The sequence below is a fragment of the Xiphias gladius genome, chromosome 23 (genome assembly GCF_016859285.1).
Source record: "Xiphias gladius isolate SHS-SW01 ecotype Sanya breed wild chromosome 23, ASM1685928v1, whole genome shotgun sequence".
In the NCBI taxonomy this organism is placed as follows: Eukaryota; Metazoa; Chordata; class Actinopteri; order Istiophoriformes; family Xiphiidae; genus Xiphias; species Xiphias gladius.
In genome coordinates, this window is record NC_053422.1 from 16692361 (window position 1) to 16974634 (window position 282274).

Below are 282274 nucleotides of genomic sequence, written 5' to 3' on the forward strand. Positions count from 1 at the left end.
AAAATAATAATAACAATAATAGCATCTTGAAAGCAAGAGTGCAGGTTTCACCATTAACACTACTTATGTGAAATGCCTTGTTTGGCCACGTGACATTACTAATAAGGCTGGTTTCTCCAAATGGAACGGCTAAAGAAGTTTCTGCTAATGCGTGCTGTGTTAGTGTTAACTCTACATGAGGGAACTAAATTAACAACTAAAAATAACAACAATCATGTGAATCACGTGAAAAAAAGAATTAATCATTGGTTGACTCTGGTTGTTCCTAACTTTACATGGCTACATTTGAAATTTTTCTTGCCACATCTTTAAAGTGACTTACAGGAACAGGAACAAGTGCGTTACAATTTCTCACATGTATATCATATAAGTTCAAACACTGCCCCCTCTTCGTCTCAAACAGGCATGAAAACAGAAACAGGAGGGGTGAACGAAAACAAACCAAAGTGGGTTTCTTAGACAGAAAGGCAAAATGGAGGCTGTCACCTCATTCTGTCACATCTCCCATGTTGACAAATATTTTTCTGCCTTACTACACACCTTATATGACACTCTTTGATTTGTAGCAAGCTTTCTTAACACTTCCAGTCATCATCATTTAATACATCTCCCTCGGGACTATGTAACTTGTCAGAGAGGAAACAGCAGATTCTGTCTCTTTCAAAGGAAAATTTGATTTCATAATTGGCAAAAAGTGTTTTTGCTTGGTCCATTACACTCTGGGGTTTTGGTGCCACTGCCTCACTTTCTCTGGTATGACCAGTAACTTACCCAGTTACCAGTAACTGCTGTAACTGCTCCTGTAATTGCAACAGTGGCTGCTGTTCAGCACGAGTTACATAATTTGATGACATTTTTTTAACTACTTAACAGCTTTTACTGGAGCTTTTGACTGCATCTTGCAGTCTTCCTCGGCAGATAGATGTACTGTAGTTGAATGCTCAGGAAACTACTCAGTGGAGCATGATTTAAAAATTTGAATGTTTTTGAGAGTTTTCAAGATCAAGAATGAACTTTTGTGCTCAAAAGTTGCATAGTCTTGCCTTATGTGACAGAGGAAACACAGATAAAATAACCTTACCATCTCTTAAAATCGCTAATTGCTATCTAAGAATGTTTAAGAATTTGGGGTTGATTTTTCCTTTATATTCACGCCTGTCTTTTTCAGTTATGTTCCTTCGATTCTCACCTGCTCTGCATCGAAACCCTTCCTGTACGTCCTCCCATTTCTCTAACTCCTACCTTTCTACCCTTAACATTACTATGCTCCTGGCCTCTCACCTGTCTCTCGGAGAGGCTCAGTGCCATTGACAGCTCGGTCTTCCTCCTCATGGTGATGTAGCGGTTGTACTGAAACTCCTTTTCCAGCTCCAGACGTTGGTGGTCAGTGTACACCACCCTGTACTTGTCCTTAGTGCGAGTCTTCCCTCCTAAATCACACAGAAAACAATCCTGAATTAGTACAACAATCACTACAAGTTTGGATGATTGACTGACTGAGTGAATGTAGCTAAATAATGTTTTATCCATTCCTGTGTATTTGTTTGTTTTCATTCCTACCTGTCATGGAAACAAGAATGATTACAATGTCAGTGACTCGTGTAGATTGAGTCGTTGCCAAACAGATGACTAATGTGAAGACGTCTGGTGCCAAGTTCAAGTTCAGGCGCCACTTAAAGCCTCATCAACTCTATTAATCACACTAACTATAACTAATGTAAAGACTCCCCACTGCATTGCATCACTGCTTCTCCTTATCGCTGTGAGTGGTGTTTACATAGGTGTTTACACAGGCAGCTATTCATTGACATACATGTTCTCACACACACACACACACACACACACACACACACACACACACACACACACACACACACACACACACACACACACACACACTCTTAGGAAAGGGTGAGTCAGAGTTATTGATCTGAAATCTTGACCATGTGACAGCATCGATCGAGGCACACCAACACACATGGACACACACACACACACACTGACATCAGTAAGGCCTGAGGGTTCGCCTTTAGAGGAGGTTTGACTTCTGCGGACTTCCTGCAGTTGCCCGCGTTATCTTGCCGGTTTGTTACCCTTCACCCACCCAGTGGACAGAGAGGGTGGGGAGCGACACCTCTGCAGATTCCACTGTTAGTTATGCGCTGACATCTTACACCGTGCTGGCGGAAGGGAGAAGTGAAAAGCTTGATGAATGTGTGTGCAGTCTGGTTTGAGTCTGTATGTGATGAAATTGTTCCTGTCAGTAAAAATGTGTTTTACTGCATCCGTCCTCTGCACTCTCACTCAACTACTAGGGTTTAGTTTGTCATGTGACTGCGACGAAGCCCATATCTAGTTACCAGTAATTATGTTTGTCTGTCATCCTCAATCGTAGGGTGACCCTTTTCCTTTCTGTTTTCGACATTTGTGATAACTGATTTGTGATCAGCGACAAGATGACAACTTCAGCTAAGAGTATTGTCTACTTCAAAGAAGCCATAGCTTTTCTCAGCTTAATCAATCTGGCATTTTTAATTATATCTGAACATGGATTATTTATCATAGTCTAATGCAGCATTTGATCGCACAGTACAGCCTACCACAAGCCAAAAATATTGACCTCTAAGGCTGTATCCATTATGTATGTTATGGTCAAGTCCCACCTGAAACGGGCGGTCTGATGGATTCATTCAGTCTCCTCCTGCAGTTGAAAGGGTCCTGTCCAGAGATGAAGCTGTACGGGGTGAACGACCCCCCTCCAGCGGCGGTGGGCGTACCGCTCAGCTCCGGGGAGGTGAAGCCGACCTGTCCGGCGCTGGGGCTCGACCCCGGGAAGCTGTAGGGATACTCCTCCCGAGGTGGGTAAATGGGGTTCCAGGCACTCGTCGACGGGTCGCCGACTCCCGGGACGTGATGATAGCCGGTGAAGTCATACGGAGGAGGAATGTACTGACTGTTCACTGACAGAGCCTGAGCCGGGTGTCTGGCCGACTGTGAGCTGGGGTACATCCCGGTGTCCTCGTCCGACAGGTTGGGTGACTCTCAGGTTAAACTCTGGTGTCTCAAACCTCCTGGCGCATGTTAGGCCTCCGTGTTTGTTCCCGGCAGGCTCCGGAACTCTGCTTCCACAGTCTAAGGTCCAGGCTTATTACTGCCGGCCTACCTGTGCAGTAAGACTACACACCTTTATAGATTTACTGCCAAGGAGTTCAAAAGTATCCTCATGACGTCACGGTTTACCTGCGGCCCACCCGCCTGCTCGTCCAGGCGAGGTGAGGGCATTGACCCCAATTTACCCGGTCTGCCCTGTGGATCCCTTTGGATAGGGCCATCATGTAAGGTGTGCGTGTAACGTACATGTGCACGCTCGTCTGCACGTATGCAGGGTTTACGCGATATCGTATGCACTAAAGTATGAACTGCCTCGGTGGTGGAAGAGGTTTATTAAAAGCAATAACACAGTGTCGAAAATATTCAAAATCTCACTCTGCCTAAGTAAAAGCACACATAAAAACATGTAGTATTATTATTATCAGAGCAGAGGTATTAATTAGGCATTAGTATGGCCTTATCAGGTCAGCAGGTCAGTGGCCAGGATTCTAAAAGGATCATGAGTCCGGATTTCGCATTGCACATCTATTCCTTCATTCAACTTTTTGCTATTATTTTCTGTAAATGTTTTCTCCTTAAATTAAGTTTTGAAAGCTTTTCTACACAGCCAGGCATGTAATTATGGTGGACACTAAGTTCCTTTAATTGTAATTTCTGTAGCCTTTTGCCTTGAATACAGTCAAATCTTAGAATATGTACAATGAAGAAATATCAGAACCAGCCTTATAAAAATAAACACGTGCAGTATGTGTGTAACAGGAGAATATAAACTTATTTTGATGTCATGTGGTGTCCCAAATTCCCAGGAATACTGCAGAGAACGTGACCTCCTTGCCCTCAGTGGTAGATATGGCCTTGCTTGTCAGTGATAAATATTGTATTAGTATTAATATTATTGGATTGTTATTATTGATTCACTACTGTGTGAGCAATATTTTAATGTTGTGGCTATATTAAGGTGGAGCTAATTTGAATTGATTCATATACAGATGGGCAGCTTAAAGTGACACATTTTACAATCTAATCATATATTTTAAATGTGAAAGTCTATAAAGTGGTAACTGAAGTGAAATATGAAGTATAAAGACAAGAGGCACAACGGGATTTTACTCAAGTAAAATACAAGTACCTCATAAGTGTACTTCTGCCACCACTGAGCCAACTCATAGTTTAATTTAAGTACTTGAATAAAGGTAATCAGGTACATTTCACCTGTGAGTAGGCCTAATATACTGTATGTGCAACAAAATAGGTGTTGTGGACAAATTTGTACCCCCTTAAATGTCTCCCATTAACTGTTTAGTTTAAACAAAAGACATTATAGCCGACTTCCTGTTTTCAGTCTCCCAAAAACAGCTTGACTTCAGTAAGATATTGTCTTTTTTATTATTATTTTCCTCAGCATACTTGCTTAAAATGCAGTAAGACAAATTTGATATTATTTTATGAAGTTATTGTTTATGGTGTAGTCGGGGAAAAAAAGATAACAGTAAGTTTATAATTGCATTATATATGATTTCCCTTTGAAAAATACCCGTATTCAGTTCTTTCTTCAATATATAGTCCGCTATAATATATGGAAAATACAGAAATTGGTCATTCAAATCAAGTTTAAAGTAAAACGAAGGTAAGTAGGTCTATTATCCACTACATCCCTGCTTAAAACAACCACAGGAGGGCAGCAAAAACCTAAAAACTGGCAGGTAATTTACCAGTTCTGAAGTCCTTCAGAGACACAAACTTGCTGTTTACAAACATAACTGTGTGATCACTATGCGCAAAGTTTATTCTTAATCCAACCTGGTGCTGGGTTTATGCCTTTTCCACATTCAGATGACTTGCTCAGAATACCATGCAGTGAACTGTATATTCCACCTGCTTGTTTACGTTCATCTGCATCTCAGTCTGCTCAAACATTCATAAAAGATTAATGCCAGTATCTTCATCAGAACACTCACTATCAGCTGTAACAGCAGTCAGCTGGTAGCATTAAGAAGGCTCATGTTAATGGAGAGAGAAGTGCCACAGGCCTGAACATTAAAGCAAGTGCAACATAAACATCAACCACTTGCATATTTTGCGGAAAACTTGAAATACATAAGGTCATAGCGACCAAGTAAAACCAATATGGCTAAAAAATAAGGAATGTGGTGTTAGCCCCTATGGTATACGTTAGAATTTTAATGTGCAGTACAGACTGTACTGTGCAATCTTTCTGAGCTTTACATTTACCTAAAATAGTACTGGAAATGTCTTCAAACATTCAGACCCCAAAAAAACATCGTCCCACTGCTGTGTGCCAAAAATGAAAACCTGTGCTTTTTTTGGGCTGTATAAATCTTTAATATTTATCTAGATGAGGGGTTACTGTAGGGGGAGGATCCATGTATAGGGACTCAGTTTAAACAGTGCAGCATAAACAATGTTCCCATTGGTCCCCTTGCAGTTATACAGATGTTCAAGCTCATCGAAGGGGAACTAATAAAAGGTTTTTATCCTCTTTTCACCAATTCTAAAATGTTACATGTGTCTGAAAGACAGCTGCTTGTAGGTGCCCAGACACACCCAGAGCCTTCATCTTCCACCATCAGGCTTCCACTTAGACCTATTACAGTCTATAAATATCCTCCAAACTGTACTTGTAAAGTGCTAAAACCTTACAGCAGCTCTGCAAGATTCTGCTTCACCGTGTCAGTCAAACACTGAAAAGCAGAGAAGGGAGTATATCATTTAAATGCTGTACAACAAGGAGGAATCAGAACCCTTTGGCATAGTATCATGATAAAAAAGCGACTTAACGAAAAAGGGTCATTACAAGTTAAGCAGTTTACTCAGGATGACAAGTCACCACTCCAGTGTCAGTCGTTCCATTTGATCATAGAGCGTGAGGTGGTCTGGAGCCTCAACCCCTATGTCTGTGTTTAGACCTGCGTAATTAAAGATAAGACAGCATATAAATTTGATTTGAGTAATATTCTATTGTGCAGGTTTGCATAAAGTTACTGTTCTTGATGCACGAAAATGACATTTTTCTTCTTTTTAAGTTTTTATTGAATCTTTAAAACCAGATGGGGAAAGTGATTAAAATTGAATTAGATTCTGATTAGGCTGAATGCAAACCAACCACGCTCACCAAACAACAACATAAAACAGATGATAGACTGAGAAAAAAGTTACAGATGTAATTTAACATATTCTCCTTCTGTTGTCCATCCCCAATTTCAGTTTCTCTCTTTTTTAGGACTTTTTTTTGGCATTGTATGCCTTTAGAGCTGTTGTTGTTGTACATATCTTGTTTTCGTGGCTCATTTTCGGCTTTCGTCCTGAATTACATCATCTGAATCAAGCTTTCAGGAGCCTCTGACTCATATATAAATTAAAATCCAGTTCAAACATTTTATGGCTTCATCCATCTCCATCTATCAGAGGTGAGTTGGGTTCGGCTCCAGGTCCAGGCCTCAGCCCCGGTGCTTCCTGCCTCTACCGCCCTCCCCCCTTGCAGGGGCCTCCACGGGCCCAGAAAGATAATTTCCAGCCTTATCCGAAACAAGGCAAAACAAAAACTTGCGACCAGCATACAGGGTGGTTGCATTAGTTGCACTCCAGCTATGGCAACAGTCCAGATCAGCAGTGAGAGAAAACAGTCTTTAGCTCTTCAGATAGGCTGAATAGGCTGGGTATTGTTGGAGAAGAATGACTTGGCATCCAGTTTGTTAAGTGGGGTACCACTCTGTCAAGCTGTATGAATAAACAAAGACAGCTGCCAAATTTAAAGCAATAGATACCCCATCGTGTTCTCTTTCTCCACCACTTCATTGTAACAACATGCTAGAATTACAGATGGTAACAGTGAAACGTCCGCAGTTGACACGTCTGTCTCCCTTAAAACAGCCACTTGGTGTGTCCTGTTAGAGCTGTGGTTTGCTTCAGGATGTTTAGACAGAGTGCGAGTCTTATCTCCAGCTGATAAAGGATTGTGTTGAGGAGTATTTACATATGTGAGTCTGATGTGTATTTTTGCTGCATTATTAACTATTATCTTTTGGGGCTACATTTTAATTGTCATTGCAATTTGTAGATTTACGGGGGTAAATTGATGGATTTAGAACAGATTTAGAGCAGATTTGTTGCATAGAGGTGTTAATTACATAGAATTAGAAAGATGTTTAGGTGGGACAGTACTGTGTGGTGTTGCTCCCCTCCTATCCAAAAACTCGGCTTCAATGGCTCTCTAATTACTGCTAGCAGGGATTTAGACTTACCCTCACAATTAGAGGAGAACATGGTTACTGTCCAATTTAGCCCCCCCCCCCCTTTCTGTCCCTTGTTAGAGAGAAAAGGCCTCTGTCAGCTGCAGAGTTGCGTTATGAATTTCAAGCCGTCCACTCATATCCTGGTAAAAGAAAGAAATTAGGAAGATAGCCAAGGCAGAAAACAGACGTAGTTGCATGGTGTGTGTATGCATGTGTTCAAAAGAGGGCAACTGAAAGAGGAGAGAGAAGAGACAAGGGGGGGGTGCAATGATTTATTTTATGTGGGACAAATGGAAAAAGAAAGAAAATAAAAAAGGCAGAAAAAGGGATGCACCATGTAAGAAAAACAGGTTCACTCGAGCTGTAACTATTCTGTGTATTTATTCTATCTCACACTTGATTCGAGCAGTGTGATTATATAAGTGAAGTTATTTTCCTGAGAAACTTAGACTTCGATGTTTGTTTCCAAAGCAGGCCACCACAAGCTCTGCCAAAACCTTTCTTTTTTCTGCTTGGACCTCTCACTCACTCTCTCACTCTTTCTCTTCCTTTTTATTGTGTTTGTTGCTTTATGGAAGGGTTAGATGCGGTCCAGAGTGCTGTTGCCAATAGAGACTGTCTCAGTTCACCTCCAGTTGCTCGCTACTCCATTCATAAACAAATCACTCCAGCATGGGACCTCTGAGCTGCTACCTAAGAACAACAAGCAGAACTCGATCTGTATTTTGAAGTTTTCTACCTCTGCTTTTTCTCCTTCTCAGTTCACTCCTTTTTTTTTTTTAAACTTCCCTCTCTTGCTTTTTGCCTAATTCCCCTTCACTATTCCCTCCCTCCTCCCCCTCTGTGCTCAGAAGGGCCGGACCACTGACACTCTCCTCAGTGTGAATCTGTCAGGGAAGGAGTGTGTACGTCTTCATTTGGAAAACTTTTTTTTTTTTTAAACTTAGAGCACTAACTGGGAGCGGTGGGCAGGCTTTTTCAGAGTGTGAGAGTGGAGAGAGAGGAGACCCCCGCGGTGCTGTGTTTGACTAAACAAACAGCCGGGCTCAGAGTGGTACCTCCTCCAGCAGACTGCTGGGACAGCGGAGATTAACCTCAGACTCTGAACATCTGAGGGATCTATACATCTGAAGCAGCAGCCCCTGTAGAGACAAGCAGCTGGAAATCTCTCCTCTGATTTCATAAGGAGGAGACCGACTGCTGGCTGGCAGCGTCCTCGGACACGGAGGGAAGATTTGTCTATGCATCTAGGATCAATCTGAAGGTAAGAGGTCTTACTTCCCTGTCACTGTTAAGGATTTTACTTTTAGTCATGGCTGCTGGGCAGCTGTTGGCAGACTTTAAGATGTATTGTACAAAGTGGTGAAAATTCACTTAGCCTGCATGGGAATACTGTGACAGATTGTATTTTATAGCCGTCAGTCTCAGAGAGGATACACCTCATCCTTACAACGCTGACCTCTTGGTTCATAAAACTTTCTTTGATTTAAACTGATAAAAAAAATTTGATTTAATACTTGAAGACATTTTAAAAAAGAAAACTTAAATCTGTTTAGTTGTGTGATGTTGTTGCTAGTTAAAAGTAATGTGTCTATGTTAGTGGTATTTGTTACCCGCATGCTTGAATGTGTACACAACAGGAATTACAATGTGAAAGAGTGTGAGCAACCTGTTCAAACACGAACATGGCGATGACTTGCATCTATGTACATAGACACCTTTTCTCTCTTTACAAAGTGAAACTCTTACAATGTTTATCTTCTCACTAAGAGAATACGTCTGACAAGGTATCCCAGGGTCACACACACACACACACACACACACACACACACACACACACACATACATTAGGCTTTATAGCATAAGATGTTTGTATGTGCTCCACTTTGTGCTCCATTGCGAAAGGGCTTGTTTATACAGCCCTCCTAAGTCACCCTGAGTGATCTGACAGTCCTCACCATTAAACCATCAGTCTCTTTCCTCCCCCTGCGCCTGTCCCCGCTGCATAACTATATGGAGAAGCTCACTGAAAAGCCATGGCTGTGCAGTGATATCAGAGCCGGCATCAGTCACTGTCACCAGCATCCTCTTTAACTGTGGATGGATCTCCTTTTAGTGATAACACATACCAGCTTGAATTTATGCCGTGATGCTTTGGTCGCCCATTTTAAATATAAATCTCTTATAAACCAGTGACTCGGTCTCGTCTGAGAAAAGCAGAGCCAAGCTGAAATAAACATTCTGTTGAATGATCTTCTTGCATTCATCACTGGAGAAGGTTTTACTACCTGGCATGAGTTACAATATAGCAATGTGAGCTATTTCATGGCTGAGACACATGTGGCCTGCATGCCTTTTCCCTGTAATCCGCCATATGTTTTGCACCTGAAAAGCTTCCCCACTTCCCTGCTATGTATGGCTGCTTGGGTTTTAGTTGTCAGTTTGGCTGACTGCACATCCATCTTCTGTTTACAGATAACCTTTTTGATATTGGAGCATCTGAATTAGCATCAGTTGTAATCAAAACACTGTTGGCATGTGTTTTGGGTCTGCTGCTCTCCTCCTCTTCAGTTAGAGGTTTTCTTTTGAAGTTTTTGATCTTCTTTGGCTCTGTGGATATTTGTTCCAGGCATTGTGTAGTACTGTTGTTGCAGATGAGCTGTTGGAAAAATTGCATGCATGTCATATTTTTACCATCAACGGTATTAGCCTGTATTGCTTTCATATCATAATTATACCATCAGCAGGATGCCTCCTACAGAACATTGCACAGAACCAATTTAAGACAGAAGATTTAGTCTGACAGATCTTTATAGGATGGATTTGTAAAACATAGTGAAGTTTCATTTGTTGCCTGACTGGCGGGGATTTTTCTCCCTGTGCGTCAGGCTGCTGGTATGTACTACAGCAGAGCTCTTCTCCCCGGCCCTGATGCAGCGCGGCCCATTCGGCTCCATTCCCCTGGCCCAGACCTAATCCTTCGTCATCAGCTGTTTCCTGGCTCTCCAGGCTCTCTGCATGCCAGCCGCTCTGAGAAAATGTGCTTCACATTATGACCATGCAAAAAACATGCCAGGAGTCTGATCCGGCTCACAAGTGCTCTGGACTGCCGATATGTAACAGTTTGATCTCAGCAGCAAGTTTTGAAACACACTGATCCCATTCTGTCCTCCAGTGATTTTTCCATGGGGAGCTGAACACACAGCTGTTGAACAATCATGATTTCAAAACTACTGTGATTTTGTTTACATCTGGATGAGGTATATGGCTTAAAAAGTTATCTTGAGCTCTCAGAAACCTTATCACATGATTATATTTACACTTATTGATGACTGTGCACAATTTATATTTAAATATAGCAGTCTCTGACTCATTCTCTGGTGGTCACTTATTGTCTGATTAATGATTCATCATTCGTACTTTGAAACTCAGCTGTTGTTTCTTTGTCTCCTGTCCATCTAAAGGTCACTGCTTCTTTAATGCTGTACTCAGACACTATACTTAAGTGGCATAGCTTTAATGAAGAGCACTAAGTGGTGCTGTTATGCAGCATCCTGTACGGCTGCCTGTGCATCTGGCCTCCCCCTCATTCCCTACTTCTTTCTCTCCCACCAACTGACACAGAGCTGACAGGCAGCTGCATCTCATCGTCTCAAAGTAACAAAGCGCGTTACTCAAGTGCTGTGCTTGAGTATAATATGGGGGCACTATGAATATTTTCCAATTTATGCTACTTCATACCTCTACTCCAGAACATTTCAAAGGGAAGATTTTTACTTTATACTCCACTACATTTGCTGTATGTGGTGACTATAGTTACTTGATACTTTTCAGGTTACTTTTACTTATGATACTTTTTGCTGATATAACTTCTGTGCTTTTACTTTGAAGGCCCTGAAAACCGATTTTGTCAGTTAGTTTTGATATGATGAGCAATGCGGTCCTACATTACTACACAATGTTCTGGCAAAGTTAGAGCAGTTTCGGTTATTTGTTAGGATTAACAGATTTTGATATTTGTATTAATGTCAGTGCTCTGGTTTTCAAGTGGGTGGGGCTCTTTTGGAAAACAGTGATGTAATGCCTGTCTGTGCACCAATCATATTAGAGTCTGGCAACATTTTAATTAAAATGCGATGACAGGTGGGTGGTTGGTTGTTTATGTTTCCAGGCCAGTCGGTAATATTAAATGTTATAGAGAAATATTTAAAGGAATAATCGCTTATTTGCTTTCTTGCTGCAAGATTGATGGATCAATAACACTGTTATATCTGTATGGTACATTTTAGGCTAAAGCCAGCAACCAGTTAATTTAGAGTAAGAGTGGAAACAGCAGGAAACAGATAAACTGACTCTGTCTGAAGGAAACCAAATCTGCCCTCCAGTACCTATAAAGCTCAAAAATTACCATATATACATGTACATTTATTAGCATAGAAGTACAAAAACTAAAGTGTAAATACAACAATTTGCCAAGAAATAATCCGACACATAATTCCCCATAAAATTGGGTTCCCAGTCTTTATGTTAAGCTAAACTAACCAGCTGGTGGCTTTAACATCATGTTCACCGCACAGACATGAGAGTGGTATTGATCTCCTCGTCTATCTTACTGCAAGAAAGTGGATGAGTGTATTTCCTAAAACTAGTGATTAATATTTAAAACAAATTTTTTTAGTGAATAAAAGTAGAAGTAAAAATGAAAGTAAAACTTCGGATGCTGGACTTTTACTTGTAAAAGTACTTGGAGTATATTTACATTGCCGTATTGTTCCTTTACTTAAGAAAATGGTCTTCCACCCCTGTATGGCTATAATATTAGAAAGGTATTATGATCCCCTCCCTGAATTTACTTCATAAGGAAAAATACAGATTTTCAGCAGGAAGTTTGGGTCGCCATCAGATCCTGTTAGAGCAACACACTTTCTCTGTGGAGATTGTGCTGTCCTCGCTCCAACAAAAACATGCTGGATTTAGTGATACAGTGCAGTGAGACAGGAGGACAAAGAAAAACAGCCAATTGCTTTTACTAGATAAGAATATTCCACACAATGGAAAGTGGAGACTAATTTGGATTTCTCTTGGTTTGTCTTCTAGTTATGTGCCGCTTTCTTTGAGGTTTAATGATATTTATCAGTAGCATTTCTTCTGATTTGTCAATACCCATGCACAGAAAAAAGTACTAAAAAGAATTTTTCAAAATAGTTTTGCTGCAAATGTCAACGTTAACATAACTCTGCATAAAATAACATTTCAGGGCAAAACTGCACAAATAGTATAAATTATCTACAGATTTGTGCTTCTCTGTCACTATAATCCCTTCTTTTCCTCTTCAGGCCTGTATTGCTGTGTTTAGAGAAACAAGTGGAATTTAAAGTCAGTCAGTCCTAATTGTATCCAGCTGTTTCTGGTTCTATCTTGTTGGGGGGTGTGGGTGTGTAAAAGCGGAGGGACTGGAAGTGTGTGTAGGCGTCCTCCATTTCTCACAAGGCAGGTTGGGGGTCTCATACCCTCAAGCGTTGGTGGGATGGCCTGTGTGCAGGGAAAAGAAAAAAAAGAGAAGAGGTGGGGTGTTGTACCCTGCACATGGGTGTGGAGGTCTTAGAAGAAAAATGTGGGAGGATGTAGTGCTGCTTATGCTAGCAAATATATCTGATATCCTTGCCTGAGAGCAAAAACAGTTTGCATTGGCGGGAACTGGGACAAAAAAATTATAGACTTAAGTGGTACCAACTCAAAGACTTACTACTCAAGAAAATGGGAAAAAATGACATGACTTCAGTGACAACCACTGCTTTAGTTTTTGATATCTTTTTTCTTTCATTTAGGTTCTCAAATGAGCAGAAAATTAGACCATTACACTGATATCAAACACTAGCCACATCTAAGGATGTCATTCTACAACCATCAGTTTTACCCAGAAGCCCTTTACACCCCCCCCCCACCGCCACTACAAACAGCATTTACAACTCTGTTTGAAAGGGAGCAAACCAAAATCCACAGTTTCCCAAACATGTGTTGCCTGAGCAGGACAGAGTCACTTTGGTTGCTGGGGTACGACCTCACAGACACTGTATCCTATAGCTGAACTGAGGAAAACCAAAGGGAGATTTATGAATAGGAATAATAGTAGAGGATTTTTTTAATGCTCCAGAATCTGATAATGCAAACTTGAGATGGCTTCAGTGCAGCTTCAAGCTCTAAAGTTACAGGATACAAGCTGTTTTTTTGCTGATACAGAACTTTTCAAAGTCCTGTTTCCAGTTGTGTTACTGCAAAATCCAGTTGGGTTCAGTGTAAGTGAACCAAAAATCTTGACTATTTCTCTCAGCCAGATATCTGGATAACAAATGATGAACTCTCTCCAGTCTCAGTCTGTCCTGAAAGTAGTTACTCAGCAAAAAAGTTTCTAGTGTGGAAAAAAAAGTGATATCATGCTAAAATCAATATTTTAGCTGATATAATGATCCATTGTTAAAAATATTAACAATGGATCAAATGACAACTTGCAGTGTTAAGGGGTTGCTTGTAGTGACGAACCCACAGAGGTTTTTAGTGTCATTCAGCTCATGTTTTGGTTTTTCTGGCCATATTTTTTATATTGTTTTGGTTCACTCTTGAGCCTCTCATCTATGCTGTTTTTCGGCTGCTGCAGGGAGCTGTTTTCATTTAGAAAAGCTCTGCACTACCTTCTCAGCACTAAATAAATAGCAGACACAGTTAACTGGTGATCATAGCGGATCATTTAGCAGCTTACAAGCCAAAATTTTATTTTGGCTTTTTTTTAAACATTTGCTGGATGGGCAGAAACACGGCTCAAAATAAAAGCTCCTAACAGATGCTAACAAATAAAAAAGCTGATACAGTTTGCACTTTAAATATGTTAGATATGGCACATACGACATTAAGAGAATATAAAAAAAAATAAAATAAAATCAGTAGAGATATTTCTAAATAAATGAAAATGTTTGAGGGTTCAGTGTCTGTCCCTTATCTTTTACAATATGAAAGATGGATTATTTTGATACAAACACAGGCATTTCCTGCTTACAGTGACTCATATATTCTGGCACGTCAGCAACATATTCATGTTGGCGACATGTGTGTTATCCCAACTGCAATGGCCTTTTAGTCATAAGCCTGCAGCTTATCAGTCATTATTACAACTCTGGCAATGTACAGTATGTGTATTACTCATGTTGGCCAACAGTGAGAGCTGTCTGAGGTGGGAGCAGTGCATTGTGGGTCTTCTGCCAAGGGACCAGAAGGTTTTCCTCAGGGGGCTTGGTCTGTCCAAGATGAGTGATAAAAATGGAGGTTTGTTTTAACAAAGACACTCTGGGTCATTTTTTTCCCACAGAGCTTGCCAGAGTCCTGGTGCACAGAGATATGTCTAGAAAACCTGATATCCCTCTAAAATAGAGAACCAAAAAGACAAGAATGGCATCTACAGTACATTTATGCTCCGGTGCAGCTATTGTAGTGATATGATTTAGTACATGACTTAATAAAGTGTTCAGTGTCAGAGAGAACTCATATTCGGGCCTACATGAGCGATAATATTTGCATTAGAAAGACGTAACGGCTAAATTGGAGATGTTTGTTTTGAGGATCACAGCTTCCTGTACACTTCAGCAGAGTAAACACCACTGTCTGTGATGTAAGACTGTATGTGCGCTCCCTCTGCTGTCCCCCTCTCTGCTTTGATGTGGCGTTTCCCATAAACTGTGTTCTGTATGTCTGCATGCTCCCTTTGCTGTTATTTTTTTTCACTGTCTGCTTCTGCGTATTCAGTATTCTTGTGGTGCGTCGATGGTTTGTCATGGTTGGTGCATTGGTCTAATTGGTATGTTCTTGCATGTTGATAGTTTTTTTGTCTTTGTTTTTGTTTTTCTTTGCTCTTTGGTCTTGTTATTTAAAGCTTTTTTCCTCTTTGAAAAAAAGTTTCATTATGTGCTGTTGGTCCTCTAGTCATTGTGGCATCTTTCGTTGTCTCCACGAGTATTTGGCTAATGGTTGTGGTGGTCTGCTGTGTCATTGATGCATCACTGGCTTACACCCACACAAGGCCAGAAATTTTCCCCATACAGGAAGTCAGAGCTCTCCAGCTGCACTTCAGGAGGCTTTTTAGACATCTTTCCCTCTTTTGTTATAGATTACTCTTCTTCCCCCCTTTTCCGAGAGCAACCTTTGCCCCTTGGGACACACTCAAGCAAACAGTTGGCTGCAAATGTGGTTCGGAAAAACATTTCCCACCTCATTGAGGACTGCTTCATCACTGCCAGATGTTTAAATAAAACATGCAGATACAGTATATATAGATAATCCCAGCAGTGGGATTACAGGCTGCTGAGGGACTTGAGTTTACACACTCAAACTGTATCCTGAGGCTGTGCGTGGGCTGTGTGCGTACCGCTGAGGTCGATTTTAGCATTCTTACTCTTTAGCTGGTGACACTTTGAGTGTAGTTGGGTTGTTTATGAAAACCGGGAAGGGTCAATCAGCCACCAAATTCCCAGCATCTGTGGGAAAACTCATATGGCAGGATAACAGTTTATCCCTCATGGTGTTTACTGTGCCATCACTTACATAAACACTGTTCGTTTTTTTTCAGACCTCCAGAATCATTGTGGGACTGCAGTATCCCATTTCAAAGATTAAAACGACAACAATAAACATCTGGGTTACAGAAATGTTTTGCTGATTCTTTATGTCATCCTAAAGACAAGCTCTCTGCCTCAGATTGAGAAACACTTGACTCGACTTGACTTGATTTATGGATATTGTGGATGCTTCTTACTGTAATTTGTCTCAAACACTACTCGATTGTCTTTATGGTTCAAACAAAGAGCAATTTTGTGTTTTAGGGGGTCAAACTGCTACCAAGTGTTTTTATTAAGTGGGAAAGAGAGTCGCTGAAATGCTGCCAAACCTTCTTGGCAGATTCAATAGTGTCGTGACCCTTTTAACACTTCATACCGTTGTCTGTTCTCTTCTTGCACAAAGACCTCACTAGGATAGAGCATGAAGACAGCCATGTTTTCAATACAGTTTAGAACTACCCGTAAGTGTCTCCTCACACCAAGACTACCACTTTGATGTTACTGTTGCATTTTCTTAAACTTCGGATTAGTCTCTGAAGTAACGTTAAGTCTCCAAACTCTTTTTGAAGCGGTCTCCTGGCTCCCCTTGGCCCTCTGATCCTAGTCCGCACATTTGGAGGGTCAGGTTCCTTCTCAGAGTCCCCCACTGCCCATTGGTCAACATAAAACCTCATCGTGTAGCGGTAGCCAAACATTATTTTTCCGTCCCTTTCAAAGACTCCAAATTAAGAACTGAACACACCTACATTCTTGTTCAGCAAAGAATGTTTTGCAAATTCACATCCTCCAGCAGCCCTAACATAGCAGTCCGGATTGTTATAGCAAATACAGCATCAGCAGCCAGTAACCATAAGATTTGTGAGTTCTCATAGTGCCAAGTGACACATGCCTTTGGCGTCACAGAGTTTGGCTGTTGTCGCTCAAAGTCATCACCACTGACACTGAGGTTAGTGGCACTCATAAGCACTGATGTACGGCTTCCTCAGTGGACAGTCCCTCGTTGCCGGTTGCTGGGGCCCTTGGGGATGAGGTGACCCCCTCTGCTCCGGTCGTCATCACCAGCAGTGTCCCAAGTGTATCAGCGGTCCTGGGAAAGTTTCTGAGAAATGCTGTGGGAACGTGAACTGTACACAGACATCAGTGACAAGGGGGGGGGGGGGGTCTGTGTGTGTGTATGTGTTTGTGTGTGTGTATGTGTGTGTGTGTCGGTAGTATGAAGGATTGGTGGGGGTTGGGGTGTCATACAGCGAATACCTATGTAGAGTACTGTGCATATACACATGTAAATGAACTTCGGCACAAAGAAAATCTCTCTAGCTGTCTCTTGCTCTCTGCCTGTCGCTCCTTCACCCCTTTTTATTAGAACCAGGAGGCAGGGGAGGAAATGGACCAGTCATGTTTTTGGAGCAACTCAAGGGCTTTTCATTTTGGGAGCGGAAGTTCCAAAGGCAGTTAATTTAGAGAGACAACATGTATCTGGTTTGAGTAACTGACTTTGGGTTAGTCATGGAATTTCTTGCTCCTCACCTCCACTGCCAAACTGATCAGGTCATTTTTCTCTATCATATGTGGATATACAGCCATCAAAAACCATTAAAAAACAGCAACTTTGGTCCAGTTTTATAGATACAAAGCTGGTGTTGCCAGATATGTTCAGTTGATAAATGAAAACTGGCAAAACGCCTAATAGTTTCAGTCAAGATGGAGAAAAGTAAACTTTAAAACACATGTTGAATTACATAATGAATAAAGATAGTCCGAGTTCTTAAAAATAGAGTTTGTAAAATTGGATTGCATTATCAAGTAAATGGGGTAAGATTTCACAAGATATATTTCACAATTTTTCCACTGGCTCCCTCCTTCTCTTCTTCCTCCACCCTCGCTCTTCCCAAGGTTCCCTCTTCCGCCCTCTCTCTCTTTCCCACCCTCTTGTGTACAGGCCTGTGATCCATCCTTAACTAGTTCCAGACGCCTGTGTGCAGCAGGCCTTAACCCCCATCCCAAACATAACAACAAACCAAACCCTTCCCTCTCTGATTTTTTTCTCTGCCCTCAGACTCTACGGTGAAATAACCAGTAGAAGATTTTAAGGTCTTAGATAACGGTGGTTAATGTTGGTGATGTGAGGATATAAAGTATTAGTCACGTTTGACCTCAATAACTGCTCGATTAATTCTGGGATGTTGATATCACTCTGGTGTACAACATTACCTCCCATTAGTATTACAAAACCATAGCAACTGTTCAAAATTCCCAGTACACTCCTGAGTCAGTAGCTTGGGCGAATGCCCTCATTTTCACTTTTGTTTACACCAACACCAATTAATGGCTCAGCACGGCTCTAGAATAGCTTGGACGCAGCATTGTTGCCAGTGAGCGTGTTGCAAAGCTGCACACAGTGACCCGTTTGTTAGTGGGCAGAATGCTGGTGAACCAGGAACAAAAAGAAACCAGACATTGTTGCTCTGTCCTGGTGCAGCGAGGCATCAAATACCTCCAGAGTGAGCTGCATCTGCACCTCAGACTCTGTGTGCAGGCCAGAAACCATTAAAGAAGGGAGCTTGACAACAAACTGAATGCTTTGTGTTTGTTTCCTTTTAGAATAAGCAGAGCATAGTTTTATGTCATTTTCCTTGATTGGACGCAGATTTTTCTGACATGCAATGTGATTTCTATTCAAAATTCTTACTTAACCCGACCTGCTGGGTTTAATAAGGGCAAGAATCAGTCCATCATTATATGAAGCCTCTCTAATGGAGAGATGACAACTCTGGTGGAGTTGTGTGTAAACAGGGGTGAACACAGCTTAGATCTTCTATTTTTATTGAAACTTTTGTGGACAGAATGATCTGTGTTTTTTGAACTATTGACTAAGACAATACATGAAGCAAATATATTTCCAAAAAGGACACATGGGGTTCAACCAGTATTGTTTTTTCCCATCTGTTTGCTTGCAGAACAGAGTGTTTGAAGACATCAAACATGAGGAGGGTGACGGCGTCCACGCTCCATCCGATGGTCACAGTTACAGGTGAGAACTCACTTTTAATCTACTAATGAAAAATTAGAATCTCTAAACAGGACCAAGGGTAGTTTTGCAGGGGAGTGAAGAGAGTGATGCCAAGCTTAGGTGGCGTATTTTAAACTTAAAGAAAAGTAACGCTGCTAAATTTTTTTGTTTAACAGCTTTTTCAAATGAAACTTTACATGATTTTAAGAGTCACAATTTCAAAAAAACTGCCTTTCCATAATTTTCAGAACTTTAAATTATGATAAAGTTGTGCCTAATGAGGGGCCAGGTTATTTCAAAAAGGTTTTATTTAGTGCATATACAATAATAATGTCAAGGATGGGCAAAGTGTAGAAACTTCTTGGATAGCTGTGTCTAGCCTGTGAGACAACACAGTACGACCTCCATCATTTTGAATACATCTGTCATTGAAAAGGCATCATTATCCTCCCACTTACTGCTCCAAACAGCTCATATCCTTCATCATTTAGAGATAGAGCAGGATCTGCCTCGTAATGTTGATTTACCCTTTAACCTCACGCTGCTGTCTCTTTGACCTCCAACCTGACCTTTTTCCTTGTTGTGTTGTGTCAACTGCAGCTCTCCTGTGTCTCTGCACTGAGTTGTTTTGCCTGGAGATCACACCTGATGACAAAGTGCTCATCCTGGCCGAGGGCTCTTCTCTCACCATTACGTGCACCGGCCTTAGAGAGACAACCTGGGAGTTTAAGAGGGATGATGTGCCGTATTTCCAAGTGGAACAATTTCCAAATGGTGGTCAAAGCTACCAAATTGCGCAAAGCGGCACCACATCCAGCGTTTTGACCTTGTTGAACGTGAGCTGGAAGCACACAGGGGTGTATCAGTGCACTGATCGACACACTGGAGAAACTAAGGAGCTGGTTGTGTTTGTCCCAGGTGCGGAATGTTTTACTCTTCATTCAACATTACAGTGAAGTGTCATATAGCTGGTAGAATCTGTCTGACTTCAAGGTCAAATTTAATTTAACAAAAATGATGTCCCGGTTCCTTACTGCATACTATTTCTCTGCAGGTTTTGAGAATGTGGTGTTTTCACATCAGAAAAGTGTCAAAATAAAGTACATTCAAAAAAGTCAGCACACATACTGATTTCTTAGTGCGCTGTTGACACACATTATTGTCCCAGAATGCAATGTGCAGCAATTACAAAAAACAGAATTTAAAAAACTGTGAACAGTGGTGAGATTGCTCCTGGAAGATCTTGGTAAACAGAAAAATTGATATTAAATTAGTGAAAAATTCCACTAATGAGCCCTTATTTTATCTTTTTCATTTTATTTGTAGAAAAGTTGATTTTTTTTGTACACAAGCTGGGACAGGATACTATATAGGATACTATAAAGATTAGTTAGTATGTAGTATAGAATTGGGACAGAGAAACCCTTTGATCCACAATTTGAATAATGAAATGATTCATGTTTCTGTCCACAGACCCTGATGTGTGGTTCATAGAGAGCTCCCATGGCATGGTAACTAAGACCAGTGAGGAAAGCACCATCCCCTGTGTGGTCACAAACCCAAACATCAATGTCACCTTGTATGAGAAGGACACTGACATGCCCATCAGGGGACATTATGTTCCCAGTGAGGGGTACAAGGCACCGCTGGAGGACAGGACCTACATGTGTCGTGGAGAGCTGAATGGGGAGGTGAAAGAGTCTCAGGCGTTCTACGTCTTCAGCATTATTGGTATGTGGAGGATAAAGAGGCTGGTTAGGGAAACAGCTCTTCCCAAAATAAAAATGTGGTGATTATCGACTCGCCCCCATGTGTGCTGAAACCCACAAACATACGCACAGAGTTGGCGCCTTTAATTCAATATCAGCCTACACCCAAACTATTAAAGTTAATGGGTCTATCTTTTTAAAGCACCATAAAGAATCCCATAAAATTTCCATCACATTTCTCAAAACAGCTTAGGCAGCATAATCTACAAGTTTCGTAGCCAAAGCACTGCACTGTGAATCCAAAAGTATAATTCCTTCTCATTTTATCGCATCTGTTTTGGTCACCTTACAACTCTCTGGTCGAAGAGTTGCTACTGGAGGGTGTGCAGACAGTTTTTTTGACGAGGAGTTAACAAGGTAAATACCTGACTTTTAGTCTCAGAGCGCAATCGTTTGGCTTGAGAACGTGTGGAAAAATGCTGCACAAGTTGTTTGGAGAAATCTGAAGAACATTTTATAGTAATGTGGAGTTGTAAAGGATGGAACTACAGCAGCGAGATATCAAGTTCAGTTTTGACTAATATCAGGGAGATGGGATAAAGATATTCATTTCAGGGTTTTTTAAAATTTTTATTTAGTGATTGATTAGAATTAAAGAAGACTTTTCTACATGTTGTTTTGATAAATCACATTACCACCTCTTCCTCCTCTCCCCCACACTCTCTCTTCCCGTCCCAGTCCCCGAGGCCATCGACGCCTACGTCAATGCATCAAAGACCGTCCTGAAACAAGGCGAACCGCTGACAGTAAACTGCACGGTGCACGGAGTGGAGCTAGTGTTTTTTTCCTGGGATATCCCCAACAGAGAGGTGAGTAGGATTGGAGCAGAACAAGCGCTTTTGTTCAGATTCCCCTTTGGATCACTCTCAGGATTCATGACCAAGCCCAAATTGCATCAAGATGTACAGACACGCCTCAATTTTTATCCCCCTGTGAAATTTTACTCATAACACGTGGTATTGGTATTATTATGAGTGGTTCTTAAAGTGGAAACCTCATCTATGGTTCATTTTTGTGGATAATGTACTGAATATCAAGGCCAGGTTTCAGCTTTATTGATGAACTTTCAGACATTTTTTCCTAAAAATATAAAATCAGTTACATATGGAGGTAGCATCGCTCTGTTCGACAGGTGACTCTGTCATGTGACTTTTGCTACAGATCAGTGTTTCCCAACACTCAGCAACATGTGATATCTAGCGGAGTATACATTTTCTGAAGAAAAAAAACAATTAATTAAGCCTCAATGTGCAGATGTTGGATCACTTAAGTTTGATCATATTCAACCTGGTAGCAAAATGGCAAATTCAGACACTCATGTCGCTTCTCTGTCCGAGGATGTTAAGGTTGAGCCGCTGACATACGTCCTGTCCGCCATGAGCATGCGCTCCTGCCTGATCTTCCCTCGTGCCACGGTGGCCCACAGCGGAAACTACGTCTGCCACGTCCATGAGGGTGTCCAAGACCAGACTGCCTCTGCCAGCGTCAACATCACTGTGCTTGGTTAGAGAGAGACAGACACAAACACACACACAAACACACACACACACACACACACACACACACACACACACACACACACACACACACACACACACACACACACACAAAAGTAAAACAAACTGGGTAGATTATTATTGTGTTTCGCTGGCAGAAGATTGCATATTAAGTAAACCTTTTTAAGTCAAGGTGAGAGAGGTGCTTCTTTTAAAGGAAATGAAGATGAAGGCTGAAATAAACCCTTGACATGGTGTGGATGACCCGAGTGATACCTTGAAAAACAGAACTTCAAACCAGGCGGTACAGCCACTCTGTAATTTAAACTTTTCAAGATAAACTCCAAACTTACAAGCAGCAGATGGAGAAGCAATAAAAGCCGCATTCAACATACTGAGCTTTTCTTCCTTTCTGTCTCTTGACATTCCCTGAATGTGTTTGGGTCTGTGAATGCTTATTCTGTCTGCAGCGAGGTGTGTTATGTTTATGAAATAATGAATAACTTGAACTGCCATGCTCCATGGAGACTGGGACAGTGTAGTAGAGCGGTCTAGACATTTCAGTGGAAAAGACAGACACTTTCTGGCCAGAGAAGTTAAACAACGAACAGCCGCAGTAAAATACACTGTCTATTGCCCACCATCCTGTGAAGTAACTTGAATACACAAAGAGTTAAACAGTAAAGAAGAACAAGTGTATGAAAAAGTGGTCGATTCAAGCTTTTTAATCCAAAACAGAAAAGATGCTTTTTGTTTCTTTTAGTTATGTACATTATGTTGCTGATGATATTTTTTTTTTCCCTCAGAGCGAGGCTTCGTGGACGTGAAGCCTGCTCAGCAACAAAACATTTCAGCCAAGTTGCAAGAGAATGTGGAGCTGAGAGTTGAGATTGAAGCCTACCCTCCCCCTCAAGTCCAATGGAGCAAAGACAGCACCACCATCAAGGAAGACAAAACCATCACATCCAGACAAGAGAATGAGATCAGGTGAGACATCCATCCAGAGTCTTCAGCCGTCCTTTGACCTTAAAAAATGCCTCAAATACCATAATGCAATTAAACACCCCATAGGCTTTCATAAATTTAAACAATTAGCACTGGACCTCTGTTAGGGTGACAGCCTCCAGAGGCATCTAGCTCTTGTCAGTCATCACCAGATCCGGCCTCTACAGAGAGAAACACAATACTCTCTAGAGGGCGGGACCCCATCATTCATCACACAGGAACCTTAAACACAACATACCTGTCACAACTCACAAATGTCTTTCAGAAAGATGCCAAACAGTATTTAAATTTTAGTGCCATGTTTTCACAATTTCGACAAGATGCGTTAAAAGTCAAAAAGACAAAGCGACATGTTGTGGAGAAATAAAACACTGCCAAGCCCTTCACATAAAAAACAGGAAAAACATCAAATGTCAATACATATTTTTTAGTGTGTTTTTTTATTTTATTCTCCACTGTAATAGTCAGCACATCATATACTGTGTATTGCATATACATCTCAAGATGATTAAGAAAAACAAAAACAAACAAAAAAACACCATAAGAGAGAGAGCTTGATTCATTTTGTGCAACATAAAAGATACACAGCCTGTGGAGCATCATGTTGCATCTTTAAATAGATCTAGTCAAATCTATGGCCTCCTATAAATAATCTTCGGCGTCTTCATTACTCACATCTCTCCAGAGAAATATTTGGATGCTCATACATATTGGAGGAAAAGAGCAGTTGAATAGTCATATTTAAGAAAAACATCCTCACCTTTTGTCCATGCTTCTTCTGTCTTAGGTATGTCACTATTCTCACCTTAGTGAGGGTGAGGACAGAGCAGAAGGGCCGCTACACCGTCCTTGTCACCAACGGAGATGATACAAAGGAAGTGTTCTTTGATGTGGAGGTCCAAGGTGAGAGGCTTATCACAGTATAAGGGTGTTTGTGTACATTTTTTGGCCTTTATGCGTCACTATTGGCCATGAAACACAGACTAGTTGAAAATAATCTTTGTGCACAGGAAAAACCAAGGACAGACACTTGTTTTTATTCCTGTCAGTAATGATTAATGACTGCTGCACCCCCTGTGTGTAGTTCCCTCTCAGATTAAAGTACTGACTGACCACCACCTCCCTGGGAAGAAACACTTGGTGACCTGCGTGGCTGAGGGGGTCCCAACCCCGACCATACAGTGGTACAGCTGTGACAGCATGCTCAAGTAAGTCACACCACCACCCATTCATCACTGAATTGTCACACAGTGAACACTAGGGGGCCGACCATACACAGAAATTTGTTTTACTGTCAAATTATCACGCACCTGCTTTGACTTAACGCCACACAGCTGTAACCTGAGTGACTCAACCCGCTGGTCTCATGTCCTGCTGCAGGTGCAGCAACCAGACAGCGGTGTGGCAGCCGCTGATACCAGAGGCAGAGGAGCTGAGCATCCAGAACAATGTGAGCTACAGTGAAACTCGCAAAACCAGTCAGGTCCGGAGCCAGGTGACCTTCCACAAGCCCCAGCAGGTCACAGTTCGCTGTGAAACCGGCAACCAAGCAGGGCTCGTGGACAGAAGAGACATCAAACTGGTGTCCAGCAGTAGGTCTCATTTGAAGAATGTCCCATTTTAGTGGTTTTTATATTTCTGTGTCAGTTGAAGGGGCATGTTAAAAGGGATATTAAGATTATAGAACATTGTAATGTATGTTATATTTACCCTTTTCACGGTGTAATTGTGCAGCATACTGCTTTAAAAATAACATTAAAAAAAGAAATATAACATTCTGCCACTTTGGTGTTAAACTAAACAAACACGTGGTGGTTTGGTAAAAAAAAACAACAATAAAATCTGAAAGCGTGTAGAGACAGTACAAGGTTTTCACCAAACAGTAAGGCTGTGTGTTTCAAGTCAAAATATGTGTATTTGTACTTAAGCCATAAATATTAGTCTAACTACAGTTTTTCTTTTGAAAACAATTGCCGAAATGTTTAAACTTGATTAAATGTTCTCTGCTTGAATTTATTACTTTATCTTCATCCTGGCTAATTCTCTGTTTCCTTTTGCCTGTTGCAGCGCGGTTCTCCCAGGTGGCAGTGTTGGCTGCTGTTCTCGCCTTAGTGGTAATCGTTATCATGTCTTTTATCATCCTCATCGCTGTGTGGAGGAAGGTAAGACGGACAAAAGCAGTCTCCTCTTCACAATTCATAAGTAAATAGAAATTAAAGTCAATGAAAATGTACAAAAGAAACCTTTTGTTGTGGTGTTTCAGTTTTTGCCCGTGTGTTTTTTCTGTGGTGGCAGAAACCTCGCTATGAGATCAGATGGAAGGTGATAGAGTCTGTGAGCCAGGATGGTCATGAGTACATCTATGTGGACCCCATCCACCTGCCCTATGACTTGGCTTGGGAAATGCCGCGAGACAACCTGTTGCTGGGTGAGTCTTCGGGCAGACGGGGGACAGAGCTGGGGTCAGGCAGAAAACCGCAGCTGACTTGACTTGGATGTGCCACCACCGTGTGCATTTAACAGAGGGAAATGTGTAAAGCCTTACAGTAACCAAGTCAAAAATAACAACAGTAAACAGTAAAACAGTAAAAACTAACTGTGTAAACATACATTTCAAATACCTTCTTGCCATGTATTTTTCTGAAATGACCAGAAAGAACAAATTACAGGAAGTCAATCATTTGACAAAACAAAAGAAGAAATTATAAAAGCAATTAGTCCATTAAAATATTTTTAATTTTTAAAGGGACACAATTACTAAACAGAAGAACAAAGATTAATAATAGTGAATTAATACTTAAAATTTATTAAGTCAAATTAAGAGACAAAAAGAAAATTTCACAAATAAATGTAATATAGTTTGCATTTTGATTTACCATTTATCATTTACATGGAAATCTGTATTGGCTACATTTAAAAGATGAATGAATATTCCTCTATTTAGGCATCAAACTATTTTTAATTAATATATTTATCAGTGTTTTGTTTACTTTGATATTGGTTTGGTTATGGCAAGATACTACAGGTAAACAGAGTAAAAAATTGAACGAACAGATATCACCATGAGACATCCCAAGTTGATTACTTACATTAAGACAATTATTTTTTGTATTACAGTTTTCTGAAATTTTATGTTTAATATGCAAATGAGACATTATCTAATTAAATATGTGCTAATTTGCATAATTTTCCCAAACAGAAATCTGAACATTGGAAAAAACCAAATTCAATATTCTTGTTTTATTTTGTTGTTGTTATTTTTTGTCGATCAATTTATTAATATTTTTATAATCATTTGCAAAGGTCTTTTGATTCTCAAGTGTAGTAGTTCTAAAAAAAATTGTGTTGCAGCCTTTCTTCTTTGTTAGCTGCAACTAAAAATGTATCTATAACACTTATTTACTGTATATTAGACGAAACAGACTTTTAGTCAGTAGTCTGCTTGTTGGTGGGATGAGAAAAAACAGATTACACTGCACCTCTCACCAGGTGACTTTAGTGCCGTGGGTGGTTTGGATCATCTGGGCACAGTTGAGGCTAGAATACTAAATTAAGTTTGTTAAACTTTTTTCCTCCGCCTTAATCCCGCTTCATTTTTAAAGCTCCTTTCAAACTTTTTTGTCTGCTAAAGTGTTGTTGTTGTCAGCTGCTCCCTAAGAGACAGCTTCCCAGGCCCATTCAGTTAGACCTCTGCCCAAGAAAAATAATCTTTTCACCCACCTTGGGAAAAAAAAAGAATGTTCTCACACACCTTGGAAAAACAACAGAAATTTTTTCTACATTACTATTTTAATGAACAGAAATGTTCTTCCTTTCCAGGTCTAATGGGTGCTCTATTCAGACTCTGTCGTACTGAGCCTTTCTTTGTGTTTCAGGTCGCACTCTTGGATCAGGAGCCTTTGGCAGGGTGGTCGAGGCAACTGCATATGGTCTCACTCATTCCCAGTCCAGCACAAAAGTGGCAGTGAAAATGCTGAAGTGTAAGGCACACAATGTAAAAACACAGTAGAAAGCCATGTGCGTATTTGTGTGAAGTCCCCTGCATAGCTGTCAAATACTGTGACACCAGTGCTATATTCCCGTGAGCCGAGACAGAGCAGTAGCCTGCTGAGCTTTAGTTTGGTTGCCAGTCTGGCTGGAGTTTCAGCCAAGGGGTCAATGAACGGTTTGGCAAGGACGCAGTGTGTCCTGGTCTCAGTATGTTTAGTTCTCCTGTTCTCATACCTACCTCATACTGCCCTGCTTTCATACATTTTTCCCTCTGTGTTCTGCTCTCCCTTTATCCAGCCACAGCCAGGAGGAGTGAGACCCAGGCCCTGATGTCAGAGCTTAAGATCATGAGTCACCTGGGTCCTCACCTCAACATTGTAAACTTGCTAGGAGCTTGCACCAAACATGGTGAGCATCACAGTGAGCGCCAGTAATATACAGAGCTAATAAACATGATCATTAGGTCATCTTAGAGCTTCTTTACGCATTTACAGCGCCTGGTGCCAGTGGTACAATTCAATTCAATTCAATTCAATTCAATTCAATTCAATTCAATTCAATTCAATTCATTTCAGTTCAGTTAATTTCAAAAGGAACCCCCAGGGAACAGCTGTATATACTGTTGTATTTAAGCACTGTCAGACTAGTTGTTATAATGATGATAATAATACTGATACTTGTAGGTGTAATACTGTCATTAATAATAAAAGCAGCAATGATAGCAGCACCAATTAATAATAATAATAATAATAATGATAATAATATGATGATGATGATGAGCGCTGAGTAGTAGTGGCAGATCCAGATCCTGCAGCTCCACAGTCAAAGATCCCTACAGAATGAGGACAGAGAGAGCGACAGGATAGAGAAGAAATGAACAAACAATGAGAGAGAGAATGCACAAAGTTAATGACATGCAGTAGTTTGATAAAAATGTATAGGGAGGGAGAGAGAGAGAGAAGAGAGAAAAGGAGTGCTCAGTGCATCACGGGACTTCCCCTAGCAGCCTCGTCCTATAGCAGCATAACTAAGGGATGGTTCAGGGCTCACCTGAGCTCTAGCTATAACTTTAAGTTTTATCAAATAAGGAAATGTTTAAGTCTAATCTTAAATGTACAGAGGAACTGTACTGGGAGCTGGTTCCACAGGAGAGGAGCCTGATAGCTGAAGGCTCTGCCTCCAATTCTACTCTTCGAAACTCTAGGAACCACAAGTAAGCCTGAATTCTGGGAGTGCAGTGTTTTATTGGGATAATAGGGTACTATGAGGTTTTTAAGATACGATAGAGCTTGGTCATTAAGGGCTTTGTATGTAAAGGGAAGAATTTACAATTCTATTCTGGATCTTAAAATCTTCACACATACCAATCCTATGCAAATAATCACATTTGTTTGCAACAGCTTTTTCAAGGATTTAGAACCTTAAAAGCCAGCGGTATATATCCTGTTAATAAAGATAAACCGATCAGATCTATTATGAAAGTTTCAATTAAAGGTGAAGCATCCTTGAACAGCCTGTATGGAATAGGTTATAAAACACAAGTTGATGGTTTAGATGAATAAACTATTTGATGGTATAACATTCTATTTAAAATGTTCATGTAGAGGCTCTTGGCCTGTCTGATTAGTTCATGATGTAAATAGATTTACATTTAATTAAAATGTGGCTGTTTATCTTAATCTCATGGAGCAACAGATGTCCTATTTGCACTTTGAGTGGGCAGGGGGAGAAAGCAAGAGAGTTATGATTTCATGCAAAGGCTGAAAACATTCAGGTGGCTCCAGAAGTTGTCGAAGAGAGAGGAAAAGGCTGCGCAACAGATGTAAACATATTGTGGAAATCCTGCCATGTTCTATTTGTACTAGAAACACTTAAATCATTTATCACCTTTATTTATTAAACACAATTATGTAATGTCAGTTGTAAATTTATTAGCAGAACACATAATGTTAACCTCAATTATACATTGTTTAATAATTCATAAATAGTAACTTTAAGTCTATTTATAATAAAAATGATTGACATTTTTTAACAAAGACAAAAAAAAATGGCCTCAACAGCAAAAATATTGAAATAAATATTTGATACACTAGTATACAGTAGTATTTCAGTGACCAATGTATGAAATTAATTATTTACTAACCTTGACCAGTTGACAAAAATGTGTACTCATTTAATTAAGCCTGTATAAATAGGTATTATTATAGAGACTTTAATAACAATTTTAACTCATCTTAATATATGCATGGATAGATATTAATTAATGGATATTTGTGCTGTGAACAAGTAAGTGTTACCTGTCTAAGTAAAATTGATGTCTTAGTGTTTGGCATATTCTAAATTTTTATTTTTCTTCTTCTACTCACCAGGCCCTCTGTACCTGGTGACTGAGTACTGTCGCTATGGCGACCTGGTGGACTACCTGCACAGGAACAAGCACACCTTCCTGCAGTACTACGCTGAAAAGAACCAAGACGACGGCTGCCTCATCTCAGGAGGAAGCACTCCACTCAGCCAGAGGAAAGGGTGAGAAGAACAAACTGCACAGAAGCCTCCTTATTCCTAATATAGCATTTAGCATTTTTTCACACTTCATGTTTCTCTCCAGCTATGTGTCTTTTGGAAGTGAGAGTGATGGAGGATACATGGACATGAGTAAAGATGAGCCCTCAGTCTACGTGCCCATGCAGGAGCAAAAAGACACCATCAAGTATGCTGACATCCAACCTTCTCCATACGAGTCTCCCTACCAGCAAGACATCTATCAGGAACAAGGTTGGATTTGACCCACATGTGTGTCTGTGTTGATGTAATCCTCACAAGTATTGACAATAATTCATTTTCCACCGTTGTTAATGAAAATAAGTGTAAAGAATGGACACACACACTGGACACAAAGTACAATAAGATGCTGTTAAGATGTGAGGCCAACCAGTAACCATCTGTCTGCTGCTCATAGTGGGAGGACATCTGGGAAAATTATCTGTGTTTGTGTGTGAAAAACACTATTTTCAATCAGTGAGCTTGAAATAGTGCAATTCATGAACAAATTAACTGTTTTAGCCTCATAAATCAATGAGTACAGTTTTCTTTTTGATCAAAGACCAGGGAAAAAGTACAGACAAGTGTTACAGCACATAAGGGCATGAGCTTAATTTCATGCAGTCACAGGACAGCCGGAGTTCCCCGAACAAAAAGACAGTGTCTTCATTCATGAGATGCTCATCTCATGAATGTTTGTTGTCTCACCTTGTTATCGTGTCCAGGTGGTGGCAGATTAGACCTGGTCATCAGTGACTCTTCCATTCTCACCTACGATGATCTTTTGGGCTTCAGCTACCAAGTGGCAAAGGGGATGGAGTTCCTCGCCTCCAAGAATGTAGGATATTGAAAATCAAGTTTCATAACATGTAGCCGGTGACCTCTGATAGTTAGACAGTTTGAGAAATACCCTTATTCAGTTTTGAGCAGAGATTTGGAGGAGAAGATTGATACCACTCTCATGTGTACGCTAAATATGAAGCTAAAAACGAGCAGCCAGTTACCTTAGCTTAGCATAAAGACTGGAAGCCAGACAGAGACAGGTTACCTGGGGGTAACAGCTAGCCCTGCTCTGTGCAAAAGGCAAGAAAATTTGCCTACCAGCACCTCTAATGCTCACTATTTGACACATTATATCTTGTTTGTTTTTGTCTGTACAATAACCACAGTGTAAAAATGACAATTTGTGGGGTTGCGTGTGTTATTTGGATTCTCTGCTGGTTGCCTGGCAACCTCAGGAATAGTTTGCCATTTCAGGAAATATGCGTATTCGCATTCTGGCAGTGAGTTCCATGAAAAGATTGGTACCACTGTCTATTGAAATATAAAGCTACAGGTAGCAGCCTGCAAGCTTAGAAATAGCTAGCCTGGCTTTGCCAGTAGATAACAATTTCTACCCACCAACACCCCAAAAGCTCACTCATTTACATGTATAGCGTGTGTAAAAACAAGTGTAAAAACAACAATGTCATTTTATTGTATTCTAATCCACCATAGTGTGTCCATCGTGACCTCGCTGCCAGGAATGTCTTGATCTGTGAGGGCAAACTGGTGAAGATCTGTGACTTTGGCCTGGCCAGAGACATCATGCATGACTCCAACTACATCTCTAAAGGCAGCGTAAGTGGCAAAATAATTGCATAGGTCAAGGTTAAAAGCACGCACACAGACACACACACACACACACAAAACCTTAGCACTTGTACTCCAGCTCTCTTTCAACATGCTTTTGGTTTGTAGTTGTTTGTATACCACCATGATGGATTTGAAATGAAACCATCAAGATGTGATTGAAGTGATTGACATAATTTTCAGGTTTAATTCAAGAGGTAGAACAATAACCAGATTAACCATTTAGGAATTATAAACTTTAGCAGACTCTGGGGTGGGGGGTGCGCTGTTCTACTGTGCAGTGACACCTGCACAAATAGGACCTTCATGGAAGAGTCATCAGAAGAAAAACTTTTTGCCCACATTGAGCAAAGGTATGTTTGGAATAATGTATTAATAACCAGAAAATTCTGGGAGCAAACATCAAATCGTCTGTAAAAAAGCTGCAGATCAAAGAAGGGTAGCTTCTACTACAGGATAATGATCCTAAACACACCTGAAAATCCACAATGGACTACCTAAAGAGGCCCAAGCTGAAGGTTTTGCCATGGCCCTCACAGTCCCCCGGCCTAAACATCATTGAATATCTGTGGCTAGACCTCAAGAATTAGAAGCCCTCTGCAAGGAAGAATGGGCAAAAAATCCCCCAAACAAGAACTGAAAGACTCTTAGCTGCCACAAAAAGCGTTTACAGCGTTTCCTACTTGCCAGAGGGGGTGTTACTAATAAACTTGTTTTGGGCCCTTTTCCTTTCTTGTTATTTTGAAACTGTAAAAGATGGTAACAAAAAGTAATCTTGCTTAAAATATTAAAGAAATGTGTCATCTTCAACTTTATGCCTTTTGGAAATCAGGTCATCTTTTACTCACTTAACTATTCACAGTAACAGAAATTTTGGGGTACCCCAAACTTTTTCATACCACTTAAGATAGATAAATAGATAGATGGATAGATAGAGTAAGGCCTAGTAAATACTTGGTATTGTCTGTGTTGATGTGGCAAAGTACATTATAAGAACTTCATAGATGAGCGTAAAAATAAATTGTAGGTAAATAACATACAGCAAAAAGGATCTGGACTCTTTTAACCCTGTTTTCTCTGTAATGTTTCCGAATGGCTCTTAATGTCCTCACAAGAAGGTTTTTTTTTTTCTATTAGACCTTCCTGCCCCTGAAGTGGATGGCACCAGAAAGTATTTTCCATAATTTGTACACCACCCTCAGCGATGTGTGGTCATACGGCATTCTTCTTTGGGAGATTTTCACATTGGGTCAGTCCAAACACACACTCACTCACACTCACACACATAAACAAACAAATAGTTAAAATCAAAATGAGAGCTGGTTGACACAAAAGAGGGATTCATCTTCTTTAAATGCTTATACATGTCACATTGGTACTTATCGAGCGTGACCTGCTTGACTGCTTGTTAATTCTTAAGGTCGCACAAACACTCCTGGACTCCTGTGGTAAACTGTAAATTGTTAAAATAAATATATGTTTCCAGGTGCCTAAAATGACAGCAAGGATACAGCAAATTTCAAATTCCATCTATGTCTGATTGCAAGTACATACCAGTTTGTTGGCATGTTCTTCAGTTTGAAGACTCATATGAGGTCTAAATCTTATTAGGCACAGTCAAGCTTTTAAATCAGCATTTCCTTGCTCATGGTATTGTGAGCTTTTTTTTCAAAACTCTTTTCCCACAATTTTTTGAAACTACCATGAAAACAAAGGAGACAGTTAATAGTAAATGCAGTGTAAGCCTGAGTGGTGGAAAACAAACTAACAATCCAGCCTCTGTAAGTGACAACCAAAGATCCTCTGTGCTCCACTGCTTCAGTCTGATATTCACTGAACTTTTCAGATGCGTCTCTCTTACAGATCTGGGTCAGACCAAATACATTGCACAACATATGTGATTCGATTTAGATCTAGTTTAGAGTTCTAATCTGAGCATGACTCCTGATTACTAGGTAAGCTTTTGTATTATTTGAAATGTTCTCTGCAGGAGGAACCCCCTACCCTGATTTGCCCATGAATGAGTTATTCTACAATGCTCTGAAGAGAGGCTACAGAATGGCCAAACCCGCCCACGCCTCTGATGAAGTGTGAGTCTCACTGTCATCTTGCCATAATGCGGCCTTTCCAATAACTCTTCTTACCTGACATAAAACAGGAGATAAACTCATTTTATGTTGTATATGTTGCAGTTATGATATCATGAGGAAGTGCTGGGATGAGAAGTTTGAGAAGAGGCCTGAGTTCTCCTTTCTGGTGCACAGTGTGGGAAATATGCTGACAGACAGCTATAAAAAGGTACTTTATTTATACCTCCTCTGTATCAAGGCCTATTGAGCTGTCTTATTTATGTTAAACTGTGAGCTTGGTCGTGTAACATTGCACCACATATCGTCAAATGTTACTTTACTTTACTTGGGTGAGGTTATCCACCAGATCTCCCAAGTCACCCATTCATTTGCTCACTTTTAGCCTATCTGCCCCCTTGTGGCTCATTCGAGGCCTAGTAATCATTCAGACACTTATACAATCAGGACCCTTCAGTACTACTAAACTGTGTAGATACTAGTGATAGAAAGTAACTTAGTACGTAGTAGTTTATACTTGCACTTCACTAAAATCCGGATGGAATATTGTACTTTTAACTACACTGAATTTATTTGATAGTTATAGTTAATAGTCACTCTGCAGGTTTATATTTTACATAAAAAACATTGAATCAACTAAAATATATTTATATATTTTCAAATAATTTTATGTGTTACACTTCCAAACAGTACATAAAGGGTTGCTCTAGTATAAATATTTCCTCTATAAAGGCAATAACTCCACCTTGACCAGCTGCAGGAGGTATACTGTACAAGTTGAAAAAGTACAGTAAAGTCAGTAAAGGTAAACACAAATGTAAATCTTGGAATTTAGATAAGGGGATTTTACACAACATTCTCTTTTAAAATTAGGATTGAAGATAGTAATATATATTTAGTTGAACAAAAAAAACTTTTTTGCTTTGTTATGATATTGCATTAAATAATATGAGAGTATTGCAGTGAGCTCTGTGTCTGAACTCTGCAAGAAAGAAAGAAAAAGGCCAACTGTGCAGATTTGTACTGGTCAGAAGAAAACTTTCACAATATCTGTAGTTCAGAAGAAGGCAACCTATAGATACTGGCCACATGTTAGATTCCTCACAGATTCTTAAAGTATACACCTGTGGGATAAACTTTTACACTTTTTGATGCCAGGCATGTCATATCCGCACTATGCAACCCCAGTCTGACCCAACATCCCTCAAATGATCAAACTATTGTCTCCTGACAACAGAGATACAACCAAGTCAACGACAACTTCATGAAGAGTGACCACCCAGCAGTTGCTCGCACCAAACCAAGACTCTCCTCACCCTTTCCGATCGCCAACCCATCATTTGGCTCCCCCTCTCCCGTCACCCTCTCCTTTCCCCCGGACCCCTACAACCAGAGCCCGAGCCCTGGAAACTTCAGACAAGAGGCAGATGGGCAGGAAGTTATAACTTCATACAACGAATACATCATTCCCATTCCAGACCCCAAGCCAGAGGAAGTTTTCACTGATGTGCCTTCAGAAAGCCCTGCAAGGTACAGAGCTGCTGAAAAGATGCCGCAGATGTGTGCCAAATGCTGGGGCCGCAAGAAAGATGAGGATGTATTTGCTTAACAAGAGCAGTTCTTTTTTTTCCACCACACACCCACTCATCCAGATGTTGAGCTGACACAATAGCTGTACTATGAAGGCAGACATGGAGAAATGTTTTTATTGCACAGATATAAATACACAGCCAAGAAAAGCGGGCTTTAAAGACCAAATACATTTTTGACCATACCAAATCAAGGTATATTCACATTAACTTGGATTTATTTCTGTTTTCTGAGTTGTAAGAGCCATCATTCACTTTGAGAGTGATAGCAGGTTCCAGTCCTACGTTTTGAATTTTGGCACTGGTGGAATCTTCTGCTTACATTTTGATCACAGATTGTACCTTTAACATTGTGGGTTGGCTTTGAGGTCTTTGGCCTTCTCATGTGAGAAAACAGAGAGAACAACTGTTGGTCCAGGAAACTGACTGATGTCCATGAAGATTCCGATTCAGCATGCAGAATAATCTTAAAATCAAGACAAGAAATATTCACCACATAACATGATTTTTCAATTAACATCCTTTCAATTTTCTTTAAAAAATGTGTAGTTTTGGCTAAAGCTGAAATAATTTATCAATTAATTGATGAAGTAGATGCACAGAAAATTATTACAGCAATTGTGATGGGTATTTTCACTATTTTCTCACAACTTTATTTAGGATGTTAGGCAGATGGTGCCTAACATCCCAAAGAACTGAGAAGTACTGCCTCTTGTATTACTGATTACTAAGAAAAAAAAAGGTTTACTCAAGTACTTAACATTAATTCACACAAGGACTTGTACTTGAAAATACTCTTTAAAATACTGAAGAACTAAGCATTCAAAGCAAAATATGCATCATTTCTTTAAATGTAATCAAAGCAGGTGGTAGAATCACTATTGAGTCAAAAATATAACTTGTGGTTGCTGAAGGGAAGATGAAAAAAATGAGGGAAAATTCCAAGATCAAAACCATTAGGAGACATTAATAGATACTGACCACGGTGTACTAATCTGTGAGTCATACGCGACCGAGTACAAAGTGTGAAATTGTGCTGTGTTTTTTCTGCTCTCAGCTCTCTGGCTCTGGAGGAGGAGACCGACTCCATGTCTCAGGACACGGCTGAAACTCTTCCAGAGGAGGACAGGCTGGAGGAGACCAGTGAGAGAGATGCTCTGCTGGGCTCCTCCGGGACCCCCGAGGTAGAAGACAGCTTCCTGTAGCAACATGTATAAAACCCTGAAAAAACAGAGCCCTTTTCGGGGGATTTTTACATTTTTAAAATTGTTTTCTTTCTTTTAACAAGCCTGAAAAAGGGAATGTGACTAAACTAGAATGTAGCAAAATGGAGACCGAGAAGGCAACCTTTGTATTTCCACTAAGCACTCTAAAAGTTTTGCCCTTCTTTGAGTTTTTGTTTCACACTTAGTACCTCTGGGAACTACAAAATGGTTACCAATAATGAGCATGATGTTATCAAGCAGTCATTCATTGGAACCTTGCCACAATATAAATACGGTACTCGCCTCACACTCCTATAGAATCAATTTACAGTAGGTACAGATGAGTTTACTCTATTCTCTATTTTAGCCAGATACTTATGAGGCCTTATGAAATGTGTCCTATATTATTTAGACACATTTAGCCATCTGTCCCCTTTTTGGCTCTTATTATTATATGCCTCCCCCTTCCACAACCAGTGTAGATTTTTGAAAAGCAGATTATTTTTTTGTTTTACCAGTTGTAATAATAGTAATAATAAATGTACACACATAAAAACAAAATACTCCAGACAAGAACAGTTCCAATATTAATGGAAATCATTAACATTACTTTAGGTCCTCAGCCACCATCAGACATTGAATGTGGGTAACTGAATTAAACTGTACGTTGTATTTTTTCCTTAGTACGGCCAACGGCTGCATTCACTGTAGTATAATATTTTTGTAAAATGTTATTCCCTCACCATGAATGCAGACAGAATCTACATGCACTGTTTTATTATGAAATTTGCTTCTTTTTTTTTAAGTTTTACATGCCATAGAGTCAGCATTTTCCAGTTCTCTCTCTTTTTTGGGAGGGGGGAGCTACATGAGATTTTCAGGATTATATGAAATGTACATGTCATTTGTGAATTTTGAATAAGGTCTTGAATTTTGATTATTTGTTTTGTGTAGGCTTTACTCATAGTTCTGTGCCAGATTTGCACTTTACTTAGGAAAATGTGGATATTCATTGTAAAGAAAGGTAAATTTACACTATGTTAAAGATAGAAAGATACAACTTAGAATCAGTAAGAACTTTGATTTTTGACTTAAATATTTTTGACTTAAATATTTTTGACTTAAATATGTGGTTTCTGTGATGACAGGTGACTCTCTCAAGTGAAAATAACAAATACAGCGAATCACTGCCTTAATACAAGATGGCACACATGAATGCCTTTGCATTGTCTGTCTGAGAGATTTGTGTCCTGCAGCTATTTTTGCTTCTGTACTCAAGGAACCTAGATAACCCTATGTGTACACATAGAAATTATACTTTTAGTCCTCTGTTGCATTGTTTAACATTCACTTACACAATGTCTACTTTCATTACATAATCCACAATTTAAAACAACACTCTATTATTTCCTTTAGAACTTGTTACACAGTTTAAAATGCACAAAATCACTGTATCACAAGCTATGGTACCAAAGCTCTTCTTAACGTTTACAAATGTATTTTTATATGTGTCATTTTATATGTTGTAAATGTGACAATAAATGTGTATTATCATTGTATAATTGGAAGTGTGAATCTTTTATGAATCAGTGGCTCTCATCTGGCTTCCCTGCTCTGTCTACAGCATTTCTTTCCCCCACTGTTTAAACTGTTCAAAAATAATAAAACTAAACGACTAAAATTACTAATACTGGTAGAAAATCGTTCTTGTTGGTCTTAAAAATATAAAGCCAGATTACTGTCCTACACATTCACAGATTTGTAGCTGAATCTTTTTAATTTTTATTTATTTTTTTAAATCTTCCTACAACTTACTTAGAAGACGTTTCTTTCATGATGTGAAGTTTTACTCAGAGCAGATTCTATCTACCATACGTCCATCAGGACTTTTCTCATTCTACCACAATTCTACACTCTCATATCTCTCAGTGCCTTTCCCTGGGTCAGGTTTCTAAGAGCCCTCTGACTGTCCTTCCCTCTCCCACGAGTCCATGCTTCCCTGTCTAGAAAAGCCATGGTTCAGCAGTGATGGAAGCAATTGGTTTCACCTCCACAACTGTCTCGGGAGAATTGTGCCCCTCTGTGGCAAATTGGCACAAGCTCATTAATTAGTTGACCGTGATATGCTGATCCCACCCACCCCCGCCCCCCACCCACCCACCCACACACACACACACACACACACACACACACACACACACACACACACATACACACACACACACACACACACACACACACACGCACGCACGCACACACAGAGTTCCCTCCACCCTCCACCACTTGCTGTGTGAAAGAAGATTTCTTGTTTGCTGTGTGACTTCTGTGGTGAAGAGAGTGTAAACAAGCAGAAGGGAGAAGAAGGCAGAGACAAACAGACAGGGGAAGAAGGCACTCTTGTGTCAGCTCTGGATGCTGGAAACATCAAACCCAGGGAAGTTATTATACCTGTCTGTTAAGCTGAAGACATCTGCAGGTTAGTACATTTGGAATAAATAAGTGATGTTTCAATAATGCATGACAATTCAGCTGCGTTTTGAGATGCAGAGACGCTTTAATTCCCTAATTGTAACCATGAGATGCATTCTCAAAGTATTTCAGACATTAGTCTGTTTCCTTATTTTAATGTACACAAAAAGAATAAACATTGCAGTAGACTGTGGTTCAACATAGGTTCACCTTTATGGGCAATGCTGCTCTGCCCAGTCAGAAAAGAGTAAATTAGGGGGATGAGTGATAGCACAACTTCTGAGGTGGTGTTCTCACTTCCCAACACCACAGATCAAAAGAAGAGCGTTTTACAGCTCACATAAATATCAACCTTCAACCTGCAAGTTTGGAGTTGATCCAGGATGCAGTCCTACCTCACGCTGCTGCTGGGGATTGTGGCCTCATCTGCTTCAGGTAAACACTGACTGTGCTGCAGTGATTTGTCTTTTCACTCTAGTTGTTTTTTTTTTCAATGAGTAATCCACAATCTGAAATAAAGTAAAACAATGGAGGAGAGAGACAAACACTCTAAAAAAGGCAAAGCATGAAAAAGTGATTCTTAAATTATTGTCATAATGATTTGAAAGATGCAAAATCTCACAATGTGTAGGGTTAAATATGTAAAAAAGTTTGAAAATGGTTTGGTCAATGTTGGATTAAAACAAATATCAAATTAAATCCAATTGCAATGAGATATGTTTTCTATATGACATATTCATCTGCACCGCAACTAACCAATTATGTATATAATACTCTAAAGATATCTTCTCAAACATGACTTCTCGTGTATTATGCTTTCATGATTTTCTGATATTACATTTCATGGGATAAACTTGTGGTCAGTGCGGAGGAGCTGAGAAACAATGTTCCATCTGAGATCTGACACTACTGGGTCAAATGAGCAGAACAATTGTCTTCAGCATCATGAGTTTTTTTGGGGGGGTCATTGTTGTGAGACTTTCTTTCTTTCCTACCCTTTTTTTTGGCTCTAAACACTGAATTGCAATTTATGTCTTTGTATGTGAGCACTTAAAAGGATCTGTTGTTTGGTTCAATTATGGCTTAATGAATTAGCTTTGCTTTCTGGTGGATCACTGTGTGAGGTGTAATTGGGACCATTTTGAGGTTGGGTGAAGAGTTCATTTAGATGATCGGAGAGGGACTTTGGGTGAAAGGCAACTGTTTACTTTGACAGTCAGGATGTTCAGAAAAAATCAAGTGCAGATTGGTTTCAAACTACATCTTGTTCCTAGTCTCTCTATATTATCGTGCATATTGTGGTGTATAAAAAAAATGCTGAATGTGGAATCTCAGTTCTGCTTCAAGCTCCAAAAGACACTTTACAACCATTGAAATGGAAACTTTTATAACCCTTAATGAAAGGGTAGTTTCAATACTGTATGAGAGAAAAATGCAGATAAAGAGGAAAGGTACTCTCAGTCTCTCCAGTGTCAACAATTTTCAAAAAACAGTTCCAACCCCTACATGCAATGAATTGTCCAGCTGAGTTTCTACAAACTTCCAAATCCTCACCAAAGCCATCAAAGACATCCCTGTTCTTCTTCTCAAAACTTGTTTATTATTCCCTGAGGGTTGTGGCCGTGTTTTTTTTTTTTTTTTTTTTTTTTTTTAGCAATTTCCCCCTTAAAGATGCCTGAAAAATTTGACTCAATTTACTATCTTTAAACTTCTTGAATGTGGTGTTGAATATGCATGCATAAGTTAAACCTCAACAGTAACAGATTTGAAGCTTTCCATATCTTCAGTTTTTATACTGCCAGTGTTGCGATAGAAACATTGTGAAAAGCAGAAGTGAGAAGGGTCGAGGGATGTTATTCTGGTCAGAGTCTTCAATCTGTTTCCTGAATTCACGAGATGACTTCCAAAATAATTCTGAATCCTGAAGCAGTCGAGACATCTGAGTTCTCAATTGTCTGACAATGACCAAAACAAAAACAAAAGCTTGAAAATCACCCTGGAGTAACCACAAAATAGAGCAAAAATACTGTCTGAGAACTTAAGCAACATAGTCTATTTTGATGGATTCTTTCTCACACTGTTCTTTCTATGTGTCTTCGTTGCCTAAACAGTCAATAAATACATTCCTTAATTCATATTTTCATCCCTCCAAAGCAGAATGGAGGCGTCCGGTGATCAAGTTCAACTCTAAGGTGGTGGGAAGTTCTGAGGTGGTGGTTAAACCTGGGACCCCTCTGGATCTGAGGTGTGAGGGTGACGGGCATGTAAACTGGCAAACCAGGCTAGTCAAACACAGACGCTATGTGTCCAAGGGCAATGGGAACATCCGCACCATAAAGGTGGAGAGTCCCACTGCAGAATTCACTGGAACGTACAAGTGTTTTTACATTTCTGGGTCTCAGCATCGTGACTTGACCTCCTCAGTGCATGTGTACGTAAAAGGTGAGCTAAGATAAATGAGAGTCCTACTGTTCTGGGCACAGAACAGTAGGACAAGTTTCCTAATGTTGAGTTGTAAGTGCTTGGGTGGATTATTGTCCACACTGGTTATACCTTTCTGTGATTGGTTATCAGATTTCCTTAGAGTAAATTTTACATTATTCCATCGTTGTATGATCAAATAAATTCTCCACATCTCTTTCCTTTAGATCCAAATCGTGCGTTCTGGACCAGCAGCACCTCCCTGAGGGTGGTGAAAAAAGAGGGTGAGGACTATCTGCTGCCCTGCCTGCTGACTGACCCAGCAGCCACAGACCTGGGCCTCCGCATGGACAATGGCACCACTGTCCCACCAGGCATGAACTTCACAGTTGACCGACACCGTGGTATACTCATCCACAGCCTCCACCCCAGCTTCAACGCTGACTATGTCTGCACAGCCAGGGTCAATGGAGTGGAGAGGACCTCCAAGGCCTTTTCCATCAACATCATTCAGAGTGAGACCTATTTGCCTGTTAGGAACAATTAACCAAAACTGTTGTAGAGTTATCTGTAGGGATATACGCATCCAGTTTGACACTCATTTAAGATTTCCTCTTGCTCCAGAGCTTCGGTTCCCTCCATATGTCTTCTTGGAGACAGATGAATATGTGCGCATCGTTGGAGAAGAACTCAAGATTCGCTGCACCACACATAACCCTAACTTCAACTACAATGTCACCTGGAAATACACCACCAAGTCGGTCAGTATAAGGCATTTATGGCATTTCTTAAGTGTGGCTTTAATCATGATTTTAACTTTTATTTTTTTTCTTTTTGTCCTCAGAAACCAACCATTGAGGAGAAGGTTCGCTCCAGTGGAGAAAATCGCCTGGATGTACAGAGCATAATGACCATCTCTGCTGTGGACCTTGCAGACACAGGAAACATTTCATGCATTGGTACTAATGAAGCAGGAGTGAACAGTTCAACAACATACCTGCTGGTTGTTGGTAAGCCACTGAAACAAGCATACTTGCCGTGACGGATACTGAGAAGCTTGGAGCATCTATTAACCACTGATAAATGACAACAAACTGAAAGAATGTCTCTCGGTTCTTCTGGACAGACAAGCCCTACATCAGGCTGTTGCCCCAGCTGTCCCCTAAACTTGCCCACCACGGTCTTTCAGTCGAGGTGAATGAGGGAGAAGACCTGGAGCTCAGTGTGCTCATCGAAGCCTACCCTCACATTACAGAGCACAGATGGAACACACCAACATCTCCCAACACGTCCACACAGGAGCACAAGTTCATTCGATACAACAACAGGTACAACACCAAGGCCCGAGCTTGTGTAGTCCAAACAAAAGTCATGTGAAAGCTGTTCTCTTACATGCTTATAACACAGTTTAAATTAAAAAAAAAAATTGGGTGTACTACAGGAAGGGGAAGTTACTGTGGAAAAATGCTGTCTGTGTATTTTGGGTGAATTTGACAGGGAACGCCGAGGTCATAATATTTCCTCAGGTCATGAAACTGTTGCTAGAGGAAAGAATTGTGTTCTTGTTTTAGTCTATTGACGTACTCAGCAATGATAAATGGGAAATGTCTGATATCAAACTGTAGAATTAGTCACTTCTGATTCCGCAGACATTCCTCTTTTTCTCAGTTTAAAGATCCTTTGGTTTTTTTCTAGATACCATGCAACTCTGCAGCTGAAGCGAATGAACGCACAGGAGCAGGGCCAGTACACCTTTTATGCAAAGAGTGACTTGGCTAATGCATCTATCACGTTCCAAGTCCAAATGTACCGTAAGTGATGTGATTAAACACAAACCAAAGCAGTGAAAACATACATGGTGTTGTGGCATAATTAGACATTGTAACTGTTTCTTTGTAGATCCTGAGGCTGAATAATTTGTTAGATCATTCTGGAAAATTTCGCAAAGATGAACATTAACTTTTCCCTCATTTTTCTTCACTGGCAGAAAGACCTGTTGCTGTGGTGAGATGGGAAAATGTAACCACACTCACTTGCACTTCATTTGGCTATCCTGCTCCCAGAATCATCTGGTACCAGTGTTTTGGGATACGGTCTACGTAAGTATCACTGCACAGAAAAATGTTATAAGTTTGGTATATTAGACTGTACACTGAAACCATTTAGCAGATACTTTCACCAATAACAGTAAGCAAGGATGCAAGGTTTTATTTTAAATACTCCTGTGATATTTGGGTTGGATTTGTCTAACCGTATATGTGTTGCAATGAGGCAGGTGCAATGAAAACACCACAGGGCTGCAAATGGCGATCCCCCTCCAGGCTCCTACAGTGGAGGTCCAGAGGGAGGAGTACGGGGCCGTGGAGGTGGAGAGCGTCCTCACCGTGGGGCCGTCCAGTCAGAGGATGACGGTGGAGTGTGTGGCCTTCAACCTTGTTGGCATCAGCAGCGACACTTTCGCAATGGAGGTTTCTGGTGAGCATTTGATCATATGTTCATTTCAAAGATTTGATCACAGTCACTGTACTTCTCAGTTTGTTATCAGGCAGTCACATGGATGGGGCTCAAATGTCTAGTTTGTAAAATTGTGTTCTCATGATCAGCGGGTCCCTTTCTTTGTATCATAACATATTATGAAACTGTATAAATCTACTCTAAATTTAGCTATTAAAAAAACTACATCAATCCAAATAGTGTATTTATAGACAGATAAGAGAAAATCAGCTTGTATGACACTGTCAGTACATATGTATTAATATTGATCTTTCTCTGATTGGACAGATAAGCTCTTCACTTCCACTCTGATTGGAGCAGCAGGAATTCTGGCCATCCTCCTTGTGCTACTGGTTTTTCTGTTATACAAATATAAGCAGGTAAGAGATACTTAAATACTTTAACATATGTCAGTCTAACAACGTATGTAGTCTAAGCATGGTTTTTGTTGCTTTGATTTAGTGCCATTCTCTCCTACTTTTGTTTTCAGAAACCCAGATATGAGATCCGTTGGAAGATCATTGAGGCAAGAAATGGAAACAACTACACCTTCATTGACCCCACTCAGCTGCCTTACAGTGAGAAGTGGGAGTTCCCAAGAGACAAGCTGAAGCTAGGTTTGCAGCATTTTATCTCAAACTACCTCAAATGCATTTAAATGCTCACATTTTGGATCATTTACCATTATTCAGTGAATTATAAATATTAATTATTAATTAATGTTTTTGATGATTAGGTATAAATACAATATTACATATAAACATAATGGTAAACTGATAACAAAAAAATATGGGATATGAAATTTGACTGCACATAAGCCGGTTTTGACTCATAATGCACTAATGCATATTTTCTCGCTGACTAGGGAAGATACTGGGTGCCGGAGCTTTTGGAAAGGTCGTTGAGGCCACAGCCTATGGCCTGGGAAAGGAAGACAATGTGATGCGTGTGGCTGTGAAAATGTTAAAAGGTGAGGCAATGTTCAGACCGCTGATTTAACAGAGAGATCTTTCTTTATATGAGAAGTCAGAGTGATTGGCAATGTGAAAATGTTCCATATAACGTGAAAAATACGTCTGATCTGTACGGTGGTCCAGAGGGTCAAAATGCAATGAAATTTCAGAAAAAACAACAACAGTTATTGTTTGTGATTATACAGAACTCAAGTCAATTCAGAGTTTAATCGATGGATGTGTTAAGGGGGACTGGTGTTCGATCGTAATGAATAATGAAATAATGAAATCCTAGAACATTTGTTTTACATGATGACAATTAATAATATGACAATAGGATGACAATCTGTATGGTGCTTATGTAGCCAGTGCCCATTCAGATGAGAGGGAGGCTCTGATGTCTGAACTGAAGATCCTGAGCCACCTGGGTAACCACAAGAACATTGTCAATCTACTGGGAGCCTGCACCTATGGAGGTCAGACAGCATCCTGTATTTGTTCTGCATCATGTTTGTTAGAATTAGAATATTGTAAAAACATGTTTTTAAAGTTCTCCGTCAGCCAGTTAAGGAAAAAATCTTTGTTAAAAGTGTCATAACATGGTGTGTTTCCTCATCAGGACCAGTGCTTGTGATCACAGAATACTGCAGCCTGGGTGACCTCCTGAACTTCCTCCGCCAGAAGGCAGAGACATTTGTGAACTTTGTTATGAACATTCCTGACTTCACGGAGAGCTCAAATGACTACAAGAACATCCACGACCAGAAACAGTTCATTAGAAGGTATATCTCCAAAGACGTGCAGTCTAATGATGGAGGATTAGTGAAAGTCTTTGTTATCTGTTTCTGTTGACGTCCCATTCTGTGTCTCTTCCTTTGTGTTTTTTTCCATCCAATAGTGACAGTGGGATCTCCAGTGCATCATCGAGCAGTTACATGGAGATGAGGTCCAGCCAGCTGCCAAATATCGAATCATCTCAAGGTAGAATGCTTTCCGACCAAATCTCATCTAATTCACAAAAATTCATTATGCAGCAGCATGCTGATGAAATGTCTTCACTTCCTGACCCTCTGTGTTACTAACATTATATCTGTCTGATTCTTGCTTAGACTCTGTGTGTGAGGAGACTGGTGACTGGCCGCTGGACATTGATGACTTGCTGAGGTTTTCCTTTCAAGTGGCTCAGGGCCTTGACTTTTTGGCTGCCAAGAATGTGAGTGATTTTGCCATTGAAAGGATTTAAATGTGCAAGCATATGAACTAAAACATGTTATGGCAGCAGCTGCTGTATTTTCCCTAGAAAGCAGCTGTTACCCAGATAACCAGAATCACCACTAGTTTTCAAAAAAAAGAAAAAAAATTTGAATACGAAATTGTTGCTTTTTATAGAATATGATAAATGAAGTGTGTGAAATAATTTGTGAGGGGGATACGTTGGATGACATTGTTCATATTTACTCATCATCTAGTTTGACAATTTATTTGATCATAGTTCCTTATGCTACATTACTCCATCTACTGATCTCCGTAGAACCAAAGACAAACTGTGTGTGTGTCTGTGTGTTTGCAGTGTATTCACAGAGATGTGGCTGCTAGAAATGTCCTCTTGACCAACCGCAGAGAGGCCAAGATTTGTGACTTTGGCCTGGCACGTGATATCATGAATGACTCCAACTATGTGGTGAAGGGCAATGTAAGCACTTAAGTACATGAGAGCCCATTTTTACTTATATGAGATGAGTCTAGTTAAAAAAACACTTTTTTTCCCCCAATTTTTGACATTGTGTGTGAAGGCACGTCTGCCAGTTAAATGGATGGCTCCAGAGAGTATTTTCGACTGTGTGTACACCGTCCAGAGTGATGTCTGGTCCTATGGCATCCTCCTGTGGGAGATCTTCTCTTTAGGTCAGAACACGTGCATATGTCCCCTACATTTACTCACATTTGCTTCATTAAAATCCTTTGTTAAAATTACAGCAACTTATTTTCTATTAGGTAAGAGCCCCTACCCCAGCATGGCTGTGGATTCCAGGTTCTACAAGATGGTGAAGCGCGGCTACCAGATGTCCCAACCGGACTTTGCCCCACCTGAAATGTAAGCTCGGCACTTCAGGCACATGAAGCCAGGTTCATACAAGGATGGATCACTGCTGCTTTTTGCCCAGATCCTTTTTGTTAACACTACATTTTGTCCAGTCAGTGTTAATACTCTATTTCGTTTCACCTGATTATCAGTTGAACTTTACAAGAGTATGAAGTGACTATCAAACGGGTTCTTATAATTGCATCAGTAGTAATAGTTGTCTTTTATCAGCTATTAAAATGTTAGCACTCAACCTATCAGACTGAGAGCAAAAATAGTAGTAATTCTGCTGTTATGCTTGCTAAATGGTGGGACCTGCTGCTAACATGCAATAACTATTAACTAGTACACAACATTAAGTTGCTGTAAGCACCAACAAAGACTGATTTGTTAAAAAAAATAGCTGACCTAAGTTGACTGCATCATCAGACAGTTCAAACAGCATGCTTCCTAAATGCTCATCAAAACTGAACAAAGATCTTTTTTTCTTTCCCGGTCTGTCACCCTATTTAACATCTGAAATAAGTGACACGAGGTAAACTTGTGAAGAACTTCCATTATTCCTGATTCTAAATTACTTTTGGATTATCTCCTAACCCAAAACTCAAACAAGCCTAAACTATGAAATTTACAATCCGCCAAAATTAGAAAATAAAGAGAGCGTTTTTCCCATTATCTCAGAGGGCCCTCACATCTGTGTGTGTTGATTTGGCGTGGGTGTCACACCACCCATAATAACTGTGCTGTGGAAACAGAGACGACTGAATCTGAGTCAGGGCCTAATCATCTGTTGTTCTTCTGTGAGTCAGTCAGGCCTCAGTTCTGCCTGTTAGCCACATGATCTCAAAGCTAAGGAGCCATGTAACTGCTATTTCACGGCAGCAAAATGAGACTGGAGGGGCAGGGGTTCTTATGAACGAGTCTCTCTTATCAAACTGCGTCACCACCTACATAAGCCTTCCTTTATCTGTCTGATTTGGCTGTAGACAATTTCTCGATCTTGCCACCAAGTTGAGCAGTTTGCTGGAAAAACCCTGAAAACATACGGCATCATTTAATGTTTTGTCTGGTGAATTTGTCTGAAAGAAATTCATCTTCTAAGTATGGTTTTGCTTTTGCTTTCAGCTACATGATCATGAAGATGTGCTGGATTCTGGAGCCCACAGAGCGTCCAACCTTCAGCAAGATCAGTCAGATGATAGAGAGACTACTTGGGAACCAGTCTGAGCAGGAACAGGTGAATTAGTGTGAAGCAGGTTTTGATGATTCCGGTCTGGCTTCACCAGAATTATACAAGGAACAAAACATGTGATGCTCCAGCCGAGATGTTCCCAGGACACCCATTTTTTTCATTTAATTACCGAAAAGAGACAACAGAGTTAGTGGTGCTGTCAAACCAATTAAATGAATTGGATTTTTGTGATAAAATCTTGTTTGGGTGTAGTTCCCAAAAAAAGATACTTTTTTAACTGGTACTACTTCTGCCAAAGAAACTTTCTCTGCCACATATTAAACAAAGGACTGATAATAATATTTTAGTTACACATGTTGTTTGAATGCCAGACTTCATCCACTTATAACACCCTAATATTTGGATGAAGCTGATATTTGGCTTCTTTGTATCCAGTCTCACCATCCTAATGATGCCTCTCCACAGCTAATCTACCAGAATGTGCAGCAACAGGTCACAGAGGGTGACATGTGTGATGAGCACAAGTGCTGTGACGGCCCCTGTGACCAGTCTTGTGACCACGAGGAAGAGGAGCAGCCTCTGATGAAGACCAACAACTACCAGTTTTGTTGAAAGCTTTAACCATCGATCAATCATTAAACCTACCGGCAAGCATCAGGAAAGTGGGATAAGCTTTAGCATGTGGCCAGTGGACCACAGCTTGTTCCAGCCGCTGGACAATTGCAGAGAGTCGCCTTTACAGCTATTTTTTGCTGTTTTTATGACTGCTTGCCAGACAGACAAGCAGCAGACATGTGACTTGCTTCTTAGCAGACCATGACTAGAAATTGCCACGTCTCACACCGACTGCAGACATGGAAGGAGGAAACATGTCGACAAACCACACAAACATCCAAAGCTGTACCTTATGCTAAACTGACTGTTTATCACTCCTTCTGTTATGTATTTGAGGTATAATCTGTTACAGTTTATCCAAAGGAGACAAAACCTGTTTGTCCCTTCTTCTGAGTGATCTTAATTATATCTTGTACACTGTTTGTTACTATTTTTTTATTACTGCCCCTTGAGAGTGAATATGTTGTTTTTGTGGAGATTTCAGTCACTTTTGTCAGCAAGTTCACTTCCTTTTCATCATTTTATTGCATGTATGGTTTCTCAGAGGAAGCAACCCCAAAAGTCACAAACACTGGATCCTAAACTGTGAGAGCTGAGCTACCCATCTTTATGTGGTGCAGACAAGCTAGGTTTTATTCTTTGATCACTTTAACTGCACATATAAACAGTGTAAGTGTTTTTCCCTAGTTTAAACATGCTAAATCGACCATGCAGAAGGCAAAGAATGACCATGTTGTTTTCTTCTCTGTGCTTTGGTCATAGCTTTATTTCTTGTGACTCACTTACAGTAGCTGTCAGTTGTGGGCAACATGTGATTGTTCCACTTCAATCTAATAAATTAACCAGTGTTCAGTGAGATTTAGTAGCAGGGAATACAACTGCACTGAGCAGGGAAATGTGTGGATCCGTGATGGATCAGATGAACAACGTTTCATGTCTGACAATGTGAAAGTTTTTTTTTGTTTGTTTTTGCGTGGCACAACTTAATCTTCTCATTTCCTGTAAAGAGGAAGGATAGCTTCGCCAATATCTATATGTAGCAGTCAGCATACACTGCCAACTGTATGAAGATTTTAGAATAACATATAAGCTATGAGAGAGAAACAGACTGCAAATTTGTATAACTTTAGGCATTTCAAATGTGCTTGCATCTGAATGGAACACGCGAGATTTCTAGTAATGTATATATCTTATGATGTAAGAATTATCTTTATTTTCGCTGAGGTGTGGTAGAGTAGATAGTGGTACATTAGCGTTTCATATAGGTGTGTTTTTTTGTGCAAATAAGTAAATCAATGCAAAAGCTGCAAATTAAATCACTGAAAAACTGCAGAGATGTTGAATAAAGCTTTACCGTTAAAACTCCAGACTCCAGTGTAAAGTTTATATTCTACTGGAACATTATGTACTGTATATGTCAGACATTTATAACATAAATTTTTCTGTTTCTTACACAAATTTGCTGATAGAAACTGTGTGGCCTCGATTTTCTTCTCTCCTCACTTCCTATTTTTAATTGGATAATGTCCAATGTGCATTTTTTCTGGAACATTTCCTACAGTATCTGTCAACATTGCACAATTCTGAAATCTTTGTAGGGAAGTATTCAACCCATCGCTTAGGCTACAGAAAGTCTAAGTGCTTCTCCTCCTTTGTCTGGTTTAGCTCACCACTCATAGACCCTTGTTTTGACTTTATGAGGTGCCAGACTTTCTGAAGTACTTTCTGAAGTCTTTAATAATCTCTTTTCAGCAATATTACTGAGTTTGACTGAAGCATAATTATCTCCAAAGCGCCTTTGTTCCACTATTCTCTTTCCCATAGATCCTCTGTCTAAAACTTCTGTTACACTGAATTTCTTCCCATAACTGGGGTGTTTGTCCAAAAAAGACCACTTATCATTTTAAAGACACAAACAAACATTCCTGGGATCTGTCCTGATATTTCTCCTTAATAATATTGTTAAAAACATTGGTTTAAAATATGGTTTAAAACACTTTGTTTTTTTTCCAGGTATGTTAAAAATATATCATAAACTTAATTGCAATGCTTTACACTAAGTGAAAAGTTTAAATGTAAATGTGTGTGTTCTATAGTTGTGTTCGCCGTTAATCTTTATTAGACTGATACAGTCAATTCAAATCTTCCTTACTCTGAGTAAAAACAAAAAACAAACCAGAATACTCATTATGATGATGGGCACCTTTGTAATGTTGTAGCTGCTGTAGGTGGTGGTATAGTCATGCATCATATTGTATGCAAAACGTTCTACAAAAAAAAAAAAAAAAAAATTCTCTTTGGAACTTAGCGGAGTCAAAGTCCTCATTTAAACACAGTTCCCGTAAATCTACAATCCCGATGACTTTTCTTGAGGTAAAAAAAACGTGAGTTTACTGTGTCAGAGGTTTCTCTGCCTCAAGTCACATTTTATGTAACATTTGACCTGCCTATGCAGCTCTGCACACAATGTGGAGCTTTTTCGCTCTGTGGTGTTCAAGATAACCAGGACATCAGTGACGTTAGAAGCTCTTTTACAATTCACATGACTGTTACGGGAATGATAGGTATTCTGGTGGGTTGTTCTGATGAAGAGATGAGTAATAAACCCCCTCACACTTGTTGGGTTTTGTAGCCAACATTAGTCCGTGTGTCCCTCAACTACCTACCACCATTTCTAATTAGTTATAAAAGTGTATTTGTAGTCAAAGTTCAGTTTAAAGAAGCTTCATCACTGTTTAGTTAATCACAAAATATGTTGCTCCTCCATATATTTTTAAAGGTTACTAATAGCCAAATGTGATGGTGCAAGTGCATTAGTAGGCAGTAGTAATACTATAATCACACGATGATTTGTATTATCTATTAACTTAATGAATTGGATTTTGTTTGACCATTTTTACCACAGCGAATCTCCGAAGGTATTCATTTCCTCATATTTATTTATTGCATCAGCAGTTTATTTTACAAGACTTCACTGGTCCAGCTATTTCGATATTTTCTTTATCTACACAAAGCTTGGCTGCTGTAACTTCTTTTGATCCACAGGTGTCCCTATTGAACACTTGAAGCTTCAGTAATTTAAACAAATTTTCAATACAACTGCCTACTCAGCCTCATTGCTCAAAGAAAGCCTTGTTAGTGCATTGCAAACCATTAGTGACAAATCCCAACAAAAAACAGTAATCAGATTAATACTAATACTAACCTGGAGATACTACATATCTCCAGTTTATTCTAAATGGCTGACTGCTGATTGGTTGACATGAGTCAAGACAGCTGACTGAACGCGTCCTTGAATGGATCTACACTTAGATGATAGAATGATCCAAAATAAAGCAAAAGGCCACAAGGTCCATTGTCACATTTTGATACAGGACAATGGACAGACACATATTTGATCATCACTTTTCAAAAGCAAACATCGGTCCAAAGGCAACACGTGGCAGGTGAGAGGTAAGAGTGTAAAACACAAAGCAGAAATGTCTCTGGACATAAAAGGGCAATAAATACACCATACTATTTATGGTTAAATATTTACACTTAGGCTTGAAGTAGCTGAGTTATTAACATCCTGTTTACATTCTTTCAGTCATCAGAAAGCATTGATGTAGATTTAGGACTCAAGTTTATGTCACCTTCATATACAGTTTCACTTCTTTCAACTCTTGGCACCATATTGGTTAAAAAACAAAAAACAAACAAAAAAAAAAAAAAAAACACACGACTGTTCTTTTAGTTATCTGAAATGATCATTTTTTACATTCAGCCTCCACCACATTGACTTATACTTATTCTCACATCTCGTTAAAGATGGTTGTAAAATATCTTTGTAACCTGTAATCTGAAATTGTATGTCTTCGTTAGTATCTTCCCAGTAAACACCGCTGAACACTCTGCAGTCATCTCAACATCAAAAATAAGGTCCGCTTCTGAAAGATTCAACCCACTTTATCCATATTCAGCCTATTTCCTCACATGGGTGAAACTAGTCAGCAGTGTATAACTTTTTCTAAAGTGTGCTGTTGCACAGGTTATTCCTTTGCTGACAGTAAATTACTCTCTGGTACTCTCTGCTCTCTCAGACGTTTTTGGGGTTAGCACTGTATCGCTTTTCAAACTCTTGGACCCTTCTGGTAGCACTTGTCTCCTTATGGTACCTCCTTTTCCCTCATGGCTGTCTCTCTAATTTTATGCACTCATCTCTTTGCATGCTGCCATCTATACATTCAGTCAATCCCTCTGGCTGCCTGTTGATTCCTCCAGCTGTCCATCCTCAACATTTTTATTCAGCCAGGACAACCTCATATGTCTCTGTCCCTCCCTCTTGTGTCTGTACCTCAATTCCACTTCCTTCTTCCTCCTCTTTCTCCGTGTTGATCTGAGCAACTCCCAAACGGTACAGAGCATCCCTGATCACCACCTCACCAGGCTGGCAGGCTTTCACCACTTGGTTGATCTGCTGGCTCACGATGTCCCTGCTGGTGAGGAAATCTACCAGACGGTTGTACAAATAGTAATAAGCTGTGTTGCTGAAAACAGCAGGTTGCAACCGTGCACGTCTCACAGAGGAACAGTCTTCTGATTTCTCTGTGGAGTCTTTCTCAGCTCCATCTGTTTCTTCTTTCTGTTCTGCCCTCTTGTCATCCTCCTCTTCCTTCTCTTTCTCCAGCTCAGCCACCAGGCTGACATAGGGCTCCAGGTCTCTGCAGAGGGACATTGAGTGGTGCTCTGGAGCAGGAAGCTCCGGGGGCTGCTCCGCTCCAGGGGGGTGAACCAGCCAGCAGGAAGAAGATTTGGTGATGGGGTGGACCTGCTGGTTCTCTGCTACCGAGGAAAGGTCAGCGCTGTACGCCTGGTCTTGTAGCTCAGCACATGACACAAACTGAAAAAGAAAAAGGAGAGCGACACTGAGCCTTTACCACAGAAAAAGAAAATACACAGTCCCTCAATTTTCAACATAGACGGATGTATTAAAAGCTTAATCTTTGATCCAAATATAACACAAAGGTAAGACAAACTAAAATAAAAAAACAATGTTTTTCCTCAAATTCAATCTTGTGTAATATTAACATGCTGGTTGAGACTGTCCGACTGTTTGTCAGCCCGTTCTGTTTGCAGCAGCAGAGCATTTTCCTGTAATTTTTATGTTGTGGCTGGGCGCACGGCCACTGCTGCTGCTAATGCCACGGCTCATCATCATAATGATAATCATCATAATGAGTATGATCATAAACATATTTTAGTGATAAGGCTGAACAACCGTTCTGGGTGTTTCTGGGTATAAACATTTTGACCTCTTTAAAAACAAAAAGTTTATTTTCTAGGCTTTATCTCCTTATCTACTATGAAATGAGACATTTTAAAAAGACTTTTAAAGGAGGGGTTGCCAAAGGGATCAACATAGATTTTGAACACAGCCTCTTAAGAGGATCATTTTCAGTTTCTCTTTTGCATTATCAAATATTCAGATTATGCTGTGGAGAGTTTCAAATTTATTCTATAAATTTTTCACTGCTTTTCGCAACAGACAGTTTTTTTTCATACATGGATTAAATTTAGATGAAAACTTAAGAGTTTTACCACGTTATATTTTACATTAATAGTTTTGGAAACACAAAATGAAAACAAGCCTATATTTTTCAGTTCGGTTATAATCTGTGGACAGACATAAAAATCCACATCTTTCCAAATCACTTATAATCATATTTATGATTTATGTGAATATACCTATGTATTATCATAAAATTGCAGATTTAGCCTTCAACTCATTTTGTTTTCCATTTTAACCATCAGAAGCTTGAGGTCCTTAACAGCTAACTGGATTACACTGAAATCACCCACCTCTGGCTTTTCAAAGGGGTCACAGAAGCAACCTTGGTTCCTGCCCCACATCTGGGTTGCCAGCTCTGGGTACTGCATGTCTGCACAGAGCGCCACCTGACGGGCACAGTCACTAACATAAACTGGGGGCCAGTAGCGAGAGGACAGCAGCAGGTCAACGTGATCTCGAGCCGTCTCTCCTCTCACCAAGTACTTAGAGCCGCACACCACCTGGACACAAGATTGGGACAGAAGTGGACAATTAAGTGGACATGAGGCATATTTGAATTTTTTATTATAACCAAGACATTTTTTGTTTTGTACAGTACATGAATGCTTTTTGCATTTGGAGTTTTAAAATGCCACATTATGTATCAGAGCTTTGACCCACAGAGATTGTCGGTTGGGACGTTTGAATGGACAGGGGAACTGATTTGGGCGACTGGTCAAAAAAAAAAAAAAAATGACATGGCTACTGTTTTTACCTTGTGGGGGCAGACCTTGGACAGCTTGCCAGCCGTGAGGTGTGGAGGGGGCTGTGGGGCGGTGGAGAGGCCGCTTTGAACAAGTGTGTACAAGGAGATCAGAGAAGCCAGAAGCTCATTCTAACACAGAGGGAGACAGAAAAGAGGCTTTTATTTAAACAAACACACACAAATATATGAGTATGTCAAAGATAAGATTAACATAAACTCAGAGAAACAGATAAGGAAAATCATCTTTCAGCCAGACTCAAGCTCCCATCAGAGCAACCAAACCTACTTGCGGTAATACCCTTGAGCAAGACTCAAAGTTTTTTCAGCTCTGGGGTGCGGGGGAGGGGAGGGGGATTTCCTGTTCTTTAAACCAAGAACATATTACATGCTCAGTGTTTTTCCGAGTAACACTCGTATTCTAACATGTTTACTTTAAATTATTAACATACAACAAAACCGTGCATGCGTAGAGAGCACATAGGCACATGCTTGTCTCTCCCTCACACACAGACACACACACACACACACACACACACACACACACACACACACACGCACACGCACACACACACACCTTAGTGGAGCCTGGGGTGATGCTCGCCCCGCAGCCGTCCAGTATCGTTCTCAGCTCGTCCTCAGTGTGATCCTCAATCTTGTCGAGTCTCAGCTGACCATCATGAATGAGACGCACCAAAACTGATGGATCTCCTTAAAATGATGAGGGAAACCATTCTCATAAAAATACACGGTCAACATAATCTACAGCAACCACAACAAAGCTAATAATAGTGATGCATAAAAAATATGAAGACAGCTGCTTATAGAAATCAATAAATAATGTGAATCAGTACTGCATGTGATAATAACTCAATGTAATGTTAACATAGAATTAGTTTAAAGTGGAAGCCTTGAATGACATTTGTTTATATTTTACTATGACTATTATATATTATACTACAACTAGCCATAATAAATAATGCCTATGATTGTACTGAAATTAAACATCTCTTTCCATCTATTTCTACTTGTTTCTCTATGAATCTATGAATGTGTGATAGGCAACATGTCAGGGGATAGAAGCGCTTTTCCCTCTTATTTCTCACTTTCAGAAAAAATGTTCACGTTCATAATTGAAAACTCAACAGTCACTGGACAAGTGCAAGTAATAGCTGAGATTCAGCAGTATCTTCAAAGACCCAGTACCTGAGGGCTGCTGTTTGTGAGACAAGGCCTTGTCCTTCTCTGTGTTGATAACAGTGGGACTCCTCATCAGAGGGGGGATGAAGGGAGCGATGATGGAAGCATCCACGCGTGTGATAGGGATGTCGGCGGGGAAAGCTGCCTGCTCGATAGCCTCACTCTCCATGGTCAACCAGAAGTCATCCACGTGTACCTCATCTGAGACCGAAAACTCAGGCCAGGTAAACTATTGACACAGTATGGTTCGGGGAAGTGTAAAACGCTGACACTGCTAAATAGCTCTAAGAATTATATTAATGTTTCAATAATGATGCAATAAATCTGTCACCTCTACATTCTTGAGCTCCAGCACGTTGTTTGTGTATCGTTGTGCAATCTCCATCTTGGGAGCAACACCACAAATGCCGCAGATCATATCGTTGTAATCTCGCACTGTCAGACACTCAAAGGCCCAGTAGCCACTCAGAAGAAGCTCTTGAATTTGAGATAACTCCTCTGGACTCAGTGCATGGACTAATGCAAAAGAAGAAGACACATTGAGATTCATAGTAAACATACTGTGAAATACAGAGGGAACGAAATTGCCAGTACAGAAAAATTAGAAGTGACTATCAAATTCCCATACATAATGAAAGAAATTTGCAGACTTCATGGATGTAGAGTGTAATCCAGAATTTACCAGGGTGATTGGGGATGTGGTCCAGTATAGTCCTGTGTGCATGAGAGGGAGCCTGGCCCAGTTTGATGTTCGCCCTGATCTTCAGGAACAGGTCAATACTCACCAGCAGTCTGTTCCCAATGTTGAACAAACCTGTCAAGAAAAAAAAAAAAAAAAAATCAACATTTTAATTGTCAGAGAAAGCTAGCTACAGACCATACCAAATAAAAAGATCCACTGGAGAAGCTATAGCGGTTTATGCTCACTTGATATACTGTGACAGAGCATTACCATGAATACACAAGCAAAATATTGTTGTCTCACTCTGGACTTCTGCTATGGTGGCCCTAAGGACAAAGCACATACAAGAGTGAAAGCATAAACATTAAGGGAGACAGGCTCCAAATATAAACAGCTAAAATTACCAATAATACACATATAAATAGGGAAAACACATGTGACAAGAATTGCTACACTGGAAGTGCTCCGGGACGCTAAGGGGAGTGATAGGCTCGATTTGGATAAGCAGCAGCATTACAAATACTTTTAGGCTTTATATACCTAACCTAGCCTAAACTAATATTTTGCTATATTTTGATATTTTTTCAGACAAGAAAGTAACCATTTAGAATTTGAATATGTGCTCAGTTTATCCAAAATTTGATGTTTTTGGATATGTGAGGACCCATCTGCCGGTTGAGACTGGTGGTCATCTCAGCAGCTCGCACTCCGGCTCCAGAGATTGCAATACCATACATAATAAATACATGTTTTATTGAACAGTTTAACAATGTCACCTCTTTGCACTTTGATGTTCTCATATGTGCATATACATCACCACATTTCAATGAAAGTGAACAGAGGCAGTTCAATTTTGTTTTATTTTTTTAAAGGGTATGCATTATAGATTGGATAACGGGAGTCTATGTTTTTACACTCACTGATAATTTGATTTTTTTTTTCCCTGAAAAGATCGGTTTATGGACCTTTGAGGCAAAGTGTAAGGCAGAGCATTGAATAGCAATTACCAGAGCCCATCTGAGCTGTTAAGTCCAAACAGCTCAGCCGGGCTCTGGTAAACATACTTTTTCAAGGGAGAGAAATAAGAATTGATAGGAAATGTGAAAGATACACCTGTTATCCAATCTGTAGCCTAATGTACATTAGAAAATAAGGCAAGATTTAATATAGACCACAACGCCTCTATTCACTTTTGTTTATACAGCCTATATTTACTTTTATTGAAAAGTGGTGATATATCTATACATATAAGAACCCTAAAGTCCACAGAGGCGGTGCTGTTGTTCAACCAGGGTTGCCAACTCTAGCTTTAGGCGGAAACACCCACTCTGAGGCCTGTCTCATGCTCTCATGCTGCCTGAATAAATATCACGCCAAATAAGAAAAAGCCTCAAAGCCACTCCTTCGTGACAAAATATAGCCTAGTTATAAAGTCTATTTATAATTAGGCTGTATTTTGTCTATTTATAATTAGGCTATAAAGCCTGTACATCAGGCTTTTTTCAAATTTCAGCACCAATATTGGTTCTTAAACATTACACAGAGTGAAAAACACACAGACTTATGGGATGTCAGGGTATTGAGTGAAGATGCACGTGTTGGGTTTGCCTCACTGACCTTGCCCTGCAATTTCATATATACCTATAACATATCAAAACGCTATGAACATCAGAGCCAGTGGTAAATTGCCAAAGGGCATGCCGCGACAAGACTGTTCTCCCGGGACAATGGCGGACACTGACCCACGGTCTCACCCGGCAGGCAGGTCCTCACATCTCTGAAAACGTGGAGCACGAGCAAATTCCAAACAGACATTATTTGGATAAACTGACCACATATTCCAAATCTAAATGGATACTCTCTCACCTGAAAAAATATCAAAATTTAATAAAGGGTAAAGTTAGGTTAGGTACATAAAGGTTAGTAGTATTTGTAATGTTGCTGCCTATCCAAATCGAGCCTATCACTCCCCTTAGCGTCCCAGAGCACTTCCAGTGTAGCAATTTTTTTTGCATGTGTTTTGTCTATTTGTATGTGTTTTGCTATTTGTATTTGGAGCGTGTTTCCCTTAACATTTATGCTTTCACTGGAAGTGCTTGTCCTTAGGAGCCACCGTAGCAGAAGACCACTGTTATACAACAATATCTTGCTTGTGTATTCATGGTATGCCAATCTGTCATAGTATATCAATTGCATATAAACCGCTACAGCTTCTCCTGGGTATTTTTTCTCTTTTGTATGTGCTTTGTCATTAGGGGCCACCGTATTCTGCCCACAAATAAAACAAACCACTTATCTCTCTTGGCTAAGTCTACCTAGCCAAAGAGAGATTCTGTAAAAACACTGGAGATAAATAATGATAATAGCAGCAGTTTTTGCATTTTTATATCAAAATGTGCCATAATTCTTTGTTTGAAATATATTTACTTGGCACATGAAACAGCTAAATATCAGAAGCATATCCCAGAAGTATACCCACATTCTTATCTGTTGTGTATGAGGTACTCTGTACAAATGTACAGTGTCACCTCTGACTAGACAATGGAAGACAGTGAACCAAAAATAAAGAAAATCTTCTATGCTTTGGTGCTTGGCACTCGATGAAAACGCAGAAATACAATGTGCAGGTTGTTGTGATCGCTACTGTTTACCTGGATGCAGATCAGTGAAGCTGTGCAGAGCCAGACACTGAACGTTGAGACACACCTTGAGCTGGAGAGAAGCTGTCTGGATCAGTGTCTCAGTAAGCAGCCAGCAGTCCTCCTGTCCTGCAACAGTACTACAATGTACAAGTGCACACACGCACGCACGCACGCACGAACGCACGCACACACACACACACACACACACACACACACACACACACACACACACACACAAATAAGAGCATACATTCGGAAACCAACAGAACTTGCTTGTAATAAAAAAAGAGCAAGATAGTTAGAAGGAACGGAGTCAACCAATAAAAACACTGGACGATCTCCTATCTTCCAAAAGATCAAAATATCTCCTTTTCATCCCGATACCCATCTTCTTACCTCTGACCTCCTTTGAAGAGAGGGTAATTACACAGGCCACAGTGAGTAGCAGCTGATTCATAGAACTGAGGCCAACCAGACTCAACCAGCGTCTCCGTCCCTACGCTGTCTTCATGCTCCTGGTCACCTGGTTGAACCAAGATGATCTGGAGACTGTTGAGCTCCTGGATGAGGTTTAATATTTCCTGAAGCTCAGTCTCACTTTCAGGAATCTGCAGCGAACGGCGCAGTAGCTGCAGCGTATTTTGCCGCTGGATGTCCTTCTGAGCAGGACTCAGGGTTTGGTATGGATCCAGCAGAGTCCCAGTCTGAGAAAGGAAAAAATACGTAATAAGAGCAATTTGTCCACATTAAATGATATTAACGAAGTGAAAGTTATTTATCGCTACAGCAAAAAATAAAGATGAGAAGAAGAAAAGGTTTGGATAAATAGGCTTGTTCTAAAAAGGTTCAATTATTTCCTGCAATAATTGGAGTGGACAGATCTCATTGTCAGGATTAACAAAATATAGTTCTAATACTACTGGTAGTAAGACTAATAAAATCCTAATAGAACTTGCTTAGAAATGGTTAACAGTAAAAAACAAAATAAAATACACATTAAAAAAATACACAAAAGAGAGAGGTTACAGGGTGTTATGGATGTAAAATATTACACCAGTTCTGCTCACTTGAAAACCTTAGAGAGAAACTGCAAAGATTAATGACTTGACATCAAAGGTCTGTGGTCATCAGTCTTAACTCTAAATTTATGAATGCCAAGAGGAACCAGGTCAGGGATCCAAGATTGTGCTGAGGCTCATAAAGGGGGTCAAGAGGTCAGAAACACAGCTGGAAACTCACCTTCAGTATCTACACTTCAGAAAAAGTCTGAAGAATGTAAGAATTTACCTTTGCTCCCTTGGTGTTCTTCTGGGTCAGCTCACAACCACATTTAGGGCACACTGCAGGTTTGTGTCTGTTCTTATACATATAGTCACAGGATGGATTCTTACAGCGACCCCTGCCTCGTGCTGTGGACAGTCCCAAGTCCTAAGAGAATAAAGAAGAGCAAGAATTACCCACATATCATGAAACAAGGGACATTCAGAGACAAAATCGCATGTCATAAAGGAACACTGAGTGTAATCTAATACAAAAGAGAAAATTTAAAACAGGCTAAATTGCACGAGGAATAGCTTTATACTAACAAAGTTAGAGACAGTGTGCTGTTTGAAAGGCACGACTGACAGGATATTCACTCTCCTATCAGTCAGTGAAGACACAGGCTGGTTTCCATCTGCTGAGACAGGAGAATCCTATGGAAAGACATGCAGAGAGTGAGGAAACTAGATTAAATATGAATCTTTACTGTTCTCTATTTGTGTATGTGTGCGTGTCATGTGTTTGTGTGTGTGTTAACCTGCTTTGCTGTGGTTGTTGTGACCGTCTGACCGAGCTGCTTCAAAGTGCTGGGTTTGAGACCTGAGAAACCTTCTCGGGGCACTGTGGTTAGAAAAACAACCACATCAGCTGAGAGCACAAACCTCAGAAAGAACAGCTGCATATAGAGAATCCTCACTTTCTCTCTGTATAATAGTCTGGAAATGCCAATAATAAGCACTGAATGACCAAAAAATGTAACTGTATGCAAACTATGAACTGAAAGGTTACATTTTGCATAATACAATTAGAAATAAAAACAAATAACGCACAGTACCAGTCAATGATTTGTTGTTGTTTACAGTCTGAAATTTTCCCTTGTCAGATGGGACAGTTATGATCTGAAACAAGGCATGGCCTCGAAACACAAACACAAGCAAATATGTAAATCAATATGGTAATATCGTATTTTAACACTGACAACAAAACATTTCCTCTGTGTGGCATGTTTTGTCTCACCTGTGCTATAATAAGCGGGGAGGATGGGTCTCACAGGCCTCTTTTGAACAGTGGCATTGCTTCTGTCTTGACCTTGGACTGTGGCAGGACTGTCTTTCAGTTGTCTACTCATAGACAGAAGGAAAGTATGACGGGTAAGATACAATCTAGTCTGAAAAACCTGCAGTAAAAACAGATGCTGTAACAACACATTAAGGTGTCAATATAATCCTTTTCAATTTATATTTTCAGGTTTGCAATAGGTCTGCGTCCCACATTCTTATTCATTTCAGCTCTTCAAATAAACAGAAATATTTCTGAAGAGAGATAAAAATAAAGAAAGTGTGTACATTTACTAAAAATGAAATTTAGATACATGGGAACGAACTTTGTTATGTATATATACCCTCTACGCTTAAAACCAGCTCCAATCTGCAAATGATGTACAGCGCAGTTTTTACCCAACCATTACAGTCCCCTTGGTCAACTTGCTATTGAAGTCCATGTAGCAGACTGTACACGCTTAATATCTGAACGGGCAGCCTGTGGACTGAGCTCTGTACACCAGTCGCAGACTAAGGCGTTAAAACTTAATGGATGCTCACCTCGTTTGTTCCTGTGGCTTGGTGCTGCTGCCCTCTGGTGGCTTTCCAGCTGGAACTGCATGCTGCTTTCTGGAAGAGCACTGAACTCTGCCTTCTTTTTTGCTCCCAGTGGTGTTTGTCTTACTGACATCAGCACTCCCCTCCTGAGCAGGGAGCTGTGTGGGTTGGCAGCTTTCATTAGGCTTGGTTTCAGCTTTCAGCAGAAATTTCTTTGATGCTGCTTCTTTCTCTTGTGTCTTCTTTGCCTAGTATATAAAAAGCAGCCAAAGTTGACTGACTTGAATTGCAAGTCATGTCTGTACTGTACTAATACTAAAAGTTTCAACACCTCTAACTGTTTGTGCAGATGTCGCTCGACACTTACAGCAGGTATCCATTTTCCACCCAAGCGGCTCCCACACTCTGGGCACGTTGGTGGCTTGTGGCGGGTGACATACACAAATGAACATCCAGAATTCAGACACCTCCCCCGACCTCTCCTGGTGTATGTCTTCACAGACTGCAGAGAAGAGGAAAACAAGGTCATGTCTCTCAATTGTTATAACCACACCCACTGATCAGGTTTTTCAAATCTAGATAATGATATTCTTTAATTTTTTATTGCCAGTTGCCAGTTTCAGTGCTGACGTTTCTAAGCGGGATGAATGCCATGGGTGCTTACCATTTTATATGAAGGTTTGGCACTTTGTTCTACACTGGCTCCTACAGAGACCATCATCACTGGGCCCATAGAGCTGACACCTGCCAAAGACTTGGGCTCCAGCAGGTTCTGAAATGAGGGATAAATCATTTCACTGCATTAGCAACAACGCTGTTTTGTGAATACAATTGTGAGCTACATAGATTTTTAACTATCAAGCCCTTGTAAACCTTGAATAAATGATGCTCATTCTTCTATCTGGTAGCAGGGCATTAGAGTCTCACCTGGGAGGGTATGATGGCAACCACCTGCGTAGTTTCCCCCTGTATTTGCTGCACCATCACCCTGCCATAACTGCTGTCAGCACCTCTTGTCTCATTTCCTTTCAGTGTGACCCCATTTGCTGTGAGGTCAGCAGAGCCCTGGACGTCTGTAGACGCTGGTGCTTTGGACGAGACAAAGGAGGAAGAGGAGGATGAGATTGCTTGGAGGGCCATGGGACGAGACACCACTGCCATTTCCTCTGCCATGTCGTCAACAACGATGGGCAGCTCAGAAAGTTCCACCTCACCGGCCAACCCCAGAGGTGTGAACTGGGGCTCTTGGGAGGGGGAGACTGAGGGCAAGCCTCCTTCAGCTGAAGGGTCCAGAGACTCCATGCTCACCTCTGACTGAGAGCCTTCTGGCTGGTGATTTGAGGAGCAGCCTTTGGACAAGAGAAAGTAGCTGGCTCTGGGGAGGATCTTGCGGAAACCTGGCAGTTCTTTGGAGGGGCTGAGTGAAGACTGACGAAGATATAAGGTTAGCGAGATTGTTCATGATTATTCATAGAATAGTGTTGACATTATACTAGACACCAGTGAATTCGACTGGTACAGAGACAAAGTGGAAAATACTGCTTAATCTATGGGCTCTAATGGGTCACTTCTTACTGACTTTATCTGTAGTAACATGAGCAAAAGGAATTCGCTACAAATGAAAACATTTCAGTTATCTACATGTGTGGTCTTCAGTGCATAATCATAAAGAAGGGCTCACAGCCTAAACCAATTCCAGCATTCCATCATCCACAAACCTTTTAGAGAAGATTGGCTTGGGTTGACTGCTCAGCACCAGCATTTATTTACTACTGTATATTCTACATTTTGACGTTTTGTCAGAATATACATTACTATCACAGCAGTTATTAAAAGTTTTAAACACAGAAAGGTTCTATAAATCCTGCCTTTGCTCAGCTTATTGCAGAGGTTTATTTTTTTTTATAAATCACTGTTTTGTATTTTTTCAATAACTGATCAATGATCTTTAAATCCATTGATATCAGGTGTGTTAGCAGATGAGCTTCTTTTGGCACCACATGATTCAGATTCTCATGAGCCTAACTGGTAAATGCCATTTAACTCTGAGCACAACAGTAGCATACAGTAGATATTCTGACCATGGATAGTAGTCTAAATGAGTGTTCGCATGATAAATGTCTGTATTTTGAATGAATTATGACGAGTTGATGTGTACACCTCCAAATTTTCTTCAAAATGGGTCGGTTTAGTCTGGTTTAAGGGGTTACACAAGGAAGTTTTAGTCTGACGATTGGTGAAATATAAGGATCCACAGATGCTCAGATACACTGGTTTGCCTGTATGAAAAAAGTTGCCGCAGCTTACTGTATCTGTGCCCTCTTTCTCAGACTTGGCCTTCTCCAGATAGTAGGCTTTCTCAGCCACACTGAGCCTTTTCCAGCTCTCGCTGATGCGCTTGTTGATCTCTGACTGTGGCAGATTAGGTATTTCCTGTTGCATAATCTGGTGAACGTCAAAGTAGTATAGCAGGTAGGCAGACCTAAGACAAACAAATTCCACGTCTATATTCAGTGCATGAGAATGAGAGAGACATATTTGATTTTTAGAGGCCTGGTCCCTGTTTAAGACAGAGCCGCACTTGGTGCTGTGATAGTTTAACAAAGTGAAAGTCCTTTGGGCTTTTTAATTACCTAGGCTTCTTAGGTTTCTCAACAGTGTCTTCTTGAGCTTTGCTCTTCCTCTTTTTTGGAGTAGTCACCTCCATTTGGTTGTAGCAGCTCTCCACCTCCTCAGTGACTTTCACCACTTCATACACCTCCACTTTCTCCATGATTTCCAAAGATCTTGGGGCGAACTTGAGAAACAGTATGAGATTAGTTTGTCCGTCATGTTTGAACCTTCATGAAGGCAGACTTTATTAGCGCGGAGTTGTATCAGAGTGCAATGGTTTTGGCTAAACATAGGTGTAAATGCATTACACGATACTATGCATTTAACAGCCTAATTTGAAAACGATAGAGTTTCACCAGCAGAGCATGACGGTGCAGCGGGACACCTCTGTGTTTTGATGAAAGCACTGGAGTTGTGAAGCTTATTATAGCAGTGGATGGCTATATCACAGCTAATGAGAGACAAATAGGGACACTTTGTCCAATAAAAGCTGCTGAAAGTAGGACAGTTTTACTGCAGGCTGGTACATCATGCAGCGAGACTACAGTACTACAGTGAGAACACTATTCTAAATCGCTAACATGTTAAAGACACTGGTCCTTCCCTGCTTTAAAAGAAGGTTTAATGGCGTGTGTTTATACTGCCTGTACAGTCACTGAGTTATCCAATGAAATGCCTTCTTGTTGAAGCCTTACCTACGACGGCCCGAGGATCTAAAAACTGCTCTGAACAACCTTTAGAAGTCGCCGAAAAAGTCAGGCATTTTGCCGACGGCAATTACAGCTGCAATGTGTCAATGCTTTATAATATATCAAACATTTGCGACGCATTCATGTCTGTAAAGTAGCCTCGTTTCTCTTCGACTTGTAAAAAACATGGCGGTTTGTTGCTATGGTCTTAAACCAATCATATGCCGGAATAAACAAGTACGGGCAAATCACAGAAGACGTTTTTGACACGTGAAACTAAGGCGTGCGTCCCATAGTCCTTCAGAGATTTGGTAGAGATTGTGGCCACAAGCAGGCGCAGCATTTCTGTATGTATGTATGTATGTATGTATGTATTTACTATGTAAACAGTATAGTTTCTCCAAAGTACATAAGTACATAAATGGTATAACACGACAAGTGGGATCAGTGGTTATGTGGCATAAAGCCCAGCCCGTAAAAAAACAAAAAATAAAATAAAATAAAATTCTGCACAAACTTTAATTGGCTCCTTTTATTGAATACAATGTTGTGACAAACCTGAGAACAAAATGGCATGGCAGGTTGGAGTAAAAACAGAGAGTACAGAGGAGATAGAAAGAATGTTAAAATTAAAAATAATAAAATTAAAAAATAACATTAAATAACGCATCAGGAGATAATTTAAAAGACATTAAACGACACACACACACACACACACACACACACACACACACACACACACACACACACACACACACACACATTATAGTTTACAGCTTTCTTATTTTTACAAGATTTAATGGTCTTCAGGTCCTTCCTTCATAAAGAAGATTACAATAAAAGTGAATGCGTAGTCAAGGGGAAAAAATTAACTTTGCTAAATAAATACAGGAACAGGTAAGCGATAGCAAAACAAGTACTTTTTAGGTTATACATGTCTCCTTGAACTGTCTCCAAGTTTTCCAACTTTCAGCGGCGCCGTATATTTCCTTCAAGACAAAATGATGGGCTCAAAAATTCTTTATATACATATCTAGACCAAACTACTCGAGCTGAATCAAAAACAGCAGCTCAGGCTTATGAGCCGAATACTGATCACCCCACTGAGCAAAAATGGCGGATGACAAGGTGAGTGAGTTACTACTCTGCTCAGGCTTTAAATGTATTCATTTCACATGTTTCATCAGGTGACAGCAATTGTTAGAGGAGGACGTAAAAAAAAAACTAAAAAAAAACGGTTGATCTCAGCAGCATTTGGCTCTGTGCTAGAATTAAGTTACCAGGGCGAGGCAGGGTTGCTTCGATTGAAACTGGTCGATCCTTGAGCTGGCTAAGTTTTGCTGCTGTTAGCAGCAAAACTTAGCCGGGTAACCGGGTAACTTCGAGAAAACTACTCAGTTGTTATGTTGGAGGAGGTCTTCATAGGAACGTCTGTCAGTAACTGTAACTTTAGACTGTGTTGTACAGCCCCATTAGCTATACCTGGTAACATTAATGTTGTAACTGTCACACTGTTTCCTTGCACAAATGTGACACTGGTTTTATTTTTTAGGATCCTCTGAAACAGTTGAAAGATCTGACGCAGCTCAAAAATCAGCTGGAAGAGATCCAGAGGCGAGTGGAGAACCAGGTTTCTGTAGGAATTCCTCAGGTGAGTTGCTTTCACAGCCCCTGATAACTGACAAACATGAGCAGAATAAGCTGTTGAAAGTGTTTTCCCCTCGTCTACCAACCTAATGCAGCAGTCTTTCATTGTGTCAAATATATTTTCAATTGCGATGAGTGTAATTATTTTCATATATTGTTATATTAATATATGTAAATGGAGAAACGCTGGCCACTAATTCACATATGTTATTAATGAAATTTGAAACAATTTCTCTTCACCGAAGGTGAACTAAAAAAAACAAAGGTCTTAAAAAATATGGGTTCATATCGCTGTACAATTTAAATGTTTTTGTCACTGTTACTGTTTTTGCTTAATCATGTTTATGATTATTTTTTTTTGCTTTTATTGTCAATCTAATGATTTATCCCCTACTTGTCCTGTAAACGTGTTGAGTTTTATATACCCATCTGGATGTCCTGTCCCTGTGCTGGGACAGTGCTAAAGATCCTGCTGTTACTTTTTTCCTCTCGTAGGGAGGCTCTGTGTTAGGATCTCCATTTCTGAAGGGCTTTCTGGCTGGCTATGTGGTGGCCAAGCTACGCTCCTCTGCCATCCTGGGAGTGCTGCTGGGAACAATTACTGGCATGTACGCGGCACAGAATTATCAAGTGCCCAACATTGAAAGGACCGTGAAAGAGTATATGAACAACTTGAAAAAAGGACCCAAGTAATTTGGGCTGAATTCTAGCCCTGACAGTCTTTTGCCAGTGACATAACAGACACAAGAAGAAATACTGTTGCAGCTGCTGGCTTGTCAGCTGCTTGTGACTTCAACTTTTAAGATTTCTCCATATAACTGGAATTTCATTTGGGACTCAAAGTAAAAGACTTGACTTTTTTTTTTAATTCTATTTTTTGTTTCAGGTTCAATTAAAAACTGCTGCTGTTTCTTTTCCACTTGTAACTGTGTGAGGTTAACACAAGATGTAAGACATTGTGCCCACAAGGTTTCAAAGTGTGGTCCCTCAAATTTCATAACTTGATAACTTGTCTTAGCTTTGTCAGTTGGAGCAACTATATAAGTCGTTAGATTTTGAATCAGTCATGTTAAAACAGGCAATAATTCCTGCAAATGTTTCCTACCTTTTTATTGTTCAGCTCAAGTTACATACACAGAGTTATAGAGAGAATGGAGTGTTTAAGTATTTTATAATGGATATTTAAATGATTGCGATTTACAGCTATCATTTAAAAAAAAAAAAGGCCTAAAGTGAGGAGATTTGCACTACAGCTAGTATTCAGATTTTTTAGAAATTAAGTGTTTATTTTGCATCAGTGAGGATGATTGTGATTCAGAATGTGCGGACCAGTTCCCCTGCAAAGATTAGGAGACTGTGGGTGAAAAGGATTCAGTGGGGTATCCTCTTGGGGCTGATGGTCCTCATCTATGGCTCTCATGCACCACTCATCACTCTCACCAAAGTAGACGGTCAAGTCCCTTTCAACCCATCATCGTGTGTCGTCATGATTGAGTTAGCTAAACTCCTCATCTCTCTGGCGACCCTCGTGCTAACTAGGGGTACATCCGCCTTACGTGCTCCTCCACCTCTAGTCCTTGTGGCCCCCTATGCAGTCCCTGCAATACTCTATGCCTTCAACAACAACCTGGTAGTTCTTATGCAGGCCTACATGGACCCAAGCTCATACCAAGTCCTCTCTAATCTTAAAATTGCCTCCACTGCCCTGCTGTACTCTGTCTGCCTTGGCAAGAGGCTCCGGCCTGCTCAGTGGTTAGCCCTGGGGTTCCTCATGGGTGCAGGGGTGTGTCACAGCTACAGCAGCCTGGATCTGGGGGACCTTGAGAAGACTGAAGCCGGGGAGGGTCCAAGGCTTCATATCACAGCTTGGGGGCTTTTCCTTGTGCTTGTGTACTGCTGTGTTTCAGGGCTGGCAGCAGTTTACACAGAGAAGGTGCTGAAGAGCCAGAAGCTGCCCCTCAGCCTGCAGAATCTCTACCTCTATATATTTGGTGTGGCCATCAATGGGCTGTCCTCCTTCTCCTCTGTAGCAAGTGAAAAGAGCTTTCTGGAGGGATACTCGGAGGCAGTTTGGGTCATTATAGCAGGGCAGGCAGCTAACGGACTCCTGATGTCTGTGGTGCTCAAGCATGGCAGTGGGATCACCAGACTGTTTGTCATTTCCTGCTCCATGCTGGTTAATGCTCTGTTGTCTTGGGCCACCTTAGGGCTGCAGCTCACACCTTTTTTCCTCTTACCTGTTTCTATGATTGGACTGGCAGCTTACCTTTATTACACATAGAGGAGTGGACACCAAATGAACCAAAATGAACTGTTTAACCTAAAAAGAATTCTCATTACAGTCTTCCTGAACCTCTGTTTCTTAATATTTGAGTTTTGAGTTTTTTCCTTATTTTTTGTTTCTGCCTTCTATCTATCTGCCTTCTGAGTCTTGGACTGAATGGGAGTCCAGAATCCAACACATGACAATTTGCATCATATTTTAGAGTTTAATTTATAATTCTGTCACACCTTTGGAAGTAAATTCAGATTATAATACAAGTACAGATCATTATCTTCAGTTAAACATATCTGAAGAGTGCTGCTATTGTCATGTTTTTCTGTTTTGTGTCACATTCTCTGCCAAGAAAAATGTCAAAGATAAAGTGTTATACAGCGTGTTAATATTAACCAATAAATTGTCAAAAACTGTTTTATTTCTCATGATGTACAGTAAGCACGCCATTTCCTAAACATCTTTTAGTCATGTATTTCTTATTGTTGGGATAACAGTTCAGCCTTAGGATCACCTCTCACAGCTAGAGCATCCTTTAACTCTCCCAGTGCTGTAGAAGAAAAAGAAGAATTTTTAAGTGCTGGAAAGACGTACTATCATTACTATAAGTTCTATCTGTGATATAAGAGCCACTCTGGTAAACGTAAACTGACCTTTGCAGATTTGTTTGTTGTCGGCCTGTAGCTGCTGGTTCTGGGCAGAGAGGTAGACGGCGTCCTGCACAGCCTCCAGCAGCACACTTCTGTATCTGCCCTCTGACGACTTCCTCTGCTCCTCACTCACCTGACGAAACATTCTGAACACCTAGAGAGCAGTAAAACACAGAAAAACATAGGGTTGGTGCAGGAAGGATAGCAGCCAAGATACTCCTTTTAGCAAACGTGATCAGCTGTAGCTTTTTCTGTGTCAGACAACAGTTAAAAATACTTATTTTTCCAGATCAATTGTAGAATCAGTGTCCCTAATATGCAGTGTTAATCTGCAAGATCCTGTTCATTTATTGCATGCATTGCAGTTCTGTTTGTAGATTTCATTTTTGGGAAAAACTTAGAAATTGCTCAAAAAAACTGTTATCGAAGTCTAAGTGCATTTTTTAAGTGCAGACTTCAGTGACTCCCTAAGTGTCAAAAGCCCTTCCTCAAGCACTCAATTAGCAAATAGCAGTGTCAGTGCTGGGTCATATCAATCATCACAGCATCATGCACAATCTGTCATATTTAACTCCCATTGTTCAATGTTTCAGTATAATGAAACATGCGAGAAGAAAGATTATTGAAGATATTTCCCCTACAGTTATGTTGAAAATCTCAATATATCATATTTGGGATATTTTCCATTTAAATCTTAACTCTCACCAGAATACTTGACCGATTTAGAAAAACATAAGTCAGTTAAGTTGTTCTCAGCTCTTGTTCTTCGGAGCTGAGGACAAGAACAAGGACTTGCTACATGCAGGTTAAATCCCTCTTCCTTTTACTGGTAAAAGAGACTCAGAGAAGGAAGTGATAAACTAATTCAATGAAAACTTGACATAAATTGATTCAATCCTCTAACTGATTAAACAAACTCCTACCTGCAGGCTCTCTTCCCTCAGGCAATGCAGCTCGGTTTGGTGTCTGTCATATTGATCCTGCAGGTCTCTCTCAGCCTGCAGGGCCTCAGTGCGCCAGGCCTCTATCTGTAGCACCAGGACCTGCCTCTCTCTGGTCAGCACCAGCAGCTCTCTCTGGGGGCCTTCTGTCTAGCAGAGGAATGGATGTAACCTTAATAAAATGCAAGGAAATAACAGGATTAAGTTGCAAATGCAGTAGTTTCCTCTACCCACCATAAATCCAGCTTTGCATTAATTTAAACTGACTCAGCATCCTCCGCTAAGATGGATCACAAACTGAATAATGTTAAACAAGTGTATCTCATTATCTCACCAGTAGTGTTTCCTGTGCCAGGTCTCTCTCCATCTTCTCCACCTCCTCTTGAATTAATCTCCCATGATCCTCCTTAAGTTGCCTCCTCCGCTCCTTTGCTTTATTGTATTCCAATTGAGACTGATCATTAAATTGGCAAAATAAATGTCTTAGTGTGGGTTGCTCGCTCTCGTACGCACAAATCTCATTTATATGTTCAATAGGGTATTCACACAGCCTTGCAGACATGTTCCCGAGTCATCTGTATAGGTATACAATATTATATTTAAAAAGGCAGATGTTATATGTAGTATGTTACTTGTTGACAGAGGTCAGATTTCTCCGTAACAGCCCCGTTCTTCGGTGTCTTCTCTCTGAGAGTCTCCTTCAGCTGCTGGATTCTTGCTGCTCTCTCCTGGACTTTCTCCACACTCCCTTTACCCTCTGTGGATATGAGAAACACACACAACATCATTGATGTCCCCAAAATGATGAACTTTTCATATCACAGCATGTTACCTCTGATATGTTCTTCCATTTCTTGTTTCAGCTGGTCTTGTAAATGTTTCATTGCATCAGTGCTGTCTCTATGATAACCGCTGTGCCAGTTGCTGTTTGGGGTCTGGCAACTCTGTTGAATCAGTGCAAAACATGGTGCTCATTTCATTAGACTGGGAACACACACCATTTTTAATCATTTTGGTAAACTTGTGTGGAAAAGTAAACACTTTGGGTAGAAACCTGTGTTTTGCTTTTTATCTGCTTTGACACCTCCCTCCTCTTCTCCCATGACTGATTTTTCACAATCTGTCAGAGAGATCGCAGACTGTATATTTCAGTTATGAACTCAGTCCCTAGAGGTATTGGTGAGAAAGCACCATATAATATAAGGCCCATTTAAAGAGTTACCTGCAGGCTTTGAGTCAGCTCTGCCAGCCTGCAGGTGTTGTGAGCTTCGTTCTCCCCCTGGGACATCATTGCAGTTTGGAGATCCATGATGTTATCTCGGAGCTCTTGTTCGGTTGCCCTCGGACACCAGTGACCAACAGTGGCTTTAGTCACCAAACGTCTCACTTTGTGGGCCAAAGCTAAGGCAGAAGGGGTCTCATCATCTAGAAGGCCTGATGGGGAAGAGTCAGTTTTACATGAGGTCAACACCCACGTCCATTATGGTTAAGTCGGTGTGGTTGGGGCGCAGAGGACCCCTTACCCTGAGGGTTAATACAGTAGATGAGGAACGTCCTACTGTTTCCTGTTAAGGCATCATGTAGAAGGAAAGGAAGGAGCTTGTCAGTTGTCGTAGCTCCACATGGGATTTGGTCCACAACCTTCACCAGTGGGCTGACTCTGGAGAATATTCAGCTGTTACTATCGAGTCCAACACAAGTTATGCATTTAAAAAAAAAAAAAAAAAAAAATGTTGCACGCAGTTAAATTAAAGGACTATTCCAACTTTTTTAGAAGTTTGCTTAAGGGTCGCCTTAAACAATATGTGATGAGGGTGGAAAATCATGGGTGTGTTTCTGTGTGATGTGAATGCTACAGCATATTGCAGTGAGACGCTGTATTCCAATGCTATACCACATCCTAATTGTACACGATGAATACTATACACTCAAGTGGTCGTTATAGTGTACAGTTTTTTGCAGGTAGTGTATAAGAAATCCACATACTTTATTTTTTTATACAAACAATGTGATACAATGTGTGCAGCATGCAAAGGCAGTCAAACTGCTACTTTAGAGTGCCACTGTCAGTGTAACTTCACAAAGACACAGCAAAATGTTTTTCCAAAGGCTTAAGAGTTATTTTCTGTTTTCTAATGTGTTTCTGGAGGTGTTTCACCACCATTCACAATTAGTTTTAATAATTTCTGCCTGTGAGTAGCTCCTCCTGTTCCTTTGTGTATTATTTTGTGGGAAAATTGTGTGAATTAACAGCACATTTAAACAACAAGGCTTTTTTTTTAAGTATGCATATTGGCTATTTCGAGTATACCTTATTTGGTACTTTTCCAGTGTGGATACACTATATATTCAAAAACTTTTTTCCTACTGTGAAATGTGTTGCATGAAAAAGGCCTTGTTGTAGTTTCAAATTTCTGCAGAAGGCTGCAAAGTCTCGGCTACAGCAATCCGTCAAGCAATTCAGCTGTAAATGTTTCAAAATTGTCAATAAATAGATTTCGTTCTGGGGTAGTTATTAAAAACTTATTAATCTCTTATAAGGTGTGACTTATTACATAGTGGTACCCGATACTCTTGAGTGATTGCCTTGCAAGCCTGCAATGAGTACTTAACATACTAAATGTTAAATTGTTACTAGTGCACAGCACGGAGCTAAACAAATGACTTTGGTACGAGTCTAGATACTAGGTATCACAACAGATAGCTCACTGTATATAAGTACACAACTGACCCTCTGAGGTCAGTCCAGCCAGCTCCCCCTGCCAGGCTGAACAGCTGCAGTCTGCTGCGGCAGACCTCTGACTCCACCTCCTCTGGATGAAGTTTCCACTCAAAACTCACAGAGAAAACTGAACTGCATCTGAGGGAAACACATACCATGAACTTGTGGAGACAATGATAAGTTCACTCATTCGAATATTTCGGGAAAGGGCAACGTGAACGACACCATGTACAACAACCTGATCAGAAAACACAGAGGTAAAAAATCCAGCCAATCATGCAACAGTATGACACTTACACTAGCTCTATTGGGATCAACGATTGTAATTAACCCAAAGTAATTCAGTGAAGGGATTACATGGTCAGAGTTTATTTGACCTACCTGGTGGAAATGGGGTCTGCTCTAGCCTTCAGTGCCTTCCTGCATGTTTTATACAGAGCATAGGCTTCTTCCTCTGAACACACACACACCTCACATAAACCTCCTACAAGACTGGGGGGGAAATATTTGGGTTAGATTTTATACATTTAAATGTACATGTGGGGATATAAGTGTTGCATGGATAATCCATCTCAGTATATATGTGCTGTTTATTGTATCTATCTTGATATATCAGTGGTCATCATTTAGACTCACCTGCCAAGGACTGGGTGTGTGACAAGTTTTAGAGGCTGTCTGTTGGGGCTCAGGAGATCCACAGCACTGCCATCTGGATAAAACTGACACAGAAAAGCATCAGAAGTTATCCTGCACCACACTGTGTCAAATATGATTTATGGTTACACTGTTTTGAAAGGACAAACCTGAAGGCACGACACAGAGATGAACAACTCCTCTTTCACTTGTGACAACATGCGACTAAACAGATTTGCCAGGAGCTAAGACAGAGTCAAGAGTAAGAGTAAGTGAGAAAACATCCAATCTGCCAATATATAAAGTGCAGTTTGGTCCTTGGCTGCACCTTTTTGATGATACTGTGGTCAATCAGAGTGCAAATCTTCTTTGTGGAGGCTCCACATGTCAGCAGAGCTCCATTATAACCACTTGAAATGGAATCAGTCAGAGGCTGCAGGAGCTCAGGGTGGAAACTCTGCAGATTTATATTCAGACTTTCAGTTTACAGACATCCCAATATTTGGTAGTGATAAGCTGTAAAGAGACTTTGTAGAGTAGCTCAAATAGAACACTCATATTGGTATAGATCAGAGGTCGGAAGCTCTTTTGTACCTGTATGTTGTCAGCATTCACAACTTGGTCAAAGGAGAAGGACTTTGCTTCCTGATTGGAGAACATATTACAGCAGTGAGAGCTTGCAGAGAGCAAATGAGTGAATGCTGATTGGTGACTGTGAGTAAATGTTAATGTTCTACCTTATTCTTTCCTGATGTGTAGTTAACACCATGTCCATCTTCACTAATAAATACACAGTCCCTATCCTCTAAGAGCACAAAAAGAGACATTTAAAGGCAAAGCTTCAGCGACAGCATAGCAAATTTACAGATTTTACATTTTTGTCCTTGCTTTACCTGGGATTGTAGTAAATACAACTCCCACTCTTACTGTTTCAGCTCCCTCACACATCTGTATGAGGATCAGAGCGATTATGAGAGACTCGTGCATAAACAAGACACTTGATCACTCACTTCATTCCCTTAAATTCCACTGTATATTCTGTCATTATACACTATCATGGTTGTAAAAAAAAAAAAAAAATACAGTACTTACAGGTGCATTCATGTTCACAGCGGCTACCTCGAGCTTATGTCTACCATCATCACAGGGTCACCTGGATTTCGTTACACATGGACTGAATTATTGATGAGCCAGAGTCCACTTTCACTGGTCTAAGTGTTCAGGGTACAGCTACGAAGATGGAAAGAAAGGTCACAACTGGAGTTATTGTTGAGCAGTAATGATTTTGAAATCATTTCCTTCAACCAACTTTATTGTGTTATTATGGGACATGGGACAGAAAGAGATCATACTGATATAACATTACTTACAAGTATGACTTTCTCAGACTTATTTGATCATTGTAGACATTCAAATATTTTGCAATATTAAACAAAGGGGATATAAAAAATTAGTGACAGTGTTATTAGAAACTTATTTATCCTCTATTAATTTTCCAACAAAGGTAACACTTTAAAAGGGGGTTAATTAATTATGACTAATGGCTTTATTAATGGTTAATAAATTGTGTACAATTTATCACAGATCAGTTACAGTTACAAATCAGTAAGTCATTATTTTTGGGCTGCCGGGTTGTGAAAATCCCTTTGCCTACTTGAAAAGTTGTTAACAAATGAATTTTGGTCCAGATCCTCTGCAGCCCTTTGCCAGCGGGTAAATTGGTCATGCAATCGAATTAGTCAAAGTGATTTTTCACAGTCTGGCAACCTAAAAGTTGTGCTTATAAATGCCGTATAGATGATGAATAACCTTTAGTAAATGATTTATTAACCATTAATTCAGCCATTAGTTACGCCTCATGAACTTTTTTTATAAAGGGTGCATTGTTCGAAAGTGGTAGAAAAGTGAACATTAACAAAATTAAATCAGGAATAAAGAAAGCCAATAAATGGCATCAAACGGGGATGAGAGCCATGGCTCTGCGCTCCAATGCCAGGCTTCACACACATTTCTGGAGACAGATTCATCAACTGAGTCCACTGCTTGGTCAATGGTGTGTCACACACAAACTCCTCAGGCCAGTCCTCTACAGACACTGCGTCTGTGTTGTTCAGGAAGATGATGGTCTCTTTCAAGGCACAGCCACATTGATAGGGGTTCCTCCCTGCATGGAGAATATCAAGCTGCTTCAGTGTCCTCAGGCTGACCCCTGTCTCATTTTTCAAAATGGTAAGCTAGTTACTGTCCACCCTTAGTTCCTGGTGTTGAGACAGGTTAGCCGGAGACAGCAGTGGGCAGATTGAACCACTTCAGCGTCTGTGGTGATAGTGGAAGATGGAGAAATTGCTCCGGCTGATAATAAATTCAGTGAAGGCAAGGGTGAGACTCAGGAGCGTGTAGAGGGACTGGAGGGAGGTGAGGGTTGGTGTTTCAGTCTATCGCAACCAGGAGCCAAATAACCATCAGTGGCGTGCCTGGAAGGAGGTTGGGAGGAGAGAGGGGATATGGTCTGCGTTGTTGTCTTTACTGCAGTTTCAGACTAGTTTAAAACTCCCTGTTCTACTAATGATTCCATATATAGTATGCCAAGTTGTTAAAAGCTGCTACAAAAAGTCCACTTAAAAAAATAAATCCTAAAACTGCATCAGCGAAAAGGGAATTTAACAGTGTGTTTACCGTTGTAAATTTTGCGGTAGATTACCATTTGTAGTAAGAGCCTTTTAACAAGTTGGAAGCAGATATCTGCGAGGGGCAACGGTGTCTTTACTCTTAACTGACATCTGATTTCCTGCTTTCGATGTTGGCACTTTTCCTCCTTTTCCCCACACCTCTAAATGAAGACGAAGATCTGCGTTCGAGGACCTACTGTACAGTACTTTCTCCATGCATGACTGAATATTCCCCAAAATAATCTTACCAGTCGGATCTTTGTATGCCATCGTCCCTGGGGGAAGCCAGAGGAATCAACACTTCTCCACCAATCAAAAATAAGCTGGCGGATATGTTTCCCTCAAGAATATGAGCAACTGTGAAAACGCCACTTAGGGGGTCAACTGGGACAGAAACCAACATGGTTTTCTGCTTGGCCGCTCCGATGCTGTTAAGATAAACTGATGTTTATTTGATGATGAGCATGACATCATTTTAAACTGGACTAGGCTTCACATCTTTTGTGTCTGTCTGCCTCTCTTTAATGATGATCTTAAAACATATAAGGGAAAAGTGGGAGGGATAAGTGGTTGTAAAATCATCAGAATATGTCTTGAGTGTGCTTCAATGAAAAGGGAAACTTAAAACCAGACACAGATGCTAGAAAATCCAGGACTGAGCAAGCAGTGTCACTGCATCTAATCAGGTTAAATTTTATTCAGGCCTTGTTTAGCTTTAACAATCATTTCATCTCGAGACAACAAGATGAATGCAGTTGAACATATAGTACGTATAACAATGCAAACAGTGTTGTTAGGAAAACTTTATTCAGCTTTCTTAACACAATCACCTTCACAGAAAAAGCCACTTTCTCATATGTTATCATACATTCCGATACGTGCATATTTTAAAGGGTCAGTTCACCCAAAATTACACAAAAACTAAACTCACTCAACCCTTGTGGTATCCAACTATGCAGATAGTTTGGGTTTTTGTTTGTGGGGCTCACAGCATTGAAAAACATTTTTAAAAATTAAACAGCACCATCTGTTTCAATAAACAGCATCCTCATTACTCGGAATAGTTTTTATTGGAACTACTTTTACTGGAAATGGTGCCTCCGAAAACTATCCCCTGTGAGGTCTGTGGATTATCACAGGAACAGGCCATTGTTTCCTGAGACAGTCTTGGCTGCTTACATTTTAAATGTCATTTTTCAATGCTGTATGCGCCATAAACAAACTTCCATTCCCCTCCATTGTGTTGGGGGTAGAGACAGACCTGTGACCTGGGCAAGTAAAACCAGAACTACCTTCATGGCTAGATGCTAGTAGAAGTAATGGAGAAAATATGTTTGTTTTTTTGTTTTTTTTTGTTAATTTGAGTGAAGTGACCCTTTAAGCATTCTGCAGGAAAAAATACTCAACAAATACTTTACTATACTGTAGTTTATCTGAAAATGTAGGTTAAAATGTCAATGAGAACACCCCAAAATAAAAAAAAAATTACAAAGATTAAAAGCAGTACACTGTAACAGGCCTCTATTGATTCGATTTGAAGTAGTTAAAATCAACAGATCACGTGGAGGAAAAGGCGATCCAAGCACTACAGCCACTAGTGAAAGTGTGGCCTCATTCAGCGTAAAATAATTGATTTCTCATGCCTGCTAAGATTGCTTGATGAAAAGAAATGCCTTGCTTCAGCGTAATGTGGTTCACTTATCTGGGAAAAAGAAAAACACAACAAATTATGTAGCAATTATGTAGACATGTAGCAACCAACAAATGCCTGGGAGTAAACATACAACTTAAAACTTGTCAAATTATTGAAGATCTAATGTTTATGCACTAGACTTTGAGGCTCTCACCATCAATGGCGATGGTCTTCTGCATCATCCTGGGTGGGAACATCATGCGGCGAGGAGCTAGACAGAGGAAAATGGGCAATTAAGTTACTTTCATTGTTCAACACAGCCTTGCGTGAAAAGCAACTGATGCAGCGTTGAATCAAAAGGCCTTTAATCTGTGTCCTCTACCTCTCTGACAGTCAGGGTGGCCACGAACGCTGGTGCCCTGGATGACATCGCCGTTAGGGTCCACACACCAGCAAAAGCCTGTGGGGTACCAGCACTGCGTGGGCAAGTAGCGGCCCTGCTCGTCACACTGGGGCTTGTAGGAACCGATCTTGCCGGCTCCAGGTGCAGCCTCCATCTGGCATTTAGTCTTGATCACAGAGGCTGATGGAAGGAGAGAGAAGAGAACATTGGGACATTAATGCCCTGTTTGGTGTTATTTACTGGTGACTATGGTGCATTACAAACAATACGTAGTTGGCAATGGAGACAACTGCAGAAAAAGACAGAGTTAAAGCATTAGCTTGACTGTTTCCAGTCTTTGTGCTAAGCTAAGCTAACCAGCTGCAGGCTATAGCCTTATATTTAACGGAAATACAGTATATGACAGTGGTTATCTAGTTATCGTCTCACGTTATTCTATGCCAGAATAAGCATGTTTGCAAAGATGTCAAACTATTCTTTTAAGACTAGGCTAAATCTTTGTTTGAAGTTTCACCTTGAGTAGTGTAGGAGAGGACACTTGGATAAGAAAGGTGGTTTTACCCTTTGCAAGATTTAACCACATCTCCTACAACTGCTCCTGAAAACTCAGTGACAGTAGCAAAAACAATAGCCGGTTTGATCGGTTTGACGTTATCTTAAACAAGCCGCTGGTATCCATCTTGTAAACTCCCTGCTAAGCAGTTCTACATTAAATTAATACTGTCAGAGTAACATATTACAACCATGGTCCTTGAACCCGCCTACTGCTGGCTACCGGAGATGTAACATCTACTGTCACAGCACCACTCTAGATTAGAACACAAGCTAAATACTAAAATGTAAAGGAAAGAAAGTTGCAGTAACCTGACTCAGATGTGGGGGGTACAGGCTGCTGCTGGGCCATCTGGAAGATCAGCCAGTTACGCATCCAGGACTCAAGGCTCTGCAAAGTGCACAACGACAAGATAATTCAGTTTTATTAGTTTCTATATTCGTTTTATTAATTTGCTTTTGAGTGACTTTGAGGCTTCACCTTCCACTCGCTCTCATTCATCTGCTGCTTCAGGCTCTGCAGGTTGACCAGGAAGGTCTCGTTGAACTGTGGCAGCTGGGAATCCTGCTCAAAACAAGACCAGAGCTTAGCGACACCAGTGCATTGATACACACCATAAGCAGTGTGAGGACACACACTATACTGAGTGCAACATACCTGCAAGAGATCCATCAGCTGTTTCTCCACGCTGACAACAGCAGAGCCCTGCAGTTTTTGATGGGAGGGAACGAGGAGTCGAATAGTTCAGTGTTTGTTTACATTCATGTTGAAATTTATGGTACAATTTTCTTGTTGAAGCCTTCATTATGCACCATCCAGGACAATGTTTTAAACCACCTCAATACGGTTAAATGAAAAATCTTACAGTTAGCAGGTGAAAACTCACTGTCAAGGGTGTCTTGCTTGTCTTAGAGTCCTGACTGTCAGTGAAATCCGTCAGCAGAGGCAGGGTGTTCATGGGCATGTGCATCCTCATTGGAACCGAAGCTGAAAAAACAAACAAACAAAAAGACTCAATTAATTAATTACTTGATTTAAAAAAAATAAATAAAACAATGCAAAAGATGACACATTGAGAATTTTTGTTTGTTTTTACTGAAAGTTAATGAAAATGATGGCAAATGTATGGATATAACATTTGAAAAGAACTCCTAAAAAACAAGTGATATGACACACAAATACCTGATCTAAAATTCTATCGTAACATTTAAAAAACACCACAGCTCCACAGAATAAATAAATATATAAATTATGTTGAATTAAAATATAAAAATAGGGAACAAAAACTGAATAAAAAGCATGCAACACATACTCAAACCTGCCTCAAACGGGTGCTTTTCATCGCAGGTTTCGAATGCTAGATAATATACAGTAGAAGGGGAACTCCATATGGCATTGCTTGAAATCTTATAATGATAGAATCAACATAAAGATAGCACTGAGCAACTGAATTCCCTTCCTGTGAATCACCATCGAAACTTTCATTTCTCTGTCCGACTTTCAGATCAAGTTCCTTAAAGCAAACTCTCCCTTCCTTGCCCACCTCTTAACCCCCTACAGTCATCTCCTCCTCCTCCCCCAGTCTGTTGATGACGATTGCTGACAATGACACATCCCTATTGGACCACTGCTACAGTATGTCTGATCGTTAGGACTTTAATGCACTCTCTTACCGTGGGGTGAGCGGCTCAGCTGTTTGCCCATTCTCTCCGAGTTCTTCTGCAGAGAGTGGATCTGCTGCTTCTGGCCGAACACCATATAAGCAGTGAAGACCTGGCTGGCCAGCAGCAGACATGCGAGGGTTGTCAGGCCCGCCACCTTCAGAGCACGGCTGTTGGAGCTCCTGAGAGAGAGAAACAGAAGAAAATGTCACTTGAAGAGGATGAAGCAGTAGGGGAGAGGGGATAACGTGCGGGGGAGAGCGACAACCCTTACACACTGCTAAACCGAGTCAAACTCAAAGTGGGATTTTAACTTGTACAAAACATTTAATGGTATTACTAGGACTTGGGGGGGATTTCCAAAAGTGCTGTGTGTGGCATTTTCAAAGCACGGGTGTTCCGTTTAGATACTGATATTAGAAAGTCCAGCATACACAAAAAAGGCCCATATGTAAACACAAAAACAAAGAAAAGCAAATCCACACGACATCTCTTTAGGTTGTTATAATGTAACCTAAAATAATAAAAGGCCTGAAATAAGACTGCAGGATATATTTTTTCTGCTGCTCATAATTAGCCAATAGAATGTAAGCCTCACTAGTTACTAGGCAGATGCCTCCTCCGGGTGTTATAGGGAAGCACATATCTGGGTAAGATTTAGAGTCTCTTTAAGACGTGTTAACAGGTGTAAATTGATTTTTCTTTCATTTAAAAGGTGCAAGGTCACAATAACTCTTACTCCCTTATTTCATACACCGTTCGGCTTCAATGAAGAGTGAAACTTCAACCCAGAAATGCATGTATTTCGGTCTACTACTTATACACAATTTATTTATTATAATTAAGTGTTATGAGTTGTTTTACTCTATCTCAAGAACATATAATTAAAATCATAGATCAACATCTATAAGAACAACAAAGTCATTGTTATGAGTGAAACAGTAAGTTTTATTTATCCCTCACAACCAACTCTAAATAAATAAATATGTCAGAAACAATGTTAAGTTGTAAGACTTACGTATCGGTATTTCTTACTTAAAAATAATCAACATAGATTTAACCAGTAACCAGTTTTTCTCTGTGGTTATTTATGAACCAATAGGGTGGCAGCGCATCATCAGTTACTAGGCAGACACCTTCTCCTTCTGCAAAGGGAAGCGAACGTACTATTGCAGGTAAAGATGTTTGAAACGTTGAAGTTTCAACAGAAAAACGATACTCTTATCGTATTACTTCCAGAGCGAATCTGCGAAGTGACACTGAGAATGAGACACGTTTGGCATGCCATTTAGGATGAAAAGAACATATCAAGCACAATGTTAATCATCTGTTGAAACAAGTTGTGTTATTGCTGTAAGTCAGCTACTAAGCAGAGGCGCAAAATTTCAAAATTCTAATTTGAATTGTGATGCATTTCTCTTATTTCATTTTCAAATCAACCGTATAAAGAAAAAGACGCCCTTTAATAGCAAAGCTTATATTCCGGAACTGCTACCGAGCAAACCGCTGTTGTGGAGAGGATAAAGCATATTTATGATAACTTCTTCTCACCCTCCAGTTCGTACAGGCCCAACAAGGACGTGCTCACTGCCTGACAGACTCCCTCTGGCCAGGGGAGCATCTTCTGGAGAACTAGCCATCTCTCTCTCTCTCAGCTTCTTCAAAGCAACGAACTGGTGAAAGTCCGGGCTGGTCAAACGGATAAATTGCCTTAAAGATGAGGAAGGAGCACCGGACAGGTTGCGCAGAAAGGTGACGGGACGCGGAAAGTCCCTCTCTTTTAAAGCCCTGTGGGACGGGCTCTGCAGAGCTGCGAGAGAGCGCTTTTTGCGATTGGTCAGACTGAAACACCATCACCTGTTGACAGAGGCAGACAATGATGGAGTGGAGTGGGAGTTTATTTACAGCCCGATTTTCACCCTAACATTGTACAATCTATTGTCTGTACTAGTTTTCTAAGCTAATACGGTCTCTTCAATGAACTTGGAAATGTAGGTTTAAAGCTACTTTACATATATATTATTACTAAGATATACTACAAGAGTGAATACTTGATAATAAACTTCATTTGCACTTACTTTTCCTCTTCCGTTTTTTGGGACAGAAAGTTCCTCACAGGGAAAAGAAATAAGCAAACAATAAAATTATTACTACTTTTAATACTATTAAACAGTAATAGGACAATAATACATTTAATAGTGAAATGCTAGTGAAATAGTGAAATTTTTCGAAATATTTGTCAGTAGTAAGTATGAAAACGTGAATTGTGATAAGTACTTCAGCTTCTATTAATAATAGATAGAATATTTTTAAAAGGCAGCAATTCGTCTTTATTTGGCCACTCTTTACTTCCTGGAACAATAGAGCTTTTCTTATAGATGTTTGGTGTTTTCCCAACAAGTAATAAAAAATGAACAAGCATTAGACACATGACAAATCTACTCTGGGTTGTGTTAAACATCAGAAGGATAAATAAAAAATAAAAAAAAATAAAAAAAATCATCTTATTTTGTTGTTGAACAGGCCTATGCTTCATGCGGTTTTGAGAGATTCAGGTTGTTTTGTTCTCCGAAGCACTGCACCGTTAAGTGAAACCAAAAGAGCAAACCAATCATCGAGCCAAGTAACAAGAAACCGACAGTGTTAAAAGTTTCTAGAAATCTCTGCAAAATAAGCAGTCATCATCATCCTGCTTGCTTCGAATTTAGAATGACCATCAATTCAACATCATTCAATAGAGCTTAGTTTGCTCAGATTCAACTGTGAAAAGAGGGGAAAAAAAGGTACAACTACTGAAAAATACAGTGGTGTTTTATTTGCAAATTAAAAAGCACCGACAATATTAGTTACACTGTAAAAATTATTGACAACAATTACAAATCTTTATCATACAGTCCAGGAGATTAGTACCATCGTTGCTGTTATGTGTTATCTCTTAATACTTTATATGGAGAGACTCAGTACCTCTTTACAATAGTTGGCAGTGAGAGAACATGAGAGGAAACAATCTTAGTGACACACCTCCGCACAATGACATTATCCAAACTCCCCTCAGTACAGCACTGACATTTCACACTATAGGAATGGGCTGATGGAGAGTGTAAACCCAAACACATTCAATAATTTAGGTCTACCGAGGGTTGCGTATTATGTACATTACAAAGTCAGGAAATAAAGGACCAACATGTGCATTGTTATCACATCAGAACATTGTACAAAACTATTGCAATAAGAGCAGCTTTTTGTTATCTATGCTTGACATCTAGTTGCAGTGGTAAAACCTTGACCGACAACCAAACGCCTATGTGTGTGTTGGTTTGCCTGGCAACTTTACACGTTTTTCCCAGAGACAGTTTTTTTTTTCCCCCCGAACTTAAACTCATCTAGTAAATGAAACATGATAATAGACAAAATATACAGTTCTGACAAAAAAAAAAAACAATGCTGAAAACAGATTTTGAAATGCACAATCTTGTTCTGTACACTATCTGAATCTCTTGAACCAGAGAGCTTAATTGAACATACAGTAGCTAGCTTATGATCTTCTTCACAGATTGTAGTAGGAGCCGTTTTGTTAGTGTGCTTTCCAGTAACCTGTATGCTCAGAATCGATGTTCACATGAGTGCCTTAAATATTGTGCTTTCAACATCTATCCTACTGTTCCTGCTTTAGACAATTCAGTGGTCACGGAACCGACTAAAGAGGATGCTGAGCCCAACAGTTTAACTAACTGTACTGTACATCTGGCCTGTATGAGAAAACTGAGCTAAGATGTTTAATTTTGGTACATTCTACAATAATGCATTGCCATCAGCATTACAGAAACTTTAAAACAAAGTCCGAGTAACGAAAACAAAACATAAAACGTCTAAAAAAAGGAACCCTCAAAAGTCCATGTGGTAATAGTTTAATGAAGATTCTGTCCTGGCACTTGTAAATGTGATAACTAGATTCTACCAAGGCCTATCAAGTAAGGCTGCAACATGCAGCCTGAGTCAAGATGCCAGATGTCCCATTCTCCTCTCAGAAAAACATATCTTTATCTATATATAGATATATATATAGATATAGATATATATATATAGATATAGATATATATCTATATAGATATATATATAGATATAGATATGTTTTATATATATATATAGATATAGATATATATCTATATATATATATGCAAACAATGTCTCTATTGTCAATCAGGCTGTATTCTGTTTAGTCAATGTTATGTTGCCTTTTTTAATGTGCTCCAAACACCCGAACTCATAGCTGGAGACACAGGTGATGTTGTGTTTGTCTTTTGTCACCCCTTTTTCCAGAGCTCAAAATGTCACGACTGCTCAAGCTTCAGACTTTTTTTTTTTTTTTTTTTCCCTTTCTTTGATTTTCAGGATGAAGTTCATGTGAAGGAGAGAAAGTCTGATTAAGAGAGCAGGGATGTGATTATCAAACACCGAAGGTCTCTCCCCTGTAAATCACTGAGCCTTCCCTCCTCCTTCTTCAGGACACAGTGGGGGCCATCTTCAGGGCAATGGGACCTCAAAGCCCACGGACAGAGGGGAGAGCTATCAGCTGTTGAAAGCAGCTATGCTCTCTTCTTGCTCACCATCCACTGTTACCCTGTCCATTTGGGAAGATCACAGTAAAGTGTTGAGTTCTAGTTAGATATTCCATCCTCACGTCACGATATATTTCAGTTTCTTTCAAAACTATTTGGGATCTTTAACATTTCAGGCCACTTGGCCAGTGTCCCATAGCAGGGTCAAGCAGTGGTTAAGTGTGTGTAGCTGTGGTCTCCCCCTGTGGTGCTGCTACCTGGTGTGGACCAGCTCTTCCCTGAGCCAGCTGGGCAGCGGCTGACCCATCCTGTAGAGCAGCTTTGACAGCTCAATGTTGTGATCCCTATAGTATTCCCTGAGGAATCCCTTGGACTGAAGGAGAGAAAGAGGTAAAATAAAATTACTTCTAAAAAAAAATCTCATCAAAAGTAAAGCAAAAGGAAAAACATATAGGTGTAATCTCAACAGATATTAACATGTGTCTTGCAAAAATTCTTACAAAACATCATACCTCAGCGTCCATGTCAGGGTACCTGCGCCCTTTACTCTTTCCCAAACACTTTGTCTTCCCTCCCTCCAGCAGCTGACACCAGAAACCTTTCTTAGGATCGAACCTATACATAAACGAGAATAAATGATATATACAGGGATTTAAGTTCTCCGTCGCTACGACAGATTTCCATCAATTGGATTGCTGAGAGGCCATGTATGAGATAAGTGTAGAGCCAAAGGGGGGGAAAAAAAAAAAAAAAAAGGGCAGATGGGGGTTATGGGACTTAGGAATCACGCTACCAACTGATTCATGTTAGCTAGCATAGACACGCTTTTACAGAAGGAAGACTTCAATTTATCGGGGATCGAGAAAACTGTCAAATTGCTAGTTTTGAATAACAAAACAGGAGCAAGAAATAATTTATGTCAGGTGAATAAGGCAAAGCTGTAGTTGTCTGCCTTGTTTGATCTGCTGCTGCACACCTGAAACTCAACTTGTTTGGAACCAGTCTTGTTCCATACACATGTCATCAAAGGTGACTAGGATCTACCAAGGATCTCCACACAACGACTAATTTAACCTGTGGAGTCTAAAGATACAAATCAGTCTGTAAATTAATTTGTAAATCTGGGAGCTGAAGCAATGATACTGTGATTGATTTAAAGTTCAGGATGAAACTCACGCTAGGATCTTGTGGTAGTTGATGATATTGGCGAGGCCTAAAAACTTCTGGATTTTATCCATGACTGAGGCAGGCTCAGTCTTCAGCATCTGTCCATCTAAGACTAACAACTGCAGAGACACAAACAGTACCAAATGTTAGAACAGGAACAGGACAGTCGCGTATGTAAAACCTGTTATGCCTGCCTGAACACATGCATTGAATGTTCTCATGACAGAGGGTTTTTTTTTTTTTTTGTCAGTAGGATAGACTACAACAGCGGGGGTTTGTTTTTAGTGAAAAGTAATGCTGCACCCACTTCATCGCATCTTGCGTGTGCAGCTGACAGATTCGGTCAGGCTGGGTCAACAAGCGTTCGTTTTTTTTCTTGAGAGCCTCCCTCAAGGGCAGCTCCGTTGGCTCATGGTCAAGCGGATTTAAAGCACTGCCGATAAGGATGGCACAAAAGACTAAACAAGCCTCCTTCGCCCCAAATCTTACTGGGAAAAATATCTGCCAGCCACTCGTAAAGCTTAATATACACGGTAGGGAAACGTTTTTACACCCTGACATGAGCAGATTTAGGTTGTTGAAAAATACTTCTATTGGTATTGCTTCATTTACTGAATACTGCCCAGCACTACGTGCATGAAGATACACATGGTACCTGGCTGGAGTGGTAGTAGTTGAGCCAGCGCTCCAGGTGGATGGCGTACCAGCCTGGCACTAGACAGCGATTCTGGAGGACCCGTAGTTTGACTGGAGCCTCGTGGCCTGCAGTGATGACGTCATGGAAAGAGTATTTCAACGCCACCGGATCATCGTGGGCTCTTTGGTGCTGAGGGCAGACAGAAATGTGAGGAGGCAGTCATTTCAGAAGGGTAAGTCTAAAATCAATTCCTAATTGTATTATATTGACTTTTCATTTAAAGTTGCTCGTGCAGAGATTAACGGAGGAGTTAACATAACACGCTTTACATTACATGACAGTTATCCGGTTTAAGGCTGCCGATGACAGACCTGGTACCAAGAGTAGGCTCTGTCCGCTGGATTGATGAGTATGGTGATGATCTTGGCTTTGGGCAGGAGAGCTGCGGCCCTCTGAGCTGCCACCTCAGAGTCAAAGTAGTTGGCACTCTTCTCAAAGTAGTAGTCTGAACTGGTGTTGGAGGGCAGAGGGAAGTACTCCATATACCTAACACGTAACAAACACAAGCATACAAAGTGTTACAAGCAGCCACAGCTGATCTGGTCCAATTTGCTCTCCACAGATAAGGATAATTTCTCTGTTCCCTGCGTGGGGGATCAGTCATGTGCAGCAGCTTGGCACCTCACATACAAAATACATCCAGCGACACCATACAATCTTAATATTTGGGCAGCCCACTGACATAAATTTCCAGCCTGCAAAGTAAATTTTGTGGAGGAACCTTTTCAGGTGCTGTGACGTGTGAAGCTCATCACTGATGCAGGTTTCAAATCGATTAAATCGAAAGGAAAATTAAATATAGTGGATTACCAACTAAATGGGTGTAAATTGTGTTGCTGGTCTCGCTCTCAGGAATGTCACTAATGAGTGGATTTGTTGTTGTGTGGGGTTTTGGCATCATTTGCATTTTGATTCTTGAGTTCATTTGCTTTAAACAGAAACATGCCTACTGTCTTGGGGTCTAAAATTTAATGATAAAATGAGGTAACTATAAGATTTTTAACTGTTATTTTATAAATTTTTTTAAAACAAATGCTTTGCCCCATACTTCACCTGAATTCCCACATATAGATATGGAAAAAACCATGATTCTGAATTTAAAGGTTTCCTACATTTGAGTTATACTGCAACAAAGTGCTGAATGCATGTTCATAATAACTTCCAAGACCATTATTCATTGCACTCGAACATGGCATCTGTCCTCCCTGAGTCATAATGTATCTGTTCTAACACATCCATTAGAAATTTTCAAACATGACTGGTGCTCAGAAGAAGGCAAACTTGTCAGCTGCAATGTCATTTGGTTATAAACTAGAATGAGAGATGTTAATGCCCAAAAAAAGTTAATGAAGAGAGTTACTGAACTCACCAAATTCAATGCAGGATTAAAAACAGTCAAACCACAGGAATCAGCACAAACATTAATTGTATGATGGGGACATGTAGCTAGGTAAGTGTAGTCGATTGCTTAATGCTGCCCCAGCGATGCTACACAACGAAATGCTGAGGTGCCTCGGCGGTTTCTTACCAGTCAATGCCTCTGTGGTAGTTGTGTCCATTGAAAAACTGGATCTCCTCAAAGGTCTCCTTGCTGGGGTAGTTACTGGTCAGATCAGGGTGCATGCCAAGAAACAGGTAGAGTGCTGTTGTCCCTGAGGGGGCAAAGAAAGGGCGAGTGGTGTAGAAAAGAGGGAGAAGATAAAGAAAGAAAAGAGCAAGACGTTTAAGGGAGCATACATCCTATCATCACTACAGTGAAGATTAACAGTGTTAAAAATGACAGCAACAAAACCACCTTAAAAGCAAATCACTCTACTCTCTTAATACATTCAGGAATGTCTACTCCACTACTTTTATATCTCAGTTTCAAAGAAATAATCACAAGCTCATTCAAACCAAAGAGAACTTGACACACGACAGGTTTGAACTGAATGAGAAACTTTGTTTTAACTTCCAACTCCATCCTGCAGGGGGTGTTGAAGCACTGTGCTTCACCTGTCTTTTGAGGCCCGATGACAAGCAGTTTGGGGAAGCGGTCACATGTTTTCTCTTTGGACCAGATGTCCTTGTGCCTTTTGTCCTCGCAGGGATCCTGTAGCCAAAGAAAGATAAACAAATCTTTGTTTTAGGTGCGGCTCAAACAAAAGTCTAACAAATATGTACAATTAAAAATACAGGAGAAAGCCAATTAACCTTTGTTTACTCAAATGTTCTCCAGGCACAACAACAAAGGAAATACCTTAAATACAACACATTAAAAAGGGTAACAATCTAGGTCCAGCAACAAAACAATGTATTTCAGTCATACACACACTGTGTCTGCATAGGGTATGTATGCAAAGGATTCAAGGTATTGCTATATAATGTCATATTTTACAGAGGTACAACACTTTACGACAGTGTGTTCTTTTACATTACCATTGTCAGCTATATTGTGTTTTTATTGCAGCATTCCATTATTGGAATATAAGCTGTCAAAAAAATTACTACCAAACGCAAACTCTGGCTTTAGTGCAGAACAGATAAAAATAAAAATGTGATAAATATATAAATAAATTATATCATCATCAGCCTCTTCTTCTCACCTGCCAGAGCGGATCCCTCTCAGAGGGGAACAGGCTGAAGTACTTCTGAGCCAGCTGAATAGGCGGCAGGGTTTGCATCTTCAAATTAGTCCAAGTCTGGACGAACATCACCAGGCTCTTAAAGGTGTACAGGCCGAGGCGGTCATTCCCATAGTTGGACAGGTGGGTCATGAAGATACTAATCTGTGGATGGAAGGAACAAGCAGAGTATGTTTTATTAGAGGGGATGATGATCTAAATTGGGGATGGGCGATATACACTGTGTACACTATTAGAAATAAGTGCCACGAACTGAATTTTTCTAGACCTAAAACAACTAGTCAATTAACTGATAAGTGGAGCATCAGAAAACATTTGATGGTTGCAGCTTCTCAAATTTGAGAATCCGTCACACATCATAGTGAATTTACTATCTTAACTTGTCTTTCCAATCTTTTTCTTGTTTAACTGTTGGTCAGATAAAACAAGTCATTGGAAGGCATTCACCTTAAACTCCAGGGAGTTATTATGAATATTTTCATTATAATCTAACATTTTATAAACCTAACAAATGATTTGATGAATCAAGAAAATAATAAGCAAATTAATCAATAATGAAAATAATCGTAACTTGTGGCCCTGAATTTGAATTGTATGGCTATATAGAATAATTAATTCTAATCGTCTCATTAGCATCAGGGCTGTGTCCCTGTCCCTGATAGGCTACTAAAAAGCATGAGTGTTAAACATATGGTAATAATAAAAGTAATCATCTGACAAAAAACAAAAGCTGTGCTGTGTAGTGTTCTTGTGTATTTGACTCACAGGATTCAGCAGAACAGTGAGGAAGAGTTCTCCCCCATTGATGAGTTTGTCCAGTTCGTTCGGACTGCCAGGGTAGTCTTTATAGAAGATAGTGTGTGTGAAAAGGCCGCATGTCTGCCTGGGTAGCACCTGTGATATAAACAAACACAAAGTCACTAAACCAAAGGGGCAAAAAGAAAGAAAACAAAATCATAAAGAAATGCATTCAATAATAAACACACACACACCATCAGCCCTCTGCTGAGAGTGGAGCAGAGCTGTCAGTACTCCAGGCGGTTACCCCACACATTGTTTGCTTTCAATAAGATTCATATTATGCAGCTCATCTAGCCAAAGAAAACCTCTTATTCACTCTGAGTCTATATGGAAATTCATGGAATGCGTTTACAGTTTAGAGTGTCTGGGGAACTGAATATCAATCATCAGTGAGCAGTGGAGACTGTCCATTCAGACTGCACTATCTCAAGGACAGGAACAGAGCATTGAGGCCACACAGGCTGACTGAATGCCAACACTACAAAGGGACTGGACCGAGGCTGCACTGTTTCCTATCAGTGCTGAAGGTCAACCTGGGAAAGAAATAGATAAGATTTTTTTTTCCCTTCTTTTGAACCTCTTGAATGTAATCTATTCAACTTTAATTTTCTTCTCATAACTGTATTATTCAGCGCCAGCTAGTGCTGTGAAGCTGAATAAAGTGCAGTTTTGGGGTTTTTTTTGGGGGGGTATTGACATTTGAGTGATTAGTCGTGTGCAGACTCTTGCTATGCTGTTGCCAGAGATGTCAGTCTTCGTTATGCTGTGTCATGCAGGACTGGTTCACTTGACTACATTATCATCTCCCACTCTGTAGAAGAACACAACAGCCCAGGCAGACTAATGAGATGATTGGCTTTCTTGGGACTTCTGTCACCTCGGTGATATGTGATAAAATGAAAATAAGATTCTGCTCAGCATCTTTGGGGACAAAGCACAGTCAAAGAGGAATAGAAGTTGATGGACAAATGCAAGGTGGAGAGTAACTGCCAGCCTTGAGAGAATAGTAAATACAAAAGAACTGGAGGAGGTAGAGATGGAGAGATAATTAATGAATGAAGGATAGCATATGTAGATGGAGAAAAGAGAACCCCAAAAGGGATTACTGCCTGAAAAGGTAATGGATGTTGGGAAGCCAAGTGGAGGAAAAGCAACAGGCCAGAGGTAACAAGATAATGAGGCCTTATGGATGCCTGAATGTATGGAAAGTGGTCTTACGCTAATGCCGCTGTGGATGAAACCTCGCCGGAAGCGAGCAGGCTTCAAGTGTGGGTACTCCTCTGTGCTGGTCACCTTGATGCCCCAAACCTTCTTCCAGGCGTCGTACAGCTGCATGTGGACAGGGTAGACGCCTGAGTGGTGGGGCGCCACCGCATACCCCATGTTCGTGGGGATCCCATGCTCCTGGAAGATACGTTACAGTTAAGACACACGATGGAAAATGGAAAGGTACCAAAAGCAGAGCTCATCAAAACCCATGAAGTATTTTTTGATACAATTTATGTATCGTGATTCTTGCAATGACCACTCAGTGTATTTACATTCAGTAATTACAGCAGTTTATATTTGCAGTGGCAGAGTCCACCATTGCCATGCTGGATTCACATCGCCTACTTAAGCAGGAAGGAATCACTGGAAAACGACGCATCATGCAGTCCTGTGTAATTTTATCTCAAAGATATCAGCCTCACTGTTTACCGTTTGATGTCTTTACACCGTGTCAGTGCTGTATTAGGCTACTGCTGCTGCTGCTTCACGGTGTTCAACTGGCTGTTATTGTGAAGCAGGCTCAGGAAATGCAATGCGTTTTGTCGCCACAATTTGGGCTGACAGTGATTGTTCATCAAAAATGCATCTACAAAACAAAACAGTCATTTTTCGACATTGTTTTTTAACGGTCATTGTTTTTAAATTTTGTGCAAGTGAGTAATTGAACAAAATGAGCAGCCAGTTAACTGTTGGATGAAGAGCTGCAGGCGACAGACTACAAACCACCAACTCCTCAGCAAACTAACCCACTCCACTGTGCCCTGCTGTTGTGTGGGAAAACTAGTCACACTATGAGCAGCATGAAATCAGATCTGAAGATCTGACTTCATTAGTAAAACCATATGATTTTGTTTGGCTGCAAGGTAAACAGATACACCTGTTGCTCTTATGTTGTATTTCTGATGAAGTAGCTGTTTGCTGTAGCATGAAACCAAATATGCTGTTACCACAGGTGTCGCCAAGTCAACCCGGACTGAAATCTTACTAATTAAAAATTTTAAAAAAAGCATTAGCACCTTGCCTAAGATTGCCTATCTGAACAAGGACAATGGGATAAAAACAGAATACCTCTGATCACAGTGCTCACCCAAGCTGTGATCTGACCTTCGCCCTCTGTGACTCACCATGGCAAATTTCTTGTTGAGCAACATCTGCTCGGCCAGCACAGACTGGTTGTGGAATAGATGTGGCTGCATGTGGCTCCACATGTGGGGAAACCACCAAAACTCCTTCACATAGGAAAGCAGCAGGTCGTCTCCCAGGTCCTCCTCATCAGAGCCTGGACATGACGGAGAGGGTGGACAGTTGGACGAGAAAGGAGGGAAGAGATGGAGGGAGACAAGGGGAGGTTAACAGGAAAAACAAGGGGTGAAGGGTAAAGAGGAAATGGAGGAGATAAAAATGGACACAGACAAAGAAAAAGCAAAGGGTCAAATGGGGTCAGTGATGAGAAAAGGAGGTAATGTACGTCAGAGAGGCAAATGGTGAAAAGTTCAAATAGAGCGAGGAACGTGGGAGATGAGCAGCAGGAGAACACGTCAGGACATGAAGCAGATGAAGAACAGATGTGGAGAAATTAAAATAACATGAACTGAAACTTTAGAATGTCACAAGTGTTATCTCTTTCAGTTTAGTGCACGTTCTTATCTCTGCTTCAGTTAACAGTAATAAAGTTTCCCTTCACAGGCTGTGTCTCACCAGCGTGAAAGAATTTTCCTGAGAAGCCCAGATTGAAGGTGAAGTTGGGCACATGAGTGCGCAGCTCCCTCTGTGTCTCCAGCAGGGCCTGAAAATGGTGGGAGGAAAGAAGAGTGGGTCAGTACACGATGTGCTCATACTGGTGCACGAGTGCATTAATGAGGAGGCGTGAACACCCAGGCGCACGCGTGCCGACATACATATTTCATTCTGCAAGTTTCTTTCGGTAAACATCCAACATCCACTCCCAGTTGCCTCACTCCTCTCCTTCATTCTGTTTGATATTTGTTCTCCTCTGATTCGGGTGTTTGTTCCATTTGATCTCTATGCTGGATGAGACTCCCAGCACACACCCTCTCTCTCACTCTGTCAGATTTTTCCGTCTTGTCAGGGTGTGATTTGTTACTAAAAGCTTGCTGTTGCGCTGCCAGTGAGGAGGCCTTGATGCTTCTTCCATATTTTTTTCTTATACCCTCTGCCTCCACATGTGAGGGTGTCTGTTCTGCTCTGAGGGGACGCTAGCAAGGAACTTTTCAACATTCTTTGTATGTGTCTGGGCCCCTGAAATATTCATTGCTGTGGAGCGTCTGTAACAGTGTGAGCGTTGGGGCCTGTCAGCTTTGAGCGGCCTACTGGGACGAACGCATTCAGAAGGAGAAGAGGAGCGAGAAGAAGGGTTTCTGTGTGACTGGCAGAGAATAGCACATGCAATGTGTGAGGCAGTTTTTATAGATTTCTGCAAAGGGCTGCTGAAAACACTGGTTGATGAATGCATAAGTGGGTTCAGCTTTAATTCTGTTAACTTTCTTGACACTCTAAAACAAATGCAACCTACTCACAAACTCACCTTTACATCAGGCACCTTCATGCGTGTGCCCTCTTTGCCCACAAAGATGTCATCTATATCCACCAGGATGTAGCGCTCCAGGGACAACGAGAGCCTCTTCCCTGTCAGAAAGGCCACAGCGTCCACAAACACCAGCTTGTGCAGCCAGAAGACCAAGTTGTTGCCGAACAGGACCCTCTGGATACCATCGTGGAGCCCCAAGTCCTGCACCACAGATGGGAGCAGAGCAGCGTTCTGCCCCAACGATGCGACACTATCAGCTGACTGGGTCTTGGCCAGCAACACGGGCTCGTATGTAGAGTGGTTGGACTGGAAAACGGTCCAGTCATCCCCAGGGAGAGGACCTGGTAGGGGCTGCCCAGATCGGGTGATAAAGAGCAGGGGGGACTTGGGGTTGACTGTGCAGTCCTTCAGACCCAAGTTAGAGTGAAGAAAGAGGGGGAAGCCTTTCAGCTGTGCACTGAGCAAACTGTTTTCATTGGCCTGATCAACAGAGAGACAGAAATAAGAGAGAAATCACACAGATTCATCATACACCAGAGTGATGAAGACAGAAATGTATGGGATTTAATTCCCCAATTTCTCCAATCATGTGTGAAATAAGCAATGTCAGGCCTACTCAAATGTGAAGGCACAAGGCAGGTTCTACCTGCTATACTCCAAGATTGCCGTCAAAATGAATAACCTCCTGCTGTGTCCTCTAAGATTCAAAGACTGAGGGAACGGTGATTGTTCATTGAAATTTTCCCTCCCGCATGTTATTCTCTTATTCTTTCACATCTCTACAGCCACAGAAATACAAGTCTCACTTTCTCTTGCTCTTTTACTCAAGTTTTACTGAAAATTTCCCCACCGTGTGTGTGGGGGGGTCGGTGATAGCATATGCAGTGTGTGGGGTCCACATGATGGCTGCTGATTTGGACACTGGATTTTTGTAACATAACAATATTTGAGTCTATTAAAAAAAAAAAAAAAAAAAATCCAATAATGATATATCAACAGACATTGTTTTTTTTTTGACAGTGGCTTTCTTTGCTACCATTGCTGTATCTGTAAATATAGTAATAATAGTAATAATAACAATCATCAGTGCGAAATCAACCAAATTGAGTTAATTGAATTTATAGACAATATGTAGAAAAGTACAGAGGTGGTAACTCCTTCCTTTGCCACAATGCTGATATTCCACGAAATAAGGAAATACAGTTGAATCGACACCTCTCTAAAAAAGTTTAAACAAAAACTGAACATTATAACCTTCATGAAGGGAGGATTTATTGTTTTAGCTAGGTGTACCTAATAGACTGGAAAGTTAGTGTACATCAGTCCAGCTCTACTACAAACAGTTTGGTTCAGAGAGCAGAGCGCTGTTGTGTGTCCACGTTATTGGGATGCATGCCCTCGCTCTACCTCCATCTACACTGCCTAAGATCTTTGCACCACCATCAATGCTTCCACATCTCGTTCTATATTCTTTACATGGCTCAGAGATGGTGATTAAAACCATAAGATCTAAAAACTGGCCTTGGGCAAACAGGCTCAGCTAAGGATTACTGGGAGAGAGAGCGAGAAGGACAGAAAGAGTATGAAAGATATAGAGGGAGAAAGAAGTAGAGTGGACTGAATATCCAGAGAAATAAAACAAAGGAGAGAAAGCGAGCAAAGAGAAACAAGAGACTGAGCAAGAAGAGTGAAAGAGGCCAGATTGCAGAATGAAGTGAAACAAGAGAGAGACAGAACATAAGAGAAACAGTGCAGCGGGACTGAGTGATATTGAACCAGGCAGGTCTTTCAAACCCTGTGAATTCCATCTCCTTAGAGACGGTGCAGCCAGATGGACAGGGCAGAAGGTGTGAGTGAGAGGAGGGAGGGAGGCAGAGGGAGTGTGCTGTTGTCCTAACCTTGAAGAAGCCAATGATGCCCACTCCATATTCCACACAGTATTTGTCCAGCAGCTCTCGGTTCCAGGCGTCCAAGTTAACGTACTTGAGAATGTTCTCATAAATTACCAGTGTGAAACGCCCTCGCTCTTTGTCTGTTAATGTGGGCATGTCCCCTTTACCAGGAGAGATCTCAGTCCGATACCTGAACCGGCCAGACTCCAAAATGGCCACAATCTCCTGACCCAGTTGAGAATACTGGCTTTCCACAAACACCAGAACCACAGGATCTGTCCTGGACCCTCCGGGATCCACCCCAGGGCCCCCTGAGACGCTTCGCAGAGGTAGCAGTCGGGACGGAGTGACCCTCGGGTCATCGGAGTCGGCAGATGCACCTTCGGCTCCGGATACGCCCCCTCCTGATGGCTCCAGCTCCCGCTTGACGCCATAGAGGAAGTAAGCAGAGATGAAGACGCTGACAGTGCAGAAGAGGAAGAGGAGGAGGAGGGAAGTCTGCAGGGGGAGGAGACGGACCAGCCGACGGAGGCGTGTCACGCATCCCAGCATCGTCTCACACCACACCGCTCCGCCCCACCGGCCCAGCAACACGCCTTGGGGGCAGTCTCTCTCGGTGTGGGTAGAAAACAGCGAGCAGGGATTATTCACAACAAAGTCAGTCTTTTTATGGAACTAAATACAAACAGTGTTAAGGTAGCAGCTGCAGCAGCTACTGGAGAAAGAAATGAGACGGTCTCACGTTGGCTCTCCCTCATATTGCAGCACTGCTTATGTCACCATGGCAGAGAAATAGGGGGCCTTGGACCGCTGGTACACACTTATGCCTTGGAGGAAGGGCTGGCAGCCCGAGTCACTGATGGAGAAAGATGATGGAAGACTCCATCACCTGTCCATCATGTGAACCTGCCAACCATGCACCAACTAGAATTCACTCCTCTCTTTTGATTGGAGAATGATCTCTTGAGGAAGGTGAGGTCACGCAGGTCATCTCAGGAGCACCATTCCCCCAGGATCAAATCTCCTGACCTAAAAAAAAACAGCAAGACAGAAGAAGACAATGTTAAAAATGGGAAAGAACAGCATCAGCTCCTATGGAACAAACGACATATCACATTCTTTTGTTGTGTGGGTTTAGCAGTGTGTGGGAGATGTGTATACTGCCAGTGCCAAGACTCCAAAAGTTCACTCCAAACTAGTCCTTGCATTCACCTACACGAAGTGAGAGCTGCCAATTTCCCCCCTACACACACACACAAAACAAAAGAGGAGAGAAAAAAAAAATAAAAGGAAAAAAAAAATAAATAAATAAAAATCACCCGCTCACGCAGCTTCCACACAATCAATAAGCAGAATGTGAGTGACAACAAAGCCTCGGGGCAAGCTAATTCCCAATTCAGTCCACTAGGACTGTGTGAATGCATACAAGTGAAGCCATCACCCGCGGGGACACTCGCCTTCTATTTCCCTCAAATCCTCGCAGTATCGTGACCAAAATGGAGTGAGGAGGGAGAAAAAAAAGCTGATGGAAGGGAAATGATCCAAGAGCAGAGGAGTGGATGAAAGTGACAGACAGACCTGGCAACAATAGGATCCTTTACTCTGGAAGAAAGCCCCTTAATCACACTCAATACACACTCCCAAACCCTCTGCAGACCTATCGTAATATACCAGCCATTTAGTCAGTCTCCATCAAGCCAAGTGTGAAAAGTACAAGATGCAGCATAAGAACAGTGTGAGCAAGTCACTTACAAAAACATCACTTCTCCATTTAGAGGCCTGCTGGAGAAAATGAGACAGAGCATCATTACCTTTTCATGGAAATGCTCTGTCCATTAAGCTGGAGAGCAATCAAGGTGCACACATACATTCATCCATTTACAAAACCCTAGATACTCCATTAGAGCAGAGTCACAACCCCCTCAACTCAAAGACATTAAATGGTGACCCCCAAACCCATCAAGACTCATCAGACACAAATCAGACATAAACTGGATTTGATAAAGCCATCAAAGGGTTTATTACTAACACTGTTAACCAAGGTTTAATTAAAGGTTAGTAACATTAAAAATAAAAGAGTGGCAATATTATGCTCAGCACAGTGAATCCTATGGGCAACTATCATCCATCTGACAGCATTACAATCAATAAATTATTGATTTTTCACAGCCTGATAGGAGATAAACTTCAGATCATAGCATACATTATTTCCTGCAGAATTCCATAAAGATAATCCTTTGATCATTGAAGTTATCATTCATGTACACACAGTACTACATGGCTGGAAAAAACAAAACAAAACAAGAAGCTCACATACTGTCTTTTTAATATAATCAAGGTCACTATTCTGGTGAGTATCTCTGCCCCCTCTAGGCCTTCCAGCTAAGCTTAACAGGATACCTTAAATCTCCCTGCAGTGGAAGAAAATCACACTTCTTTTTCTCTGAGTCGTGTCCAAGTTTCATCTTCACAGGGAGGCAGAGTCTAATGTAAAGAGAGGCCGTGCAAAAACAGTGGGCGTTCAGAGAATGTATCACAGAGGAGCAGACAAAAACCAACAGCCCTGGTCGCTTGAAGGGACCCTGGTACCTTGTTTGTTCATTTCTGGAGGGAGCCAGGGTTCGTGCCAAGGCATATCAAAGTATGATTAGCCACAGGAAGTGACTGCTGCTCGAAACAGTGAAGCAGAAAAGAGGACAGGGGAGACGACTTTCAACACTACACACTGAGGCCCAACTGCTTTAAGGTCGCTTGGGCAAAGGGTTTGTGTTGCCACTTACAAAACAAATAAATAAAAATGTGCAATGAGGTTTCTTATCACCAAATTCTAGTTATCAGGGCGTGGGCAATAAGTCTACTTTATCATTTGTTGACTTTCAGCAGAATCTAGGGCTCCAACTAAAGATTATTTTCATTATTGACTAATTAGTTTGCTATTCTATTAAATAACTGATTAGTAGTTTAGTCTATAAAATATCAGAAAATGAAAAAAAGACAAACAAACAAAAAAAACAAAACACACCCATCATTAGTTCCCAAAGCCCAAGCTGACATGATGTCTTCTCACTGCTCGTTTTTTTTCCAGCCAACAGTTTGAAGATCAAAAGATATTAAATTGAAATGATTAGAAAGAGAAAAAAGCGGCTACTTTTATGTACATTTCAGAGGCTAAGACCAATGAATGGAAATGTTCCTTGACAAGTGACTTAAATAATTCATCAATTATCTGAGCTGTTGATTAAATTTCAGTTGATTCAAGCTGCCCTGTGGAGTTTTATTGCAGAAAAAAAAAAAAGTTTGTTTACATTTTGTGTTCCTCACTAAAAGTCCACATCATCTTTCTGTTGCTGAAGTTTATAGCTATGAGCAAGTAACAAAAAACTCATTGTGCACAACAGTGAACAACAGTTCTTTACTTTGAACATCAGTACATGCATCATGTTCCCTATCAGACTGATATAGGTAAATAACTTTATTAATAATGCATAATGATTTTAAACACACATCACTAAGCCCCACCCCTTAAGAAAGAGGCTATTTTTAAAGTAATTTGCTCTTAATGATTAATCAGAATGAAATGTCTGCAGAATGACAATAAGCTGTGCCATGACTCTAACAACACTGATCTTGGGAGCAAGATTCAATGGTAACACAATGCAAACAGAGCAGGGACACAGGAAAGCTCACTTCTTGCCCAGTTCGCAGCAGTGATGACTGCCTCCCAATGTTGACCTTCAGTCCATGATACAGAGAGCTGCAACTGAAGAAAGGAAGGGGGGGGGGAGAGAGACAGAGAGAGAAAGAGAGAGAGAGAGCGCACTCTGACACAAATAAAGGGAAAGCTCAAGGCCTCAAGTGTGAAGCAGTGAGATCAGGCTAGCTAAATAGAGAGTACAATACATTAGACTATAATGGAGATGAGGATACAGCACAGACTGAATGGAATAATGGCTAATGGATCTCAAATGTCTGTACACCCTTCTCACCTAATGTGTCTTCTACTTGAAGACTATGTGCCACGTATACCTTGGAAGAAGCCAAGATACAACCGCAAACTTCTCTATCCTCCTTCCTCCAAAATAATAGATGCAAAAAAGGTAGAGGCGGAAGAAAAAGAGACCATGAATATTTCATGTTAGCAGAAGCTGATGAGAGGTATAGCCAGCAGACATATCCGTAAGATAAAGCGTAGAGACCCGAGTGTTACAGTCTGCCAAAGAGTCAGTGTCTTAACTCATGCATAAAAGAGAAACAGATGGAGACTAATATGTATCTGATAGCCAACCTTTTCATTCTCAATGATAGAAAGATTTCTGAATATGAGCTCTATCCCCCTAAATGGGGGTGGTAGTTGGACCAAAGGGAGGAAAGAGAGCAAAAAAGCAAAAAAAACAAAAAAGGGAGATAGTCAAAAATGCAAGTGGATAGGGAGACAAAAGCAGAGGAAATGACAAGATGATCAGCTACAATACCTTGAGAAAAAACAGCATGGTGGGAGAAATGAGCGAGAAATTCACCCCCAAGGGCAATCATCAATTTTAAGGCTTTGAAAACATCAATTAAAATATTTCCCTCATCCTTTTATAGCAGCTGAATGATGGCGAAAGAATGAAGTGGCGGCATAAACAATAGCAGGTGACGGCCGGGAGGACAGACTAATGCTTCTCCTCAGGGTGGGTGGTCACTCAAACCTGCTCACTCTACATCATGGGAAGCAGGCCAGAACCATACTGCTAGATTAATGAGAGATGATGAGGAACAGGGGGATGGAGCCTGGTCCTCAGCTGTAACAACTCTCTGGATAAACAACGCTAAGATTGGCCATATGTAGCCTCACACGTCCTGTCCCCTCTTTCCCTTCCCTCCCTGACACAGCGCTTGCACTTCTTTTAAAGTGTGAATAAGACTAAGTGTCCCAGGGCTTGTGAGGAGAGTCAGTACATTAACACTGTCAACCGGAGTCAGACTAGCTGTAGGTGATCCCTTCGACAAATAAACTTTTAAAAAGGAGAGCTGGACCCTCTGAGCCTCTCAGGACCCTGCGCTTCCCCCTTCTACCCCTGCTGCCCCTCTTCCCAATCCGTCCCCTCATCGCTGTCTGACAGAAATAAACGACTACCCTCTGTGTTCAATCACCACAGGCCTTGGCAACCGCACGTTCTCCATGGAAACGGTGAAGTTACGTTGTGTTCAGAGGCATGGAAAGTGTGCAGATGGAAATAGAGGGAAGGCGGTAATCCATAGGACATTCTTCAAAAGGCTACTGTTGTTGTCACTTTTCTCTCTTTGTGTATTGATGTGCATGTACCACTGTGGCTTGATCACAGTGAACACCGACCCGAGAGACTCATTAGAAGATCTACAATCCAAATTATCGCACAACAAAGCACACAAATGTTTTGTAGTTCTTTTGTTTTTTATTCCCGAATAAATATTACTGAGCTTTTTGGCAAACACGCAGGGTTTACAAACACAAACAACAAGTTTGGACTGACCGTTTGAATTATTTCAGCAGGGTATGGGTCAAGGTTAAATGGGTAAGAATGACGACAATGTAATCCCTAATCTGTAATCCCGTTAATCTCGACACTGCAAACAGTACCGAATGTTCTTATGCCAGCTCTGTTACTATGTGAGATGCCTTGAGGGGATTAAGAAACAAGTCACAATAGGGTGAGGAAGGTGAGGATTGAGAATTATTTTAAGAGGGGGGTCGATTGCTATGTATCTTCACTCCGAGTCTTGTTTTGGTGGTGCATGTGTTGCTCTTTTAGAGGCCTTTACTAAAACCTGAGGCGACGACAAACTCCAAATCTACAGTTTTCGAGGTGTTGTGACAACTGTCAACAGCTACAAGACTGCTGTGTTGGAATTTTCCCACCACAAGCCTTAAGAAGCAAAGCTAAATCAAATTTCTGCATTTGCATTCAGCTTCCTACCCTTTCTTGCAAGAGATTAAACATCAAAAAATGAGAATTTTCATATTTCTTTTGAAGCACATCTAAAGCAGCAAAACAGGCACACGAGAGGAGCACAGACTCGTTTTCTTAAAGAGGTTACTTTTTTCCCCTTAAGCAAGCCCTTGCATTCATCAATATATAGAATCAATCAATCTGAAATTTGAATTCCATTTTATGCATCCATTGTGGCTGCTACGATTAAAGGCTCAGGCCGTGAAATAGTGTGGAACGCAGCGGTGTATCCTCTTTCCAGCTTCCGCCTCCCACCCTTCAGCCAATCTGAATGCACAAGCAGGCAGCTTCATTTTAGCTGCTAACATTTACACCGACACTTCCCTCTCCCTCTGTCTCATCAATTCATTTCGTGCCACTGCGTGAAGGACAGAGGACTCGGGAGGGAAATTAAGTTTTGCCTTCTAATTCTCTAGAAAGTGACTTTCAGAACATTTCCCCAACCAAAACCGTGCGGCTGAATTATCACATCATTTTTCAGCACCTCAATTTACTGTTCCCAAGACTTAGCAAATGCCATAGAAAAAAAATGCCTTTCCTCAATTCGACCGTGCCCCTTCAATTACATCTCAAGGCCCTACTTGAAGACCTCGCTCCCAGTGCTGTCATAATTGAAATGATTGTGATGTTATTCGGTGACACAGTAATAGGACAAAGAGGCAGAGACTCATCTTCAAATCCAGTCAAGGGAATGCAATCTTTTCCTAAGAGCAATTATGAACAGAATGGGAAGACAGCAAAAGTGTGTTCAATGGCAATTAGAGAGAATTGGGGCATCTCTGTACCATTACTGTACTGTATATTCTGCACCAGACAGAGCAAGATCCCACCCTTAGACTTCCATTAGAAGAATCATGTCAGATCCCATCACCACAGATATCATCCTCCATGAAGTTAACCTGAGAAGGCACGGGCATAATGGCATGATTACAGATTCATATTATGTGGGGGCGATTAGGACCAAGATGAATAAAAACACGGAGGGCAGAGAATAAAATATACATGACACTCTCTAAGTCTTTTTCATCTTAGACAGACTTCCAAACCTCACGTCCTCTTCAGATCTGGGCTCTCAAGCAGGGGCTATAGGTGGAGGGGGATCTGAGAGTGACAGGAGGTGTAGAATGGATTACCTCACAGTGGGAAAAGCTGTGCGGATGAGCTGTGGAAGCCATGGGAAAATTGTGGCGGGCTGGAAACAAAGCAAGGACAGGGAACGGTGGGGCTAAGATGTGAAATGTAGACTTTGCTCAATGGTATCACTCCCCTGGGCTGTGGGGAAGAGGGGAACCAGTACCTTCATCAGTAGCCTCAGCCACCTCCATGCAGCACATAAAAAGCACCACACACACACACAGACACACAGACACACACACACACACACACACACACACACACACACACACACACACACACACACACACACACACACACACACACACAACCCCCCTGCTGATAACCACCAGCAGCTCACTACCACAATAAATCTATTTATAGACACACTGTGCCCCATTTACAGGCATTGGGACACTGGATGTGTACAATTAAAGAACAGTTGAGAACATGGAAAGATGTCATTTGTACACTGCCTTTATTAGCAGTTGAGAGGGAGTCAAGGACAGCACAGAGAAGAGATGCGTATAAAAAATACTGCAGTAAGCTGAAACTCCATTAAGACAATCAGTCAAACTATTATTGTTCACACGTGACAACAGATCCAAAATGCCAAGGTGTCATGTCTGAATTAACTGCATTCTAATTCATGTGATTATGCGGTGGACAGATTAATCAGATACATAATGAGAGAATGGACTGATTAAGCCAATGACAAAGAAATAATTGACCCTACTTTGAAGGCACTGCATATGATTTCATATTTGAGTGACATCGCAGACTATTATCCAGCAGCCACAGGAGAGGAGATCCTAGGGTGTGTGCCGTTGAAATACATGATAATTCCCTTCATTCGTCTTTTTTGATGGTTGGACATCATGCATATGGATGTCCTGCTAGGTTTAAATTACGCCAGTTACATGTTTATGTGTGAAATTTGTAGGAAGGACCTGAAGCAATTAATAACTCCCCACCCTCTTCTTTCTCCTGCAAAAAACAAAACAACAACCCAAAACCTACACTTCCAATAAAAGGGGGAACTCACTCTATTGGATTTCTGAGGGGAGAAATAGGCTTGTAGTGCCTCGGACAGCCAACATGAGGCACGGGGAGGTGGTGGCAGAGGGAGGAAGGGATTGGTCATTTATCATTTTTGTCAGTCCTGGTGGAAAAGGGAGGTGGGGCAGGGTGGCTTTCATATAAATTGAGTGTAGGTGGAATCAATGTGGTGTTGTTGGTGAGAGCAGGGAGGGCCGAGGGAGCCAGATCAATGCTGCTGGGAGTGACTGTTTGTTCCCAATGTTTATCTACCGTCATCTCAGGACACTGCTGAAGGACAAGGCGGGCAGCACAATGTCTCCGTTGGGACTAAGGATTCGTAATGGGTCTCCCCTTATACAGACAATAGACATCACTCAGAGATGAAAGTTATACTTCTTGTGGATGAGGCACGTCTGTGTGTGTTTGTGTGTGTGTGTGTGAGAATGTGTGAGTGGGAATTAGGGGGGTTCTGAGTGGAAGAGGCAAGTAGAGATAACAGTACTTGTCAGCGCAGTTTCATGCTGCAGGGTCTGACGATCAAATCAACAGCCTATTTAGTGGAGAAAACCTATCCGGAGCTCCACGGAAACTCTGACTAAAGCACAGTAGTTTAATTAAGACTTTTACACTTGCAGTGGAACAGCCATAACAGATTTGCTGACCCAATGTGAACCAGAGATGCAATCAAACAACAACAACAACAATGTTCCTGATGATGAACAAAACAAAACAAATCAAACTAATAATAAAATCCCAAGTCATGCTGTAACATGGGCTGTGGCACACACGTAAACAATATAACTGTCTAATCTACTCAATCAATCTGGGAGAGACCGAAGGAAAACAGCCGAGCCCAGGATGTATCCTGGGCTGTAATAGGGATAAGTACAATTCCTACTCATGAAATGATGATGAGCTAAGATTCAGGAGGCCGCCCAGTGAATTTCAGGTATTATCATTTATTGTTCCCAGTGGGGCTGCCTCTCCTCTTCACCCGACCGCCCCCCCCACACACACACACACAGTTACACTCCCCTCCTCCATCTTCCCTTCTTTCAGATAAGAAACAGCCCGCACTGATCCGAATGTGATTTGCGCAGCAGAAATGTGTTCCCATGGGAATATCGCGGTGTGGAAGAATAGCTGACACAAGAGATGAGATTCTGTTTTGTTGCCCATATTTTTGCCTGCGAGATCAAACGGATAGGATTTTTCCTCCTGCATGAAAACACGCTCATAATCATCAGCTTGCTTTCAAAGCACAATCAAGAACAACAGATAAATGGATAGATGTGGAAATTGGTCTTGAGGGCTGTATACAGTATGGTTTACATAAACAAACAATACACACTTGACACACACCCTCATAGTTGTAATTGTAGGCAGTAAATGTGTGAAAACTCCAACTGCAGAGAAATACCCAGCCTCATGATTGTCTTATTGCAACAACAATAATTACCCTCCCAACTGCAGCCCCAGTCATGAATCCTATTACAAATCCTGTGTGTTTTTTGAAACTGAGGCTCAGCTCCAGATTTTCTCTTCTCTCTGTCTCTCATATTTTTTGCTTCAATCGCGGTTTTTTAAAAACACAACCACAGTTAAGCTCCGCTACTCTCCCCAATTTCCAAACGTGTCACTTTTTCTGTGTTATGACATTAGTTCAACCAAACATTATCAAACACAAATTGATCAATAAATATAAGATTGATTAAGTTTTTGGATGACACTTAACCAGTGCCGGCAGGTTTCAGAAGCTGCATAATAAACTGAATGGGAAGCAAGCGTGTGTCATTAAGATGTGAAAACGAATGTAAAGTACACACCTGATATTAAATACACGCATATCTGGATGGCGCAACAATTGGCATTTCCCTGTCAAAAACTACATTATGAAGACGAAGGAACATTCTAAACAAAACACAAAGAAAAAGACAATGAATTATCCCTTGTCGTACAGTTAGGTCAGTCTTTAAGTAGAACTTAATCCGTGTATCACAGCAGTGTATCTGCGAAGAGAAGGCTGCCCTCAAAGACTGACCATCTCTGTACTGAAGGACACTAGTGTAAAGGCCACCAGGAGCCTGTAGCAGCTCTGAAGACTCAACAGGGTTTCGTGGCTGAGAGATGGGAAGAGTGTGCTCAACAACTGTTGCCTGGGTGATTCAACAGTCACGGTTTTACAGCAGACTGGCAAAGAGAGAGCCACTGTTTAAAAAAAACAGACATGACATCTCAGCTAGTGTTTGTCAGAAGGGATACGGGAGAATCTGAAACAAAGTCTGAGTAGATTTTATAGTGTGATGAGACCAAAATACACTTTTTTGGTCATTATACTGAATGCTGTGTTTTGGTGTAAGCCAAAGAAGAATAGTGGATGTAGAGGCTAAAATAAAAACAGCAAAAACCTATGGGCAAACTTGCTGCAGTTTGAGAGAAAACTGTGACTTGGGAGAACATTTATGATTCAATAAGACATCAAGCCCAAGTATAGGCCAAAAGCTACACAGGAATGACCTATAAACAACAATGAATTAGCTGCAGGGCATTAAACTTGCAGTTCAAGACACTTGACAGAGTACGTGCAGTTTTTTAATAGGTGTACATGGACCGATACAGACCTGTCCCCCCCAACATAGGCCTGTAATTTCTGCCAGACTAGAGCTACTACTAAGTAGTGACTTGATGTGGATAAATACTTCAATCACTATTTTTTGTTTCTTATTTGTACTTAGTTGAGGTTAATTTTGAGGTTTTTACTTTAGCACTGAGGGAGTATTTATCTGATGATTAGCATAAGGAGGGCTTAATTACATCTATGGTGATTCAAAGTAGTAAAACCATAAAACAAAATAAAAAATAAAAAAAACAAACAAAAAGAAAATCTAAAAGAAAAGTCAAAGGAAGCTGAATACTTTTTTTAGGCATTATACCTGCCAGGTCTCCTATCTCCTCTCCTTTAAGTCTCTTCATGTTCCCCAAAATAAACACTCCTGCCACAGCTCACTTTCACAGCCTTAGTCTTAACTCTGCCACTACTCAAGACTCTCTCTATTTCAGCCCCTCACCGAAGCGCTCTACCTGTCCCCAAGCCAAGCTGCTTTCCCCTCCTCTTTTCTCATCCTGGACAAGAGGGTGAGGTATGTGTGGGTGTCACAAAGCTGACAGGTCTATCTGGGCTCTGTCTACTGTGCTGGCTCTTCCCATTTCCCCTCTTCACTGCTGCCTCTACAGCTGCTGTGTATCCTACCGTGACACCAAAAACACACAGAGACACACACACAGAGACACACACACACACACACACACACACACACACAGAGATATCAGTTTACAGAAGGGGGTTGCTGAAGCCTGTGCACAGGGTCAAGCCTCCACAGAGCTGCATGCATGGTGTACGTTCTGGAACACAACACTTTGACATCAAAACAGTATTTAATTATTTTTTATTTTGGAGGAGTGCAGGAGAGAGAGCGACGGAGAGAGATAGAGGGGGAGACAGAGAGGGAGAGAGGTGTATGTGTCTTGGTGGGAAGAGAGCTATGCTTTTCCCTGTCAGTTCAAGGAAAGCCTGTCAGAGTTTTTGGATTAAATGCCACTCTGCAGCAACGTACACATAGACACAGACACACACAGACACACACAGACACACAGACACACACACACACACACACACACACACACACACACACACACACACACACACAGACTTTTTAATTATGTGTATACGTGTGGTCATGTGTGTTGCTGTGTGTATGTGGCTCTGCAGCGGGTAATGGGTACAAACAGCCAATCTAAAAAGCAGACTGTCACGTAGTGTGTTAGCCATGTAAAATCTAAAATCTGTTTCCTGCCACCCATCCATAACAGGCCAGCAGCTGTCAAAGTCAATGTGGTCCAGGCACACGCCGTCACTGTAAACCCTATGTAACACATTTCTCATTTGATATGCCTCTCAGCCATTTGCTCTCCTGAGCACACAAACAGCCGTTTCCACTCTCTCACATATACACACACAATCAATTTACACACACACTTACACACCCAGATTGGTGTTGTGTTTTCCCCTCCTGCTGGCTGTAACAGGTGTGGTAATGGAAGTGGGGGGTCGGAAGTAGTAAACTGATCCAGCCATGAAGTACCATCTCCACTCCCTCTCCACTCTTGCCAAAACATCCCCAGTCCCACTGCAATCCTTCACCTCCTTAAGGGAAACTTCCAATCAGTCCAGCATATCCATGCACCCTAGCCTCAGGATATGAGGCTCTAAAGCTAACTAGAAAGTATTGATCACAAAGGGTTAATGAGACCTTTTTGCTGGCTATGCTTTTTTTGAGACTGGAAATGCGTGACTCAGCCAGTTAATTGATACAAATTGGTAACACACGTAAAAACTTGACTGCTGCTGAGGATTTAATACAACTATTCTACAGCCCATGGCCTTGTGTTTTGGCACTTAAAAATATACACAAAGGTGCAGTAAGTCTGAATGAAATCATGACAATAGCTCCTCAGTCAGTCAGAGGGGAGCACAGTGCCACAATGAATCAGTGCAGACTGAACTAGACGACCAGAAAGAACGCAAACTGGTAAATCTTTTATCTACACTGCAAGTAAAAATACTGTGTACAATAAGGTTCAGGATGCCATGACATCTTTGCTCCAATATCAATTATTCAACATCGCCTTTTCCAACCCTTTAATTATACATCAGTGTTAGAATAATAACAAAGGCTAGGGAAGCTCACTGTGTTCCTGCTGACAAAGGCCATGACAATGAAACCGGATGGGGGAACTTAAGCCTTTAGGTAAGAGTTGGGAGAAGACGGAAGCAAAGAGGCCTTTGGGCTGCTTTCCCCTGCTGTCGAGCTGTCATTTATGATGTGTCCGCCTCACCCACTGTGTGATCAGAGATCAAAGGGTTAACTGAAACTCTGGCCTATAGCCCTGTGCTTACATTATTCAACAGCTTGTTACAACAGCCTGCTCCCTGATCTCACACACAGGGAGACCGAGCTGGAAACTCTAGGGATGGGAACACTGGGGACAAAAAGCCGGATTAAGAAAAAAGGGATGACAGAGAGACCGGGAGGCTGGAGAGAAGAAAGATGGGAGAGAATGAGGGGTAGACCTGACGGATGGGGAAAAAAAGGTGAGGCGCGGAAAAAAATTGGGGGACTCAGCAGGATGACAAGAGGTACTGAGAAATGGCAAGGATGAGAAGGTGGTGAAAGATAGAGAGAAAGCACAGGTGGGCAGAAGAGAAGGGCTGTCCATCCAAAATCTGCCTGTTGCCAGGGGACACTGATCAGAACCCCACACCTATGGACGTTTAACCTTTGAATACATACCTAATTTGTCAGCTCAACTTCACATTTTGTCTGAGGGAATCAGAGGTTTTTAGAAAACATCTAGAATGTTTTATTTCTGAGGCTTTTCACAGCACAGTGGCAGAAAATGCCAGTCCATTTACATGTCAAATATGATGAAACATTAAAGCGAGAGAAGACTGTTGGTGCTTTCCTGACAAAAATGTCTAAATCCATCCCTTTCTGTCTCTCATTGTCAATAAGAGATACCTGAATATTGGCTGGTAGTGTGTTCAAACAGGTAACATAAGCAGTATCAAATGGCTTTACACTCTTCTGAAATAGTACTCAGACACACACTCACACACGTGCAAAACAACGAAGCAAAACAACATCCATCAGATGAGCAATGAACTGACAGTGACCATGTTTTGGGAGCGCCCTGTTTATAGTCCCAGACTCGCGCCACTGCTCAGTGAGCGGGCTCCTTTGTTCATTAATTGATTGGCCTCCCCTGCTGGGCCTCAGTAACTAGGTTACACAGATCCATGAAAAGAAGAGGATTGGCCCCCCTGGTGAAAGGCGGAGGACAGATAGACGACTCCAGGGCAGGAATCCGAGTGTTAATATAACTAATGGAGTGAGGACGACAGTAACTTTATTGAAATCACCCTCATCTAATTAGAGCAAGCAGCTGATGAGAGCAAAAGAGGGACGGGAAGGAGGCTGGATGCCATTATGCAAGGGTGATGTCACCGTGGTATCAAGTGAATGGGCGAGGCTGAGGAAAGGTGAAGTGATGGCTGAGAGAGAGAGACAGCATGATGTTCATTATCCAGCTGTCACAGACACTCCTAGTTGCACTGACAGGAACTTGTAACATCCCATTACTTTGCTCACTGTCACCTCTTCTTCACCCAACAAAGAAAGGGTCGTTTTCCTTAAATAATGGAGGCAGGTTAGGGAAAGTGCAGAGGTTGTTGTCAACATCACTCCCAGGTCACAGAAACGTTTGTTTGAACTGAAGCACCAGGCCACTAGTACCATGTCACTTGATAAAACTGAGGAATCTCTGGGACAAGGGGGAAAGCTCAACGGCTAGAAACACGATGTACCTACTTTGCTGAAATGTGAGGGCAGTAAAGGCAACTGTTATACTCATTACCAGAAGTTTGACCTTTTGTTTATCCATAATAAGGTCAGAAATAAACAAAGATCAGGATAAAATTGTCATTTAAAAGTTATCAAAACTATTTGTAGATTCCACTCTTACAATTCATTCTGCTTATTTTATAAACTGACCTGTCATACAGTTTGTCTATGTACAGAATGAATTTGATTACTCTGACTCCTGGGAGCTCATCACTTGCTGATTAGATCTGATATCTGAGGGTGAAAAACTATTTCGTTAATTAGTTTTTTAACAGAAAACAACCAAGTCTAGAGCTTGAAGCATTGGGGAAAAAAACTGGCACCCTACCGTCAGCAGCACAAGTGGGCTGACCTCAGACAAGCCACCACGTCCAACGAAACCATAACCATCAACCAATGTCTTTGAAAACAAGAGGTTAAAGATGGGACTGCTCAGTGGGAGCCCCTTTTTTTTTTGCAATGGAATAGACTATACAACAAATTGTAGAGGTTGCCATTGGTATTTTATTTAACAATAAGCGATGCAAATGAATTACTACAAAGTTTGCCCCTGCTAAAGGACTACTATGACTCTAAATTGAGATTTAAAGAGGTATAAAAAGCTCCTTGCAAACAGTAAATGTCTCGCCCAGCTATATAACTCCTCCAATAACAGAGACAGAGGCATGCTGTGCCCACCCTGTCTGCACAGGGCACAACAGCTGAACCAACGGAGGATCTGTATCTGGCCTGCATACCTCAGTTTCTACCAAACAGTTTATCCCTCAGGTGACAGGACTGAGTTCACTCCACTAACAGAGATGGACACAGACGGGCTGGGTGGTGGGCAATGTGACACTATTAGCCGGACGAATATGGGCACTATGTGCGCTAATGGCGGTGTGGATATCTTTGGCTATAGGTCAAAATCCAACACAGAAATCAAACAAGGCTGCAGGCAGCCTTTGAAAAAACCTACTAGAGTGCAACTCTGCAGAAATTTTTGCTGGCATAGTACTTCTCAAACAAAGTGGCATGTGACAGTTTGCAACATAATCTTAATATATTATTTGATCCTCCCATCCCTGAGCGATGGAGTCATAATGCATTACGAAATCCAGTGAAGTTCAAGACCCTGAGAGACAGAACAGTTGACCACTCCTCATAAGAGTAGACTTCCAGGTCGCATGAGGACAGCGCAGTGGAGATGAGATTAATATTTCTATCACTAGTAGCCAGAGGGAGATAGAAAGAAGCAGAGGAGTAAAGGAGCAAAAATGAAAAATAAATCCAAAGCATTTCACTAGTATTCCTTTAGACTTCAAATGACCTACTCTGCAAATTGCAAGAAAAAAAAAAAGCAGTCCACCTCCTCTCGACAGCCGCTCTAATGGTGTTGTCTTTAAAACCTTTATCACTAATTCATTACTTCTGATTTTCCAGCAGCAACGACTGAAGCTTTGTCTTCAGTCTAAATGAGAGCCAGTGGCTTCAGGCCCTAATCACTCAAACCTACTAACAGCTTTCCTCAGGGGAGGATGAAGTCAAAAAACAGCATTATTGTACCAGTATGCCATTTGCTATGTGTGCAACTTCAAATTACTTTCATTTCAAGCTCTCAAAGATGGTGATTTGTGGAATGGGTAAAATGTCAGGCAATAATGAATGCTGAGGTTTCCCCCATTTGTCCCTTGAAAGTAGATGCCATCAGCTGTGCAGCGGCAAGACATTCAAAGAATATGCCACATATTCAAAACAGGATTTTGAAGTAACTTTCAGAGCCCATTCAATCAATGAAAATCCTTTTCAAAGGGGAAAAAGCCATTTTCTTTTTATTTTCCTCTACTTCTCGCTCCACCTCGCTTCCCACCCACCTCTCCCCTAACACATGGAAGCGTACACAAGTCTAATTAGCTGTGTCGTATCCCTTGATGACTCCACCATTTCCTCTCACTGGGAAGATTATCCACCAAAACACTAATATCAGCATCCACATCAACACAATTAGGTGAAGAGTGAAATGTGAGGCATGTTGTCACATCTCCCCAGCTTCATTGGAGTAGACAAAGGAGAACATGACGACAGACAGGCCGCTGTTTCTGCAGGTTGGGGAGGCACTGAGCAGGTGTACTTAGAAACCCAGACTGTCTCCATGGGATGTGGTTAGAACTTGTCCTAGATAATACAATATGGCCAGGTTTATTGTTGGAAGTAGAGGTTAGAAAAGGAGCTCAAAGTCCGGGTTAAATCAAAGACAGACTCCTGTTTTATTTTTTCCCCACTTGGCTTGTCTGATGATTAGAGTATTAGGACGTCTGTCAATCATTAAAAATCTACTCTTGGGTGTAGAAAAAAAGGGTAAATTGAGTTGTTCTCGGTAACTCATCTATGTGTTTATTTAACTAAATTAATAAATATTTTTCATTTAATTTTGCTTAGTTCTGATAACCTTTGTAGGGATATATGGATCTTTCAGATCAAGGTTAGACCCTTATACTGTACCTAATTGATTAGATTAGACTGTCAGTAAAAGCCCAATATCATTAGGTGAAAGCTACCCATAGAAGAAATGAATGGAATTAGGATACATTTATAGTTTGATATGGAGCCTGCTGAAGACAATCCATGGTTTGAAATTGTTTCCAGATGCTCTGTACTTTCAACTGTTGCATTTTCTGGCCACGATTTGTCATTCTTTCAGTCAGTCTACAGGCTTCCTACCAGTTCTCATCAGCCAAGCCACCACCCAGGACATCCCTAAGGTCGCAAGTGAACTTCTGTGACCTTAGGGTGAGGGTGCTTTCTCTTACAAGAAATCTTTCAGCAACTACTGGAAATTATTCTATGCGGAGAACACAGCAATGCACTGAAACACAAACAAAGAAAAACCCACAATTCCCCATGGTCCTCATGCTGTTTAATAAACAGTAAGGATACATTTCTAGAAGAACAGTGAGTATGTGTCATTTGATGGAGAGAAGAAAAAAGAATTCTCTCTCTCTCTCTATCGCTATATTTTTTTTTGGCAGGTCAATCTATAAAATTACATATGAGACTAAAGAAAAATCTAAAAAAGAAAATCTAAAAAACAGAGGAACTTTTGCTGCATAATGTTCCACCATAATCAACATGATATATTACAAAACATGACCAGTTGCACTAATGATGTCATTAATTACAAAGGCACACTTTGTCATTTAAATGTAAACCAGAAAGTAGCAGCCTCATCATTAAAACTCAAACACTAAACTGGAACCTGCTATGACTCACTCATTAACAAGACATAAACTGCCCTAGACAGAAACTCAGTCTGACCTCTTAATATTTGCTCATGCCATTTTGTTTCCATCATGAAGTATATATTACATACACTGTATTATATGAAGCTTAAACGATTAATTGATAACAACTGACAACAACAGCAATTCAGCTAGTTCCTGCTTCTTAACTGCAAAGCTTTTCTTTGTCATATACAAGAGTTAATTCAACAGTTTCGGGTTTTTGAAATGTTGTTTGGACATCACGGAAGACCTTGGGGTTTAGGAACATACGCCAAGCATTTATGACATTTGTGACATTATAGACCAAACAATTACTCAATTAATTGGGAAAATAATGATCAGTGTAATCAATAATGAAAATAACTAAGTTGCAACCCTAGCATTACATTATGCAGTTTAATTAGGGCTGGGTTATATGGCCAAATAGTTTGATCTCAATTTTTTTTACAGTGTTATGGAGGATTCACGATTTTAAATCGATTTTTTATTTCTGTCTACATAAACTCAAGCCAAAACATGTTTCAAAAATAATTTTCTTTATTAAAAACTATACACCATGTATATGCAATATCAACAAAGTACAACAACAACAACCTGTCTTGTCAATTGTGGTGACACTGGAAAATTAGGCAGCTAAAGTTGGATGCTTTTTAGATGTGGTTTTGGAAATGGGATGGGGGCTTGCATCAGAATCTTGAAAAGACACACATTGCAGCTATTCTACTGCATGCTTTTGTTTCAGGTGCTGGAGCGGGTTTGTCATGCTGTTCCTTTTAGTTCTAATAGAGTTTTTGCAAACCTTACACAGCATAGTGGTCTGTTCCAAATCGGACCCTGGAAAACCGAAACATCTCAATATCACTGAGACAACATGAATACCTTTCTTTGGTACCATTTTGTTGTAGTTTGCACCTGTGGCTGCTGTTACTTAAGCTCATTGTTTATCAGCAAACCTCAGACATGTAGGCCTCTCCAAGGAAATGGCAACAGACTACGTTACTGTTGTAACTACATCGAACTGCTGATGCTGGCGTTTGGGTAAGAGCGGAGGAGGTACTTGATTTTGTATTTTAGGCATTTTTCAAATTGTTCAAAAACAAAAACTTGAATTAATCAAATTAATTCAATATATTGCCCAGCCATACCTATAATGTATATTTTCCAAAATAAAATACTAACTGGTTCTTTTAAGAAAATGGCAGACTTAATATAAAGTTTGTTTCTTAAAGTACCAAATAGTTGTGTGACATGCCACAGTGACAACTTAAAGTCCTGCCATGTATTGTGATATTAACTAAAATATCCCGATCAGCCTTCTAAATTTGGTGTTGCTGGATCCTCGCATGATGTTTTCATTTAAACCTTCCAACCACCTAAAGGCTCCCTGGCAGGGAAAACTTTCACTGCACGAAGAATACACACGGACAGGAAGACAGAGATATCCTTATGATCGGAATAGCTGTCAACTGACAGTAGAGCACACAACAGATATTTACAGCTTTCTTGAAACATCTGTAAGCTCATAAAGGACTGTCAGGCAGGAAGGATAAACAACATGCTTACTAGCATCTCATACCCCCATGCCAACCAGGCCTGTCAATCTCATGAATCAAGCTAGAGGCTGCAATTCAGATGTGGATGAAAGAAGTCTGGTGCAACAGCCCAGCAAGCAGCGACTCCACAAGTGCAAAATATAGCAATTTATTGCAAAAGACAAAGTAGAGAGTTTAAGACTCAAAGAAACACAACAAGAAAAACACAACAAATTCTCAGCTAATTGAGATATTTTGCTGCAAGAACTTCAGCAAATCATTTACTAATAGCTTGAGCAGCAAGTTCAAAAATATGTAACACGAGGAAAAAGAAGAGATGAGAAATCTGCCACTGAACAGAAGTGTACAGAGCAGAGCAGGGAAGAAAGCACGCAAAGTGGAAAACAAGAGAGCTAGAACAGAGGAAATCTAACAAAAGACAACAGAACATAGTCAGAACACAGTGGAGCCGAGCACAACACACCAGAACAGGCTGTAATTGTGTTGTGCGGGACTGACCCCAGCGCATCCCAGCAGGCACTGCATGATGAATGGGCCTGGCGATGACTACATCCCACATCCCTCCACCTCCTCCTCACATGCTCTTTTCTCTCCCTCTCTTTGCTGTCGCCACTATTAGCCCTCCTTCTGTCCCTCCCCTCGCTCCCCTGCTTTCCCCAAAACCATACTCTATTCAGCTGCTGCCACCCCACAAGATTAATTTGCATTCAGTGCACTTAGTCCTCGTATTGTGCTCTGACACAATGACATATTACAGTGCACAGCACACCTATTAAACATATAGTCTATCTTGAGGGACGACGCTTTTTCTTTTGCAAGATGGTTATGATAGAGTACAAATGTGTAGAGCAAGAAGCATGAGGGTACAGCTTGATCAGTTACGAACACAGAGAGGCTCTGACACACGAGTCACAGCGGAATCATTACAGGAACAGTTAGATAACCTCGATTAATGATTCACTAGACCTTAACTAATAAACTGGGTCAGATTGTGTTAGCAGTGGTAGCAAGAGCAAAGAGACCTTCAGGTTAGGCTGTGTGAGAGGGAATAGCAGCAGCGAGAGCAAGACCGAGGAGTGAGCAAGAAAAAGGAAATTAAAGAGGTGTTGGTGTTACTCCACTATAAACCCTGAGGAAAGACATGCATGGGAAATGGGCTTTTTCGTCCAGCTTTCTCTCCTCGTGTTGTCCTTCTACTGTTCCGTCGTGCCCATGTCCGAGGGGAGCAAAAGAGGGAGACCAAATTTAATTTGCTCCACCGTCTCTAGCCATCACCCTTTGTGCCAGGGGGCAAAAGAAATGGATTCTGGAATTTAAAAAGATGAGTGAAATAAAGAAATAAAACAGGGCACTCAGGAGAAGGCGTCAGAGACAATAGCACAGAGGGTGGCGGAGAGAAATGAGAGCAGAGTTTGAGGGGAGCGGAGTGTGTGAGTGTGGGGGGGGCAGGAAGCTGGGAGAGTGTTATGTGGGCCAGATATTAACTGTATGGTTATCATAAACCAGCTCAGAGGCCGGGCCATCTGTGGAGGCCACAGGGTTACTCAAACAATCAGATCAGGGTGCTGATAGCAGCCACTGCTGCCAGTACCACATCCAAACATGGAGGTGGCCGAGGGGTTAACAACCCATTACCTCACCCTGCTGCACTCCCTGGGGAGACACAGTATGGGGTTGTGGCAGCAGTGTCTGAGTCGTCCTAAGAGCCCAAAGCACACCTTTGGGCTGTTACTCAACAAAGGGGAGTTCAGCAGAGTGACATCAGCACAAACATGAAGCCTGTGTGCAGGAGGTAGGTGGGAGCAAAGAGTGTTGAGGATGGAGACTATGGAGGCTGTGGACTACGTGGGAGTCACATTACTCCCTTCCAGCTCTTCTCTACCTGTCACATAAGCACTTTGAGGACTCAACAATAAAGCCAGAGCCTTGACAACTTCAAATGCCTGCTTTGCTGGGGTAGATCAGAGGCAACAGAGGGATAAAGGAAGAATAAAGGAGGAAGGGGAATCTAAAAAGCATCAGACTTACTCAATATGTAGCCTCAGCATTGTGTTGTGGGATGTCTTGAATTTCATTATCAGATTCTTGACTCAAATTCATCCTCTGCTCAGTCCCACAGTAGAAGAAGAAAAAAAAGCGGGGGGGGGCTGTACCCCGGCCCATTGAGAACCAATGAGCTCTGGTCGAGCTACAGCAGAGAGTTGGGGGCCATTACGGAGAGAAAACAAACACAGACCTCTGGCCAGGCACACACTGCGTGGCCCAGACACCTGTGTCCCATTCACCAAACATATCCGGCCACTTAACACTTCACAGAGGGGGTAGGGTGTTGTTTGTGTTTGCAGGCTTTCACATCCCACTATGGTTCCCTTAGTATAGCTTCTTTGCCCAAAAAAAAAAAAAAAAAACTCCAAGCTTCTCTGTATGGACCAAATGCTTGTGGCTGTTCCAAGTCCCACTGCAAGCATCCAGCCGTTACACCACCTGACCGTCACAACTGACCCCGTTTGAAGCTGCACCCACCCTCTGAACAACACTGGCCAAAACCTGGCAAAACAAGCTCATTCATCCTGCTGTCATTTGCAGTCTCCAGCCATCCTCCTGTCTAGGTGCCCCAGCTGCATGTGGACTGACCTCTGGGTTACCAACACCTGTCCTCCACAGACAGGGACAGGCGTACACACAAACACCAACACACACACACTTCTCTACCACCCAGGATGGATGAGAGACAGCAGGCTGGGCAGACACAACACCACCTCGGATCAGTGGAGGGATACACTTGGAGCTGCCAGCAGCTAAACCTTGGGTCGGCACCATTACAATTCTTTCCACCTCAGCAATTCAAAATGGAGAGGAGGTATGCCATCAGCTGAGGTCAGTTTGTTAAGGTGGATTCTCAATGCCTCGATACAATTTAATGAATTGAAATGGAGATGACCCATAACTCTGGCAATGCACTCATAGTTTCCACCCAAAGATTAAACTCGATAGCAGGGCTGAGCTGTTTAGATATAGCGGAGGACGTTTGCATGCCACAAAGCTTTGTTTGCAGGAAAGCCAAATGCACTCACAGATGGAAGCCGACTGGACACCAGATGACTTGCTGTGGTGTGGTGGCATTGTCTGCATTGGGGCTAAGAGACTGGGGAGAGAGGGAAAAGAGAAGAGAACAGGGGCACTGGGCACCAGATGCCCTGTTAAGTTTACTCAGTAATGTTGTCCTGGTGGGATGCCATAATGCTCTGGCCTGATTTTCTCTCAAGCATCAGGACAGTGAACAGAGAGAGCATGTCACAGACGTGCCTGTTTTTATTGTTGTACTGTTGTCTTGGATAACAACAGTCTTTATCATCGCAAGCTAACAAACAAATTGTGAAACCTCTATGTGACCTTGTGTATGTGTTCGCTCCTCACTTTCTTCACAATATCACTGCTGATCATGACATGCGCGGTAAACACAACCTCTAGCTGGTAAACACTGAATATGGGTTTCCTGACGGCATCAGGCCACAGCTGTGATCTTGTTTAAGCATCGGGAAGAACAGTCAAATAGTGCGAGCCTAGTTGTCAGTTAAAAGGTGCATTTATATAAAACTAATTCACATCTAACAGAACATCTCAACATGACTTTACAGTCATTTTTAGAGGCTGTTTCGGGGCTCTTGTATTGTATTACACTATACAAAGACGTTTTTAATATGTTGTCTACCGTCATTGATACATATTAGAAACACCTCTCAGTATTGAACAGCACCACAAACTGTAGCCTCTAAAATGATTGTATAGTTGAATCACCACCTCCCTCAAACTTCAGTTTGAACAAAAATTGAATATCATAACCTTCAGGTGTACCTAATAAACTGTTAAGTGTTAAGTTAACTGAATGTATATTTTGAACATGACTGATATGATACTGAGAATATAAACACTGCACATGGGAAAAGTTAGGTGTGTTTTTAAGCAAGATATCATTTATAATATACAATAAAACGCCTGAAATTGCGCAAAGTATTGTTTCCTTATGTCTCAAAATATCTGTTTAAATATTAAACTAAGAAACCTTCCAATTCCAATTACACTCTAAATTCTCATGTGTACTTTAATAGAATTTGGTTCTTAATGATAAATATGCAAAAAGCTCAGACTTTCCATTTAAGTCTGGTTAATACTACTGTATATACAATAACACTGTATACAACTTCAGGCTTGCATGAGTGTTGGCGTATACATATCAGTTCTACAGAAGGTGACAGCATTTATCTGTGGCGCAGACAGACCAAACCGAGACCAACAGACAAGTGGGTAAACAGACAGACCCCACCTCCCCTCCACCTGTCTGCCCTCCACGCTCATATCAGAGAGCTTTTAGCACCAAGCCAGAGGTCCATGATGTCAGGCTAATGTCTAACACTTCAACAGACTGACAGTAACATTTACACATATGTTGACAGAACAGCCTTCGTCACAGATTTTCTGTTTTTTGGTAATAGTAAAAAACGCTGACCCCAATACAACATGCTCAGAGTTTTCTCAGTATAAATAGTATGTATGTCTCAATGCAACACCAAGGTAGCAAACACACATATCTCCAACTCTGTTCCTGAAAAAGAGGCTTCTGAATGGTTTAATGGACAAAGGAGAAAAAAAAAAAATCATATCCGATGACTGATACCACTTATGATGAGGACAGGGTTAGAATATCCTGCAGTGAAGTGGTGCGTTCCCATTACTGCATCTCTCCATCTCTGAAAATGGCTTCATTAACAGACCAGTACCGAGAGCTCCCTTGCTAAGTGTATGAACGTGCTGTACCCCAAGGATCCGCCGGAATGGCTGAGGTGAAGTCCATTAACACCCGACAGCTTGTTTTTTGACCACTAAATAAAACAGGGCATTTTTCTGTGTCAGCAGTAAAAAATAGCTTTTAGCTTAAGAGCTGGGGAGCACAAATTTCTGGGGTTGAAAACTCCACTCCAAGAAGTGAATTAAACCCCACAGATTGGGTTGCTGATACTGTATCATCACAGGTGTTGATCTAGACCCAGGCGAATTTGTAAATTGTCATATGAAGACCAATGTCATAGAGTCCTCAGAAATTCATCCACCTAGAAAACAGCTTCAAGTCGTAACTTGTCTAGAGACTAGCCAAGCAGGATCTTATGACTTTTTTGAGTCATCTAAGTGCCAATTCTTATTAAATGAAACTGCCACTGTGGTCCTAATCAGAATACAATGGAGGATAATGTACCAAAGACAATTGTGGGTTTTCCTAATGTGTCGTTCATTTTAACTTGTTCAAGATCAGAGTCTGCACCTAAATGCCTAAAATGAAATAAAATGTCTGTATCCAAACGGTGGCTTGGGGGTAATAAAGCCCAGGCTGTCTTCTGCTGGGGATAAATCCACATCTCACATAACCTGTCCTGCTCTTCTGGCATACTTCTTGATCCCTCAGGCAACCAGAGCCGGCTACCACTGAGCCAATGACATAGCTCTTATTTTCCCAGCACTTTTGCTCCAATCATGTGTCACCTGATGAAACGCTACACCCTAGTCACCATTATTCGTCTAGATACAGGAGCCTCTGGAATGTATCAGATTCCTGCCTCAGGGGGTAAGCACCTTGGAAACATGGTCCTACCTCCACCACCAAGCCCCCCACCCCGCCCTCTCTCTCTCTTCAACTATCTTTCCATTCAGCAAAATTCCACTAGAGGCCTGCTTGATTTACACCGCCTCATTGCCCATCTAACGTGCTCACATTTTTGATGTACATCACACAATAGAAGGACATGTGAGGGGCAGTTTAGAGTTTCAGGACCGTTTCTGCTGCCTCCTTTATTTCAAAGTCCCAGCTAAAGAGTAAACATCACAATGAATGCTATCCTTTGCCCAACCACTGTTGATGCTGGGTCACACTACCTTCCATACTTGAGAGTAAGCACTAGAGCTATACTAGAAATTATAAACGGAAAACTATTTTGTCCTAGTGCACCAGAGGTACAACCACTCTCAACCTATCTCCCCTCTCCAGTGAGCAACAGTTATGCCATACAGTCAGGCCTGTAGTATTGAGTATCTCCGAGTCACTAGCCTGCATAATTCAGTCTTGGGAATTATGACAGTGGAAAATCATTTCCCTGGGCCGGGGATAGGAGGCCGTGGCTAATCGTTCAGTAATCTGATCTGCCTGCATACTGTAGCATTCAGCCGGGCCGCTAGCCTAGCCAGCCAGCCACACATGTGGACACCCCCGGTGCCTGCCAACTATCTGATGGAGGCTAGCACTATTCAAAAACAACTCTCCAGGTTTTCCTGAGGATTACAGATGCTATCGGATCATTTGCTAATACTTGGTTGTGCTGTGCTGTGTAAATGTATTTACTCTGCTCCTGCTCTCCAATACCCCTCACGATAGCACAGCCTAAGCCAAAAAATGCCAGAGCCACATTCCAGGCAGAAAAAGGCACCTCAACACAAACTCATTACTTCACAAGCTACAATGGTACGATCTGTCTCTTGCATTCTGGCATATTAATCCAAAAACTTGGCTTAATGGGGAAACAACTGAGTGTGTCTGCAGGCTATTTTGGATACACTTCCAGTTGTAGATTCCAGTATCTTTTGGAGTCAGAGGTGTTGTAGTAGTATACGAATGAGAAGAGCCATAGGGAGTACTGTGGCACAAAGCCGTGCTTATAGCCAGCAGAGAGGCTTTTTTTTTGGGGGGGGGGGGTTGGAAAGATGCCTGACGTCTGCCCCACTCTAAAGAGAGGTCTGCCCCCCCATACACTCAGAGTGGCTACAAGCGGCACTGACATGGAAAAATACAAGAGATGGCATGTTGTTTGGGCACCGCCGTTCCCTACAGTCACCTTGTGTAGCATTGAATGTGATGGTATAGTTACTGCATTACAATTAAATTTTCATCCTCTCTGCGTGGAGATAAGTAGCAATAAAGCAATCAAAGCTAGGATTGACAACAAACAACGCTCCTCTCACTGTTCCCCATTCAAGCCTAAAATCTAAAATGATGAAATGTCTGTGATGATGTTTCATTATGATAAGCAGCCAAACACTGCTTGGTGACGCGATCTGTCATATACTATCGCGCCTACGGTATTTTATCAACCACTATGTGTAGGCTTTGTAACCCAGTCGCAGCATTTCAGAGACATATCTAAGTGAAGAGATGCTTATATATGATCAAATGGCTGCGGCAGCAGTGGCAGCCCTCATCAGCTGAAAGTGTTAGATCACAGCATGTTTGGCAGCCAGTGGGAGCAGTCAGATGGAGGGTTAGAACAACCAGACAAACAGTTGGCGTGGATAAATAGAATGCAACTTAAGGTTCAGCTCGCCACAAATTTGACAAACAAATGACAGCAACCACACTCCTTTTTTATCTAATCTGCAAATGGAATAAGCCCTACAGTTTTTTTTTTTTTTTTTTTCGTGTGGATGCGGGGTGGAACATGTGATAAACAACACATGGCTTGGGAACAGCAAAAAAATGTGAAGCACTGGTGAAATAAATCTCATGATACATAAAACCAGAGGGACAGCACTTTTCAGTTACAAGAATGTCTTCTGCAGCTGAGGCGAAATGCAGGGAAAGTCCTCATGACTTTGCCAAATACATTCTGAGCGTGAGTCATTCTCCTTTAGTAATCTCTTACTCACATAGGTGCACGCCTGCACGCGTGTACACCCCAAGGCAACAGATTTCAGGCAGGTCTGGACTGCCCCTTTTTTTTTTTTTCCCCTCTACAGATCAAGTCAAGTGTTTATAACATTTACTAGATGCAGCTATCTTGGGGGGGGGGGGGCAGACATTTGCTCTATCTCACACCACAAAGCAGCCTCATACAGTAAAGACAGATCTTATTGAAGAATAAACACTGCGTGACTGGTGCACTTTGCAGCAGCCACCAAGCCACATAAAAACTACATATTTAAACTATTAAAATTGAAGGCATCTCTTCAGACGGTGCCCCCCAAAGTGTCCTCGAAAAATTCAACGAGGAGCAATATTTGCAATAATCAGCCTGCAGAGGATTCCTACATAATATTCTGATGAATCTTGCCATAGCACAGCATGTCATCAGTGCTGATAATGATCCCAAGTTGCCCGAAATCCTAAGTAATGTTAAGGCAATCGTTGCATTCCCGCGGTGATCTGCCACCTCTTGTCATGTGCACTGCTGTTATATTAGGTGGCAGACAGTCGTATCGACCTTTTAATTGTAATTTGCGCAGAAGATCGTTTGGCCTTATCATCGCAAGGCTTGGCATATGTGGGTAAATTTGCCAGTTTGATGCTGACTTGTCAAAGCTAACTTGAGGCGAGCATTTGATAAGACTCCACGCATCGCGGCTGCTACAAAGTTACAAAAACAAGTTGGTACCGGACCGCATTACGGGATCCGGCTGGATAAAGGAATTCCGATATCGAACCACAGAGCAGAGCGGCCGGACACAGCTCTATCCTGAGCACAAACTTCGACGTGACCCGCTTCAACAATAACGCTAGCCTCCCCTCTCCGCTGCCACACGGACGAGCTGAAAAGCTGCACCGAGCCTCCACTATATCATATTATGTTTCCAGCCAGGGAGGGGGGGTCAGGCCGAAAAACTGGCCTCATTCTCCGTCTGCGCCAGACAACACTCACTAGCCCGGCCTGGGAGACCGAGCGGCGGTCCCTCGGTCGAGTACCGAGCGTGCGAAAACACCCGCGACGGAGACTTGTGTTGTGTGGATGTACTCACCCTGTCTGAGTCTGGGTGGTTTCGGGACAACGCAGGCCGGCTGGGTTGAATGCGGGATTGAAGCGCGCTGGGCGCATATAGTGGTCGTCGTCGTCGTCGTCGTCGTTTCGGTTAGCTGTCGGCCGTGATGTGGAAGCGGCACAGCGGACTCGGCTGGGAGAAATCGGGAAATCTGAGAATGCCCCTCTCTTTCTGCAGCTCTGTGCACCGGCAGTGGCCCATAACTGTCGACAGGAGGCGCCAGCGCGGCACTCTCTCGCCTCTGATATGCGCATACACGCATGCTACACAACTCCTGAAAGAAATCACTGTGCGATCATATTTCTGCAGGGGCTTATCTGCATCCGTGCTCTTCAGTAGTGCGATTAGAGCGGCCTCGTTGTGCTCTGTGTTATTACCCTACTCGGAATTGAATTGTGCGGTGATATAGGATTTATCCCGAAAGTTTTTTGGTTTTTTTTTAATGATTCATGTTTCTTAGGAACAGGAGCTCAGGGGCAGTCGTGATGATTTTGATTAGTCACCACATCATGCAGATTACACAACGTGAGTCCGTGCAAAATGTAGTCCTTTTCTTATATGTATCATCAGTTTTGCATCAATGGTTTTTTTAAATTAAATCAGTTTCCTAATAATACATCACTCCAATTTTCCGATAAGAAATATTATCATCGCTCATAGTACTCAATCATAGTGGCCTTGTGGTACTCATGCTTTGCTATAATTCCTCTAGAGACATGTCATTTTCTGATACCGTGCAACACTTTTAAGGCATATTTCAAACATCTTTTGAGGGTAATATTTCTGATAGAATATCTCTAAATGATTATTGCTACCGAGAATGAACAACAAAAGTAGATTGAGGACAACAAATAGCCTATAAATGAACAAGAAATATTAATTGAATCATAAATGAACAATAATACAGGAAATATACCTCAATTAAAACTATTGTCTCAGTGTACCGTACAGGAGCATACAGTATAACACTGTCAGAACCATCGACACCACTCTAAGAATAAAATTTCTTTGAAAGGAGCTCTGAAACGTGGAGCAGCTGTGATGTAGTAGTACACCTACAAAACCCCTGACCTTGTGACTCATGAGGTTGGTGATTTTGATTACAGAGTGGCTAAATCCGAGACAAAGCCGTCCTTCAAAACAGCTTTGGCTGTCTCATCCACATCACATGATAGAGGAGACAGGGTCACACGACTCATTAAGACAAAGAAGGCGATGCCCAGAAGGTTTACTTTGGTGTCCCACTAAAAACAGAGCAAGACTCAGACTGTGCTTGGCTTCGAAAGACACATGAGGAGGAGGAGGAGGCCAGTAGAGGTTGCGTTTTAATCTTTTCTCGCAGAAATACGATCACAGGAGCAACTGTTGATCAATGATCTGTGTCACCTAGCTGAGGAGCAAATGAGGCTGATTATACCCCCGAAGTCAAAGCATCTGACTCATACATCAGAAACAACGGAAGAGAATAGAGATGTTTGTTTTTTTTCCACATGGCAGTAGTCTAAAAGTACAGAAGACTTTCTTTTATGACCTAATGAGTGGCAGCTGCACTATGAAAGAGTTGCCAGCTCTTCAGGCCTGTGTCTAATCCTTGTCCCTTGACTCCACAGCCTCACCCTGACCTTAAATAAACATTAGAGGCTTAATGCCCATCCGTTATCTCAAACATCCTTTGCCCCACTAATTGGAGTTTCACACGGAAAAGACACCCTGACCTGAATCGGAACAGGTGGATAGATAAACTGTAAGTGGACTACACTATTGGCTTATAAAAGCTTGCACACACCAGCCAATCAGTCTGTCTGTCTCTCACTCACACACGCAGTGGTGGAAATAGTGCACACACCCTATACCTAAGAATGAGTTGCAGTACCACAATTTATTACTCGGTTACAAGTAAAATTCCTGCATTAAAATCTTATTTTAAAATTAATTAATTGTTTAAAATTAAGCAAATAAATTAATAAACGTAAAATTACTCAGTATGCAGAGTGACTCCTTTCCATAGGTTACAATATAAAATCTAGGATTATTATTACTGATGCATTCCGCATTAATATTTTCAATATTGTCAATGGTCAGTGGAGCTGATTTTGACTACATTATACGTTTATTTAAGAACAATGCATATTTTATGAGATTACCGTATGCTTTGTATGTAAATCTGAAACTGCAAAGGCAAAAGTAACTGATGTCCAATAAATTTAGCGGGGAAAAAATGAAAGAATATTTTCTTCTGAAATAAAGTGGAGAAGAAGTATAAGGTAGTATCAAATGTAATACTCAAGTAAAGTACACGTACATGAAAATAGTGCTTCATTGCACACAGTTACAAAATCATCTTTACACCTAAGCTGCCGGTGCCAGAGTTACCTTTGACATACAGCCAGTATTACTACTTATTTGAATGTGTTGCTTTTTCTTAAGTGGGTTATCTTGAAATAGGGCGACACCCTAAGGGGAAACGTGGCTCTCTGGCGCGGTGCATTGTGGACGGACACTCGCGTTGTTTGGCCCGTTTGGCTCGCACTCTGCAAAATGGCGACGTCCCTGGGATCGAACACTTACAATAGACAGAACTGGGAAGACGCGGTACGTTTAATCGGCAATACAGTGTTAAGGGGCAGGGAGTACGACTAAAACACACCAATTTCCAGTTACATTCCAGGAGCTAACATGATTGCAAAACTGGCCTGCTTGCCACTAACACGGCAGGTTTGCCTAATAGCTAGTTAACCTTCCGCTAGCTAGTAGTAGAAGCGTGGGTGCTAGATTCTTAGCATGTCGGCGTTAGCTACAATGTTAGCGATAATTTGTAAAAAAAAATAAATATATATATATATTACCATTTCCTCTGGATACAGCAGCAATGAGCTACAGACGTTGGACGATATCACCCAGGATTGTGCTCAAAATAAGCTATCTCGGTCTCGTAAATCTAAACGTGTGTTATGCCATTGTTAGCCGTAGAAGCTAATCAGGGCTAGCACTTGCAGGCTAACAATAATAAAACGAAGCTACGTCAAGTAACTGGCCAACAATTTCAACTCATAACTGGTATATGCAGAACCGAACCGGTCCTACACAGCACCATGTTATCTCCCGTTGTGTTGGATTTTGGCCTTGACAGTTTTAACTCAAAAAGATGCAAATGTAGCTTAGAAGGCGGCCAGAGAAAAGGACCAAACCTCATTGTTTGACGAGTATATCATAACTTGTCCTCCCCCTCATGGAAATATCAGAAGAACCGTCCACTGTGTTATAAACAGCTCCCAGTTCTATAAACAGATGTCTGTTTGCCATTTGAACCATTAGTGTTGTTTTCCGGTCATCTTATACACAAAACGGTCATTGTATTGGAAAACTAGCAAACTGATGTAACCTAGCATTTGAGCCAAGTTTAAGTTGTCACTTTTCAGTGTCATCAAACAACTGTATTTTTGAACCACCTTAAAAAAGTCCCTAACCATACTATATAAGGCAACAAATCAGTTTCCTCTCTTGAGGTTTGGCACAACAGGGCCTTTGGCCAATGTTGGTTTTATCGGGACACTAGAATATAAACTTTGGAACCCTAGACTATGTAGTTGACGTTTGTGCCACAAGAGCTGCTCATATTTAGGTGTTTGGCTGATGCTCTCAGTGGAATGGATTGAGGCAAGGTCATTTTCAGCGGCTAGCACTTGGACTGAAACAACATCCTTCAACAGATGGGAAAGTAGAAGTGAGCAGGTCCCATTGCACTCCCTGTATACACATGTAACTTTGCTAAAATGCCAAGAGTAGAAAGTGAAACACATATAACAGGCCAAGTTTCTGCTTTAGAAACTTAAGGGGTTTTTTTTGTTTTTTTTTTTTACTAAATGAACATCTGTTTTCTTATGTCCTCCAGGATTTTCCTATTCTGTGTCAGACATGTTTAGGAGAAAATCCTTACATCCGTATGGTGAGTGAGCATTACTCTGTCGTTGTAATGAATAGGGGCCATTTTTTAATAGTGTTGATTGAAATAAGGTGTGCAGATTTAAATTGTTCATGCTTTGTATTACAGACCAAGGAAAAGTACGGGAAAGAATGCAAGGTATGTTTTGTATTCATATTTCAAATCATGGATGCACACATATGCAGCACACAACACAGTTTAACTTAAAGTGGTATCACTATGTTCCATGTAAGAATATTTATACATTTTCATTCTTTGCCCATCAGATATGTGCTCGACCCTTTACTGTGTTCCGATGGTGTCCAGGGACACGAATGCGTTTCAAGAAGACAGAGGTCTGTCAGACCTGCAGTAAAATGAAGAATGTTTGTCAGACATGTCTGCTCGACCTGGAGTATGGTGAGTCTCTGGGACTGACTCCTTGTAATCTGTAAATGTAATTTGGCCTGTGTACATTTGTGGTTTGCTGAAGCGTATAGCTATGTGAGTTTAACCATCTTGTCACACTTTTTGTTTTACAGGTTTGCCTATCCAGGTCCGAGACACTGGGCTTGCTATTAAAGATGAGGTTCCTAAGTCAGATGTGAACAAAGAGTACTACACACAGAACATGGAGAGAGAGGTAAAGTTGTATTCTGATGTTAGCAAAAAATGTTTTTCCTATTTTAAACTTATTTTCATACAGCTACAACAGCTAACCCTAGTTTTAGGGATGTCCTGATAACTTTTCTTAGTCCCCAGTTTCAAATCCCTAAAATAATGAGTATCTGGTGAAACGGAGTCTAATCCAATTTTTATTGTAATTATTTTTCCGACAGTGTATGTCTTTTAAGTATATAATTGGCATGAGTTATATAATTTAGATATGTCTGATATGTGAATATTTTTGCATTAAGAAAATGCCTGCATCGCAGTTTTCCTTTTGAGTTTCGTATAGTAATTTGTATTGTCCACGGAGAGGAGAGTCATGATGAATAGTTGGCAGAAAGGTTTCAACAGGGTTTAGCTTGTCTTTATTTTCACAAAGAATAATATACTGGAAGTAAATGCTTATTTTAACCATCAATACCATGCTAGAGGTTTGGTTCACCTATAAAATTTCACTAAAATAGGCCTAAAACATATGTTACTTTCTACAAATGGGATTTGTCTGTCATTGATCTCTCATGTGTATTTGGACCTCTATGTTCCCAGATAGCCAATTCAGATGGCACACGGCCGGTGGGTCAGCTAGGTAAGGCCACCAGCTCTAGTGATATGTTGCTGAAACTGGCCCGTACAACACCATATTACAAGAGGAACCGGCCGCACATCTGCTCCTTCTGGGTGAAAGGAGAGTGTAAGAGAGGGGAAGAGTGTCCCTACAGGTGAGTGGCACTTCATGACACAGGCTATAGTTTCTGTGTCTTAGAGGTTAAACTTGGTGATGTAGGCTCAACAGTGCACGGTGGAGCTGATTGCTTCTAATCTTGAACTTTTTTTTTTTTTTTTTTTTAAATAATACATGAATTTTGCATTTATTTTTTGAGTAGTTACTGCCATAGGCAAAATAGCAATTGGTTTGTTCTTATGGGTTAGTCACTGTATTTTCCTTATATTTGTTACAGTGGTTGTACTGTCAGCATTTGCTCATTATGGTTCTCCTTTTTCACGCAGGCATGAGAAGCCAACAGATCCTGATGATCCACTGGCTGACCAAAACATTAAGGACCGTTACTATGGTATCAATGACCCAGTAGCTGACAAGCTGCTGAAGCGAGCCTCAACTATGCCCCGCCTGGACCCACCAGAGGACAAGTCCATCACCACCCTCTACATAGGGGGTTTGGGAGATACTGTCACAGATGGAGATCTCAAGTAAGGATTTCTATTTCATTACAAGCCCTTGCACAACTTCCTGTGGTCATTAAGACCGGGTTTACTTATTTTCTAGATATAATAGTGTCACTGACTGTACAATTACTGTTGACTGTTGTTACAATTTTAAACCTTTTATATCCAGTGTTTTGGTTCTATATTTTTCTCTGTTATTGCAGGAGTCACTTTTACCAGTTTGGTGAGATTCGCACCATCACCATAGTCCAGAGGCAGCAGTGTGCCTTCATCCAGTTTGCCACACGACAGGCAGCTGAAATGGCTGCTGAGAAGTCCTTCAACAAACTGATCATTAATGGACGGAGGCTCACTGTCAAATGGGGAAGGTAAGAAGTTGATCAAGATGGTAAAGGTTAAGCATTAGGGTGTCTGTCTCCAACCTGACCTCCTGACACTGAATCCACTAACAGTAGGTCATGCAGCTGTGCATTGTGTGGATTCAACCACGAAAAGCATCTCCTGCCACCTGATTTAATATTTTGTAGCTTCCATACACCTCCACTAAGCAGAGCCACTTGGGAGGAGAGATGGAGATTTTATAGTGATAATTTGTTCATTAACACCAAGAAGTATTCAGAGAGTAAGTGTGTTTGAAATTAACAGGATGGAGTTATACCACCATCACAGTCACAACAGAGATTAAACTGACAGCAGTGCCTTTAAAATATTTTTACAGACACTGGTTTGTCTTTTATGGTTTGTCTTTTTAAGGTCCCAGGCAGCAAGAGGAAAAGAGGGCATCAAAGATGGTGTCAGCGAGATGGGTACCAGACTTGATCCCGTACCTGGACTGCCTGGAGGTGAGTCTGCAAACACAGGCAGAGTTTGTGTGTGTCTGTGTGTGTGTCTGTGTGTGTGGACATAGCCCTGTGAGGTTAGTCTAATCTAAAGTAGTATTTAATGTCTACTTCTGAACTTTTTCTTTTGATCGTTGAATCATTAATTCAACCCTGTTGGTGTAATATACACTGACAACTGTGCAGGCAGAAATAGAAAAATGCTTATTTCTATTGAGAGTGGAAAGATGTAACACCAGGATTACTATTGAAGTGTGCTTCTATGTTTATAGTTTTACTGATTTCCCCGACTGTCTCTCTTTGTGCTAAAGCTCTTCCTCCACCACCATCTTTGGATGAAGAGGCTCCTGCAAACTACTTCAATCTGGACCCTAGCACCTCTCCTGCTGTCATGAACATTGCTCTGCCCCCACCTCCAGGCATCAACCCGCCTCCCCCTGGTAAAAGTATAACCTGCACCCAGATGCAGTTTATATCACATACATATTAAAATATGATATATATCAAATATAAATTTGCTAATTAAAATAATCCTTTTAACTTTATATTGGTATTAACTTTGGTATTAATTTTTACACATTTAATTAAAATGATTTTAAACAGTGAGAAAAGGTAGATGCCTAATGCTGTATTCTCTTTCTTTTCATCTCCTCAATCAGGTTTTGGCCCTCCAATGTTTCACCCCATGGGTCCCATGGCTCCACCTATGCCTCCTCCAATGAGCATGAGACCTCCTGGTCAAATCCACTACCCGTCCCAGGATCCTCAGCGCATGGGTGCCCATGCTGCACATGGCTCACGCCATGGTGATTAGCTGCACAAGTGAAATCATACTATGATTAGGTGTCATTCTTTTCTTTGAGTCAAACCTGGTCAGGTGCTTTCACTTCAGATGGTGTCAGTGGGCCTGAAACCTGCTGACTACTTCTTCCTGGAGAAATACACTGTATAGAAAACAGTTATTTCTTACAGGTTTACTTCCGATTTTTAGCACCTGAGTGCAGTGAATGAACTGAAGGGGCACCATCTGTGTCTGGAGAGACAACATCCAGGATCTTACCAGATGACTTTATCAGTACTCGCAGTTAAAAAGTACCAGAACAGCATCTAAACAGTGCAATTTAACCCATTAAAAGACTTCAAACATAGGAGTACTGACCAATGTGATCGGTGTTTATATATTTTTAAAGGGCTCCTGTGTTTGGAGCCATTGTACATATAAAAATATGTACTTTAGGTTAAAATTGTAAATGTCCCATCGTACAAAGTATCACATGGAGGTTAATTCTGAGAAACATTTTTAAACCTATTTCACTTACATTGACTTTTTCTTTTTTTATTTGACACAATCTTACAATTTCACAACATAAAGACTTAGTTATTGTAAGGTTTTCTTTGTATGTTGTTTTCACTTGTCATTAAAATGACTCAATTTTGTCATTGATCATCTCACAGGGCATACATTCATCATTATTTATCTGAGGATTTACTGTTGTGTGTGTGTGTTGTCTGGCTAGGGGAGGAAAAGAGAGACTGAAATGGTGAAGAAGGGAATGAGGTATTGAGATACTTGAGTTTGGTTGAAAGAAAAAAATAAAAATAGGTAGGACTGATCAACCTGTGGCAGCAATGTACTGGACTCTACTGTGGTAATTAACTGATTCCAGCTTTCAGAGTTTGCCTCAGCTGTTCAAACCGATCAGCAGCAGCAAATTTCTTTATCATGCAAGAGTGTGCCCCCCGCCCCCCACACCCACTCCTGCAGTGCCCACTGATTAACGGGGGACTATCTTTTTAGGAGGAGAGGAGCAAGCATAGGTCAGCACTTTAGTCTTTAGCTTATCAGCCCATTTTCATAGTTCATTTGATTCAGGGCAGTTAACTCCCCATCCCCTGGGTGCTCTGTTGAAGCTGGGTCGTTGGCACATGCGTTCCAGAGCGATGCTGGGCAGGTTCTGGGTTTCCACTGCCTCAAAGTCAATCACTGGTATCACCCTCTTGCTGGCCATAGCACCCCCAAATGGCATGGGAGATCTGGGAAACAAAGAAGAGTCCTTAAAGAGCAGGCTCAGTGCATCGTGTTACTGGTAAAACATGACCCTAGGTATCACGTTGCTCACGTCTTCCCATTAAGAGGAGAAAAAAAAGGGGGGGGGGTAGTATTACATGATAAATGATACCCAGTATGGTCATCTCTTTGATTTTAACTGAAGGTCCTGTTAACAGGAGACGGAAACGGGGGGTATGATGAACTCAATCTTTTCCACTTGTGCTTTGACCAGTAGTTGACTTCAGATATAATTGAGGCTTCATAATTTCATGATAATCTTAAGGGTGTAAACAGATCCCGACATTGGGCGTGAGTTCCAGACTGGCTGGCAGAAACCGTGTGATTTGACAGCCTTAATTGAGTAAAGTCTGAGGTTATCTTTCATATATTCCCTATTTCTCCATCTACCCAAGCTTAACCTTTGTTCCACCTCACTGGTGTGATGCAGTTCCATGTGCGCCATGAGAAAGGTGATTCACTTTCGTGCGTAATCTGTCATACTGGGGGAATTAACACCTCGCAACCCCCCCAGTGGATCATCTTTCAAGAGCCAGGGTTCAAAATAGCCATCATGTAGCCAAACTCAAGGAGGTGCAAGCCAGAGACTGGATTAATTTCAAACTGTGGAAACATGAAGCGGAGCCAAGGGAAGAGATGATGGTGATAGATAATATGGTTATGTATTCCTTGGTCTATTTGAAGATTGGTGGATCTCAATACCTGTGCTTTTAACTGAAAAGAATTTAGCACTTCATGATTTATTTGGGTGAACAGATTAGTGACTGGTAAAGCAGGTGGAGAAAAGCTGTTTTACCTGTTGAAGCACCTGTAGTTGGCAGGCCGTAGCCTTTGTGGGAGCTGGGGCAGCTGGGCATTGAGGGCGTTCAGGAGCTCTTCATTGTTTCCCAAAGCTTCCCTCCATGGGGAGCAGTAGGATTTGGGGATTACTGTTGTGTTGAACTTCTCATGAGGAATTTCCTTCAGAGGGCCAGAATATCCTGACAGAAACAGAAGTCTAATGTCAGCGGGCACATACCACTATGGGTGAAGTGAAATCTGTGTTACTTTAATTTTGAGTAATTTTATGTTTTAAATTCAAAGTAAGCAAAAGAAGGTCTCTTGTGTTGAGAAAAATGCATAATCCAATACAAAACCTGTAAGTAAATTTAAAAAAAAAAGCAAGCCCTGATAAAGCACAAACAGATCTAATATGAATATAAATATCTTTGATGTCACTCCTGTCAACAATAGGAATTACAGTAATTAGATCTCGGTGTGAATCCCTGATCATAAACAGAGCTTAGCTCACTGTCAGTCAGACTCTTAAGCAGTGCCTTCTGTCAGACCGTATAACAGCAGTCAGCAAAGATGCTCACAGATAATTGCTCCCTACAAACTGCCAACTCTCCTGGCAATGAAAATAATAAAACCAATTTATTTGCTCAACACATTTCCACATGAAAAACGAATACAAGCTGATCAAAGTTAGATACAGTCTATCATGCATTGCTCAAGCGCTGGCTTTGTCCAGGCACTATAGCATTGCCCAAGTGTTGTGGTGAACTAGTCCTATGGCTTGTGGCAGTCTGTGGCACTCCTTTCATCACCGTGTATCACCATTTACCTGGAGCGAGGATGTCAGGACTGCCCTTCTTTGCTACAGTCTTCTGTAGGTTCATGGCCAGGCTATGCTTACCAGGGATGGAGAAAGCCTGGTTTTCTTTTCCTCCCTGTGGCTCTGGGATGATTTGCGCGGGAGGAATGGCCTCAAGATGGACCTGGAGGAACAAAGTTAAGTTTCTGTGAATTTATTTACTCCACAAATACTGTAACACATTTTTTTTAAAGTGGTACTCCACCAATTTTAGACATGAAGTTCGGTTTGCTTGTTAGGAGGATACTACTCTGCCTGTGTAAACACTTGTATAATGTCTTCTGTGGCTCTGAAAGAAGCTTTTTCCGAAGTTTGAAAAAAATAACCATGATGATGTCATCATGGCCCCAATGTTGTCCAAGTGCAAGTATCCCGTAACATCTCTTCTTACAAGGGACACTATTTGTAATGGATATTCCTGTCTGCTTAAATGTATTATAGTCGCTCACTCATTTAATTCGGAGAAACTTCATGACTCTACAAGAAACAGTCCATTGTGCAGATGCCCTTATTGTAGCAAGATGTTAAATCCCTGTTGCTGCATGTCAGAAATACAGGTTCACAATTTTTGTAGGGTGCACTTAGCCCAGTGGATGTGAATCATGTGCTTTGTGCCGTTTGTCGATTCCTTACATTATTAGTGTTGTAAGCACCATTGGCGGCGTTCTCCAGGGTGAACCTCTCGACTCTCCTCTGTCTCTCCTGAAACATGCGAGAGCCTCGATTAGCGGGAAGATTCAGCTCCTCCATCATCACATCCTTTGGAACACTGATCTTCTTCCCCAGGTTCAGACCCTCTGGCACAACATGACAGACAAATGGAGGTGCTTTAATAAGTGATCATATTTAATGTCCCTGTGCATTTTCAAAATGGCAGTATAAGGCTAGAGAAGTCCTTTTGCCCCATGTTTTTGTGCAGTGTGGCATGGCATCAGGTGACTCTAATCCTGCATAAATACATCATGACATTTGGTTGTTAGTGCAAAGGCAAAGATAGCAGCAACTTCCAGACATTTGGAAAGAGAAGGAAAGTAACACTGACTAATAAGGACCTTTGGCAAATCATAATGTCTCCTCTGATCTTCTTGTTTCTGTCAACTTTAAACAGCTGAAAGGGACTGATATGAAAAAGCCAAACCGTGTGCAGCATCGCTAAGTTGGTATCTGCACAGCTTTTGCTCAGGGTCTCTTCTCATGTTATATCATGGCACAGTGGAGGGTCTGAAATAGCCTCGAGATGATGTCAAGAGGTGTGTAATGTTTGCTGTGGTCCAGAGTTGCGTGGGTAACTGGGCATATAAATAGGATCTTTGGATGAAAGACTAATGTAACAGTGGATGGCCCTCTTTCTTGCACATGATAAGTGTTAGGAGAGGGTATATGCCACCCTTGAGGAGCTTTCTTTGATCAGCCTGCGTAAAATTGAGTGGTGGGAGTCACATTTTGCTGAGTTTAGGGGACTTGGTTTCAAAGCCTAGCTGGCGGGCAGCGCTGGAAAACAAACAGTGCAACTGGGATGGTCCCTGCTGGCACTCCAGGGATTTGGGTGTACCACGCTCAATGTGTCCCCAGGCAGTGGAATAACACGCTTTGATGTTTGGTTCAGTTATCATCTGACAGCCCTGGCTTTGATCACACACTATGGCAGTTGTTGATGCAATACAAAAACTAATATGTGTATCAGTTTACCTCCAAATATTCTGTACGCATATGTCAATTCTGTGTCCCAGAGTCCTGACATAGACTGGAAAAAAAAAACAATGCATTCACAGTATACTCACCTCCTTTGGCTTCTTTAGACAGAGCCTTAGCTTGCAACATCCTCTGTCTAGTCATGTCATTTGGGCCAGACTTCATCGTCATCATTTTTGTCTTTCTGTGATGGACGCAGACATTTTCATTATTAATTAAAGGATTTATCTAAATTGTAGTTTGTTTTATGACACTACTTCAATATATAATCTATAATTTCTGATTTAGTGACAAAAGAAAGACAGATACACTCCTATAGGTTTCCTCTACATTGTAAACCTAGGTCCTAAGATATATCTTATTGACATAAGTTACAAGTTTTATTAAGGGCACCTCCACTTTGTTAAGTGAGTGTGCTTACATTATTCCACTCCGACTCTTCCCCCAGCTTAGTCCTTACCTGTGTCTCCTGCCGGTCTGTATGTCGGGTGCGGGAGTTGGTCTGTATGGTTGCGTGGTTGATCCCGTACTGGAGCTGGGATGCTTCCACGCTCCGCTCTGACACTCCTCAGCAGAGAAGGAGCAGTCTGTATAAAACTCAACCCAGGATGCCTCCAGTGCTTACCTCACTCAGTTTATTTTAGCAGAGGGGTTGAGAGAGTGAAGATAGATGGAGGGAGTGTTGGGGGGTGGGGGTGATTAAGGGAAGGGGCAAGTATAAAAATTTACATCCTGACCTCAAGCCTTCTTGAGAATAAAAATCTGATCCTCTCTCTCTCTCTCTCGCTCCCTCTGTGTGTGTGTGTGTGTGTGTGTGCGTGTGTGTGTGTGCGCCTCTTAACAGCTGCTGTCCAGACAGTGACAGCTATATGAGAGGCCAAGCATCTAACTTCTCCACTGCAAGCATAGACACACAAACACAATTTCTATTTCCTCTCTTTCTTTTCTCCCTTTTGTAAAGACCTTTGTAACAACTGTGCCATATATAAGTTGCTTACGAACACACCCACCATGTGTTTCCCATGTAGAGACAGTTTAACGGGAGAAGCTGTAAAATTGATGATTGCTGCAATCAGAGGTTGTGATTCTGTTTTCAAGTTTGGGGTCCAAGGTTAAACTGCGGCAGTTTGCTGTTCCGTTTCTGATGGTACGAGACCTTCCACGTCCTTTTCTTTCTCACTGCTGTGAGTTACGGGCATTCTACATAACTCTCAGTTACTTAGTAGTGTAAATGATTGTAATAAATAACAATACAAGGTTTTTACCCTTGTGTTTTCGTTCATTAAGAACTGCTCAGAAACTCCAGTTGGGATTTCTGCATAAACCCTTTTTTGTGTTTATATTTAAGTTAAGTTTATATAACTTTATTTTTGGTCACCCTTTGTGAACTCAAATTAGTCTTCTTATCAAGCAGCTTTTTCCCCCCACAAATTGATTCATTGAGCTCAGCAGGAGCCTGGAGGGAAAAAAACATTTTCTTTTCTTTATCCCTGTTGAGATTAGATATCGATTTTGCACCTGCACTGCTCCAAAATACCACCATCCCCCAGTGGGAAGCCTCCCAGCCTCTGAAAGAAAATGTGAAGTCATCCTGAGTCACAGAAGATCTTCGGCAGACACACAATGGAAGCTGAATAGGTGCTGTCCATTAAGGGTTTTTTCAAGTATTTGTTTAGTAGAAAAAAAAACAATTTTGCTTTATAAAATCAAACCAGATTGGGTTCGTAGCCCTCTTCTGACAAAGAAAATTTCAGCTTTTGTGTGGTACTGTATCACACAGAGCCTTAGTCATTACAATCAATCTGTCATTTCCACTTTATCCAGACCTACTGGTTATAACAATTCAATACAAACGCAGTTATTATGACAAGCTTCTATTAATAATTCAGTGATTTTTAGTACAATAATGAAAATAGGCCAAATTCTTGTGACAGGAGTCATCTGTGTTTGAGAGGTGCCTTCCACAGTGTGTTTATGTCACATAGAGAGAGGTGCACAACCACCAGGCCGTGACAGCTGACACAAGAACAATAGAGGCTCATTCAGACACAAGGGCTTGTGTAATTAGGGCACCTTTAAAACTGCTGGCCTTCAGATGAAACCTTATTTGGCTGGCAAGTCTGAGGAAGTTCAGGTAGTGTTGAGAGCAGGAGAAGGCAAAAGCAGCAATATTCAATGCACCACTTTTTATACCTTAACTCTGAAAACTACATGAATTAAAATTCAGCTTGCAGCAGGGAAAAAGTCATCATTCTGAACTTTTCTTATTTGCTTGCAGGTTCCTTAGGGAGGACTGCTTGAAGTCAATCATTTGGGGGGGCTGTCTTGACAGCGCTCAGTTTGAGCTTCAATCCAGAAAGATAAAATGTACGGGCTGCTGTGTGAGAGTCTTCATGACTTCATCAAGGAGTCATACGGAGATGATGTATGGAAGCTGGTCAGAGAGAGAGCAGATGTCAGATTGCACTCCTTTGTCACCCACCAGGTACAGTGTCTATGCTTTTGAAATGAGTAATATGAAGTAATGCTGTATGTATGCATAGAATAATAATAGCTATGAGGTCTTTACTGGCTATGTGCATCCAAGTCAACTTATTTGCAGGTCACTCTGCTTTGCCCTGTAAAGCTTCATACACCTGATGTCAACAAAATCTATTTTTCTCAGCGATAATGTCTGCATATGTGTATCTGCAGGTGTATAGCGAGAGTGTGATTCCCCGTATTGCAAAAGCAGCCAGTGGAGTGACAGGCACGCCTTACAATGAGCTGATGAACTCCTGGGGTGTCTACTTCCTGGGCTTTGTAGGGAAGTATGGCTATGACAGGATCCTCAAGGTGAGAAAAGATCTGCGAAATGTCAGATCTGTGTTTTCTTTTGGTAGATATGTGGGAGAATTATTAAATACACAGTGAAATTACAGTATGTATCCTTAGTACTTCTTTTTTGCTAATGAATTGTTAGGTTTCAAACATTTGCTTTTCATTTATATATATATATATATATATATATATATATATATATATATATATATATATATCTTATTGTGTCTTTTTTTTGGTTGACATTTTGAAACAAAATCTCTCAATCCAGTCTAAGAGATTATTGTGAGTAGTTTTTCATCAAAATTAGGGCATGTCACATAAATGTCCAACCTTTAAGATTTTGCACATCTTAGCAAATAAGGGGTTATAAATGGAGTACATACACTCATACAGACACTCATTGGATTATTGGTCATTCTTCCCAGCCCTTATTAGCAACCAACGTCTGTTTTGTTTCAGTGTGCTAAAATAGATCAAAGATGTAACTCTGAAGACATCATCAGGGGTTATGTTCTCAGTTTTGACTAAGTTTTCCTCCAGAGCTGCAAAAAAGACATTATGCAAGTGGTTTCACAGGATGGTTAGCTCTACCCATGATGACCTTTTTGTGTAAAATCAGTGTAGAGTCCCTTTAGGAATTCTCTTAAGAAAGCTACAGCAACTGTCTTAGACGTGACACCCCCCGTCTCTGCCTTCAGGTTTTGGGCCGTCATGTACGTGACTTTGTCAACGGCCTTGACAACCTCCATGAATACCTGCGCTTCAGCTACCCCAAGGTGCAGCCCCCAACCTTCTTCTGCCAGGAGGAGTCTGCCACTGGAGTCACCCTTCACTACAGGTCTGAGAGGATTAGGAGGAGGGCAGAGGGCGGGGGATGGGGGGGGGGGGATAGACTATCAGGCATCAGAGGTAAAAGGTAAAAATAGGAGAACAGAGCATAAATATTGAAAGCTGTGCCATTAATATATTTAGAAAGATATTGAATTTTCTTCCTCTTTGACCTGCAGGAGTAAGCGTAAAGGCTACCTGCACTACGCCATGGGTCAGCTGAGGCAGATGGGGAAACAGTTCTATGACACTGACATCCATGTGGAGGTGCTGTCTGAGCAGATGGTTGGAGACTATTCCCATGTCACCATGAGGTACACACAAACACATACACACACACACACACACACACACACACACACACACACACACACACACACACACACACACACACACACACACACATACAAAGCTTTTTTTAATCACTGGTGGAAAGTAAATAAGTGCATTTACTCAAGTACTATACATAAGTACAGTTTTACAGGTACTTACACTTTGTATTTCGGTTTTATGTTACTTCATACTTCTAATCCACTATATTTAAAAGGGAAATATTGTAATTTTTACTGCAATACATGTTTTTGGCAGCCTGAAAAGCAACTATTAACAGTACTACTTAATTTAAAGAGTAGGATTTTACATTAAAAAAAACATATGAAACCAGTGGTTACAATCCTTTTGGCTTGTGACCTCTTACAAAAAAAGTGTCTTGGTGGGGTCCCTTGACCAGTTTTTGGTGTCTATGAGTTTCATTGTTCCACCATGGAGTGATTTCCCGTCTAAACTTCTCAGATGGCCTCATTTAAATAACTGTTTGAGACCTAAAGAGATAAAATTGCCCAGTATTTTACCAAAAAAGAACAAAGATTATAGAAACATCCAAACATTTAAGTAGGACTAAACTACCTAACTGTGTACAAATATTTAAAGGCTAACCACAACAATTAAATGCTAATTATGTATTGATGCATCAGTACTACCAATCAATAAATAAATATATGATAAGTTTTCAGCCACAGGGGCATTTTTCTGCCAAACAAATACATTTACTGTCGATACTTTAATTACATTTTACTGATAATACTTCTGTACTTTTACAGTTTTGTACTGGTACTTTTACTTAAGGATCTGAAAACGTCATCAACCACACTTTAAACTTCAGAAAACATATTGATCTGACTGTCTGTGCAGACTGAACTTTGACAACTCTGCTTACCGCTACATCATGAAGGAGGATGAGGAAGAGCAGGAGATTTTGCCCATTACTTCAGACTTCTTCTTTGAGGTCTTCCCCTTTAATATCGTCTTCAGACAGGTACTCCTTCTGAGTTACCCTCCTCATTGTACCAAGGGCAGTTAATGAATGAAATGAATGGTTAAGTGAATGAACCATTGGTGATTCTTTGATTCTTTAGGACATGGTGGTGCATAATGTCGGCTCAGGTCTGGCTACAGTCTTCCCTGATCTGGATGGGAAGAAGATCAATGATGCCTTCTTGCTGGCTCGCCCCTTAGTGGAGTTCACCTGGAACATGGTAAGACATCACTTTACATGTCCCCATTTCAGACAATTCAGGTCAAACTTCAGCTACACCATTCTGCAATAAACAACAATGTATCTTAAAATATTAGCTTTAAACACGTTGCTGATGAGTGTTGAGAATACTGACTTTGTAATCTGTACACAGATCATCTCCCACCCGAACAATCTGTTTGAGATCATGTCCAAGGAGCCTGTGAAGAGAGAGAGGAACCTTCACAACCGAGTCCAGAGTAAGAGTGGGAGCCATGTAAACACTCGCAGGGGTGTGTGTCTGGTGGGCAAGGGCTCGCAGGCCTGTGGTCAGATCAGGAGGTCTTGCAGTTGCTGAAATTGAATTGTTTGATGTCTTGACTCTACTTAAATTGATTGAATTTAGTGGGACTGATCCCAGCTCTGTTTGTCATAGGTGGAGGGTGTGAATATAAATGTGAATAGTTCTGATAGTTGACCCTGTTTTTTCACAGATTCCGACTATGAAAATGCCAGTCGCTCTGCTGACGTAGATGTGGAGCTCATGGCTTTCCAGTCCATCATTGGAGATGATTACAAAGGTCATGACCTTTCTGTTATCTAAAAGCACATAGCAAGACCTGGGCATACAGACACTGAAATGGTCTGGCTGACAATGACAAAATAAAACTATTAAAAAACTAAAAAACAGAGATAGATACATAACAATCTCAAATTAAAGGAATAGTTTGACATTTTGGGAAATATGCTTATTTGCTTTCTTATTGAGAGTTGTTGACTTGATGATAGGACTGATACCTCTCTCATGTAGAGGCTTAGCAGAGGGTTAGCTTAAGTTAGCATCATTGACTGAAAACATAGGGTAAAAGCTGGTCTGGCTCTGTCAGAAGGTAACAAAAAATCGACCTACCAACCCCCCTTAAGTTCACTAGTTATCTCAGTTGTTTAATATGTACAAAAACTGAAATGAAACTGAGTTACGCCAACTGGCTGCTGGCTTCAATTTCATATTAAAACATATAGATATGAGAGTGGTCTAACTGTTGGCAAGAAAGCAAATATATGCATATTTCCCAAAATGTTAAACTATTCCTTTTAAAAATGCTAAACTGCCATACCCATTAGAATGACACTCTATACACAGTGCAGTTATTATTTACTTTTAATGCTAAAATTTAACCTAACGCAGATCTCTAGATATTTGTCTTTTTGGAAACTGAATGTGCTCCTCTTTTAGACGGTAACAGCGCTAATGCGATGGAAAGCTGGGGCGATGGGAGCCGCTGCCTGAAACTAAAAGGACAAATGAGATACATGCCAGAGTGGGAGTCCATCATCTTCCTTGGAACTCCTGTGTAAGGACACACACACACACACACACACACACACACACACACACACACACACACACACACACACACACACACAGGACACAGATCTTTATTAATATGCTGCAGTTGAAAAGTAAAACATTCTAAAAAGCAGCAAGAGCGAAACTGAATTACGAGGCAGGAAATAAAAGCCTGGGCAGTGAATCAAATCAGGGGCCCATTCTAACAGCACTTACCATGCATGAAATGAGCTGCTAATTAGCCTGTAATCAGACAGTGCAGCTCTTGTGAGCGTAATGGGAACCCATTCGCAACTGGGAGTGTTTTCCACAGAGTACATTACCAAAACATCTCCCTCCTCTTCTAAAACAATTTGTTTTGCAAGTAAATGCCCTTATGCCCGTATTGACAAAACTTACATTACTTATAGTTAGGGAAACTAATCAAATAATATCCCTCAGAAATACAGCCTTTTAATTCCTAAAATTTTACAGATACTGCTATCTTATTCATTCAGTTGTTGTAAATTTTCTGTTATTTTTCTCTCTTTAACTGCCTGTTAAATGTGTGTACAGGATGGAGAGTCTGAGTGCTATGTTTAAGACTGGCTTGTACATCAATGACCTGAGCATGCACGACTCCAGCAGAGATCTGGTTTTGGCGGGGACCCAGCAGTCAGAGGAGCTCAAGAGAGCTCTCATACAGGTTCCTTGAGCCAAAGTGCAGCTGTATTTTATTATGAATGACCAGCTCACTTGTCACTCTGTATTATGCAAAGTTGCTCTGAAGCCCTTCTTTCAGTCTAGCAACCCCAGATAACCTTCTGCCCGCAGGCCTGAGATAAAAGAAATAGATGCAAATTTACAGTGTTTTTCTGTCTTACTGCCATTGTGAATGCAGGAGCAAAAGAAGTCCAGTAAGCTGGAGGAGAGCATGAAGATGTTGGACTATGAGATGAAGAAGACTGATGACCTTCTGTACAGGATGATTCCCAAGCCAGTGGCTAAAAGGCTGCGCAAAGGAGAGCCTGCTGTAAACACATGTGAGGTCAGGATTGTAGACAGTGCCCTATAAAGTACAGTGATCAACCACAATGTTAAATCCAGTGACAGGTGAAGTGAATAACATTGACTATCTTGTTACAGTGGAACCTCTCAAGGAAAGGGATATATTAGGCATTAAGTGAACAGTCAGTTCTTGAAGTTGATGGTCTGGAAACAGGAAAAATGGGCAAGCTTAAGGATCTGAGTGATGCTGACAAGGGCCAAATTGTGATGGCTAGAGAACTGGGTCAGAACATCTCCACAATGGCAGGTCTTGTGGGGTGGTCCCGGTATGCAGTGGTTAGTACCTACCAAAAATAGTTAAAGGAAGGACAACTGGTGAACTGGTGACGGGGTTATGGGCGCCTAAGGCTCATTGATAGGCATGGGGAGCAAAGACTAGCCCGTCTGGTCTGATCCCGCAGAAGAGCTACTGTAGCACAAATTGCTGAAAACCTTAATTTTGGCTATGAAAGAAAACTTTTAGAACACCCAGTGCATCACAGCTTGCTGTATAGGCGGCTGCGTAGCTGCGGACCTGTTAGAGTGCCCATGCTGACCCCTGTCCACTGTGCTCTTGCATTGATTACCTGGAAAAAGGCAAGTTTGTGGAGGCAGCGTGTTGCTCTTGGCAGTGTTCTGCTGGGAAAGCTTGGGACCTTGCATTCATGTGGATGTTACTTTGACACGAACCACCTACCTAAACATGGTTGCAGACCAAGTACTAGCGTTAATGGCAACAATATTCTCCGATGGCAGTAGCCTCTTTCAGCAGGATAATGCGCCCTGCCATATGGCGCAAAAAAAAAAAAAAAAAAAAAAAAAAAGAATTGTTCAGGAATGGTTTGAGGAATAACACAAAGAGTTCGAGGTGTTGACTTGGCCTATAAATTCCCCAAATCTCAATCTGCTTTAGCATCTGTAAGATGTGCTAAAAAAACAAGATAAATCCATGGAGGCCTCTCCTCGCAACTTACAGGACTTAAAGGATCTGATGCTATTGTCTAAGATACCACAGGACACATTCAGAGGCTTTTTTGAGTCCATTCCTCAACTGGTCAGAGCTGTTTTGGCCACACGAGGGGAACCTACACAAAATAGGCAAGTGGTTTTAATGTTGTAGCTGATCTGTGTATATGTCACAATTCTCCTATGATTTTACACCCCAAGTGCGTAAAACAACAGAAGCAACAATCCCATTCTTTTTTTCATTCCCTGCTCTTTAAAACAATAGTTTAACATTGTGGGAAATACATTCATCAGCTTTCTTTCTGAGTGTTAGATGAGAAGATTGATACCACTCTCATGGCTATATGGTAAAAATAAAGTTACAGCAGCTGGTCAGTTTAGCTTAGCACAAAGACCGGAAACAGGGAAAAGTGCTAGCCTAGCTCTATCTAAAGCTCTATCCAAACAAAATACAAACAAGACGTAACATTTTAATTAGTGAGCTTCAGAGGTCTTGGAAAGCAGATTTTGCAGAGCCAGGCTAAGTGTTTAGAGGAGCTAGCTGTTTCCCCCTATTTCCCGTCTTTATGCTAAGCTAAGCTAACCGGCTGCTGGCTGTACCTTCATATTTATTGTACAGACTCTAGATTGGTATCCATATTCTCATTTAACTGTCTTGAAATCACATTCATGTAACAAAGCACTTAAAAAATTGAATCTTGTATCTCAAAGAACAAACTGAGTTCTTCTCTTCCCCAATGTAGATAGTGAACAGGTAGCTAAACACACACACACACACACACACACACACACACACACACACACACACACACACACACACACACACACACACACACACACACACACACACACACTCTCTCTCATCCATATAAATGCTCTGCATTCTTACTATTGTGTAGTCATCCTATTGGAGACTTTTTGCTATAGTGAAATTCAGGCTAAGTTAGAGTTGCTTGCTGAGGTTGCATAACAGTATAAACATCAAAAATAGTCCATGAATGCCTGCCTCCCTTCTCAACCTGCCTGCTCATCAACTCTCTTATCACTTTCTTCCCAGGTGTTCCCAGATGTGACCATTCTCTTCAGTGATGTAGTGGGGTTTACTCGCATTTGCAGCCACATCACTCCAATGCAGGTGGTCTCCATGCTCAACACCATGTACACGCTGTTTGACACTCTCAGCGAGAAGCATCGCGTCTTCAAGGTTTGTGTATATGTTTTTCCTCTGTGCAATTCACTTTATACATAAGTTCTCCTCTGGAGGAGCTGCTGTTGCTCTCCTTTCCAGGTTGAGACAATTGGAGATGCCTACATGGTGGTTGCTGGGGCTCCAGAGAAGACTAAGTACCACGCTCATAATATTTGTGACATGGCCCTAGACATGGTGCGCTCCATTGATCACTTAAAAGACCCCTCCAACGGCAACAACATACAGATTCGTGTTGGTGGGTAGAATGTGTGCGAACTTGTCAGCGTGTCTATGTTGACATTTGACTGAGTGAACTAACCTGTTGTCCTGGTTGCAGGGATCCACTCTGGCATGGTTGTGGCAGGCGTGGTGGGACATAAGATGCCACGTTACGGTCTGCATGGTGACACAGTCCACACTGCATCTGCCATGGAGAGCAATGGCAAGGTACGGAAAAGTAATGAGTGAAAGGACAATGATAACTCATGGGAGGAAAAAAACACTAAGAACAGCAAGGAGAAACTGAGTCAGAATGTCTACATGTAATTAATGAAGTGATGGACCAGTTTTGTGTGACTTTGTTGTGATTGGTCATTCTCTGTCTCAATCAGGAGATGCACATACAGCTCAGCAGTGCCACCTATGAGCACCTGAAAGGAAGTCACTTCATTTTCGAAAGGAGGGGCATCATTACCATCAAGGTCAAGGGTCAAAACTGTCACCATAGCAACTATACCCACCACATTAATTGCATTTACTCAGTCATTTTAACAGCATGTTATCATTTGCTGTAGAATGTACGAGAAACGCACAGTTCAGTTCAATTCAGTTCAGGGAACTTTTATTTATCCAACATGGAACAATTAAACTATATACAGCAAGGAAGACACAAACAGATGTGTTAAAGATGCTTAAATAAAGTATAAAGTGCACGTCTCCACTCAAAAGTAAATACATCTTATCTCCACACTGTGCACAACCTACATGGGACCCAGAATTTAGGCAGTAAAGTTTTAATGGAAGATTTGCTTATCAGCAATCAGGCATAATAAACATTTCTGAGTGTAAAAAATATAAAATAAAAATTCACAATGTTTTGGCTCTGGGAAGTCAGCACACTTAGTATTCAGAGCTGGTAATTGCAGCTTGCTAGTTGATTTTTCAGTCTATATTATTAGTGGGTCTGACTTTGAGGCTGTACATTTAGCGATAATTCCAGCAAAGTGACTCCCAAAGGTTTCTGAGGCAGCTGATTACAGGTGCCAATCTCAAGATACCATCAGTGACTTGAATTTGACTATTGAAAATCTGCTGGCTTCCATTTTGCCCCCGTCCATAAAGGAAATTGTCCCTATGAGTGTACAGTATGTCTTTGAATATTTTTGCATCTTTTGTGCAAACCTAAATCTCTATTTTACTTTTTTCTTCTCTTCCTCCATTTTTAGGGGAATGTTGAAATTGAGACTTACTGGCTGAAAGGAAAGAGGGACAAGGACGGGAATGCTCAGGCAGCGTGTCCTCAGTTTGAGACTCAGACCATCAGCAAGGCCATCAGCAAGGCCACCATCTCAGGCCCAGAGGCCACAGGGGATGAGGAGGGACTGGTAAAAATTCAGCTAAGACATGCTTGAATGGTGTACACTCTCATTTACTTTACTGCCACCGTCATCATCTCTGATTTCTCGAGTCTCCTTCTGTCTTTGCCCCCAGGTTTTTCCTCTGGTGGCAGGGGAGGACGAGGATGATGTCAAATCTATTCGCTCTCATCGTATCAAGATGGAGATTTCAGGCCATTCTCTGGAGGAGTCGATGGAGGAGTGCCGGGTAGAGGAGATGTCTGTTCATAAAGTGAGAGAGAATATCTAGTGCTTGGATTTCTAAATTGCTGGACTTTTTAATGACTGATTTAACCTCAAATTCTTCTTTTTGATGATTCATTTGCCTGGGTTATTACTAGCTGTTAGTCTTGTTTTACACCTACTGTTTTGTTTTTGGTGTGATAAAATGAACTGTTCCCTCCCCAGTCCCACTATAAGGATGCTTTGCAGGACGGCCTCCAAGACTCTCACCTGGAACTGGATTCACCAGAGTCTGACGGCAGAGACTCCATCATGGAGTCCCGTGACAGCTCCTGTGACTCCCACTGCTCCAAGAGTGCCATGTGCTCCGTGTCATGAATAACGGCGCCCAAGCAGACGCTAGCCGACGATATAGCCAGTAATATATTTGACTGTTTCTAAGCGCTTAATGTATAACTGACTCAAAGCACTGAATGTTAGGCCCAATGCCAGATAGGAATGCAGTTTTTGCTGTTATTTTGCCTTTTTTGGAGGCACTCTTGTGGTGATACCATGGCAATCTCTGATGACATGTTGTTTGTACATGGACTAGACTGTAATGCATGAAATCACTAGTGGCCTTGTGTGGTGGTACGTTGCACAGCAAAATCATCAGTGCTTATTTAGCTCTGACAATACAGAAATCAGTCACAGCCATCAGTGTTAATTTTACACTTTGATCATTTTGAACAGCTGCCTTAGAGCTCCATCAGCCCCATGAGAGAACAGACACTCCTCCAAATAGAATGGCACTCAGTAGAGTGCATATGTCTGCCAAGGCAATGTTAAGGAAAGTGATCAAAAAAATTCCTGGATCCGCACCAGTTTATAATGGGTTCTTCCATGGCCCATGCCCCATCCCTGCACCAGGTTTGGTGCAAATCGGTTGAGCACTTTATGTGTAAACCTACAAACAAACAGACAAAGGTAAAACCATAACCTCCTCAGCAGAGTTAGTTAATAGCTCACATCAGTCATCTCAAGGCAATTTACACTAAAAAGTCAACACTGAAAAATGTGTTATGTGTACCCATTGTGTAATATGTTTTAGTACCAAAGAGTGTTCACTGCCATGTGGTTCAGCTGGACACAAGCTCAATTATTTCCTGTACTGTTTGTTCTGCTACACCTTGTAGATTTGACATCTTGTTACATCCTGTGAGAAAAGAAATCACAGTCTCTCCTCTGTCCCTTTCCCTCATCTCTACTTCATCTTGAATGTCAGAATTCATTATTCTGTATCAGTCTTGTCAAATAAACAGCCACAGCGTAATGTAAACGTTTGTCAGCTCAGTAAAAATAAAGAGAGGCGACTGCTGAGCTGTCTGTGGATTGGTTTGTTATTGTTTGTCTTGCCTTTTCACTCAAAGGCATCCGCGTTCATACTCAGATTTACATTAGCATATGTTTTACACTTTTTTTTTATTGAACACATTTCTCCATGGATATGTATATATGGATATGTTTTTATTGCGTGTCTGTGTGCTCACCTGTCATGCATGTGTACCTGCATCTTATTTAAACTCCACCTTAGTAGGAAGCCTGGTAAACAATCCTTTTATGTCCTTGTATTTAAGTTTCAAAATGAATGACAAATACATTTTTGTCATAGTGTTCCTGTTACTGCAAAAGGCAATATCAGGCATAGAGGAATATCAATTCAAATGGGAGTTAAATCAATGTATCAAAGCTCATGCTTTGATTTAAGCAATTTGTAATTACAATCTGCTACTCAGTACTGCAACACACATCCATACACACCACTTAACTGAGAACAGCATAATCCTAACATAAATACATTGATAGACAATTAAATATCAGTTATCCTGGGTCAGTGTCCCAGTCAGACAATGTTCCCCACTGACTGGATATCAGATGAACTGCACTTATAGGTGGTGTCCTCACGATCTAGGCTGCATCCGTTGGCTCTGTGTGAGTCTTTAGGGGATGAACCGATGGAGCAGTGGAAGCAGAATGCATATAAGAAGGCCAGCAGGAGCAGTAAGCAGACCACAAAAAAAATAACAATGATCAGGATCGTGTGCACTTGCATGTGCAACTCCTGCCATGGGAGCAATGTGGTGGTGGTCAGGAGACTTGGGGTCAACGCGGTAGCATTGAAACTGGACTGTGGAGTCACTGAGGGCAACTGTGGCTTCATAGAGGCCAGATGGGTGACGTCCGGCATGATGGGAGGATATGTGGCCTTTGTGGTTTGTGGATTCTTTGTTGCAGCCTTAAGCAGAAAGACATCTTTTAGTTTGGTTTACCACATGCACAGATGAACATTCACATTAGTACAGTAGTAATATTAAGATACTAATTCAAGTGGAGCTCTAAAGCAAGTTAATCATGTCTAATGATAAATCAACCTGTTTGAAACAATGACCACAAATAGCATAAAACAATGATTTTGTATCGTATTTAACACAATACTTTTTTTTGTGCAATGTTGAGCTTGTTAACAATTCAGCATTAATTTCAGCTACAAAATTCCATGGACTACTGTATATTTATAAGGAAACAAGCACAGTCTTTTGTCTGTTGTCTGTCTTTTGTTCTTACCTGGAATGTGTTGGTGCAGTGTCTTTTGATGAGCACAGCTTAGGGAAACGAAAGAAATGGAGGACCAGAGAGGGAGGACTCGATTGAAGAAGAGCGGTGGCTGGTGGACCACGAATAACAGGGAGGGGTTGCCATGGCAACTCTTGATGAGGGGCCACTAGCATGGAAGTGACATCATATCCCCTCAACAATGTGTTTTCAAGTATACAAATGGATGTAATAGGAGATCTTAATCAGGCGGATGTGTACTGAGTTGAAATATGTACAGAGCTAAAACTACAATATGCATGGCTGAACCACCTGTAGCCTATGGACTCTACAAAAAATTGATTTAGGCCTACAATTTACTGGTATTCTTCTGAAACTGGGCAGGAATAAAATTATCCGCCCAATTAAACATGAGTTTTGGGACAGGAAATGAAATCGGGGAAATTAAATTGTGCCAAATCAAGAACAGAGCCTCCTCATCAGCCCTGAGATTGATCAGGCTCTCCAATGCTGCCACCTGTTGGTCAGAGAAGCAACATTGAACAACACACTGCAAAGTGCAAACTCATCTTGTCACCAGCCCAGCTCCTGTGCTGTCTTGTCTTTTTTAAACAGCCATAATGATCCTTTAGTACAAGGTGTAACTAGTCCCACACCCCTGCTGTGCTCCCTAAACAGGAGTTAATGCCTAATAAAGGTTTTAGGACTTGCTCCACATTTAATCTCCCTGGAGATGACTCAATTATTCTACCAATATTCAGTCATTTTGTTAACAATAAGCAAGTAAACCAGAAAGCTGTCTTTTTTTCAAAACCACTCATAAATACCAGACAAGAGAAAATAAGGAAATATTCGTTAAAGTAATTTCATGTAGAGGAGGGCACAGAACAAAGCCTGCCAGCTGATGGGACTTTAGAGTGCTTTCAGATGGTTAATTACAGCCGCAGACAATATAAACAAAAGATCCATTAAATCCAGCTGCAGCTGTGTAGAGCTAAAATGGCTGAATGGAGGATTTAGCCTACATCAAGGTCAGTCTAAAGGACAAGTATGTGAAGAAAGACCACAGGGCTGTGTGGGCCTTCAAACCTTCGGGGGAGTGGCGGTGGGTTGGGGGGGTGGGGGTGGTAGTTTTGGGAAAGATGAACCGCATGTGGGTAAAGACTGAGGAAGTGTTTTGAAATCAATGGGCTGAACAATGTGTTTTGTGGATCTTAGAGCGGAAAGATTTTACCTCAGAGTTGCTCCCGCAAAGAAGACTATTTGTATTTCAGCTTGGAGAACAGACAGTTTTCCCAGCTGGACATGACAGGTGTAATATGGCCAAGTACGTCTGTGAAAAGGCTTCCAGACAAGCTCTAACAGCAGACGTACACATATACATTACTGCGAGAGAGACGTCATGCCCGGTAATAGTCCCAGTTTTAACATATAAAACAAATATTATGAGAAAAATTGTCATTGCTGAAAATTAGGCAGACTCTCTGCGTGTAATTTCCTGCACTGTTTGTTGTGCTCTGCCTTGCAGTTTTGATACTTTGTTCTGCCATATGAGTGCATAATTGTAGACTCTCTTCTCTCTTAATCTTGCTTTTCAACTAGTCTCTCTCTCACCATACAATATAAGAGCTTGTCATCGTGGTGTGGAAATAAAGCAAGATGACAGCTGAGCAACAGCGGATCAGCTTGTAATTGTTCCTCAAGTCAGTCACGGAAGCACTGGCATTTACAGACACAGTCATGTGTTTTCTGTTTTTCAATGACAGTTTTTAAAACTATTGCTCAACCATTAATATGTCTGCTCTTATTTTTTTGTTGTGTATGTTTTTATGTATGCATGCCTGGAGAATGTGATTACAAGAAACCAAAATAGCAGAAATTACTAATTATTTTATTGTCAAAAATCTCAAAACACATACTTTACACTCACACTGAACTGGTGTCTATGTAACTGACAAACCCCAACAGTTCTACATGGCTACACACTCAGCTTGGTTTTTTTCAGTATTTAAGAGAGCACACAGATTCACCAGACAAGGATCCTTGGGATAAGGGGAACAAAAACATACATTTTTAGGGTACAACAATTCTTAATAAGTTTTTAATTCACTTATTGTAGCTAAAAAATTTAGATTTAAATTAGCTACATTTTTGCAAAATTTTCATAAAAATGACATAAATTGTAAAAACAAAATTATTTTTCAAATCCGTGACGGGAGTAGGATCTTTCATAGGTGACGTTTGGATATTAAATGAAGTGAAACATTTTTTTAAATCCCTTATGAGATGCTGGTTCTCAGTTTGACTCTGTTCAGTGTTGACACTGGTTCACTTCTTCTTGTTCACAATGTTGTTACAAATCCAGTTCATGCCATCCTGTTGGAGAAATGAAAATAAAACTATCAAAATCAGATTCATAATCAAACTGTTTAAAGATAGAATATAATCAAAAACATCACACTAAGAAAGTCAAAGAGGTTGTTGATACAAATAAAAAAAGTCTCAATTTAATCAGTTCAGACTGATCTTCAGTACAATGTTGTGCAGCAGCATCTGCAGGAGAAAACAATAAATCAAGCTGGGTCTGACCTGAACTCCCTCCCCAGACACAGCTGAGCAGGCCTGAATCTGCCACTCACGGTCCCGGTATGTATGCAGGTTGAGTCCCTCAGCGATCTCACTGGCTGGTGACGCTGCGGCCAGATCCTGTTTGTTGGCAAAGATGAGCACTGGAACACCTTTTAGATTCTCCTCGTCGATCAGCTCGGACAGCTCCTGCACATTGGTACACAAACAATTTCTGTTAAGTTATTGACTTTTTAAAAAAAAACAACAAACCAGTTACTTTCACAAATATAAATTTTATTATTAACTTAAGGTCATTTTGCTATGGTTTTTGTCAGAATGTATTTGCATGCAGAAATGAGAACTACATCAAGCTCACCAGTCCCGTCTCTTCAAACCGCTTCTTGTCTGCACTGTCGATAACATAAATCTGAAAGAAGAAATACATAACAGTCAAGTCATACTCTCAACTGTAATAAATAGCACCTCTAGTTATTACAAGTGAATAAAAAAAATTTCATGACTTAAGTATTTCTTCTTTGGTCTCAACATTTTTCTGTCGGCATGTCAGTGACTCTTTCAGTATAAAGCTGCACATGTAGGGCAGCAAGTTAGTTTTACCTGAGAATAAAACATACCGTCACATCCTTTCAAAAAGGTCCCACAAAACTATAGTTTTAGTGTGAAGTACCTTCATCAAGATACAGTTATAGTGCTTAACTTGTGCATATGTGTGATCTCCTGTCCTGAGAAATTATACGATATTCATCATCTCTTTGTACTGTAAACGGTGTGATAATTTATGTGTTTTATTATGGTTTAGTGACAAGTCTTTCTATTGCTTTCATCATGTTCTTTTTGTAGTGTATTTTCAGCGACTAGCAACAACTTTGAAGAAGCTAATGGAGACCCAATTAAAGAATAAAGTTCGAATGGACTAGAGTTAAGTTTACTATAGTCACTCACCAACAGGTCTGTGTTTTCCAGGTACTTTTTCCAGAAAGGCCTGATCTTCCTCTGTCCTCCAATGTCCCAAACGTTGAGTTTCATGCCATGAGAGGCAACACTCTTTATGTTGAAGCCCTGAAGTGAAACCCAAAACAGGAGTCACTGTACTGCACATCACTGCCTTCAGTTTAACACTGACCCAGTACACAGCACCTGGAAAGCCTTGCAAATGGTTAAGAAGGAATCCATTAAGCGACAATGGACTCTTACACAGGTGTGTGTATTAAATTAATCACTGTTTGGTTACTCTCTCATTGTGTAGCAGCAGGAGTGCAACATATGCTCTAGGTGATGGTCACTGTGTTAATCCGTAGTTGTTTTCCGTAATGCAGCTCCTTTCTGTCTCAGTTGGTGAGATTGTGTAACAACTTTATCCTGAGGGCAAGCTGAGGAGCAAATCTGAGGATAAGACTGGAAGGATCAAGTGCAGTGTATGTGTTTATCTGTCAAGTCTGATTTAGCTGTGCGGTGACTATTGCCATCTTGTACTGCACTGAATCCTCTCTGCCTGGTGTCTGACGAGCTGTCACACTCGCCCAGGACCTGGCATTATATCTGCTCTATGTCTTGTCTTGTGAGAGTAATGCAAAGGTATTAGATAATCATATTAGAGGTTAGATAATCACAGACGAAGGGGGTGATTAAAAAAAGGGACTTCTCAGAAAATGTGTCGCGAGCATACAAATCAGGAAGGTCATATAAGGTCATGGTTTATCTCCTGATGAAAGGGTATTTAATATACGGCATAAGAGGATGCTCATCCTCACAGCATTATTTTACTCATTTGTGGTTAGAGCATGTTTACAGTAAGACCATTTATTCATTTCACAGAGTGTCAAAAAACAAAGGTCATCTGAATCTCATTACTTTGAGTGAGACCATGCACTTATCTACCTGGTCTCAAAGATTAGATACCTTCTAATGCTGGGTTACAATACCATGAAAATACAAAATATCTTTTGAAAGTTATCATTGAGGAATATTGAGGGAATATTTCTGGCAGAGGCACCCTGTTTATCTAAAATACACTTAATGATGAGCGTTAGTTAATGATGTTATAAGGTGGCTCAGGTGTTCATGGTAAAATGAATGGATTAAAACGAAGGAGACAAAAACATCATTTGCCAGTGTGTTAGTCAGTATTGTGGTGTTTCTTGCTTAATGCCATATGATATATGACTTTCCTTAAGGTCGTGATGTGTGGCTGTGAGCATGTGAGTTTTAAAATAAAGCTTCCCCTCACCTGCGTTGGTGTGATGGTGTTCACATCCTCAGAGGCGAGGTTCTTTAGCAGGGTGGTCTTGCCGGCATTGTCCAGCCCCAGAAGCACTATCCTGACCTCCTGCTCTGTGGATCCCTTCAGTTTCTCAATGACAGAGAGTAAGCCCTGCATAGAGGTAGAGAGAGTCAGGTAGAGGACTAGGGAAAAATCAGAGCCATCCAGACCGTAAAAGGACTGCAGCATTCCCAACATCCTTCAGTACTTGTAGAATATACTAATCTTGTGTGGAAATCAAAAAGTGTCGTGAAAGGTCATTTGTCATTGGGTAATTCAATTTTGTAATATTTTGTTTTAGAATACGAAAGCATGTGAGCGGTTCAGTAATAATAAAATGATGACTATGGTGTTGACCAGAATAAAATCAGACAATGGAAAACCACAACACTGCAGTGAGAAAAAGGACCAGATCTTTCCTCTCCTTAGGGTTGCAATGTGTCTTATAATATCCAGAGGTAAATAAACAGGCACAGCTTAATGACATACTTAACACCTGAAAATTGATGAAAATCCCACTGACTTCTTTCCTATTTGCGGTCAATGCTCCCCTTACACACAGCACTCTTGAACACACATATGCGTGCCCATCTTGCTCCACCCACCCACCGACCAATCTCCAGCCCTAAATTCTGGAGCTCCTGAATAGCTCCCACCCCCAGTCTGTAAGGAATTAATCTGTTGCTTCATTGAGAAGAGCACTGGTGCTGATTAAAGCTCTGTTCATATGATGGTGCACCATTTATTGTGTTTAGTCTGAAGCAAGGTTGCACAACTGCAAACTACTGAGAAAAGACGCACTGTGGCTTTAAATATTTGATTCAAAGTGATAGATACTACAGTGTATGTGTGATTAACTTTACATCAAAGGGCATCAGAGGTTCCATTTAGATGTATAATCCTAGTTTTTCTATTGTATCGACACAATGTGACAAGCCAAGGAATTTAGATAATCCAACAATCATGGCTGAGAGCTGCATCTACACACAGAAATTCTGTAAAACACTTGATAATTCATACTCCATGGTTCATACTATGAAAGTCATATCCACGTGTGAGAAATTCTTCTGTATCAAACAAATATCAAAGGTTCACATTTGGTTTTATAAGTCCTGTTGCCCCAGATCAGGTCACTTACCTTTTGAGCTTCTCCCATGGTGGCGCGTTTCCTGTGGCTTGGCTGGAGGGCTGCAGCTACATTCTCCAGTGAAGCTCACACAGGTGTGTTAGCTATCCAGAAAAGGTACCAGCAGCCTTTTTCTTTTCCCTCTCCCTCCTCAGTGAACTTGGATGGGTTAAGTGCTGTGTGTGTATGTGATAGTAATGTCTACCTGGGCGTCAATTGCTCCTCACCGTCGCCGTGGAGTTAGCGAGTAAGAAGAGGGGGAGGGGGGCTGGGACTGGGATTAGGAGGCCAGAATTAGCCCTAGTCATCCATGCAAGAGCCACCCCATCCACCCCCCCCCCTTCCTCTGTCCATCCCTCCATCTCCAGTTTGCAGTGGCTTTACCTGGATTATCCCTTAGCCACCTGCTATAGGAGGAAACTGAATAAACAGCCCTTCCTGTCTCATACAAAGATATTATGAGGAGTAAAAAAAAAAAGGTTCAGACACTTTGCCATATGGCTAGGGGGCAAAAAATGCTGTTAATGGAGAAAAACAAAGACACTCAGGGCAGCATGAAGACTGACAGTTTGCATAGAGTTTAACGCATAAACTTCAAAGGATAATATCATGTTGTTGAACCAGGGAACTTTGTATTTCTGTGTTCATAAATCAACTCTCAAATCCCACATCCATCCCTCTCTTGGAGATGAGTGGAAAGCATTATCATCCCATATATCCATTACATGCCATCCGCCACAAAGCTGCTCTGTGTAGTGTGCGTTCCTGTGAGTAGAGCATTCAGTGGGATTAGTTTTAGCACGCCCGTCCTGCGTCTGGATTAAAACATTTCTAGGCTCTTTTCCTCAACTGAACAGGCTTTCTGGTCATTGGGCGTGGTTAACATGAATGCTGTGTTACACAATGGATCCACCCTGGTCTGGAAATGGCCCCTACTTAAGCTTGTAACCTCAACTGATCACACACACTTAACCTCAAGGACAGGGATTGAAGAGGTTTTATTTCTATATCAAATACTACAATAGCAGGTAATGAAACATCATCGGTATTGATTCATTTTGAATGCGATAGTTTCTTATTTACGATTCCCTTGGCATGAATGGAGCCGGACCGCCAATCTTCCCACCCTGTGCCCTCTGTTCCATCCTCTCTCTGTGTTTAGCTGCAGAAAGAGACACACGGGGGGTGTCACACTTGATCATGTACATAAAGAGAATTCATATCTTTACTGGATAGTTCAAAGATTCAGGAAATGGAGAGAGTTAAATGAGACAATCAATATTACTCTCATGTCTGTACGCTAAATATAGCGGTAGTGGGGGTCAGCAGCCATTTATCTTAGGTTAGCAAAAAGACAACAGGGGGAAAGCGGCTAACCTGGCTCTGTCCTAACGTAAAAGAATCCGCCTAACAGCACCTTTTAAGTTCACTATTTATCAGGTTTTTTTCTCGTTTTAAGGGGGTTAAGTGCTGCATTATTTCTTAGAAGGGCGCGGTTAAGCAGCTAAAGTAACTGGCTTCTGGCTCCAGCTCCATATTAAATGTCCAGACCTGAGAGTTATATTAAAATCCTCATTTAGCTCAACTTTTTGGTCGAGAAAGTGAATAAGTGTGTTTTTCAAAATGTCAAAATATTCCTTTAATTTTTGCATACTGTTAAACTGAACTGCTGACTACATCCTTGTATTTAATTGATATCTCTGTCAATTAAATTCAAGGGTACAGTCATATCAATCTTCTCATCTAATTCTTTGCAGGAAATTTAATCAACAAATCTCTCAAAATACTGACTTATTACTTTGAAATATTTGAAATATATTATTTGCACACCAGGGAGTAATATAGAATTACCATATCATCATCATCATCATCATCGATTAAGGAGATATATTTGAGAGAAAAGTATACATTTTTCATTATCTCCTCTATTAGGTAACAGTGTTGTCTAATAGCACAGGCAGCCTGAACTTAGCCCTTACCGTTGTCTCTTCTCAGCTTGATCTTCATTGCCAGAGCCATAATCAGGACCACCGCAAAAGCTGAAACCCCACAGATCACCAGGATGACCTCACTGTTGTCTGGATGAGGACACACAGACAGTTACAGAGGCAGAAACACAGACAGCGAAGACACATGCTATCATAGGTCAATGAGGCGTTGAAGCATTTCATTATTCATATGTTAAAAGCTACTCTTTTATTTTCCGTTTAGGACTGGTAAAATGCACTATATTCCGGCTTCTGGTTAATGAGTTACAACAACCTTTCTACATTTTAAAGATAAACGTAATGTGTGGCTGTGTGGCATAAGCAGGGGGTTGTTTACTTACCGTTTACAGTGACTTTATGTGGCAAAGACTCGTAATTGCCACACGAGCTATTGACATAGCAGATGTACTGGCCTGCATGAGACCGACGCACTCTAGTGAGAGCCAGCTTGCTTTCGTTGTGGTTTTGCTTGATTTCCTCCTCGTCCTTCTTCCACTCAAGCGTCAGATTCAATTTGGGAAGGTCATGGACACATGTTAGAGTGATGTCATCACCCTCATTTGCATCAGATCCAGTGCTGGTGATAGAAACCTGAAAGGCTGATGGGCCAAATAAATATTTAGGGGAGGAAAACAGCAGTGATAGTTTTAAATAGTCACTCAGAAGTTACTTTATGTGTTTCAGTGCACTGTCACGGACCAGGATAATATTACAGGTTACCTTTTTTGCAGTTTGATGACATATTTGCATATACTCTGTCTGCATATATAGAGAGAAAAATAAACATGTAAAAGGAAGGAATACAGTCACAGTCAGCAATATAATTTATAACACGGCATTCATGACACATCCCAGGTATTCATAAAGTTCATTAAAAGATAAAAATAATACATGCAGGTTTTTCTTCTGAAAAAAAGCTACTGTACCTACTTTTATCAACTTACTATACTCAACAAAACCGTTAGTAATACACTAGCTGAGAAGAATAATCAAATTAATTAGATTTTAGTTTATTTTTCAAGACTCCCATGTTTGCCATTTATGAGTCAACCTCATTCTACCACTACATACCCCCTATCAATTACTGTATCTACTGTATTATATGTAAAATTCATTGGATTTATCTTGAAGTAAAAAAAAAAAAACAATGAGAAGAAAGAGAGAACCAACCATTTATGCACATAATGTTCAGGCAGGGCTGACAAGGATCTACAGGGAAAACAGGGATGGAAAGAATAGCATTAATAAGAACATTTTCCTTTGCATCTTGCCTTGCAATTATTTAATGGCAGACAATGTTCAGGTACATTAGCTGCTACATAACATTTCCAGCTACAGTCTATAAAAAGAGTGAGAGGTTTTGGTTGATTGTTTTTTTTAGTTTTTTTTTTTTTTTTACCTAGAGTCCCTCCTGTGACGTTACATCTCAGACACTGGACAGGAACACATGCAGAGATAACACCAGCTAAAATAACAGAATAAAGATTTAATGTACAGAGCTACACAGGCATATATATTAACAGAAAAAAATAAAATAAAATACACACAGACACACATCATAGGCTCCTTACCTATGAAGAGCTGACCAAGCAAAAGATATAGGAATATCTCTCTTATAACCATTCTCTGTTGGAAAAGATTGCTTTGGGTTAAGAACGTATCTAAAAATAAGAGCTAACAGTATTTAAACAAATTTAGAGTAGTAAATGCCATAGCCCTTTTAACGCCTTCTATATGAGGTATTATATGTCATTATGAAATTAAAGAAAAACATAATAATGCTCAATATTTTTTTTTTTTTTAATTTTACCTGTGGTGGTGTTGTCTCCTCACACAGAGTTGAATGATGACCTGCTCTGCTTTGCCTAACCTAACAGTCTTCGCTCTGGAAAAGCAGAACTGGTCATAAACACTGATACTGATGCAAATAAAGCCATTCCTGGAAGTTCATAGCACAAACAATACTGCTGTTTGCATGTTCGTAGGGGGGAGTGTGACAGTCAGGCTGCTGCTGCTGCCAGTCTGCCGCATATTGTTGAGTGACACTAAGGTTTAAATGGTGGGATTTGTAAACTTGTTACAGATAAAAAGATAAATAGACAGACACAAGAGAGGCAGAGACAGAAGTAGAAAGACAGACACACTGAGGGAGAGAGCGAGAGAGAGGTTTCATGAACTATAGCCGGCTATTAGCAAAACAGTGGTTTACTTATGAAAAACTATCCACTGCATTTGCACTCATCATATTATGTGATGATAATGTTATAGGGGTTTACTGTGCTCCGGATCTCTTTGGATTATAGCCAAACTGACTGAATTTGAATAACTGAAGCTTGGAAATGCAGTATCTTTCACTGAAGTCATCCATGCTCTTTATTTTTATTTACATAGAGGTAAGTACAGAGTGCTGCTGACAAGCCTTCCTTTTCCCTCTTGTTACCAAATTGTCAAGGCCCAAATAAATGAAATAAGTTCACGAGTACTTGTTTGCACACTAAACTGCTTTGTTCTTCAAGAATCTTGTTCAGAAACAACGTTGTCACTGCACACAACTCGCCCACGCTTAGCATGCCCCTTTCCGTTCACAGGAGCCACACGCAGCCGCTTTGCATAACAACTTTGATATGCCGGCAAAAAGGTAGAAAAGGAAGCAGTTGACACTTGGCAGCTGACCGGCGATGTTTTAGCAGCGAAACCAACCATTTTTCTCCGGGGAGGGGGGGGGGAAATGTGCCGTGGATGAGGTTAATTAAAATGTCCCGCTCCACCTGGGTCTCGGCGCGTGTCAGGCCTCTCTGAGGGCAGCCAGGTAAGACCAAAGCTGTTAATTACCTCTGACACCCCCCAAAAGCTTTCAGCCGTCCGCGGGAGGTCTTCAGCCCCCCCCCCTCGTCGCCTTGACTCGTTGCGTGTTCGTTTTCCCGAAGATGGTCACTCTCAGAGGACTTTATCACAGGTTCTACCGACTGGCAAAAGTTGCAGCACTAAAGCAAAAGGGGAAATGTGACACAGGGTGCGCCATAGCCAGTGGCACCATGGTGCATAATGAGGTATGACAATCACTTCAGCTAATTGGAGGTTGTATGGCTACTTAACAGTGTTTGGTAATATACATGCTAGTTTAGCCGGAAGGCTACTTAAAGTTGTTGACCTTTATTTTGGAAACATACATTTCAATTTGGAATCTATCCTTCCGCCCAAACTGTTTTGCTTTAACATGTCCGTGAACAGTGTAAAGTGAGAGATTGAATTTGTGTTTTACAAAACAAAGCAACTGATTGTTTGAGAGATGTAAAGTTGAAATAACTGCTAAGCACATCTTGGAGACGTTATGTGACGTTTTCATGAAACTGCTGTATGGCAGGATTATCATCTTGAACTAAATCTGGAGAAAGCGTTGTGTTTTTCTACTTATCTGCCTAAATCTCAGTGATTTCCTGGTAAAAGGAAACTTCATTATGCCCGAAAAGGAAAGTAAAATTGTGAAACATGCCAAAAGTTCGTAGATGCAGCACTGCAGCTGCAAATTTGCTACCTAGATTTGTATAATGGCATAAAGCTGTGTCAAGTAACCCTTACAGTGACTGTACATCAAAAGCAGAATGAGTATATCTGTATCTGTCTTGACTGTGTTCCCACATCACAGCATTTCTCAAGATGTAGGCTGAGACACAGTTTGATCATAGTAACCATACTTCCTCTTTTGTGGCACGTTGCTATGGCAAGACTTCCCTTCCAAGCAGGAAGTGACAAGAAGACCCAAGTGATGAGTTTGTGTGTGTGTGTGTGTGTGTGTGTGTATATATGAAGAGAGTGCATTTTTGGGTGGAGCACTTTACTGTCTCCCCTGACAGTGTGCACATCGGATAAGACTTCAGCTTATAGTCTGCTGTCAGGGCCACCATGGCGAAAAATTGCAGTGCTCTAGGAATTCCTGTTGGCCAGATGGTGAGTTGGCACCATCCTTGTTAGGTTTGGTTCGGCCCAACCACACCTAACAAGACTGGATCCAGTGGTTTGTTTATCCATTTATGATTTACAAAGGAGAAAGTTTTATCTGCCTGTACATGGTGGAATTTCAAGATTGTGAGTGTACTTGTGTTTAAGGGCAGTGAGTTGGAGTTGAGTGTGTTGAATACTTGTAAGTTGTAGTCTTGTAATGATTTTTAAGGAACAGTCCTTAATGAACAGACTACTTTCTCGGTCTGTTTTTTATTATTTTTTTTATAATTTTTTAAATTTTTTTTAACCGTGCTGACACTGTGAAGCAGATATCCAGGTCAGAGTATCAAGAGTACGGTCGTGCAGTTTTCTTGTGGTGGCTTGTATTATCTGTCTCCACTCCTTTAGCAGTGCCAGAACCAATCAGGCTGTGTGGCTGCAGTTGTTTGTTGCTGAACACAGGCCGAGCCTGCATGAGTCAGAAGCGGAAACCAAGCCATGCCTGTTTGCCAATCTGTCATGTGTAGGTCGAGCTGGCCTTGGTCTACTCTGTGCGAAGCCATTATGTTTCTTGAATTGGTTTATCTCTGCTAAAGGTGTGAAAGTGTATGTAAATACGTATTTTTGTAGAGGCAGAGAAGAGATGGATGTTGTAATGGTTTAAAAGGGCTCTCTGTGCTTTGCATTTTGTGGGATTAGAAATGTTCCCATAATTGGTGCTTCATAAAACTCTTCTCTCACATAGAGTATGTTTGCATATCGGGTCTCTCCTTCAAAGGATTTGCAGAGAATCCTAATCCTTAGATATTGTTCTCTGCTGCAGTGTATGAGAATGAAGGTGCAGGAGTAAGACGATGATGAGGCATTGGTTTTCATTACAGTAGGAAGTGTGTGTGTTGGCTTCTCCTGAGCAGTTTATTCGGCACTGACATGTTGTGTTTTTGGGGCCAGAGTTTGATCAGTAGAGCGAAAAGGTCACAGTGAGGTAAACACCTGCAGAAACAGCCAGCCCTCATCAACCTTATTTTGTCAAAGTTTGCAATGAGCAGTTTGTTTGGAGCTGTTGTCCAGGACACAATTTTTTTTTGCATGCACTAAAATTCATACACATACAGTATATTTTCTCAATATACACACAATATTGAAGCCGTATTCTTCTTGTGTTGATATTTCTGCATAGAAGTTGTACCCAAACTTATTCTGAGCTGAGACAACTGTCATATTGTCAATCCCAGGTGTCTTCCTTGTTACTTTAAAAACCACAGGTAGTTTTATCCCCTTGGGTTTTACCTGAATTTTTGTGTCACATGAGTGGATGCCGAGAGAAACATTTTCTCACTCACAATGCGACATGCCTTTCTGTATGACGCAGCAGTTGACACTTCTAATGTGGGTTATTCCAGAAACGAGGCCAAGGTAGGTTGGACTTTCTGTGAAAACCTTGACTTCAGTTAACCTAATGAGTTGACTTACATTTCACACATCAAGGCATTTCACAGAACTGACACAGAGCCAATGGGATCATGGCAAATTCAAATCAAATCTGGTTTATACAATCAAGAAAGCCGCAAGCGGCATGAATTACAGAGCTTGGATGTAAAGAACAGATCAATTCACAAATGAAAGAGATGTTAAATAAGAAGTATGAAGAAGAAAAGCAAGATTAAAAAAGAGCACCACAAATGAAACCATCAGAAGTGATTAGAGTTAGCCTATTGGTATATGATTAACCATTTAGATGCAAAATATTAGTCATTTTCTAGAAACACACATTGACATGGGCTATTTTAGAGTTTGAACCCACGTGTCTGTGGACTGTGGGAGGAAACCCAGACAGGCAAAAAAAAAAAAAAGTGAGCCAGTCTGCACCTCATTAAATAATATTTCAGTTTTACAGGATTCACGAGAAGGAGCTAGTCTGTGTGTGCATTGTTTGGATCTGAGCATCCAGGGTTTTACTCCATCACTTAAGACATATTTAGTCAACCTGCTGATCTTATTTTCTGAAATACCTCCCTGTGGGAGTTTGATAAATGTTTAGGTACCTCGATGCCCGAGTGATATGCAAAGGTTTGTCAGCACAGGCTTGTTTTCAGAATTCAGTTTATAACTGTGAAAGGGCTTGAACTGAAATAGAAACAGCTTTTAGAAGATGTGAATTTTGTGAGTTCTGAAAGCTGAATGAGAGCTATTGTCATCAGTGTCACAACCACTTCCTGTGAAAACAGCTTTGACTGCACTATACAGAGAAGGGAAAAACAAAAAGTAAAAAACATGCAGCCGGTGCTCACATTTAACTTCCTTAATGTATGCCTGTGTGCTTTGAATACAAGTGCCTAACCTTATATCAGTATAGTAGTACTATTCTCAAGTAATAGCGCAGACAACTTGTCCAGGATGACCTCAGTGAGGTGTATTCCATCTTATCAGATGTTTTAGCGTGTTTTAAAGTTCCCTGCTTTCTTTCTCTCTCCCTCTCTCTCTGTCTCCACAGAGCCAGGCAGTGTCAGATGGAGGTAAGCTTGAACAGTCAACGTGCACACTGACAATCCTGAACATGTCTCATTTCTACAATCTGAACATGTCTGTGCACGACACAATAAGGTATCTGATTCAATTTTCATTCTTGGTCATGCTTTTCTGTGCTGATAAATGGGTGTGTTTGTATCTGAATGTGTTTTAGAGTTGAACATGTCTGCACGGGGCTGTGGAGGCAGCAACTCCAGCCTTCCAGGGACTCCGGGCGGAGAGGCTGGCCCCGCCAACAGCGTGCTGAGCTGGGCCGTTTCATTTGAGAAGCTGTTGGAGGACCCCTCTGGGGTCAGTTTCTTTACGGTGAGTCACACATACGAGTGTTATGTCGTAATTTCAGGACTAATTCAAGTGTTGATGTGTTCTAATGACCCCTCACTAGCTGTACCATGTGTGTTCATAAGGTGTGTATGTGTGTTTCTCCACAGGCCTTCTTGAAGTCTGAAGTGAGCGCAGAAAACATTTTATTCTGGCAAGCTTGTGAAAAGTTCAGGAAAATTCCAGCCACCTCCTCGGACAAGGTATGATGGGACTTTTTGACCTCTTTACATGGTGAATTAGCAAACCACTCATTTCTGATTCATTATGCACTTGTGCTTTTTACTCTGCATAAGCTCCCTTTTTATGATTTTTTTTTTTTTTTTTTAATATAAATACTCTCATTGTAAATTCTCTGGAAAAGTTTTTTTTTTTTCTTCATTGTAGCCAACAAGTTGAATGTTTACAGTGATTGTATTGATCTGCAGCTACAATGTGTGATCCAGTGATGTTCTTTTTAAGGCCGTTAACAAGCTTTACATAGTATTATTCAATAATTAACTTCAGTGATGAATGAAGCTGCTTTTGAGATATTTCGGCTCTTCTACACCAATCTTTCAAATAAAAGTGGCAGACTGGGAAGATTGAAAAGCTAACATCAGCTTTAGTGATGCGATTTCTCAGCTCTCTGGGAACTGACTTTTAGTGACTTATTTGTTGAATGATTTGCATTGTGGAAGTCTGGAAAGGGTTGATTTGATTCTTGGTACAGGAAGTGCCACTCACTTCAAGAAGAACAGTTAAGGAGGAAAAACAAAGATAAACACCCTGAGTGGCCTTTTAGGTGGCTATTGAAAGCTAAGCGCTCACATAAAATCCAAAGGGAAGCTGGTTCAGTGTGTCATTGGGGTTCATTCTTGTTGATGTCTCACTGGTCACAGAAACAAGGTAATAAGTAATAAGTTCAGGTAATAAGTAGTCATCAGAATGGTTCAGTCTGAGAAAGCTGTTGCTTTTCCAGCTGAAAGCACAGGCTCGCTCCATCTACAACACCTACCTGTCTGACAGCGCTCCCTACCCAGTCAATATTGATGACACCGCCAAGACAGAGGAGAAGGACCTGGAGCAGCCCACACCTGACATGTTTAACAAGGCTCAAGCACAGGTCTGTTTAGAGTCCATACTCTCATATCAGCGCAATAATAAAGTGTTGGTGTGTTGGTTGACTTTGTGTACCACTGTCCCTCCTTTTGTTTCAGATATTTAAGTTGATGAAGATGGACAGCTACAGGCGCTTTGTGCGCTCTCCTCTTTACCAGAGGTGCACTTTGGCAAGTGTAGGAGGAAAACTTCTACCTCAGGTCTCTCATGAGCCAGTCCACTCGGGATCCTTGGAAGATGTGACCACCAGAAGCCCTTTGCTCGGTGACAAGAAGGTAGATAGACTAGGAGAAAATGGACTGAGGCACAGGAAGGGGAAAAAAAGGTGAATGATTCTTGTTTTAATTTGGCTGTAAGGGTGTTATTTCATCACTGTCTCAAACAGAATAAGAAGTCAGGCTCTAACAGCTTGCCGGGTGGCAAGTGTGCCTCAGAGAAACAGCGACAGAAAAGAGGATCCTGGGGAGGTAGTGGCTGTCATATGGCAGAGATTGTGCTTCGGTGTTATGACTTGATGTACGTCCTGTCCTGTTTCACTCTGACTCTCTTCTTGTTCTTTTCTTCCCAACGATAACAATAGATGCATCCAACACCCAGGGTGCAGTCTTGCAGAACGAATCACATATGTCAGTCAAGTCAACCAGCAGTGTGGAGCTTGGCTCCCTCTACAGGCAGATAGAGGTCAGTGCATTTGTGACAAAGGGTTTGCACTGTAGCTGGAGCTGGTTCACCGGAAATCGATTATCGTTTAGAGACAATGAAGCATACACGAATGGCTAAATGTAGTCTACAAGGTGATAAATCTCACAGTTTAGAGGAAAATCTGCCATAAAATGACTAACTCTCTCATTTTGAAGTATATTTTACACTCTTAAGTCCTTTCCTCTATTCTCCATCCTTGATGTAGAATGGCAGATCGAGTCCCCGGTCTCCAGATCAAGGAGGTGGAGGTGGGAGTCGGATAGGGGTGGAGGGGGGCTACTGCTGTGTCTATCTACCTGATGGCAGTGCCTCCCTGGCCCCCACACGTAATGGCCAACCCATCAAAGACATGCTGGCTAGCCTGTGTGAAAAGAGAGGCTTTCCGCTGAAAGATGTCATCATCTACCTTCAAGGGAAGGACAAGGTGAGTACTTAACGTCTCTGTCTCCCGCACAGGCCACAGCTTTAAATCAAGAAGCTGTTCCAAAATATCTTTTGCAAGACACTGCAAAATTGTTTTGTAACAGGCAGTATGAGAAAGATCACTAACCTCTTCCTGTTCCAACATCCTCTCAAACTCTCACTGCCTAATCTCACCCCCTCTTTTCATTTCTTAAACTTTGTGAAACTTATTTTAAAGAATCGTCAGTTGAGGCTGACATCTCTGAAAGTCACTTTAATTTCTCTCTGTCTGATACACTGTTGCTCTCTCTTTACAGCAGCCCTTATCGATGGACCAGGACTGCTCCGTACTGAGAGATCAGCAGGTCTCTCTAGAGCTCAGGGTGACGTTTGCGTGAGTCATCTGTGTCCCTTTCCTTCCTTTTTTCTGTCTTTGAAACCCTAGCAGGCTTTCACACCTCTGTCCCTACTACACTGTCCCACTTCTCACCATATTAGAGGGAAGTCATTTTGTTAAGACCAGACATAGACTGGTTCTCTGAGCAGAAACCATTTTAGTCATTATTTGCACTGAATATGTAATTAGATAAGTTACCATATTAAATCAAATTTGGATTTGATTTAAGATATCAAGATACCATTGGGTGGTAGATTTCTCTGTGACTACAGGCTTTGCATGACTAGATTTTAATGATGCTATACTGCTGTTCCAAATGGTTCAGTTCGTGTTACCATGTAAAGGAGCTTATTGAAATGCACGTGTGTTTCAGGCTGGAGATTGCCTTCACTGGTAAGACAGTGGGGATCATGGTGAAGTCTAGTAAGACGCTGCAGGAAGCCCTCTCTGCGGTGTTGCAGAAGCACCAGCTCAAGCTGCAAGAGGCCCTGGTCACCATGGTGAGTGTGTCTTTGCATGCGCGTAAGAATGAGATCAATATATGTAGCCTGTGCTTGAGTAGTTACTCAGATAATTGCTTTCTCTCAGTTGTAAAGGAATGGCTTTACTGTTTAATCTGGTTTAATTACTCTACCGATTTGATTAATTTCTGAAACCTGTAAATACTCGTCAAAATGGAAAGTCGTGGATAGACACAGATTGACACAAGTGAAGCGTTGGTGAAGTTGTCAGGTATTTTTAACCCAGACATAACTAAAATCCCACTGAAATATTCTCCTGTTTCAGTGAAGTAAATTCACATTAATGACTCACCTGCCTTGTCTGACATGTTTAAATATACTACTTTAAAAAAATTCTGTATGTCCTGTCAGCAGTCATCTGCCTCTCCTGCCTACGGCAGCTGTTGCTAGGCAACAGTTTATGCGTCTGTGTGCATGTTAATATTTGTATCAAATCTGTAATTTTAATGTGATTACTAAAAAACTGAATGTCTTACACTGTTTTGTTAGTGGAGTAAGTAATGAGATTACACCATTTTAGTAATTCATTAATGTGTTTCCTCTGTGTTATGCATCCAGATCCATTATCTGTGGGGTCTTGATGCTTCATCCCCACAAAACTGTGCAACTCATTGTTTGTCAGCATCTGTCCGACTGGAATCTTTTAATGTGTTATTGTCTTCGATTAAGGTTGGAAGAGACGAGCCTATGAACATGAGCAGCAACGTGTTCAGACTGGCCAATAAGACGTTACGACTTGACAAAACTAAAGGTTAATATACTTGACCGTTTTAAAACCCAGTGTTTTTACATTAAAGCAAACCAGAAAGAATCTTGTTTATCTCATGTTTACTTATTAATTGTAAGTACAATGCTCCCCAAAAGCACAGGCAGCCACAAGATAAAAAAAACGTACTTGGCCATTGAGCCAGGAAATTATTTTAATCAAATCTGTTAAAGGAACATACTATTGTTCCATTCGCTGTTCGCTGTTGATGATGTGGTTGACATATCAGTTATGCTTTGTGTGATCTCTTCTGAATGCTGCCTGAAGCCTCCCTGTGCCTTCTTTTTCATTTGATTGATTCTTTAATGGGTTTTAGAAAGTGCTTCTGCATTTCTTGACCCTCACTCACTCTTAGTTCGTGGGGAAGAGACGCTCCTTTCATTGTCCACTTTACTGCCCTGGTTTTTCTGCGTCACTGTCTGCATGCTCCTCTTTTTCTACTCTGATTTCTTTGTGTCTGTGTGTGTCTTGTAGTATCTTCATTCTTTTCTTTGGGTTGAAATGTCTGAGCCCATTTGGTTTGTTGAGTGCTGTGTCACTTTGAGTTCACTCACCTCGTTTCCCAACTGCTGAGAGACCAGAACCAACTTCACTTTGGATCAGTGCTCCCCGCCTCAGCTCCACTCACTGCATTTAGGAAGAGGGAAATAGATTCGATTAGAGTGGGTGTATCCCAGGAGGACCAGTTTAATTCTTGTCAAGAATATTTTATCTGGCTGATGTGAGTGTTTAACAGAAAGGGGAAGTTCGGTAGCACCTTCAGCAGACCACCGACTGCTTTTTGTACTGGAAGTGGAAGTACTGTTAGAAACTAATTTGCAGCTTTGTGTGGTTTGAACAGGAAGCGATCAGACCAGCGTTTCCAGAGGCAGTGGTTCTGCTGCAGCCACACAGGTGAGGCAGTGTTAATAGACTGTCTTGAGAAAAAGGCAAGCTGCTGAGATGCTCCTAGTTATTATTATCTAAATAAAAATATAATGAAGGTTATCATTCCTTGATTACGCATAGCCTTGGCATTCAAATGATAACCTTCATTATATTTTTATTTAGGTGATAATCACCATGCATTTTGCTTTCTTTGTTTTATCTGTTGTATAGATCACTTATAATTTGTCTATTATATAGGAAATAGTATAGGGAAAATTTTTCGCATCTATGGAATGTAGCACAATGCATTTTGGGATTGTTAGCAGAAAATAACGTATATACTGTGGACACTACTTTTTTTTGTGTATTATGGGAATTTTTAGTGCACTATATCGAGCATAAAATTCACACACAGAATTCAGACACTTAAATCAAATTGCTGACAGTAAATATAGTGAACTATAGAGTAAAATGGGGAGTGGTTTTGGATACAGCCCAAGGCTTCTCGATAACACCAAAATCTTTGTTTAAAAAGCATCAACATGTATCTCTCCGAAAGGAAGTTAATCATCGTGTGACTTGTGGAATTTATTGTTTATAATGTTACTGGGACTTAAAACCTGTGAAAGGCAATCTCACATTGATAATGCCGGAATCTATTTTGGTCCCAGGCAGGAGTACCGAGTGGAGGTGGCGCGGAGGCCCGATCATCGCTGCAGACAGACAGAGCTAAGAGTCAGCCCAAGCCCAGTAAGAACCGCGACATGGATGGTAGGGGACCTCCACAGTATCTTGCTTTTTATCTATAAACAGTTTCTCCATTTGAGCTTGGGGGGTTTGTTCTTGACCTATGAAATAAAAAAGTAATTCTCAAGACGAGATCCAACACAAAGGAAGTGACATTATTCGAAAATCTTGTTTCTCAATTGGTAACAAAACAATCTCACCTCAAAGTGCTTTGAGAGGCTGTTCTGGAGGTTTCAATCATATCACACAATCTTTCTCAGCAGATGGAATTACAAAAAATTAAAACTGCAATTCCATGATGAAGATCAAAAGCTCAGGAAAAAGCTACTAAACTGACCTAGTAGTCCATTTATTGGACTACTTGGTTGCATGATAAAATATTTTGTCCATATCACCCAACCCTAGTATCTAGCCAGGACAGGGGTTTGATGGGACTAAAGTATTTTGTTTTGTTTTGTTTTTTTATGGCATATTTTTTCTGACATTGTTTTTAAAGCTTTATTGATTTATAGAATAGGTTGAGAGTTGTAAACGTTGTCTACATACTCTCAGCTACAAAATGTGAATAACTTGGAGAGATTAAAATGGAACAGTATTATTTATTTGTTTGAAATAAATGCCAGAATTAGCTTGATATTTTGTCTGCATCAGGGTTTATGGACATGCTGACAAGAGCTCAGTGCTACAGGGTTGATGACCAGCGAGGCCTCCTGACCAAAGAGCAGCTGGAGGTCCCTCTGTTCTTGCAGCTGTCCTCGAACCAGGAGCGGGACACAGAGCCAGAAGAGCCCAGTACAACCAGCTCCCAGACTGGAAAATCTAAAGAGGAATCAGAGGATAAGACGTCATTACCTTTAAGTCGAGCTGGGGCAAAGGAGGGAACCCCTGATTTTGCGAAATCAGAATCCAAAGACTTAAGGGAAACAGACGTTTGAAAGACTTTCATGTGTGGGGTGGACAAACACTTGATCCAGAACCACAATGAACATTCATCATGTCAAAAGACAAAAACTAATTTTAGTCAAAAATAGTTGAGCACTTTTCACAATTGTTTACAAATAAGCTCTGAGACAGCAGTGTGCTAATGTCTCTGCTACTTATAATTAGCCTCTTCAGGCAATATGGAAAGAAGAGAGGCCATGGCAAGCATTTTATAGTGTCATCTCAAAACACTACACGTCCCTATGGGAAAATGTTTGCTATGAATTGTTTAATGCACCCAAAAATGTGTGAAAAGAAGGTTTAGTTCTACATTTCACCCTGAAACCAGTGTATTTAAATAGCTTTTCCCTGATGTTTAATGCTGTATAGTTTGAGTTGCAGTTCACATTGCTTCTGTTTCTCTCTAACATTGTGTTCATGCCTTTCTGTAAACTCTAAACCAAAACATGTTTCTGCACAGGAACCTGTGACTGTCCAGAAGGGGTTCTGAAGTGTATTGCACGATTGTGTTTTCTTTATTTCTATTATTATTATTATTATTATTGAAGGTTTTTACACTTTAACAGTTTTTAATATTTTAAATTACTGTTTTCATTTTGTGTGCTTACTTGCTATTTCGTGTATGTCTGCTGTACTTAAATGCAGTTGGTTTGCTGTGATAGCACTTTGCGAGGCCCTTGTCAAGTCGTGTTTTCCTGTCAGTTTATACTAAATATCAGTGTCCAGATCATTCATTAGCAATGTGGTATTACAGGGAGTGAATCCGATGTTGTGATCATCAAAAATATCCCACAGGGTGTATCCAAAGAATAAAGTGTTTTATGATGAAATGTGATCCTTTCTGTCTGCATTTGTTGTTGGGGGGGCGGGGGCGTGAGGTTTCAGCCTTCAGCCCACAGAGAGGATTTTTTTTTTTTTTTTTTTTTTTTAAATGAAGAATCACAAAGTCAGTTTCTGGCTTGACAAAGGCTACGTGATTTGGTTTTTATATGTAGCGCAGCCAGACCCAACTGCCCCAGTGCAATGGCTGTATGACTCATGGAGCGTAAAACAATTCTTATCTGTATCTGTAGGTGTCAGTTGTAACTGGCTATGATTGCGTTATCCATTCATGTGTCTGGTAGAGAAACCTCTCCCTTAAAATGACATTGTGTATTGATGTCATTTTTTCACAGTTGACGGGGATCATTGAAGTGCTGTGATTGGCTTTTTGTGACGAGTTTTTAGCCAATGACTCGCTTCATCTTTTTAAAGACTTGTTGCTGGAAGGTGTTTTCCAGAGGAGCCTGAGACGACTAGTATGAGGTGTATTTGGCTATTTTATGGGTTACAAAACAAACTAGATGAGTCATAGATGGATTCATCCACATGGATGATGTCAGCAGCATGCATATTTCAGAGTACATGACAGCATGAGTTTTGGGAAGCTCCTCATCCGCCAACCTTGCCTATATCATCACCTTGTTGACTTAATTGTCACTGAGTAATTAACCTGAGACAAGGAACAGAGCTGTATCTGTATGAATTAATGTGCAGATCACAATACTGTTTTGTCACACCCACAGCTTCTGACTACTGCCAGGCTGGGGACATTAGCATACAGAGCTATGACTAGCACACCTTGTGTTATGTGTCTATGTCCATCCATGTATGAGTGGTGCGTCGGTGGTGCTATGAATGGGCTAGAGAGGGGTGTGCTCTCACAGACACCATAGCAGCAGTGAGATGAGGAGGGCAATCTATTCCACCGAACGTCTGCCGAACTGACAGAAGAAAAGGGAAGGAACAAGAGAAAAGGAGGTGAGCGTCTGAATTTCCCCCAGGCATTTTGTTAATCTAATTTTTTTGGGGTGATCGCTGTGCTTGTTCAGTCAGGAGATGTCTCTGCCTTCCCTTTCTCCCTCTGTCACTGCCATCATTCATTCTTCCCTGCTGTCTGTCACTCAGTGCATTTCTGTGCTAGATTAAATGTCTTATGCTTTCTTGAGATAAAGCTCTTCATCTCATTCACACAAAAGCTTTCATTCAGGTTGAGTGCCAGTGCTTTCTCCTATCTCTGTTTTGTTAGTTACTGCTTTCCGTTTGAGCTCGGTAACATGACTTTGCTTATCCAACATTGGGATGGATAATAAAAACAGGTCTTCAATATCATGCAAGTGTTTATTTTCTGAACTAATTTCTCCCTGCTAATGGGAGCTCTGAATGGTACTCACTGTGCCTTTGAGAGTCCTGTCGAGGAATACACAAGTTGTGTGAAACAGAACCCATCCATCAGATGCTTGCACATTACTTTGCACTGAAAGATTCTGTTCAGCCAGTGAAGGACAGAGTCATTGCTTAGTGTCTTAAAAATGAAAAACGATAGTGGATTCGTTAGCACCGACTCAGATATTAGGTGAGATGCACATGGCAGAGCTGTGGCTGGGAGCAGCTGTGTTGGGCGTCTCCCAACTAAATTCATTCAGCTGGGGAGAGTTAGTGTGTGTGCGCGTGTGTGTCACACCTGAATGTGACAGAACAGGCAGTCCATCATAATCATTTGCAGGACATTTTGCCCTTGCCACGGTGAGCCGTCTTATTGTGCTCTCTAACCGGCTGCTGGTGCACTTACTGCCCACATGCTCACCTTGGTGCTCTAATCACCTCTGTGTGCATGTATGTGCTATAGCCTATATAACAGCCTGTGTAGTTACACATACCCTGAACATGCGAGCTATGTTTAGCATGTTCACCAGCAAAGATGTGGGGAGGCGACAATGTTGGACCAAGGCTTCAATTTAACCTCCTGGACTGGAAGTACAGTGATTAGCTGACCCAAAAGAGTGGAAACTGTCTCCAAAGTGCTCATCACTCAGCTCATGGCTGAATAGATCTTTCCTGTCATTGTGATTGCTGCTAGATGAATGAATGATTGAATGAACATTGATGATCTCCAGCAGGTAGTCATTTGATGGATGGGCAGACCTTTCATGGTGAGGTGCAGGAAGACAGCAGGAGTGATGATGTAGGTGTAACTTGACTGTTCTTTGATATCTCTTCTGTCCTTGTGAAATTCTTTCACACACACTGAAATTAAGCTCAAGAAGTTCTTGTCATGTCCTGCTCCTCACTTGGGGAGTTAATTAGTACTGACCCAACACTCAAAGCGAGGCCTATGGATTCACTTCACAGGAGCAGATTTTCTGCTTATGTAATGCAGGTGTTCACATCAGCATTTTATTCAGGATCGCAAAGGCTAAATACTCTGTGATTGAAATTTTCTACCTCAGATTTATCATCTTCCTCTTAAAGTGTCTCATTCAGAGTGAAGATGGGAGGGGGGAATGGGTTGAAAAGACTGCGAGGCAAAATTTTCTATCTGACCATCCTTGCAGAAAGAGTTCTTGAGTAGCTTTTAAGGCGAAAGTCTGTGTTGCTTTTGTGTGGTGTGCCCACGTAACAGCTTATGAGCAGTTTGTGCATTTGTGCGTGTACACGTTTTTGTATGCCTACCACAAAGAGGTATAGTGTTGTTGGACATGTCACTTTTGCTGTGGTTAACTTGCTCATGCGGATTAATCGATGGAAGTGTTCCTAAAGCAGCTACAAAGGAGATGCATTTCCGACCCCTTCGGTCTACCCTATACGTTCCTTCTCATCCCATTGCCATGTCTACAAAGGAGCAATTCCTCATCTACCCAAGGACGGGCAGACAGTGACAGAGAAAAGCAGGGGGAGAGACAGGGTGAGCCAAGCAGGCAAATCATTCTCATTGAGGTCATTTCCCTTAGTGAGCTGGTCAGAGAGAGCACTCAGGACTCACTGAATGCCTCCCCTACCATCAAGGCTGAGATTATCCTCCTCTGTCCCTCAAAGGGCTGTAATGCACATTTTAGAGTAAGTGCAGAGAGTACAACAGCCTTGTATACCCCTGGGTCTGCCAACTGAACCATCATGTCTGTGGTAATAGCAGGTAGGGCCTTGCAGAATATCACACATATTCCAGACAATCTGGGACTGTCTAAATTGAGTTCCCCGCAGCATCAAATATGGGGCTTCCATGGCTGCTGATGTCAGCTGTCACAGCAGAGGAACGAGTTCCTGTCGATCCGCTCCCATTCGTTCTTGTGCCCTTAGCTAAACGCTTCCTGTAGAGCAGCAGGCTAAGCTGGAGATCAGGGTGGCAAACAATTCCCTGTCAGACAATGTCAGTCAGATCTGCAAGTGTCTATCTGCTTTTTATTCTATCTTTGCTCTGTGTACATTTTTGTCTCACCAGGCCGGATCTTGAGAGACTAGTCATAATTATGAACATGTGTCTTGGAAAGAAATCATTTCTTCATCAGTAATATAATGCACAGAATTAGTCAACGTTAACTTGCTTTAAAAATCAGTTTTCTCTGCCGGTGTCATACTACACAAACACACACAATTCCATCCAAGTTAGGAAAGTTATTTTTATGTCAACTGAAAGATTTCTACATATCTGTTTTTCTCTGCTCTTCTCTCACTGATCTGAGGTGGGCGGGGCTCAGTAAGACAAAGGGTGTCACAAGTTTCTGTGGATTTAGTTACATTTTAATCAGAATCCGATGATGGTTCGTGGGTTGTTTGGTTATTGAACCCCACTGCTTACTAACTGCCCCGTAAAATCTTGGTAATTTTACATCTAAACCCATATATTTTAGCAGTTGCAATGTACAAAAAAAAAAAAAAAAATTAAATTTTTTAAACTGTTTATTCAGTGTCCTGTCTTTTTCATGAAGATAAATATCCATTAGTTATACCACTTATCCTTTGAGGGTCATGGGGGGGGCTGGAGCCAATCCCAGCCGACATTGGGTGAGAGACAGGGCACACCCTGGATAGGTCGCCAGTCTATCACAGGACACGTGGAGGCAAACAACCAGTCACGCTCACATTCACACATATGGGCACATATGGGTAATTAACCTGCATGTCCATGGACTGTGCGAAGGAAGCCAGAGAAACCCATGCAGGCACGGGGAGAACATGCAAACCCGCACGCAGAACTGCCCAAAACAGCTACTGCAGAAAAAAGGAACAATCTGATCAAACCACTCCCTCACAGTCCTGATGATGCAGCTTAGATTAAGTTTTGTTTTTTTTGTTTTTTACAGTATGAAGGCAAGTTTTCAGGCGAAACACATGAAACTAGTATCACCAAGTAGTAATATTTAAAATTTTGACAATTCTCAGGAATCCTAAGAATGTAATTCTAATCACGAGGTAACATGATGAAATAAAGCTACAGCCCAAGACACATTTACAGTACTTGGTGTTTCTGAAGCTTTCAGCTGCAACCTGCAAACTCCCTCAGCAGATGGACGGAGCTCTGGACAACTACAGCTCAGTTATCGTGTGGCTGAGGAAGGCCATGGGATGCAGCTGAAAGCTTCAGAAACAGGAGAATTGTTTTTTGTTTTGTTCAACCCAGCTAATACACATTATTGCTTTATGATGAGAAATCATGTTGGAACCACATCTTCCAAATTCCCTGATGTCTTTCCGCTATTAGAATCCCATCTGTGTCTCCTCCATTTAAAGGCCTCGCACAGCAGGAAACCAGTAAACCACCAATTCATGTTGAGATGCCAGTGTTTTGATCTGATCGAACTGGTCAGACATCAGAGAGAGGCAGACATCGACAGGAGACACTGAGATCATTGGACTATAAAAATCAGTCCCCTGCAAACTGACCTAGACCCAGAGGGGTTTTGTCCACAGCTCCTGACATAAGCTGTGGAAGTGGCTGTGACTGCTGGTGGGTGTTCCTTGTGGCCTGTCAGTTCTGCAGGAGGCTTTGTTTGTCCTGCCCGTGTGTGTGAGTGTTGATATCGTTCCAGCTCTATCCCCTTCTTTCTCCGTTTGAGAGATTCTCCTTTTTCATTCATCTTTTTAAACATTTATTACATTTCTTGAAAGCATTTTTAGTTTCCACCTCTGTTTGTTGAGAGAACTGTTTATTTCTAACTCTTGTTTGACATTCTTTACTTTAAAAGGATGTCAGTACAGTCTGAATATTCATCCCGTTCTTGATGGGTCTGAAAATGAATGTCTGGCAGACTGTGGAGCATCTCTACTCTTAGTACTCACTTGGCCTTTATTTTATAACATTCAGCCATTGAACACTTGCTTTTTATGGGATTGATGTTTTGGGATAGGAACCATCATCCTCAAGCAAAGCCATTCTGCTGTCTGTTTCCATATATTAACATAAAACTTTAAGTCAAGTGAACTTGCAGTCAGGTGAATCGGGAATGTTTTTCCTTCTGTCTTTTCAATTCCAAATGAGAAACAATAATTGGAGCAGCAGTATGTACATCCTTGTGAGACATTTAGTACTAAACTCCAGGGTAAATCCACTGAGGACAATCATGCAACAAAACATATGCAGATCAGTGAAGTGAATCTGAGCCTAAGTCACAGTCGCCATCTAGTGAAAAGACGCCATAACTGCAGACTTCTCAGCTTGCCTGTGATGTCTCATTGACTGGTGTTCATCAGGCCTCTTGGGATAGCAAGATTAATCAGGGTTCATTTATGCCTTGCAATCATATTTAACTGGAAATACAAAGTGAAGCTGGTCAGTGGCTTTGTACCTGTACTACCACTCTGAGAAGCTACTGACTTCTTGTAAAAATTTCTTGCATTTAGGTGTTGTTGTTGCATAAAACCAAATGGCTGAAAAAGTTATTAACTTTTCTCTCTTCTGTCTGTACAGTTATACAATCAGAGTTTTCCAGGGGAGATCATCCATCTTAAACCGACATCAGCACTGAGAAAAAAAAAAAGGTCAGCCATGGAGCAGAAGACAAATGAGGTGGGTAAAAACCTTATATGCAAAGCATTTGAGTCATTCTGGCCATGTCTAATAGGAGCCATCGTCTCTCTAGAGTCCCACCACCACCTCTCCTCAGAAGCACATGAAGAACAGGTCCAAATCCACAGAGGAGATGCAACAGTCGAAGAAGGTGAGCACCAGCCTGACATTCATGCCTCGCAGTATTTCTTCTCTCGCTCACTCTGTCACTAATCAGATCTATTCTGACTGTGGTATCTCACAGGCCTTTTCCTCACAAAAATCACTCCCAGGAAGGCCAGAGCTGGACAGAGTGAAGGTGAACTGTGCACGCGTTCTTCTATTTCAGTAAAGTAGAGTACTATACCTATTCCTGGTTATAGTAAGAGCTTTGTTTTTCTGTCTCTCTGTGTTGCAGGAGTGTCCAGATGGCTCGGACATGCCCCCGTCCTCCAATGAAGAACTCAAGTGATAAATAAACAAACTGTAGGACAGTAATGCTGCCATCAAGCTACAAGATCATCATACAAACAACACGATACATGCATAAAAATGGACTCACGTACCCAGGGAAAAATACAAAAGATTGAGAATAATAGTGAATTACTGTAGATTAGAAAATATGCAATCAATGACGTGATGATTGGTTAACGGTAACTGTATAAAAAGTGGTTAATCAAACACACACACACACACACACACACACACACACACACACACACAAGCTCATGCAATCTGAGACAATCACATGAAAACAAAAGGACATGATGATGCTGTTTCATTGTAGTGTGTCATATACATACCAAACTGAATGTGTATTGACAATAAAGTGATGCTGTTGAGTGAATCCATCTTTCCACTATTCTCACTCACACCAATACTGAAATATCTGCAAAATTCATCATTGTCCTTTGAACGTCGTTTGATACAATGATAGAAAGAAGGCAATTCCGGGATGTGAAAATGTGTTAAACTGCTAACGCACGTCCTCTACGAGTGTGTGCATGCAACCATATTTCAGACATCATAGACACCAATTGAGGACAAAAAAAAAGCCGATGCTTTATTTAATAGAGAGTCTGGCTTTGACCAAAAATGTCCATTAGATCACTTTATACTGTAGAGGTATGACTTTATTAAGTAGCCATACACTGGGCCTTGTTTTGCTCACCATTCCAACTACCGTATACATGTAACCTTACTCCTCCCTGCAGTTGAGGAGACATCGAATAAACTGTTCGAACATTCAGTCATAGTTTTGTTAACTTATATTTCTAAGACCGACAACTCAGTTGAAAGCTGTTGAGTCTCTTAGAGGTTGAAGCAGTTGTTTTTGCATTTCTCATGCTGTTAATATTATTATGAGACTCTCCACCGGTGGTCCAAAGTGATAGGAAGATATTTAAAACTTTCACACTGGTCTATACTTGGCACTTTTAGGGAAAATCTGCTTAACTCAAATAATAATTTCTTTAGTCTTATCAACATTTATCTCCATATTACTACTTTTTGCACCGGGCCCGAGGAGCTCTAGTTTAGGCAAAAATGTCATTAGCATACTTAAAAACTTAACCCTCCCCCCGTAAATTTGAACAATTGTTTTGGTGCTTCTGCCAAAAATGGCTAGATATTGTAGCAGCTTGCCACAGCAAAGATGATAATAAAACCGATAAATACAACAGTAGACACGTGCAGCACACGGGCGTGCATGCATCACCCGCCACATATCCAGAGATACTCAACTGACATGTTTCTGTGATCCCCTTTGGCTTGAATAACAGACTGGGAGCTTAATGAAAGCATCATCTGGCACTGCTCCCCGTTAGATTAACACGGCACAGCAGCCCACGGAGGGGCAGGGCGGGACTGACGCCGTGCGCACTGACTGGCAGGTGTTTCGAGGGGCAGGATGGTTCATCGTGTCGACCCGGTGGCCCCCGTTAGGTTTTATCAACGGGCTGCGCGTGGGCGACAACCTCCCCGTGCCTCGCACGTGTGGAGGGGGGGGGTGTTTCACCAAAGAGCCCTGGAAGCACGCCAGAGATTTAGGCAGTGCCATGTGTGTCTGTTTAAATGCTTCCATGTGCGTGTGCGTCTCTGTTACTCCTCTCCGCCGCTTAACGCCGCTCCGGATTTCTGCGCTCGCCGCCACCGACGGCAGCAGCCTCGGCTCGGGTCCGGCACCCCCCGCAGCCCGACGGAGCTGTTATCTCCCCCTGTTCTCCCAGCTCTCGTAACGGTTAGGGAAGTAACGACTCATTCCGGGGGGGGGGGGGGTCATTAAGCTCTGCCCCTCTTAGTTCGTGGATGCGAGTCTGAGGTCAGCAGTTTTGGCAGATTTGGCTGAGAACACTGCTGATGTGACAGAAACGTAGCTGGTGTAATTATTGACAGCTACTCCATTAGCTCAGGCCACACCACCCCTCCCACACTGCCTGTGGGTAGTGGGGTGTGTAAAAGTAAATGTGCGTACGTGTGCGTTGAGAGGATCTCAGATCATCTCCCCGATAGTTCATTTCCAATCACAACATTCTTGATCTCGAGTCCCGGCGAAGAACATCACCTGAACGTCGCAGACCCGCGCTGTGCGTGTTTGAAATCCTGCCACTGGCCTATCTCCTGGGAAGAAATGCTCATTTAAAACCCTGGCTTTAATCTCTGCCAGGCTACAGTCCGTGATGAAAGCAGCTGCCTGAGAATGTAAACTGGACTCGAGAAGAAATCACACATTTTTTCCCAATATTTACCACCAGATGTCAGAGTTCTCCTGCTCTTCCGTGTGCAACTCTAAGCCTCAGACAACCAGGGTCATTAATCACAGTAAACAATCTTCCTCACCTTGGAATCTTTAGCTGACCCCAAATCAGGTGGAAAATAGCCGGTTGAGCAAACATTATTCATCACCTAATACACAACGTGCTCTCTCAACTTATGAATCATTAACTTAAGGCTTTGTGTCATTGATTAACAATGAGGTCTCCGATGGTGGGGCAAGTTGGCGTTCCTCCTGACACCCGCAGACCTGGGAGCTTATTTAAAGATGATTTGCACTTCAGCTTGATACTTTCTTTTCCGGGGGGTCACACGCAACACCCAGGACTGTCTCAGAGAAGGTAAGATCAAACTAAACTGCACATGTCAATATCAAATATTCAGGATTAATAACATCTTTGTGCTAGTATCATGTCAAAAGCCACTATCATCAGTACTGAAGCTCTATTTTATTACTGAAAAATGAATGATTTATTTTAAATCAAATTCTGGCCTTTTATCTAAAGCAGTGGGACCCACAGCTCATACATCCTTTAGAAAATGTTGGCCTTTTATTTCATCACTTCAGGTAAGACTCAATCATCCACATTTTGGTGAAGGATAAACAGAACAGAAAAATATACAGCATGAGTCATGACGACGGACTTAAAGGCAAACTTGTAAAAAAGTACAGAAACAGAGAGAGTGGCGAACGGCAAACAGATGAGCGCGGGTCAGGTGGATTAGAGGATAATATTCAGTCAACACACACACACACACACACACACACACACACACACACACACACACACACACACACACACACACACACACACACAATATGCACAAGTCCATTCCGAGTTTATTCAGCTGCAGTCTATGGAACTTGTCTAGCATGCTCCCACATATAGACAGATGTACATATCCTAACAGGGCCCCTGTGCACACCAGAACCTGCGCGGAAGATGCCACACAGAATGAGAACGAGGCAGCGACTGTAATTACTGTAATTTCCCCTTCGGCAATTACTGAACTCATTTCCATCCTCTTTGCTTTTAAGAGACACTTTAGTACTCCCTCCTCCGCTGGGGTCCCCAAAATATGGCGAAGTGGCTGACATGAAAAGGGGGAAAAACGGTCTCTTTAAACCAAGTGTGTGAAAACCTTTGAAGGGAGCTGCTGCTCTATAGACAGTAGAGAGTCCCTTTAAGAGCTGACTCGCAGCTGCAAGAAGTGGAGGACAAGATAGGTTACATGGATACTGATGTACCCTTATTGATTCTGACAAGACATTCATTTGTTAAGAGGCGAGACGATGCCTCGCGGTGTATTTGGTTCAAGTGTGCGATCTGACCTCATATCAAAGACAGCTGCCAGTTACAAACAATGTGGGCCGCCTTTGTTCTCCTCTCATTGCTTGTCTGATGATCTCAGTACGGTGGTGAGAGAAAGGCTCATATACACACACGTCTTTTTACTGCTGCTGGTGGCTGATAAACACATTCACTGTTACATCTGCTCCCGCTACAATGGTGTCATCCTGTGATTTTAATTACCTCCATGTCTCCACACAGCATTTAAAGCACCATGCCCTCTCGATCTATAACTATTGTGTTCTCTGGAAGGAGCACAGAGCTCGACCACAATGGTAACTTATTAGTTTCAATTGCCACCCTTCTGTTTTTTTATGGTTTTGAAAAGCTTCCAAGCTGATCTTCCACACACTCTTGTGTGTACTCTTCTTCTTTGTTATCAGGGATGAGAATGAATGGCACTCAGCTCTCCTCACAGCCCAAACTCCCGCTGGAGGAGGACAGGGAGTCCGGCATCGGCTCCACCCTTGACCTCAGCAGCAGCTTTGAGGGCTACAACCGACATACCAATCACCACACCAGCAAACCTTCACTCAGAAAGGCAGACAGACTCCCCATAGAGAAAGGTACAAGAGTGGCTTGAAGAGGAGAATCACACACTCATCTCGTGGGGCGGCAGTGGGATCGATCCCTTTCAAAAGGCAAATAACAACAGCAGAAGCTGAACCACATGCTCGTTAGATAAGGACATGCTCCAAAGACGCACAGAGCCAGTGGGATCATGCGGTCTGGACAATGAAGGCAAAGCCCTGCTGTCACTCAGCAGTATTTGGCCACATATGGGTAATGTAGTACATAAGATGGCTTTGCTCTCCCCGTGTGAGATTGCTTACTGAGCCTATCTCTCTCATCCAGAAAACAAAAATCACAAGAATAAGAAAAGAGAGTGTGATGTTGGGACCAGAAACAACCACTGTGATACATCTGTTGAAAATAGGTCTACTATGCTCACCAGATTTAGGGCTCATGGTAACCACCTCCCTGGTTGTTGTTGTTTTGAACAGATGGCTCTCCTCAGACCACAGCAGTGACTCCGAACAAGATCAGGCAGCTCCTTATCAATCTATCCAAGATCCCTCTCCTCTTCATCCTCCTCTTTTTCTTTGTTTGCTCCTTGGACACTCTGAGCTCTGCCTTCCAGTTAGCAGGGGGTAAGTACTCTAACCCTCACTGCCCCCTTAGTGGGTTGATAGTGACTTATCCAGTTGATGTTTGCTAAACAAGTGAGTCACTACAGAACAGTTCACATTGTCCTCCTGGGGCCCTGCTGTATAATTTACTGGCAGGCCTCATCTGGTGACCTTTCTGGATTTGGGGAAACAAGCAGTTTGAATCTTGTTTAACATTGCTCCCGGCATCCCTGTCATGTCTGAGAACGGAGTACTTTTGCGTGTGTGTTTCCGTGCGTATGTGGGTGGCATATTTAACCAGGTAAAGTGGCAGGGGACATTTTCCAGGACAATGCGGTGCTGTCTAACCCTGTGGCAGGGCTGGTGGTGGGGATCTTGGTTACTGTGCTGGTGCAGAGCTCGTCGACCTCCACCTCTATTGTCGTCAGTTTGGTGGCCTCTGGATGTGAGTAGGCGCATAAAATTGTGTGTAAATGTGTGACTACCAGCATACTGTAGCATGAGTTCTTCGAAGCTTTTAACGAGACTCCGACATGGAAAGATGTCCAGGCTGGCCTCATTTAGTCTGACATATATGTTATCTAGCCTCTTTAGTATTATTTTTATGAAAGATATTAGATATTACAGAAAACATAAAAAACCCCATAGCAATAAAAACAGAAAAGACAGAAATATCCCCTGGTGCATCTGTGGCAATAACAAATAGATCTGTGCAATTAATTTGAGGTTTATGGTTATAGTCTCAGTTTTCTGGCTACTAGCCCACTCACATGCTGTGTTCCCTGTGGAGGATACAGTAAATGATGCTACCTGATTTGCTGCTTAGCATTAGAGAACACATTAGTGAATATAGTTTATATTAAATACATAAATGAAAGCAAATGAATATATATTAGGACAGTTGAGGTTTTAGCTCTGTATATTTACACATACTTTACACATACTCAGTGTATTCAGTCAGCCCCGTCTATGGCTCTCACCCCCAAGCCATTCTGTCTTACTATACACAAAATCTTTCAAAATGGGTCAAAAATACATATTAACATTTTTTAAAAAGCTACATAATTTCCTGAAACAGCTGGGCTCTGTAGTTTTTTGGCAAACATTACTCAAACTGGGGTAAATAGTGCATTGGTTGGGGACTATTTTCGGCTGTGGATTAATACACTTTAGGCGCTCTTTCGAGTAATTCCGATAGCAGCGTATGTGGGATTGAGTCAAAGTAAACTGCAGCTAGTTGTGGCTCATTGATTTTTTTTTTTGGACAATTTAATTAAATAATTAAACTTGCATAATTTAATCGTTCTTTTGTGTCATTACTACTACACCCTGACTGCCATTTAAAGACTGTAGCGCTGTGGTGGCCGTTTGTAAAAAAAAAAACAAAAAAACCACCAGAGAATTAATTGTCATCTGGCAAGCTAGACTGGGATCAGAGGAATAATCAAATCAAACCATTTCACACTCTATAATCTCCCATCATCTCAGTCAGTCTACAGTTTATCAGGCCTCATAAGACCAATACACGGTAAGGTTACGACCTGTCTGTGCAGGCTCTGAGGTCTCCCCTCTTTTTTCTTTGTGGTTAAAGGGAATAAGTATTCAGGAGTTGCCTCTCTGCTTCCAAAGCCTTTCTGTAAAAGAGATAGGAGGAAGAGTATAGGAAATTATCAAAGAGAGAAAGAGATGCAAAGTCATGGGTGTGTGTCTCTATAGGTGTGTGCATATGTGCATGTGTCCTCTGTCCTGTGTCCTCATTAGAGACATCCTCAACAATAACCCCCCCTGCAGAGTGTGAAGGCTAAGCTGCATCCACTCACCTGCAAATAACAGTCACCTTTCATCTCCATTAAAACTCATGTTGCCTTCTAAAATGTAAAAGCTCATGTGGAGTAATTATCTGCATGATGTATTACTCTTCACAATGAAGACAATCAAGTATGTGTTTACAATGTATTCTGTTTGAGTCTATACACATGTAGTTTTAGGAATTGTCAACGATGACTTCCAAGTAAAACATATTTTTCTGTGTGGTCTCACCTCATAGTGTTAGAAGTGAGGTCAGCTGTTCCAATCATTATGGGCTCCAATATTGGGACTTCAGTGACAAACACCATAGTGGCCATGATGCAAGCAGCAGAGAGGACAGAGTTTCAACGGTGAGTGAAGAAAGGGGGCAAGGCAGAGGATGAGTGGAGGAGAGGCAGAGGAGCAGAGAAAAGGAAATTATACTGGGAAAGTGAAGAGGATAAGTGGGGAGACGGAGGAAAGAAGGATAAAAGTGTTAAAAGTGCAGGGGAGAAAACGGGGGGGTGAAGGGAGAATATTAACAGCTGTTCGATGCCTCTGCTTCAACCTCCAATCTGAGTGTAATTTCCATAACAGTGAGAATAATGGCACCAATCCACACTGATCCCAAACCAGTAAACCTTTTGCATGAAAAGATACGGCACTGAACAGATGGCATGTTGCTTAATTTTTATTACTTTATTTATTAATCTTTCATAAAAGTCCAAACCCAAACACTCATCACACATCCCAAAAAGTTAAGCCATGAAAAGCAGATTAACAAGTAATCATTCAGAGTAGTTGGTCATGCTGATGGCTGACCTTATCACAGTAAATTATTGTGACCCACTGCAGTGCCTTCGCTGGGGCAACAATCCACGACTGCTTCAACTGGCTATCGGTCCTGGTCCTGCTGCCGCTGGAGGTGGTGAGCGGCCTCATGTCCTGGCTGTCTCACCTGCTGGTCACCAGCTTCAGGCTCCAGCCCGGGGAAGACGCACCTGAGCTGCTCAAGGTCATCACCAAGCCAATCACCAAGCTTATCATACAGGTAAAACTATCAGCCATTCCCCATTTTTGTAACAGACCTCCGCCAAACAGCCACTGTCCAATCATAGCACAGAAGGTCTGTCAATCCCTGGTTATGTTAAAATGACTTACACACCCACTGTGTATAGTATTTCCCCACTGTGTGGAAGCAGACACTGGATGCCATAGCCTTGAGGCTAGCGTTAGCAGCTTTGTTCTCCTCTTTGTTAAATTTGGGAAAGTTTACACTCCAACAACCCCAGCCAAAGTTACCTGAGATAGCCTTGCGTTTGTCAAACACACTTGTTAGTCCTCTTTCTAAAACCTCTTGTTGTGTTATGTTAAAAGTGAAAGTAGGTATTCTAAGAAGCTAATCAGGGTTTAAGTTAGAGAATACAGTCAGATCTTATATTTTTCTTTACTGTAGTTATAATAATAGGACTAACCAGCTCTACACTGCAAGACAAGAACAATACTGTTTCTTTAATTCCATTTCTTCTACATGGGTCCTTAACTGTTGAGGATACTGACTTTTTTGCCCGTGACATGCAGCTTTAGCCTGTGTCAGTTTGACATATTAAATAGACAAATAGAGGTGGCGTTTTCAGTGCTAACTACAGCTGGTAAAGTCTTCCAGTGTGAGTTGTCATTTCAGCTGGCAAATTTGAGGACCATGGTTAGAAATGAGAAGCCGGCTTTTGTCTACCTCTGTGTCAATGAAGGGCCAATTGTTTTGACAACCGAAAAGAATTTCAAGTGATAAATCTGCGAGAACAGAAAACCATATGTAACTAAGTGAAGTGGAGCTCAGCGAACAGTCAGTTAGTCTTTGTAAGAGTCTTGCACAAAAACACCTCTGTGAGGTGAAGGAGTTGAACCCAGGGCTTCTGGTTTAAAGGAGTGAAAAACTGTGTTCCCCTGTAACTTGAAAGATGAAAAATATTTTTCCTTTAACCCTCAGCTAGACAAATGTGTGATCACAGGGATCGCCATGGGAAATGAAGACATGAGGAACAGGAGCCTGGTGAAAGAGTGGTGCCAGACTGACCTTGTTATGGTAATGGATTGTCTCCACCACTCGCTACTGCGTATGCAGATACAATGTGTCACACACTGGCGCCAAACACTGGAGCCTGTCACTGCTGCCAGTGAAAACTGTGTCTCTAATCTGTGTTTTCATCACATCTGCTTCTTTCTTTCTTTCTTTCTTTCTTTCTGTCATTCATTCTTTCTCTTGTTCTTTATACAGTCCACAGACAATGTGAGCACTGAAAACTGTGGCCCCAGTCATGACTTGTCCCAGCCAGCTGCGAAGTGTGAGTTCAAACTCAGTAATATCTGTAACCCACACACTTCACTGTGATTATGTGTTTGTCCACATAATCACATGGTTCTGTTAAAAATGTAATCAAACTGCCTGTTTGTGGAGTAATACCCTGATGATTGTTGCCCCTGTCATTGTGCAGGTAGGCATTTATTTGTTTCCACCCCGCTGTCAGACCTCACCGTGGGGCTGATACTCCTGGCAGCCTCCCTGGCTGTCCTCTGCACCTGTCTGCTGCTTCTGGTCAAGCTGCTCAACTCTCTTCTTAAAGGCCAAGTAGCAAAGGTCATCCATAAAGTGATCAACACAGGTGGGCATACCTCGAGCTGCCGGTGGTTTCACTCAGTGTATCTGCATGTAGCAAATTAGTATACAGAATTCAGTCTGCAAGTGAGAAAACAAATCGAAAAAAGCATTGCTGTGTTTACTGTGTATACATGTGGGTAATTTCCATCTCTCCTCTCTTTATCTCAACAGACCTGCCATATCCGTTTAGGTGGCTGGCAGGATACATGGCCATGTTTGTGGGTGCAGGAGTGACATTTGTGGTCCAGAGTAGCTCTGTCTTTACTTCTGCCATGACCCCCTTGGTAGGTGAGTGACACAGTATAGGCTTGTGCACCTGTAAAAACTACAAGAGCCTCAAAACACTAGACATGGTAAAAATGATTCAGTGTATTCTGTAAAAAAAAAAAATAGAGGTAAAAGTTACGTGAGAAATTAACGTGAGAAACAGTTACTGAAGTAGGACACAGAAAAGACAATAAATTGTAAGTAAAAATTAAAACCCATAAGTACAATGTGAACCATGGGTGATAGCATGATATACTAAAGATTAGAACACTAAAGTAGTGCGCAAAAAACCCCGTGCCTTAATGTGCAATATATTTAAAAAATGTAAGTAATTTTTTTATAGGAAACAATGTGATTGTATTCTGCAGAACACCACAACTGAGGATAAACAACATACTTTAGGATTAGGAGGAGAAATGCAAAACGAGTTTACAGTGGTTGACTATTTCCACAAATGAAGCCACAAGACATGGGGAAGCACTTAGCTATTATACACCTAAATGGCAAATTTATCATATTTATAGCTGCTGGAAAGATACCAAATAAATGCTCTGTGTTCTTTGTTTGGTAGATACCTGTCACACTGAGACAAGTAATTATCAGTGACTGGTCCTCTGAAGTACCTGTTCTAACACAGTGGACTGGTGCTGCTGCAGATTTGTACTGTCAGTCATGCAACAGTTACTTGTAATTTGATTGGACAAGAGGCATTCCATGAGTGCTGATATAGAATCACTTGGACTTTTAACTACATGCATCACTTAAGCAATATCACATGAGAGGTAGTGCTGTTGTACTGAATATCAGCATGGCTGTGATTCGATCGTAGCCACGAGGCCGCAGGCCGATAATCACAGGCGTCCGGATATTCAGTACAACAGCACAACCTTGTGTGTGATATTGCTTTTAAACAACAGTTCTACAAGCGCCATTTATTAGTTAACAGTAATAAGCCAAAAGAGATTATGATTTGCTTATTTATTTAAACATTTATTTGGCTCTGCCAACAGAAATAGTTCCGCAACTGCGCTGGGACTGGACTGCTGCCAAGCAACACATAAACATTTTCCTGCAGACAAGCTTGCCGACTACTTTGTGTTGATCTACACGTTACCGCAGGCCATCTACTTTGTATCATGTAGGTTTATCTGTATGTTTCCATTTATTGTGCAACAAGTGAAACCAGAGCCTATTGACAGTTGCTTTGGTGTCATGTGTGATTCCAATGAGTTAACAGCTCGATCAGACAGCACGTTGCTCCACCGTTTCCTGCTCTACGACCGAATCACAGCCATGCTGATATTCAGTACGACAGCACTCCCTCGCGTGTGATAGTTTGCTTTATTAGTTAAAATTGAAATTACATTGATTCTTGGCGACATAAGTATTTTTTTTGTTGCGTTTGCAACACCAATGTTTGTGACCCTATTCAATGAGTGGCTTTCAACAGCCAGACAGTCTGAACACAGAATAAGCAGAAACCTTGCTACTTTTCTTTGTTTTATTCTCATGGTTATGTACTGACTTGGCCACCACCCACGTAAGGGACATCAAGAGGCTGAACCAGACAGCCGTTACAAATATTCTTAGCCATTAAATTATGGAATAATGTCAATTTAATCACTGTCTGAGTCTGAAACCTGTGTGAGCATCGCTTGGTTTCTACAGCATAAGAGAAATGTGAGTGATCCTAAACAACTTTTTGATCTCTGGCAGCGGTCCACCACTTCATTCTCTATAGAAATACTTTCAAGCAAAACGGACAGTTACCTCAGTATAGTATCAGTAAAATGCAACTGTAATTCCCCTATCAGATTCTTCTCATCCATTACACACTGTAGTCTTTCATTTCAATTTTTCTTTGTGATTCAGAAGTAGCACACAATAAAATAATACCATGTACGATAATTCAAGCATGACATATTTAACATATTTGCTTTTTGTGTGTAGTACCCAAGGACACACTGCTGTAGCTGATTGGATCCCATGACACATAACATCCACAAAGTCACAAAGCTTAGTTCTGATGTAATCTCAGGGTGGCAAAAAAAGAGAAATTGGGTCTTTCATATTTACTTTCCTTAACTTTAACTTTCCTTTTCTGAGAAACCGGCAACTTTAACCGTTCAGTTGCTCAATATCCTAACATCTACTGGATAGGTTCAGACAGCCATGGCTCCCACATGATGAATCCTAATAACTCTGGTGGTCCCCCTTTTCTCCCGCATCATCATGATGGTTTTGGGAGAAAATATCGCGACAGTTAATCAGAGCCTCAGCTGTACCTTGAACATTAGCTAACATTAGCTTGCTCACCTGCTAAACTAAGATGGTGAACTTGGTAAACATTATACCTGCTTAGGATCAGCATGTTAGCATTGTCATCGTGAGCATGCTAGCCTGCTGACCTCAGCATTTAGCTCAAAGCTCCTCTGTGTCGAAGTACAGCCTCATGGAACCGCTACAGACTTTTGGTCTTGTTTTTAATCTCTGGCCTAAGCATACTAAATGTAGGAGTTTAAACTCCATCCCTGCTCCACTACAACCTCAATCAAAGTGACTGTTCAGGGAGAAGTTGAAGATACAGTGTAGTATGCCAATGGCCACTAAACAGATTGTTGGTCATTAGTTGTGAAGAGGCATAAATATGAACAAAAAGATTAAAATGTGTAGACACCAAGCTTACATTTAAAGACTTCACAGGTCTCAGCTGAAGACTTTTAATAACAGTATGAACATAGGAAGAGTAACGTTTTCATACAAACTGGACTTTAAATCAAAAAAGGATCAGATGACCCCTGAATATTTTCACTGACCTGTACTCAGCGTGAAATGCAAACATGACTTACAACCCTTATGCAGCCCCATATCCACAAAGTCCCAATTCCATGTTTTGCAGTCAGCACTATGCAGTCATTGTGGTAGTCCCGGCTAGGTCCATGGCAACCGTGCTGGACCCCATTGGATCCAAACAAATTTATTTGGGTTTCATCTGACCAAAGAATGTGCTAGCAATAGTCATCAGGCTTCTTTTCATGTTCTTTGGAAAATCACTCGTTTTCTTCTTGGACACAGTCCATAGAGGTTGACTTGCAATGCCCTTTGCACTGTTTGATCAGTCACTGTAACACCAATGTCCACAGATAATCCTTGTGCCAAGTCCAGAGCACTTTCCCCTCTGTTTTTAAGTGCAAGGCTGCATAAATTCCTAATTGTGGCATCATTTTTCAAGGATGGCCACCGCACCTTCTGTAATTTATACTATGGCTTTTTATATATTTCCTAACCACGGCTGCAACTATGTTTCAGCTTATGTTCAGAAGCCTACTGAGGTTCTTGTACCCTTTCCCCTCTTTATGAAGTTTCACAGTCAGGCAATGTTTAGGCAGTCCCTTACCATGTTTAGCCATGATGCATTACACACAACCTAGGCCAAAACTGAGAAAGCTGTGGTGTTCGCAGGTTATTTTTTTAACCTTGTGCATGCAATTAACCTCAACTGCAAATCACAGGTGTAATCATTTTTATTGCAGTGGTCACCGGTATACTAAGAGTGGATTCACTGAGGTTTTAACTTGGGGCCTGTATTTTCAAAGTCCTCTATCTAACCTGTTTTTGATTATACATAAGTTCAAACACCCTACACTTAAAACATAAAAATAATACAGTTCTTGTAAGATAATACAATTGTGAGCCATTTAACATTTTAGTTACACTGCACAAGGGGTTTACTCAGTTTTGTTATATAGTGTAGATCATGTTCAATGCACACAAACAATTATTCTCATAGGTGATCAACAAATTAAGCTTTTCTTATGTTGAATCCCTTCTTCATCACTTTCTCAAACCCCCCCACCCACAGTCTCTCAGTGTCCAACTTGACTTTGCTGCTCAGTTTGGTTATTCTTCTCAAGTTTGTGTTGGGTGATCTTGTAGAAACTGCTGTTTATTGTCCAGGGGCGATCCCCACATCTGTCCACTTTGAGAGTTGGACCGAAGTGAAGTCTCTTCTCATCTTAGCCCAGCAGTTATGACTCTGTTTCAGTTGGTGCAGGCCTTCAGGGAGATTGTCTCCTGTAGGATCTTATTAAACTAGAATCTAACTTTGCTTAGTGTCAGATCTTGAGTGGGCCAGTACTGTACAGAGGTGGCTATTAGTCATGTCACTTGTCTTGACTCTGCCTTCGGCGTTTGAAGTTTGAAATTACGGCCACTACACGTGGATTTAGATAGTCTCATTTCAGGTTTTTCATCATGTATATCAGTCTATGTGATTACTTTGTTTTTATGTGGAAAATGTCTCTGCCACCAAAAAATGTTGCAGAAACAGAATGAGAAAAACAACGGTACAGAGTTTTTTCTGCCAATCAAACGTGGAATTACCACTTTAATCTAGCAACTCGTAGAGTTGGGCTGTTGTTTCCATGGCCACTGGTTTCTGCATAAAGTTATAAATTCTCACACCGCAACCTCTGAACAGAAATTTTCTGCTACAGTAATAAATTAACAGTACACTGACCAAAAGTTTACTTGATTGCTTGATTCATTTATTTAATAACTAATTCATATCCTTGTGGTCTCATACCAATGAGAAAATTCCTCAAATTTCCTTGTTGACTTATAGCTCAATTGCAGGCTAGATGGGGCCAAATAAGGACATAAGCCTGCTTTTTCCACTGATTGAGTCTTGAGAAGTTTGTAAGAACAGGTTGCATAACTGGCACTGTATGCCCCTGGCTAAATGAAGCATGTAAAATCAGTGATGACTGAGTCATCAGCCTGCTACACAGTGATAAATGAGAGATGGGAATAACTTCACATTTTAAACACGAATCATTAACTGGCTTGAAATAAGGCAAGAGACTATAAACATTTCTAATCGAAATCAGCGATTTCTAATCCACAGATATACTTCAGAATTTGTTTCTTTTACTTTGGATATTAGCTTTACCTCCCCCTCGACCTTCGTGCTTACCATTTCATTATTACAAACTACTGGTAAACAGATGAACAAGAGAAGGTTTATTATTTATACTGGCGAGAAAAAGGTTGAAGGAAAATGAGGGTTCCGGTAGCTGGGTGCAGAGGGAGAGCAGGCGGCAGTCAGGGAAGAGGTGAGAGAGGGATGGAGGCAGAGGAGCAAGTGGGGCAGGATGACTGATTTGGCAAACCAGGGATTGAGCTGGGGAGCGGCCAGGCGGGGTGAGCTGAGAGGGGAGTGAAGGCGGAGTGGATGACAGTACTGGGTGTCCGGATGACAGGGGAATGAGCTGGGACGCAAGCAGGCGAGGCAGTGTGTTATGGAGGCTGGGGATCCATGAAGCAAAGCTGGCTGTTTGAGAATGTGGCAGGCGGAGTGATGAGTGGGCAAGCTGGCAGGAATGCAGTGATCCTGGGCACAAGGAAACGGCGATTAGCACAGAGCAAAAACACGAGGAAAAAAACTTAAAAAAAAACAAAACAGAAAAAGCACAATTCTGAGGCAGCCTGAACGTGAGCTACCAAACAGGCTGAAACAATGATCTGGCAAAGAGTGGATAAAGAAACATTGCAGATATACTGCCGGTCTGATGAGTAGTTGATTGGCAGGTGTGCAGGCTGATTTGCAGTCAGGTAGCTGGTACAGAGAGAGAGAGATGAGCACAGAGCAAGACAGACAGGGGAGGACAAGAAACACAGGGGAAAGGGGAAACACCAGAAACACAGCGAAAAGAATGGCGCCCAGACCATGACAGTCACAGTGTCATGTGCTGAAAAAAAACTAGCAAGTAACAGACAGAGGGCAATCTTTTTCACACAATTTCAGTACTTTTAACTACAGAGGTGCTGCAGCAAAATTGCCCCACTTGGTTGTGATTATTTATTCTTATTTATTTAGCAGTCATTAGTGATCCTCTCTGGCAAACTAATATTTCGACCTCAGTGATTGCACTGTTGCTTTTTAAAATATTGGCTTTTGTTCATCTTAAACACCAAGTACGAATGATTTTATGTTCTGTCTATTTATCTGAGATGCAATTTGAGTCAAATAGTTTCAATAGTCGTTTTTATTGTTGTGGTTTTATACTGCTTGATATCCTTGTGAAAAGTAGTGAATTCAGATTGTATCAACTGCTCAAACATGATATCCCATCCCAGTTCTCCACTTTTTACAAGACATGTTAGTGGACTTTGAGTTTGACAAATGTTCTGGGAATGTGCTGATGATTGTAGTGCACTTAAAAAGATAGGGGTGTCAAGTGCATCAGAAAGTAGTGTGTGCTCTGTAAATATTTCATCAGGAAGATGACAGGAGCTATTACATTCCCTGGTTAATCATCACTATTTGATTTCCTTGTTTCCTTTGACACAGTATGCTTCTGTCGTCTCCCTCAGGTATTGGTGTGATCAGTCTGGAGCGGGCCTATCCCCTCACCCTCGGGTCCAACATTGGCACCACTGCCACAGCCCTTCTGGCAGCTCTAGCCAGTCCTGGGAACAAGTTAGCAGCTGCCATACAGGTAGGTTGATGTTTTATCAGATACTACAGCCAATTTAATACTGCAGGATAGGAATGTTCATGAATATATTTTCCACTGATATGCCTTTCAGAGTAGAGGGTGAACACAGAGGGTGACACAACAATATGGGAGTCCACACATATCTGTTTCACCTACATTAACAAAAACACAAGAGTTACAGGAAATTATCAACAGATGGTGGATTACAATAAGGTTTGAAAGTATACCTATGAACATGGATTCATGCATAAATGTGTGAGCGGGAAATTTGGAGGCAACTTAGTGGACGCTCTAGGCAAAAACTGTTGTGTTTTAGTCTTCTCTAGGACTCCAAACTGTAAAAATTAGAACCATATTGTGTTATTATATGACAGCACAATAACTGTGAAGAATTATGTCCTTTAGCACGTAAATATTGTAACTCTTTATTGTATATTTGCACACAGATTGCTCTGTGTCACCTTTTCTTCAACATCTTTGGCATTCTACTGTGGTATCCTATTCCCTTCATGCGTCTGCCGATAAGGATGGCTCGTTACCTGGGTGAGCGCACTGCCAAGTACCGTTGGTTTGCAGTATTGTACCTTCTCCTTTGCTTCTTACTCCTTCCCTCGGTGGTGTTGGGCCTCTCACTGGCTGGCTGGCGTGTGATGGCTGGTGTTGGGGCTCCTTTCCTGGGCGTGACCATCTTTATTGGCATGGTAAACTTGTTGCAGGCCCGCAGCCCCCGTCACCTGCCTGTGAAGCTCCAGAATTGGGACTTCCTGCCCCAGTGGATGCACTCTCTCAAACCATTCGACCACCTGATCACCAAGGCAACTGTCTGCTGTAGCTCGACATGCGGGGAGGGGCAGGGAGGGGAAGAAAAGGAGCATATCTCGACACAGACGACCTCGGTCAACCCAAAGAGAGAGTCCGCCCAGAGGAAGACACAGCTGGCATATGACAACCCAGTCCTGGACTACCTGGATGAGAGCAGACCAGGTGTACGGGTTCTTAAATTAAAAGGGCTAGAGAGGTGCAACAGCACACCGCTGTAGTTGGACTGATAACAGATGCCTTTTTTATACTCTATTTTGTCAATATTGCTGGAAAATAGGATTGAGAAAAACCATTTTATAATGCTTCGGAAATAAACCTATTTCTAATTATTGATTGACTGATAGCCTCCCAAAGCCAGGCTAAGTGTCATTACCTTGGTACGAGATTTTAGTTCAGAAAACAGCAGCTGAGAATCGACTGAGCTCTGCAGCTGAAAGCCAGGCCAGTCATATATGGGCAATGGTTCACATATTGATGTGACTTGCCCTCTCTCAAAACTCATTAAGTAATTGTTCTGGAGCATTTTGTCATATCACATGGTCTTCATTAGCAGATAGAGTTTGTCCAGTTGTCACAGAGGTGTAGATGTTGACATTTCCATTTTTACTGAGCACTTTAAGGACTTGTCGTCCATGTTCGACTTTCGTCCATCTGATGAAGCTCATATGATCAAAAGCCCCAGAAAAGCTACTAAATGGACCTTAAAGTGATTTTTTTTGTCAACTGTTGTTCTCAAGGTCAAAAAATTTACTTGATGAACATGTAACACATAAACAGTGCATAAAATTGAGCATGATTCTGTAACTGCATTAAAGGTACCCTGTGGACCTTTTGACCACTAGTAGTGCTATGGAACAGTGTTATTATAAATGGGTCCCCATGTTGTTTGGGTGTTTGCATGTGCATTTGGACATACATGCACACGATTCGCATCTTAGCCTTGGTTTAACGCAGGATTTACAAAATTAAATAAATCAGCTTTGCAAATGTTTTTATGAGGAAGGAAATGTGCTCAACACATTTAGACCACTGGGATAAACACAATACATTTGGGTGACAAACACTAAATGTAAAAAACTTTTTTTTGTCTACAAGGAAACTCCTTGGGGCAGCCTTAATTACCCATTAATATATCTTGTTGTAAATTCACAAACCAGTCTTAGTAGATAATTTAGAAGAAATTTCCAGTTTCCAGAACAGCCACCATGTTCTCCAATTTCAGCATCACGCGCAAAGGCCAATGATCAGTCAGTAACCACGTTCAGTGAATGTCCAGGTATGTGTAGGAAGCGAGTATAAAACTAATCATTGGTAGCTCCTTATTTTCCCAGAACTGGGGAAGTTCATCAATTTAGTGTGGTCTGTTACTGTCAAGAGCAGACAGAAAGGAAAGGAAACCAGCAATGTTGTTTGCCCAAAGTCTAATGATAAAACAGTCGCATTACCATTTGGATAAATGTTTGGTAATTATGTTAAAAAGCCCATGTATTCACTTGTTATATAAGTGTTAGTGGGCGACTGAATGCACACACACACCACAGAGCATTCAAAAGAATCATCACATCCTTGATGTTATCTACAAAGGAGTGTATGAATGTGCTGTAGCCTATGTGTGCGTGTGTGTTGGTGTGTGTACACTTGGATAAGCGGGTAAGTGCGTACACTCAGGAGGTGTTGTTGAATGTGTGAATATGTGCTTTTTCTGTTTTGCATTGTAACGATTGATCATGAGTTTGATGTAATGAGAGAAAAAAAGTCTGACTCCTTCCCTTTCACTTTTAATGTGGCAGACATGTGAATGACACTTTGAACAGCACTTTGCAAACAGGATGAAAGTGCACATGAAATGAAAATGAAAAACAAGACTGTTTATGTCTGCTGGCAAAATTGCCACTTGGTGTTCAGAACTGTCAAAAAGAGAGACTTCATTCATTCTTGTGTGTCTTACATGAAAGCACATTTCAGACGTAAGAGATGTCGTCTTTGTAACACTTTTTTTTTTTGTCCGTTCAAAGACCTAGCCAATCTGAAAACTTACACTCCAGACACTTTTTGTTTCAACAAAAGCAGTTTCCTCTCATCATACTCCTCTGATCCTGCCATGCCCTTTAATGATTTGGTGTTATAAATGAGTTGCAACCATCTCCACCACCAGACATGACAGTCTAGACAAAGCTTGCATCATCCTGCTGAATCTAAGATGAACCTTGGAGGCATTCGAGAGCAGTCTGAGAAGAAAGCGGAGGGGAGCCAGGAACAAGAATCTACCATGACACTCACTCCTGCATGCACTCACAAAAACACACTCACTGTACAGCGCTATTCTCTAACTGAGAGCCTATCTGAGGTTTCATTATCACATGCGTGGGTCCAGGGTCTTGTCATGGCCCAGCCAAGCCCTCATGTCCGGGGAATCAGAGCGAAGACCTGGACCCGCCAAGGTTCTCTGCTGTCATTGTTTTTGTTCAGTCTCTCCAGTATTAGATTAAAAAGTGGCACATTTTATTCACATTGATGTACACTTACACACTCCAAAATAACTTTTTTCTTCGCTCATCTAGAATCTGTAAAGCCTTTAATTCCTGTTACCACTGTTTCCATTTTTCCCCCATTGTGATTGTTGTTATCCATTTAAGTGGAATCTGTTACTTTTAACCTACGCTCCCTCACGCATTACCCAGGTGGTATGGAGTTGTGTGTGTTTTGGTGAGGGGGTTGTTTTGTGAGTACAGGGAAGAAAATCCTGTAGTCCCTTCAGAGACAACAAAGTAATTGCTTTTTTGCCATGTAAGCACAACTTGCTTCATGTAGGGCTAAAGTCACACCACATTCTTCAACAGCTAATTTCATGAACCCTTTCATCCCTCAACCCCTCAGATTTTGCTTCCAAAGCATTTTGCTTCACTACCCTGCTACTGATGCTGCAATAATCTATCATCAGCTATTTCTTGCTGTGTTACATGTGGTCTAATGTTGAGTATTTCTCAAAGGGACTACAATACAACATGCTTAATCAAAATGATCATCCAGAGACATCATTACAGCTGAAACAACAGAAGAGTTTGGTGGTAAAAGATTTAGCCTATCCAAGAGTGCTAAAATGGAAATATGCAGTATTGTATTTGAGGGTTTCCCGTTGGGTAGCCACGTTTGCATAAAAAAGGTTTTGATACGCCTCTTCCATCAATAGTGCTTGCTGAACCAGCAATCACACCACATGTGGCAGAATTAAAATTGTTAAAAAAAGTTGGTCAAATGCAGTTAAAATTTACACGCCATTAAAATAAAATGATTGCAATTTATATACTCAGAAACATCAAAACTGAATAAACAGAAAGATACTGTGCTAAGAAACAGCTGCGGTTATGTTGCAGACTAGGTACTCATTATGCATTGCATAATTGTATTGCAGAAAAACTAGCCCATGCTTTTGTTACTTCTAGGCTTGATTATTGCAACTCCTTATTATCAGGCTGTCCCAACAAATCTTGAAATACTCTCCAGCTGATCCAGATGCTGCAGCGCGAGTACTGACGGGAACTAGGAAAACGGATCATATTTCTCCCGTGTTAGCTTCTCTGCATTGGCTCCCTGTAAAATCTAGAATAGAATTTAAGATCCTCCTACACCTACAAAACCCTTAATGGTCAGGCACCATCATATCTTAAAGAGCTCATAGTACCCTATTACCCCATTAGAACACTGCTCTCCCAAAACACAGGCTTACTTGTGGTTTCAAAAGTAGAATGGGAGACAGAGCCTTCAGTTATCAGGCTCCTTTACTGTGGAACCATCTTCCAGTTTGGGTCCTGGAGGCAGACATCTCCACGTTTAAGAGTAGGCTTAAAACCTTCCTTTTTGATAAAGCTTAGAGTTAGGGCTGGCTCAGGCTTGGCTTGAACCACCCCCTGGTTATGCTGCTATAGGCCTAGAATGCCGGGGGACTTCCCATGATGCACCTCTCTCCTCCTCTTCCTCTACATCTGTACGCATTCATATCGCATCAGTGCTCGATACTAACTTGACTTTATTGTGTATTTCATAACCGGTTAAGAGGGTTTTTCCCAAATTTCTAGACTGTAGCTCTGTGTGAATTGACACAGGAAGTGCTTTGACGAATTCCAGCCTCTGTCAAATTCTGTGTTGCCTGGTCCAAGGACACACAGGAGGTTTACGTCAATGTGTAGCCTAAGCGTCATCTCGCCTTATTAAGGCCTAATGTCAGGACAGAGATAAAGTGATATATGTGGGATGAGCAGTTTGGGAGTGAGAAAACTGAAACTGACCCTAATTGGTAACGAACCAAAGTTGGGAGTGGGATATCCTGAATATCAAAGGGTTTATTTGCATAAGCCTATATATTTGGGACAACACCTCTATATTGTTGAGAATCAGAATTGGAGAATCAGAATTGGAGAATCAGAATTAGGGAAACAGAATTGGAGAATTGGACTCGACTGGACCCTTGCAGGCTTTTTAATTTGACCTCAATGATTCTCTCCCTGCAAACTATGTATACCTGATTTTTCTAAATAAAGAAAACTCAAAAGGAGCATCGACATGCTGTGAATCATTCTTCTCCACTCAAGAGGTTCAAGGTTGTGATACACGACAACTTCTTCTCTCTCCCCTAGTTTTTGTGCTTTCTCGTCTCTCTCCACTGTCCTATCGCTTTCTGCAGGTATTTCTGCCCCTGGTGCTGCAGAGTCTGGATCTGTGACTGCAAACCACCTACTACCCCCATGATCCCACTCAACACCCACTGCTTCAATTATTATGATTATCATTCTAGTTATTATATTTAGTTTTATTAGGACTATTATTCACCCATTTATTATAATTAATAGTTTTATTATTAGTGTCATTATTGTTATACATCTTTATGTTGTACCTGTACTGTGCTATGTTCTCTTCCCCCCCACCCCCCGACCTTTCTCTCTCAACCCAGCCAGTCGCGGCAGACGACCATTAGCCAGTTCAAGGTTCAAGGTTTCTACCTGTTAAAAGGGAGTTTTTCCTTGCCGCTGTCGCCAAGTTTTTGCTCATAGGGGAATGTTGGGTCTAGATATAACTATAAAGAGTACAGTCTAGACCTGCTCTATATGAAAAGTGCCCTGAGATAACCTCTGTTATGATTTGGCGCTATATAAATTAAATTGAATTGAATTGAATTGAATTATGGCCACAAAACTTAACGAGAAGTGAAACGACTTGGATTCACACATGAGCATTTATTCACTCATTAAGGTGAAAAGATTCACACGGGTTGCACAAATACAAGCCGTGATGCCAAACTCAAAAGCAAAATCACCTCACAAAGATAATTCTACTAAAGCTTTTAGGACGAGGCTTGTTACCTTAGATTGTTTCTAAAATATTAATCACAATAACAGAACTGAAAATGATCCATTATTATTCAGCCTCTCATGTGAAAACACACTGTTCTCTCATGGCCCGTGGCTGTTGTTAAGTCTGCAGTGTGTGGGCCAGTTGGGACAACATGTTTATCCAAACCTGGAGAAGCTGCTCCACTCATACTTAAGTTTACAGGGCCAAATTTACCCTCCATTTACTTCAACTTCTCTAATGTGAGTCCAGTTTACCACTAACACAGTACAACATCCATGTAATGCCTGTTGTGTTTTATGTGTTTGCATTAGTTCTTCTACTAACTTAGGTATGGACATGCTTAATGGAACTGAGAGGATGCATTTGAATGAGAACCTTTGTTTTCAGCGCAGCAACCTGACGTGATGCCTGCACATACTAACACAGTTTCAGACCTTGATCAGACTTTCTTCCCTGATATGTTGTTTCTTTTTTGTATCTCCTTCCCCTTCCTTGTGGGCACATTTTGTGCCCGATGGTGTAGGACTCTGATAACCCCAAGTCTGTTCTCCGGTGCATGATGGGAATCAGAGTAAATATTGATCTGTGTGTGTGGGTTTTCTGTATACATCAATGTTGGGACTTCTGTCATCTTCACTGTGCACCTCACACTCCAAGAAGACCAGACTATTTCCTCTGACATCCTCCAGAGTGAACTTGATGTTGCTGTCTACTGCATTGATGTTTTCTGCGAAGGTGACCCAGGTGTTGTCCACAAATCTACACCAGGGGCTGGGAGCAGTTCCTGTGAAGGAGATCAGGGCTCTGTTCTCTACTTATTCCATATAGAGGCCACTATCGGAGACAACTGTGAGTGAATGGCACAGCCGTGCTTCTGTCTGTAGAAACCCTCATTGTACTGGAAATTGGTAGTAGTCAGGCAGAGGTTGAGCAGGGCACATACGTATATGGTCAAGGGTGAGGTTGGTTCTGTTGGACAGAGTAGCGTCCCATTGCAATCATTTCCTCACAGTCTTTACTGCTTCCGGGGATTGGAATGAAAGTGACATCATTGGATACCATGGTTTCATCTGAGTCCAGTTTTATTTTTCTAACCTTGTTGGCAAAATCCCGGGAGTTTTTGATGAGGTGTGGAGTCTTACCGAGGAGAGGAGCTAGGATGTTGGATAGGTGTTTGGACAGTGTTGTAGGTAACTGAGTTGATGCTACTGATAATCGGTCTGAGCGGGGCTCATGCCTTGTGTATTTTGGGGAGTCCATAAATGCAAGGGGTGGCTTCCCCGGGTTACAAGCGGTAATATAGTGGTTGGTCAATGGCTTTCCAGTTGTTGTAGGCAGCTTATTACGTTTTTTCTCATAGCTGTTGGTAGGATCTCATCTCAGTGTCTCATAGAGGGCCGGGTTGCTGAGTAGACTGGTCACCTTGGCATGATAATCAGCTGTGTTTAGAACCACTGTGGATCTTCCTTTTATCGGCTGGCAAGATGGTGATGTCCCAGTCTCTTTTTAGCGATGCCAGTGCCTTCCTTTCTTGGATGGTGAGGTTGGAAGGCGGTGCTTGTGCACTGGCAAAGGCTGCCGATACCTTCAACCTGAGTTGTTCAGCCTCAGTATCTGCCAGATTGTTGTTTCTGACAGTTGATTCTGCGGCCGGGATGAGGTCTACCACCGGTACCTGTTCTGGTGTTACTGCAAACTTCAGTCCCTTGGCTTAGACTTCCTGTCTGACAAGTTCTTCACCCACTTCTCATGAATGTCCAGCAGTGTTGTATTGTCATCCTTTTTTCTCCTGGTCAGTTCCTCAGTTTTATGGAAATTGTTAACTCTGAGACTACCCAAAGGACTTCACTGTGTAGATGTGAAGTTAGTTCCTCGAGCATTTGGTCAGTCTTTACTTTCAGGGCGTCGATCGTAAAATGAACCTGTCTCACTCTCTTTTTAGCAGCTGGTTCCAAGCCTACTGGAGAATTCTTTCAGCTCTGTGGCCTTTCACAGTGGAATCCATGCATAAGATGTTGGGAATGATCCTGTGTTGCCTGCATCTGAAGTTAGAGCGAGGATGGTTTCTGTAATCTGCAAGCTTTCTAGTCGTCCACTCATTCTCGCGCAGCGGTGGTAGGGTGTTCATCCCGAAGTGTGTAGCAATATGTCTATGAAGATCCTTAGTCATCCAGTTCACGGTATTTCTAAGTGCTTTCTAAGTCCCGTTGCCATCATATAGCGCTTAGAAACACCGTGACCTGGATGACTGAGAATCTTCACAGATCCTTTAGGAGAGGTGTTTCAGCCACAGCTGGTGGTACCTTATTAAACTTTAATAGAGGAGAAAAAGGTGAAGACACTGTGCAGTCCAGGCCACCTCCCACTGCTTCAACAATTGGGAATAATTTTAAATGTAAGGATATGTCCAGAATTTAAATTGACCTCATGCACACAGGCATATTTATCACTGAAACCTTCCTTCCTTTAATTTGAAGTGTTAAACAACTGCAGTACTGCAGTATCAGAAGAACTGCTCTGTTTTTCAGCTGCACAGTTTGCATGCAGACAGAAAAGTCGGGAAAGTTAACTTGGGGACAATATAAATGGGTTCCAGTATTCAACACACACGCACAAAAAATGATATCAAAGATTATTCATAAAGTTTGAAAAGTTCTCATCTTTTAATTCATTTCAAAAAGTGTTCAGATATTTTGAAAAGTTCTCATCATAAATACAGGATGATTGGTGTCAGAATGAATGCAAATGCTTTTTAGAAAATTGATGTAAATCAACCAGAGTTTGAAGAGTTTTTATTAGTTTTTAGAAGTTGTATCCGTGCTGCACACTTACATAATTACCTCAATTTGTGCTTAATGTAAATGTAATAGAGGAGAAAGACAGAGAGAGAGAGAGAGAGAGAGAGAGAGAGAGAGAGAGAGAGAGAGAGAAAAAAAAACAGACTCAGTTTTTGGGGTAAAACACACTCTCTTCCTGCAGGGCAAGGTGGGTGGTTTATTCAAAATACGTTTGTATATGCTCGTGAACGCTTTCTGTGTTGCTGCTGTTATTGTGCACAGACTGGTAATGAAGGTCCTTTTTACAGCATATTAGGTATTATTGAATGCTGTCTAATGTGGTCATATCCACTTCAGTTACTTACTGACTCCACAGAATGGGTAATTTATTCTTGTTTAAACAGGAAGTTGAACAGCATTATTATCTCTATTTAGAGCCATTTGTGACCATTATTTTAAACTATTCAGCAACATGTTAATGCCTAAAATTTCACAAATGTTTTGATAAATAGGTTTGTTGCTATGATGAAACACAGAACTACATATAAACCAAAGTAAGAATACAATAACTGTGTGTGTGTTTGTGTTGGGAATTGTGCCAACCTCTGCGCTGTTTGCAATTTATGCTGTGTTGGGAAATAAGTCAAGCTTTGGGGTCATAATAAATCTTGCATAATGTGTTGATACATTCCATTAATTCCAATATTTGTTTTTTCAGGGTCTCCATAACCAGTGTTTACGTATGCCAACATCATGCAGACATGATGTTACAATGACTGCACTGACCAGCACTGTGAACAATCACAATCAAACAGAGAACATATTTTTCTGTTTGTGTCAGATTAAAGTAGGAGCAAAAAACAAATATATGCAATAAAACAGAAGTTAGTGAGAATATAATCTTTACTGTGCCAGGAATCTGAAGTCTACATAACAAATTGGTTTCTAGTTTTAAAACTCTGCCTGGTAAAGTTGCTTGTTGCTTGTTCATCGTGACACGACAGAACATAAACAAGCCAGAACATAAATAGCAGGACTGGAGGGAAAAGTAGAAAGCAACATCAGACCAGCAGACTGATTTCCAGACGACAAGACAAGACGACAAAAAAAAAGCACAAAAGCGAGAACAAGAGACTTGGATCTTATCTTATGTCCAGCAGCTCAATTTTATATCTCTTAAATGTCTTATTTTTTACACTTGTACAGTAAATAATATATAATAAATTTTACACTATTGATTCCTTGGTCGCCTAAAAACCTAATACACGAAGTGTGGATAATGTCAATATGTCAATGCCATTTTGGATATTCTCTTAATTTGCCCAAATTCCAATGGGAATCATTAATCTAATCTAATCTAATCTAATCTAATCTAATCTAATCTAATCTAATTTTAATATATTATTATATAATATAATATACTACAAATTATGGTTGATTTTCATCTTGCTTACTGAACATAAGTAAAGACATACATGAGGTAAGACAACTCAAATTAAATACATCATATTGTCTACATGTATGAGATCTGAGATGAGGTGCTGGTTTCGTTCTCAAAGTTTAAGATGTGCCATGAAATCATCGACACCACAGCTCATGAGATGGTCGAGTGGTGGCTCATTAGCTGAAAATTATTAACCCCCTTATTAAGAGTGAAGAGAAGCAACATAATGTTAAATTCGTCCCCTCTGCCCCAGATACGCCTTATAATTTGGTCAGTGTTGAAGATGACTCATCAAGAATGGCTGGAGCACGATTGGCCACATTTATACCTTTCTGGGACTTTAATTAAACCAGAAAAAACAAAACATGACCAAACTTTACTGTGGAGAGGCAGTATTTTGAACAGGATTACATGAGTATTAGACAAAACATCTAAAACTCCACATGAAAACCAATTTAAATAGAAGTGTCTAAATCAAAATAAAAAAGGCACAGTGGGTCATTTTGAATGGAAATACTTCCAATCTTGACCAAACATATTCCTTAAACGTTTAATTTCTCCATTAAATGCAGAATAATTATGTATTAATTTAATGGCTTCAAACAGTAAGGGACTAACCCTTACTGTTTTTTAAGGAATCCTTAAATCCTGAAATTTGATTTTAAGGAATTTATCCATGGGCTGATTCATTACGGGCCATAATAATTAAGAATATTTTATGACATTTGGACATGGTTTACAGTGTCTTTAGTTGGTTATTAATGTAAAAAGACCCAGTAAATTGATCCAAAATTACCTTACCTTGTATTCAAACTCACTTTTAAAAAATTTTGACAGTGACCACCAGTCCTTAATAAACCATTTTATAGAGAAATAGGGGGTTTCAAATTTTATTGGCAAATGAATTGGTCCCTGAATTTATCATTTTATGACGGAGTAAGCAGTCAAAAATGAAGATGTTATTGATGTTTGTCTTTACAGACAGCATAAAATGAAAGTGATCTCTTCTGGGATTCGGGATTAATCAAATAGAAATTAATGTTAATGTGACTTTATTTTAGGGATTTGTGGTTCATAGAGGTTTAATCCTTTTTTGGGGGGTTTGTTAGCTGCATAACACTAAGCTGTCATCTGTGTGTCTGTGAAATGCAACCGAAGCTTTGCTAAAAAAAAGTGTCTGTCAGCACCACTGTGGGATCCCTTTAGTGAAACTGCTGCTGATTTCAGAAAAAAATTAATTAGGCCAGCGTCTGGCAATCTGTGTTGTTTTATCTTAGTCCGACATACAATAGGGGATACATACTGTATATGAGCCAGAACAGTTAAGCAAAAGAAAGACAATCCAGCAGTCAGCTAGCCACAGCGGCTCGAGAGGACATAAACTATGGTTTATTGTTTTGTCTTTGGACTAACAGCAGCGTTTGACTTAGCCAGCATGATGAAGACTTAGCTGAGGGGCACATACTAACCAAACAGAACTGAGCCAACAGACCTGGGCTACAGGGAATTTCACCATGTGCGGTTTATTTTTGTTTGGTGTTATTTACCACGGCAGGCTGGAAACCGTCTTCAAAGATAAACAGAGAGAATCAAGATATCAAGGTAAAGACTGCCAACAGTCTTTAAAGCAGTGCATAAATAACGATGTGTGATATGTGCTTTCAATGTAACACGAAGCAGCAGAATTAAAAAGGTACTAAATCATTGATGATTTAGAATGATATGTATATCAGCCATAAAATGCAAGACCTAGTCAAATGTTTTCCCGGACCATTGGAATGCTGAAATGTCTATATTTTTTACAAAGCATCTTTGACTTGGCTGTTATCAGAACATACTGTAAATATAGGGGAAGGTTACGGGTTTGTTAGAGTATTGCTCCAGAACAGGCATTGTTATAGCCCTGACCTTTTCAACTAGACTCAGTTCAACAGTGTGTGAATGCCAGCTTGTAGTAGTACTGGTGATAGCTAGGTAGCTCCTGTCTCCAGATATGGCTTCCTGTTCTGGGGAGAGCGAATGCGCATTTTTTCACCTCCCTAAAAGAAAAGATTAAAAAATGCCTGTGATATAATAACGGCCGTCATCTGCAGCAAGAACATGAATTCTGACAAAACTTTTCACCGTAGATATTGTCAGCATGTGGTATTAAAAACATCAACAAGTACAAACTCTTATGTGATCATGAAGTTAATGTAATGTAGTGTGTTATTTTTCCCCAGTGGGTCGGAACAAAGTTCTCATTTATGTAAACAGGTTCCTGTTATCCCATCCAGTCCTAAGCTGTGTGAACTGTACTTCTTCTCCTCTACCTTCATCCAGTGTCGTGACCAGGAGTCATGGATGACTTTGCCTGAACTCATTTGTTTTTGTGGATAGCCCTCTAATGACATGCACATGCACACAATAAAGCATACGCAAACATGGAAACACACACACACACACACACACATACACAATACAGACCAAATGATCCATCAAATTACTGAAAAAGGAGCAGGACAATGTGTTTGTTTATCCTCAGGATTTGAAACAGAAATAAATAGCCACTTCATCACAGCCGTCCCCAGCACAAACATTCATTCATTCTTTTTGCTGAACGACACACAGACACACATGGATACAAATGTCTACTCCATAGCAATAGTCAAATTTTAGGAAGAGCAATAAATCATTAGTGCTACATGTTTAATTCCACCACAGTATTAAGAGTCTGAGAGCAAAACAACATTTCTCCCTGTAATTGAAAACGTTATAACTTCAAGGTAAGGTTTTGAATTATTGGGTGATGAAAAACTCCAATTACAATTTTACCAAAGGTACATATATCATTTTTATTTAATTTAGAGAGATCCATGTTTACAAGCTCAGGTTTGAACCTAGAAAGACCTTCGACACTAATGATCATATGATTCTTCTTGCCACAAGACGTTGGTTTTCCTCCAACATATAGAAATCAGCTTGTCTTAATAATTATTTCATCTTCCTAACTTCAGAGGACTGCAGTACACATGCTTCCATTAGGGCATACTAGTTATCATCGTAACATTTTAATTCACTGTTAAGCAGCTGATGTGCAGCTATACATTTAAATACAGCCCAGAGACTTCAGCAAACTGGCCACACTACACAGCTGATTATCATAAAGACAGAACGTCTACAAGTATTTATGATTCTACTTGGACACAATTTGAAGGCCCTAAGCATCGCTCCAAACAAATGCAGCTACTTGCTGGTCTCCTTACCCCTTTTACTGCTTTAGAGCTGCACATGCAAAATTTTTGGCCACTTGGAGGCAGTGGGAAAAAACTGTGAACACAATTTTGACATATCATCACATTTTAGGTTGATTTGACAAGCTTGTTAGCAAAAAGTTGCTAATTTACACATCCAGCATGTACAATAAAACACTATCATTTACTTGGAATTGCGTTTCTAGTGAATGCAAGTCTAGCATTCGCTCTCTTTTTCTGTTTTTGGTCCCTGTTAAATACTATAATATGTTCACCGGCTAGTTGCTACCTGGGTCTGTCTGCTGTTTGGTGCTGAGCAGGTAGTGTACAGTGGGTTTTTAGAGTTAAAAATAACCATCTTTTCTAACTCTTGGCAAGAAAGCTAGTGAGTGTATTTCCCAATTTTCTAGTTCTAATCTTGACATTATTCTCAAATATTTTAATGTCATGTTTATGTGCCTTAGTTCAGATTTCATCAGGTACAGTTTCTTTTGCCAGGCTTCTGACCATGACCAAGTATTATTTCCCACATTTTTCCAAAATTTTTTACAGAGCTTTTTACACTGCTGCCTTGGTTCTGAAACAGTTATCTCTATAGTATTACATTGACATAATTGTGCATAGTCAATACTACCATTGATTATTAAATTAAACCCTTTTATTTTATAATCAGCCTTGCTGGTGTCTTTTTAAAATAACATTGCTGATCATTTATTTGTAATTGAACATCACCCTCGTTTTTTACTTTTATGCTGTTATTTTTATGTTCTGATAGGTGTCATCATGATAGTTGCCGTATTTCCATCAAAAGGTCAAAAAATTCTGCAATAGATTGCATAAGTGTGCCTGGTCTACATATTGAGAATTATAGTCACTCTCCATTTGAATGACCAAGTGCTGAGAAGTAATAGAATTTTTATTGACAGTTTAAGTTTTCTTTGGCCTTAACTCTCATGGCTTTCTACTGGCTTAAGTGTTGTTTTTTTTCCAGCAGCGTGAGAAGTGCTGTTATATCATTCTGTGTCTATCAGCAGCTCTACAAGGGGAGTGCTCTTCATTCAAACGGATCAGAGGTTAGACCACATGTTTTTGATCTTTATAATTCAAGTGGCTCCATCTTCTTATCTCACCTTCTTCATTTACACTGACAGAAAACTCTAAAAAGGTTTTAAAAGCTTGTGAGAGCAGAAAGTAAGTGTTGGTTTTGTCACATGCAGCCGTAAGACAAGGGTAAGATAAAATAATTAAATACAGAATGCATTATAGTGACTCAGACTGACCATTTACTAATTTTTTGGCATAATTTACTTTGTGTATCTTTAAACAATGACACATATCACTGAGAAAAATTCCTTGTCAATGATGTCCAGGCTGTGATTCCGCCCCCACTTAATTACAAATGAAGAAAGACAGGTCGCTGCTGCCTTTGTGTCTGCAATTCTCATGCAGATATGCAAACAGACAGATGGAGAGAGATGTGAGTTTTCTTCAGTCCAAGGATGTTGCTTTTTTTTGGGGTCTGTCTCCCTGGTGTAGGCAGTTTGTTGGCAGTTCTGGTTAGACAGGGAATTTAATTAATTTTGCCAAAAAAGAGAGAAAGAGATGCCACAGGAGGAAGTTTTTCACTGGGACCTGGTGTTGTATGACATGCCTAAATTGAATTATGTCTTCTATTGATGGACATACTTTATATACTCACCAAAGAAATATCTTGTATAAGATAGTTGCATTTGTGTGACAATTTCAACATTTTTATTTGTGAACATTAGTCTGGAGAAATGTAACACGTAATTAAGAATAAAAGTGCCATTCTTGTGCATGTCTGAACCCTGATTTAAAAATAACTTTAATATATATATATATATAAAAAAAAAGTTTCATAACATAAAACAAACACCCAAAGTTTGGGGTTATATGTCTCAGCAAATGTAATTTAAGAACATGACTCTTCATAGCGTATTGATAAATACTTGACCAGAACTAACTATTAGTTTTATCAACCCACTGAAGCTGTTTGCTGATTTGCACTCAGGCCAAATGCATTTTTTCTACCTCAAGAACATCATGTCCTGCAGTGCAGCGCACTACTTTTGTCTTCTCTGCCACGTGCTGTGAAAAGAGATAAGAAATGGCATTATTCGTGCCCTGCTCATGTTTTGTTTTCTTTAAAGGCACGTGAATTCTTGTGTTTTACGTCACTGGGTATTTGCTTGATCAGCTCTCCACTTCAAGTTAGCACAGCTATGTGCCTTGGAGCGTTTTAACTTCATCTCACCAGTGTGTGGAGACCCAGAGTGCTCCCCTGCTCCCATATGCCTTTGTACAGCCTGTTTTAAATGTTAATTTGACAGAACAATATTAACTCACCGGGGGACCAGGGGCAAAAATGAGTTGTGGCCTCTTTTGATCACCTTTGCTCCCATTGTCTTGGATCCTCTCACCACCATCGAAGTGCAGGTTAAAACCAAACAGTGCTGCTTTGAAGAAATACTATATCGTCCCAGTGCTGATGTGTGTCAGAAATAAACACAATCTAGGTGTAACATGAACTGTGCAAGACAGGGCCTTAAAATTATGTACACGTTTAAAAGCTGCCAAAAAATGATGCCAAAATTGCAGTTAATCAAATTACCACAAACTAATTTCCAACATAGAAAAAGGACAACATCAGTTGTTTCAGCAAGGGCCCCAAAACAACATATAACATAACGACAAAACATTGGACTTCAACACGGGAGACTGTTGATTTCCCACTTCCCACCAACAGTTAACACTGTTTTTTTTTAAAACCCTGACCATGATCATTCCATAACCACAACCAAGTGATCATTATTGTAACCATGACTATGAGGGTCCCCTAAGCTTATCAAAGACATTTTAAACCAAACCATGATCTTTCTTTAAAACTTACCAAGTCGTTTATTGTGCCCAAACCTAACCAAACCTTAAACATAGCGTTGTTACATCATAAAACAGATTTATTTTCAGCAGTGGTTTTTCAGGGCCAGCGTGGTGTCAAGCTAATCACAGCTATTATTCACACAGTTCAAGAACCAGTTATTAGCAGGGAGCCACATACAGTTGGTGCATGTGGCAACACTCATACAGGATCCCTACTGTGCAGAAAATCTGGGCTTGATCTCATTGGCCGAGCAAGTCCATTAGAGGGCTCGTCCTGTGATCACAGATTTCGTATTACATGATATGTATCCTGCATTCAGGCATATTGGGATTCTCATGAGGGAAGCTACTATTGATGAGACTGAGGTCATGTCCTTAATAATCTGTGGGTTTTTAGCAAACTTGAGTTGTTTACAAAATATAATCTGAAGGATAACAATAATTAAATATAAATGCTGAATAATAACAAAAATTTACAGTCTTTTTCGAGGTTTGGTCAATATTGTCTGAAGGGCCCAATTCTTTTCGGGCACTTGGACTCATGATCTCAGTACTTTAAAAATCCTGCTAACTCTCTGATTGCAGACAATAACTGAAATAGATGCGAGAGGTTGAGCAAACATCGGTCAGAGTAAAGGACCTCAAAAGTGCTCAGAATTAACTGAAGATTACAGATGGACCTGTTGGTGAGAGCATGTGCAAGAGCAGGGTTTGCCATTCATTTTAAGTACAAGGGCACAATCATTAAAATCCTCCAACCTCAATCACATCACACACGAATTACGTTTATTTCCTGCTCAACTCCCACTCATTTCCCAGGAAGCTGATCACACTCAGTGTGTGTGTGTGTGTGTGTGTGTGTGTGTGTGTGTGTGTGTGTGTGTGTGTGTGTGTGTGAGTGTGTGTGGTGAGTCCCTAGGAACAGATCTGGACATTAAAAACTCACACTATGAATTTTCACAATTTACACCATTATGTCCATATGTATTTAAAAGCCTCCATGAGTCCTATCAAGATATTTTTTTTCTTTCATTCATGTGGGCAGGCGGCGAGCCAGAGAGAGACACTGATGCTCATGTCGTGGGGGCCAACAATAAAAAAGCCTGAAAATGTGGGTGTATGCGCCGGGTGAGAAACTTTCATGAAATTAATGGGGCGCCCTCTTGGTGCTCAAAACGCATTATGGAGAGAGGGGTGGTGCCGGGTGGGCACTGGAGGTCAGAGGCTGCCATGACAATCCCAATGGGAGCCATTTACAGTTTGCAGTCGGCACTAAACAGCCACTGTGAATACGTGTGAAACTCCACTTGGACACTGACCAAGAGCAGCCCCGCTGGTACATGTATACACTGTGTGGGTCTGTGTCTTGGCGAATAACTGTAATCGTTTTCACATGTACTCATGATGATGTCCTATGAAAACGCTCTCCACCCTTCTCCTCTGCTCTCATGCTGTGCTTACCCTCACGCTCTTCTCCTAAGCCTCCTTGCCCTCCCTTCCCCTTCTTTTCTGGCTTGAAGTAGGTGCACAATGAGCAGAATGAATCCATTTTAATTGACAGGTTCCTGTTGCACTGTGGCCTGGCTATGTGCAATGGGTAATGCATGAGGTCCCTACTTGGTTTGGTTTCCAATGAGGAATGACACTGTCAAGTGCTAATGGAGAGAGTGTATGTGTGTGTTATATGTGTGCGTGTTTGTGCTCACCTAACCTGGCTGCAAATGAGCAAAGGCAGAGACGGATGTCCATCAGATGACAGCTTGCATGTCAGTATCTGTTTATGGACTCATTTGGCTTGGATTATGCGCTTCATTGGACCGGAGTCATGAGCAACATCGCACACAGAAACATGGTGCTTTGCTTGCGGACACGGTCAGTTTCCAAATCATGCCTAATCAGTGGAAAACAAAGCGCAGATAACTTATAAGCACACATTTAAATAAGGCATTCATCTGATGTCAAACAGCAAGTGAATCACAATAAAATCATTGTTTCCCCATTTGAATGGAGTGGGAAATGAAAAGAAAGGATATTAAGATAAGAAGGAGGAGTACAATGAACACAATGACATTATGTAAAGGATTAAAGTTGATGTAGCTAACAGAGAGTAGGTGCGTACCATTTTCTCTTAAAACAATAAGTATTGCTGGTCTAGAATCATGTAAAAATGAAGTCTTTGTCAAAGGATTAGATGTCTGCTTCAAATTGCACCACTGGGTTGTGCCTCAGAGTAAAGGCAGAGATAAAGAGGAGGATTTGCATAAACCAAAAGCATAAAATATTCATGCGATAAAGAAGGCTGATAGGAATCAGAAAAGGAATCAGACAGAAGTGGAAGCAGCCTGACAAACAGAGCTCATCTCTTGTGCCATTTTGTGGTTTTCTTTGATCTATTTTGTGTTTTTTTTTTTTTTTTTTTGCAGATTTGGAGATAAACAGACTTCAGCATTCACAAGTCACTGGTGGAATGAGCAGTGACACTGCTCTGCTTTACAGCTCTTTACCTGCCTGTACGCTCAGTGATGACGCTCAGCACCTCAGAGTGATTTTACCAGCATGTCGTCTAAGCCGTCAGTTGCTCTGCAGGCTGCCATTACAACAACAGAGACTTTAGTTCTAACACATCATAAACAGCGTCTTTGTTAATAATATAAAAAAAAAGCTGCAGTATATTGGATTGTGTGCTTTGAGCTTGCAGGGGGCTGTTGATGAGATATATGAAATTGTACAAAATAGAGGCCAAAAGTGCTGGGACAGAGCTTTAAAGAAGGGAGACAGAGAGGTCAGCGGCTGGGAGATTTTAATGATAGTGATGCAAAATACACTCATGTTTCCAGCCACAATAGGTTTTCTTCAGCAGTGATACCATTGATTGCAATGGGGATTTTTTTTTATTGCATGTGTTTTCAATCAATACTTGACAGGATTTGTATTGTAACTAAATTCTATTATTCATCACTTGAGACACATTCAAGAACAAACATCCGCTAATAGGGAAGGAAATTACTTGTTTATAATCGTCTAGAGTTCTGTGTGTGATTTCTACTGAGTTTAGAGTTGGATTTATTTAGCTGCCGTGGTTATTCACACATTTATCTATTTAATCAAGCAGATCTCCCATATGAATTTAATCATTCAAATTACAGGATCTTTGCATCAAGTTTGGTTTTACCTATTATGTTTATTATATGGCTGTCTTGAGCCACAAGTTTATGTGCACATAGCTCGACTGAGAGTTTCATAATCAGAGCGCGTACTCGGTGTTGAATTTGACACAGTCCCGTTTATGTAAACCTATCATGTGTTGGAGCCAGTAAAGGCCACAAAAGTGACACAGATGTGAGATATGAGATGCGTGAAGGTTAGGCATGCCTTTAGACTTTCTGAGAGATTTAAATTTTTGTGTGCTTTGGCATTTTGTTTCTCTAAGCTTATGTAAACCTGCCTGTGTCCACTCTTTCATTTTAAGCTCCATAACAGCTGACCTTTCCAGAAGCACGGAGAAATCTCAAACCGTTTTGACCAGATCCAATACAATTGAGAGTGAGAGTGTTTCTGTGGGGTGGGGGGACTGTTACATTTACTCCGGGGACTGTGACAGTTGAATTTGGAGACAGACAGAGGTACAGATGACATAAGATGTCAAGCAGTGAAAATAGTTTTTACCTAGGGATTAGGATTTCTTTATAGAAAATACGGAGTGATTTCTTATTAGGCATTCGGACAGAAAGCAGCACTGTGTTGAAAAATCACAAAGGTCTGCATTGGTGAGGGCGTGTCGCCTACCAATTAGACAATAAAGTATGGTCCAGGCAGGAGTCCTGGACCATAGAAGATTCATGAGTCTGCAGGCTTATCAGACCTCCAAACACTGTGGATTGGTTTATATAATACTATGAGACAGAGTTTTACGAGTCTGAAAAGTTAGTCACAGCATAAGCATTTTATCCTCTGTCTCAACAATGATGAAGTAAAGAGTAAAACAATGGTGTGAATGTCACAGAGCAAGCTCCCAGTAATAGCTCTTGCACATGTTTGATTGGCCAATGCAAATGCTGAGCCTGGTTCAGCCTTTTTGCTGGTCTCAACCCCTCTATATTTTTGTCGAAGCCCTCTGCGTGGGCGCCCCTGCTGTGCCAACACAGTGGTCTCATTAAAAAGAATGACGTGCTTATCATGAAGCATCATGACAGTTCTTTTAAAAATGATCTTCATGGTTTTTTCTTTCATCACCAGCATATTTTGTAAATACAACTAAGTTGCTGTCTACTCTACCCCGCATCACTGATGGGTGTATTTACAGTCGTCACATCAGTAACCACACCCAACAGACCTGAATGAGAAACAAATATCATCTCATCAGCCTCAGTAAATTTGCTAATGAATATACTACTGTTAGTGGGCGCCTCATGTGTGTTCCTGTTATAAGAATGAATGCAGTGGAGTACTGTGTTTACTGTACAGTGAAATGGCGAGGCGTTATCCCTGGAAAACACATCCACTTTCACAGCGACCAAGCACTGTCAACATTATTGTTTGACAATTAAGAACTGACTTCGTTGTTGAGTTATTTATGCAGAGCTTCAGTGCTGCCTCAACATTCATGGTACACCAGGTGCACACGAAATCTAAATTTTGAGTTAAATTGGCGCCAAAAAAATCAAAAGATAGTGTCTGGCTTTTCTACATCTGAGAAAATGAATTATTCCCCTTTCGCTGTCAGTGTCATATGGGACTTAAAGAAATAATATCCCATTAAGAAAAAGAACAGCACAGGCTTAACACTTGACTCCCAGTCTGTCTCTGAATATGACACAGGTACTGTATACAAATGTATGTATATACATACACACTACCCACTTCTTTTGTTCTACCTGTCGAGCAGCTCTCCCGGGAGCAGCAGTCATCAGTGTTTCAGCACATCTGCCTCTGTAGGACGTGCACCATGGCCTCCATTTTAACATGATGTGATCATTTTGACCTTTTCTGCTACATGGGACGGGGACCCAGCTTTGGCAACCAGGCCTCCTCCCTCAGGGGCTAAGGATTATAAGAATGTGACTATATTAGATCTAGATTTCTATTTTTCTATTTCAGATGACACACAGTGTGCACCCAAGGGGACGACACCATTTTCAGTGTAAGATGTTAGAAAAGATAAACAAGTGTCTTATGTATTTCCATCTTATGTACACTGACACACATGCTGGAAGATGTGCCTCTCAAATAACTTCAGTTTGTATGTAATTTTTTCTTGTAGTTGTGAAAAAACGGTGTTTAAAAAATGTTAAACCCAGACTAACAAGTACAAAGTATTAAATCCTCAATAGTGGAGGTAGTGTATCCAGTAATTAAGCTAGGCTGAAGTCACATTCATATCTTCAAATATGCAGAGACACAGAGGCCCTGAAAACATGGCCTCAAAGGTAGGTAAAACAGGACTACTGTATGTCAACTGATTTTTTTTATTTGTACATATTCCCCAACACCCAGTTTCAACCGAATTAGTACAAACCAGTTGATGAACAGCTACTCTGGAGCCCTGGTGCCTCTAGGTAGTTGCCCAGTTTGCCCTTTTGGCGATCCAGCCTTGCCTTGAACGTCAGAGGAAACGAAAAGGCTATAATTTTATTAAATTTTATTTTTTCCCATGGCATGCACACGCCCACACACACACACACACACACACACACACACACACACACACACACACACACACACACACACACACACACACACACACACACACACACACACACACACACACACACGCCCACACACACACACACACACACACACACACACACACACACACACACACACACACACACACACACACACACACACACACACACACACACACACACAGCAGACATACCCATTCATCTCTTCTGAACTTTATAATAACCATACACAGCAGACACTGGACAGTAGCCCAGAGGCTGCAGCAGCATTAACATGTCCATGCGGGAGTGCTGTCAGGATGAGGAGGAGGCCCGTGCCCGGATCTAAGCCCCTCTCTGCTCCCTCCGCCCTGCTTCACCAGCTGCTCTGAGTCTCCGCTCCCTTCCACTTCTGTCACCAACGAGAAGAGTGACAACTAATGTACACATTTTGCGGTGACACTGTGATGCAAAGAGACTTAGTTGTATCTGAGTTAATGCTAGATAGTATGCTGTGCATCTCAGTGAGCAAATGAGCGTGTATGGGAGTCTATGTGGTTGATTTTATTGGTGTATGTGTCTGTGCAGGCATGACATTTAAAATCTATATATTCACTCATATTCAGTACCATATTCTACTACCACTATAGACGGTATATACTAAATACAGCGCAGGTTAATCTGTTCTTATCACCATCCAATTCTATGCAGAAGGTTCGATATCTTCCCATCCACCTGTGTAATTTCTCTACAGCTATGAATGGAGCAAAACAGTCTCTGGAACATCTCACCATAACCTGCGTGTGAAGAAACATTTTCTCGAATGTCTTTGTTTAAATCCAGAGTCATGAACTATCATATCAAGTCAAGTTTATATATCCCAAAATCAAAAGTTTTTCTCAAAGGGCTTTAACATATGTACAGCATAAAATACCCTCTGTCCTTAGAGGTATCCTTATCATCCTATCCCTTCATTCAGATAAGGAAAACTGTATTTATCAGTCTATTACTGTATAATCTGGTCTGTCAGTTTGAATGAAATACCAGAGGTGCTTTAATTGAGACAGGTATTAAGATTCCATATTTGGTGTCTTGATCTTGGCTTAAATGGAATCATATGAAATGTTACCATTAAGTGGCAACACTGCATTGAGTTTTTAAAATACTCATGCAAGACACTCACTAATTTCTAAATCCCTAAAACAACCTCTGTTTACATTTACCATGTGACGGACTGCCAGTGTGAATTATGACTCCTGTCTCTCAGGAGCAACGGTGGATCATGATGCACAAAACCTCAAAAGGAAGAGGTTGTCATGGACGTATGTGTCAATAAAGTGTGCAGCTTCTACATTGGAGGCAGCCGCTCGTTTCCCATTTCCTCATGACGGTCAGCATTATCTTGTTTTACCATGACACTAATCTTTTCCTTAACCATGAACTTTTTGTACCTAACCCACACCAAACTTTAAACACAGCGGGGGGTAGTTTAGAAAACTGTCATAATAAGCATTTTTGTAGCAGTGATATGTGACAGTTGTGGAAGGCACTGAAAAACGGTGTTGTTCTGCCGAAAGGCGTTTCATTTCAGAAAATACTTGTATGCGTTATTTTTAAGGCAATGCCAACAACGTATTCTGTCATTCAGTTTAGGGGCTTGTTACAAGTTACCATGCAAAAAACAACAAAGCTAACACTTCTGCAGATGCTGGCGAGAAAGTAACTTGGGCTGTCCCAAAAGTAAGGAAAATGAGAACTTACAGTGGCTGAAATTTGAATCAGGGAACAGGTGCACGCTTAGTTGGAGTGCTGAGGGAAAACAGGTCGCCTGGCCAACATCAACAATATCTGGGTGCCAAAAGGCTCCGAATTTGTGACATTTAGGCCCATATATAGCACTGGACAGGATAATTCACATACGGGATGATCTGGAGATGCTTTAGGTCTGACAAGGATTCCTGTTTGAGTGCCAGATAAGCATCCCATCAACGATCCCAGGAGGGATATTCAGAGAGCCAAATGATGTTCTAGCTGAAGAAGTCCAGTTGATGCAACATATCGTATTATGTTTGATTCAATTTGACACTCCCTTTAACTGTGACACGACTGCACGTAGACTTCATTAACCATGACAGAGACAGAGCAGGCTGTGTCTTTTAGATTAAAGCTCTCTCTCAGACATGCTTGACGACGGATGTGCTGCGGACGTTTAGCTGTTGTTGAACTTTGGAGTCTCTGATACTTTCAGCTGCCACTGAAAGCTTCCTGCTAACTGCTTGCAGATGTCTCAGCACAGCTGTGTTGTGTATGTGGAGGAGGTAAATGAGAAAGAAAAAAGACAGAGAAAGAAACTTTGGCCGCCCCGAAATTCAGTGTGTGTGAGTTTGTGCAGAAGAAGCAGAAATAATAAGATGCTTGTATTATGTTTCAGACAAATAACATGACAACAAAAAATCCATTTTGTATTTTAATACAAGTCAAGTTTAAATGCAAATCATGTTCCTGCATAATAGTGCAGTGAAATATTTGTTACATATTGGTATATTATCCTTTTACACACAGGCTCTGTAGAAATCTGAGCAGAGCTGTAGGCTATATGTTTTGAACTATAGAGTATTTTCAAAATTCACAATAAGGATAAATGTACAATAACGGTAAATAGTAATTTCAGTAACTGCTACAAGACCCCCATATGGTCACCTGACCTGATGTTTTAAGACAGACTTGAAAAATTGTGAACTTGTCCTTTGAGTTTTGAGGATTTTGCTCTTCACTCAGCAAAAGAGTGAAAACTCTTTTGCTTTTCTTCAGCCCTGTCCTGCATCACAGTCAATTACAGACGGACAGGTGGTTTTCGTGCAGCTTTTAAGCTTAATTGAGGGCTGAGTGCTTTACTCTGTCAGTTTTTTTTTTAGCCAACAGAAATCATTTGTTCCTTCCGACTGAATGCTACAGCAGCTGATTCCATTAATTAAGCTCCATCCGCTCACTGGTTAATGTTGTGCTAATCAGTGGAATCAGATGCTTTAGTGTTCAGCTGGAATGAAAGCTTCAGGCAATCTTGACTTGTTGACAGAGAAGACATCGCTTATTTATTCATTCCCTTTCTCCGGTTTTCTTACCGAGTTTGTTTATTTTTTATAGTGGAGAAGCAGAATTATTTTAGCATTGACTTCAACCTGCGCTCCACTCTTAAGTCTGTGTGTCTCACTAACCCTCTCTCTCACTCTGTATGCGCCACAACACTGTATGTGAAGCCGGCAGCAGAGCCATGGGTCTTTTTAGAATGTCAATTGAGAAATGCTTTTTGATGGGTTTATGCCAAACAATGAGATGGCCCACGTATCAGCTTCCCCCACCCCGTTTTTTTTTTTTCAATAGTTTTCATTGTCTGCATCTGCAGGAAAACCAAATTCACTCTGGGTGAGCTCCTCGAGCTGCAACAGTGCATGAGTCGAAGGATTTTGAATTGAATCCGGGCACCGGGGATAAAATGGTACGTATTTCTCCACTGCTGTCATTGTAAGGCATTGTAGTCTAAGCAGCCTGAGTATTGCATAATTCATAGGTAGACCACAGGGACCCATTACTGTAATAAGCCAGCGTGACACAAATCCTCACCTCAACACCAGCAAAGAAAATGATGATATGTAAAAGAAAATAAACTCACTGAAGAGTTCAGTGTGCTGTAGAGAGTGATGATGAGTGTAAACATGGAAGTATATGCTTATAGACATATTTCATATGTAGTTTATTTCACTCAGAGAAAACTTTCTACAGTTTTTAACCATGTGCAGCCATTGTTCTTAGGGATGGCAATATTGGTCTGTCTATCTGGTCTGGATCGGAAATATCCAGACAACTACTTGATGTATTGCCATGAAAGCTTGCTCACTTTGGTGATCACAACTTTTCCTCTAGCGCCAACATGATGTTGACATTTTTGATTTTCACTAAATGTCAACATTGGTTGTAGGATCGCAATCGATCAACAAACCTTAGTGACATACAACTCCTCCTCAAAACTTAGGAGGACACAACTGGAAAAAAAAACGGTATTTGGCCCAGTGGCGGTATTATAAATAAAGGTCAGAATTCCTAAGTGCGGTTGACAAAAGTCAAACCACCACCACAAGCCTCAAGACAGGCATTCAGCTTCCTTTACAAATTAAAATAGATAGGTCTAATGATGGCACATTAACAAAAGGGGACATTTTTAAACTCAACATGATACCCGAGACTCCACTGGTGAGATTTTGACAAAACAGGACGGGATGACATACTTTGGCACTGATGTGATGTTAAAAAAAAGAATGTACAGCTGAGCCCCTTGGAAGTGTAAAAATCAGAGGTCAGAAGTGTTATAGGGGAAACATACTATTTGTGCCAAACTAACAATTCACTAATAATTTAAGAACACACCTCTGAGATAGATTCTTCTTAAAAGCTCCATTATATTTGAGTACTTTTTACATTTTCTAAATGTGTAGCCTACATTTCATTGCCCAATCATGTATTATATAATGTCAATAAAACTGAACCTTGAACCTTGAACCTTGATTAATCCATAAGGGACATATCTTACATAAGTGAGCTCATTCCTACAAGTTTAAATAAATCATGGAACTGGCTTCCCAGTCGCAGCAGAGATACAGTACTGCCTACTGATATAGCAGTCAGCATAGCACCCACATTCACTTCGCAACAACATAACAACGTTATTGTCACCCACATCTGTACCCCATGCAGGACGCCTCTCAAAGATAACCTCTGCCTCATGTGATTGGATATACAACAGACTCAGGCAACTTAGAAGTCTTTATTTTAGCGTCTTACATCTCATCAGAACAGATCTCCTGAGGTTTTACACACTGAAACTTGTACACAAAAGGAGATCAGGGAGATTCACTCATTGTCTCCACACTACGTGTTGTCCATAGGTTCACAATAATGATATATGGGTTTTGTCAAAGTTATGAGGCTGTTTACAGGTAGTTTGTCCTAATGAACTGACAAGCACTGCATAATATCCCTTGGGAGGCGATATGAACACCAACCCACATGTTAATAACAGAAGTGGGATCCACCAGCTTTGTAAAAAACTTGTGGGCATCCACATGCATCTAAGCATAAATGCAACCACACATCTATGGATGCAAGAACTTACATAGGGTTCACAACTCCTACACATTTGTGAGTCATGGGACTGTGCTCAAACTTTGTCCTTTCTAATTTTTACATGAATAATTGGCTCACTGTCTTGTGTAAGCACATGTGACACACATGAACACACATATAGCATATAACATGGATAACCTGTTCTTCAGGGACACACATGCTGACAGATGAGCCACATCTTCTCCTAAGTGTGTGTGTGTTTGTGCGTACGTGGGAATGGAGGGTTCCAATATGGTTTATCTAGAGTAACACTCTTCGGCCCATTAGAAACCTAGTGTTCAGCAGCTTAAGTCCCTGTGGGTTTTTGTTACGTGCTGGATATCTCTCACAAGGGTTGATTTCAGATCGAAAAGAAATGGAGAAAGGATATTGTGACCTCAGAGTTTAAATGTTCTCTGCAGAGTGCGGTCTTAAATTGAGCATCAAAGTTTTGACATCGCAGCGGATGAAACATTGTGTGGTGAAAGAAAATCTTTGGAATTCAACAAAAAATGCAACCCAGGCGGATCAGTGAATTTATTTCGGGTCAGGACAGGGTGCAAGAGCAGACCCTTCAGGCATGATATGGGTTGTTAAAAGACACTTTATTTATAGGTTAGACAGGCTTACAGTCCTTAACATGCGGGCTGACAGGTAAACAAGAGAAACAGACAAGCAGGCAAAACATGAAAACAATATGAAGAAAATTAAAGATAAGATTAGATAACACCATCCAATGTGTCATTTTTTTGCTATTGACACACAGTATGAGATGTGCTGTTAAGCACTTGACTTTTTTTAACAGTGATGAACATCCATCAATGTGTGACTTAGGAAAACTAGTGCCAATAGGCCTTTTTCACAGCAGACATTTTGACATGTCACAGTAGGAAAATCACAGGTGTAAATGATAAAACGAATGATGGCTGAATTAAATAAGCTCCTTCAGTTTCAGGGTCCTGGTAGTGGGCCTGCTCGCTCACCGTCACACTGTCCTGGTTTAGTGGGATAACAGAGGAATAGAACAGAGCCATTGTTAATGATATTAGTAGCACCTGTACTTTTCCAACTAAGACAAATCAAAACCTCAAAAAGACAACATGTTTTTTCTTCTTCCATGATTTAAATTGTAATTTTTTTGTTTCCAAAATGTTCCTGTAACTGTCTCAACGCTATAAAACATTAGTCTTTATTTTACCCATGCTTGGTTTGCTGAACCCAAATACCTGTTTCCAGGTCTAACATGCTGCTTCATGTCTTTTGTGCATTTTATTGTGAGACAGTAAAGTCTACCAATAATGAAGCAAATTAAGTATGCTCACTGACCCTTTTTGACTGTACTTAATTGTGCAACTTTTCAACCCTATTAGACCTCGTATAGCATTTTAACACAACTCTAGACACGTTATACAACCTGATAAACAACAGAGACGAACTGCCTACCTGGACAGGTGATCAGCAGGAGCAGGAAAACTTGACGACGACATCTAGTGTGCAGGTGAAGCATGGCAGAGTCTGAGAATGTCAACAGATGATGAGTGCAAACAAATCACATGCTGTGTCCCAATTTAGGGGCTGGAGTCCTCTGAAGTCCACATTTCTAGAATGGTAAAAGGCCCCCAAGGCCTGTCCCATTTCTGAGAAATCCAGCCTTCTTTTTACCGAAATTGGAGGACACATAGAATGCAGTGGTCAGTATCTTATAACCCACGGTGTCAACAGATACAGTCTGTTATGTCCCGTCATATTTACCAGCGATTTGCATATTTAAAGCCTTTGCAAGCTGTGGATATCAAGCAAACAGGTTTAAATATTTAGGTTTGGTATCTAGATTCGAAACAATTTATAATCTTCAGACAAACACAAGAATTCTAAACATACAGGAGTTTATCTCTACTGCATCATAAATCTTTGTTGGCCCTCAAACACTGGTTTACACTTTCTTTCAAATGAAAACTAGCAATTACATGATAATGGAGGGTCTTTCACTTGCCCTTACATTGGATCTTTTGCATATATCTACATTGTAGGCATTTCATCCATGCTGAAATGATCGCGATTTCTCACTATTCATGTCATTGTCACTGCTGAAAGGCTAAGGTCTGTGTAAAAATGTGAGATACTGAAAGCAGAATTTTGTGCTTTCTAAATATTTAACCTTCAATGATCCTTTCAGAAAAACGATTCAACAAAAGCAGGATTATTCAGAGATTATGTTGACGAGTCAATTTTGATTAAAAAAAGAGTCAAACAGAGCAAGCTTATCATATAATGAGAGAGCTGAGGTGTGACTTTGTGCTTTTTTCCCTTTTGCATTGATGCAAAGGGAATACAAAATAAACAGTCAATACAAAGCACCCAGCCTTCAACTGTCCCTTCCTCCACCAGATACCCACCATCTCCTCTGGATCAGAAAGACCAATGTGCTGTCAAACCAACCTCCAAAGAGAGATAACCATGAAACCATTTGATACTTCTTTCACCCTACAGACTCTGTCACAAGCGACACCTGAAAATACCTTCTTTAAATACCTTCCTATATCACCTGAAGGCTCTTAATGAGCTGCTGTTCATCTGTGAATTCCCTGCATAACCCCCAAACACCAGATTTCTATCAGCTAAAAGTTTACCACTTGGACTAGAGCAGTGGTTATTTCAGTGGAAGATGGATTTCCTCTAAGAGAGCCTTTGAGTGTGCAAGGTGATAAATCTTATCATCTACACCCTGATAAATGTATAGTCTGGGTCAGAGTTTAAATTCTGTTAATGGCTGGTCATTCTGTATGAAAGCATTGCTTGTACTACTGTAGCCTATTGTATTAACTTGGTATACACTGGGCCATTTGAATGAAATATTATGATTTATAACAGAGTTTATCTTCTGATGATGAAAGTGATGAACCCACTGAGAATTATCACACAGCTCTGCAGTTCCCTTCATCTCCACGAAGTGTTTTAGCATCTTTCAGCTCATTGATGAAAGTTGGATCAGAGCACATTCTTTGAACGTTGGTGTTGTTAATGTGAAGTATTTTCCTTTGAGAAATATTAATGGTGAGATGAAGCTTGAGAGGATACTTTTGTAAAATAAAGTGGAGTATGAAGTTCAGAAATTTTTAACGGTATTTTCCTCTGATTGCACACATTTATACAGTCCATTCCTCACAATAAACTCCACAAATGACCCTGAAAAGATAGTAGAGCAAACTGGTCCTGGAATGTAAATCTGGCAAAATACCCAACACAAACATTATTTAGTAAATAGGAAAGTTGAAGAGAGGGATAAACAGAGAGAGATAGGGGCAAATAGAAGCAGTAGAAAAATGTCAGAGGTCATGAAAATAAACATTCCCCTTTTTTGGACTAGTTTGTGTTGTTCTCTCCACGGGGAATTAGCCTATTTCCTTAGGTTGTCGTCAGTTAATCTTTCATTAGTTCTGTATTTTCCTTCTTTTTTTGTTTTGATGCCACATCGGAATCCATTACATTTGGGGGGCCACTATCCCGCACAGCTGCTCTCTCCACTGCAATCGCCTTCAATCAGCCCCTCGCTTTGATTTATGACTTCCTGTTGTCCTTGGGATTGCTGAATTTCACTACACACTGTCTGTGTAGCTACAGTTTGAAACTCCTGCAACGCTGGTGCTTGGGAGCGCTGACCGCAAGGCTTGGCTGTGGGGTCGAAAATAGTATGGAGTCAGGGGATGAGATAAAAAAGACGAAGGGATGGAAAATAAAATGACATGCCTTCCTAAACTTTGCTGGTTGTGGGCAGGTTGCCGGCCTGTGAGAGTGTACTATCTCGAGATGAAGGTTGTGTGTGGGGGACCTGAGTGACCTCTGGCCCCTAGGGGAGTGGTGGGTGCGGGCGACACTTGAGTAATTGTTCCACAGTGTTGTATCTGGATTAGCATGGTTAAAATAGCAAATAACCTCCTCATCCGACTCGTCTGTCCACACACGATGATAAATGGTTGCATGAAGAGCTAAATCTTTGCTGAGCGATTGTCTTGTGGAGTGAGTGTTAGGCCTCACTAGTGTCATGTTCGGCTTAGGGTTACTGAGATCAGGGCCGGGAAACCCTCCTCCACCCTTCCCACATCTTCCTCCACTTCCTGTCACACCAGCTGGCTCTTCCCGATCCTCTAGAAAAGTGATAATTTATCATTTCGAAGTCTCCAATTTTGATGGAATGTTTGTATAAATAACACATTTATTGAGGCTTATTCTGCAGTGATATGGATGTGTATTCTTACTGCATATATGATATTCTGGGAACAGTGCAACAGGATTTAAAAACAACACTGATACATACTGACATTATCACCTTATAAAATGGCGAATGTGTTTCCAGGTCAACATTACATCACATTAATTCTGAGTCAGGTTTATGGCCACCTGATGAATGTCCAATACTTAAAAATAAAACAAAACAATAAGCTGAAAGATGCTAAAACACTTCGTAGAGCTGAAGGGACCTGCAGAGTTGCCTGATAATTCTCAGTGGGTTCATCGCTTTGTGCGACCCTTTCACATTACGTGTAGTCACTGTTAATGTAAAAATATGATTAGTGCAGCTTCAAAGTGCTTCAAATGTCAAAAATTGCAGTTTTATTTTATTTCACAAAGAATCGGGAAAAAAAGTGTTCAAAAGTTCCTTCTGCATTCTCACATTTAAGCCCCTAAATATCTGGAGAGAACAAAATTGGTCCCAACTACCGCCAAATTCTCAGATTAATGAATTTGATCCTAAATTCAGGGACAGGAGTAAAAGCATCTTATCTTCTTCTTACTATAGCTTTAAAAAAAATCCTATCTCTTCTAGGATTAGCAGAGCTGTGGAGCTGTACCAGTGTATTAATAGATTCTAGCTGATGACAACAAGGCAGACACATAAACACACTTTTTGGGAAGGATTTATGTATTTGAAATGCTTGACAACAAAAGAAATCTCTTTTTTAAAAATAATGAATTATTTAAAAATAATAATAAATTGATCAGGCTTTAAGTAGTAAGTTATTGCTTGAAATGACCCTAGCTTCTATATTTTATTCCTTTATTAAAAATGATATTTAAAGCTGCATACTGAAGATCCTTAATGATGAGACTGATCTGAGTGTCAGAGTTTGAGTTTACAGTGTTGTAAAACCATAATAAGACACTTTCGACGGTGCAGTCTACTCTCTGCATAAAGTGCAGTTTGAAAGCTTTGTTACCGCTGGTATCCAGCCCATTGCAGGTCCTACTCCCTGTGAATTCTTGGACTAAATCCAAGATTCATGAGTGCAACTCCAAGTCTACGTGATTAAAACGCCTCCTGCTCTGGAGTGTCGCAGTCTCTGCCTGTGTCCCACCCATGGGTGCACTCAGTTTCTTGGAGGCCCAAGGCAAAGCACAGCATGGGAACCCTGTAATTAAAACCGCAGCATCTATACCCCTCCTTCCCACTCACTGAAACTGGGGCAGAGCAGAGAATGCATTGGAGGGTTGCTGCTGGTTGTGAGGAACACTAGAGCTGATCTCTCCAGACTGAGGAAAATACACACACTGTGTTTTGATGCCGGTGAAACTTGTTATTGTTACCCTCAGAGTTCCCATATATCACAGGTCATAGGTGTCTTTTTAATGGTGCAGCTACTATGCCACAAGGTGTGAAATGGAAAAACACATGACAAAGTGCAGGAAGTGTGTATGTGTATGTGTATGTGTTTTTTTTTTTTTTTTTTTTACAAATGATGATAGGAACAGAAATAAAAAGGGAAGAGAGACGCACTGTGGTCCAGTGGAGCGTAGTATCATCCCAGTAATCTACCTCAGCACAGGAACAAGGGAAGTGCTAGAGCGCACCAAGAATAGCACCTTCCAGCAGAGATTGTGAGAGATAAACAGAACGCAAAATTTGCCTAACAGAATTCAGCTGCATAAGTGTTTTGTTTGGATTTAAATATTTCCTTTGAACACCTGCTAGAAACCAAAGACGGTTAAATCTCACGCAGACTGTTGAGGAAACATGTTCACTTCATGAAAAAGAGTGTGTGGGAATGAATAAACCATTGTCTGATGACAAACAACAGCAATACAATGTTGAGGAATTACAGAAACCTCAATGTCCACCTTACGTATGTCCATCTGTACTGTACTATAGTATCTGTGTTCTGTTGTGTTGGAGGCATTCATGAATGTAAACTCGCATACAGGGCTGCAAAAAAATGGTGAATTAATTAAAACTGCAAAGATTTAGATATGAAGTGGAAAGACCTTGAAAGGAAGCATAATATTTTTAAAACAAATATAAAGTACTCCTTAAGGAATCAAAAGAAATGATAGATAATCTCGGAGACAGAGGCACACTGCTCATTTCAGTCTCTCTTTGAATAACCATCCTTTACTTTCATAACTATTTGTGAAACTAATGCAGGATAACAAAGAGCAAGGCAGGCAACAGAACAAGACAGGAGATAAATCCATGCACCTTTAGTGACGGAAAGTTTTCCAACACACTATATATCATTAATCACACCCCAGTGTTGATTCTTTAGTTTCAAGAACAGAAGAGGGGAAAGCGTACTTTTGTCTGTAAGTGTTATAACCACTCGGCACAATGTAAATATTCAAACCAGGTAAGAGACTTTGGTTCAGTCACTTTGTCGTATTAATTCCATATGGATTTCTTTATTTGTTGGAGTAAAGCATAAGGCTATACTATTGATATTGTAGCTTAATTACTGACAACAAATCATGTGTCAAGATTAAAACCACCAATTTCTCAGTACTATCTGACTTATTCACTCTGTATGTGGCTCTTAACCCCATGCCCATTTCTTCCTACTTAAGGTATCTTTAAAACAGGCCACAAATAAATACTTTAATTTTTTTTTTTTTTTAAGCTAGTGAATTTGGGCACTACAGTTGGGAACTGTAGTGTTTGCAAACATTACTCAAACAGGAGTAAATCGTGTTTTGGTCTGGGACTATTTTCAGCAGTGGATTTGGTGCGTTTAGGAATATTTACGGCGGCAGGACAGTACATGTGGGACTGACTCAAAATAAACTACAGTGCTGTTGTTTATGGTCATGAGGGAATGTATCACTCTGTGCAACAGTGTGGCTCACTGATGTGTTTTTAATCGTTGTTGGACAACAGTGCAGATCTTTGACACAGAAGAAAAAGCTACACAGACAACACTCGTTCGTAAGGTTAATTAATTAAGACAAATATAGAATATCACCTTACCTTTCATTTAAAGCTGCAAATTTTTTGCACTATAGCTCACCTACTCTGTAACGACTTCTGCAGCAGAGCATCCACACCATGTTTGACAGTAAATATTTTTTTTTAAAATAGATCTTGAAATTTCTAATGTCACTGTGATTGTGTTAGTGAGTAAAATCTCCACTCGCTGGGTCTATCTAGAGCCATGGAAGATACACATCAGCATATGTTTGGATACAGAGATAAAAATACAGAGGCCAGTAATGTGACTTCCAGTTTTAAGTTACCACTGCAGTCGTCTGATTCCCTCTGACACCCCAAATCCTACACTGGTTCTTTGTGTCGAACAGGGCGATATATTAGAGTGCCCTGGAGACAGTGGGCTCAGTCCCACCCTCGCTTTGACGTGACACCAGCTGATTTACACTAATGACAAACTGGCTCTTCTTCTCTAGATCCGCAGCTCCCTGGGATTGACGGGAGTTTTGGCCTTGCTCGCCTCCAACCCTTATCTTGTTAGAGACAATTGAAAAAAGCAATCACCTGCAGATGCTGCATTGTGTCTGACAAACAAGGTAATGTAGCAGAGGACAACCAGCAACTGCTCTCTTCATCGCTCTCTCTCGCGCTCCTGCTTTTTTTTTTTCCTGTGCTGCACCCATCTTGAAACATTTATAACCACATCTCCTCTGACTATTGTGACTGCAAATAGCCTTCCCCACAATGTTGACCCTACACAGCCCTGGCGGCCAACTCTGACCGTCCACTCCTTCTCCCCTTTAAAAGAGCCTGTATAAAGCTTTCCCCTCAGCATCCCACACCAGGAAATGTTTTTGTTGGTCTGTTTCTCTCATTAAGCCTTTAGAAGAGAATTTGGGAGGTTGATAGTTGCTACAGTGCCGTTTCTCTTCCTGAACTAGTCTCCAACTTTGTTTACAGTCTGGGATAATTGAATGGCTCGGTAGATGGAAGTGCAGACTGGAGAGGCCTACGAATCAAAAGAGTGTAAACAATACTAATTTTGTCTTGATTAAAAATGTAATTAGAAGGATTGTGAGGAAATTTTGCTTAGTCTTGTGTGAACATTTTTTTTTTGAGTGAAATGATAATGTAACACGACATGCTGCTCTGGGGCTCTCCATTTGCACTCTGGAAAAAAACTTTTAACATAAGTGAAGTGTGTGAGGAGACATGCCTGAACGTAACACAAAGCAATACAGCCAATTAAAAGCATTGTGCTCCGTTCTTGCCGCAATGGAGCAGTTGATTACAAAGATAATTGTATTGGGGAGTGGGATTTAAAAAGCGAATTGCAAGTCTTGTCAGATAGTAATCAGTATGCAATCAGGAAAAAAATTACATGTGAATGCTCATGTAAATATTTCCACCACGGGTAATGCAACATACATTGAGACTGATGACCGCGCTCTCTAGAGAAATTAAGTTACATGTAATGTGTGTGCAGTAACATCTCATTAAGTTGCACAGTTCCCAATTAACAGCACCTGCATCCTACTAAAGATGAAGATGAAGATACAAAGCTAATTTGACCATCTCTTCTAAGTGCAACTTGGTCCAGACATTTCATTTGTTTCAAGAGTTTGTGAATCCCTTTGAGATAAAGCGTCCCTCCTCACACCAGCTCCGCTTCTCTCAGACTGTCTAATTCTGTTCATGAATAAAATGGTGGTGCACGTCCTTGATGATGTGTCGACAACACCCTCATGAGTATGAGCTCACTTCACAAAAGCCACTTCATTAAACTTTTTTAAAAATTCCTTTTTAGCATGACACCCCTCAAACAGGGTGATTATCTTTGGCAAGGCACCAGTGAGCCGCAGGAGCGCTTTGAAGACATTCCTCAGAGGATATAAATAGTGAATTTTTCCTTAGCACCCCCGTGCAGACAATAGGCTGATATGGAGCTGGTCAGCCTTCTTCTCACTAACCAGAGTTTTTTTTTCCCAGAGAAGCACAGGCATTTTCATGCAAGCTTCATCATGCATTCAACATTTCACACACACTTTATACAGTCTGAGGCTGTTTTGAAAATAGTGATGTGCAGCTCAAATATAGCCTTAAATTTAACCCGTTTCATTTTCATGTATGTAACCTCTAGCATTGTCTTCACTGTAAATTACTTTATGTATTTTTTCCCACGTGCATTAGCTTGCTGACTTGTTCATGCCGTGAATAATTTCTGTGTCTTTTTAACAAGTACAAAAGTTAGAGGATAGCAGAGGTAATAATTCGTATAGACTTTTCAAATGATAATACAGCTTTATAAAACAGAGGATTACAGCCTGAGGCATGGCTTGTAGATATTAAGATCTCTTATTGAACTAAAGAGATTTGGTGCCGGATGGAAGTCCAGCTCGACCTGCAATAACTGTGTCCAGAGATTCTATTTTTGAAGATAGAGGGAAAAGAGGATTCTTCCTCTATCATGTTTGCGACCATCACAGTCAGTTAGAAGTGCCTGAGTTTCATTTTATCATCTTTCCAGACAACTTTACATTTGTCAAAGAATAGAAAATGAATTTGGAACCATGATGAAAAAGACATTTGCAGGACAAAATAACCCAGATTTAAACTCCTGTCCCATGACACTGACATCAGGATGTGTAACAGAATTCTATCAGATCTCACAAGGTTTAAATATTTACTGACAAAATATTGAGCTATTGTGAGGTTGAAATGAAATATGCAGATTTATCCAATAGCGTTTGCACATGCAGGCCTCAGCTTGGCAATTGTTCTGGTGTGAGGTGGTGTGATGGAGTGATGGGGGTGTGAGATTAGACTCTTATATAAGTTGGGGGATTCACTGATAAGAAATGACTGAGAGCCTTGCTGGGGCTTCAATTGCAGCAAGCAAAGAAATATATGTGTGTCTGAATTTCCTGTAATAATGTCAAACATTTCAACCAGCACCACCCTGCACTTGTGATAAACCCTGTTTAATTTGTAGGATTTAATTTCATTTTTTTTTTCAGTGACACAGTCACAGGCAGTACTTGCTTGCTTATCTCCAAGCTTATATTTTATAGATGGTGGAGATTGATCTTCTCTCTATCTCGACACAAAACACCCACCGCGAACCAGCAGCCAGCACTGGAATGCAGTTACATTCATGACTTCACTTTCACTATGAAGTACCTCTTTCCTATAGCCTGCTGCAGAATAAATGATTGATCCAATACAAGGATTTTTTGTTCGAAGGTGCACATTTGCAGGACTTGTTATAGAATGACCTGTATATTAAAACATTGCATATCTCAAGTAGGATATATATATCTAATGATGAAATAACTGACCATATTTGACGCCTACATCAGATTTGCAACAACACAGTTGGACTAAAAATATTTGTCTTTTGTTTTGCTCCACCTTAGATTTTATTAATAGACATTTAAATGTGTACACAAGACTGGATGTTTTTTTTTTTTTCCAATATGATAAGAGTTACATCTAAACCATTCTGGGGAAGGGAAATATTCAGCCAAGAAGAATGAGTTCTAATAATATAATTCTTTCCCAGCACTGTTGAGCCAGAGAGGCAAAACACATGTGTCCCTTTCGGTGTTTATGTGCGTTTAGGAGTTCTGCATACGATTTTCTTGAAGGCTTTTCTGAAATCCCTGTTGAAAATAGTGTATATTATAGGGTTCACGGAACTGTTGCAGTAGCCAATCCAAAAGAAAAGGTTGAAAAGAGCGCCCGGGATGTAGCAGCTGTCTCTGCAGATAGCACGCAGGCTGTAAGTAAAGAAGAAGGGGAACCAGCAAAGTACAAACACCCCCATCACTACCGCCAGCACGAAGGTGAAGCGTTTCTCCCGCATCTGGGCCACTTTGGTCTTGTTGGCCGCGGCCAGCTGTGGTTGCCCAGCTGGGTTCTTCTGCTCCGGGTAGAGCTGTAACGCCCGGGCCGAAGCCCACGAGAGGCGGCAGTTCTGAGGCGGGCAGCAATCCGAGCCCTCCACCTTCCTCCGCTTGGTGAAGCGGTGATTGCGGGGTTTAGTATCCGACGGACAGCAGCTCTCCTCCAGGTCGATGTCATCGAGCTCCCCCTGCCTTTGCTGGTGGCTGCCCGAGCTTTGGCTGCTGGGGCTCTCCACCTCAAACCTGTCCTTCCTGACGAAACAGGTCTCTGACTGAGAGGGCTGCCTCTTCAGGCCGTTCTTGGCCACGAACACGGTGGACGAGCGCTGCTTGGCCACTTTATAGATCTTACAGTAAACCAGAATCATGATGAGACCCGGAGCGAAGAAGGACACCAGGCAAGACGAGAGGATGTACCAGGTCTCATCGTTCAGCAGACACTCCCGTTCGTCATGTTTGGTCATGAGAAGAGGAGGGAAGGAGATGATAGCAGATATTATCCACACTACAGCAATCATGGACTTGATGCGCTTGGGTGTCCGCTTTAGGTTGTAGCTGACCGCCTTTGTGACTGACCAGTAGCGGTCCAGGCTGATGGCGCACAGGTGCACGATGGATGAGGTGCAGAACAACACGTCCAGAGCCAAATAGAAGGCGCACCAAGTACTTCCAAAGTACCAGTAGCCCATAACCTCATTGGCGAGAGAGAATGGGATGACCAGCGTGGCCACCAGGATGTCCGCTGATGCCAGAGAGACCAGGAACAGGTTCTGAGGCGCACGGAGAGCCCGGCTGGTCAGCACCGCTACAATCACCAACACATTACCCACGATGGTCACCGAAATGATCACAGTCACCACCACGATGATGAGCGCAGTGGCTGCCTCCGTGTGCGGCAAGGCGCGCGGTGCGTCCGTGTTGTTCTCATGGTTGGAAACGTTTTCCACAAACAGATTCAACCGGGTTAAATCCATGCTGGCTCCACTTTGTCCTTTCGTATCATTTTTTTTGTTTTGCACCCTTTGCCCTTCCAAAACAGCTAAGACGGGGTGCGCTGCGCTGCCTTCCACTAAGGCACGGAGATATACGCGTAATGCTCCTGCTCAGCCCAAATAGAGTGTAGCCCGCTAAAGACACAGTGCCTAAAGAGACGTGTCCTCTCAAATGGCAAAACCCTCATCACAGGTCCTCCAGATAGTGCCGAAGCGCACATCGAGTTCCGATTACATCACACATGCGAGAAGAACCGAGTTCCCAATCCACTGGTCCTCGGATAGCATCGCCTTGGAGATGCACGGGAGATGCACACTGCTGGTGGAATGAATGCCCATACAGGAGTGAGGTGACATCACTCGGCGGACTAATCCATCTCTAAACTTAAAGGAGAGAGAGAGAGAGAGAGAGAGAGAGAATTTTTTTAGACTGTTGGGTTTTAGATTTCTTTGAAAGTGGAAGTGTTTCACTTGAGAGGAGCCCTTGAGCTTGTTGTGTTTCATTTCATACACTCACATTTCTTTTTTTTTTCTTTTTTTGCTGTTTAGCTTTTCTCGGCATTACAGATACAGCATGCAGGGAGTGTATTGCAGAAAACAAACATCTTTCCATTGTCATCATTTAAAATGATTTTTTTTAAAAACGTTTTCATGCCACTGGCAGTGGTATGACAGGGACCTTTGGGTTGACATGGCCATTAAGGGGGGTCACTGATGGATGTGGTGGTAAAATAGCACAGCTTGAGGTTTCTCTGAACTTTAACAGCCCTGCAGGCCTACTAATTAGGAGACCACTGTTTTCAAAGTAAAAGGGCTTTAATGCAACACTGATTGACTGATCTGCACTTGAATTTTGTCTCTGAAATTTAGAGACACATTTTTCATACTCCACCTCTCTGATGGAGGCATAGCCTTGTTTGTATGCAGCCTCAGTCTTTTCCATTATTCATACACTCTATGAATTGTTTTATGGTGGTACAGATGGAGGTGACCATAATACCTGTTGCTGAGAAGCCTGCCTCTGTTTGCTCTGGAGGCTCAGTTATACAACATGTACGCAGCGGTGTTAGGCAGCCGGTCATATGGCCAGGGGGATATTTACCAGTCGGGAGTGGTACAAAAAGATGGACACATGGCCAGTCGGGGGTCGCTGTGAAATAAAACTATGAAATAAAAATGCTGTCGAGCTGACGAGCAGACTGTACCTATGACGCACAGACGCACTTCAGTCATTTTGGAAATAAAAAAAAAAAAAACCATTTGTAAAGTAAATAGCATCTGCTGGAAGCCTGTCACTATGGGATTTGCAGTCCAGCTAAAGCTGTGTGATGAATGCCAACATTAATGTTAGTGTATGTGCGTGCATCTGTGTTCATCCTTGAGAGTTGTCCAGGACTCAGTAAACACATCCTTCAGTGGCTGCAGTGAGATGAAACACAGACAGAGTTACTGTAGATTTGGAGGAGGAAGTGGAGGAGGATTCGGACTGCCTAGCTTGTTTCCCTCTCTCTTCCCTCTCTTTCTCTCACTCTAATCTCACTCCGCTGGATGAACACTAAAAACAGCGAAGATCATCTAAAGGGTGACTGTCACCATATATCAGTGGTTTGTAGACATTCCCTTAAGGGCCTACCTGCTGCAGAAAAACAGAAAGAACACTGACCTCAGTAACCAGCATCCTCCAACATAAACATGCTCTTTACAAGCACAAAAACAGAGAGCTTTGTTTTTGTTGTGTCTGACTGTATAACCTGAGGGTATCATACAATTATAATTATTACAAATGAGCAAGTCCTGTCATCCAACCCTCTGATGAAAGATACAATTACTCACGTTTTATTGCTTTTCATCTGGGAGCTTTTCTTAACATTAAAGAGACATTAATAAATTTATGGATTTTTTTCCAAAGCAAAGGACAGACCAGACAAAGCCAAAAAGTCTCCGCAGCTGTTTAAGTTATGATTAAATCACTGATTTATTTAGTGAGCTACAAAAGTGATGTATACTCATAAAGTTGTTGTGCACTATGCAACTGAAAATCTCACAATACTCTGCACCTGTAACTTTAACCATGACAAAAACAGAAATTATGCAACAATCCTCTTTTTTTCTGCTTGCAGGTGCTGACAAAATGTTTTGTCTTGTTATTGCACTAACCGTACTTTCTACACAGAGCACTGCAGACAATTGTTCAGGAAAGAACAAAACTCTCTCAACAATACTCTTGTCCTCTCTAATCCAAAAATTGATAAGTAAAGAACATACGGTTACGTAATGTTAAATATCTCCGGAAACCTTTCAATATGCTTTGTGTTATGAGGTAATACACAACTCGCTCGCACTGACACACACACACACACACACACACACACACACACACACACACACACACACACACACACACACACACACACACACACACACCCAAGCACTTTCCTCCATTTCATATATATCATGAAAATATGCATACTGTATATATGTGCTGCACATGTACTGTGTGTCCCAAAAAAACAAAGAAATATAAGAAAAGGAGAAAAAACACATACACAGAAACACAGATCGTACACATGCAAATACCCATTCCTTGGGTATTGTATACATACATTTGCTCTTTATTATATACTGAATATCTTGACATAAGGCTCTTGAAACTGTTTTGATGTTGTCACAGAAAAATTATTTCGTAATCTCAGGAAAACTAAATATGAAAAATAATCACACGCATGTTCCCTCCAGCCTTCTGTACTTTCTATTCTGAGTAATACAACAATACCCAGCATCCTGTCGCTTTGGATCCTGCTTCCTGTTATGATGCAGGCACCACAGTGAGTGAGTAGTGGACATATACATACAAGCCCGTCCTGTGCGGCTGATGGTTTTGCCACGAATCAAATCTCTCACCAACCGATCGTCCAATTGAAAGTTTAAGCCATCAGACAAAACTAATGAGCTGGTTGGCATGTTACATGTTTGACATCTTTGTGACACACATGACCCCTCCGTGGCGCAGATGCCAGATTCATTTACTATCACATTTTGAAATATTAGCAGCAATCTGAAGCCACAGAAGCGTTGGGAGCACAACAAACATTTACCAAGTCACCAAAACGGCTTTAATCTCATAAATCATTGGGTATGCAACGTGATTTGACAACTTGTCCCGCTGCCAGCAGGTAATGTTTTCAGTGATGAGGTTTTAGCGATAATTACTGCTCTCAGAAATTATTCATTAGCTCAGCAGTGACTATGAATTTGCTTGCTAACATTTTTGGCTTCACTGCCAAATAACTGCACCTATTGTGAGCTCCAAACACACACTTTTTCTCATTTTATAGGGTGAGGGCTGAGGTACTTGTGGATACTTTTTAGCTGCAACTAAAACAGAGTGTGGTGGTTAGGCGCTCGCAGGAAACAAACCGGAGAGGTTGCCTCTCTTGATTAGCCTTTATGGGTAAAGCCGTTGTTAAAAATATGGCATGCTGACATATGATGATCCTGATAACTCTGTTTGCTGACCATATAAGACTGTGTAGATAAAAAGAAAAAGATCCATGAGAGGGCAGCCATATACAGAAGCAACCGATGGCTGTGCTTTCCTAGCTGTCTCAATCCTTTCACCTTCCTGTTTTCTTCTACGGAGGCTGTCTAGGCTGGATGTGAGCAGAACCCACCGCTGCGTTATGCAACATTCCAGGAATAAATGGCCCGAGGTGGTGTGTGAAAACCTCATCTCAGGTTGCTGGTGATTTGTTATAGTAAACATTTTCTTCAGGGAATTCAGCCTGCAGAAATTCAGACGTGACCCTGCATGATTACTTAGATACTGTATATGCATACATGTTTTCGTGTGTTTGTGTGTGTGTGTGTGTGTGTGTGTGTGTGTGTGTGTGTGTGTGTGTGTGTGTGTGTGTGTGTTTGTGTGTGTGTTTGTGTGTGTTACAGGATCCTTGGCTCTTGTTGATGTGTATACTTAGTGAGATAGCGTACAAGAGAGTGGGAGGGGACTCTGTTTATGTGTGTGTCACAGCCACACTGTTATTCACGTGTTCTTTTTTCAGAGATCACACTTACCACGTCTCCCACCTCCTTCTAGTGCTGCTATTGCTGTCAGTAGGCTCGGCAGGTCTGGATAAATACACGACTGCTGACCTTTGCTGTGTCCCAGACAAACAAGAATTCCCTGAGATTTTTCCACAGCTTTGGACAAAAGCGCATTGGAAATTAAGGAGCGCGACCGGGTTAATGAAGCCCTGAAGGTCACACATGTCAGCACATTATAGCATGGGACGGCTTTTCATCAGGGAAATTTTTAAGGCTCAAAGGGCAATAAACATATTGCCAGTTGAACAAATTGGACATTTCAACAAACATTAACAGTTGTCTCTTTTTAATCATTTCAAATACATGACATAATCCCTGTAGATAATTAAAATAACTTTGAATACATTTAAAAAAGGAAATTGTCAACTTGTTTCATCTGCTCCTCTTTGAATTGGAATGAGCTTTAAAGGGCTTCATTTTGATAAACAGTCATAATGGTTGTGTACACATGCAGCAGAGCAAGGCGCTTTTAAAATTCACTTCCAAGACCAGAGAGAACAGGCTTCCTGCAGAAACACTTCACCAAATTAGTTCCCTCACCTCATTTTAAGAGAAAGGACACACCTGTAGCTGGTGGCTCATGTTCAGGGTGTTTGGCGTGACTAGGTTAACTGCATGGTGGGCCTTTGGCCAGAGCTTAAAATTAAGAAAATTGATGAGGAATAAGAGGCAACAAGTGAGTATGAGGGCCTTAAACGAATCAAGCTGTATTTTGTCCAAGTGGTAGGCTCTATTCCCTGCGCCGTCAGTCCTTCCATCTAATATCCTTTGCTCGCAAAACTTTAAAATCTACCTATTAGCTTAATTTTTGAGTCACTGAACAAGTGAAGCAATGACTCAGAACTCTGATGATTCAGATCACATTATAATTTGGTCATTGTAATAAACTATTAAACATGAGTCAGATGACGTAGACTAAAGAGAGCATAGGTTGTGAAGGCTCTACTAATATGATTTCATTCATTTAATCTATAGATGGAGCATATTTACACTGAGAATGGGCTCAAAAGGCATAGTAACGCTAATTACACATGACAAGGCACAATTGTTCGATGGATGAAAAATAGATGAAAAACATCTTTTCTTAGATTCACACATTGTGAGCATAAAATGTTGGGCACGTGGGGTGAAAAGAAAAGGCATGTTGCCACCAAAATTAATTCTGTACTTTGTATTTTTTGTGAGGAATTTGATCATGAATGAATGTGTTGGACAAATTTAAATTTTGACCTGCTGGTGGTGCTATAAGAGTTCATCACTGTCATCACGATACATGGCTGACCGACCACATGACTGCCAGCGCAAGAACCCTTACTATTACTAGAAAACTACAACAAAAATTTTATTTGACTTACAGGCATGGCAAGTCAAACACTCTGTCACACCACTTGATACTAATGCATTGTAGCGATTACATTTTATCTAACAAATCCCATATTTAAACGTTATCAAAACTAAGATGGCGACCTTGGTAAATATTTTACCCTCTATACGTCAAATGTCACTGTGGGCATTTCAGCATGCTGATGTTAGCATTTAGCTCAAAGAACTGCTGTGCTTCCATACAACCTCACATTGCCACTAGCATGGTTGTAGACTTAGTCTTGTTATAAAATGCCCGAGTTTTCATGAGTTTTCACACTTGTGGCTCTGTGATACAGAGAAAGTTGTATAAGCTTTCTGCAGTAGGCAACTCTGAATTAGATTAAGTTCCTCATGGTCCCTGTACTCAAGTGTCAGCTGCAAAAATTAAGTACTACCAAGCTCTTAAATCTTCAACTAATTGGAAAAAAACACCAGTGAGTGGCTTTGGATAAAAACGTCTGCCAAATGAGTAAATGTAAATGTAATCTCCACAATTTGCCACTTTTTTGACTCTGCGGTGTACAAATCCTAGCTGTTGAAAGTGAGCTGTTATTATTCAAGTTGTCCCTCTGCATCCAGCCACCGGGCCAAGTACTCATTAGAGCATTCATTATGAATTTGACATTGACCTTGTTTTCTGTTAGTTTTGCGTCAGCCTGCGAAGCACAATTGTGCCTTTTTATTATCACAGAAAAAAATCTCTGTTTATTACCCGTGAGCATTTTTGTTGGCACACGGTGCTGCCCTCTCCGATACTGCACATTATTTATGGTAATAAAAAATGAGAAAGAGGAGGAAAGAAAGAGAAAGAGGACCACTTCTGGTATTATTAATCTTGTTTTTTCATGAATGATTTACCAGTGGTTTTTTTCCAATTGTTTGAAAGTGAGTTTCTATATAAATATCCTAAAGATCACAGATAAAATCCACAAGGCAAACTGTTATTGCATACAGAACACATACTAGAACATAAGGGGCATGATGGGGTTTTTGTTTTATAAAACAAGATCAGTCTTATGTCAGTCTTACCAATATTTCTCTGAGGCATCTGATCACTATCAGATTTGTAGTATAATCGAGGCTTCCACTTGAAATGAAACAGTAGCTCACAAACTTCAAATAACCACGAAATTAATCCTGTGTTATAAAAACAATCTATGCTTTAAGTTTTTTTTTTCACTTGATGTTGCTAGACTGTGCTTTATTATAGCAACAACAAGGGAAGAGGAGGAGGCTCCAGCCACGAGAGAGGCTGCTCTCTAGCAGAGTAAGGCATCTTAAAAATAATACATGACACACGTCTTTGATTCTTGAGGTGTTTATAGGTATTTACAGTGTTTTGGTATCTGCCAGATTTTCCCTCTGACCTGGGCTGTGGTCGAATAGTCAAAAAAAAAAAATTACATCCCATGTCCTTTCCCAACCACTTTTCCTTGATGTCAATGGAAAACGTCATGAGGTCAAGGAAAGATGTGAAGGAGAATTCATAAGGATTTAGGAAAAGACAACTGCCCTGCTAAGAGGATCTGGCTGCACTTTCCCAAGGCCATGTAATTAGGCGACGGCAGATGTCATTGACATGTGTCGCTTTAAATTTTGCTGCCACAAGGAATTGTGGGACAGCATTATCTGTAAATTGTGTAAACTGCAGGTAACCATTGCAACAATATATCTGCTTGAGCCTGAGTTTGCCAGATAGTAACTCTGACTGAAATTGACCTAGCCATGAGTTACAGTGACCACGAACAAACTCTGAAAAAGGGATTATTGTATATAGTATCTCCATTTTATGCTACTTTACATTTCTACTTCACTACACTTCAGATGAAATATTATGCTCCACTACATTTATTTGAAAGCTACAGTTACTAAGTACTTCAGATTAAGATTTTAAATAAATAAATAAAAAATGTGAAAAGTTTATAAAATACAAAGATTGTTTTAGATTAAACCAGTGAGGCTCAAACCAGTAGTAGGGGCACTAGGTCAGATATCTGAGTTGAAGGCAGTTCCATCAAATAAGGTATTTCCTTTCTAAAAATCTCAGATGGGTTCATTTAAATAACTATTTTATGCACAAAGAGGCAAAAAACACGATATTAAAAAGCCCTGAAAAAACTATTTCAGATGGGTTTAGCAGAACCTTTTTATTCTTTCCTCTCCCATTCATCATCTTATGACCCCCATATTTATCTTGTGACCTTTGTTGGGGCTCAACCCGAAGGGTGGGACACACTAGAAAAATGCTGCTTATGCATTGATGCATCACTATCAACAATCTAATAATGGAAAACACAATAATACGTCAGTCACAGGGACCCTTTCTCTGTGGAACAAGTACCTTTACCTGTAATACTTTTGAGTTTTGCAGGTAATATATTCTGTACTTTGACTTGAATAAGAGTTTGGGTTTCCTGTAATGACGAATTTTTACATTGTTTTATTGGTACTTTTTATTTAAGTAAATCATCTGAGTACTTCTTTCACCACTGTGGAACACTGCATAAATATTTTCTTTCTGTAAGTAACAATGGTGTAGGCAATAAAGCTAAAGTTATGACATAGAAAACCATGTACTGAGAGAAGGAAACCCCTTTACCTCGTCTGTTAATTTTGAATATCAGAACACCCTTGGGTATTATGACACTTGTTTATTATGATTTAGCCATCACTCAAACAGACTCTTTGAAAAATTATTCATCCCTTTAAAACTACTTTCACACTGTGCCAAGAGTGTGCAGTGCCTAGAAAATGTGTTATTTATTTGAAGAGTTGTGCAAATACTAGATTTGTTGAGCAGCCTGTCTCCAAGTATTAATGATGCTGACTGCACACTGAAAACAATTATGACTGTTTTTTGGACACATTCCGCCCGGAGGATATTTGTTCACCAATTCTTTATTCAAGTATTGTTCATTCTCTGCTAAATGTGATTAGACAGCAGATGTGACCTCTGACTTACTGCAGCAGAAAGTGCTGGCTAACACCTCTGTCTGTGTCACAGAGAGCCGAGACTGTCTGGCTGGGACAGGACGGAATAAACACAGTTGTCGCTAACTAAGTGTCAGCCCTCAATTCACACAGATAACTGTCTTATTTGGTCCTCCTCTGTGATGGCTTTATCTCTGATGAACAAACTGCTTGTCCTTATACTGATTGATGATTCTGTTGCTGTTATCCACCTTTTCTGTTTCGGCATGTTGCTGAACATAGACATTATTTTGTACCCTATGTTCTAGGAAATCCCTCACACTCCAATTATATACCCCACTTTTTTGTTTACATTCTTCTGTGAAATAAAGTATACCTGCTCCTCTTTGTGCTGAGCGAGGACCCTGACTGCAAACCCTCTGTCCCCTTTAGTTTTCAGGAACAGATGAAAGTCCTGTGCCCGAGGATCTCAAAGTACGTACCGGTGCGTAGGGTACTAAAAGGTCAGAGATAGAGCAGGGAGAGAGGCCATGAATAGCCTTACAAGTTATTGGTAAGACCCCCCCTCCACCTCCCTTTCAGTTTTTTATTTACTATGAAGTTGTTTCAGAAAAGGTAGCTGCAGATTTATAATGCAAATGGACTGTACCACTAGTCAAACGCTTGAAGAAAAACAGTAGGCAGTTAATACACTATTTAGCTGATCAAATGAATTCCAGATTATGCATTTTGATTTCACAGCCTGCCTTGAAAACAAAGACTTGCACAGTTTTCTATTTTCAGTCCAATGCTATTCACAGATCTCCTCAAACATTTCTATCTGAAGCCAGCTGGCCTTAAATTAGACATCTCTGATTCCCAATGCAAGTAACTACTAATGAGTACAGAGATGCTTTTGTTCACCTTTTAAAACAGGAAACCGCATGCTCTGTTGCAGATAAAGTATTTCATCCTTAATGTCCATGTATGGGCAGCAGAGTGACTGGAGATTTAAAACGTCTCCATAGCTCTCCCCCTCTGTCTAATTGAACTTGGACCACCTTTTCCAGCTGAATTAGTATTGATGTCGGGGTAATATTTGTGTTCTCGGAACTAATGAACAAAACGCAATGACGTGGACTGACTGACAATAACGATTTGGCATCAACCACTGTTGTGTGTTGGACATTACTACCCATATAATAACTTGCTGCTTTTATCAGAAATTTATCGAATAGTTTGTTTTCAAACTGAAGCCAAATGTGTGCTCCAGAATTCATAGAATCTGACACTCTGAGTATAAAAGATAAGGACTATTTCCAAAATCCAGACAGATGATGCGACATATTAAACAAGGCTGTAAACTGACAAAATCCAGACAGAAAGTGGTGTGCGCAGACTTTAACAGACACACAGTTTAACAGACACACACTTTAACACACACAGCCTTTACATCTTGCAGTATATACACACACGTTATTCCTTTCTCTCCGTATCCATCCCTATAAAGTTTTTTACATTGCTGAATAGGTGTCAGGAGGTTCTGAATGGCTGACTATGATGACTCATCCTGCCTGGTATTCCTCACAGGGTGTAATGGCTGGAGCCATCTGAGGTTAATAACTCCTTTCATTCAATTACATGAGAATGCAGTATATAAAAAAAAAAAAATTAGATTTCTATGAAAAATAAGCACAAGTTACAGAATAATATTTTCTCTGTTCCTGGAATATTTCCTGTCCACCACGCATGCATTTGAAAAAAAAAAACACAACAAAAAACGACCAGAATTTTTTTTTTGCAGAGATATATTGCACTTTACAAAATGACGCAACATTATATACAAGGCTATAAGCTTACAATAGTTCATTGTGCATTATTTTGACAGCTTAAGCAATGTGCTTATCACAATTACAGTGTTCTTATCAACTCAACACAACAGTATATGTCTCACAGCTCTCCATCAAAAGGAAGCAGCTTTTAGTGATCGCATGCACCACAAAAAACACTCAAAGCTTTGATAACAGGAAAGCAAGCTGTGAAATACCGTGTTGCAATGGGTTAAATAATGGCCTTGCAAATACAGAAATGCATTACATCTTTTTCCTGCATCCTACTCAGTCCTGGCACTGTGGGTTTATATCACTATAACACAACGGGTCTTTATGACAGTGTGTTTTTACATGTTTCCTGTTCACTCAGTGAACACTGCAGTGGAGTCCGCTGGAGGTTCACAGAGTATCAGAAATGCTTCCCCAGTGATCAGAGAAGTTATAGGAAGACAAAGACAAAGAAAGCATTAGGGCTGGAGTCTCTGTTTGAATGATGTGTCTCACTTCATATCATCACACAGACACAACAACAGACCACTCTTTGCAAAGGACACAAAATACAACAGCCTCTTCTCACGTGCACAGTGAAATAATAGGTTTGAGGAGTGAATTAGACCAGATAAATACTTGTTTATTCCTTAGTACAGGTCTAATTCTGAGCTGTAAGTAGCTCTCTTCACAGTTCACTTTTGGGGAAATTCCTATGAAGAATTCACGCATGTGATTGCTACAAGACGTCCTGTGTATATGGACATATTTGTCCAATTTCTAAATCTTTTCGCACAGCATGAGTGCACTCCAGTGGTGATGAGTGAGACTACACATTGTCACAAAAACTCACTGAGTTTTGGTTAGGAGATTTGCTGTATTAGTTTTTACATGTACATTTAGGGTAGCCAGTTAGGCCAATAGCATATATGGAAAGCGTCTGGTATGGTTTAAACTGGTTGAGTGACATGACATGAAGTAGTGGATCTCCTGTTCTGCATGCCAGTCACTTATTCAATAACTCCAGTGACACACACAGTAAAACCACGTTTACTCTAAAACACTTTCATTTGTTTGAATTTGTTTTTTGTTCCTGTTATGTCAGTAAATAGTTCAACTATTATTGTAACTGAATTGTTAAATAATGGGACAAAACTAAGGTTTAAGGACATCCTTTTATGTTTTTCATGTTAAGTCACCATGACAGGCCCCTTGTTTGACTGCTTTTTAGTAATAAAAAATCTTTTTGAGCAAATATATTAATTTGTGGGAATGTTGCTCGTTGGTCTGTAAAGAGCTTTTAATGGGTCTTTTTCACAGCAGTCATTTTGATTTGTCATGGTAGGAGAAGCACAGGTGTTCCTAGAAACATATTGGTAGCTCTTGTCTATTCAAGTGTCCCGGTAACGACAATGTGACATTGAGTCGGTGTGAACAACACCAGGAAACTGAAGCAGCTAGACAGAATTCAGACATCATTAATTTTATCATTTGCGCTGGTGCTTTTTCCTGCTGTGACATATCAAAATGTCTGCTGTGAAAAAAGGCCTCCAGTATCTATGTATCGTGAGCATCAATTTGGGATGTCAACTCGTGGGGCTCATCATAGCTTTTGACTCACTATAAATCAAGCCTTGCAGTATTTCTCATTGCGACAGGGAGCCAAGATAAAGCAAAAACAACACCTGAAACCAATTTGGAAGTTACGTCTGTCAAGAGCAAGGCCAACTTCCACCTCATGTGCTGGTTGATAAATAGATCCAAACACCTTCAGAGTGAAGGCTTGAAAATAACCGACTTACTGATCCATAGCGAATGTATTACATTTCAGTTTGATGGCTTTTCATCTGAAAATTGTTAATCTCATTATATTCACTGTGAGTTGTATTATGTATGAATTACATTGAGTAGGCTGTAATTACTTAGATCATAAGTTCATTCGGTTTTTTTTTTTTTTTGGGGGGGGGTATATCCTTGGTATACTTACTTCTCTTGAAGGACAGGTTTTATTAGAGATAATGATACCAGATTGAGACTTCACACTCCAGTACAGCAGGTGGGGATATTGGCAACTGTATACCGGTTATGATCCGCCATACTACAGAAGAAAAACGTAAAGCAAACCAGGAAAACATCAAGTCTCAGATGTGCCAGTTATCCAGTTGAACCAAACCAAAGGAACATCATGTCACTGCATTTTTATTTTTCGGATGTAGCTGAGTTTTAACGTAGTTAACTGGTGGCGCCCCCCTTAACTATGAAGATACAGCCAAAATCAAAACTGCCGGCAGCATCAGGCGCATGTAGCTGACGATCTTAACAAGGAAATGCCACAAGCCCTGAGGTTACATGTCTCACCGGAGGAGTTATCTTGTGTTTTCTACAAAACGTGATGGGGAATTACACATTAACGCCCGCTCCTTTTTCAGCAGGACCGTTGCGACTGTCATGGGCCTGCTTTAGGTAATGCTCTGGTGAGCTGGCCAGTATTACCCAACATTAGCTGCTGAAATTTGGGCCTCCCCTGAGGTTAAGTTAGTGAGGAGAAATGGATGATGCGATCATTCTCAGCTCAGACGACTCCGATGTGGAAATCGTCGGCTCCTTCACGACCAAGGCTGAGCCGCTGCCCCTCACGTCTGTGCGGGTCGAGGTCGATGCCCTGAGCGTCAACGTCCCACCTGTAAGCTAACAAACTACTCTACCGTCACCGTAGAAACTAGCGCTAACTACTCCTAGAAAGCCTCACGATATCGCTGCTGCTATATAACTTAAACCAAAAAAACTAAACAAAAACGGACAGGAACCCCTTTATATGAAAGTTACAACCGTCCCCAGTTAGGTGCTCTTCAAATACCGAGACTTCTCCAACGTCATCTCCCGAGTTTGGTGTTGGTTTGTCAAGGGGAAGGTACCGGATTAAAGCCAGGTTAACAGTGTTCACCGCGTTAAGTGTTGAAGTCAAATATAGGAAAACACCAGATGCTATTGAGCTGGTTCTGTTATTATGATACGTAGGTACATTTCTCATGTAAGCTTTTAATTTAACTTTGTTTTGACACTGTATCTGTTTCCACAAGCGTTTTCCGTCTCAAGTACTGTAACCTTAACGTTAATTTAGGGTCTGAATGCTAGCTACATGCGCTTGTACTGTCAGCATCATATGCCCTACCTGGCTATCGTAAATCCTCGTATTAAGGTTTTAAATAATGTGTACATTAATTATTATGGTTTATTGTATATCTATATGCTTTTGTGCTACTAAATGTAATAATTCAATCCACACTTTATTCATTTTTAAGATTAGTTTACATTTTTGCCAACTAGGAGTGGGTACGTTAAGATTAATATGGATTAATTTCTTTGTCTCTGAACATCTTTTTATATTTTATACTGATTTACACGATACTGATTTATACATCGTGATAGACTCACAATGAGTAATATTTTTTGGAAAATCTATTGAGAAACTGTAACATTGTCCACTAATACGCTCATTGGCTAAGACAAAAAGGGTAAAAAGGCTTTTATTTCTTTTATGGCTTCCTATTAACCTATCACAGGAGACATAGGAGAATCACACAGTTAACTTACATAAACGTGGCTTTTATGTGTGTCATGGTCCATTTGAAGACACTGCTGAAAGTGGCTTTTTGTTCACTAATGGTCTTTGATAGAATAATTATACTCCTTTGAATAGGTGAGGAGAAATGTGTTTATACTGACATATGTTTTGGACTGAGTTTCCCCCTTACTCCTCTTTTTTGAATAAAGAGAATTGGAAGCTCAATTAATTATATGTGTAATTGTGTAAGCAACCACAGTATTTACTGACACTTTTTTCTGTTTATCCTTTTTTTAAAAACCTTTTTTAGCATTATATTGACCTCACTGATCCAAGATGGACTGTTCCAGAGCTGAAAATGCGAAAAAGACAAAATTCCACTGCCTTGGCAGTGGTAGACTTGACTGAAAGCGATTCGGCAAATGGGACTGAACAGGAGATAAAGAATATGCTACCAGGTGACTGTCAAATAAAAAATGAAAGTTCAAATAAAAATCAAACCTCAAAAAAACAAGATATTAACCTACAAAAGAGCTCTTCAAGTGACTCAGCTTTTCTCGCTCCACAGCAGGACTGTGGTAACCTAAAGCCAAAGATGAGATGTTTGAATTCTCAAACACAACACCAAAAGCACAGCTATAAAGGACATCCTTGCCATCACACACCTGCTGTAAAATTGAGACGACTGCCTTTTCTTGAAACGCATGTCAGGGAACTGAAAACATCAAGGTTTTCTGTCCATTTAACCAGAGACTGCACACAGATGTCCCTGTGCTTTAGACAACTGGACAATAGCGATGCACCAGAATGCATTGGTAATTTGACGACGACTTCAGCATCAAATGGTCCTTGCATGGAACCTTCACTGGATGAGTCTCCTCCTAAGGTGGCTGAATCACTTATTGGACAGGAACAACAGGAGAACAGTAATGAATTTACAATCACACGGTTATATGACTTCTCTGATCACTCATCCCCCCACTCTCCCACCACCAGACTGAACCCTTCTGAGCTTTTTAACCTTGACTCTTTGCCCCACAGAAGTCCTGTATCTCATGATCTTAAGAGCCAAGTCGACCCAACACCAACCTCTGATCATACACCAGTTGAAAACAGGTCTGAATGGCAATCGGATGAAGCTAAGACGGAAAGGGCCTCAAACAGCCCTAACTTCTTGTGCTTAAGCATTCCTAGTGAATCTCCTTTGTCTGTATCTAAAACTGAGGACATGGATGAAAGATCTGGGACCGGGACATATAGAGGGGATCTGGGAATTGACAGTCCACTGTCTTTTGTTTGGCAAGAGGGGAGTGATGGAGAAGAAGTGAACGAAGAGAGCAGATTTGATATGGACTTCAGGGCGGCCAGTCAAGAGGACAGGCATTTTGTGTGCCCAGTTACACTCAGAAAAATAATGTCTGGACCAGGTCAAGCCTTGGTGAGAGACAATTCTCCATATCTTTATATTTGTATTTTCTTGTTGCTCTCATTAATTCATTACACTTGATTATATTCTAGGAATAATATACAGCTTCTCTTTTCTTTTTTATGTTTTTTCTTAGATTGATGTGGAGGATGAAGGCTTTGGAACTCCAGAGGTGCTATGCCGTCAGAGCCTGAGCCTGGTTTACAGTACCATCGATGAGAACTACCCAGAGGGCACTTTGCAGCTTTTGTCTGACTTACTACAACCTGGTTACTATCCCCCCAGAGATATCACTATGCATCTACTCCGCAGCATTCTGCTCGACCCACAGTGTCCCCATCACCTGGGTGTGCAGGCCTTTAACCTGCTGATGAGGACACAGAGGTGAAGGAGCCATAAGAATCGAAGTTTATAGTAATGTATTATTTGTAGTCTTTCTTAGGCCCTGTTCACACCTGGCATTAACATGCGTCTCAGGTTATCTGATCGTTAGCGGACAGCTCTAAATAAAGCAGTTCGCACCTGGCATTAGAATGTATTTCAAAACGTATCTTAAGTGACCAATTGTGATTGGATCTTAACTCCCTGCTCATTCTATATGCAAATACATACGTAAATCATTTCCCTTTGCAAAGACAAAATATGTTGTTGTTTTTAATTGGCGGGAGGCAGAAGTGTCCACTGGTGATCAGATCACCCGAGGCGCATGTTAATGCCAGGTCTGAACAGGGCCTTATATGAATATTTAATTTGCCCTCTCTAGATTCTATTCCATCTTCTCTCTCCCTATTACTTCTTTGAATACAGAGATTAAAGCTGCTTTCTGATTGCAGACACCACATGGCTGATAAAACCACAGTTCCGTGGGACTGGGAATTGTTGACCTCAGTCGTGGCCAGTCAGGTACTACTCCAGACAACAAAATACGAGAATATACAGTAAAGCTATATCAGTATAAGGCCCAATCAGTATTGTTGAATAAGATCATATTGAATAGCTTAAATGTTGTTAACTGTTCTGGTCCCAAAAGCTGAATTACAGTTAAAAAAACAGTTCATTAGAAACAAACAGTTCAATAAGCTCAGAGAATTGTAGATGATACAAATGATACAGTTTGCAGAGTTTATTGAACCGTTTTATCTTAGGAAAATTAATAGCAAATGTTTTTATGTCTGCGCTGCACTTTTAAAAAACTTTTCTTGTGTTTCAGTATCTTCCGAGAGCAACAAAAATCATCCCCAAAATAGTGTTACATTACTGATATTATCATTGTTTTTGTCAAAATGGCTCTTCCCTAATATGCAGACATGTTAACAGCTGAACATTTTTTTTTTTTTTTTTGATTTCAGTAAGCTAACATGTCCGTATATGTGGCCCTCTCGCTTCCTTAGGACTCTACAAAGAGACATCGATGTGAGGTTGTGCGCATGCTCCTGGAGTATGTTGTGCAGACATTGGAAGATGACTTCCAGGCCAAACGTTCTATTTCTGCCCTCCACCACTCGATTGCTAAAGGCACATTGTCATGTGATCAGCAGTTCCCACGAGTCAGGTGAGTTTGGTAATCAGGGGACAACTTTGGAGTTAACCTAAGCTCAGTTTTATTGCACATTACCATGCTAGAATACACTCAGTTGCCAGTTTATTAGGTACACCAAGCTAAAACTGATGCATCTTTGCAATACACTAAATCGTGCCTTCAAGAGGCTTAAAAAGTTCATTTTTTCCAAACTGTTTCAGTTTTGTGGATCTATTGAATTGTACTGTGTTATGCTTAGAGGTGTTCCTAATTTTTAGTCTCCCCTCATTTCTATAAACTGGGTGGACAAAATGATAGAAATGCTTCAGGGCGAGTTTACTTCTGGGGATCGCATAAAAACATGTAATCTGCCCGCATGAATGATCATCATTCCAACACACTGCCTTTTATACAGTAACCTTTAGTACTTTTTACTTTGCTTTTTGCCACTGCAATGACATGATTTCCTCAAGTGTCTTAACAGTGGCATCATACATCAAGTGCAATTCTCTTCTCTGTTGATGGTACATGTTATTAGCCTTTTTCAAAATCCCCACCGCTTTTGTGTAAATGAAACTGCATAGAGAAATGAAGAGTAAATGTAGCCTGTACATAACCAGGTTTGTGAGACCACTTATTTCAGCTTGCTAGTATGAGATGTCCTCGAGCTAGATAACTTGAACAGACACCCAAAAATTGTAACCCGCATCACGATAGTACACGGCTAATGATTAGTACAGGTTTTTATTCATATTTTTCAGTTGTGAAACTACTACTTGTGATGGGGTTTTTTTTTCGTTTTTTTTGTTTTTGTTTACAGAGACGTCATCAAATGGCTTTTTTCTGCCATTATGAAGTCGACAGAGAATGAAGAGAGCAGAGAGAGAGATGAACAAATCAGGTGAATTACTGATGTATGTAGCCTCACTCAGATTTATATGCATTTTATACGATTAAGGCTGTTTTCCGCCTGTCCTTTTTACGTTCAAGTGGACAAACCCTATTTTGGGTCCTTCGTCTCCTGCAGAATGGTGTCCATCTTCCAGAGGATGCTGTCTCTTGCTCTGGAGGTGGACCGCTCTCCAGCTCTCAACTCTGCCAAGCTGTCCCAGGAGCTCTTCCATATGCTCATCAGCAATATGCCTTTGCGAGCACATAGGTGAGGAGGAGAGATGAGAGAGCAAGTTGAGCAGGTTTTTGCAGGGCTCCAGACTGTGACCATATAGTCGCTTTTTGCGACAATTTTTAGAGACAGTGCTACTAAATTTAATAACTAGGAGCACCAGTGTGACTTGCAAATATGCCCACCTTTTTTTTTTTTTTTTTTTTAAATCATCATCGTAAATCATGTGAATAATTGTCATGTGTCTGTTGTCAGGGTGTTAAAAAAATGTTAATGTGTTGCATTGCATATCGATTTAAATATATTATATATATATATATATATATATATACACACACACACACACACACACACACACACACACACACACACACACACACACACACACAATATCTAAATTTTGTGTAGGGAGCACCAGTGCTACTAGTGGAAAAAGTTAGTCTGGAGCCCTGTTAATGTATTCACCATCAAGGGAAAGTTGAAGTGCGAGAGGGAGAAATATTTTCTTCTATATACTTACTCAATATACTTGATGGATTTAGCTTTTTCTGTGGAAGCTGAGGTGTCTCCTTTTAAATAATTATAGCTTTTTTTCCTGATGTTAAATATAATTGCTTATTATATTGGTCCAATTTGACTCTTTTTCCCAGGAAGTTGTTGCTAGAGAGCCTGCAGAGCAAGCTGCTGAGATGTAAGCTATTGGAACATCTATTGGACTATGCATGCCCACTGAAAATCTCTCTGCCCATGTCACTTAGTCTGCTGCTTCACTTTCTGAAGAACTGCACTCTGGCACCAGACCCTACGGTGAATATTAGACTTGGTGTAAAGGATTTTTCGTATCTTGTCTTCCTCTTTACCTTATCAGCAAACCTTTGTCCTTTTCAGACGTAGTGGTATTTATATATCTGACTTATAATGTAATGATAGATTTATCAGAAAAATATTTTGGCAGAAATTTAGAGAATGTGACAACATCTTTTTTACATCTTCCAATTAAGAATGTAGGATACTTCTATGACTCTTTTATGATTTCTTTTTGTGAAATCTAAAAATTAGAAGTTAGCGACAACAAAAACCGTTTAATGCAACAGATCCATGACTGTATTCTTCAGGATGGTACTGGAAGATGGCAGAGGTGGGAAGAGTTGGTCCATCTTCTCTGGATGTTGCTGCTCAGCTACAACAAAGCAATGAAAGGTGAGATTTTGGTATACTGTGATGGCGTGTGCTTTCCCATTTCTACAAATACCAGTGCACAGCATGGCATTTTCATCTATGACTATGGTATTTGTTCTCTCGTAAAACCTGTAAATTCAAAAAGAACATATTTCGGGTGGTGACGGTGGAAGTCTGGTTTAAAATGATAAAATAAATGATCATTATTTAAAACCATCTCTGGTTCTGTGTTATTCGGCAAAGTTTTTAAAAATATGATGAGTTGGGTTATCTTAGCAGAATCAAACCAACATCTTTACCAGCTGGACAAGCTTGCCAGTGTCCTGCTTCCAGGATGCAGACAGAGTTTGGAGCCTGTGGGAAACCTCAGACTCCAGCGAATTTGCAATACCAAATGGAATTGTACTTAACTGTTTTATTTTAATCTTTTTTTTTTACAGCAGAGAAGACTGATCCTGATCACCTGGTCAAATGTCTTTCCCTTTCCTCTACTTACCATCATTCCCTGTCTCATAGTCTCTCATCACTCATTTTAAAATAGGTAGCTTGTGGATTTATTTTAGCAAAGCATTGTCTTTATTTCTTTATACTATATGCCGAATTTAGTTATGCAAAATATGAGAGTGGTGGCCTTAAAAGGTACTATATGTAACATTTAGACAACCCTTATTAATGACACTGGGGGTCGTTAAGTGAACTGTAGTCATCATCCTGTTGCTGGTGTTTGCATGCATGTTTTGTGCTGGGAGCTGGTTGTTTGTTGACGTTAGCGGACTCCATTTCTAACGCTAACGTTAACTAGTGTTGCACACTGCTGGCGCTGTAGGAGAGCAGAAGAGAGGCATTTAGGCAAGGCACTCTTGAGCAAGCATAAACGTCACATCCTTTGAATTTTCCCGGAAAATTCATCCCGAGTCTTTTACATAGAAATCAGTCCACAGGCTGTTATAGGCAACCAAGAAAGTTGGCGAAGGTCTCAGTTTCAAAGTTATGATCCGTTTCAATCGGTTCACACATTGGCAATAAAAAAGTGATTAATAGCTGTAAATTGCTTCACATTCTTACATATAGTACCTTTAATACACAATTTTTACATTTCTGTGCTTGGTCCTTTTCTTTCGATGTGATTGATTTTTAATCATCTGTTTGAAGTTTTTTATATTGTCATAAGAGTAAAAATATATTTTTGATAGCCTTTGACATTTAAACGCTGATTTCAATAGATATTATCTCTGCTGGAGAATTCCTCCAAGACATAGGTTGTATTAATATTTTGATACCCAATGTACCATATCCCTGAATATTTAAACATTTTACCAATAAGTAAAGTTATTTTACATCTGTTATCCCCAGGCTATCTGTGCAACTCAGTCACTGAACAAAGAGGCAGAGTTAGCACACTCGTCTACAAACCGGATGATAAGGTATCCAAGCTTGCCATTCGTGAAGCTGTCGAGACCTTCCTATTCAGATCCCAGGCTGACCTTGGCCAGGCACTACCTCTCCATGTGGAAGAGTCTCTCACTTATCTACAGGATCACCTGCTAGATGTCTGTCAGTGTTGAATAAAAAGCTCTTTGTTGAGCTGATTTCTTGAAAGACCTATAAAGCACTGAATTAAATTAATATTTATATTTTTTGCATTAGTTCCCTTGTACACTTTTTGTATTTTAAATAAAGTGTCTTGTTGGGTTTTTTTTAAGTGGAAAATATATCAACATCTGGTTTCTCTTTATTATATTGTCTTGTAGCCAACAAAGAGATATCAGTTTGTCATCAAGCATAATCTTCATTGGATGTCCATACAGATTAAACCATTGGATCACTACTTTTATAGACTACACGGCTATTGATAAACTGCTCATTCTGCCAACAATGCATAATTTCTACATAAACCACAGTAAATTTAACTGTGGTATCCTAACCATCCATTTCATGGTCCATCACTCATCTCTCAAGGATTTTATTTACTCTGGTTCAACAGCTGGTTGGACCGTCTACACGCTGACCAATAGGATCAAGTGCTGTTATCGGCAGAGAAAAAAAAAAATCCTTACAGTCGCCATGATACAGCAGCGGAAACGGGTGAGAAGTAGCTAGAAAACAAAAGAGAACACGCAGTCGTCCTCGCGATTTGGTATGCTCTTGCAGGTAAAAGTACCATCCTTCCTATGAGACCTGAACTATTTTCACTCGTTTAACCACAGTTTAATTTAGATGTTAAAGGCGCCGTGGCTATTTTCTAAAGTAGGGCTTATTTGAGTAGGAAGTCGTTCAGTTTCGAATAATTGGTATCTGTTACGTTTTAGCCAGCAAGCTAACTCAAGCTATGCTAAATAGCTCGCAGTTGCTTGCAGACCCAGCATTGTGTAGCTTTGTGAGCTAGTTTACTCTCTGTTTATCTCTACGATAGTGATTCTTGCTGCTGGAGGCTAGCTAGCAGCAGCTAACTAATGCGCCGTGTCGTGGCCTAGTGGTAATGCGCAAGTCAGTGCTTTGCTATTATGTAAACAACAATTGTACAGTATCTTTTAACATCATTTTGAATCTTTTTCGCTAACCCACTTGGACAGGGCGTTAAATTCAAGTACTTCACCAATTTCACTAACTTCGCTTGTGCGTTTCCACCTTGCTAGTTAGCAAACGAGCTAGCGTTAGCCAATCAGCGTTTGTTATGTATAGTTTGATAGCTACCTATTTAGGTTCAGCTAGGCTAATTAGCTAGCAACAGTGAGGAAAAAAATGGGCTAATCTTAGCTAACTATTTTTTACAAATTTTAAAAATGCAGTTTCATTTTCAGCTCTTTCATTAATCAAAGTTTCCCACACTTGTTAACAGCCTAGTTTGCCAAGTTCAGCATGAAAAATATTGTACTACGTTGCTGATTTTAATGTAGATTATTATGTAACTCCAACGAAATCCCAGTCTTCTTATGAAGCTGTTTAAATGTTAACTAATTGAACTGCATTATAAACGATCGATAGCAACGTATTACTTGAACCATTTCATGAACAAAAATTCGTTCTTATTTTATTGGTAACCGTTTCACTTAATATCTTTTGCCATCAAGTGTACATGTGGTAGCATATTAAAACTTTCAATGGAAACGTGGTTACCTGCTGAGCTACATAATTCACCTCTAACCTAATTTATAGTAAAGTTATTACAGCTTGAGTTTCAGGCAAAAATTACTAAATTGATGTACAATTGATGGCATATTAGGACAAGTTTTACTCTGGTCATGAATGACATTTAAAATAAAAACTACTTTTGTAGTGTTATAGGAATGCCCAAGGAAAAATATGACCCGCCGGATCCCAGGCGGATGTACACAATTATGTCCAGCGAGGAGGCAGCCAACGGGAAGAAGTCATACTGGGCTGAGCTGGAAATCAGCGGTAAGTATTGTCAGGGAGTTCCTACTTATGTATGTTAGGTACTTGTATTGAATTTGCACTATTCAAACTGATATTTTAACACTTTTATAGAGATTAATCATATCAGACTTTTGTTCCTATTTTAAAATGTTATCTTTGTATATCTACTCACACTATTGGGCACAGGTAATTATTGTATTTACACTTTTCAGAGAAGATGTGGGTGGCATTGCACACATCAGACCCATACAGAGCTTCAGATGGGGATTATTTTCATTATCAATTAACTTGCGAGTTATTTTTTTCATTAACTGTCTGCACTGTTTCCCACAGAAATAGATTCTATTTGTGGTGGTACCTCCTTTTTGTGAAGCACTATCTCCACCTGTTGCTGGCTCTCCCACAGCAGCATGTTGGCTGTCGTCATCGTCCTCTCCTACACCTCTCTCTTCATTAGCTACAGCTATCCCTTGCTGACCCTCTCTTGATGCCTCAGCTGCCACAGCAGCACTGGTTGAAGCCTGGAAAAATTTGAAACAAATTACCGGGATAGCAAATCATACTGATTCAACTATTTGGCTTTCCCATGTAATTTCTTAAATTTGCAGGTATTCTGTTTGCTAATACCTTTGGTCCAGACTGACTTTGTGCCTCCTCAGGATGAGCCCTTTTGAGTGTTTGAAAGTACACTTGGATCCATATGTATTTGGATGGTGAAACAATTTTTATAATTTTGCCTCTGTACACCACCACAGTGGATTTGAAACAAAGCCATCACAATGTGATTGAAGTGTAGACTCTTATCTTAAATTTGGGGGGGCTTGGCTCTTACTATCTGTGCGGATAGTATAGCCCTATACACTAACAAATTCTTTCGGCTACTTCTATCAGCAGTCATATCATTGCACAGACATAAGCCGTTACTTTCCTTCTCCATACTCTCCTTTCCCATCATTCTGGTACAAGTTAGTCTTGGTTTCATCTGTCCAAAGAATCTTGTTCCAGAACAGAGGAGGATTTTTAGAGGGTTTGGGCAAGGTCTAGTCTGGCCTTTCTGTTCTTGAGTATTACCGGTGGTTTGCACCTTGTGTTAAACCCTCTGTATTTTCATTCATGAAGGTGTCTCTCCATTGTAGACTTGGAGAATGATACGCCTACCTCCTTGACAGTGTTCTTGACCTGACTAGATGTTGTGAAGGGTTTTTCTACACCGAGGGAAGAATTCTGTGATCATCCACTTAAGTTGTCTTCTTTGGTCTTCCAGGCATTTTGGTGATGCTGTGCTCACCAGTTCATTTCTTCTTTTTCAAAATGTACCAAACTATTGTTTTGGCCTCTCCTAAGGTTTCTGCCAGCTGTCTGGTAGGTTTGTTTTGTTTTTTCAGCCTAATGACTGCCTCCTTCACTTGCATCAAGTTCCAATGAACAGCCACCAAATGCAAATTTAACACTTGTAATCAACTCCAGACCTTTTATCTGTCAAGAAATAATGTGAGAACAGGCCACACCTGAAACTGATGAAACTGATTATCAGTCAACTGTCTGATTACCTTTGAAGCTCTGAAAATGTTTGACTATGTATAAGCATGACTGTAATTCTTTAATCGTTAATGGAATTTTTTTGTGAGGCTTGAATTAAAGCTGAAAGTCTACACTTTGATGGCTTCGTTTCAAATCCATCGTGGTGGTGTACAGAGGCAAAATTAAAGATGTTGTGTTACTGACCAAATACTTACGGACCCGACTTTTTTTTTTTTTTTTTCAGTATTCATCTGGATCGAGAGAGCAAAATTTCAGTGACAGAGTTAAAGAATTAACATTATCTACTTTCATGAGCAGTCAAAATTGGCGGGCAGCTATGCTATACGGATCGACATCTGTGTAAACGGGAGAGCTGGCATGGAGGGAGAGATGCCAACGTGGTTTTGTTACACATCACTCCTCTGATTCTCGATCACGGGCTTGCAATCTAAAATCACATATTGGGGCAGCATTGTGCTGGCTTTGTTTGGTTCAGTGTAAACAAGCAAAGATGACACAATGAGGGGTCTTAACAGCAATTTAGCAGGAGGGGCTTAGGCAATCAATGTGCTGCACGCAGCTCTACATTGAAATAAGATTTTACCAATTTGAAATACTAAAAAAAAAAAAATGTTAAATTTAAAAACAAGAGAGAAAATCAATACCTGGCAGTAAATGCAGATATTGTGGTGGGCTTCTACAAATAAATCAATATATGGGAAACACTGGTTTGGCCTATAAAAATTACAGAAAAGGGTGTTAAATGTCCACAGTTTTGTAGACTGTTTTATTTGACCAACAGTCCAAAACCCAAAGATATAAAATGTATTACCAAAGAAGACTAAGGCAACCAGAATATACCCACATTTCAACCAGAACACAAGCTGCAACCTGTGAATCTTGAGTATTCTTCTTTCAAACATGACTTTATGTATTAGTCATTATCAAACTTGTCACCATTTAATTTTCTGTTGATTGATTAATTGACTAATCATTTCAGCTCATGTCCCCCACTGGGTTTTGCAGGGTTTAAAGTAGGTCAGTGTGAAATTGTTTTATACCTGAGCGGCAACAGCATCGACAACCTGTAACTTATAATTATTTTGTCTATTTGGTCTTTGATATTTGGAGAAATTATGCTCAAGCATCAAATTTTATCATTGTGATATCAATTAACTCATTTTGACCCATTCAAATGGGAAACGAGTTATTCCCAGGTTGTTGCTTTGGTGTGAAGGGAGCAATAGTTGGATACTGTGACTTAATTCTCCTATGTGTGTGTCCTTTTCCCACTGTCATTGCAGGCCGAGTAAGGAGTCTCAGCACAGCCCTATGGTCTCTGACCCACCTCACTGCCCTGCACCTCAGTGACAACTCATTGTCACGCATCCCGCCAGACATTGCCAAATTACACAACCTGGTGTACCTGGATCTCTCATCCAATAAGATCAGGAGCCTGCCGGCAGAGCTCGGCAACATGGTGTCTCTCAGGTGAGCGATTTCAAGCAATACATTTAGAAAGTGTAAATGAGCAGCTGTCACAAGGTTGATGTTGAATTTGGTTTGGCACCCACACATGCTACACACTTTTGCCAATATGGCAATGGGGGGTTTCCGGTTATCTTAGCACCATTCATTGTGTTTCTACTATTTTACAAATCTATTGTAATATTTAAATTTAATTTAAAAAAGCCCACACTTACAAATCTAAAGTTGGCAAGTATACCATAGACATTCCTGTCACCAGAAATTTGGTAAATAACGTTTTTGAAAGGTGACAAAGATGGTTGTTTTTCAGGAGGGCTGGTCTCTAATGATCGAATTCCTCTATGTCCTACACAGGGAACTGCTTTTAAATAACAACCAGTTGCGGGTTCTGCCATTTGAATTGGGGAAACTGTTTCAGTTACAAACACTGGGGTTGAAAGGTGAGTGTTTTTGGTAGCCACTTCTAGCCTTGAAATCCAATTGTTCTCTTAGCGCCGATTCAGCCCAGTTTGCTTTTCCTTCACCAGGAAACCCGCTTGCACAAGAAATTATGAGCCTCTACCAGGAACCTGATGGCACGCGGAGACTGCTCAACTATTTGTTAGACAATCTGGCAGGGGCTATCAAGCGCAGTGAGTCCCCTACCTCTCTAGTAGTTTTGAGACTGGCACGAAAATTTCATATAGCCAATTGTTTTTATTTCCTCAAAAGATAGGTTCATCAGTATATAGAGATGGGGACATTTTTGAACTCAACAGCTCATTTGCCCTTAACTTTTTTTTAAAGTCAGTATCTGTGTCCATCTTGTCACCCATATGGAACTATTTTTCCCTTTGTTCAGTACCAACAGAGCAGCCCCCAGCCCGGTCATGGATCTCACTCCAGGAACCAGACCGATCACGGCCCTCAGGTAAGGACGACATACATGAAACATGACTTTGAACAATACACATACTCTTAGCAATGTTTTTTGTAATACACAGCTGTTCCATAAATATGGATTCACCCTTTAAATATAAAAATTGACTGTCAGCCACATTCGTTTGTATTGATGGGGAAAAAAACTATCAAGCTGATCCGACAAAAACATTCTGCTTACATCAGCGTACAATTCAAAAGTCGTAAGGATCCAATACTTCTGACATTGTAGTATATGCAAAGTTCCTGGGGTTGAATCTGAGCAAAACTAACTTTTTTTGCAAAAAGAGCAATAAATCTCATGCAAATATGTACAGTATACTAGTATTTCCCATGGGTTGAGCATTTACTTGTGTGGGTTGACCCTGTTGGGGGCAGCCACAACTGCTGTTGTTTTGACTGACTCAATGCTAAGGGCTGTTTACAGTTGCAGATAATTGCACCATTGTGGCGCATTTTTCAACCAATCTGTATGTCAAATTGTACTTAAATTTGGAATTTTGGTAGAAATATTTAAAAGATCCTTTTTGGATGATGGCAATTTTTTTTGGATGCGTTTCCCAAATTCTTTTTAGGAAACATGGTACTCACTGCCCAGAATTCCTAGTGGTAAAGTTTACCTTGTTTACTAAAACATTACATATAATGAAAGTTTACCATGTGTAGATAAGAAAAAGTATACAGCACAGAGCTAGATTGAATTTTGGTCATCTAATTAAACAAGTGTGGAACTGTCTATACCCCATCATTTAGAAAAATAAATACATTTTTTAAAATATCAGAGGAAACTACTCCTCAGTTTCTTTAGCATTTCTAAGACATGCCCTTTTGTCTGTTTCTCCCTGCAGCACTGTTCTCTGTGATGTGCTACAACGTTCTGTGTGATAAGTACGCCACGCGACAGCTATATGGTTATTGTCCTTCTTGGGCTCTAAACTGGGAATACAGAAAGAAATCCATCATACAGGAGATCCTGGGCTGCAACGCAGACATCATCAGTTTGCAGGTGAGAGGTGGACGCAAAAAATATGAATTTGGCTTTCACATACACTAAATAAACATTTTTGTTTTGTATATCAAGGCAGATCCAACAAGATTTTTTTTTTTTTAGGGTGGGCAAATAGGGTGGGCTAGTGAAAGTTTGGCGTTTTCGCCACACATCAAGTTGACACCCTGAAAGCAACACTGGTAAATTGTTATGCAATGAAGTAAGCAATAACACTGCAATAAATGCTCCCTTTGCGTAGCACTGTGTTCAGCGCTCACACTGTATAAACACTGAACACTGATGTGAGGCCATTTTCTCGTTTTCCTGGAATAGGTCAAAACTTTATAAACTTACATTAGGAAGTGATTATTACACTATTTGCAAAATTTGGTGACTCTCTGACGTGTGGACGTTTGAGAGGGTCATCTTGGTTGGTCTGTTAAGTTCTCTCGTTTGTCTTGTTTAATGTGCCTTTATATTTGTCCGTATTTGGATAGTTGTTTTTGTTTCTCTTTACAAGAAAAAGTTCAGAAAATGTGAACAACTAAATTAAATTGTATTCAAATATTCAAAAAAAAGTGAAATGTCTCTAACATTTTGTTTTACGTATGTCCAAATCAAAAGGAGAATGTCAGGGTTAATGTCTAGCTCTTAAAAAATAAATAAATAATCTCTTGCTCACAGCTGTTTGTTGTATTCATCAATGTAGAATTATTCCCAAATATTTGCCCAATAATATCTGCTCTTCTTTCCTGCACTGTTTCAGCATCTAACATTTTTCTTGCTTCTACTTGTGCAAATAGTATGTACCATTTCAGCTCTCTCTTTCTAGTATTGTATTAAAATGTTTAATGTAGAATTATTATTTCCTCTCTTTGGAAGGGCGTGTTTGTTTATACTTGCATGACTGTCATTACTTTTTTGATGTCCACCCTGACACTCACGTTTTGTTCATTACAGGAAGTTGAGACAGAGCAGTACTACAATTTCTTCTTGCCCGAGCTGAAGGAGCAGGGATATGATGGGTTCTTCAGTCCAAAGTCACGAGCTAGAACTATGTCAGAGTCGGACCGTAAACACGTAGACGGATGTGCAATTTTCTACAAGACGGAAAAGTATGTACCAACAGTTTTATAGTTGTTGTCGTATGGCCTGTAGACATAATGGGATTTACAATAATCATTTAAATCTTTTAAAGCATACATTTTTAAGAATTTTTTTTTATCATTATTTTTTTGTTGAAATGCCTGAATCACTGGCTTGTAGCTCTAAGATGGTCAGAACCACAAAAAGTAAGCCCCTAATATTGCTGCTTGAGTAATTAATACAGCTTTATTATTGTGCAATTTTAGCCGATCACTAAGCTTGTGAGATTTTCCCTCCATTAAAAAGATTCAATAGCAAAGAAATTATGTATCACATTGTAAGGTTTTCAGTCCAGGTCCAATCTGTAATACTTGGAATCTGTAACCAATGCAATTTTTTATATTGCTGTAAGTTGATGGTGTGTGTTTGGTGAAAGGGTGAATGAGCTGGGTGGCGCTACCGCCGCTGACCCACTTTAACAGTTTGTTTACCCTACAAATTAGAAGGGCTGTAAGGTTTTTAGCATAGCATTCAGACAGTGATAACATTGATTGAACTCATCTTTGTAAAACATTTGTGTCAAGCCTCACATAACCTTTGTTTACTGTGCTTGTATGCTTGAGTACAGTTTCAGAAACTGTAAAACCACAAGCCGCCTGCATTCTTAGCTGAATACAAAAGCTAGGTTTTAGACTGGACACTAAAGGTTGACATTGACAGCAATCTTCAAGTTTGTCCCTGTTTATACCATGGCACATAGATATGACTACCAAACCTTTTATCCACATTTTGAGAAAACATCTTCTGAAAATGTCTTACTTGTTGATTGGAGAATATGAATGTGGTCATGGGGTCTCTTGCTTGATTCTGCAATGGCCACTTTCAAAATCCTGCACACATCCAACCATAATATTAGTAGGACAATTTGCATAGCAGTTGAAACTTGTTGAAATTACAGACTTTTTGTTGTGGTTCCAGAAGAAGCTGCGCAAAGTCTGATCACTTTCCTCAGGTCACTTGAGTCAGCGTCTGTAAGGGCTGAAGACTACAAATTTAAAAATGAAAAGAATCTATGGGTGTAGAGTTAGAAAGAAGTGAGCTCACTAGACCTCTGTAGCCCGGTCCTCATCTCAGCTTGAGGTTAGTAGTTTGAGGCTGCACTAGCTGCTATTGGTTTAACACACCTGAATCTCCCGACTGAACTGTTGGTCAAGAAAAAACACGATGTCTGTCCTTCTGTATCAATTTGGATTCTTTTTTCCCCCAAGTGTCTATTGTGAGTCTGACAGTCGTGTAGAGGTGCAGTGCTAAATCAGTGGAGTACTCTTTTAATAATACCAACAAAAAAATAGTTTATAACCTCTTTATATGAAGAGAAAACAAGTGATATTGAATTATGACACATTGTTTTTATAGGTCTGTGTAAATGTATATGTAAGACGCCCTAAAATGTCCTAAAAAGGGTTTGGTTACTGGTTGTTTTTAGTAGCTAACATAGTATTAGTCTGGTGCAGAAAATTTAAAGTGTTGGTGAAATAAAAGCAATGCAACCGGATGACATTCATTTGACCATTATTAGCCTTCGGTAAATACAAGAGCAAGTATTTGACTTTCTATTAAAACCCCATAGAAGGCTTAAGCTTCATCCAGTACTGAATCTGTATTTTGCTGAAGCACTTAGGTCACCATTAAGTTGAGTGGATACCATCAGCCTTTATAAATTTCTACTCACTCATAAAAACACTAAATACAAAAAAAATTGTAACGAAAATTCTAAATCTATTCATAGTTGTTGCAGTTTTACTGTACAGCAATCGTTTTTGTTCCCTGTAACATCATTATGTTGCACGATGTCCCATTTTCTCTAATATTGAGAGCCATTTTAATTTTACCAAATTAACCAAATGTGACCGAGTCTGGGGAGCTGTCTCTGTACTTAGAGAGAATAATATTGTTTGCTTTAAAACCACAACACAGTTAGGCAGGAAAAAATATAATTAAAGCATTATTATGCATGAGCCCCTGGGGGATATGGCTACTGTAATTTTGTGCCTGAAGATTGCATCACTTTAAATTGTTCATATGTTTTGATTTGCCATGATGGGGTCCTAGATTTTAATACCTGGAGTGTCAGTGTTAGAATCTAGGACCCCATCTATTTGCAATACATTGAAAATTGTGTGCTTGCTTTCATCCATGTATTCTCACCACTGCTTACAGAAGTTTTATTGTGTTGGGTCCTCTCTTCTCTTGTTTCCCTTTTGTTTGTCTCCAGGTTCAGTGCAGTGCAGAAGCACACAGTGGAGTTCAACCAGCTGGCCATGGCTAACTCCGAGGGTTCAGAGGCAATGCTAAACAGGGTGATGACCAAGGACAACATCGGGGTAGCTGTACTGCTTGAGGTCCGCAAAGAGATGATGGAGGTTTCCTGTGAGTAGATACCCTATACTGATCATTAGAACTTCTCTGCCTGGCATCTCTAGTTTTACTGTTTGTGTTTTTCTTTTAAGATTGTCTAGTCCTGTTGATCCTGTTTATCTGAAACTCACTGTGAAGCTGAGGTTACAATACAGGGGATTGTAGGTGGTTTTACAAATAACTGTTCTTATGGCAGTGTATCTCATTTCTCTTAATCCCTCTTTGTATAACTTCTCCCTGCTTACCCTTTTCCCTCCTTTCAGCTGGAAAGTCACTCCATGGCATGGAGAAGCAGCTGCTCCTGGTAGCCAATGCCCACATGCACTGGGACCCAGAGTATTCTGATGTCAAGCTGGTCCAGACCATGATGTTCCTGTCAGAGGTGAAGAACATAGTGGACAAGGCAACACGCAGCCTCAAGTTGTCCTCTGTCTCTGGTGAGACCAATGCCATTCCACTGGTGCTCTGCGCTGACCTCAACTCCTTGCCTGATTCTGGTAAGCAAGCAAGACAAATAGAGCTGTTCTGTATCTGACCAAAGAGTTTGTTTAAAAAAACAATACATGGATTTAAGATGCTACAACAATACTATTATTGCAGCAACATGTTATTATAAGATTGTTGGTTTCTTTCCCTGTATCTCCTCCTAGGTGTTGAGGTACTTTTGAACAAAACCGCAACCCAAACTCCTCTGGATGAGCAGGTCTATGTCATGCATGGCTGCTCTGTCAATTTAATTAAAAAAAAAAGAATAAGCATAACCCCAATAACTGACCCAGATTGCTCTTTTTTTTTTTTTTTTTAACTCCTGTTGTAAATATATATCCCTGTTTGCCGAGTACTTTTTATCTCCGACTTGATGTTATTCCCTGACCTTTTTTAATTTGAGTCAATTGATCAAACAGTTGACAGAAAAATAATCTCCAACAAATTTGATATTTTTTTTACACACAAATGCCAAAAACAGTTGAAATAATTTTGAAATATATTTGATTTGGAGTGTTGGTCAAAAAACAAGCAAGTTTAAGACGTCACCGTGATCTCTGGTGAATTGTGGTGGACGTGTAAAAAAACATTTTTACATTTTATAGACCAATCAGTCAGTTAATAGAAAAAATAATGTGCAGACTAATTGATAATGTAAGTAATCATCAGTTGCAACTGTAATTTTTTTTTTTTTCTTTTTTTTTTTTAATCATGGGATAAAGGCTCTTCTGAAATACACTTTACCTAGACTTTCTTGTCCATACTATGTAGTTCAAGAGACTTGTAAATATAAATTCAGCAGTAATCAAATATTGAGTGGTAGTCTGTAGATGATATACCTACCTCACCTGCATGCATCTTAATTTATCAGTCCATTATCTTGAGAGATGTGCTCTGTTTTATTGCTGTGACCTTGTTTCCTTTACATGTCAGTCTCTATGTTGAGGTGCAGCAGTTGAAGGTAAAGTTGTCCTGAACAGGTATTCAAGTGTTCCTGCTTCAATTTTGCTGCATCTTTGCATCCATTTTAGCCCACAAGATGACAAAGTCCAGGACTTGATTTGTATTACACTTATTTATGTTGGCGCGTGTTCCTGTAAATGTGCCAGAAGGGTGAAGCAGATACAAAATTGTTTCTATACACAAACAGTGTCATGGCTTACAGTGTATGGGGTGATTGAATAACTGCTTTCATGTTACATCTAATATTGCGAGTAACCTACATTATCCAAATTTCTGCCTCAAGAAATGGTATTTGGCAGTGCCTATGGTGAGAGTAGGAACAGACTTGGTCTGTTAGGACCTTGAAGTGCCACTTGACTTTTCTTGATCCTGATGAAGACGACTTCTCTCTCCCCTCTGTTCAGGCGTAGTGGAGTACCTGAGTACTGGCGGAGTGGACTGCACCCACAAGGACTTCAAGGAGCTTCGTTATAGTGACAGCCTGACCAAATTTAACTGCAATGGCAAGAACAGCACGTCCAATGGCAGGATCACCCACGGCTTCAAGTTGAAGAGCGCCTACGACAACGGCCTGATGCCTTACACCAACTACACCTTCGACTTCAAGGTAATTTTTATGATGGAACACAGATTTGCAGTTGGGATTGTAGTTAATGATGTTTCTTGTATATGCATAGAAAGACACCTTAGGTGTGTTTAAGAGTACACAAACCTGCATAGACTTAGAATACACAAACATGAAAAAATGTCCAAAGTGGGTTAAATAACTTTCAAAAGATGTTCTAATCTGTTGCTGAAGAGTTGACCCCCTTCTTCTTCTCTCCTCAGGGTGTCATTGACTATATTTTCTACTCCAAGCCTCACCTGAACGTGCTGGGTATCTTGGGCCCCCTGGACCCCCACTGGCTTGTAGAGAACAATGTCAGCGGCTGCCCACACCCCCACATCCCCTCCGACCACTTCTCCCTCTTCGCCCAGCTGGAGCTGCTCCTGCCCAATGTGCCCCCCCAGGTCAATGGGCTCCATCTGCCTGCACGCAGGTAGTGAGTCCCTGCCACACCGCCAGGGGGAGCTGCAACCACAGCCTCTCCCTTTCAACCCTTTTCCCTCCCACTACCAGCTCTCCCCTCCAAGACATCGGAGGAGGAAGACAAAAAACACAACCTGTAAAATATTCGTACAGTGAGGTCTGGCCGACAGGGATTTCGTATAATGTTATAGATATTCTATATTTTTTCTTTTTTCTTTCTCTATTTTTCTTTTTTGTTCTTTTTTTAACTGCTCGATTCAGTCCTGTTTGTGCATCATATTTTGTGTTTTGGACTCCTTTTCCTCCTCAAAAACCACCCACCCACTTTGCTTCTGTCATCCAAACTAGAGGGGATGGTAGCTCATTCAGATTTGTCACATGGGGCACGGTTTGGTTTTAGAGAAAAGGGGAAACTTAGAAGTGGCTGATGGGATGACATCCACCTGAAAAGCTGCATAGCTGATCGTCTGCTTGTCTGTCTGTCCTGTATAAATCTAAAACCAGCAAAGACAGCAGACTTGACAGTCTCAGACCTCCGTTTTTGGCTTGTGCTTATTTTCCTATGTGCTCTGGGCAGCCAGCGTACTTTCTCAGTATATCTAGGATACAAATATTTGTTCTTTCAAAAGTGGTTGGGTTAGAGCAGCTCTTAGCTGGTGGATGTGCATCCCTGAAGGTGGATGTAGCGCAGCTCGTATGAGGTGAAATTTCCTGCTGTCATTCGGTGGTGCTGAGGCCTTTTGTGTGGTCACGGCCTCCTGTGGTGCTACAAGATAGTCTACACCTCTGACCCCGGCCCTGGTGCATTAGCTACCAAACCCACAGATGCCTCGAGAACCAGACGTCCGAGAACTACATTCGCCTGATTATACACGGGCAGTATGTAGTGTTAATTTGTCAAGGGAGGATGTTGTGAGAAACTGAGAGCAGCTACCATCCTTTTTGCAGACTGTTTCAACCCAGCTTGTATAGTTGTTAGGCTAGTGTTGTGCTTAGGAGCTCGTGTGGCCCATGTATCACCTTTTTTGGGGCAAGGGGATTTAGGCTGATGGAAAAAGCGATGCGGGGGCTGTCACGAATCTTTTCTTTATCTTGATTGCTTTTAGGCAGAGAGAGCGAGTAATGGCTGATACACAGGAGTAAAACCAGCATTCCTCTCACTGTCTGGAGTTGCCATCCAACTCCACACATGCAAGCTTACACACAAACACTTACATACACACACACAGACAGACACATACAGGTAATTTGAAGGCAGATCTGTAGCACTGTCTCTTAGGCCAGTAGTGACTTTCCCCAGCCATAAATTCCATACACAAAAGTAGTGGTTTTTTCACAAGTGTTTGTACAGAATAGAAATCTAGACTCAGTCTTTACATGATTGTATATGAACCACAAAAGACCTGTTTTCTGGCGTTTTTTTGTACTAAGAGTAAATTATGATCAGATTTGAAAAAAAGATTGTATTGTAAACTATGGCTAAATTTTTATCCAGTTAATGTTAAGATGAATTGATATTACCAGCTTGTACAAAAGACGTAAGAAGAGGTTGTTCAAGGCGTTCGCTGTCACTACTTTGCACTCCCTAGAGATTAACTGTAATTAATGTATCAGTATTGTTTAATTTTTTCTCCCCCTCTCTGCCGTTAATTTGATTGCTGGCATATTGCTGCGATTGTAAATAGACACTGAGTAAACTCTGCCTGTTGCTTCTTGCCCATTAACAAAGCCATTGATCCACACTGCTGCCATTAGTTCAGACAAAAGGACACAAAAGAATTGAGTCGCATCCCACCAGTGACTCCACATCTGTTCATTTATATAGCTCACACCCACTCTCACCAGTGATGTGTGGCTTATACAACCAATATAAATCCCACACGTACAACAAAACATCGTGCCTCACTGTAGCAGTTGTCGTCTTGCACTATTTACATTTGACGAACGCCTGAACAACCTTTTCTCCTTTTATTTTTAAATACTGTTGAGACATTTGTGAAGATTTTATGTCCTTTTGTTGGTTTTTGTTAATGTTGAGTTCCTTTTTTATGAGCTGTGACAATGTTATGATGATGTGTATATCCTTCCTATTCATTGAGCTCTCTAGTAATCAGGTATGCTTTCTCCACGGACCCTTTCTCCTCTACTTAAAGAACATGAGTAGGATGTCTTATCTTTACTAAATCCACTCTCTTGGATTGTATTGCTCCCTCGTTGTACCTAAGCATGGCTCCATGCCCAGACCCCCAAAATACCTAGCCCTTAGCTCCTTCCCTGGCCATGAATTTTAAATCTCCGTAAACCTGTCCATCACCCTAATACCCCACCCCCCCACCCCACCCTCAACCGCCTAACCTCAGACTTTACCTACCCACTATATTACTCAAGCTGTGTCTTTTAAACCCCTTTGCTCAACCACTTTGTATAGTTTTCTTACCCTCGTCACTGCAGCCATCTGTGGACCCCCTACCTCTGTATTGGATAAGGTGGAAGGCTGCTTTTGGATGAACAAGGGATGAGGGGCAGCGAGCTCAGCTGTTTCTTTCTGAAGGCCAGGCTAACGCGTTGCAATGAATCAGATTTGTTACATCCTGGACTGACAAGAGATCTGTGATTGGTGAGACGATTACTTCAACAGCCATGGTTTTACACGATACAATGGATGATGAGCACTTAGTAGATTCAGATGCAGCTCCCCTCACTCCCTGTCCCATCATATTAGTGAGTAAAGATCTTATTACTTTAATGTATATGTTGAAATGACATTTTTAAAACGAGGGAATCAAGTAAATAGGAAGTATAAATTTAGTCCTCAGATTACATTTTCTTGTCCAATTTGTTTGGCCCCCCCTACATGTTTGTTTTTAAACTTTTTGTTTTGTTTTCCAATGGAAACCAATGTGTCCAGTTTGCTTTTTTTTTTTTTTTTTTTTCCTGAATGGCATTAGTATTGTAGTAGATTTAAAGGCTAGCTTTTTTGTAAAGTGTGAATAAAAGATGTATCTCATGTTTCCTTTCTAAAAAGATATTGAATTGTGTTGTTGATGTGTAAATCATGAATTCTATGATGATGTTATGTTTGCTACATTGTTTTTACTTTTACTCAATATTTTTTCTTCCCATTTATTCTTATTCCATCACAAACCAAATCCTTTGTAGAAATCATGCTGGGACATTGTCTTTGAGTTGATTTAGAGAAGTTGAATGTTCCTGATGATGTCTCAAAAATTGAAGGATTGACTGCTGAGGAAAATTACCTGCATCGTTGGTATCAGAACTTTCAGCGCAGGGATATTCAATTTTTTTTTTTTTTTTTAAACTTTTCAGCTTTATTTTGGATGTTGCATGGCACTAGCTGGAGAGTGCTAGTGCCTTTAGGCTTGGGCAGCAGAGCTGTCTTACTAGTGGCTGCAGCTCAGTACTAGAGAACACTGTTCTGACTGGTGTAAAATGTGTTTGTAAGACTAAGCTAATGTTGTGCTGCTGGTCGCTAGACTGGTCCTGTGATGATTTTTGAGTACTACTAGTCCATCTCACTCTGTTCTTGTGCATCACAGTGGTTACATTTGTTACGCTAGCTAGCTATTATCAATAGTCACTGACTTGACCCTTAAATCTTTTTGGTTGACTTCCCTCTCCCCTCCCCTCTTCATCACCCTCTTGTTAAACCACAGACTATGGCTTCTGATTGAAAACGTGACAAATCACAGAGCTGAGTTATGTCACTCTGTAAGCTTAAGCGAGTGATTACATTGTTGGCTTTGTACTTTTTCACTGTTGCATTGGGTTTCATAGTTGGCTTGTTGGGTGTAGAGTGATTTCCCAGGCTGCACCTATTTGTAATGGTGCACACCAAAGCTGCTTGTAGTTCAGTTTTCTGTTGTAGAGCAACTTCTTTCACCAACCAGTCACATCATCCTTTTTTTTTTTTTTTTTTTTTTTAAATGCATATCATAGTCTTCATGAAATGTAGGGCTGTAAGGAAAGCAAGGTACTTTTATCCTTTTCCTTGAATCACATGAACATCCATATTCATCCATATTGTCACTGTGGTTCGAGTTCAGTTTCTCAACCCATCAACTCAGTTTAAATGCATTGTTTTTCAAAAACTTGGCAATAATTCCCAGACACATTCAGACACATTGAGAATGGGTTTTTAAATATTTTATCTGAAAAATGTAGCTGTCATCTTTCAAACTGTGGTCTTTTTTCTTTTTTTTTTTCTTTTTGGGGATTTCCTTTGCTTTCTAACTCTCCTCCCAGACATTTCTTTATCTTATTTTTTAAAGCTTTTTTTCCTGTTTTATCATCCATCTTGTATATTTGCTCATCTCCTTTTCCCCTGCCGATCTAGTGGTAGTTGTTCAATGATCAGGATTGTCTATCTGTAGTCAGCTGAGTACATATATTGATCTGTGTCACTGTGTTTATGCACTGGACCAACTATTGTTTACCATTCATGAAATACCAGCAAAAAAAAAAAAAAAAAAAGACGAAACACTTGCACAATGTTGTAGAATGTCCATTAACCCAGATGAGAAATCAAGGCAGCTGTTTTCAAATCAACACATACTGTTTTAAAAAGAAACTGAATGGTAAACAATGCTTTCTGTTGTACCCCCTAGCCGTCCTCTCGATTCTTTTTGGACTAGTTTTGTTCTTTTATTTTTTCCGTTTGACTACAGGTTCTGCTTGTTTCCTTTACACCTACCTATGTATTTTCCTACTTCTGGTTGAAAATAAATTCTATATTATCTGTTTCATGCTGTGTCACCTCTTATTCTTTGCAATGGATATTGAAAATAAATTCTATATCTGTTCTCTTTGTCTTGCCTCCTTTTGCTTCATTGTTTTTTCTCAGTTTTAATTCTTTCCAGTCTTCCTCAGACTCGATTTAACACGACACAATACAGAGTAACTGGACACTTTAGTTTTAATTTTTCCTCCTCTTTTGTCAGGCAAGAGACCTTTTATAAGCCATTTGAATAAAGAGAGCAAGCCAATCCCTGGCTCGTAAAGCTTACAAGTCTCTTTTTTCCCATTTTATATAATAGTTTTGTTTTTTTTGTTTTTGTTTTTTTTTGTTTTTTTTTATTGAGGGGCATTGTTTGGTTGATGTTGAAGCTGCAAGTGTGTCAAACATCTGGTGGAGGCTGGATTATGAGGCCCAAGAGTATGCAGATTTGCTGATTTTTGTTCCAAACCTTGCAGCAGCTTCATCAACTATTTGAATATTAGTGGATGTTGGTTTTAAAATTAAAACTTGCACACTCACAACTCTGTGACACGTATTTCCGAACCCATGAGTAAGAGAAAGCGCTTGGTTGGAGCCTCTGTGTCAGTAAACATGCTCACCCCCTGAAGTGTCTTTTAGTAAGACATGGAACCATTATCAGTGCCACAGGTGCTGTTTTGTAGCCAGCTTGACCTTTGATTTGCCTCTGGCATGGCAACTGAAAAAGAATTTCCCATTGGGGATCAATAAAGGTTATCATTAACATTTAATACCTAAAATAGCCTGGGGATGACGGGTCGCGTATTATCATTTGTAGCCACATGGTGGAGCCAAAGTACCACCATCAAGCACTGAAAACTGATCCATGCATGTCATCCACTGAGGGAGTTCCGATGCCAGGTCTGCTCGAGTCACCCAGGGCTCATAACATCTGCTGGAGTGAATTTAGAGCGAACAGGGAACAGTGTGAGACGGGACATTGAACAGTAGAGTTTAGTTAGAACACAGTGGGAGCACAATAGTTATACGCCAAGGCTTTGAGAGTATATAGGACAAAACACTGTGTAACATTTGTTCTGAGCGGCGTAAATAAATGTATTTCTATTGTGGTTATGCTGGTTAGAGATGCTGATGACTACAGTGGAGGTAGTTATGTACGGTATATACACTGCATATGTTTACAACCTGAATGTGAGACCTTCATTCTTCACTGAGCAGCAGCGTCATCAAACAAGTGTCATGATTCCATGAGTCCACTGATCAGTTAGAGGACCAACAGAAAATTAGTCAACAGTTGTTTTGATAATCGATAATCGCTCAAATCAGGGTTTTGGAATGTGGATCAGACATAACAAGCAATTTGAAAACAATTTGGAGCTTTGTGATAGGCTTTGTGTTTTGTTTTTACTATTTTCTTACCATTTGTAGACTAAATTATTTGTAGATTAAAAAAAACAAGCATAAGTTACAGACTAACCCTCTAATTATCTTTATGTTCTGTGTACTCCCCTTTCCCTAAGGGTAAAAAAATGACCTGCCCTTGCCACACACTTCTGATAAAGCCTCTTTATCGAACCAGAAATCTGTTTTTCACAAAGAAACAACACCTACCAAGTTAGGGAATAATTGTGTTTTCATACTTTACAATGTAGAGCATGTATTATTCAATGGGCTCATTTTTACCACAAAACATACACTAGATATCCACGTGTAATGTTATTAATTTCTTTCTACTTAACACATGTGCAACTAGGTCTTTCTCATTCTAAGTGTGTGTGTGTGTGTGTGTGTGTGTGTGTGTATTCTTTGCTATGTTTTATAGTTACTATAAACCCTATATCAACACAAATTAATTTATCTGTAAATGTCCTGTATAAATGCCTGGTCAAAAAAAGAACCTAAAGACAGTCTTTGCTGGTGTACAGCTTTTGTAAAAATAGTGATTCACTTTTTCTAATTTGTTGGGTCATTTAAGGAAAAGTCTGAAAAGGTTGTTCTGTAAAAATGTCATTAGGGTTTTTTCTTAGCTGATGCCACGAATGGGGCATTCTTTTTTTAAAGAAAACAGGAGGGTTAATCAATAATGTAAATTATCATTACTTGCAGCCCTACATCCGAGTCAACATACAGAGTTTGCCCTACAGTTCAACTGTCTGTTAACTTGTCTCCTCATCATGCTTAGCGTGCCATAAAACAACACATAGTGCTCGTGGGAATGCTGCCGAACTAGCCTTTAATCAATGAGGCATTAGCCGAAGTCTATTTGTTGTGTTTGTTGTCTGTGCAAACTGCTTAACATTTTCTTCAAACTGTTGCTGCTAAAAGGACATTTTTCAGAACACAGCAACTGTGTCCATGAAATAAGTATCACTTAACAGACATGCAGGGGTGTGAGCCACCATATCTCCATTCTCATGATGGTATGGCACTCATTGAAGTGATTGCAGAAGAAACCTGAGAAAACTCATGCACGAGATGAAGCAACACAAAATAATGACAAAATGATACGAAGTTCTGCAGAACAAAACTAGAAAATGCAATCAGCAGAGCGCATACCTCCGCCTAGGCCAATGTCAAACAACATAAACCAGACTTCAGAGGAATCCAATTTTGATTGGTTGTAAATGATCCAGATCTGCCCCATAATGTCGCAGGCTCTTCACTGGCCCATGCCCCATCCCTCCGCCACGTTCAGCGCAAATCGGTTTAGTACTTTTTGTGTAATCCTGATGACAAACACACAAACAAACAGACATGGATGTATACAAAACCTCCTTTGCAGAAGTAATAATTATCAATATCAATAGATTCTCATTCAGTTTTTAGCACACACACACAACTCTGTACATAAAGTCAATAATCCCTAATAATGCAGCAGAAGCTGGGTGCAAAGAGCCACAAGGCTTTCTATTATTACCCTGAAATGGACTGTGACAGTAAATATAATCCTCACCTGATTGTACTCATATTGAAACCAGGGGCTTTAAAAACATGCTGCCTTAATTCGGCAGAGTTAATGAGTTTAAAATGAGAGTTAGGAAGCTGGAAGAGAATATCAAAGGCTGTCCAAGTGGCGATTTTCCCTCTCGCGGTTGTGAACTACTTCTTGCTTTAAACGGTGTATTCTATTGTGTGTGTGTGTGTGTGTGTGTGTGTGTGTGTGTGTGTGTTAGCGGACATTAAAGAGAACGGGGGAGTTTGTTGTTGGTACAGAGAGAAAGACAGGGAGAGAGAGAGGAGACAGATTCCACTTTACTTCACCCCAATGTTGCTGGGCTATCTGTCTCGTGCTGACGTGGCAGCATGATTCCAAAGCCTGTAAAGTCCTTTGCAGATGTAGACGCTCTATCTCTCCTCTCTTGTTCCTCCTTGTTTTCTTCCTTCTCCATAACCTCCTTTAGTCATCCTCCCCCACTCAACCGTCCCTTTAAAAAAAAAAAAAAATCCTTTTCTTCTAAAATTCCAACTAGTGTGTCTTAAAATGTGTGTATGTGTATGTGTATGTGTATGTGTATGTGTGTGTGCGTGTGCGTGACCACTAGGCCAGTTGCCTGTGTGATGTTCAGCCAACTCCTCCTGACACGCTCTCAGCATACTTCTTTGGGTTCCATGGTTGTGGATTCAAGTTGTAATTCTCCAGAAGTGAACACATGAAATATAGCTGTGTGTGTGTGTGTGTGTGTGTGTGTGTGTGTGTGTGAGTGAGATTAGACCTGCCAGACAGGACACACAGCCAACACAGCAGGGCCAAGCCTATAATCGGACCTGAAGGGCTCCTGAGAATTGTCACTGAGCAGAAATCACCTCGATCCCGACCTTCGCTGAACGGGCACAGAAAATGGTGAAACAATTTAAAGCAAATTTTTGCCAGAATGATTCAAATTACTCGACAAAAGCTTTTACTGTGGACACCTGAGCATTTGTTGCTCTGTAAAAACAGCATATGCATGTGTTGATGCCTGCGTGTGTGTGCGTTTTATTACTCTTGTTAAACCAAGGGGTGGGGCTTTGTCCTATTAGAGAGGTCGCTGAAACCTTGGAGCTATGTGTATTGGCCAGCACCAGCCTTGGATGGAGGATATGCACTGTAAAGCATTATAAGCGGGTTAAACTTAACAACTTAAGTTTCTCTGCTGCCTTAAAAAATGGATTTAACTAAACTCAACTTAAATAATCAGTTTAAAGTCTTGTCATAGGTTATTGCAATGTAAAACCGAATAATGTAACTTGAGATATTAAATTCAGTCAGTACCTGCTCAGTCACACTGACACGTTACATTCACATTTGCTCTGCAGTTACATTTTCATGTCAGTGTTTGGGCTGATTTCACACCAAAGGTGGCAGGAGGACCAATTACATGAGGCTGCTCCCAGTCACCGTCAAGAAATTGTAAGTCTATTTGGGCAGGGACTGAAATAGTGCTAACCGTCACCATGGTAAGCACTATTTTAATCATTATCAGAAGGAAAACAAACATGACTTAACGTAATATTTATTGATAGGAGACGGACAGGACAGGTCCCAGGGGTCAGGAGTTGAGTGAACACTCGGCAGCACATTCATTCAACTCATCATTTCAAGTCAGATGAACTCTGTCTTTGAGTTGATTAGTGGATTCCACTAGATTCCTGTCTGATGTTTTACAGTGCATGTGTGTGTCTCTCTCTCTGTGTGTGTGTGTGTGTGTGTGTGTGTGTGTGTGTGTGTGTGTGTGTGTTTTAGGGTTTTTTCCCTGTAAGAGCAGGGTGGCCAGGATGCATCCTGGCCAGATGTGAAATATATTAACTGGAGTCACCTGTTGTGAGAGTACATTGAGGTTACACTCACCGAACCAGAGAAGTGAAACTCGCCCAAAGTGGAGCTCGAGCTGTTATCTAACCGCTGCCTGCTTGTTAAACAGATCTGTACTGTAGCTGTTGCTTTGCACATCTATTGTAATGTACTGTTGGGTTCAAGTGTGAAGAAGCTTACAGGAAAATAATATGAAATATTTTTTTAATGTTCTGTTCAGTTTCCCTCTGCCAGTTCCTTTATTTTAAGTCATCCAAAGGCTGTTTCCCATAGCTCAGTTTTATTGTTGTGATTTGGCACAAACACTTTAACATATTTTAAGATGCCGTGCTGTTTATGTCATAGGTCATAAAAAACTTCATAAAAGATCTGCACAAGGCAGACAGACTAAACTTAAGCATGTTGTCTGCAGACTTGCTTCAGTGCACAGTATTTGTGAAGTTAATGTTTTCAGCAGTCAGCTTCAACATAAATAACACTGCTCTGCTGAATGCACTAATTCAAGTGATATTCTGGCTCCTCCTGATTGAAGTTATTATCTGAGAGGAAGAAGATGGTTTCTTTATGCTACAGAAAACAAGAAGAATGGCTTAAAATTAATGAGGATGTCAGACAGAAATGTTAAATGAAAAAAAATAAAAAAAATCACATTGAACACGGGGGACAGATGACAGAAGTGGAACAGACATACAGACCTAATTGAGATGGAGGCTTCACCAGCCTATAAACACACCTGCCTGCAAACACACAAATCAACAATCCCGTCACCAGCTGCACCCCTGCCACCACCAGTATATACAGTATTATCCACAAAGAGCACAGAAAAACAAGGCCGTGCGCCTGTGAAGTCATGCCAAAAATTCACAGCACATATTTTGTGGGGAAAAATAAACAAACAAAAAAACATTACATGCCCTGATTTTTCTCAAAACAGTTCAGTGTGCCGTGTTTCCTGAGTTTATTTGTGGTCAAAGGTGTGAGAGGTCAAACGATCTGCTTGCTTGTCAGTGCTTTGATGCATTGTGTATTGTGATAATGTTGCAATTATTCATGGGTTAGGGCTCAGTGTTTGCCTAATGATCCGCAGTTAGACGCACAGTGCTGTGGGACCAACACGGGCTGATTCAGCTGAGCTTGCCATGGCCTCCCAGACTCTCTGGGCTCACGCTACCTGTTATTGAGGGTGAGGAGAGGCCTGTGTCTTCTACATGGACACCAGGAAATTCGAAGTGTGAATTGGACTCAGGTCTGTTTGTGTCACTGTCTCTGTGTCTCTCTGTCTTTGGCAATAAGTCTCGAAGCGTGGAGCATCTGGCGACTGAACATGGTGCGCAGGAGTAGGGTCGCAACCCCTCGTCTCTCTCCAGTGAGCTGCCTCCATATGACAGGCTCTCTCTCTCTTGCTCCTTCTCTCTCTCTCTCTCTCTCTCCAGTCCTAGCTGTGCTAATTGTTCTCGGGGCTGGGGAGCATCCGTCTGTCACTTGAGGCCTGTATACTCGCATCTGTGGGTCACAGGCTCCGGCAAAGACCGGAGTGGAGTATGACAGCTCCTTTTTGTGTGTATGTGTGTTTCCAAAACCTAAATAGTGTGAGAGTCTTGGCTCAGGCAGACATGAAGGTGTGTGGCAAGAAAGAAAAGAAAAGGAAATGCAAATCAGTGACGGATATAAGCAATAGGTAGTCGTCAGAAGCAGCAGCATCATATCTGCGAACCTGTACTTTCATCTGAATGAAGGAACAGAGACCTCATCTAACTCTCATTATGAGAACAGATAAGCATATTTTCCGAAATGTCAAACTACTCATTTACTAAACTCATTTGCAATTCATCACAGTGGTCGGCGGAGAAGATTGATGCCACTCTTCCGTGTGCATGGTATATATGTAGCCAGAGGTAGCAGTAGGTTATCTTAGCTTAGCATAAAGACTGGAAAAAGCTAGCCTAAAGGAAGCAAAGTCCACCTACCAGCACCTCCAAAGCTCACTAATTAAAACATTATATCCCGTTTCTTGAATCTGTGTAAAATGAAGTGTAAAAATTGCCTGTTTTATGGAGTTTATGTGTGGGACTATTTCTTGACCTGCTGCAGTGACTTCCCAGTCTTGTCATCAGCGTGAGGTCATCAGGCAGGGCCGCTCTGAAAACCAAAAGTTTACATTTGTTGAACCTTGATCCGACCTGTGCTGACCTTTGCGAGCGCAGCCAATGGCAGAAGGTTATTTCTTGTCATTGATGATGGAGTAGAAACTATAAAGACATGTTTATGAATCTATTATATTGAGACCAAACTAAAAAAGCTGGTGTTTCCTGGGCAAAATATTGGCCTTCCGATTCAGCTACTATGTTTGCTAGAAAACACGGTTTTAGTTTCTATATTGATCTTAGCACTATTTAAAATATTCACATTGTGGCTTGTAGGTCTCTGCAAAAGTCATTTCACTTGGTACTCACAACAGACTACAGTAGGTCTTAAACTCGGAAATTGGTAGAAACTATTGCAAAGTATTTCTGGTTACCTCCTACAGGCTCTGGGTAGGCTGATAAACAGGTTCACATCTCTAACATCTGTGCTGCAGCCCTGGTAGATCCCATATGGTTCATGACGTGATGCTTTCTCTGACCCAGTTTGTCCTCCGGGCCTGCTTCCCAACAGTCATACCAGAGGTCTCAGAAGTATAGGGATGGTTTAACTCAAGGCTTGTTTCAACACTCTTGCCAAACCAAACTGAGTGAAACTGGCATGCATTTGTTTGAAGCTGGGGAGGAGATGGACAAGAGGCGGGCAGAGGGAAAAGGAGGAGAAGCTTGGGGTGGAAATGGGGCAAAGAACGATGACCCCAACAAAGCGACCGTTCCCCCAGAGCTGCTTCTGTAATAAATAACTTGAGCGAGGTTTAATCGTGATCACCGGATCCCTGAGTTATGCTGCTGCTGCTGTCACTGCTGCACCAGTTATTGTTGATGCTGCTGCTGTCACAGTGCTTGTGGGGAAGAACTGAAGTCTAATGTGAGAGGTTGCTGGCTGCGGTTGTCCCTTTGTTTACTGTTGTTTAGTCTCTGGTATTTATAGTAACAGTGCTGCCTGTTTCAGCAAATTACAATGTGGACACCCCAAGGATGATTGCGGAAATGACTGGTTGGCTTTCCCAAGCATTCAGAGCTGTCTTCTTCGCTGTTCATTTTGCTATGGGACACAATCAAGGGGAATTTTTCTGTGTGTGCATATTTTTGTTTATATACCACTGCTTGCATGCGTGCACCTGTGTATTTCCCTAAATGCCCAAAAATATACACGTCTGTGACCACACTGGGGTGGCGCCTTGTGGCATTTTTCATGATGAAGGAACATATTTCATTTCTCATGTCTCCTGCAACCTCCACAGCTCACTTAACATGCAGAAACAGACCCAAGGAATGTTCTTTAATCAACCTTAATTATAGTTTCCCAGCCTCAGCTGCTCCCAGGTCAGTTGTTAATCCAGGCTTCTGGTTCAAAAGTTCAGAGTGTCGTTTGTTCAGACAGAGAGGGCCCCTGAACATCTCCTGTCAAATACTAACCAACTTAAACACTGATGCAACTTACATTCATCACAAGGTTCTCGTCTGCACACCCACATATCAATGTTGCACACGCTGATGTTAATGATGAACAATGCTGAACTTTAAAGTGCCCTCTCTGTGTTTTTGTGTATCTCTGAGTGTCTCGATTCAACTAATAACATTCTTAGTATTCCCGGGATTTGGTGTAATGTTTTCGTGGTCTGCAGCTGCATCGGGAGAATGCAGACAGTGACAAGGTATGCTGAATTTACACAACTATAAGAGAGACTGTTGTCTGTGTTGTGCACCTGCTTGCCTCACTCTGGCATGTAAAAAACAAAGATTTCTGATCCAATCCCACACAGGGGGATATAGAGAGCTCATTCAGTATAGCCTGAGAGATAATTCAGCCCAGATCCAGTGAAACACACACATGTGTGGAGTGTGGATTTGATCAGCATAGTTTGGAAGTACGGCTGACACGTTTTCAAAACACTGCGTGCTGGGTTGAAAGTGTGCTGGATGGGTTAGTGAGGTTTGACAAGAGACAAACAGTCCGATGTGAGCTGAAAATACACATCTCATCTCGTCTGACTGTCCATAAAAACTCACAACCCCAAGAGGCTTCGTGTTTATAGATGAACACTTGAGTTTGGAACCATTTACTGAAGGAAAGAGACTGATTGCATAATTTGTTGAACATCAGAAATAAGCTTCCCCTGTAGATAAGTAATATTTCCATTTAGGTTTTACCTAACTAACTGTGTATTCTGTTCAAAATAATGTAAATATTAAAATAAAGGTGTGTGGACGTGTAAGTGTGTGTGTACAGTAGAGCTCGACTGGTGCTTGATGGTTTAGACCAACACAATAATTCCTACAACGTT

The 282274-nt window shown here is 40.8% G+C and overlaps 19 protein-coding genes and 2 long non-coding RNA genes across 52 annotated transcripts in view; 11 read left to right on the forward strand and 10 right to left on the reverse strand.

Annotated features, from left to right (window-relative positions):
• cdx1a (caudal type homeobox 1a) overlaps positions 1-3136 on the reverse strand; it is a 5981-nt gene extending 2845 nt beyond the window's left edge. The window contains exons 1-2 of the mRNA XM_040119582.1: positions 2664-3136; positions 1282-1430 (exon numbers count right to left, since the gene is read on the reverse strand). Coding sequence (XP_039975516.1) covers positions 1282-1430; positions 2664-3009 — 495 coding nt within the window. The 5' untranslated portion in view covers positions 3010-3136. The remainder of the gene's footprint in view (positions 1-1281; positions 1431-2663) is intronic.
• Positions 3137-8132: 4996 nt separating this feature from the next.
• Positions 8133-37951, forward strand: pdgfrb (platelet-derived growth factor receptor, beta polypeptide). 2 transcript variants are annotated; one of them, XM_040119696.1, is made up of 23 exons: positions 8133-8628; positions 18925-18998; positions 19578-19895; positions 20451-20708; positions 21425-21555; positions 22084-22249; positions 23049-23229; positions 24035-24150; positions 24332-24455; positions 24628-24839; positions 25315-25409; positions 25543-25675; positions 27123-27227; positions 27535-27645; positions 29607-29763; positions 29846-30012; positions 30504-30616; positions 31276-31398; positions 32548-32659; positions 33401-33500; positions 33603-33708; positions 34735-35027; positions 36144-37951. In XM_040119696.1, the coding sequence occupies exons 2-23, from the start codon at positions 18950-18952 to the stop codon at positions 36289-36291; spliced, it is 3318 nt and encodes a 1105-aa protein (XP_039975630.1). In that variant the 5' UTR covers positions 8133-8628; positions 18925-18949; the 3' UTR covers positions 36292-37951. The 2 variants fall into 2 exon arrangements, with proteins under 2 accessions (XP_039975630.1, XP_039975631.1); XM_040119697.1 differs by having other exon boundaries at positions 8141-8628; positions 22093-22249.
• A 666-nt stretch (positions 37952-38617) lies between these two features.
• On the forward strand, positions 38618-49917 carry csf1ra (colony stimulating factor 1 receptor, a). Of its 3 annotated transcripts, none has more exons than XM_040120178.1 (22): positions 38618-38767; positions 39073-39195; positions 40915-41202; positions 41409-41696; positions 41806-41942; positions 42026-42191; positions 42308-42509; positions 42877-42992; positions 43169-43280; positions 43457-43656; positions 43963-44054; positions 44165-44291; positions 44540-44644; positions 44993-45103; positions 45247-45409; positions 45526-45608; positions 45737-45840; positions 46198-46320; positions 46421-46532; positions 46623-46722; positions 47836-47947; positions 48368-49917. In XM_040120178.1, exons 2-22 carry the CDS (start codon positions 39144-39146, stop codon positions 48512-48514), a joined length of 2940 nt encoding a protein of 979 aa, XP_039976112.1. In that variant the 5' UTR covers positions 38618-38767; positions 39073-39143; the 3' UTR covers positions 48515-49917. The 3 variants fall into 3 exon arrangements, with proteins under 3 accessions (XP_039976112.1, XP_039976114.1, XP_039976115.1); XM_040120180.1 differs by having other exon boundaries at positions 40918-41202; XM_040120181.1 differs by lacking the exons at positions 38618-38767; positions 39073-39195 and having other exon boundaries at positions 41089-41191; positions 48368-49916.
• A 1534-nt stretch (positions 49918-51451) lies between these two features.
• On the reverse strand, positions 51452-65658 carry hmgxb3 (HMG box domain containing 3). 2 transcript variants are annotated; one of them, XM_040119591.1, is made up of 22 exons: positions 65501-65658; positions 64826-64989; positions 64500-64674; positions 63407-63620; positions 63120-63280; positions 62857-62964; positions 62560-62694; positions 62196-62440; positions 61612-61715; positions 61430-61510; positions 61133-61215; positions 60921-61028; positions 60622-60762; positions 59731-60038; positions 59344-59471; positions 56693-56824; positions 56342-56526; positions 56017-56239; positions 55388-55521; positions 54823-54942; positions 54359-54568; positions 51452-53399 (listed from the first exon to the last, which is right to left on the reverse strand). In XM_040119591.1, exons 2-22 carry the CDS (start codon positions 64963-64965, stop codon positions 52800-52802), a joined length of 3735 nt encoding a protein of 1244 aa, XP_039975525.1. In that variant the 5' UTR covers positions 64966-64989; positions 65501-65658; the 3' UTR covers positions 51452-52799. The 2 variants fall into 2 exon arrangements, with proteins under 2 accessions (XP_039975525.1, XP_039975524.1); XM_040119590.1 differs by having other exon boundaries at positions 63120-63620.
• A 764-nt stretch (positions 65659-66422) lies between these two features.
• Positions 66423-68365, forward strand: LOC120785161 (SLC35A4 upstream open reading frame protein). 4 transcript variants are annotated; one of them, XM_040119598.1, is made up of 3 exons: positions 66423-66622; positions 67047-67145; positions 67637-68365. In XM_040119598.1, exons 1-3 carry the CDS (start codon positions 66608-66610, stop codon positions 67832-67834), a joined length of 312 nt encoding a protein of 103 aa, XP_039975532.1. In that variant the 5' UTR covers positions 66423-66607; the 3' UTR covers positions 67835-68365. The 4 variants fall into 4 exon arrangements, with proteins under 4 accessions (XP_039975532.1, XP_039975531.1, XP_039975530.1 ...); XM_040119597.1 differs by having other exon boundaries at positions 66593-66631; XM_040119596.1 differs by lacking the exon at positions 66423-66622 and adding an exon at positions 66655-66681.
• A 58-nt stretch (positions 68366-68423) lies between these two features.
• Positions 68424-69832, forward strand: slc35a4 (solute carrier family 35 member A4). The gene has a single exon (XM_040119593.1). It carries the CDS (start codon positions 68445-68447, stop codon positions 69420-69422), a length of 978 nt encoding a protein of 325 aa, XP_039975527.1. The 5' UTR covers positions 68424-68444; the 3' UTR covers positions 69423-69832.
• A 28-nt stretch (positions 69833-69860) lies between these two features.
• LOC120785160 lies at positions 69861-74491 on the reverse strand. Its single transcript, XM_040119594.1, has 12 exons — positions 74366-74491; positions 74111-74221; positions 73739-73867; positions 72531-72667; positions 72230-72441; positions 72062-72127; positions 71840-71951; positions 71640-71764; positions 71342-71461; positions 70990-71157; positions 70070-70220; positions 69861-69966 (listed from the first exon to the last, which is right to left on the reverse strand). Exons 5-12 carry the CDS (start codon positions 72314-72316, stop codon positions 69896-69898), a joined length of 900 nt encoding a protein of 299 aa, XP_039975528.1. The 5' UTR covers positions 72317-72441; positions 72531-72667; positions 73739-73867; positions 74111-74221; positions 74366-74491; the 3' UTR covers positions 69861-69895.
• A 3209-nt stretch (positions 74492-77700) lies between these two features.
• Positions 77701-83053, reverse strand: cd74a (CD74 molecule, major histocompatibility complex, class II invariant chain a). 2 transcript variants are annotated; one of them, XM_040120028.1, is made up of 9 exons: positions 82833-83053; positions 81294-81463; positions 80507-80607; positions 80278-80325; positions 80101-80184; positions 79932-80010; positions 79047-79247; positions 78879-78935; positions 77701-78733 (listed from the first exon to the last, which is right to left on the reverse strand). In XM_040120028.1, the coding sequence occupies exons 1-9, from the start codon at positions 82919-82921 to the stop codon at positions 78726-78728; spliced, it is 837 nt and encodes a 278-aa protein (XP_039975962.1). In that variant the 5' UTR covers positions 82922-83053; the 3' UTR covers positions 77701-78725. The 2 variants fall into 2 exon arrangements, with proteins under 2 accessions (XP_039975962.1, XP_039975961.1); XM_040120027.1 differs by having other exon boundaries at positions 79041-79247.
• Positions 83054-85635: 2582 nt separating this feature from the next.
• ndst1a (N-deacetylase/N-sulfotransferase (heparan glucosaminyl) 1a) lies at positions 85636-128226 on the reverse strand. 4 transcript variants are annotated; one of them, XM_040119448.1, is made up of 16 exons: positions 127878-128226; positions 96845-97867; positions 94944-95426; positions 94097-94184; positions 93523-93677; positions 92348-92533; positions 91094-91222; positions 90290-90472; positions 89700-89796; positions 89233-89356; positions 88016-88190; positions 87663-87833; positions 87017-87126; positions 86353-86455; positions 86098-86213; positions 85636-85902 (listed from the first exon to the last, which is right to left on the reverse strand). In XM_040119448.1, exons 2-16 carry the CDS (start codon positions 97388-97390, stop codon positions 85851-85853), a joined length of 2718 nt encoding a protein of 905 aa, XP_039975382.1. In that variant the 5' UTR covers positions 97391-97867; positions 127878-128226; the 3' UTR covers positions 85636-85850. The 4 variants fall into 4 exon arrangements, with proteins under 4 accessions (XP_039975382.1, XP_039975381.1, XP_039975384.1 ...); XM_040119447.1 differs by lacking the exon at positions 127878-128226 and adding an exon at positions 125011-125234; XM_040119450.1 differs by lacking the exon at positions 127878-128226 and adding an exon at positions 100526-100575.
• Positions 127491-133098, forward strand: rbm22 (RNA binding motif protein 22). The gene is made up of 11 exons (XM_040119452.1): positions 127491-127623; positions 128924-128977; positions 129083-129112; positions 129241-129373; positions 129496-129596; positions 130169-130341; positions 130631-130831; positions 131011-131175; positions 131561-131649; positions 131958-132086; positions 132306-133098. The coding sequence occupies exons 1-11, from the start codon at positions 127570-127572 to the stop codon at positions 132458-132460; spliced, it is 1284 nt and encodes a 427-aa protein (XP_039975386.1). The 5' UTR covers positions 127491-127569; the 3' UTR covers positions 132461-133098.
• Positions 133099-133499: 401 nt separating this feature from the next.
• Positions 133500-137219, reverse strand: LOC120785568 (myozenin-2). Its single transcript, XM_040120389.1, has 5 exons — positions 137132-137219; positions 135984-136147; positions 135321-135474; positions 134511-134694; positions 133500-133680 (listed from the first exon to the last, which is right to left on the reverse strand). Exons 1-5 carry the CDS (start codon positions 137214-137216, stop codon positions 133500-133502), a joined length of 768 nt encoding a protein of 255 aa, XP_039976323.1. The 5' UTR covers positions 137217-137219.
• A 2188-nt stretch (positions 137220-139407) lies between these two features.
• On the forward strand, positions 139408-149302 carry LOC120785730 (soluble guanylate cyclase 88E-like). The gene is made up of 18 exons (XM_040120603.1): positions 139408-139527; positions 139737-139877; positions 140564-140703; positions 140873-141007; positions 141885-142008; positions 142109-142228; positions 142382-142535; positions 142701-142787; positions 143444-143561; positions 144113-144242; positions 144438-144584; positions 146607-146753; positions 146838-146994; positions 147076-147185; positions 147350-147439; positions 148184-148342; positions 148449-148586; positions 148763-149302. The coding sequence occupies exons 1-18, from the start codon at positions 139408-139410 to the stop codon at positions 148913-148915; spliced, it is 2370 nt and encodes a 789-aa protein (XP_039976537.1). The 3' UTR covers positions 148916-149302.
• Positions 149303-153057: 3755 nt separating this feature from the next.
• Positions 153058-157398, reverse strand: arl3l1 (ADP ribosylation factor like GTPase 3, like 1). 2 transcript variants are annotated; one of them, XM_040119231.1, is made up of 6 exons: positions 157117-157398; positions 155946-156089; positions 154661-154777; positions 154074-154124; positions 153719-153904; positions 153058-153505 (listed from the first exon to the last, which is right to left on the reverse strand). In XM_040119231.1, the coding sequence occupies exons 1-6, from the start codon at positions 157132-157134 to the stop codon at positions 153458-153460; spliced, it is 564 nt and encodes a 187-aa protein (XP_039975165.1). In that variant the 5' UTR covers positions 157135-157398; the 3' UTR covers positions 153058-153457. The 2 variants fall into 2 exon arrangements, with proteins under 2 accessions (XP_039975165.1, XP_039975164.1); XM_040119230.1 differs by lacking the exon at positions 157117-157398 and having other exon boundaries at positions 155946-156646.
• Positions 157399-158081: 683 nt separating this feature from the next.
• Positions 158082-162040, reverse strand: LOC120785001. Of its 3 annotated transcripts, none has more exons than XM_040119229.1 (9): positions 161925-162040; positions 160903-160977; positions 160664-160718; positions 160492-160557; positions 160263-160301; positions 159813-159851; positions 159434-159691; positions 159084-159182; positions 158082-158266 (listed from the first exon to the last, which is right to left on the reverse strand). In XM_040119229.1, exons 3-9 carry the CDS (start codon positions 160713-160715, stop codon positions 158184-158186), a joined length of 636 nt encoding a protein of 211 aa, XP_039975163.1. In that variant the 5' UTR covers positions 160716-160718; positions 160903-160977; positions 161925-162040; the 3' UTR covers positions 158082-158183. The 3 variants fall into 3 exon arrangements, with proteins under 3 accessions (XP_039975163.1, XP_039975162.1, XP_039975161.1); XM_040119228.1 differs by having other exon boundaries at positions 161861-161988; XM_040119227.1 differs by having other exon boundaries at positions 161793-161988.
• On the forward strand, positions 161212-173164 carry rgs14b (regulator of G protein signaling 14b). Of its 4 annotated transcripts, none has more exons than XM_040119224.1 (15): positions 161212-161485; positions 165529-165550; positions 165718-165869; positions 165995-166087; positions 166846-166989; positions 167084-167260; positions 167371-167452; positions 167566-167666; positions 167893-168111; positions 168407-168483; positions 168860-168986; positions 169677-169758; positions 170615-170667; positions 171312-171411; positions 172039-173164. In XM_040119224.1, the coding sequence occupies exons 1-15, from the start codon at positions 161432-161434 to the stop codon at positions 172320-172322; spliced, it is 1767 nt and encodes a 588-aa protein (XP_039975158.1). In that variant the 5' UTR covers positions 161212-161431; the 3' UTR covers positions 172323-173164. The 4 variants fall into 4 exon arrangements, with proteins under 4 accessions (XP_039975158.1, XP_039975160.1, XP_039975157.1 ...); XM_040119226.1 differs by lacking the exon at positions 161212-161485 and adding an exon at positions 161828-161901; XM_040119223.1 differs by lacking the exon at positions 161212-161485 and adding an exon at positions 162000-162142.
• Positions 173165-174053: 889 nt separating this feature from the next.
• On the forward strand, positions 174054-179769 carry LOC120785004. Its single transcript, XR_005706532.1, has 5 exons — positions 174054-174129; positions 179054-179152; positions 179226-179303; positions 179397-179450; positions 179550-179769. It is a non-coding gene; the product is annotated as an uncharacterized LOC120785004 (long non-coding RNA).
• Positions 179770-181005: 1236 nt separating this feature from the next.
• Positions 181006-197195, forward strand: slc34a1b (solute carrier family 34 member 1b). 3 transcript variants are annotated; one of them, XM_040119222.1, is made up of 15 exons: positions 181006-181998; positions 182107-182244; positions 183457-183530; positions 183639-183821; positions 184260-184406; positions 184687-184830; positions 186433-186544; positions 187029-187224; positions 188164-188259; positions 188452-188518; positions 188669-188836; positions 189004-189120; positions 195475-195599; positions 196046-196142; positions 196316-196533. In XM_040119222.1, exons 3-15 carry the CDS (start codon positions 183470-183472, stop codon positions 196429-196431), a joined length of 1629 nt encoding a protein of 542 aa, XP_039975156.1. In that variant the 5' UTR covers positions 181006-181998; positions 182107-182244; positions 183457-183469; the 3' UTR covers positions 196432-196533. The 3 variants fall into 3 exon arrangements, with proteins under 3 accessions (XP_039975156.1, XP_039975153.1, XP_039975154.1); XM_040119219.1 differs by having other exon boundaries at positions 196046-197195; XM_040119220.1 differs by lacking the exon at positions 196046-196142 and having other exon boundaries at positions 196316-197195.
• A 36339-nt stretch (positions 197196-233534) lies between these two features.
• Positions 233535-235351, reverse strand: adra2db (adrenergic, alpha-2D-, receptor b). Its single transcript, XM_040119343.1, has one exon. The coding sequence runs from the start codon at positions 235014-235016 to the stop codon at positions 233745-233747; it is 1272 nt and encodes a 423-aa protein (XP_039975277.1). The 5' UTR covers positions 235017-235351; the 3' UTR covers positions 233535-233744.
• Positions 235352-246990: 11639 nt separating this feature from the next.
• On the forward strand, positions 246991-255716 carry simc1 (SUMO interacting motifs containing 1). Of its 13 annotated transcripts, none has more exons than XM_040119330.1 (11): positions 246991-247107; positions 247660-247913; positions 249106-250233; positions 250358-250605; positions 251055-251124; positions 251613-251773; positions 252561-252641; positions 252768-252899; positions 253514-253670; positions 253979-254063; positions 255396-255716. In XM_040119330.1, exons 2-11 carry the CDS (start codon positions 247779-247781, stop codon positions 255605-255607), a joined length of 2409 nt encoding a protein of 802 aa, XP_039975264.1. In that variant the 5' UTR covers positions 246991-247107; positions 247660-247778; the 3' UTR covers positions 255608-255716. The 13 variants fall into 13 exon arrangements, 12 of the variants coding, with proteins under 12 accessions (XP_039975264.1, XP_039975265.1, XP_039975275.1 ...); XM_040119339.1 differs by lacking the exon at positions 246991-247107 and having other exon boundaries at positions 247294-247913; positions 249106-249253; positions 249364-250233; XM_040119331.1 differs by lacking the exon at positions 247660-247913.
• Positions 247193-247673, reverse strand: LOC120785051. The gene is made up of 2 exons (XR_005706538.1): positions 247589-247673; positions 247193-247328 (listed from the first exon to the last, which is right to left on the reverse strand). It is a non-coding gene; the product is annotated as an uncharacterized LOC120785051 (long non-coding RNA).
• A 363-nt stretch (positions 255717-256079) lies between the features above and the next one.
• LOC120785049 (CCR4-NOT transcription complex subunit 6) lies at positions 256080-271220 on the forward strand. The gene is made up of 12 exons (XM_040119342.1): positions 256080-256193; positions 257320-257441; positions 260246-260432; positions 260784-260869; positions 260957-261061; positions 261271-261339; positions 262196-262353; positions 263296-263450; positions 265697-265851; positions 266103-266336; positions 267693-267895; positions 268117-271220. The coding sequence occupies exons 2-12, from the start codon at positions 257330-257332 to the stop codon at positions 268330-268332; spliced, it is 1680 nt and encodes a 559-aa protein (XP_039975276.1). The 5' UTR covers positions 256080-256193; positions 257320-257329; the 3' UTR covers positions 268333-271220.
• The last annotated feature ends 11054 nt before the right edge of the window (positions 271221-282274 follow it).

What these genes read in the sequence shown, in the direction of transcription:
- pdgfrb (XM_040119696.1), top strand. Translation starts at nt 18,950, where the DNA reads ATGAGGAGGGTGACGGCGTCCACGCTCCATCCGATGGTCACAGTTACA. An exon ending in CTACGTCTTCAGCATTATTG is followed by an intron (nt 20,709 to 21,424) that starts GTATGTGGAGGA and finishes TTCCCGTCCCAG; the next exon opens with TCCCCGAGGCCATCGACGCC. An exon ending in AGGAGCTTGCACCAAACATG is followed by an intron (nt 27,646 to 29,606) that starts GTGAGCATCACA and finishes TCTACTCACCAG; the next exon opens with GCCCTCTGTACCTGGTGACT.
- csf1ra (XM_040120178.1), top strand. Translation starts at nt 39,144, where the DNA reads ATGCAGTCCTACCTCACGCTGCTGCTGGGGATTGTGGCCTCATCTGCT. An exon ending in AACATACCTGCTGGTTGTTG is followed by an intron (nt 42,192 to 42,307) that starts GTAAGCCACTGA and finishes TCTTCTGGACAG; the next exon opens with ACAAGCCCTACATCAGGCTG. An exon ending in TTTCGCAATGGAGGTTTCTG is followed by an intron (nt 43,657 to 43,962) that starts GTGAGCATTTGA and finishes CTGATTGGACAG; the next exon opens with ATAAGCTCTTCACTTCCACT.
- hmgxb3 (XM_040119590.1), bottom strand. Translation starts at nt 64,965, where the DNA reads ATGGAGAAAGTGGAGGTGTATGAAGTGGTGAAAGTCACTGAGGAGGTG. An exon ending in AGAAAGAGGGCACAGATACA is followed by an intron (nt 63,621 to 64,499) that starts GTAAGCTGCGGC and finishes TATCTTCGTCAG; the next exon opens with TCTTCACTCAGCCCCTCCAA. An exon ending in CAACAACAAATCATTGACTG is followed by an intron (nt 61,216 to 61,429) that starts GTACTGTGCGTT and finishes TTCTAACCACAG; the next exon opens with TGCCCCGAGAAGGTTTCTCA.
- LOC120785161 (XM_040119595.1), top strand. Translation starts at nt 66,898, where the DNA reads ATGTTGGAGGAGGTCTTCATAGGAACGTCT. An exon ending in AGGTCTTCATAGGAACGTCT is followed by an intron (nt 66,928 to 67,046) that starts GTCAGTAACTGT and finishes TTTATTTTTTAG; the next exon opens with GATCCTCTGAAACAGTTGAA. An exon ending in TTTCTGTAGGAATTCCTCAG is followed by an intron (nt 67,146 to 67,636) that starts GTGAGTTGCTTT and finishes TTCCTCTCGTAG; the next exon opens with GGAGGCTCTGTGTTAGGATC.
- slc35a4 (XM_040119593.1), top strand. Translation starts at nt 68,445, where the DNA reads ATGATTGTGATTCAGAATGTGCGGACCAGTTCCCCTGCAAAGATTAGG.
- LOC120785160 (XM_040119594.1), bottom strand. Translation starts at nt 72,316, where the DNA reads ATGGATCTCCAAACTGCAATGATGTCCCAGGGGGAGAACGAAGCTCAC. An exon ending in TGGCACAGGAAACACTACTG is followed by an intron (nt 71,158 to 71,341) that starts GTGAGATAATGA and finishes TTCCTCTGCTAG; the next exon opens with ACAGAAGGCCCCCAGAGAGA. An exon ending in TGAGGGAAGAGAGCCTGCAG is followed by an intron (nt 70,221 to 70,989) that starts GTAGGAGTTTGT and finishes ACTGCTCTCTAG; the next exon opens with GTGTTCAGAATGTTTCGTCA.
- cd74a (XM_040120027.1), bottom strand. Translation starts at nt 82,921, where the DNA reads ATGGCTAGTTCTCCAGAAGATGCTCCCCTGGCCAGAGGGAGTCTGTCA. An exon ending in CAAGCAAGACACCCTTGACA is followed by an intron (nt 80,326 to 80,506) that starts GTGAGTTTTCAC and finishes CAAAAACTGCAG; the next exon opens with GGCTCTGCTGTTGTCAGCGT. An exon ending in TGAATGAGAGCGAGTGGAAG is followed by an intron (nt 80,011 to 80,100) that starts GTGAAGCCTCAA and finishes TGCACTTTGCAG; the next exon opens with AGCCTTGAGTCCTGGATGCG.
- ndst1a (XM_040119448.1), bottom strand. Translation starts at nt 97,390, where the DNA reads ATGCTGGGATGCGTGACACGCCTCCGTCGGCTGGTCCGTCTCCTCCCC. An exon ending in AGGAAAATTCTTTCACGCTG is followed by an intron (nt 93,678 to 94,096) that starts GTGAGACACAGC and finishes CGTCATGTCCAG; the next exon opens with GCTCTGATGAGGAGGACCTG. An exon ending in ACTACTACCACTCCAGCCAG is followed by an intron (nt 87,127 to 87,662) that starts GTACCATGTGTA and finishes GTGTCTCTGCAG; the next exon opens with TTGTTAGTCTTAGATGGACA.
- rbm22 (XM_040119452.1), top strand. Translation starts at nt 127,570, where the DNA reads ATGGCGACGTCCCTGGGATCGAACACTTACAATAGACAGAACTGGGAA. An exon ending in AAAATCCTTACATCCGTATG is followed by an intron (nt 128,978 to 129,082) that starts GTGAGTGAGCAT and finishes TTTGTATTACAG; the next exon opens with ACCAAGGAAAAGTACGGGAA. An exon ending in TCTGCTCGACCTGGAGTATG is followed by an intron (nt 129,374 to 129,495) that starts GTGAGTCTCTGG and finishes TTTGTTTTACAG; the next exon opens with GTTTGCCTATCCAGGTCCGA.
- LOC120785568 (XM_040120389.1), bottom strand. Translation starts at nt 137,216, where the DNA reads ATGATGACGATGAAGTCTGGCCCAAATGACATGACTAGACAGAGGATG. An exon ending in GTCTAAAGAAGCCAAAGGAG is followed by an intron (nt 136,148 to 137,131) that starts GTGAGTATACTG and finishes ATGTTGTGCCAG; the next exon opens with AGGGTCTGAACCTGGGGAAG. An exon ending in AACTACAGGTGCTTCAACAG is followed by an intron (nt 133,681 to 134,510) that starts GTAAAACAGCTT and finishes TTTGTTTCCCAG; the next exon opens with ATCTCCCATGCCATTTGGGG.
- LOC120785730 (XM_040120603.1), top strand. Translation starts at nt 139,408, where the DNA reads ATGTACGGGCTGCTGTGTGAGAGTCTTCATGACTTCATCAAGGAGTCA. An exon ending in GGAGTCACCCTTCACTACAG is followed by an intron (nt 140,704 to 140,872) that starts GTCTGAGAGGAT and finishes TTTGACCTGCAG; the next exon opens with GAGTAAGCGTAAAGGCTACC. An exon ending in TTAATATCGTCTTCAGACAG is followed by an intron (nt 142,009 to 142,108) that starts GTACTCCTTCTG and finishes TTGATTCTTTAG; the next exon opens with GACATGGTGGTGCATAATGT.
- arl3l1 (XM_040119230.1), bottom strand. Translation starts at nt 156,176, where the DNA reads ATGTTGGGAATGCTGCAGTCCTTTTACGGTCTGGATGGCTCTGATTTT. An exon ending in ACACCATCACACCAACGCAG is followed by an intron (nt 154,778 to 155,945) that starts GTGAGGGGAAGC and finishes GTTTCACTTCAG; the next exon opens with GGCTTCAACATAAAGAGTGT. An exon ending in TGTCTGGGGAGGGAGTTCAG is followed by an intron (nt 153,506 to 153,718) that starts GTCAGACCCAGC and finishes TTTCTCCAACAG; the next exon opens with GATGGCATGAACTGGATTTG.
- LOC120785001 (XM_040119229.1), bottom strand. Translation starts at nt 160,715, where the DNA reads ATGGTTATAAGAGAGATATTCCTATATCTTTTGCTTGGTCAGCTCTTC. An exon ending in CGTCACAGGAGGGACTCTAG is followed by an intron (nt 160,302 to 160,491) that starts GTAAAAAAAAAA and finishes TTTTCCCTGTAG; the next exon opens with ATCCTTGTCAGCCCTGCCTG. An exon ending in GAACATTATGTGCATAAATG is followed by an intron (nt 159,852 to 160,262) that starts GTTGGTTCTCTC and finishes CTATATATGCAG; the next exon opens with ACAGAGTATATGCAAATATG.
- rgs14b (XM_040119223.1), top strand. Translation starts at nt 162,020, where the DNA reads ATGGTCACTCTCAGAGGACTTTATCACAGGTTCTACCGACTGGCAAAA. An exon ending in CTTTGCTCGGTGACAAGAAG is followed by an intron (nt 167,261 to 167,370) that starts GTAGATAGACTA and finishes TGTCTCAAACAG; the next exon opens with AATAAGAAGTCAGGCTCTAA. An exon ending in GAAAAGAGGATCCTGGGGAG is followed by an intron (nt 167,453 to 167,565) that starts GTAGTGGCTGTC and finishes CGATAACAATAG; the next exon opens with ATGCATCCAACACCCAGGGT.
- slc34a1b (XM_040119219.1), top strand. Translation starts at nt 183,470, where the DNA reads ATGCCCTCTCGATCTATAACTATTGTGTTCTCTGGAAGGAGCACAGAG. An exon ending in GTCCCAGCCAGCTGCGAAGT is followed by an intron (nt 188,519 to 188,668) that starts GTGAGTTCAAAC and finishes GTCATTGTGCAG; the next exon opens with GTAGGCATTTATTTGTTTCC. An exon ending in AGTTAGCAGCTGCCATACAG is followed by an intron (nt 195,600 to 196,045) that starts GTAGGTTGATGT and finishes ATTTGCACACAG; the next exon opens with ATTGCTCTGTGTCACCTTTT.
- adra2db (XM_040119343.1), bottom strand. Translation starts at nt 235,016, where the DNA reads ATGGATTTAACCCGGTTGAATCTGTTTGTGGAAAACGTTTCCAACCAT.
- simc1 (XM_040119330.1), top strand. Translation starts at nt 247,779, where the DNA reads ATGGATGATGCGATCATTCTCAGCTCAGACGACTCCGATGTGGAAATC. An exon ending in TGAGCGTCAACGTCCCACCT is followed by an intron (nt 247,914 to 249,105) that starts GTAAGCTAACAA and finishes AACCTTTTTTAG; the next exon opens with CATTATATTGACCTCACTGA. An exon ending in CTACAACAAAGCAATGAAAG is followed by an intron (nt 254,064 to 255,395) that starts GTGAGATTTTGG and finishes TGTTATCCCCAG; the next exon opens with GCTATCTGTGCAACTCAGTC.
- LOC120785049 (XM_040119342.1), top strand. Translation starts at nt 257,330, where the DNA reads ATGCCCAAGGAAAAATATGACCCGCCGGATCCCAGGCGGATGTACACA. An exon ending in AGACCGATCACGGCCCTCAG is followed by an intron (nt 261,340 to 262,195) that starts GTAAGGACGACA and finishes TTCTCCCTGCAG; the next exon opens with CACTGTTCTCTGTGATGTGC. An exon ending in AGAGATGATGGAGGTTTCCT is followed by an intron (nt 265,852 to 266,102) that starts GTGAGTAGATAC and finishes CCCTCCTTTCAG; the next exon opens with CTGGAAAGTCACTCCATGGC.